Source organism: Acanthochromis polyacanthus, chromosome 10, assembly GCF_021347895.1.
Source record: "Acanthochromis polyacanthus isolate Apoly-LR-REF ecotype Palm Island chromosome 10, KAUST_Apoly_ChrSc, whole genome shotgun sequence".
NCBI lineage: Eukaryota > Metazoa > Chordata > Actinopteri > Pomacentridae > Acanthochromis > Acanthochromis polyacanthus.
In genome coordinates, this window is record NC_067122.1 from 19,326,897 (window position 1) to 19,574,425 (window position 247,529).

The 247,529-nt window shown below is 41.8% G+C and overlaps 18 protein-coding genes, 1 long non-coding RNA gene and 4 pseudogenes across 47 annotated transcripts; 1 reads left to right on the plus strand and 22 right to left on the minus strand.

Annotated features, from left to right (window-relative positions):
- Positions 1-33,782: 33,782 nt before the first annotated feature.
- Positions 33,783-50,000, minus strand: LOC110970718 (protocadherin gamma-C5-like; annotated as a pseudogene).
- Positions 50,001-51,644: 1,644 nt separating this feature from the next.
- LOC127535757 (uncharacterized) lies at positions 51,645-69,481 on the plus strand. Of its 2 annotated transcripts, none has more exons than XR_007944599.1 (3): positions 51,645-51,762; positions 62,366-62,484; positions 69,373-69,481. It is a non-coding gene; the product is annotated as an uncharacterized LOC127535757 (long non-coding RNA). The 2 variants fall into 2 exon arrangements; XR_007944598.1 differs by lacking the exon at positions 51,645-51,762 and adding an exon at positions 58,705-58,822.
- LOC110970716 (protocadherin gamma-C5-like) lies at positions 54,329-57,288 on the minus strand. The gene has a single exon (XM_051954426.1). The coding sequence runs from the start codon at positions 56,825-56,827 to the stop codon at positions 54,329-54,331; it is 2,499 nt and encodes an 832-aa protein (XP_051810386.1). The 5' UTR covers positions 56,828-57,288.
- On the minus strand, positions 60,664-74,453 carry LOC110970715 (protocadherin gamma-C5-like). Its single transcript, XM_051954425.1, has 3 exons — positions 71,928-74,453; positions 68,243-68,378; positions 60,664-61,354 (listed from the first exon to the last, which is right to left on the minus strand). The coding sequence occupies exons 1-3, from the start codon at positions 74,243-74,245 to the stop codon at positions 61,298-61,300; spliced, it is 2,511 nt and encodes an 836-aa protein (XP_051810385.1). The 5' UTR covers positions 74,246-74,453; the 3' UTR covers positions 60,664-61,297.
- Positions 64,258-67,774, minus strand: LOC110947478 (protocadherin gamma-C5-like). Its single transcript, XM_022188873.2, has one exon. It carries the CDS (start codon positions 67,332-67,334, stop codon positions 64,860-64,862), a length of 2,475 nt encoding a protein of 824 aa, XP_022044565.2. The 5' UTR covers positions 67,335-67,774; the 3' UTR covers positions 64,258-64,859.
- On the minus strand, positions 64,258-77,703 carry LOC110972268 (protocadherin gamma-C5-like; annotated as a pseudogene).
- Positions 64,258-80,692, minus strand: LOC110972267 (protocadherin gamma-C5-like; annotated as a pseudogene).
- A 20,219-nt stretch (positions 80,693-100,911) lies between these two features.
- On the minus strand, positions 100,912-175,300 carry LOC110971872 (protocadherin beta-16-like). Of its 7 annotated transcripts, XM_051954398.1 has the most exons (4): positions 157,054-157,817; positions 151,148-153,374; positions 116,806-116,909; positions 100,912-101,124 (listed from the first exon to the last, which is right to left on the minus strand). In XM_051954398.1, exons 1-4 carry the CDS (start codon positions 157,270-157,272, stop codon positions 101,059-101,061), a joined length of 2,616 nt encoding a protein of 871 aa, XP_051810358.1. In that variant the 5' UTR covers positions 157,273-157,817; the 3' UTR covers positions 100,912-101,058. The 7 variants fall into 7 exon arrangements, with proteins under 7 accessions (XP_051810358.1, XP_051810360.1, XP_051810361.1 ...); XM_051954400.1 differs by lacking the exons at positions 100,912-101,124; positions 116,806-116,909 and adding an exon at positions 132,486-132,870; XM_051954401.1 differs by lacking the exons at positions 100,912-101,124; positions 116,806-116,909; positions 151,148-153,374; positions 157,054-157,817 and adding exons at positions 135,141-136,605; positions 140,281-140,862; positions 173,229-175,300.
- Positions 104,120-107,368, minus strand: LOC110968530 (protocadherin gamma-A11-like). Its single transcript, XM_051954437.1, has one exon. The coding sequence runs from the start codon at positions 106,511-106,513 to the stop codon at positions 104,120-104,122; it is 2,394 nt and encodes a 797-aa protein (XP_051810397.1). The 5' UTR covers positions 106,514-107,368.
- Positions 113,671-116,582, minus strand: LOC110968525 (protocadherin gamma-A11-like). The gene has a single exon (XM_022218428.2). It carries the CDS (start codon positions 116,101-116,103, stop codon positions 113,671-113,673), a length of 2,433 nt encoding a protein of 810 aa, XP_022074120.2. The 5' UTR covers positions 116,104-116,582.
- LOC110968535 (protocadherin beta-16-like) lies at positions 121,794-124,440 on the minus strand. The gene has a single exon (XM_051954396.1). The coding sequence runs from the start codon at positions 124,224-124,226 to the stop codon at positions 121,809-121,811; it is 2,418 nt and encodes an 805-aa protein (XP_051810356.1). The 5' UTR covers positions 124,227-124,440; the 3' UTR covers positions 121,794-121,808.
- Positions 126,581-132,203, minus strand: LOC110968537 (protocadherin gamma-A11-like). Of its 3 annotated transcripts, none has more exons than XM_051954432.1 (2): positions 130,340-132,203; positions 126,581-127,384 (listed from the first exon to the last, which is right to left on the minus strand). In XM_051954432.1, exons 1-2 carry the CDS (start codon positions 131,990-131,992, stop codon positions 126,596-126,598), a joined length of 2,442 nt encoding a protein of 813 aa, XP_051810392.1. In that variant the 5' UTR covers positions 131,993-132,203; the 3' UTR covers positions 126,581-126,595. The 3 variants fall into 3 exon arrangements, with proteins under 3 accessions (XP_051810392.1, XP_051810391.1, XP_051810394.1); XM_051954431.1 differs by having other exon boundaries at positions 126,581-127,455; positions 130,411-132,202; XM_051954434.1 differs by lacking the exon at positions 130,340-132,203 and having other exon boundaries at positions 126,581-129,270.
- Positions 141,625-142,710, minus strand: LOC127535756 (protocadherin beta-16-like). The gene has a single exon (XM_051954439.1). It carries the CDS (start codon positions 142,510-142,512, stop codon positions 141,640-141,642), a length of 873 nt encoding a protein of 290 aa, XP_051810399.1. The 5' UTR covers positions 142,513-142,710; the 3' UTR covers positions 141,625-141,639.
- On the minus strand, positions 147,229-150,012 carry LOC127535753 (protocadherin gamma-A10-like). The gene has a single exon (XM_051954435.1). The coding sequence runs from the start codon at positions 149,807-149,809 to the stop codon at positions 147,386-147,388; it is 2,424 nt and encodes an 807-aa protein (XP_051810395.1). The 5' UTR covers positions 149,810-150,012; the 3' UTR covers positions 147,229-147,385.
- Positions 154,293-186,096, minus strand: LOC127535752 (protocadherin gamma-A3-like). Its single transcript, XM_051954429.1, has 3 exons — positions 184,101-186,096; positions 162,094-162,591; positions 154,293-154,962 (listed from the first exon to the last, which is right to left on the minus strand). The coding sequence occupies exons 1-3, from the start codon at positions 185,793-185,795 to the stop codon at positions 154,693-154,695; spliced, it is 2,463 nt and encodes an 820-aa protein (XP_051810389.1). The 5' UTR covers positions 185,796-186,096; the 3' UTR covers positions 154,293-154,692.
- LOC110968538 (protocadherin gamma-A2-like) lies at positions 158,141-182,843 on the minus strand (annotated as a pseudogene).
- LOC127535754 (protocadherin gamma-A11-like) lies at positions 165,332-168,450 on the minus strand. The gene has a single exon (XM_051954436.1). The coding sequence runs from the start codon at positions 167,824-167,826 to the stop codon at positions 165,427-165,429; it is 2,400 nt and encodes a 799-aa protein (XP_051810396.1). The 5' UTR covers positions 167,827-168,450; the 3' UTR covers positions 165,332-165,426.
- LOC110971871 (protocadherin gamma-A5-like) lies at positions 171,383-237,037 on the minus strand. Of its 15 annotated transcripts, XM_051954419.1 has the most exons (4): positions 190,458-192,330; positions 186,851-187,432; positions 175,870-175,918; positions 171,383-172,597 (listed from the first exon to the last, which is right to left on the minus strand). In XM_051954419.1, the coding sequence occupies exons 1-4, from the start codon at positions 192,135-192,137 to the stop codon at positions 172,422-172,424; spliced, it is 2,487 nt and encodes an 828-aa protein (XP_051810379.1). In that variant the 5' UTR covers positions 192,138-192,330; the 3' UTR covers positions 171,383-172,421. The 15 variants fall into 15 exon arrangements, with proteins under 15 accessions (XP_051810379.1, XP_051810373.1, XP_051810372.1 ...); XM_051954413.1 differs by lacking the exons at positions 186,851-187,432; positions 190,458-192,330 and adding an exon at positions 213,291-216,305; XM_051954412.1 differs by lacking the exons at positions 175,870-175,918; positions 186,851-187,432; positions 190,458-192,330 and adding exons at positions 193,069-193,117; positions 213,291-216,305.
- LOC127535755 (protocadherin gamma-A7-like) lies at positions 195,773-201,803 on the minus strand (the record flags this gene model as incomplete). Its single annotated transcript, XM_051954438.1, has 2 exons — positions 195,773-197,648; positions 201,150-201,803. Coding segments are annotated over 2 exons (1,473 nt in total), but the record flags the coding sequence as incomplete, so codon positions are not given.
- LOC110968526 (protocadherin gamma-C3-like) lies at positions 204,098-205,740 on the minus strand. Its single transcript, XM_022218429.2, has one exon. The coding sequence runs from the start codon at positions 205,403-205,405 to the stop codon at positions 204,098-204,100; it is 1,308 nt and encodes a 435-aa protein (XP_022074121.2). The 5' UTR covers positions 205,406-205,740.
- On the minus strand, positions 206,209-219,288 carry LOC110968543 (protocadherin gamma-A10-like). The gene is made up of 2 exons (XM_051954430.1): positions 217,119-219,288; positions 206,209-206,892 (listed from the first exon to the last, which is right to left on the minus strand). The coding sequence occupies exons 1-2, from the start codon at positions 218,991-218,993 to the stop codon at positions 206,311-206,313; spliced, it is 2,457 nt and encodes an 818-aa protein (XP_051810390.1). The 5' UTR covers positions 218,994-219,288; the 3' UTR covers positions 206,209-206,310.
- On the minus strand, positions 219,851-242,575 carry LOC110968548 (protocadherin gamma-A11-like). 6 transcript variants are annotated; one of them, XM_051954408.1, is made up of 2 exons: positions 230,945-233,499; positions 219,851-220,060 (listed from the first exon to the last, which is right to left on the minus strand). In XM_051954408.1, the coding sequence occupies exons 1-2, from the start codon at positions 233,298-233,300 to the stop codon at positions 219,951-219,953; spliced, it is 2,466 nt and encodes an 821-aa protein (XP_051810368.1). In that variant the 5' UTR covers positions 233,301-233,499; the 3' UTR covers positions 219,851-219,950. The 6 variants fall into 6 exon arrangements, with proteins under 6 accessions (XP_051810368.1, XP_051810369.1, XP_051810366.1 ...); XM_051954409.1 differs by lacking the exon at positions 230,945-233,499 and adding an exon at positions 239,888-242,573 and having other exon boundaries at positions 219,862-220,060; XM_051954406.1 differs by lacking the exon at positions 230,945-233,499 and adding an exon at positions 223,810-226,370 and having other exon boundaries at positions 219,870-220,060.
- Positions 227,271-229,945, minus strand: LOC110968546 (protocadherin gamma-A11-like). The gene has a single exon (XM_051954428.1). The coding sequence runs from the start codon at positions 229,752-229,754 to the stop codon at positions 227,289-227,291; it is 2,466 nt and encodes an 821-aa protein (XP_051810388.1). The 5' UTR covers positions 229,755-229,945; the 3' UTR covers positions 227,271-227,288.
- Positions 242,576-247,529: the final 4,954 nt, after the last annotated feature.

The window sequence follows — 247,529 nt, forward strand, 5'->3', positions numbered from 1 at the left end:
AAAATAAAGTCATCATGTAGTGGGTCGTCCAAAAGCTGGCAAGGAAGTGCCCAGGTATCTCAGCAAGTTGGGACAATGACTAAAAAACAGAACTGTACAGTGACACAGGTTTGATTCCATCCTGTAGAATTTTGTTGTCCAAAATGTGACCACAACATCATAGATTACTGTGTCTTCCAAAATGTGTCAAAAATGTCATAGTTTAGTATGTTGTCCAAAATATGACAAAAATGTCAGAATTTCATATGTCATCCGAAATGTCACAAAAACGTCATAGTTTAGTATGTCACTCAAAATATGACAAAAACGTCATAGTTTAGTATGTCGTCCAAAATGAGACAAAAACATCATAGTTTAGTATGTCGTCCAAAATGAGAAAAAAATGTCATAGTTTAGTATGTCGTCCAAAATGTGGAAAAAACTGTCATAGTTTAGTATGTCGTCCAAAATGTGGAAAAAACTGTCATAGTTTAGTATGTTGTCCAAAATGTGGGAAAAAACGTCATAGTTTAGTATGTCATCCAAAATGTGACAAAAATGTCATAGTTTAGTATGTCGTCCAAAATGTGACAAAATGTCATAGTATAGTATGTCGTCCAAAGTATGACGAAAATGTCATAGTTTAGTATGTCGTCCAAAATATGACAAAAATGTCATAGTTTAGTATGTCGTCCAAAATATGACAAAAATGTCATAGTTTAGTATGTCGTCCAAAATATGACAAAAATGTCATAGTATAGTATGTCGTCCAAAATGTGAAAAAAATGTCATAGTTTAGTATGTTGTCAAAAATGTCACAAAAACTTCATAGTTTAGTATGTTGTCCAAAATATGACAAAAATGTCATAGTTTAGTATGTCGTCCAAAATGTGACAAAAACGTCATAGTTTAGTATGTCATCCAAATGTGACAAAAATGTCATAGTTTAGTATGTCGTCCAAAATGTGACAAAAATGTCATAGTATAGTATGTCGTCCAAAGTATGACGAAAATGTCATAGTTTAGTATGTCGTCCAAAATATGACAAAAATGTCAGTATAGTATGTCGTCCAAAATATGACAAAAATGTCATAGTTTAGTATGTCGTCCAAAATATGACAAAAATGTCATAGTATAGTATGTCGTCCAAAATGTGAAAAAATGTCATAGTTTAGTATGTTGTCAAAAATGTCACAAAAACTTCAAAGTTTAGTATGTCGTCCAAAATATGACAAAAATGTCATAGTTTAGTATGTCATCCAAAATGTGACAAAAATGTCATAGTATAGTATGTCGTCCAAAGTATGACGAAAATGTCATAGTACAGTATGTCGTCCAAAGCATGACGAAAATGTCATAGTTTAGTATGTCGTCCAAAATATGACAAAAATGTCAGTATAGTATGTCGTCCAAAATATGACAAAAATGTCATAGTTTAGTATGTCATCCAAAATGTGACAAAAATGTCATAGTATAGTATGTCGTCCAAAGTATGACGAAAATGTCATAGTTTAGTATGTCGTCCAAAATATGACAAAAATGTCATAGTTTAGTATGTCGTCCAAAATATGACAAAAATGTCATAGTTTAGTATGTCGTCCAAAATATGACAAAAATGTCATAGTATAGTATGTCGTCCAAAATGTGAAAAAAATGTCATAGTTTAGTATGTTGTCAAAAATGTCACAAAAACTTCATAGTTTAGTATGTTGTCCAAAATATGACAAAAATGTCATAGTTTAGTATGTCGTCCAAAATGTGACAAAAACGTCATAGTTTAGTATGTCATCCAAAATGTGACAAAAATGTCATAGTTTAGTATGTCGTCCAAAATGTGACAAAAATGTCATAGTATAGTATGTCGTCCAAAGTATGACGAAAATGTCATAGTTTAGTATGTCGTCCAAAATATGACAAAAATGTCAGTATAGTATGTCGTCCAAAATATGACAAAAATGTCATAGTTTAGTATGTCGTCCAAAATATGACAAAAATGTCATAGTATAGTATGTCGTCCAAAATGTGAAAAAATGTCATAGTTTAGTATGTTGTCAAAAATGTCACAAAAACTTCAAAGTTTAGTATGTCGTCCAAAATATGACAAAAATGTCATAGTTTAGTATGTCATCCAAAATGTGACAAAAATGTCATAGTATAGTATGTCGTCCAAAGTATGACGAAAATGTCATAGTACAGTATGTCGTCCAAAGCATGACGAAAATGTCATAGTTTAGTATGTCGTCCAAAATATGACAAAAATGTCAGTATAGTATGTCGTCCAAAATATGACAAAAATGTCATAGTTTAGTATGTCGTCCAAAATGTGACAAAAACTTCATAGTTTAGTATGTCGTCCAAAATATGACAAAAATGTCATAGTTTAGTATGTCGTCCAAAATGTGACAAAAATGTCATAGTTTAGTATGTCGTCCAAAGTATGACGAAGATGTCATAGTTTAGTATGTCATCCAACATATGACAAAAATGTTGTAGTTTAGCATGCCCAGATTGCTCAGCAGGTTAGGCGAATGACTAATAAACAGAACTAGGCAGTGATGCAGGTTCTATTCCATCCTGTGGCATCTTGTTGTCCAAAACGTGACAACAAAGTCATAGCTTAATATGTCATCCAAAATGTGATAAAAACGTCGTAGTTTAGTATGTCGTCCAAAATGTGGAAAAAAAGTCATAGTTCAGTATATTGTCCAAAGTATGACAAAAACTTCAAAGTTTAGCATATCGTCCAACATGTCACAAAAATGTCATAGTTTAGCATGTTATCCGAATTGTGAGAAAAATGTCATAGTTTAGTATGTCATCCAAAATGTGGAAAAAACATCATAGATTAGTATGTCATTCAAAATGTTGAAAAAAAGTCTTAATTTAGTATGTCGTCTGAAATGTGATAAAAATGTAATAGTTTAGCATGTCGTCACACATGTCCCAAAAATGTCATAGTTTAGTATGTGGTCCAATATATCACAAAGACATCATAATTGAGCATTTCGTCCAAATTGTATGAAAATAAAGTCATCATGTAGTGGGTCGTCCAACAACTGGCAACTAAGTGCCCAGGTAGCTCAGCAGGTTGGGACAGTAACTAAAGAACGGAACTGTACAGCGACGCAGGTTCGATTCCATCCTGTGGACTTTTGTTGTCCAAAACGTGACAACAACATCATAGATTACTGTGTCTTCCAAAATGTGTCAAAAATGTCATAGTTTAGTATGTCGTCCAAAATATCACAAAAACGTCATAGATTAGTATGTCGTTCAACTTGTGACAAAAATGTCTTAGTTTAGTATGTTGTCCAAAATATGACAAAAATGTCATAGAATAGTATGTCGTCCAAAATGTCACAAAAATGTCATAGTATAGTATGTCGTCCAAAGTATGACGAAAATGTCATACTTTAGTATGTCGTCCAAAGTATGACGAAAATGTCATACTTTAGTATGTCGTCCAAAATATGACAAAAATTTCATAGTATAGTATGTCGTCCAAAATGTCACAAAAATGTCATAGTTTAGTATGTCGTCCAAAATATGACAAAAATGTCATAGTTTAGTATGTCGTCCAAAATGTGACAAAAATGTCATAGTTTAGTATGTCATCCAACATATGACAAAAATGTTGTAGTTTAGCATGCCCAGATTGCTCAGCAGGTTAGGCGAATGACTAATAAACAGAACTAGGCAGTGATGCAGGTTCCATTCCATCCTGTGGCATCTTGTTGTCCAAAACGTGACAACAAAGTCATAGCTTAATATGTCATCCAAAATGTGATAAAAACGTCATAGTTTAGTATGTTGTCCAAAATGTGGAAAAAAAGTCATAGTTCAGTATATTGTCCAAAGTATGACAAAAACTTCGAAGTTTAGCATATTGTCCAACATGTCACAAAAATGTCATAGTTTAGCATGTTATCCGAATTGTGAGAAAAATGTCATAGTTTAGTATGTCATCCAAAATGTGGAAAAAACATCATAGTTTAGTATGTCATTCAAAATGTTGAAAAAAAGTCTTAATTTAGTATGTCGTCTGAAATGTGATAAAAATGTAATAGTTTAGCATGTCGTCACACATGTCCCAAAAATGTCATAGTTTAGTATGTGGTCCAATATATCACATAGACATCATAATTGAGCATTTCGTCCAAATTGTATGAAAATAAAGTCATCATGTAGTGGGTCGTCCAACAACTGGCAACTAAGTGCCCAGGTAGCTCAGCAGGTTGGGACAGTAACTAAAGAACGGAACTGTACAGCGACGCAGGTTCGATTCCATCCTGTGGACTTTTGTTGTCCAAAACGTGACAACAACATCATAGATTACTGTGTCTTCCAAAATGTGTCAAAAATGTCATAGTTTAGTATGTCGTCCAAAATATCACAAAAACGTCATAGATTAGTATGTCGTTCAACTTGTGACAAAAATGTCTTAGTTTAGTATGTTGTCCAAAATATGACAAAAATGTCATAGTATAGTATGTCATCCAAAGTATGACGAAAATGTCATACTTTAGTATGTCGTCCAAAGTATGACGAAAATGTCATACTTTAGTATGTCGTCCAAAATATGACAAAAATTTCATAGTATAGTATGTCGTCCAAAATGTCACAAAAATGTCATAGTTTAGTATGTCGTCCAAAATATGACAAAAATGTCATAGTATAGTATGTTGTCCAAAATATGACAAAAATGTCATAGTTTAGTATGTCGTCCAACATATGACAAAAATGTCATAGTTTAGCATGCCCAGATTGCTCAGCAGGATAGGCGAATGACTAATAAACAGAACTAGGCAGCGACGCAGGTTCCATTCCATCCTGTGGCATCTTGTTGTCCAAAACGTGACAACAAAGTCATAGCTTAATATGTCATCCAAAATGTGATAAAAATGTCATAGTTTAGTATGTCGTCCAAAATGTGAAAAAAAGTCATAGTTCAGTATATTGTCCAAAGTATGACAAAAACTTCATAGTTTAGCATATCGTCCAACATGTCACAAAAATGTCATAGTTTAGCATGTTGTCCGAATTGTGAGAAAAATGTCATAGTTTAGTATGTCATCCAAAATGTGGAAAAAAACATCATAGTTTAGTATGTCATTCAAAATGTGGAAAAAAAGTCTTAATTTAGTATGTCGTCTGAAATGTGATAAAAATGTCATAGTTTAGCATGTCGTCACACATGTCCCAAAAATGTCATAGTTTAGTATGTGGTCCAATATATCACACAGACATCATAATTGAGCATTTCGTCCAAATAGTATGAAAATAAAGTCATCATGTAGTGGGTCGTCCAACAACTGGCAAGGAAGTGCCCAGGTAGCTCAGCAGGTTGGGACAGTAACTAAAGAACGGAACTGTACAGCGACGCAGGTTCGATTCTATCCTGTGGACTTTTGTTGTCCAAAACGTGACAACAACATCATTGATTACTGTGTCTTCCAAAATGTGTCAAAAATGTCATAGTTTAGTATGTCGTCCAAAATATCACAAAAACGTCATAGATTAGTATGCCGTTCAACTTGTGACAAAAATGTCTTAGTTTAGTATGTCGTCCAAAGTATGACGAAAATGTCATAGTATAGTATGTCGTCCAAAATGTCACAAAAATGTCATAGTTTAGTATGTCGTCCAAAATATGACAAAAATGTCATAGTTTAGTATGTCGTCCAAAATTTCCCCAAAAACTTCATAGTTTTGTATGTTGTCCAAAATGTCACAAAAACGTCATAGTTTAGTGTGTCGTCCAAAATGTGATAAAAATGTCATAGATTAGCATGTCATTTAACTTGTGACAAAAATGTCATAGTTTAGTATGTCCTCCAAAATGTAACAAAAAGTTCATGCTTACTCCGCCAAGGAGGTTATGTGACACCCAGCGTTTGTGTGTCCGTATGTCTGTCTGTCTGTCTGTTAGCAAAATAACTCAAAAATGCCTGGGCAGATTCACATGAAATTTTGAGGGGATTTAATTTTGGTGGCAATCCGTAAAGGATGGATTCTGGATCACTTTGAATTTTTTAGTATGTTTAAGTATGTGATCCAAAATATGACAAAAAAACATCATAGGTTAGTATGTCGTCCAACAACTTGCAGCAAGCTGTCCAGATAACTCAACTGGTTAAGAAAGTGATTTGTAAACAGAACTGTGTCAGAGAGGCAGGTTTGATTCCAGCTCTTGATCCTTTACTGCATGGGTTTCCTGTTTTCCTCTCTATCCTTGGCGGAGGTCTGCACTCTCTGAGTGCTTTTCTAGTTTAGTATGTTGTCCAAAATGTGGAAAAAACCGTCTTAGTTTAGTATGTCATCCAAAATGTGATAAAAATGTCATGGTTTAGCATGTCGTCACACATGTCACGAAAATGTCATAGTTTAGTATGTGGTCCAATATATCACAAAGACGTCATAATTGAACATTTCGTCCAAATTGTATGAAAATAAAGTCATCATGTAGTGGGTTGTCCAACAACCAGCAAGGAAGTGCCCAGGGAGCTCAGCAGGTTGGGACGAAAACTAAAGAACAGAATTGTACAGCGACACAGGTTTGATTCCACCCTGTGGAATTTTGTTGTCCAAAACGTGACAACAATGTCATAGATTACTATGTCATCCAAAATGTGTCAAAAATGTCATAGTTTAGTATTTCATCCAAAATGTGACAAAAATGTCATAGTTTAGTATGTCGTCCAAAATATGACAAAAATGTCATAGTTTAGTATGTCGTCCAAAATATCACAAAAACGTCATATATTAGTACGTTGTCCAAAATGTCACAAAAACGTCATAGATAACTGTGTCATCCAAAATGTGTCAAAATTGTCTTAGTTTAGTATGTCGTCCAAAATATCACAAAAACGTCATAGATTAGTATGTTGTTCAACTTGTGACAAAAATGTCATAATTTCGTATGTCATCCGAAATGTCACAAAAACATCATAGTTTAGAATGTCATTCAAAATATGACAAAAATGTCTTAGTTTAGTATGTCGTCACAAATATGACAAAAATGTCATAGCTTAATATGTCGTCCAAAATGTCACAAAAACTTCATAGTTTAGTATGTCGTCCAAAATGTGGACAAAAACGTCTTAGTTTAGTATGTCATCCAAAATGTGATAAAAATGTTATACTGTAGCATGTCGTCACACATGTCACAAAAATGTCATAGTTTAGTATGGGGTCCAATATATCACAAAGACGTCATAATTGAGTATTTCGTCCAAATTGTATGAAAATAAAGTCATCATGTAGTGGGTCGTCCAACAACTGGCAACTAAGTGCCCAGGTAGCTCAGCAGGTTGGGACAGTAACTAAAGAACGGAACTGTACAGCGACGCAGGTTCGATTCCATCCTGTGGACTTTTGTTGTCCAAAACGTGACAACAACATCATAGATTACTGTGTCTTCCAAAATGTGTCAAAAATGTCATAGTTTAGTATGTCGTCCAAAATATCACAAAAACGTCATAGATTAGTATGTCGTTCAACTTGTGACAAAAATGTCTTAGTTTAGTATGTTGTCCAAAATATGACAAAAATGTCATAGAATAGTATGTCGTCCAAAATGTCACAAAAATGTCATAGTATAGTATGTCGTCCAAAGTATGACGAAAATGTCATACTTTAGTATGTCGTCCAAAGTATGACGAAAATGTCATACTTTAGTATGTCGTCCAAAATATGACAAAAATTTCATAGTATAGTATGTCGTCCAAAATGTCACAAAAATGTCATAGTTTAGTATGTCGTCCAAAATATGACAAAAATGTCATAGTTTAGTATGTCGTCCAAAATGTGACAAAAATGTCATAGTTTAGTATGTCATCCAACATATGACAAAAATGTTGTAGTTTAGCATGCCCAGATTGCTCAGCAGGTTAGGCGAATGACTAATAAACAGAACTAGGCAGTGATGCAGGTTCCATTCCATCCTGTGGCATCTTGTTGTCCAAAACGTGACAACAAAGTCATAGCTTAATATGTCATCCAAAATGTGATAAAAACGTCATAGTTTAGTATGTTGTCCAAAATGTGGAAAAAAAGTCATAGTTCAGTATATTGTCCAAAGTATGACAAAAACTTCGAAGTTTAGCATATTGTCCAACATGTCACAAAAATGTCATAGTTTAGCATGTTATCCGAATTGTGAGAAAAATGTCATAGTTTAGTATGTCATCCAAAATGTGGAAAAAACATCATAGTTTAGTATGTCATTCAAAATGTTGAAAAAAAGTCTTAATTTAGTATGTCGTCTGAAATGTGATAAAAATGTAATAGTTTAGCATGTCGTCACACATGTCCCAAAAATGTCATAGTTTAGTATGTGGTCCAATATATCACATAGACATCATAATTGAGCATTTCGTCCAAATTGTATGAAAATAAAGTCATCATGTAGTGGGTCGTCCAACAACTGGCAACTAAGTGCCCAGGTAGCTCAGCAGGTTGGGACAGTAACTAAAGAACGGAACTGTACAGCGACGCAGGTTCGATTCCATCCTGTGGACTTTTGTTGTCCAAAACGTGACAACAACATCATAGATTACTGTGTCTTCCAAAATGTGTCAAAAATGTCATAGTTTAGTATGTCGTCCAAAATATCACAAAAACGTCATAGATTAGTATGTCGTTCAACTTGTGACAAAAATGTCTTAGTTTAGTATGTTGTCCAAAATATGACAAAAATGTCATAGTATAGTATGTCATCCAAAGTATGACGAAAATGTCATACTTTAGTATGTCGTCCAAAGTATGACGAAAATGTCATACTTTAGTATGTCGTCCAAAATATGACAAAAATTTCATAGTATAGTATGTCGTCCAAAATGTCACAAAAATGTCATAGTTTAGTATGTCGTCCAAAATATGACAAAAATGTCATAGTATAGTATGTTGTCCAAAATATGACAAAAATGTCATAGTTTAGTATGTCGTCCAACATATGACAAAAATGTCATAGTTTAGCATGCCCAGATTGCTCAGCAGGATAGGCGAATGACTAATAAACAGAACTAGGCAGCGACGCAGGTTCCATTCCATCCTGTGGCATCTTGTTGTCCAAAACGTGACAACAAAGTCATAGCTTAATATGTCATCCAAAATGTGATAAAAATGTCATAGTTTAGTATGTCGTCCAAAATGTGAAAAAAAGTCATAGTTCAGTATATTGTCCAAAGTATGACAAAAACTTCATAGTTTAGCATATCGTCCAACATGTCACAAAAATGTCATAGTTTAGCATGTTGTCCGAATTGTGAGAAAAATGTCATAGTTTAGTATGTCATCCAAAATGTGGAAAAAAACATCATAGTTTAGTATGTCATTCAAAATGTGGAAAAAAAGTCTTAATTTAGTATGTCGTCTGAAATGTGATAAAAATGTCATAGTTTAGCATGTCGTCACACATGTCCCAAAAATGTCATAGTTTAGTATGTGGTCCAATATATCACACAGACATCATAATTGAGCATTTCGTCCAAATAGTATGAAAATAAAGTCATCATGTAGTGGGTCGTCCAACAACTGGCAAGGAAGTGCCCAGGTAGCTCAGCAGGTTGGGACAGTAACTAAAGAACGGAACTGTACAGCGACGCAGGTTCGATTCTATCCTGTGGACTTTTGTTGTCCAAAACGTGACAACAACATCATTGATTACTGTGTCTTCCAAAATGTGTCAAAAATGTCATAGTTTAGTATGTCGTCCAAAATATCACAAAAACGTCATAGATTAGTATGCCGTTCAACTTGTGACAAAAATGTCTTAGTTTAGTATGTCGTCCAAAGTATGACGAAAATGTCATAGTATAGTATGTCGTCCAAAATGTCACAAAAATGTCATAGTTTAGTATGTCGTCCAAAATATGACAAAAATGTCATAGTTTAGTATGTCGTCCAAAATTTCCCCAAAAACTTCATAGTTTTGTATGTTGTCCAAAATGTCACAAAAACGTCATAGTTTAGTGTGTCGTCCAAAATGTGATAAAAATGTCATAGATTAGCATGTCATTTAACTTGTGACAAAAATGTCATAGTTTAGTATGTCCTCCAAAATGTAACAAAAAGTTCATGCTTACTCCGCCAAGGAGGTTATGTGACACCCAGCGTTTGTGTGTCCGTATGTCTGTCTGTCTGTCTGTTAGCAAAATAACTCAAAAATGCCTGGGCAGATTCACATGAAATTTTGAGGGGATTTAATTTTGGTGGCAATCCGTAAAGGATGGATTCTGGATCACTTTGAATTTTTTAGTATGTTTAAGTATGTGATCCAAAATATGACAAAAAAACATCATAGGTTAGTATGTCGTCCAACAACTTGCAGCAAGCTGTCCAGATAACTCAACTGGTTAAGAAAGTGATTTGTAAACAGAACTGTGTCAGAGAGGCAGGTTTGATTCCAGCTCTTGATCCTTTACTGCATGGGTTTCCTGTTTTCCTCTCTATCCTTGGCGGAGGTCTGCACTCTCTGAGTGCTTTTCTAGTTTAGTATGTTGTCCAAAATGTGGAAAAAACCGTCTTAGTTTAGTATGTCATCCAAAATGTGATAAAAATGTCATGGTTTAGCATGTCGTCACACATGTCACGAAAATGTCATAGTTTAGTATGTGGTCCAATATATCACAAAGACGTCATAATTGAACATTTCGTCCAAATTGTATGAAAATAAAGTCATCATGTAGTGGGTTGTCCAACAACCAGCAAGGAAGTGCCCAGGGAGCTCAGCAGGTTGGGACGAAAACTAAAGAACAGAATTGTACAGCGACACAGGTTTGATTCCACCCTGTGGAATTTTGTTGTCCAAAACGTGACAACAATGTCATAGATTACTATGTCATCCAAAATGTGTCAAAAATGTCATAGTTTAGTATTTCATCCAAAATGTGACAAAAATGTCATAGTTTAGTATGTCGTCCAAAATATGACAAAAATGTCATAGTTTAGTATGTCGTCCAAAATATCACAAAAACGTCATATATTAGTACGTTGTCCAAAATGTCACAAAAACGTCATAGATAACTGTGTCATCCAAAATGTGTCAAAATTGTCTTAGTTTAGTATGTCGTCCAAAATATCACAAAAACGTCATAGATTAGTATGTTGTTCAACTTGTGACAAAAATGTCATAATTTCGTATGTCATCCGAAATGTCACAAAAACATCATAGTTTAGAATGTCATTCAAAATATGACAAAAATGTCTTAGTTTAGTATGTCGTCACAAATATGACAAAAATGTCATAGCTTAATATGTCGTCCAAAATGTCACAAAAACTTCATAGTTTAGTATGTCGTCCAAAATGTGGACAAAAACGTCTTAGTTTAGTATGTCATCCAAAATGTGATAAAAATGTTATACTGTAGCATGTCGTCACACATGTCACAAAAATGTCATAGTTTAGTATGGGGTCCAATATATCACAAAGACGTCATAATTGAGTATTTCGTCCAAATTGTATGAAAATAAAGTCATCATGTAGTGGGTCGTCCAAAAGCTGGCAAGGAAGTGCCCAGGTATCTCAGCAAGTTGGGACAATGACTAAAAAACAGAACTGTACAGTGACACAGGTTTGATTCCATCCTGTAGAATTTTGTTGTCCAAAATGTGACCACAACATCATAGATTACTGTGTCTTCCAAAATGTGTCAAAAATGTCATAGTTTAGTATGTTGTCCAAAATATGACAAAAATGTCAGAATTTCATATGTCATCCGAAATGTCACAAAAACGTCATAGTTTAGTATGTCACTCAAAATATGACAAAAACGTCATAGTTTAGTATGTCGTCCAAAATGAGACAAAAACATCATAGTTTAGTATGTCGTCCAAAATGAGAAAAAAATGTCATAGTTTAGTATGTCGTCCAAAATGTGGAAAAAACTGTCATAGTTTAGTATGTTGTCCAAAATGTGGGAAAAAACGTCATAGTTTAGTATGTCATCCAAAATGTGACAAAAATGTCATAGTTTAGTATGTCGTCCAAAATATGACAAAAATGTCATAGTATAGTATGTCGTCCAAAGTATGACGAAAATGTCATAGTTTAGTATGTCGTCCAAAATATGACAAAAATGTCTTAGTTTAGTATTTCGTCCAAAATGTGACAAAAATGTCATAGTATAGTATGTCGTCCAAAGTATGACGAAAATGTCATAGTATAGTATGTCGTCCAAAGTATGACGAAAATGTCATAGTTTAGTATGTCGTCCAAAATATGACAAAAATATCAGTTTAGTATGTCATCCAAAATGTGACAAAAATGTCATAGTATAGTATGCCGTCCAAAGTATGACGAAAATGTCATAGTTTAGTATGTCGTCCAAAATATGACAAAAATGTCAGTATAGTATGTCGTCCAAAATATGACAAAAATGTCATAGTTTAGTATGTCATCCAAAATGTGACAAAAATGTCATAGTATAGTATGTCGTCCAAAGTATGACGAAAATGTCATAGTTTAGTATGTCGTCCAAAATATGACAAAAATGTCAGTATAGTATGTCGTCCAAAATATGACAAAAATGTCATAGTTTAGTATGTCGTCCAAAATATGACAAAAATGTCATAGTATAGTATGTGGTCCAAAATGTGACAAAAATGTCATAGTATAGTATGTCGTCCAAAGGATGACGAAAATGTCATAGTTTAGTATGTCGTCCAAAATATGACAAAAATGTCTTAGTTTAGTATTTCGTCCAAAATGTGACAAATATGTCATAGTATAGTATGTCGTCCAAAGTATGACGAAAATGTCATCGTATAGTATGTCGTCCAAAGTATGACGAAAATGTCATAGTTTAGTATGTCGTCCAAAATATGACAAAAATATCAGTTTAGTATGTCATCCAAAATGTGACAAAAATGTCTTAGTTTAGTATGTTGTCCAAAATGTGACAAAAATGTCATAGTTTAGTATGTCGTCCAAAATGTCACAAAAATGTCATAGTATAGTATGTCGTCCAAAATGTCACAAAAATGTCATAGTTTAGTATGTCGTCCAAAATATGACAAAAATGTCATAGTTTAGTATGTCGTCCAACATATGACAAAAATGTTGTAGTTTAGCATGCCCAGATTGCTCAGCAGGTTAGGCGAATGACTAATAAACAGAACTAGGCAGTGATGCAGATTCCATTCCATCCTGTGGCATCTTGTTGTCCAAAACGTGACAACAAAGTCATAGCTTAATATGTCATCCAAAATGTGATAAAAATGTCATAGTTTAGTATGTCGTCCAAAATGTGGAAAAAAAGTCATAGTTCAGTATATTGTCCAAAGTATGACAAAAACTTCATAGTTTAGCATATCGTCCAACATGTCACAAAAATGTCATAGTTTAGCATGTTGTCCGAATTGTGAGAAAAATGTCATAGTTTAGTATGTCATCCAAAATGTGGAAAAAACATCATAGTTTAGTATGTCATTCAAAATGTTGAAAAAAAGTCTTAATTTAGTATGTCATCCAAAATGTGACAAAAATGTCATAGTATAGTATGCCGTCCAAAGTATGACGAAAATGTCATAGTTTAGTATGTCGTCCAAAATATGACAAAAATGTCAGTATAGTATGTCGTCCAAAATATGACAAAAATGTCATAGTTTAGTATGTCATCCAAAATGTGACAAAAATGTCATAGTATAGTATGTCGTCCAAAGTATGACGAAAATGTCATAGTTTAGTATGTCGTCCAAAATATGACAAAAATGTCAGTATAGTATGTCGTCCAAAATATGACAAAAATGTCATAGTTTAGTATGTCGTCCAAAATATGACAAAAATGTCATAGTATAGTATGTGGTCCAAAATGTGACAAAAATGTCATAGTATAGTATGTCGTCCAAAGGATGACGAAAATGTCATAGTTTAGTATGTCGTCCAAAATATGACAAAAATGTCAGTATAGTATGTCGTCCAAAATATGACAAAAATGTCATAGTTTAGTATGTCATCCAAAATGTGACAAAAATGTCATAGTATAGTATGTCGTCCAAAGTATGACGAAAATGTCATAGTTTAGTATGTCGTCCAAAATATGACAAAAATGTCAGTATAGTATGTCGTCCAAAATATGACAAAAATGTCATAGTTTAGTATGTCGTCCAAAATATGACAAAAATGTCATAGTATAGTATGTCGTCCAAAATGTGAAAAAAATGTCATAGTTTAGTATGTTGTCCAAAATGTCACAAAAACTTCATAGTTTAGTATGTCGTCCAAAATGTGACGAAAATGTCATAGTTTAGTATGTCGTCCAAAATATGACAAAAATGTCATAGTTTAGTATGTCGTCCAAAATGTGGAAAAAACTGTCATAGTTTAGTATGTTGTCCAAAATGTGGGAAAAACGTCATAGTTTAGTATGTTGTCCAAAATGTGACAAAAATGTCATAGTTTAGTATGTCGTCCAAAATGAGACAAAAACATCATAGTTTAGTATGTCGTCCAAAATGAGAAAAAAATGTCATAGTTTAGTATGTCGTCCAAAATGTGGAAAAAACTGTCATAGTTTAGTATGTCGTCCAAAATGTGGAAAAAACTGTCATAGTTTAGTATGTTGTCCAAAATGTGGGAAAAAACGTCATAGTTTAGTATGTCATCCAAAATGTGACAAAAATGTCATAGTTTAGTATGTCGTCCAAAATATGACAAAAATGTCATAGTATAGTATGTCGTCCAAAGTATGACGAAAATGTCATAGTTTAGTATGTCGTCCAAAATATGACAAAAATGTCTTAGTTTAGTATTTCGTCCAAAATGTGACAAAAATGTCATAGTATAGTATGTCGTCCAAAGTATGACGAAAATGTCATAGTATAGTATGTCGTCCAAAGTATGACGAAAATGTCATAGTTTAGTATGTCGTCCAAAATATGACAAAAATATCAGTTTAGTATGTCATCCAAAATGTGACAAAAATGTCTTAGTTTAGTATGTTGTCCAAAATGTGACAAAAATGTCATAGTTTAGTATGTCGTCCAAAATGTCACAAAAATGTCATAGTATAGTATGTCGTCCAAAATGTCACAAAAATGTCATAGTTTAGTATGTCGTCCAAAATATGACAAAAATGTCATAGTTTAGTATGTCGTCCAACATATGACAAAAATGTTGTAGTTTAGCATGCCCAGATTGCTCAGCAGGTTAGGCGAATGACTAATAAACAGAACTAGGCAGTGATGCAGGTTCCATTCCATCCTGTGGCATCTTGTTGTCCAAAACGTGACAACAAAGTCATAGCTTAATATGTCATCCAAAATGTGATAAAAATGTCATAGTTTAGTATGTCGTCCAAAATGTGGAAAAAAAGTCATAGTTCAGTATATTGTCCAAAGTATGACAAAAACTTCATAGTTTAGCATATCGTCCAACATGTCACAAAAATGTCATAGTTTAGCATGTTGTCCGAATTGTGAGAAAAATGTCATAGTTTAGTATGTCATCCAAAATGTGGAAAAACATCATAGTTTAGTATGTCATTCAAAATGTTGAAAAAAAGTCTTAATTTAGTATGTCGTCTGAAATGTGATAAAAATGTCATAGTTTAGCATGTCGTCACACATGTCCCAAAAATGTCATAGTTTAGTATGTGGTCCAATATATCACACAGACATCATAATTGAGCATTTCGTCCAAATAGTATGAAAATAAAGTCATCATGTAGTGGGTCGTCCAACAACTGGCAAGGAAGTGCCCAGGTAGCTCAGCAGGTTGGGACAGTAACTAAAGAACAGAACTGTACAGCAACGCAGGTTCGATTCCATCCTGTGGACTTTTGTTGTCCAAAACGTGACAACAACATCATAGATTACTGTGTCTTCCAAAATGTGTCAAAAAATGTCATAGTTTAGTATGTCGTCCAAAATATCACAAAAACGTCATAGATTAGTATGTCGTTCAACTTGTGACAAAAATGTCTTAGTTTAGTATGTTGTCCAAAATATGACAAAAATGTCATAGTATAGTATGTCGTCAAAAATGTCATAGTATAGTATGTCGTCCAAAGTATGACGAAAATGTCATACTTTAGTATGTCGTCCAAAGTATGACGAAAATGTCATACTTTAGTATGTCGTCCAAAATATGACAAAAATGTCATAGTATAGTATGTCGTCCAAAATGTCACAAAAATGTCATAGTTTAGTATGTCGTCCAAAATATGACAAAAATGTCATAGTATAGTATGTCGTCCAAAATATGACAAAAATGTCATAGTATAGTATGTCGTCCAAAGTATGACGAAAATGTCATAGTTTCGTATGTTGTCCAAAATATGACAAAAATGTCATAGTTTAGTATGTCGTCCAACATATGACAAAAATGTCATAGTTTAGCATGCCCAGATTGCTCAGCAGGTTAGGCGAATGACTAATAAACAGAACTAGGCAGCGGCGCAGGTTCCATTCCATCCTGTGGCATTTTGTTGTCCAAAACGTGACAACAAAGTCATAGCTTAATATGTCATCCAAAATGTGATAAAAATGTCATAGTTTAGTATGTCGTCCAAAATGTGAAAAAAAGTCATAGTTCAGTATATTGTCCAAAGTATGACAAAAACTTCATAGTTTAGCATATCGTCCAACATGTCACAAAAATGTCATAGTTTAGCATGTTGTCCGAATTGTGAGAAAAATGTCATAGTTTAGTATGTCATCCAAAATGTGGAAAAAAACATCATAGTTTAGTATGTCATTCAAAATGTGGAAAAAAAGTCTTAATTTAGTATGTCGTCTGAAATGTGATAAAAATGTCATAGTTTAGCATGTCGTCACACATGTCCCAAAAATGTCATAGTTTAGTATGTGGTCCAATATATCACACAGACATCATAATTGAGCATTTCGTCCAAATTGTATGAAAATAAAGTCATCATGTAGTGGGTCGTCCAACAACTGGCAAGGAAGTGCCCAGGTAGCTCAACAGGTTGGGACAGTAACTAAAGAACGGAACTGTACAGCGACGCAGGTTCGATTCCATCCTGTGGACTTTCGTTGTCCAAAACGTGACAACAACATCATTGATTACTGTGTCTTCCAAAATGTGTCAAAAATGTCATAGTTTAGTATGTCGTCCAAAATATCACAAAAACGTCATAGATTAGTATGTTGTTCAACTTGTGACAAAAATGTCTTAGTTTAGTATGTTGTCCAAAATATGACAAAAATGTCATAGTATAGTATGTCGTCAAAAATGTCATAGTATAGTATGTCGTCCAAAGTATGACGAAAATGTCATACTTTAGTATGTCGTCCAAAGTATGACGAAAATGTCATACTTTAGTATGTCGTCCAAAATATGACAAAAATGTCATAGTATAGTATGTCGTCCAAAATGTCACAAAAATGTCATAGTTTAGTATGTCGTCCAAAATATGACAAAAATGTCATAGTATAGTATGTCGTCCAAAATATGACAAAAATGTCATAGTATAGTATGTCGTCCAAAGTATGACGAAAATGTCATAGTTTCGTATGTTGTCCAAAATATGACAAAAATGTCATAGTTTAGTATGTCGTCCAACATATGACAAAAATGTCATAGTTTAGCATGCCCAGATTGCTCAGCAGGTTAGGCGAATGACTAATAAACAGAACTAGGCAGCGGCGCAGGTTCCATTCCATCCTGTGGCATTTTGTTGTCCAAAACGTGACAACAAAGTCATAGCTTAATATGTCATCCAAAATGTGATAAAAATGTCATAGTTTAGTATGTCGTCCAAAATGTGAAAAAAAGTCATAGTTCAGTATATTGTCCAAAGTATGACAAAAACTTCATAGTTTAGCATATCGTCCAACATGTCACAAAAATGTCATAGTTTAGCATGTTGTCCGAATTGTGAGAAAAATGTCATAGTTTAGTATGTCATCCAAAATGTGGAAAAAAACATCATAGTTTAGTATGTCATTCAAAATGTGGAAAAAAGTCTTAATTTAGTATGTCGTCTGAAATGTGATAAAAATGTCATAGTTTAGCATGTCGTCACACATGTCCCAAAAATGTCATAGTTTAGTATGTGGTCCAATATATCACACAGACATCATAATTGAGCATTTCGTCCAAATTGTATGAAAATAAAGTCATCATGTAGTGGGTCGTCCAACAACTGGCAAGGAAGTGCCCAGGTAGCTCAACAGGTTGGGACAGTAACTAAAGAACGGAACTGTACAGCGACGCAGGTTCGATTCCATCCTGTGGACTTTCGTTGTCCAAAACGTGACAACAACATCATTGATTACTGTGTCTTCCAAAATGTGTCAAAAATGTCATAGTTTAGTATGTCGTCCAAAATATCACAAAAACGTCATAGATTAGTATGTTGTTCAACTTGTGACAAAAATGTCTTAGTTTAGTATGTTGTCCAAAATATGACAAAAATGTCATAGTATAGTATGTCGTCAAAAATGTCATAGTATAGTATGACGAAAATGTCATACTTTAGTATGTCGTCCAAAGTATGACGAAAATGTCATACTTTAGTATGTCGTCCAAAATATGACAAAAATGTCATAGTATAGTATGTCGTCCAAAATATGACAAAAATGTCATAGTATAGTATGTCGTCCAAAGTATGACGAAAATGTCATAGTTTAGTATGTTGTCCAAAATATGACAAAAATGTCATAGTTTAGTATGTCGTCCAACATATGACAAAAATGTCATCGTTTAGCCTGCCCAGATTGCTCAGCAGGTTAGGTGAATGACCAATAAACAGAACTCGGCAGCGACGCAGGTTCCATTCCATCCTGTGGCATTTTGTTGTCCAAAACGTGACAACAAAGTCATAGCTTAATATGTCATCCAAAATGTGATAAAAATGTCATAGTTTAGTATGTCGTCCAAAATGTGAAAAAAAGTCATAGTTCAGTATATTGTCCAAAGTATGACAAAAACTTCATAGTTTAGCATATCGTCCAACATGTCACAAAAATGTCATAGTTTAGCATGTTGTCCGAATTGTGAGAAAAATGTCATAGTTTAGCTCTTCGTCCAACATGTCACAAAAACGTCATAGTTTCGTGTGTTGTCCAACATCTGACAACAACGTCATAGTTTAGCATGACGTCCAAAATGTGACAAAAATGTCGTTGTTTAGTATGTTAAAAAAATGTGACATAAACATCATAGTTTATTATGTCCTCCAAAATGTGAAAAAAATGTCATAGTTTAGTATGTCATCGAAAATGTGAGTTAACAGTTATTTTACAGAAGAAAAACAAAGCCTTGACAAAAGTGATGGACTGATCAGCAGACCTTTATAAGAGGGATTTACACACATTTTGGTATAAATACATGCCTGTGCTCAGGACAAGGTCATTTTTTTTATTAAAGATTTCATCCATTGGAAATGATACATCAACTGAGCAGCCTTGGCAGAGTACTGTGCTTTCTGAGTGCTTTTCTTGTTCTTTATTGACATTACTCTGTAGAATTTGTGTTCTCTTTGCTACATTTTTTGTGAATGACAGTGATCATTTTAACTATATATTTAAATGGGAATTTTTACAGATGGGCTGCACAGTGGAGTAGTGGTTAGCACTTTCACCTTGCAGCAAGAAGATTCCTGGGGTGGGCCTGGGATCTTTCTGCATGGAGTTTACATGTTCTCCCTGTGCATGCGTGGGTTTTCTCCGGGCACTCCAGCTTCCTCCCACAGCCCAAAAATATGCTGAGGTTAATTGGTTACTCTAAATTGCCTGTAGGTATGAATGTGAGTGTGCTTGTCTGTCCGTATATGTAGCCCTGTGACAGACTGGCAACCTGTCCAGGGTGTCCCCTGCCTTCGCCCGAGTGAGCTGGCATAGGCTCCAGCACATCTGCCACCCTAGTGAGGATAAAGCGGTGTATAGAGAATGGATGGATTTTTACAGATGTTTTTTATTGTATTGTTCTTTGGATATATGTTTAACACCACTTGGCTTAAGTCAAAAACTGATTGTGGTCATGGCCAAGTAATGCAGCTGTGGATGCTACTAGTAGAGCATGACCACAACAGGTGTTAGATTAAAGTTTTAGCTGCATGTTATGGACCCACATACTTCCCACTTCGTCTTACACCGAACAAATCATGTAATTAATCAGAAACAATATTTTTAGCCACATGTTATTACCAGATCTATTGTGATTTGTTCATTATTTTTCAGAAATTACCGAATGTTATCCACATTTATTGAGACTTTAAGTAAGTTGTTAGAAATATTATTGGAGATTTTTAATAGTTGTCAGTGTAAGGATACAGGCTTGATTGTGGTTGGATCTATAATGATATCTCATTACTATGAGTTTCAGGTCCTCCTGATTCCCAGACCTCCTCGGTCTCTTGTTGTGACATTGTGTGCAGTCGGGGGAGATTTGTATATGTGTGCGAGTGTGTGTGTGAGTGTGTACTTGTATATGCGTGAAGGGGGTCTGCTGGAGAAAAGAGATCTGAACAAAGAAAGGGGGCAGTATAATTGGCTTCAGCACTGCTAGACGACACAATGACACGGCATTGATAGTGGAATGAGTTCCCGGGAGCAGTGGACCAATGGAAGAGCAGGAGGCTGTTTTTCACAGCATCTGATTGGCTGGAGGAGACAGGCTGTCGGTCTCTAGGTAGCAAAGTGAACCTTGGAGCATATCTGCCACCCCTCTGCCTCCTGGAGGAGGGATGGAGGGAGGTGGTGTTAGATATGGAAGAGGAGATGTGACCTCAGCTGTGAAGAGGAAAACAATGAATTTACATACACAGAGCATATTATCTTTTAGTTTCCGTATCATCCTCCCTCTGCTAGTTCCACATTCCTCCTTGCTGAAACTATGTCTTTTCCTGTGACCCAGAAGTCTCTCTCTCTCTCTCTCTCTCTGTGTGTGTGTGTTTGAATTTCTTTGGCTGCTATTAGCATCACCATGCCAGGGCTCTGAAATAAATGTGTTTCATTTGTCCTTAACTTGGCTGTACACTCTACAGCTCCTCTGTCTTTCTCTCAGTCTCCATTTCTGAGAACTGTGTTGTTTAGATTGGCAATTTTTCAACTTTCCTGCTGCTTCAGGAGAGAAATCCACACGGCTATGGCATTTAAAGTCCAGGAAAATAGGGTCTGAGTGACTGCTGATGAAGGCAAAAAAAAAAGAGGGGCCTTGACTGATGTTTTTTGAACATTGGTGTGTGGATAAATGTGCAGAGAACATATATTTGAATATTGGCTGTGTGTGTCTATGCTTATTTGCATCATTTTGAATTTGACCACAAGTGAGTGTTGCATAAACTCACACCCCTGCAATGTTAGTGTGGAAGTGAGTGTCTGCCTGTTTCATTCAGTCCCCCTGCATCGGTCATCATATCTTAATGATATCCCTGTGATCAAATTACTCGGCTGCTTGTTTAACACACTCCATGTGACACACAATTAGCAGACAATTAACATGGGCCAGGGAGTGTCAACCAATTGGCTGTGCCATCACACTGCTGAGTGACATCTCTATCATCACAGAGTTGCTCGTTGTCGCCCTGAAGCACCAGGGTGCAGAGATGAAAGCAGTCTCCCTGTCTCAAGCAGAAATCTGTCAGTCTTTCTGTTGACTTGCTTTCATTTATGACTCAGTTTCACTCTTGTTAGATGTTCACATATTTCCAACAACGTTAACTGTCTCGTCCTGCATCCATCCATTTGTCTCTGACTTTCCTTCTCCATTCTATATCTGCTTGTCATCTGATTTTTATACTTATTTGTCCTCTGTTTACTTCTTGTTTGTGAGTTTGTTCATCTGGAAGTGAAGCATGTCTTACTCTAAAGCAATGTGATGTGTCTGCTGAGGAAACAGTCTGCATGTTCCTGCCTGTCAGTATGAACCTGTGTGAATGCCATCATGTTGTAAAAAGGACTTTTGTGCGTGTGTGTCCTGCTGTGTGCGCCAGACCTGAAGACATCCACCGTATTCAGACAAACTAAGCATTAAATCCTATTAAAGAGCAGGTGGGGCTTTTGTAAAGAAAATTGTGGATTGTCTGAAACAGGCCAGTTTGTTGTTTTTTAGAGCAAAGTCCTGATAGCAGGTAAAATTTTGCAAAACACAGCTTTGACTTTCTCACTTTTTTCCTACTTCTGCATTTACCCCATTTTTGCCTCTATCTTTCTTTCCTAATTATCATCTACAGTCTCTTTCTCTCATCACAATAGCAAGAAAGCAAATGAACTTTATCTTCTGCAGTAAACTGGCATGATGAAGCTATGATCGGCATGTATTTATGCAACAAAATGGTTGTTTGCTACGCCATTTCAGTTTTTAAAGCATCCTCCTCTTCCTCTGCCCAAATTCCCCGCTAACCACACAATCCTTAGCTCACTTCAGTGCACATAAACATGCGTAAATGCTGCCACCACCCACAATTTTCATTTTGGAGCATTTTCTGCTCCTAATCCACAGTGTCACGGCTCATCCCAGCAGATCATCGTCTCTCTGGGGATGTATTTCTCCCCCAGATATGAGTGAGACTGAGAGAGAGGAGGGTCTGTCTGCTCTGCAGGCTCTGCTGAAGGCTGATGCAAACAGAATATCAATAAGGACCAGAGGTTATACAGCAACATGCATGTCCATAGCACTCCCTCTTTCTCTATACCACCTCACTGCTCCATCTTCTCTCTCACGTTCACACAGGCAGTCGAAAAATATCTACAGAGTATCTATTGACTATACATTCACATGCACAATAAATAAATACTTATGGTGACATAAGTAGCTTGTTGCTAAAATAGGTAGATGCTCCTGCAAGGTTAGTGATATCAGTAGCAGTTTGGACTACAGAAGTGTGGGCAAAACAAACCTGACATTTAATATCAGACAGCTTCCAGTGAGAAGTTGACAACTTATAGCCATGTTGAGTCCTGTGTGAGCCACGGTTCCTGATGTTGTTGATGGTCCTGACAATGTGTTAATGTGACCGGAGCTGACCCATGTCAAGCCTGTATTGGGAGTCAGTATGTGCATGTAAGTATGCAAGACTGAAATCCAAGAAATGTCCTGTCACATGTCCTGTCAGGCAGGGGTGGATCCAGATTAATTTTAGTGGGGGAGCACAGGGGGGTAGAACAGATAGTTTGGAGGGGGGGGGGGGGCACCGAAAAATTGTAAGAAAAAATGAAAACTGCTACCGACCTCTCACTTTTACAAAGTATTTTTCATGGTTTTATTGGTTCTGTAACCCAATAGGAAAGCTGTATATGACCTTTTCATTTTGGACTGTTAACATTCCAATTATGATGGACTTGTTTCTTATTTATGTGAATTACAGCATTCTCAGCTGCAGCAACTGCCTGTTATGTAAAACTCGTAAGCTCCACGACCGGATCCTGAGGGCAATTAAGTGACGAATATCGTGCAAGAACAGCACGACAACCCTTTCAATTTCCACTTCTTAGAATGTTTACTGACAATTATTACACCTAAAATAAGAAATAATACATTTAATAGTAAACCTGAGAAGAAGAATAAACAGTCACAATACTCCATATTCATCCATCCATTCTCTATACACCACTTCATCCTCACTAGGGTCACAGGGGATGCTAGAGTCTATCCCAGCTGACACGGGCAATCCCAGGCTCAGGCCGGGATTTGAACCGGGGATCTTCTTGCTGCATGGCAAAAGTGCTAACCACTACCACTGTGCAGCCCAATACTCCATATTCTTAAATCAAATACAATAAAATACAATAAGCAACACGCTACATTTAAAAGTGAACCTGGGAACAATATTAAAGAGTAGCAATATTCCATACGGGCTGCACGGTGATGTCATGGTTAGCACTTTTGCCTTGCAGCAAGAAGATCCCCAGTTCAAATCCCGGCCTGAGACTGGGATCTTTCTGCATGGAGTTTGCATGTTCTCCTTGTGCATGCGTGGGTTTTCTCCGGGTACTCCGGCTTCCTCCCACAGTCCAAAAATATGCAGAGATTAATTGATTACTCTAAATTGTCCATAGATGTGATTGTGAGTGTTTGTCTGTATATGTAACCCTGCGACAGACTGGTGACCTGTCCAGGGTGTCCCTGCCTTCGCCCGAGTCAGCTGAGATAGGCTCCAGCACCCCCGTGAGCCTAATGAGGATAAAGCGGTGTATAGAGAATGGATGGATAGATGGATGGTTTAAAATGGAAGCACAAAGCGATAGACTCCACATTTTGGTGCATTGCTGAAACAGTGGAGATGCTATTGAACAACAACAGTACTGTAGTACATACAGTATGTTCGTCAATATCCGTAAATCATAGTGTTGCTGTTACTGTGGTTCACTGTGTTGCTGTTTTGTCCTGAGGGTCTTTTACAGGGTTGAGACAAAGCTCATGTTCCTGCAGCGTATGTTCAGATGGACAAACCCATACTTTAGAACACTGAAATCTGTACACAAAAAGTCCCATCTTAACTGCAAAATATTCTGGACTGAGCCTGAAGAAAGCGAGTGTGGTGAAGCAGTAGATGATGACTGATAACAGTGATGTGAAGAAATTGAAACGATGCTCATCCACATGGATCCCCTGAGGCTGTTGTGTCTATCTGGACGAGTCAGGCTCTGATCACAAGGGTCTGAGCCCCTGACCCATTAAATGAGATCACCCTGTTTATTTACTGTATGTTCAGGTAGACATGGGGACACAAACTTACATGCTGTTTACATGATTCAGTTTCCATGGATGGCTGCATTTTTGCATCGCTGTGGTAGGAAGGACAAAAATTTAATTTGTGTGTTTCATACTGAATTGTGTGTGTGTGTGTCTGGCCTTCCCTTCCTGCACCCTATATGTCCATCCACATTGGTGGAGGTTGGGGAGCTGTCAGTCAGTTGACCTAGATCAGCTGAGCCTGTAGCAGTCAGATTTCCCCAGAGGGCAATAAGTTTTAGGGTGTGGTACGTGTGTATTTTGCATGCATGCATGTCTTGTAAGTAGGTCTGCATTTCTGTGCACGTGTGTGTCCTATATAAGTTCTCAGGAGGGTGAGTATGGGGTGAACATAACAAGCCTACATCTGCAGTGACATTTAGAGGTTAAACAGAGCAGAATCTAACACACACAAATTTAAACTGTTCACTACGTTTCTGTTCACAATCCCAAATATGCAGATGGCTCTTTATTGTTTGTTAAACTGGTGCAGTGATGCGTTGAAGCTAAGATAAACTTCATGTTCAGACATGTGCTATTTACTTGATTTTAAACAAAAAAAAAATCTGTTAAATGTTTTGTTGAAGAAATGACTGACTCCACCCTCTGAGGATTTATTGCTGTCAGCCAGTAGATTTTTACAGAAATTGTATAAATGGAATTATTAAGCAGTCCTTCCAATATTAGAGCAGCTGCTCTGGTGTAGTGGGAAGCATTGCTATGGCCTGTAAGGCAATGATGTTAATGCTGCTCCTCTCTACTTATGTATGTTACTAAATCAAATTCAGAAGAAATCTTTTAAATGATGGTCTCCATTTTCCTCCTGTTATGAGACAAACTGCTGACTGTGAAGACAAATTCTCAACTCCCAAAAAAATCCCACCACCATGCCAAACACCTATTAGAGGCAATGACATCACTCCTTTCCTTGGTAACCATGGTTACACCTACCTCCTGCTGGCAAAAATCAGCACCCATACCCGACTTTTCCTTGATTTTTCCTTTTTTTGCTTCCCTGCCCGTCTCGTCTGCTTTCCTCACCCCTCCCTGTGCTCTAACTCATTGTTTCCTCTTTCATGTCTCTTTCTCTTCTCTTTTTTATGGTGGCCGAGACCCGCCATTGCTGCAAATAAAACAAACGCTGCAAATAAAAAGAAACGCTGCTGTAAATAAACTGCTGTTTGCAGCGTTTCTTTTTTATTTGCAGCGGTGTTTCTTTTTATTTGCAGCGTTTCTTTTTATTTGCAGCGTTTGTTTTATTTGCAGCGATGGCGGGTCTCGGCCACCGTACTTTTTCCTCTTTTGTGTCCTTTCTTTTTCAATTTCATCTCCTCTATGGATTCTCCTTGTCTTGTCTTTCACCATATATTTCCTATCCTGTATTATTTGGTAATATGGAGCCTCATTTAGTATCAGTTGAGATAAGGGAGAGAATGAAAACAACGACAAATGCACACAGAGCTAGAGAAGACCCACATAGACAGGGAACAAAACAGATGTGAGCATATAGCTACAGCTGAAAGGGCAGGGCATCTTAAACAGAGGGCAATAAACACTGAGGATGATGCTCAGTCAGGCATAACATCATGTTGGGAGCAGAGGCGATGAGAGGGAAAGATCAGGCCAGTAAGCTAGATTGGTGGGCAGTTAAAGCTGGACATGTATACAATGTGTGAGATACTGATAACATAAAGAACAGATGGGTCCATTTAAAATCTATTCCAGAGATGAAGCTCAGTATAAAAGAAAGATTCAGAAAAGCTACATCTACTGTAAAGAAGTGGGGATAGGGGTAGTGTGCTGCATTATAGTCCATTTTGCAGACATGCGGGCAGGGTGGGGGGTAAAGGAGAAGTATTAGAAGCCTTTGTGCTGCTGCATTATAGTAAGCAGCTTACAGACCCTGCGCCGGGCTGCTTCTTTATGGGTGGGGGGCAGAGAGAGGACAAAGAGGCGACACATGGGAGAAGACCAGGGGACAGAGCTGGCAGGGACAGCAGGAGACTCATCTTCGAGTCCTCCCTGGCTCACTGTTTTTTGTCTTTCAGTGCACGATCACAAACCCTTTTTCCTCTTCGTCTCCTGCTTTGGTCTCATCTGCATCAATTATTTGTAGTTTTTCCCACCTCCTCTCCCCTCTGCACTTTTCTTCTTTCACATCCTGGTGATCTACTCCCCGTGATGCTAACATCTCTCCCCCGTTTGCTACACGTTTCCAGGGAGGTGATCAACCCCGCCGTCGCCATCCCTCCCTGCCACCCAGCTCTGCCAGGAAGGGAGGGGAGTGGATGGTGGAGGTTGCCATGGAAACTGGGAGTCTTTTGCTAGCCGACATCATCTGTTGTTGCGCGGTGCAGAGCGTGCACATGAATATTTGAGCTTTATGGACATGGACAGACGAGTGACACAAACTGCTCCCTGGACTTCCATTGCTCTCTCAGATGGAAATACAGAGGGGTCACTGAAAGAGGAGAGGAGGACAGAGAGGGAGAGATGGACGGACGGACGGACAGACGGACGATGGATGGAGGAGAGGCGGGGTCACAAAGGAAGACTGACAGACCACCATTTTATCTAGGGCAAAGTGTCTGGGTGTCTGCTTTAGCAAAAGACAGACAAGGAAATGGATGCAGGGATTATAATAGAAAAAAATGCAAAAAAAATGTAAGAGTTTTACCAAGTAAATTAGTTTTGTGTGCTGACAAAAACTGCAGAGCATCAAACAGGAGGGAGAGAACAAAGAGAGTGAGAGATGGAGGGAGGGAATGATGGGTGACGTACCATGAGAGCAGTAAATTAGGGCACTGGAGCTTGTTTTTTTTCTCTCTCTCTCTTCCCTCTTCCTTTTTTCCTTTTCATTTCTCTGAACATCCTTCAGTATTTTCTAATTAATCCTCTCCGAGGGTTGTTTTCCCTGCCTGCTGTTGATAAACACACACACACACATTCATGCAAACAAGCTAGTCATGATTCATGCAGATTTCCAAATGAGACAGTGCTCTGATTTGGGATGTTCAATTGTGAAAAGTCTCCCTGCACTGCGTCAAAAAGCACAGAAACTACAACAGATATGGCTCATATTCTCCATATCCTCACTACTGACTGTTGCCTGGCTTTATAAGGATCTCCTCTTAAAATATTTTAAATTTATACATTAGAGAAACTTTTCTTGTGCTCATATCTGGCACAATGATTAGTTTCAACCTCTGGTATGCCTTGTATTTGAGTTGATTTCCCATGGTTCTACAATAAATTCCCTTTTTTTTCTTGGTCCTCCACTGCCGATGTGTTTAACACCTGTCTCAGAGCTCCCACAGCAGAGTCCTCCTTATCCCACCAACATTGCTGACATTCAGACCACTGTCAGATTGTGAGATATAGCTCTTAAAATATTCCCATGGCCCCTCTTGTTGATTTCATGTGTTTAGACCCCATTTGTTGCTCCCCTGTGTTTCACAAATATGCAACCTCCTCATGTTTTCCCTTAGTGTGTGTCGTGCCTGGGTCCATTCCAGTTATTTTTGCTGTAATGTGGATTTTTATTGTGGTTGGATGTTCAATCTGGAGACGTCAGTGGAATTTTTTTAATACTGAACATGGGTATGGAAAGCAGTTGTGACATGACAATTAAAGAAGAGCTGAGATCAAGGCAGTGTGTTTTCATATTTTTCTCTGCAGGTTATTGTTACTCTTGCAGCATCTGATGACTGCTTATATTTTCTCCTATGTGAGCATATTTTCTGAGCAATACCATGTAGATCTGCTAGAAAAAAGGCAATATAATGATCAGGATGTGATAGTTGTGGGAATGTTTCCTTATGTTGCCAGGGAGACGACACTGTCAGTCAAATGTGACTTTTGAGGTGAGAGCTCCTCCACTCCAAAACTTAAATTAAAAGAATAAAAATGCTTGCTATCTTGTCAAGGGCCAAGTGAGAAAATCACTCATGTCCATACATTAGATATGGTGCTGGAAGTCTCACCTAGTTTATCAAAACAACCAAGACTCTACTCATTGCATCAGAATCAGCCTAACTGGCCAAGTATGTGAATGCCTAAAAGGAATTTGACTCAGTATCTCACTGTTCATTCCCTACGCATGGAGAAATGTAAAAAAAAAAAAAAAAGCAGGTCAAGTTTTCTATAGCAAGCCTCAGTGACTTCCTGGAATCTTGTGTTGCCAACAGCTGTATGTGGAGTTAAAGTTGGAGGACTTTTACTCCTGGCTGACATTGGGTGAGAGGTTGGCGTACACCCTGAACCTGTCGCCAGTCAGTCGCACAGAGACAGACAGTCGTTCACACGTATGGCCTGTTTGGACTATGGGAGGAAACCAGAGCACTGCCACAGCATTTTTGTTTAGATTTGTTTAAGCAACTGCATGGTATGGTAACTACTGAACTGTGGATGCAGATTTTTAAACTCTCAGTGGAGCATTTTCTTTATGTTAATCTAAGCTAAGCTCCACATTTGTGCAAACATCAGGACATCAGTAAAACTCTGTGCAACAAAATAAACAGCTTTTTTGTTGCTTTTGTGAATAACTGTATTCAGGGTTGGGTTTTTCTTATGAATTTTATTTGAATGTCAGCAGCTGAAGTATCTGAAGGTTTTTTACTTTAATATCTTGTTTTGAATACCTTCCTTGACTCCTATCTCTTCCTATCAAACACCTACTTTATGTAATACCATAGTATAAGCTCAGTTCAACATGGACTCCCCTCAGAGTTTGCATTCCAGCTTCCACTATCAGGCCGGGGTGTGTTGGTTCAGGGGACGGAGCGGAGCAGAGGGGAGGGGGAGGGAGGGAAAGTGGAGAGTTGCTTGATGGTGCACGCTTATTAGCCTGAAATATCCATGCAGCAGCTGCACCATTTCCTCGGCAACACCTGTCGCCATGGCGCTGAGTTGTCGACATGCCTCTGTGCCAGGGTCTGCTTGTCTGAAGAGCTTCACATTCACAACGTGGCCGACCTTTGGAAAAAAACACATACACACACTTCCTCAGCTAATGCCCTGGCATATTCAGAATTAGTACGTGCAGCACAACATCCTTCATATGCAGTGACACCAACATACAGCCACACAAATGCACAAACACACACATGTCTCTCTGTAGCAGCCGTGTTAAAGGAGACACCGGTGAAGTATGAAAGCAGGGGGAGTGAACTAGCTTCTTTGTTGCATCCCTGCACATTTTGTTTTCTGGTTTCCTCTCTGCTTCCTGCTCGCTCTCATCACTGAAATCTGGAATTTTCTGTTACCATGACAACGGCAGCGGTGGAGGCAATGGATTAGCTACTCTACAGTGTGCTGGGGGTGTGGTAGCTGCATGGGGAGGCTGGGGCTGCTTATAGGGTGCACGGCTTGTAAAGAAGGATTGGGGTTGAGTGTAGTTTATTTCGTGTGCTTGTGTGTGTGTGTGTGTGTGTGTGTGTGTGTGTGTGTGTGTGTGTGCCGGAGGGTGCGGGTAACAGAGTGGGGGTAGATGATGCCCTGAAACCACATTGCACCAGATGGAAGCTTTTGATCTCCTAAAAACACACATTGTTCTATCCTGTCGGGTGAATTACACTCTTTCATTTTAGGTTTTCTGTTGACCTCCTATCACTGCTACCATTTTTTTTACACACTTAACCTTTGACCTGTAACCCAGTAAATTAGCACCTGATGCTGCCCTCATTCTCTCTTGGTTCGTTTTCTCTGGAGTAAAATCAAAATGAAGCAATTAACCCCAGTATTTCCATCAGCCTGAATTCATCTCAGTGTGTCAATCCCTCCTTCATTCCTGTCTCCCAGGCCCCTCTCTCCCCCCTCGTCTGATTTCCATCCTCCCAGCTGAGAAAACAGGCGCAAGAGCTCTTGGCAAAGGAGATGAGGCGAGAGAGGGAGAGAGAGAGTTAGAGAAAGAGTAGAGAGGGGGCTTTTCTGATGAAGAGAAAAAGGGGTTGCGCCTTTGAAAGGGAGCATTGTGTTCTTCTTCCACATTGCTACAGCTCCATCTCTGTGATTTAGTTGAGCCAGCAGCCAGCACATTACTGTGTCTCTTTAAATCAGGATAGTGTTAGCCTTAGCAACGTTCAGGCTCCAGTGCTCCACTGCGCCTTCTCAATGGCCTCCCTCTTCTTCTTTTCAGTCAAAGACCACTGAACTCCATGTTAATTCTGCCTGATGGCACATTCCTCTTAGCTGAAATAATAAATAAAAACGGGCTCTTTGGAAATTATGTAAGACATTTGATGAAGATAGTGTCTTTTAGTGAAACATAAGGGTGATGGTAAAGGATACAGAAGTGTGTGGAATGAGAGCTTTCATACTTAGCAGATCACTGTATGTTCTTTGATATATGTTATTGTGCAGGACTGTCAGGGAATATTTTTAGAGCTTGCTCAGTGAGCCAACAGAAAAAAAAGATTTCCATTCCTTTCTCTCCCTGTTAATTTTTTACGAGGAACATCCATCCAAAAAGCAGCAGAGACCCCTTTTACTCTGCTCTGCATGAGAAGAAATCACATTAACCTGTTGTTATGTGTTTCTGGGTCTCCAGCGTCTCCAACTTCCACATCTAATCTTTGTTAAGTGTGTCATTTGGATTTAGACTCAGCTTATGTTGATTGGTGCTGCTAATATATAGATTTCATCCCAGAGTTACTTCCCGCTAATGTCCAGATTAAGCTGGTCTTTATCCCGGCTGTGTTTCCAGAGTGCATTTCCACAGAGCAGACCTCTGTCCTCCAACATGTGGTGACCCAACACGACACAGAGACAGCTGCAGGATGGGAGGAAGGAGGGAGTGAGGGAGGGGGGCAGGGAAGGAAGAAGAGAGGAAGCCAGTGGAGGGGGATGAGGGGGGCACTCCTTCCTTTCACTTCACTGCTGAAAAATTAGTCAAACGGGCGCGGAAACTCACTTCCTGTCCCGCCAGTAGCAGCTTATTACATCACATCCTGCTCTTTTTTCACACTGATCAGATCCTCCTTGGCCTGAAATGAGATCCTTGTTTTCCTCCTGCTGGAAGTTCCTGGCAGCTGACTCACTGAGAAGAAGGTTCTGCTTTCTGTTCTGTGATTGTAACATAAATTAAGACAAATTGGAGTAAATTTGATTACGAGGCTATTCGGGGAATGTGTTTCACGGCACTTTTGTATGTGTGGGGTTGTGCTGGTTGAAGTTGGTGTCTTGCTGTGACTCTTTGGCTTGAGCAGAAAGTATAAGTGTGTCTGTGTGCTGCCATATGCCCGCTTGCATGCACATGTGTCACATTCAGGATGTGACGATGCCTGTTATCCTGTGTTGTGTCCTGGCTGTCTGACTAATGTTGTTACCGCACACAGGCTGTCTATTGTCAAGTTCCAGTCTGCTCAGGCTTCCCCTCTTTGGACAACTCTGGTATACATCACTGATTTGAAGCTTTTTGCCTGTGTGTGCTGCTCTATTGTGTATATTTGTGTGTGTGTGTGTGTGTGTGTGTGTGTGTGTGTGTGTGTGTGTGTGTGTGTGTGTGTGTGTGTGTGTGTGTGTGTGTGTAATCAGCAGGAATGTGCTTAATTAAGCGAGATAGGGTGGGGGGCATGAAAGGGAGCAATAAAAGAACAGTCTCCCCATTCTGTTTGGTGTGTCCTCATGGAAATGGTTGACACATGGGGACAGTGAAGAGTCTCAGTGAGTAACAGGGTGACAAACATCAGCTGACAAACTAACTCTAAAGCTATATTAAAGCCGAAAAGTTCATGCACTATGTCCTCATATGAGTAACACGTCAGTTTCCCTCAATTGTTAACCAGAATTAGAGCAGCTCATATTGTAGATCTCCAGTGAATCAAACTGGGACAAACCCACAGTGCTTTATTACCTCTGACTCATCCACCGGTGTCTGTCTGTGTGGGATATTCTCCTCTCAGCTCTGCCATGTTTCCTGCGTATGTCTGTCTGCGTTGGCAGGTTTGACTAATGGCTGAATATGTTTATCTTGCTGCAGGTCATCTGGCTCCATTGGGGCCCTGAGCAAAACCAATAATGGTCGCTGCACAGATCTGTAATGAAGATGTGTAGAGCAGGGAAATTCATCCAGTAATGGGGCTGACAGTTGCCGTGACAACCACATAACACAACCAGAGAAGGGTGAGAGGAGTCGGCCATTTTGGGTACAGGCATCTGCAGTGAGTGATGTTGGAATGCTGGACTGTGAATAACTAGATTGTCAAATTTAAATACTTTTATTTAATCTAAAAAAGGGAATGTTTAAAGGAGAAATGTTGTGTCTAAACATTTTTCTTTCAGGTATGTGCTCTAATGTTTCATGCCTTCTTGAGGCAGTAAGCTCAACTTAACAACCTGCATTAGCCAGATTCTTGAGCAGCACTCACATCATCTCCATTCCTCCAGCTCCTCAGTCCCTCCTTCCATCCCCCAACATCTGCAGCAGTGAGTTAAAGCCTGCTCCTTTTGTTTTGCTGCGTGACGTCCCATGGGCTATTTATAGGGACGTATGTTATTGTGTAAGACCCTGTGAAAGACACCAAGAGCCTGAACAGGCTGCCATGTTCCCTATAGTGGCCCCAGGATCTGTGAGCGGAAAGATAAAGAACATGTGGCTCTGGTATGATGAGCTAGAGAGGGAGATAATAAGTTGAGAATGAGCTGGATGAATAGAGACATGTTTTGCGACCATTATTCTATTTGCTATATTTTCTTTTGTTACCTATTCAAGCAGAACATTAGAAAGTCGAAGAGTCTTCTCTGTATTATCTGTTCCTTTAGGTTTTCATTGTCAAAATGAATGATTACACACTTATAGCTAATATCAAAGGCTTTTTTGCCTGATATTTTCTGAACAGAAAAAGCAAAGCCATGATTCATCATTTACATTCATCACGTGATGCTATTAGTTTTTAACTGACACATCTTTGGGAAAACTGTTTTGTCTGCGTATATTTTGTATTTTCTTGTTTATTCCTCTCACAGGCACCAGGACAAACATCTGAAATGGACAAGTTAAAGAAGAAATCTTGTATCACAGACAAACATTCTCACAGCTGTTATTGCTTTTTACAGGTGAGTTTCTTGAGTTAATAGGATTAATGATGCTCAACATTAAATCGCTGAAGCTGCAGCCTGCATGTAAATTGCACAAATTAGCATAAAAACAAACCACACATGTAAGTACTTTTTAAATCATTTCAGAATCTTTTTATTTGAAATGTCAGTGTTCAAGAGAAAATAAAACAGCAATATAAATATTAGCATAAAAATAAGAGAGTAACACAGGGGATATAGCGTGGGGGCCTAAGCATTTGATAAGAAAGATAATACAGCAGGATAGAGTAGTATTAATTCAGCAGCGGACGGACTTACACATATATAATATTTATAATCATTTGTTCATATGGACAGAAAGAGAATGAGAGGCATTCTTTCACAAATGCACAAGATAAAATCACCGCAAAAGAACATTAAGAGGTTACAGAAGGATAGAAACATTTCCATATTTTTTTGTTTTGTTTCTTTACAGGGTGATAAAAGATAGTAGAGAGAAAATAAACACAAAAATATGCGCAACACATATCACAAGTTAACTAGTCTACGTGTGTCACTTTGTTTACTTATCTAAAGTTATTTTTAGTTCATTTATTTACACTGAAGAGTTAGTTGGCTTCCATGGTGCTTAGTTACTACATTGCAACACAAACTGTTGAAGAACATCTCAATTTTTTTATTCATTATTGGTTTATTTTTTTAAAACTGTGATTTTTCTAATTTTTCTTGAAAAACAAAATGCAACACATTCCAGTAGTAAGCCACGCCTTGTGGAGAGGGACTTTTGTTTTGAAAATGTTGGACGTGGTCCCTACTATACAAACACCTGGCTCATACCATCGACAGGACTGGTGTTTATTTACAGTGGGGAAGAGCCTCACAGGACGAGGGAGTGAAGAGGGGAGGTGAGGGGCGGAGAGGTTGAGGTTTCCCATTGATTTCAATGGAGGAGAGAGATTTTGAAGGGCCTGTGAGTGGCATCTCCTCACCGACAGGGATGACTGTGCTTGGCTCTGTTGACCTCTACCTGGGTCAGTGCATTTAGAGAAAATTCAGGGGGTGGGCGGGTCAACAGTGGTTCCTCTGTACATTCAGTGGGTAGGGCCAAGATTGTCTCCCACCCCCTGGTTGATACAACGGTGCCACCTCAGTCTGTGCACCTCTCACCACATCTCTTCCACTCCCTCTGACCCAGCCTGCAAGCTGCCTTTTTTATCATGCAGTTGTATCTAGCCAGGGGGCCTGACAGAAAGATGGACGGCAAAGTAAAGACTTCATATCTTATTCAAACAGTTCCTTTATGCTATCGAATCATTATCTCCCACAGAAGAAAAAACCAACATATTACTGTGTCACATCAAGAAGTTTCTTCAACACTTCAGGATAGTGAAGGGGATTACTCCATCGAGGCCCTAGAGGCCTACAAAGTGTCTAGAACTCCTAAGCACTTAAGTTTACCACGTCTACATGTTCCCCTAAAGACTGAAGTGATTACTACCCCTACATCATCTGATCTTCAGAAAACAAACAGTGCATTTCTCTTTGTTTGGCTCTCAATGTGGAGTAGTGAGTGAGGAAAGGACACGAGCTGGGTGTGAGGAGGGGAGGGCAGCGGGTGCAGGGCGGCAGGATGTGCTTGTGCCCATCTGGAGGTGTTTTACAAGAAGCCCGTCCCTGCTGCTCTACCACCTGCATGGACAGCACGGCTTGTGACTCCACGACACAGCGCCACACCACCCCACCCTCTGCCAGCCCGTCCTCTGGGTGCATGCTCAGGTCATAAAAATATCACAAGATTAAAATCTTTTATTTTTTTAAACTATGATTACAAAAGTAATTGTTCATTTTGTGTCAAGTAAATGCTACATGTGCATTATATTGACCTGCGATTGGAGGGAGGATAATAGATTCAGGATGTCCTCCTCTTTGCTTTTGCAATGCATAGTTTGCAACTCTAAACTAGTATATGTGGTTTGAACCTTAATGAGCATGCAGAAGAGTTTGTAATACCTGTCAAACAGCAGCCTTACACTCACAGGACTTATGCTTCAAGATCCTGCAAGGCTGTCCCTATATAGGAATCTAATGGATGGCAACTAGCGTACTTTACAATAGCTGACTTTCCATCTCAGGGAAAGCACACAATAAATCCAACATGAAAGACATTAACATTTCATCTCTGACTACATCACTGCGTATAGCCTTGTCAGCCCAGCAAGGTTCCTTACACTGAATCTCTTTGTCCAAGTTTATTAGATTTTTTTGCCAAAATAAAAAAAAGGGGGGAAAGAAAGACAGAAACCCCCCATACCCTTCCAAAATATCTACCGACAAATATTACATGAACAATACTAGACCTTTAGCACAGCACGGGTTAGAAACACTAACAGCCTTCAGCACATTCAGATTCTCTGAAGCCTTCAAGACACTTCCAAAGAACCATGAACAGTGTTCATGTGGTGAAAAGTGACCTGCTGCCAATAATTAGACTGTGGCTACCCTAAGTGACAGCAGAGCAGTAAGATACCGAATGGTGGGGGTGTGGGGGGTTGAATATCTCATCAGATCAGGCCGGGTTTGTCATTCCTTCACCTCACTGCATCCAGGTCTACTTTTTCTCCTTCTTGGTGGACTTCTTCTTGGAAGCAGGGGTCTGGGCGGCCTTTGGGGGCTCGGGCTGGGCCGAGGCCTGAGGTGGGGGCAGCGCCTGCTGGGTGGCCTGCTGGGCCGTGGCCTGCTGCTGCTGAGGGTTGGAGGTGAGGGTGGCCGTGCTGCCGGGGATGTAGACGTTCTGGCGATAGTCAGGTACATGCTGCAGGGTGAACTGAGGGCTGTAGCGGGTGCTCAGGCCCATGGTGCCAGGCCCGAGGGTGGCCGTAGCCTCGCTCACTTCTGGGGGGAAGAGAGACAGAGTGGGGGGATAAGGGGTGAAGAGGGAGTGGAGAGAGGGATGAAACTTGTTAGAAAAGTATTTGAAAGTTATGACAGTGTTAAAATGAAGTAGTGAAATGAAAATGGGTCATAAAAATGAGATTAAAGGAATTATTTTTAAAGCCTGAATAGGAACTCAATTGAAAGGAGATTCAGTGTCAACACCAGATTAATTTCAAACATATTCAGGCAAAATATGAAGTTACAGGAGCTGAACTGCAAACTGATGGCATGAGTACAAAGACATATCAACAAAAGAGACAGAATAGGTGTTACAAAATGGTAGATTGTGTACAGATGATTATTTTTTAACAGCGGTGATGAAACGGTCTCCCCAGCATACTCTTCTATGTTTCTATCAAGCATGCCCTGTGTCTCTGTGAGCATGACGTAGCTGCTCAGCTCATAAGTCTCCCACAGCCCCTGCATTGCAGAGCCAGAGACGCAACTGCTCCCTCCCCCATCCTGTAGTTCCTCTCAACCTGTATATCCACACATAATGCACAGGAAAAACTGCCGTGCTAACTGTATTGGCTTCCTGAAATCTAAATCTTTCATTACTTCCTCCTTTAGCACAGTGCTTTAACTGATTAAGCAACGGCTCCTGCATTGTGCTTATCAACACAGCGACATTAAGTACAGAGCAGACATGACCTTCAGTATTTATCACATGCACTGTTTGTTCTTTGCTTCCTGATGGCTCTAACTGTTCATTCTCTCTAACCTTGTTACTGAAAAGCAGGTTACCACCATGGCCAGGACATTTTTCTCTCTCACTGTTTGCTCCAATGGAAAAATTCCACACAATGTCTGGTGTTTGCGTGTTTGGAAGGAGAAGGAGATAGAATGATGTGTTGAAATAACACTGGAAACAGTGACTTGAGTCTATTTGGCAATAAAGCCTCCATCATTTCGGTGCAGTTTGCCTGTCACTGAACTTGGTCTTGCTCAGCCTGCTTTCAAAGCCAAATTTGTGTGTATTTTTCCATGTGATTACAAGGTCTTCCACAGTAACAGCCTGAGGATGAGTCACTGTGTGCATGTCCCTCAGTGCTGGCTAAACAGTCACAGCAGGAACAGAGAAGGAGGAGGATGCATGTTGTGGAATACGGGAGTTTTTACTTATGCAGGAACCTGAAACCTGTAAGTTATGTAAGTGGTTGCGTAGCTCTGTAGCCCACTGCTTACAATAAAACATTGATCATGTGGTCAGTGTGTACAGTGCAAACATGCATCTTCGTCATGTTATTAAATTCAACACATAGACGACCTACGGACAGCAACATGAATATCATCTGAGGCTACCTCTGAATATTTATGAGCACAAATACACTACATGGAAACATCAATGTGGGAAAACAGAGCTTTATCAATGAGCATGTCTGGCTAGTTGCCGTCCAACCAAACTGGAAGCTAAACAAACCACCACTGCCCACGCACCCTGGTTACACATGGAAAGACATGAATAGGTTTGGAGAGATGGATGAGCTGATATGAAGGAGGAAAGAAAAGATGATGAGGTATAGGACTCACCGTTAGCTGCAGCCATGAGGGCCTGGAGCTGCTCAGCTTCGGTAGGGGGCTGGGGCCAGGGGCCGGTTCCCATAGCAACCTCAGGTCCTCCAGTTGCCCTATGGTGAGAATGAGGAAAGAACAACTGTAAATAACTGGTGGCTCATCCTCTGCAGTGTGTGTGTGTGTGTGTATGTGTTTAGCTCAGTGGCTTGACAGTTGGTGGTTTATGATGTAAAAGCAAAGCAGCTGACAGTGAAGTATACAGCCTGAGGAGAACTCAGCAAGGATAACAAGGATGTGTAGTTTACAAAACAGGGTGTGTCTCAAACAAACACACACACTCTTATTCAAGCATGTTCGAATGTGTCTGCACACAGACACACACAGCAGCTAGTGTTCGCACATTCACTGTAGAAGGTTCGCACATTCGCTGGTATGGCCATGAGCACCGCACCGTCTAGTAAATCTGATTAAATATTTAATGATACCACCTTTAAAGGAAATAGCTGTCTGCATAGTCACACACGCAGCGCTCAGTGAGCTCTGAACATTTCCATCTGGTCAAGCTTTTGTTCAAAGGCTGGCTTGTTTAAAGTCTGCAATTTGCATGTGGGGGTAACAAAAGAGAAAGCAGTTCCGTGATCTAGTACTCTCACTGACTTATTTCCATCCCCACACGTGTGACACACCAACATGAGCTCTGCAACCGACAAGTAGGTCACAATGTTTTAATCCGGGCTCTGCTGCTAGTCCCAAAAACATCCACCTTTGGATTTTTAGATGATAGTTTTCATTTTGGAAAAAAAATGCAGTGCATTCCCAAGCTGTACTAAAGGAAAAAAATGTATACTCAGTGTTGTAAACTGTGTATCAGTGACGCTGTACACTGGTTACTGACTGTTCTGGCTAATAAACCCTCAGGGCATTTAGCTCTGGTGGCACGTGCAACTCACAGTCAGTGACACATCAAAAATTACAATGACACTGATGTCTGGAATGCTACTTTGTAACAAGAAATGGATGCAATGGGATGCAAGACTTGCACTGTGAACAAATTGTAGGCGCACAAGGTGTTTACATTTTATTACCATCAGTAGTAAATCCATTCTGTAGTAAAACACCAAGCCCAAACTTACAGCCAAAGTCATAAATAACTATCTCAACTGACTAAAAGAATAATGAGTCCTGCAACAGATAGTCTGTTGAGCCTTGAATCTGGTGGTCAGGGCTGGAACTACATGATGAAGGATGGCGAGAAAGCTCCAATCCACAGAAAAACTGTGGAAAAGTCTCCAAAATGTCTGTTACCATCTAGCTGCCAGCTATCCTGCAGATACAGTTGCCACCAAATATTGATTTCATTTGGGTTAAGTTTTGTAAAGTGGCTTTTGTATGAAGTTAATTTATATATAGAAATGCTTCAGGGCATTACTCATGAAAGCAGTGTCACACTACTCTTAGTGACTAAAACTTTTGTACAGGAGATAGTGTTCTAAATACATGGGATGTAAAAGGAACACCTTTTACTACTTAAAACCAACTAGAATAAACACTAACAAATTTGTCTGCTCCTGGGAAGTAGGAGAAAGTAAATGACACAAACAAGAGAAAAGTGAAAAGGAATTCTAAGACAAATTAGACTGTTTAAGTGCAGGTTGCCAGATTGTACTGCCAAAACTCTGAAGTGGTTTTCAGTTCAGTGCCAGAGAGAGACCGAGGCAGAGAAACATGTACGTCTTGTGCCAGGCAACCAATGAGAAACAGGCCGTGTGAGAGCACAGTGGGTGAAGTCAGGGCAGCCATTTTGTGCCTCTTCACATAACTGGAGATAAAAGGAATGCTTCATTTATGCTAAATGAGCGTCTCTCTGTACTTATCACATCCTGTGGTTGTGTTAAGCGTTTCCTGTGGTCAAGTTTATCACTTCCTGTGAGGAAGATTGTGCACTGTGGTCCAGAGGGACGTCCCTGGTTGATCCAGACAGGGCTCCAACCTCACATGACATGTTTTTATCTCCAAGGATGGCTCGCCTTGTTGTTTTTCAGGGAACCTTTTCGACATTAACTTCAAACTTAATTCTAGCTCATTCCTCCAGTCACATGGTGTGCATGCTGACATCTGGATGTTGATCTCAATGTGGACTCTTGCTTATTGCTTACTTCATTGGAAAACATTTAACCTCTAAGAAATAAATTATGAAACGGATGTTTTAATTGACCTCCAGTTTATAAATCACATGAATAAAGCCGCATGTGGTGGTGTTGAGCTACAACCATCACAGACATACATCAAAGGCAACACTTTATGGTAAGCGATTCTTGTAGGAGAGAAGAAGAGCTGTTGAGGCTATAATGACTATATGTAGAGCACACATACAAGGCACGGCAAATCTACAAAACACTGCACACAAATTCAAAAGTATCACAGTCCTTTTCTACGCCACAGCAGGCATTGTGGCCTATGCACATCGATCAACAAACCCCATCAAACTTTTAGGGAGACTAACAGAAGCTATGGGTTAGGTACATCTACACACAGCACAGCACTCAACTGCAGTGTACTACCTAAAATATTTTAGTCCCATTCTGGCCTCATCAGCTCATCAAGTTCCTCTTCCACTTAACAGTGACTTGACAAAACTGAACCCTGATCAGCTGGTAAGGACAGAAGGTGACGGTACAGTGCCTAGGTCTAACTTGGTACCTTGTCCCACTCTTCGGCGTCCATCGTATGTGTGTACCGTATGGCATGTGGGGACTAAAAACACAACAAGTTATACAGCCTGAAAGAACCATTGTGTATTTGACTGAAGGTTGGGGTTAGTGTTAAGAAAAGGAAATAAACTGAGATATGCTCGAGATCTCAGTGGGACATACAATATGTTGAGTCTGTCATTTAAAATACCAGAAACTGGAAGTTATTTTTATTTTTATTGAGTACTAAGATATATTATATCCCAGCAGTCTTCTAAAACTACACTGATTTGTGTTTGTGTCGAACATTTTCCTGACAGCGGACATTTTGCCTCAGCTGGTGTGTTTCAGGGAGAAGCCTTGACTCACAGAAACTGTTGTGCAATCGCTGTTGTCAAAACTATTACTGCCAGCACTCCACATTAGCCCCTCACAACATAGTCAAACAGCAATGACCACATGCTCACTAAACCACACAACTAAAACACGATTCATCTATTGCCATTTAAAAGGGCAAGTTACTGGTGTCAGCGATTAAAGAACACAGTCAGTACCACCTCTCAGATGGCAGAAAATGAAGAGAGAGAGCAAGAAGGATAAAAACACCATCCCATCCCCCCCGCTAGCGCTGGTCACCATCCCTCATCAGTAGTACTGAGTGATGGCGCACAGGCTCGGGGAGCACAGAGAGGAAAGGAACAGCAGGGAAGGGGGAGGGGGAGTGGAAGCTGCGGCAGCCATTTTATAAAGCAGCCTGGAAACAGGCAGAGATGCTGCTTCAGGAGTCGAATCCATGCGGTGAAATGCAACCACAAATTCATCCTCACTTTAATGCACTTCAAGTCAGATTGAGACGTCACTGGATGACTTCAATGTCATCAGTACTACAAAATCAGCACCCTGCAGGCAGCGAGTTGTTATGGTCACAGCATTCACTACCATCCCCCTCTTTTTATATTCCTCATCCTTCCTCACTCTTTGTCTATACGATAAGCAACAACATGATATTACTGGGCTTTTGATGAGTGTGTGCGTGTCTCAGTTTACTCACCCACTAGGTCCAGGTCTCTGTCCCTGCGTAAAGCGCCAGTCATTGTTGGGGGGCTTTTGCTGTGAAGAGAGCAGAAGATGGAACATGAAATGTATGTTTCATTGCAAAAACAGTGAGCTGCACATTATGGTTCAGAAGATGTTTCTTTGTGGCTTGGTCATCTGCATGTGATGGTGTATATCTGTGTGTATCTTTTTATGTGTGAAATAATCAAAAAATGTCTATGTTCAGGCATCCATGTTGTTCTAGAAGGTGTGGGGAGAAAAAAGATGCTGAGGAGCACACAAACTGCTTATAAAAACAGGATTCACAACTGAAAACAAAGGCAGGCAGTATAAAAATGAGAAATGCATGATCATTTAAGTGGGAAATCGGCTATATCAGAGGAAAAAAAAAATCACCAATGCAGCCAGAAGACAAACAGGACGTCCAAAGGACTTGCATCTGAAAGTAGTTATCTTAATAGAAGATCAGTGCCAAATACAGAGTTTAACAGATCATAGTGAAAAAATGTAGGCAAAGCAAAAAATATGACAGACTAAATTATTTGAGGGACAGCTTGATTAGCTTGCCACACTGATAGGGCTCTCATAAATATATATTTTTAAATAAATGCCAAGGTCAGAGATAGTCCTTGGAATAAATTCAGTGAGTACATTTGTTATTCTGGTACCAGAACCTCATAGACAAAATGTCACAGTGGAGGATAAGCACTGATAAAAGCCTTTTTCCATCCCCGTATGTTCCTGCTACTCTCTATTAATGTCTCCAAGCCCATTGCACTCTTGTCCATCTCTACCTCACTGTCCATGTTGCCATGTCTTTTCCATCTCTCTAGCTCTTTCCCTCTCTCTCAGGCTCTCTTGTTGTGCAGTGATGCGGTGAATAGACCTCTGGCTTGGCTCCAGATTCTGCTGCCTAATCGACACAAGAGCTCCCCGGAGAGAGAGACCGGCAGGATGATGTGCTGCATTATTAAAAGAGCTGTCCTACCCAAGGGAATGATGGAATATAAGCAAGAGTAGGAGAGAGAAAACTGAAAGCCAGAATACCCCAAAAATGCCTACACAAAGGGAGCAGTATTGTGGGATAAACTGGCGACTATCACGACTGAAGCATCTATCAGAATACAGGTAAATAAGGATTAAATTCACCAGTGAACGGCAGCATATTGAACACACAAAAAGGACAAACAAGTAACAAACAGCTTGTTTACACAAGTGAAACAAGGAGTAGTGTTAAGTATCGATGCAGACAAAACAAATGACTGACAGCTCACAAAAAGAATCAACAACAACTTAAGTAGAGAGTTAAAAAAAGACTGGTGCACTGTCTGGTTTTCTAAGGACCTTTAAAGGATGCTACAAAGGGAGGAAGAGGGAGTCTGAAAGATAAAGAAGCGATGTATCAGGAATCAGTGACCACTCAATTGTACAATATAATTAATGAACAACCCAGTAATTCATGTAGGATTGAGAGAAAATAGCTCAGTGGATTCAACTTCAGCATTGTTTTCAAAAGGGTTCATTCACTCAGCTCTCAGGAAAAGGAAAACAGAGTCAGACAAAAAGTAAGACTGCTGGGTTGTGTGTTCAGAACAAAAATCTAGTGCCAGAACTCACAAGTTGTTATTATTGCAACGTAAAATACTCATAGTGGGTGAAGACAAGAAGGTGACGGCAAATCTGACCTCTTACCCTTCTTTAGATCAGAGCTCAGTCGATGTTTAAAGTCTAAAAATTGACTCAGAGATGTGTATGAGCGCGTGGGCGTATAGGTCTGTCTGAGTTCGAGAGAGACAGAAAAAATATCAGCACTGAGTGGAAGCAAACATCCACAGAAGAGGCCCAGCATTCCAGCTGTGTGACTCGTTCTTACCACACACATTCACACACAAGCTTGTCATGTCCAAGGTCAGATCCCACTGTGGGCATGTGGTAGAAAGAGTCTGTGCTGGAATACTGCAGCCCATAGCTAGCTTAAGGAAAACACCAGAAATATTTGGATTTTTTTTGCTACATTATGGGCAGATTGGTGCTAGCAGACATGCAGTACCTATACGAATGCAAATCTAATCTGCTCAAGTGAAAAGTCAAGCTGAGGAGAGAGATTCAAACGCCAACGTATCCACAAACTGTCCCAAATTGCTGAGTTCTGAAGATGGTTGAGACAACAACAGTTTCCAGGGAAAACAAATCCCAAGCCAGGTTTATGAGCTCACAGGGATCAAAATCTAATTGACTTGATCTCCAGTGATCTGATCATCTTCAGCTGTGCTGCTTTCTTCATTACATGGCTTCTGAAATGAGCTGACCACTAAAGAAAGATGAGACAAAGGTATTCAAAATCCATAGAACATTTTTTTTTTCAGAGCACAAGTTCAAGTTAAGGGCTGGACAGAGTGAGAAGGACAAAGTGAATAGTCAGACACACTCTGCTGCTGCAGATTTAGATGAAGGGATTATAGCTCTGTGGGTCTGACCTCTTGTCCCACTGCAAGACTCTCATACTAACCTGGAAGCTTTAAATATAGTCAGTCTGCTTCCTTTCCATCTTTAAGGGCTGTGAGGAATCTTCTAGTGAATTACAACCCGGCTGAGTTCCTTAGCTACCGTTTCATAATGTGTCAGCTGAAGAACTATCATCTTTACAGAGAACTGGATTCATTGGGGGATATAAGCTGGACTGATCAGCGCATGGACACATCTGGACACACCAGGATGATCGTCAACATGTGACTGTGAACTTTGCCAAAACATCTGGTTTACCAGTTACCCACGTCTCTGTTGTGATGTAGAAAAGGTTATCCAAAAGCAGAATCAATAGCCTCATCCTTTTCTCTGTCCTTAAAAATACAGTACTTTCTCACACTTGCTGCACATACAAATCTATCTCGCCCTATGTTTCCAGACATGCATACAAACCGTAGAAAACTTCCAGTTTGGTTGCTCTAATGATTTGTAACGCATAGACACAAAGTATTTAACCTTCAGCACTTTGAGACCAGCTATCTCACATTGTTTCCAAAGTCTGAGTCTTGGCCACTGAGTCTTATGCCAGTGGAAATCAGGATATTTAAGCTCTAAAATACTGAATCTATGACACTATTAATTCACTGTAAGAGATAAGCTCAGCATGGACACAAATGAAAAGCGCAATGTATAATGTTTGATTTTCATATTACTCTCCCTTAAACAAACATCATGAGTCAACTGACAAAACCCTTGTGGACAGTTTCACTGAACCGCATGAGCCAGTTTTGTCGCATGTGCAGCGTTTTTTTTTTTTTTTAATCTATCTCTGTCTATGCTTACAAAACAATTAACCAAACTCAGTGCATGTGTCAACCTTAATAAACTCACACTGACTTTAAAAAAAATTGTGTAGCAATGGGAACATTCTGATATTAAAATGAGTGATAGCGATAAGTTACTCAAACTCATGTTGTAATTTCCCCCAAAACTTTCTGTGTTTGCACATGGTTAAACAGTGTGTGCCAAAACAGCACACTGCAACTGAATAGAGAATACAAAGAGGGGCAGTGGGAAGGCACTAAAGCCCCAGGGTCCTGCTAAAATTACACACTACTGGAGGGCTCCTCGTGCCTGATGCTTTGTGCACACACTCTCACGCACACAAGCACACCAACACCCACAGTGATGGCTGCTGCTCTAAAGCCACAATAGCCTCTGCCGTCTGTCACTGTGGCACACGTGTATAAAGCCATCCTTCCTTTCCAGCGATCTATCCCTCTATCTCTTCCCCTCTGTTGTCCTCATTGCACACGTGTCACTGGAGCAGGGAGACAGATGGTACCCTGCTGACCTCAGGAACAACCTAATTCATTGCAGCCTCCATAATACAGACTCACGAGAAATAGGACAAATTTCTATACATATATTGAAAAGCAACAAGGCTAAACATCATCATCAAAATACCACAGCAACCATAATGACCTGCCATCATCAACTCGACAGTAAACACAAAATAACAGAGGATGAATACCAAGGAAAAATGGGTCGAGGATGGAAAAATCTCCTTTTTCACTGAATTCCTCAAAAGTAAATCATTTTCATGAAAGCACTGTCAACCATTTTCTATCTCTGACCATACTTCCCTTGCATTAAGCCACTCAAAGGATTGTCTGCGTCTCTCATTCATGTGATCAGGACCTGGTTAGCCTTCATTCAAACCACACTCTGAACACATGGAAATGAGGATCTAAAAATTACAACTGGATACAGCTGCACAGCAAGAACAGTCTCACTCGTATGATGCTCAGCCCTGGAACCAATCAGCAAAAGTTCAGAGGATAACAGGAAGTCAGGGGTCAGGCCAATGACCCCATGAATTCCTGTTTTTCAGCTACTGCTTGATTCTTTGGCTCTCTCCCTCCACCCCTCTTACCATTTTCTTTCCTTGGCCCCTTTTTCCGCTCCCTCACCCCCATCTCTCCCTCTGTCATCCTGTCTCCCAGCCATTCCACTGAGCCAACTCTGCAGGACCTATTTTCATCTGGTTGTCTCCTCCTCTCCATCTGTTAAGAGCACTTATGTTTCTTCCTTTCCCCTTCCTTTCCTATTACAGCCATCTTCAGTAAACTTAACTTTCTCTAAATCCTGTCTAAAGGAAAACAGCATTCTCTGTTACTAGAGTTGCTTTAAATCAGAGATAGTAACCACATTTCCTGGCCCCAGGTCATGTTAAATATTAAGCTGCTCTTCACTCTGCCGAGTCCTAGTAACACAAAGCTCTAAAAGCCCTTTCACCATGCAGAAAAAAATCCTCCAGCTAAACAAAATAGAGTTTTAGATAAGATGCTGCAGGTCTTGGTGAATGATGAAAGCTCGTTTATAACTCGACTGTCAGGAGTTAAAGTATCAAAACAATGACACAAATCTATTTCCTCTACAGAAAAACCATTATCAGTGAAAACAAAATGAGGTTTTTGGATGCATTGTCAAGACTGTATTCATACTAGGTCTTATCCTACCAGTGCAATGCTCACTCTCCCAGTTAAGCCCTCACCTCACTGACTGAGTTCATAAGGTGCTTCCTGCTGAGAGTCATGTTGAGTGTGTTGTTGTGACTCAGCATGGGTGTCTTCATAAATACAAAGTCACTGCGGCTAGATATGGTGGAGTAACAAGGCCTGTAGGTTCGTGTATGCGGCTCCTGGGGACCCCCACGACCTCCATATATCGAATGGGTCCATCAGTGTTGAGCTGCAGGTGTAGGTCCTTGCTGGGCCTTTGATGGTAGCGACTGGACCTGTGGCGACCATAGCAGCAGCAGTCAGAATCCCCTAGTCCAGGGCCACGGTGCCTCAGGCAGCGCACCATGAGAACAACAAACGAGATAAAGGACACAGCTGACACGCAGGCGAGAGAGATGATAAGGTAGAAAGTGATATCTGACATCCCATTGCGGTGGTAGAAAGTTGTGTGGCGAGGGTTTGCCGGAGGATCGTTGTCTGTGCCCTTCTCATTCACTGTTATGGTAACGTTCACAGAGCTGGATTTTGGTGGTTCACCGTTATCCTGGATGATGATCATGATGTCATAAGCTGAGCCACCTTCCTCCTCAGCCCACTTGCGGGCTGTGCGAAGCTCCCCACTGTGTGCCCCAATACGGAACATGCCAGCATTTGGCCCAGGGGCGATGGAGTAAAACAACCATGCATTGTGCCCACTGTCTGCATCCACCCCCACCAGTTTATTTATGAGGTGCCCAGGGCCAGCAGATGGGGGCACAGTTAGCTGTAATCTTTTGTCTTTTGGGACCGAAGGGTGTACAATCACTGGTGCATTGTCATTGACATCGACAACAAACACATGCACGGTCACGTTAGTTGTCCGTGGGGGCACTCCAGCATCCCGGGCCTGCACTTCAATACGGAAAGCGTTAAGCTGTTCATGATCCAGAGAGCGCATGCTGTAGATGTGGCCGCTCTCTGGGTTAATGTAGACATAAGAAGAGATGGGTGAGCCCTGGACCATGCTGGGAAGGATGGAGTATGAGATGCGAGCATTGTCACCAAGGTCTGGGTCAGTGGCGGAAACAGAGGCGATGGGGGCGCTGGGGGCATTGTTTTCTGGGATATCCACAGAGTATGAAGGCTGAGAGAAGGTGGGGGCATTGTCATTTACATCAGAGAGCTTCACCACAAAAGTGGTTTGTGATGAAAGGGGAGGGGAACCAGCATCAGTGGCCTTGATGACCACTGTGTACTCTGGGACAGTCTCACGGTCCAGTTTTCCAGCAGTGATGAGGCTGTAGTGCATGCCAAAAGCAGAGTTCAGTTTGAATGGCAAACCTGGAGGGACAGTTAATGTAACCTCCCCGTTAACACCAGAGTCCAGGTCACGTGCACTTATGAGCGCTATCACGGTCTCTGGTGCGGAGTCCTCTCTGATTGGACTGGTAAGTGACGTCAGTGTCACCTCTGGTTTGTTGTCATTCACATCAATGATGTCTACAATGACGTTACAGGAGCCCTCCATGGCGGGAGAGCCGCCATCTCTGGCCTGCACTGTGATGTGGTACGCAGTGGCCTTCTCGTAATCCACATCGCCCTTTACGCGGATCTCTCCGCTTTTAGAATCCACACTGAAAAGTTTGAGAACGCGTTCCGGTGTGTATTTACTAAACAGGAATGATATTTCTCCGTTGCTGCCTGAGTCCGCGTCAGTCGCGTTTAATTTCGTTACTAAAGTGCCCTGTGCAACGTTTTCTAATAGTGTAACTTTCTTTACCGGCTCGTCAAAGACAGGCGCATTGTCATTCACATCCAGAATTTTAATGAGCAGAAGTGTTGAGCCAGACTTCTCCGGCTGACCCCCATCCACTGCAGTGAGCAACAGGCGAAAGGAGGCCTGCGTCTCCCTGTCCAAGTGTTTATCCACCACCAGCTCTGGAAACTTGCTGCCGTCACTTTTAGTTTCCACATTCAAAATAAAGAAGTCATTTGCTGCCAGATGATAAGTGCGTAAAGAGTTGGTACCCACGTCTGGATCATGTGCGCTCTCCAAACGGAACCGTGTGCCCGGCGCGGCCGCCTCTGATATCTCCAAAGAAATGTTGCTGGTTGAAAACTGCGGTGCGTTGTCATTCACATCTAGAACGTCTACCACGACGCGATGAATCTCCAAAGGGTCCTCCAGAAGTATTTGAAGGTGTAGCGAACATGATGAGCTCAATTCACACAACTGTTCCCTGTCAATTTTTTGCTTAATTACCAAATCGCCGGTCGTCTGCTTCACCTCGAAGTACTGCGTTGTAGATTCAGAGACCACTCGCAGCCTCCTCTGAACAATCCGCTGAGCAGTGAGACTTAAATCTTTAGCGATATTCCCAACGACAGAGCCCGGACTTAGTTCCTCCGATACGGAATAGCTGAGCTGAGCGGACGCACAGGAGAAGCAGGCCAGATACAAGTAAATCCTCCACAGCCTCCCTCCTCCGAAGCGCTTCCTCTGTCTGGAGTCCATTGTGCTGCGCTCCGAGGATCGGGGAAAGTTTCTAACTTCTCCTTTCACCGTAACGTATCCATGATAGTATTAAAACGAGGCTGCCAGGCTCGACTGCAAATATTTCCATTTCAGACACAGGGGAATAGGAAGCTTTGATGTGTTCATGACGGCCGCATTGTAAGAAAAAAAAAAAACACAGGCGAAAATCAAAGTATTTTGCGCCTCCACTGAAACTCTCTGCTCTGTCTCCTCCGCCTCACTCTGCTCATGGGCGGGGAGAGGCCACAGAGGCCTTCCCTCTCATTGGAAGACAGGGCTGGACCAGCGCTGACACACATCTCACACTCATACACATTGAAAACTTTCCAGTGACTCCACAGACAGGCGAGGAGGAACCCAAGGCTTGTCTGAAAACTTCTAGGGGGCAGAGAAAGAAAAACTTTCCACATTTAACACATGACAGAATGTTTTAAGACATGAAACTTCTGTTGTTTTCACATTCATGAATACACATGAAAGATAGATGTTACACTACTGAAAAAAGTCTGTCAGAGGTTCTCATTAAGCACTCCCCTTAGTCAGAAACAGCGTTCCATTGCAAGCAATGCTCTTTGCATCCGCATGGGGGCGTGGTTTTCAAATTGCCTTTCCCCTACAGGCCAAGTTTACAGTGTCATAAAGCAAGATCAAAGTTTAAAAAGGAGACTCGTTATAGAAATCAGTGATTTCAACAAATACTGTGAAGTAAATGTAAGTGTTAAAATGAGATGCAGCGAATCACTTGAAGATACTGGCTATGTAGCTTGAATGAAATTTTTAAAAAAGTAGAGTATTAAAATGGAAGAAACTGAGTAGATAATAATGATTAAGCCTTAATCCCATAAAAAGAAAGCAAAAAAACAGTGATGGATATTCTGATTTAACATTAACAAATGCATCATGGGATTGATCCTATGCTAACTAAAATTTAAGATATTTAATTGAAATTTTACACAACAGTAGTACAAGTCTTATTTATCTGTGGGTAGTAAGTAACCTATTACTCTAAATAAAGATATTCATAAATGTTACATTTCGCTAAAATTTTCATAGATAGATAGATAGATAGATAGATAGATAGATAGATAGATAGATAGATAGATAGATACTTTAATAATCCCGAGGGAAAATCAAGAGTAAAAACACTGAAGAAAACTTCTATAGTTAGATTTGTTAAAGTTCCTGTACTTCTTGATAATTTGACTAGTGATAAAGAAGACAGTGTAAAAAAAAGTGCTCAACAACATGTGGTACTGACCGCAGATAAGCAATAAAAATGCACACTATATAGAGGGCGACTACAAGAAAGTAAGTTAAAATAAATTAAATTACAGGAATTCTAAGTCCACTTTAACTAATGCTATTTCACACGATACCTTCTAATTTTCTTCTCACCTGCTGGCTCTCAAAGGTCCAGGTGCTGTCCGGTAAAGACGCATCCAGGACACTGATCACCTCCTTAAAGTCTGTGGTGCTGCTGGGCTTAATCAAAGTGAAATCACTGTACTCTGACATCGGAGACATACACGACCTGAACGACTGACTCTGAGACAACATGTCTCCTCCCAGGACCTCCACGTACTTTATAGGTCCATCAGTGTTGAGCTGAATCTGCAGGTTCCTGTTCGGGTTCTTGTAATCATCACAGTCGCTGCGTCTCATGCAGCAACTACCGCTGCTCCTGCTGCTCCTCATGCATTTCACCGCCAAGATGACAAAAGTCACCAGAGACAGCACGGACACCGAGGCCAGAGACAGAATCAAATAAAGGGTGATTCTCCCAGTTTTCTTGCTCGGCTCCACAGATTTGTGTCTCAGGTCTAAGATGGGCTCATGGAGACCGTCCTCCAGCAGGATGGACACCGTGACGGTGGCGGACTGGACCGGCTCCCCGTCGTCCTTGATCTCTATCAGCAGCCTCTGAGAGGAGTCGTCCTGCTCGGACACAGCGCGTTTAGTCCTCACCTCCCCTGTGTACTGATTGACAGTGAACAGAGACGCGTCTGTAGCCTCCGACACTTTGTACGAGATCCACGCGTTGTGGCCCGAGTCAGCGTCCACAGCCGTCACCTTGGTAACCAGGTGACCCGTTTTGGCCGAGCGGGGCATCCTCTGATGAGAGAGGGAGCCCAGGGCAGCGGAGGAGGGGTAAATAACAGTGGGGGCATTGTCGTTCTGGTCCAGGATGAAAACATGGACTGTGGCGTTGCTGCTGAGAGACGGAGAGCCCTGATCCTTTGCCTGAACCTGAATCTGAAACACCTTCAGCTTCTCATAGTCAAACGAGTGCATGCTGTAGATGCTGCCGTTATCTGAGTTGATGTAAACATAAGACGAGACAGAAACGTCCTGCACTTTAGAGTCCAGAATGGAGTAAGAGATTTTAGCGTTTTCTCCAAAATCCAGGTCAGAGGCTGATACTGAGTACAGTATAGAACCTGGTACTCCGTTCTCTTTTAAATACACATTATAGGAGGACTGAGTAAACATAGGAGGATTATCGTTCACATCAGTGATGGTGACAGATATAATGTTCTTACTAGACAGAGGAGGAGAGCCTGAATCAGTCGCTGTTATTTCAATGTTATAGTTGGAGTAGGTCTCTCTGTCTAAAGCACCGCTGGTGACCAGTGCGTAATTATTAGAAAACGAAGGTTTCAGGTTAAAAGGAGAGCTGTTGGCGAGTTGTAACGTTACTTTACCATTATCAGCAGCGTCCAGATCTCGTGCACTGATCAATGCCACTACGGTGCCACTTGGTGCGTCCTCACGTATTGGTTTTGGCTGAGAAGTGAAAACTATTTCAGGAGCATTGTCATTGAAATCAGTAATATCAACGTGCACACGACAGTGACCTTCCATTTGAGGACTACCTTTATCTTTTGCAGTCACATCAATGTCGTATGATTTGGCAGTTTCATAGTCTAACTCACCTTTCAGAGTGATTTGACCTGTTAAGGCGTTAATATCGAAGATTGATAACACAGAATCGGGAGTCCGAGAACCAAATGAGAATTCAATTTCGCCATTTAGACCTTCATCTGCGTCTCTTGCCTTGGGCTTGATAACAACAGCTCCTTTAAGACTTTTTTCACCCAAGGATACTTTGTAAACGTTCTTTTCAAAAACTGGAAAATTATCATTTATGTCAAGAACGTTTATGGTTATTTGTGTGGTTCCAGATCTTACAGGATTTCCTCCATCTAATGCTGTTAATAATATTTTGTGAACAGATTTTTTCTCTCGATCAAGAGGCTTTTCTAAAACCAGCTCTGGAACTGCCATACCGCCTTCGATTTCTTTCATCTTGAGGGAACAACAGTCATTTTTACTGATTGTGTATGATTTGAGTGAATTACTTCCAACGTCGGTGTCCGTTGCACTCTCCAAAGGAAAGCGCGTTCCCACTGCTGCTGATTCAGCTATATTTAAAGATAATTCATTTGAAAGAAAACTAGGAGAATTGTCATTAATATCTCGTATTTCTACCTCAATTCGGTGCAACTGTAACGGGTCCTCAATAACCACTTGCAAAGGTAGAACACAGCTGGTGCTTTGTCCGCATAAAGCCTCTCTGTCTATTCTGTCATTCACCACCAGCTCGCCCTTCCCCGCATCCACACTGAAATACTGCTTACCAGCCTCAGAGGCGACGTGCAGCTTACGATCAAAAATATCTGATAATCCCAAACCCAGATCTTTGGCTAAATTTCCTACCACTGATCCCTGTTTTAGTTCCTCTGTGATGCTGTAACGAGTCTGTGCTTCTATTGTACTCCACAAGAGAAAGAAATGATGACACCAAAGCGCCTGCCATCTCCAGTCTCGGGATCCTTTTCTCTTTGTCATCCCTGATTCGGTTAAAGGCGTCATTCCCATTCCACGGGAACAGAGATCACGAATCCAAAATCCATATTCCAAGAGGGTTACATATCCCGCTAGAACGATGCATCTTCATTGTCAAAGAATAAATTAAGAAAAAACCTCATACTCCAAGTATATGAACCATTTACCTACTCTCCTCCGACTCTGAGCATTGTGGTTGCTGAGGCTGCATGGGGGAGGGAGTAGATCTCTTTGTACAGTTCTCAATGCTATTGGTGCGCAGCATCCATCGCTGACATCCAATGAGAGAGAAACGGAGCAGCACCGTTAAAGACACAATAACCATTTTGGTGTAATGGCAGAATTATTATAGGTAGATTCTATGTCATATTTACATGAGTTATATGAGTATAAAAAAGCAGCAACAAAAAACGTATTTAATAAATATCTGCATATCATGATATATAATCACAGTTAAAATTCGATTTCATGACAACCACATTTATGTTCCTGTTGTTGTTGTTCCTCCCCCCCCCCACTAGTGCTTATTGCTTTCATCAGCCTTTAGGGTGGTCTGTACCTAAATTCAGGGAAATAGATAAACTAAATCAGTAAACCCTGTTAGTTGATGTTCATATGTTTTCATCCATTCAGTCATTTACTCATTCATTCGCTACCCACTGAGTGAATACCACCAAAATCAGTTGTAACAATCAGCTGCCCTTAGCAAGCCTCATGGGTCAGCGGCGCTGTCCAGCCCTGTGGTGCTGAAACGCTCAGCACCAAAACATCCACAACACTTCTCACGTCAAAAAATCAAAGCCCCTGGAGCACAAAATGTTGTTTATGGTAATAGTCAAGTCAGAATTTTAAATATGCATGTGAATCTAACATTTTCATTTCAAGTACATCAACAAGGATGTTATTCAAAATGAATATTACAAGATTTGTTTAATTGCTTTGTTATAATTTCTGGCTGAAGCTGGTCACGGCTTTCAAATAAAGTAAAAGTGTCATTGTTGTTTTTCAGTGAATATACAAACATTCTTTTTGCAAATCTGTATACAGTTTTTCACCTTTTGTATTACTCTTTGTTCCCCTGCTTTTAGCTCCACAAGTATTGAATACGCAAAATCAAAACAAGCTATCATCTGCTCACCTGCTGGCTCTCAAAGGTCCAGGTGCTGTCCGGTAAAGACGCATCCAGAACACTGATCACCTCCTTAAAGTCTGTGGTGCTGCTGGGCTTAATCAAAGTGAAATCACTGTACTCTGACATCGGAGACATACACGACCTGAACGACTGACTCTGAGACAACATGTCTCCTCCCAGGACCTCCACGTACTTTATAGGTCCATCAGTGTTGAGCTGAATCTGCAGGTTCCTGTTCGGGTTCTTGTAATCATCACAGTCGCTGCGTCTCATGCAGCAACTACCGCTGTTCCTGCTGCTCCTCATGCATTTCACCGCCAAGATGACAAAAGTCACCACAGACAGCACGGACACCGAGGCCAGAGACAGAATCAAATAAAGGGTGATTCTCCCAGTTTTCTTGCTCGGCTCCACAGATTTGTGTCTCAGGTCTAAGATGGGCTCATGGAGACCGTCCTCCAGCAGGATGGACACCGTGACGGTGGCGGACTGGACCGGCTCCCCGTCGTCCTTGATCTCTATCAGCAGCCTCTGAGAGGAGTCGTCCTGCTCGGACACAGCGCGTTTAGTCCTCACCTCCCCTGTGTACTGATTGACAGTGAACAGAGACGCGTCTGTGGCCTCCGACAATTTGTACGAGATCCACGCGTTGTGGCCCGAGTCAGCGTCCACAGCCGTCACCTTGGTAACCAGGTGACCCGATTTGGCCGAGCGAGGCATCCTCTGATGAGAGAGGGAGCCCAGGGCAGCGGAGGAGGGGTAAATAACAGAGGGGGCATTGTCGTTCTGGTCCAGGATGAAAACATGGACAGTGGCGTTGCTGCTGAGAGACGGAGAGCCCTGATCCTTTGCTTGAACCTGAATCTGAAACACCTTCAGCTTCTCATAGTCAAACGAGTGCATGCTGTAGATGCTGCCGTTATCTGAGTTGATGTAAACATAAGACGAGACAGAAACGTCCTGCACTTTAGAGTCCAGAATGGAGTAAGAGATTTTCGCGTTTTCTCCAAAATCCAGGTCAGAGGCTGATACGGAGTACAGTATAGAACCTGGTACTCCGTTCTCTTTTAAATAAACAGCATATGTGGGCTGAGTGAATACAGGTGGATTATCATTCACATCAGTAATGGAGACATTAATAGTCTTTTTAGTTGACAGAGGAGGGGAGCCTGAATCATTCGCTGTTATCTCAACATCATACTCTGAGAAACGTTCTCTGTCTAACGCACCGACAGTAACTAGTGCGTAATTATTAGAAAAAGAAGGTTTTAGATTAAAAGGAGAACCCCTGGGGAGATGTAATGTCACTTTTCCATTGTCGCCAGAGTCCAGGTCTCGGGCAGTGAGCAAAGCTACCACTGTTCCACTTGGTGCGTCTTCAGGCACCTGGCTCGGTTTTGAAGTTAGAACAATTTCTGGAGCATTATCATTTATGTCTAATACTTCTACTTGCACCCGGCAGTGGCCTTCCATTTCAGGAATGCCTTTATCTTTAGCAGTTATATCTATTTCATGTACTGCGCTGTTTTCATAATCTAATTGTCCTATTAGAAAAAATTCTCCTGTTGCCAAGTTTATCTGAAAATAAGACATCAGGGTCTCCGGTGTGTGGTCAGCAAAAGAATATTCAATTTCTCCATTAACACCTTCGTCTGGGTCTGTTGCTTCTACCTTTGTGAGCATGGAGCCACTTTGACTGTTTTCGGGCACAGTTATTTTATATAATGGTTTTTTGAAAGTAGGGGCATTGTCGTTGTTGTCTAAGACAGTCACTATGATTTGTGATGTTCCAGTTTTGACAGGATTGCCTCCATCTAACGCTGTCAACAGCAACTGATGGACGCTTTGTTTTTCTCTGTCAAGCGGTTTTTCTAATACAAGCTCTGGCACTTTTCTTCCATTAGCTAGTTCTTTAATTTTTAAACTAAAACACTCGTCTTTGCTGAGACTGTAAGATTTAAGTGAATTACTGCCCACGTCGAGGTCCTGTGCGCTCTCCAAAGGGTAGCGAGTACCCACTGCTGTCATCTCTGCAATTTTCAAATTCTTTTCTTTGCTCAGAAAACTGGGAGAATTGTCATTGACGTCTTTTATTTCCACCTCTATACGATATAGATGTAGTGGATTCTCTATTACTACTTGCAGAGGCAACACACAGCTGGTGCTTTGTCCGCATAAAGCCTCTCTGTCTATTCTGTCATTCACCACCAGCTCGCCCTTCCCCGCATCCACACTGAAATACTGCTCACCAGCCTCAGAGGCGACACGCAGCTTACGGTCAAAAATGTCCGAGAGCCCCAAACCAAGATCTTTGGCTAAATTTCCTACCACTGATCCCCGTTTGAGTTCCTCCGGGATGCTGTAACGAGTCTGTCCGTCTATTGTACTCCACAAGAGAAAGAAATGATGCCACCAAAGCGCCTGCCATCTCCAGTCTCGGTATCTGATTCTCTTTGTCATCCCCGGTCTTTCAGAACATGTTATATTTCCCATCGATATATTGTTCACATAACCAGCCCGACATTAATTCCAGAGCGAGAAGGAAAACTCCATCATAAATTCGTCCAGGAAAGCATGATATTTACAAAACCTTAAATTCCTGAAACCTTCTGATAACCGCATATCCTCTCCACTTCTGAGTACTGTGAGGGTTACCGTGCTGAGACTGAATGGGGGATGGACTAGATCGCTTTGTACAGTTCTGTTTGCTATTGGTTCACAGCATCTTTCTTTACTATCCAATCACAGAGCACCAACATTGCTGCTGATGCTTCTGCACCACCTCTGTTGCAATAGAAACATGACATACTGAGTGAAGAGTCAGTTTGTGTGATAGAAAATAAAAAAATAATAAAAAAAGATGAAGACGTGAAAAAGGACTTATATGAAGAGGCAAAAATCCATTGGACATGCTATTTTCATTGGTCACAGCTGCTATAAATACTGACCAGAAGACTGTTAAACTTATATATAATATGTGTATGAGTAAAAAACGATGATGAGATACTTTAAAAATAGTAATCTGACTGATATTTGTATGATTTTCTCGTCTCAGAGAAACTATTCCATATTTTGAATTACAAGAGTGCAAATGTTCTCGGAAAATGAGCATATATCAAAAATATTTTTCAGAATTTCACCTTGAGAAAAAAAATTAAACCTAGAGATTTTTTTAACAACACAAACAAAAAGCTTATTTAAAAGGGCTATATTTTGTTAATTTGTAAAAGACACAGATAAAACTATCACGTGGCATGATGAGCAAAACTGTTGTTTGGATAAAGAACATTCGTGTTTGACGTACTTCATCAGGAGATTAAATGTCAGTGGTGATAAGCATGAACGGGCAGAATATGTATTATTATTTCACAGTGAGGCAACTTAAATGTTAAAAAACAAACCAAACAAATAAACATTAATATGTCAATGATGACCGATTTTTTTTTTTTTACCACAGCTCTGTTGTTCTGTGCTCACCTGCTGGCTCTCAAAGGTCCAGGTGCTGTCCGGTAAAGACGCATCCAGAACACTGATCACCTCCTTAAAGTCTGTGGTGCTGCTGGGCTTAATCAAAGTGAAATCACTGTACTCTGACATCGGAGACATACACGACCTGAACGACTGACTCTGAGACAACATGTCTCCTCCCAGGACCTCCACGTACTTTATAGGTCCATCAGTGTTGAGCTGAATCTGCAGGTTCCTGTTCGGGTTCTTGTAATCATCACAGTCGCTGCGTCTCATGCAGCAACTACCGCTGCTCCTGCTGCTCCTCATGCATTTCACCGCCAAGATGACAAAAGTCACCAGAGACAGCACGGACACCGAGGCCAGAGACAGAATCAAATAAAGGGTGATTCTCCCAGTTTTCTTGCTCGGCTCCACAAATTTGTGTCTCAGGTCTAAGATGGGCTCATGGAGACCGTCCTCCAGCAGGATGGACACCGTGACGGTGGCGGACTGGACCGGCTCCCCGTCGTCCTTGATCTCTATCAGCAGCCTCTGAGAGGAGTCGTCCTGCTCGGACACAGCGCGTTTAGTCCTCACCTCCCCTGTGTACTGATTGACAGTGAACAGAGACGCGTCTGTGGCCTCCGACACTTTGTACGAGATCCACGCGTTGTGGCCCGAGTCAGCGTCCACAGCCGTCACCTTGGTAACCAGGTGACCGGCTTTGGCCGAGCGAGGCATCCTCTGATGAGAGAGGGAGCCCAGGGCAGCGGAGGAGGGGTAAATAACAGTGGGGGCATTGTCGTTCTGGTCCAGGATGAAAACATGGACTGTGGCGTTGCTGCTGAGAGACGGAGAGCCCTGATCCTTTGCCTGAACCTGAATCTGAAACACCTTCAGCTTCTCATAGTCAAACGAGTGCATGCTGTAGATGCTGCCGTTATCTGAGTTGATGTAAACATAAGACGAGACAGAAACGTCCTGCACTTTAGAGTCCAGAATGGAGTAAGAGATTTTAGCGTTTTCTCCAAAATCCAGGTCAGAGGCTGATACTGAGTACAGTATAGAACCTGGTACTCCGTTCTCTTTTAAATACACATTATATGAGGGCTGAGTAAACATAGGAGGGTTATCATTTACATCAGTGATGCTGACAGGAATAATCTTGCTACCAGACAAAGGAGGAGAGCCTGAATCAGTGGCTGTTATTTCAATATTATATTCTGAGAAACTCTCTCGGTCTAAAACAATTCTCGTAACCAGTGCGTAATTGTTGGAAAATGATGGTTTTAAACTGAAGGGAGAACCATTTGGGAGTTTTAATGTCACTTTGCCGTTATTACCAGAGTCGAGGTCTCGTGCACTGATTAAGGCTACAACTGTTCCTCGGGGTGCGTCCTCACGTACTGGGCTTGGCTCTGAAGTAAGCACTATTTCAGGAGCATTATCATTCATGTCTATCACCATGACTTGCACACGACAGTGACCCTCCATCTCAGGGACTCCTTTGTCTTTTGCAGTGATGCGTATTTCATGCATTGCACTAGTTTCATAATCTAAAGGCCCTACCAAGGAAATTTCACCTGTATTTGGATCCAGCTCAAAAACGGATAACAACGACTGGGGTGTGTGATCAGCAAATACATATTCAATCTCTCCATTAACACCCTCGTCTGCGTCTGTTGCTTCAACTTTTACGAGTACAGAACCTAAATTACTATTTTCCTGCACAGTTACATTATACAGTGTTTTTTTGAAAACAGGAACATTGTCGTTGTTGTCCAGTACAGTAACTATGATTTTTGTGGTTCCAGTTTTGACGGGATTTCCTCCGTCTGATGCGGTCAGTAACAGCTGATGGATACTTTGTTTTTCTCGGTCAAGTGATTTTTCTAGTACTAATTCCGGAACTTGCCGATCACCAGATAAGTCTTTCATTTTTAAACTAAAACACTCGTTTTTACTCAGTGTGTAAGACTTGACTGAATTGCTACCGACGTCCTGATCCTGTGCAGTTTCTAAGGGAAAGCGGATCCCTGTGGCAGTAGATTCTGCTATTTTTAAATATCGCTCATCTGTTAAGAAAATTGGAGAATTGTCATTTATGTCCCTGATTTCGACTTCGATTCGGTGTAGCTGTAACGGGTTCTCTGTTACAATTTGCAGAGGTAACACACAGCTGGCGCTTTGTCCGCATAAAGCCTCTCTGTCTATTCTGTCATTCACCACCAGCTCGCCCTTCCCCGCATCCACACCGAAATACTGCTCACCAGCCTCAGAGGCGACACGCAGCTTACGATCAAAAACATCCGATAGTCCCAAACCCAAATCTTTGGCTAAATTTCCGACCACTGATCCCTGTTTGAGTTCCTCCGGGATGCTGTAACGAGTCTGTGCGTCTATTGTACTCCACAAGAGAAAGAAATAATGCCACCAAAGCGCCTGCCATCTCCAGTCTTGGTATCTGAGTCTCTTTGTCATCCCCGGTCCGTTAGAAGAGAATATTTCCCATCGAGATTTTCATCAACATAACCCAGCATATAAAGCCATCACCAGAGTGGACATCGCTGCATAAATCCAAACGTCATTTGTAATAAAATGCATGTTCCTGACGCCATCAAATAAGCGCATCTCCTCTGCACCTCTGAGCTCTGCGAGGGTTACTGTGGTGAGAATGAAAGGGGGATGGAGTAGATCTCTTTGTACAGTTCTGCAAGCTATTGGATCACAGCAACCATCTGAGCAATCCAATCACAGGACACTACCTCACACAAAGCCACTGCAGCCTCTCAGGCTTGCAGGAAATAAGGACAAATTTCACTTCCTATATTTATCTGTGTGCTCGTTGTCTCTGCAGAAAGTCAAATATGAATTCAGTATATGAAAATTATACGAATTTTATTTTTAAATACATAAATATATTGCACACTTTCTTTTCATTTGATTGTTGCAACTAATCCTGAAAGCAATATCCATAAATTCAAACACTACAACATTAATCTAGGAAAATGTATTTTTAAAATTCACCTTCTTTCTTTTATTTTGTATAATGTCAAAGCAACATTTCGCTGAAATTGAAAATATGTAGTGCAAGCTTTTTAAAAATAATGATTTGGGATCATAATAACTCGTTGAACTATGCTTTCAGAGAAAATCCTCAGCATGAAAGGTATTGGGTTCATTCATTATGTAGACAAACTTTCACAGCATTATTGAAATTTTTAAACCACCCAAAATAGATCTATTATCACACATTTTGTAAAATTATAATAAATTCAGTTAAGATAGAAACAGCACTGTTTCTATCTTCACTGACTTTAGTAACTAATTTCAAAACGACAAATATTTGCATATTTAGAGTGGAAAAAAACATAGAAATAAATGATTCTGAAATGTTTGTAGTTATATTTCACCTCCACAATGCCTTTTTTCAGGGTATGAAAAAGTCTCAGCTAATAATGAATGAAAGCGTTTCTGCACCATGATACTAGAGGTCAATTAAGTATTTCAACCTCACAACAATGGGATACAACCACATACCAATACACAAAAGATTACTGTTGTGCTCACCTGCTGGCTCTCAAAGGTCCAGGTGCTGTCCGGTAAAGACGCATCCAGAACACTGATCACCTCCTTAAAGTCTGTGGTGCTGCTGGGCTTAATCAAAGTGAAATCACTGTACTCTGACATCGGAGACATACACGACCTGAACGACTGACTCTGAGACAACATGTCTCCTCCCAGGACCTCCACGTACTTTATAGGTCCATCAGTGTTGAGCTGAATCTGCAGGTTCCTGTTCGGGTTCTTGTAATCATCACAGTCGCTGCGTCTCATGCAGCAACTACCGCTGCTCCTGCTGCTCCTCATGCATTTCACCGCCAAGATGACAAAAGTCACCAGAGACAGCACGGACACCGAGGCCAGAGACAGAATCAAATAAAGGGTGATTCTCCCAGTTTTCTTGCTCGGCTCCACAAATTTGTGTCTCAGGTCTAAGATGGGCTCATGGAGACCGTCCTCCAGCAGGATGGACACCGTGACGGTGGCGGACTGGACCGGCTCCCCGTCGTCCTTGATCTCTATCAGCAGCCTCTGAGAGGAGTCGTCCTGCTCGGACACAGCGCGTTTAGTCCTCACCTCCCCTGTGTACTGATTGACAGTGAACAGAGACGCGTCTGTAGCCTCCGACACTTTGTACGAGATCCACGCGTTGTGGCCCGAGTCAGCGTCCACAGCCGTCACCTTGGTAACCAGGTGACCCGTTTTGGCTGAGCGGGGCATCCTCTGATGAGAGAGGGAGCCCAGGGCAGCGGAGGAGGGGTAAATAACAGTGGGGGCATTGTCGTTCTGGTCCAGGATGAAAACATGGACTGTGGCGTTGCTGCTGAGAGACGGAGAGCCCTGATCCTTTGCCTGAACCTGAATCTGAAACACCTTCAGCTTCTCATAGTCAAACGAGTGCATGCTGTAGATGCTGCCGTTATCTGAGTTGATGTAAACATAAGAAGAGACAGAAACGTCCTGCACTTTAGAGTCCAGAATGGAGTAAGAGATTTTCGCGTTTTCTCCAAAATCCAGGTCAGAGGCTGATACTGAGTACAGTATAGAACCTGGTACTCCGTTCTCTTTTAAATACACGTTATAGGAGGGCTGAGTAAACATAGGAGGATTATCGTTCACATCAGTGATGCTGACAGGTATAGTTTTCTTACTAGAGAGTGGAGGAGAGCCTGAATCTGTCGCTGTTATCTCAACATTATACTCTGACAAATGTTCTCTGTCTAACGCACCGGCAGTAACCAGTGCATAATTATCAGAAAAAGAGGGTTTTAGGTTAAAAAGAGAACCCTTGGGGAGCTGTAATGTTACTTTGCCATTTTCACCGGAGTCCAGGTCTCGAGCACTGATTAAAGCTACCACAGTACCAGTTGGCGCGTCTTCAGGCACGGGGTTTGGTTGAGAGGTCAGAAATATATTTGGAGCATTATCGTTAACATCTAACACTTCAATATGAACTGTACAATGGCCCTCCATCCTCGGAGTTCCTTTGTCTCTTGCGCAAATGTCTATTTCATAATTAGCGTTTGTTTCGAAATCTAATTTCCCGTTCAGACGTATTTCTCCTGTTAATGGATCAATATCAAACAAAGATAGGACGATGTCTGGTGTGTGCGTTCCAAATGAATATTCTACTTCTCCATTTAGACCTTCATCTGTATCTTTTGCTGACAGTTTAATGATGGATGCACCTTGTACACTGTTTTCGCTTATAGAGACTTTGTAAACATTTTTCTCAAATACTGGAAAATTATCATTATTATCTAACACATTTATGATTATCTGGGAAACTCCAGATTTCACTGGATTCCCACCGTCTATAGCTGTTAGTTGGAGTTGATGTGTAGGTTTTTTTTCTCTGTCGAGGGATTTAGAAAGAACTAACTCTGGGACCTTTCTTCCACCGGACACATCTTTAATTTTTAAACTGAAAAACTCGTCTTTACTCAAAGTATATGATCTCACTGAATTCACTCCCACATCAAGATCTTGCGCGCTCTCTAAAGGAAAACGTGCTCCTGCCGCTGTGGACTCTGCTATTTGTAATATTTCTGGCGAAGGGAATCTTGGAGAGTTATCATTGATATCTTGTATTTCCACCTCTACTCGGTACAACTGTAAGGGTTTATCAATCACTACTTGCAGAGTCAAAACGCAGCTGGTGCTTTGTGCACATAAAGCCTCTCTGTCTATTCTGTCATTCACCACCAGCTCGCCCTTCTCCGCATCCACACTGAAATACTGCTTACCAGCTTCAGGCGCGACACGCAGCTTACGGTCAAAAATCTCTGATAATGCAAAACCCAAATCTTTGGCTAAATTTCCTATCACCGATCCCTGTTTTAGTTCCTCCGGGATGCTGTAACGAGTCTGTCCGTCTATTGTAATCCACAAGAGGAAGAAATGATGCCACCAAAGCGCCTGCCATCTCCAGTCTCGGTATCCTATTGTCTTTGTCATCCCGAGTTCAGAACGTAGCTACAGTTATTTCCCAGTGAAGTAACCGAAAGGATGATGTTTACCACCCATTGCCATAGCGCCTTAATCCAAGGAAGAATCCAAAAATCAGCCCATGAGCAAAACACATAGATATTTTTGCTTAAAATCCATTAACAGCATCACTCCCTCTCATCCAGCTCCTTGCAGTGTAAGTGCTCATGGTGCTGTGGCTGCATGGGGGAGGGACTAGATCTCTTTGTACAGCTCTACATTTCATTGGTGCACAATATCCATCCCTGCTATCCAGTAGGCAGGGAGGAGAGAAATGTTTTTAAAGGCACATAGACGCTTGAAGTTGTCTGACATGAGGATTTAAACAGTGTGTGAAAGAGAGGATAGGATAACTGAAATCACTCGTGAAATTGATACACATGGCATAAGCCCTGTTTACAAAAATACAAATACCGCCTGAATTCCAGTTATTTGAACGTTTTTTTATTTTACTAATTCCAGTTATTTGAACTTTATAGCAAACATTCTCTTCTGTGCGATTTCAATCCAAAAAATATGTACAGTTGCTCAGAGCAGATTCAAGGTTCGCTGTCCAACTCTGTGGTGCTGAAACAAAGCGTCATTCATACAACTGCAAAAGAGGCATTCTAATGTTACAAAATACAGTAAAATGCAAATAAAGTAACCTGGCTTCATCGCAGAAAACTAATATTAGGAGGGGTGATCACTTATTAACAAATTTGCAAGCACAGAACACGTAAGCAATGGAAGCACGGCGTAATATTCTTGATACCACCGAAAAATCAGGTTTTCACGAAACAGTTACTATAAAACGAAATTATTATAAGATGAGAATATGCATAACTGCAATTAGAAACTATATAGATTAAATGCTACTAGAATGCCAAACAATATGTTGGGCGAACACAGCAAAAGCTAAACACGCAGAAAATTAATATATATTTGTGTGTTTTAATACCGTTGCAATAACCATGCTATCAGAGGCATGTTATGTATTTCAAGCTCACAAAAACTGTACACTACAACATAACTACACAAAAGACTACTGTTGTTTTATGCTCACCTGCTGGCTCTCAAAAGTCCAGGTGCTGTCCGGTAAAGACGCATCCAGGACACTGATCACCTCCTTAAAGTCTGTGGTGCTGCTGGGCTTAATCAAAGTGAAATCACTGTACTCTGACATCGGAGACATACACGACCTGAACGACTGACTCTGAGACAACATGTCTCCTCCCAGGACCTCCACGTACTTTATAGGTCCATCAGTGTTGAGCTGAATCTGCAGGTTCCTGTTCGGGTTCTTGTAATCATCACAGTCGCTGCGTCTCATGCAGCAACTACCGCTGCTCCTGCTGCTCCTCATGCATTTCACCGCCAAGATGACAAAAGTCACCAGAGACAGCACGGACACCGAGGCCAGAGACAGAATCAAATAAAGGGTGATTCTCCCAGTTTTCTTGCTCGGCTCCACAGATTTGTGTCTCAGGTCTAAGATGGGCTCATGGAGACCGTCCTCCAGCAGGATGGACACCGTGACGGTGGCGGACTGGACCGGCTCCCCGTCGTCCTTGATCTCTATCAGCAGCCTCTGAGAGGAGTCGTCCTGCTCGGACACAGCGCGTTTAGTCCTCACCTCCCCCGTGTACTGATTGACAGTGAACAGAGACGCGTCTGTGGCCTCCGACACTTTGTACGAGATCCACGCGTTGTGGCCCGAGTCAGCGTCCACAGCCGTCACCTTGGTAACCAGGTGACCAGTTTTGGCTGAGCGGGGCATCCTCTGATGAGAGAGGGAGCCCAGGGCAGCGGAGGAGGGGTAAATAACAGAGGGGGCATTGTCGTTCTGGTCCACGATGAAAACATAGACTGTGGCGTTGCTGCTGAGAGACGGAGAGCCCTGATCCTTTGCCTGAACCTGAATCTGAAACACCTTCAGCTTCTCATAGTCAAACGAGTGCATGCTGTAGATGCTGCCGTTATCTGAGTTGATGTAAGCATAAGACGAGACAGAAACGTCCTGCACTTTAGATTCCAGAATGGAATAAGAGATTTTAGCATTTTCTCCAAAGTCCAGGTCAGATGCTGATACTGAGTACAGTATAGAACCTGGTACTCCGTTCTCTTTCAAATACACATTATATGAGGGCTGAGTAAAAATAGGAGGGTTGTCATTAACATCAGTGATGCTGACAGGAATAGTTTTCTTACTAGAGAGTGGAGGAGAGCCTGAATCTGTCGCTGTTATCTCAATATTATATTCAGAGGAACTTTCTCGGTCTAAAGCGCCACTGGTAACTAGTGCATAATTGTTTGAAAACGACGGTTTTAGAGTGAAAGGAGAACCTTTAGGTAGGCGCAGTGTCACTTTGCTATTATTAGCAGAGTCAGCATCACGTGCACTGATCAAAGCCACCACTGTGCCACTTGGTGCGTCTTCGCGCACCGCCTGCGGTTCAGAGGTCAGAACAATTTCTGGAGTGTTGTCATTAACATCTACAACGTCTATCTGCAGACGACAGTGACTGTCCATTTCAGGCACCCCTTTGTCTTTTGCAGTTATTTCGATTTTGTAGGACGTAGCTCTCTCATAATCTAACTCTCCTTTCAAATGTATTTCTCCTGTTAATTTGTCAATTTCAAATACAGATAACACGGACTCTGGTGTCCGAGAACTGAAAGAGTATTCAAGTTCTCCGTTTGGTCCCTCGTCAGCATCAGTTGCTGCAATTTGTATTACAAAAGCATCCTTTGAAGTATTCTCTGCTAAAGAAACTTTATATGGATTTTTATCGAAAACTGGAAAATTGTCATTTACGTCAAGCACTGTAATTGTGATTTTTGATGTACCAGACATGACTGGGTTTCCCCCGTCTAATGCAGTCAGTAGTAACTGATGAACTGCCTTCTTCTCTCTGTCTAAAGGTTTCTCTAACACTAACTCAGGCACTGCCTTGCCATCTTCAACCTCCTTCATTTTCAGCGTGAAACAGTCATTTCTCGTCAAGGTGTAGGATTTTAGAGAATTACCTCCAACGTCTAAATCCTCCGCGCTCTCCAAAAGAAAACGAGTTCCCACTGCCGCCGATTCGGCAATTTTCAGTGCCAATTCTTTTGTATGAAACCTGGGAGAATTATCATTTATGTCTTTTATTTCTATTTCAATTCGATGTAAACTTAGAGGGTGCTCCAGAACTATTTGCAAAGGCAACACACAGCTGGCGCTTTGTCCGCATAAAGCCTCTCTGTCTATTCTGTCATTCACCACCAGCTCGCCCTTCCCCGCATCCACATTGAAATACTCCTCACCAGCCTCTGAGGCAACACGCAGTTTACGGTCAAAAATGTCTGATAGTCCCAAACCCAAATCTTTGGCTAGATTTCCTACCACAGATCCCTGTTTTAGTTCCTCCGGGATGCTGTAACGAGTCTGTCCGTCTGTTGTAATCCAAAAGAGAAAGAAATGATGCCACCAAAGCGCCTGCCATCTCCAGTCTCTGTACCCCATTCTCTTTGTCATTCCTTTATCCGTTACAATGCGTTATCCATCAAGAAAATCAAAGCAAATATCCACTTCGGCGGAGCATTAGCTATAGCCAGAAAAATACATGAAGCAATTTTGTTCATGTCTGGAGCATAAATTAACGGTTTTGGTTCCAGCTCGGTGATATGAGCGCATCACACCGTCCTCCAGCTCGTTGCATTGTTAACGTTTATGGTGCTGAGGCTGCAGGGGGATGGGGTAGATCTCTTTGTACAGTCCTGCATGCTATTGGAGCACAGCATATCACTAACACCCAATAGGAAAAGGACTGAGCAGGGCTTTTAAAGGCACAGCAGAATATATGAGAATCTGCTTCGATGTACTGCTGTGTGCGTTTGTGAGACACGTATGAGACCCAGGTCACTGCCCTGGTTTAAACGTTGCATTGCTGAAACATTATGCCTTTCATACCCTTAAACAAAACGTGCACTCACAAAAAAGAATTTCCGCCCAATGAATGAGACGAAGTAAAAATCTCCATTCAGTCAAACAAGGCATGCATGAAACGTTAAATGTTGTCCTAAAACTGTGAATTAGTGCTTTTCGTTCGATTAAAATCAATAAAACCTTTATCAGCTTCATAATATCTAAGCACAAAGCTAATTTTTGTTTGGATTATTTTCTCAAAATCGTTTTGGCAGTCACGACTTAATGAGAATGTATTGCTTAATATCTAATATGCCTGAGTGCATATGTGACAGCTTGAGTACACAGTATACACAAAATAAAACCACAACACTCAATGCATATTTGTATGCACGTTATGCTCCTAAAAACAAAGATGAGCAGCCCAGTGATCTATTGTTACTATGAAATCACGACAATCAAGAATGACAGTGTGTTATTTTAGAACTGAAATTTGAACATGACCTTTATCTGCTCACCTGCTGGCTCTCAAAGGTCCAGGTGCTGTCCGGTAAAGACGCATCCAGGACACTGATCACCTCCTTAAAGTCTGTGGTGCTGCTGGGCTTAATCAAAGTGAAATCACTGTACTCTGACATCGGAGACATACACGACCTGAACGACTGACTCTGAGACAACATGTCACCTCCCAGGACCTCCACGTACTTTATAGGTCCATCAGTGTTGAGCTGAATCTGCAGGTTCCTGTTCGGGTTCTTGTAATCATCACAGTCGCTGCGTCTCATGCAGCAACTACCGCTGCTCCTGCTGCTCCTCATGCATTTCACCGCCAAGATGACAAAAGTCACCAGAGACAGCACGGACACCGAGGCCAGAGACAGAATCAAATAAAGGGTGATTCTCCCAGTTTTCTTGCTCGGCTCCACAGATTTGTGTCTCAGGTCTAAGATGGGCTCATGGAGACCGTCCTCCAGCAGGATGGACACCGTGACGGTGGCGGACTGGACCGGCTCCCCGTCGTCCTTGATCTCTATCAGCAGCCTCTGAGAGGAGTCGTCCTGCTCGGACACAGCGCGTTTAGTCCTCACCTCCCCTGTGTACTGATTGACAGTGAACAGAGACGCGTCTGTGGCCTCCGACACTTTGTACGAGATCCACGCGTTGTGGCCCGAGTCAGCGTCCACAGCCGTCACCTTGGTAACCAGGTGACCCGATTTGGCCGAGCGGGGCATCCTCTGATGAGAGAGGGAGCCCAGGGCAGCGGAGGAGGGGTAAATAACAGAGGGGGCATTGTCGTTCTGGTCCAGGATGAAAACATGGACTGTGGCGTTGCTGCTGAGCGAGGGGGAGCCCTGATCCTTTGCCTGAACCTGAATCTGAAACACCTTCAGCTTCTCATAGTCAAACGAGTGCATGCTGTAGATGCTGCCGTTATCTGAGTTGATGTAAACATAAGACGAGACAGAAACGTCCTGCACTTTAGAGTCCAGAATGGAGTAAGAGATTTTAGCGTTTTCTCCAAAATCCAGGTCAGAGGCTGATACTGAGTACAGTATAGAACCTGGTACTCCGTTCTCTTTTAAATACACGTTATATGAGGGCTGAGTAAACATCGGAGGATTATCATTTACATCAGTGATGCTGACAGGTATAGTTTTCTTACTAGAGAGTGGAGGAGAGCCTGAATCAGTCGCCGTTATCTCAACATTATACTCTGAGAAACTCTCTCTGTCTAAAGGACCGCTGGTAACTAGTGCGTAATTGTTGGAAAAAGAAGGCTTTAAACTAAAGGGAGAACCTTTAGGAAGCTTTAGCGTAACTCTACCATTTTCACCGGAATCAAGGTCACGGACGCTGAGTAATGCTACCACTGTTCCACTGCGAGAGTCTTCAGGCACTGAAGTTGATTTTGAAGTGAGAACAATCTCTGGGGCATTATCATTTACGTCTAAAACATCCACCTGCACACTGCAATGACCTTCCATTTTAGGCAGCCCTTTATCTTTTGCACTAATGTCTATTCGATATGAGGTTTGAGTTTCGTGGTCTAATTGCTGTTTCAAATATATATCTCCAGTTACTGGGTCTATGTGAAATAATGCCAGTACTGATGGAGGTGTGTGTACGCCAAGTGAGTACTCAATTTCTCCGTTTGGACCCTCATCTATGTCTGTTGCTTTTGTTGCAATTACAAAGGAGCCGTTTGAGCTGTTTTCTTGAACAGCAATTTTATAGAGCGTATTTTCAAATAATGGGACATTGTCATTAATATCAAGGACATTTACTGTTATTTTTGCAGTCCCTGTCTTTACAGGAGTGCCTCCGTCCATGGCAGTAAGGAATAAACTATGAATTGTTTTCTTCTCTCGATCCAATGATTTATTTAACACTAATTCAGGTATTTTTCTTCCATTTTCAATTTCTTTGATTTTTAAACTAAAGCAGTCATCTTTGCTTAGTGTGTATGTCTTTAATCCGTTATTTCCAACATCAGAATCCTCTGCCATCTCTAGAGGAAAACGTACACCCACAACGGTGGATTCAGCAATTTCTATTACATGGTCGTTTTTGAGAAAATTAGGAGCGTTGTCATTTACATCTCTTATTTCCACCTCTATCCGGTGTAGCTGTAACGGGTTCTCGACAACGACCTGCAGAGGTAAAACACAACTAGTGCTTTGTCCGCATAAAGCCTCTCTGTCTATTCTGTCATTCACCACCAGCTCGCCCTTCCCCGCATCCACACTGAAATACTGCTCACCAGCCTCGGAGGCGACATGGAGCTTACGGTCAAAAATATCTGATAATCCCAAACCAAGATCTTTGGCTAAATTTCCAACTAGAGAGCCTCGTTCCAGCTCCTCCGGGATGCTGTAGCGAGTCTGTCCGTCTATTGTACTCCACAGGAGAAAGAAATGAAGCCACCAAAGCGCCTGCCATCTCCAGTCTCGGTATCCTATTCTCTTTGTCATCCCCGGTCCGTTACAATGCAACGTTATTTCCCATCGAAATATCGTTTAGAATTAAGAGAGGAATGTAAAAATCCATCACTGACGAATGGCTGCACTCCAAAAATATCCATGTTCATACATCATGAGATGTATATTCAAGAAATATATATTTAATCCGACTGTTTACAGGAACCATCCTCTCTTGTCAGACTCCAAGCAGTGTACTGGCTACAGTGGTGAGGATGGATGGGGGAGGGAGTAGATCTCTTTGTACAACTCGCAGTGCTATTGGTCCACAACAGCTACTATACATCCAATTAAATCAGACAGACGTGTGCCACAGCCAACAGTGCAATTCAGGAATATAAGAAATGGCAGAAAGATGTGCTTACCAGTGAGAAACTACACTTAAATAAAAATACACATATTTTCCCTCATTATTTTAAATTAATGCCATGATGGCAACTCTTGTAATTTGACTGAAACTGCAATTTCAAAATAGATTCACACGAATTTTCCTAGTTGTCTGAAATAAGAGATAAAAAAAGAGACACCTTCATTAGATGCGGAGATTCAATTTAAAAAAGGTCACAACAAGACTCATTTGCCTTTCATGAAAAGCAATGTATTTTTCAATTTTTAATTGTGTTTTAGTCAGTCGTGCAGTAGCATATTAGGCGCTGTCATAGACCCCACACCAGCTAAAAAAAGTCAATATAACTCTGAAAATGCGCTGAATTAGCATCCAATATTACAGCAGTGAGGCTAAAAGATGTCAGAATCCTACAGATGGACTTCCATGTACACAAAAAGTTACTCTTCATTCTCTCATCTATATTTACTTCAGTGCTGAGCAAGATGTTCATGAAAAATATGTGTGTACTTCAGGAATAATGTTCACATGTGAATAAAGACATGTGAGGACTCAAAACATGCCAGTGAACGGCGTATTGTTCTGTTAGGAATGCATCGTAAATCATTACTAAATACAAACGTTTCATGCAACAAGTAAATTTAAATGCTTTTTAATGCAAAAGGCACTACAATATTGGACCAAGAACAGAACCTTATCAGAGTTTTTTTTTTTATTTTTAAATTATGTCACTGTCTGCTCACCTGCTGGCTCTCAAAGGTCCAAGTGCTGTCCGGTAAAGACGCATCCAGAACACTGATCACCTCCTTAAAGTCTGTGGTGCTGCTGGGCTTGATCAAAGTGAAATCACTGTACTCTGACATCGGAGACATACACGACCTGAACGACTGACTCTGAGACAACATGTCTCCTCCCAGGACCTCCACGTACTTTATAGGTCCATCAGTGTTGAGCTGAATCTGCAGGTTCCTGTTCGGGTTCTTGTAATCATCACAGTCGCTGCGTCTCATGCAGCAACTACCGCTGCTCCTGCTGCTCCTCATGCATTTCACCGCCAAGATGACAAAAGTCACCAGAGACAGCACGGACACCGAGGCCAGAGACAGAATCAAATAAAGGGTGATTCTCCCAGTTTTCTTGCTCGGCTCCACAGATTTGTGTCTCAGGTCTAAGATGGGCTCATGGAGACCGTCCTCCAGCAGGATGGACACCGTGACGGTGGCGGACTGGACCGGCTCCCCGTCGTCCTTGATCTCTATCAGCAGCCTCTGAGAGGAGTCGTCCTGCTCGGACACAGCGCGTTTAGTCCTCACCTCCCCTGTGTACTGATTGACAGTGAACAGAGACGCGTCTGTGGCCTCCGACATTTTGTACGAGATCCACGCGTTGTGGCCCGAGTCAGCGTCCACAGCCGTCACCTTGGTAACCAGGTGACCCGATTTGGCCGAGCGGGGCATCCTCTGATGAGAGAGGGAGCCCAGGGCAGCGGAGGAGGGGTAAATAACAGAGGGGGCATTGTCGTTCTGGTCCAGGATGAAAACATGGACTGTGGCGTTGCTGCTGAGAGACGGAGAGCCCTGATCCTTTGCCTGAACCTGAATCTGAAACACCTTCAGCTTCTCATAGTCAAACGAGTGCATGCTGTAGATGCTGCCGTTATCTGAGTTGATGTAAACATAAGACGAAACAGAAACGTCCTGCACTTTAGATTCCAGAATGGAATAAGAGATTTTAGCGTTTTCTCCAAAATCCAGGTCAGAAGCTGATACTGAGTACAGTATAGAACCTGGTACTCCGTTCTCTTTTAAATAAACATTATATGAGGGCTGAGTAAAAATAGGAGCATTGTCGTTTACATCAGCGATGCTGACAGGTATAGTTTTCTTACTAAAGAGTGGAGGAGAGCCTGAATCAGTGGCTGTTATTTCAACATTATACTCTGAGACTCTCTCTCGGTCTAAAGCGCCTCTGGTAACGAGCTCATAATTATTAGAAAACGAAGTTTTCAGAGTGAAAGGAGAACTTTTGGAAAGATGTAAAGTTACTTTACCGTTATCACCGGAGTCAAGGTCTCGTGCACTGATCAAAGCCACCACCGTGCCACTTGGTGCGTCCTCACGTACAGGACTAGGTTTTGAAGTCAGCACTATTTCTGGAGGATTATCATTTATATCCTCTACATCCAACTGTACACGACAATCACCCTCCATTTCAGGAATCCCTTTGTCTTTAGCTGTTATATCAATAAGATATGATTTACTAGTCTCGTAATCTAATGTTCCCTTCAATGTAATTCCTCCTGTTATATCATTGATTTCAAATATTGACAACAAAGAGTCTGGAGTTCGCGATCCAAAAGAATATTTAACTTCACCATTAAGACCATCGTCAGCGTCGGTAGCTGTAAGTTTGATTATAAACGTCCCTTTCGTGCTGTTCTCTTTTACGGACACTTTGTAAAAATGTTCATTAAATACTGGGAAGTTATCGTTATTATCAAGTACAGTAATTGTGATCTTACATGTTCCCGATCTGACTGGAATTCCTCCATCCAGTGCTGTCAACAGCAACTGATGGAGAGAAATCTTCTCTCTGTCCAGTGGTTTCTCTAACACTAATTCTGGGACAGCTTTACCATTTTTAATTTCTTTAAATTTTAGAGAAAAATATTCATTTTTGCTTAAAGAGTATGTTTTCAAAGAATTGCTCCCGACATCAGAATCCTCCGCGTTTTCCAAAGGAAAACGTTTACCAAGAGCAATTGATTCTGGTATTTTAAGATTAATCTCCTGCGTAAGAAAACTGGGAGAATTGTCATTTATGTCTCTTATTTCCACTTCAATCCGATGGGACTGCAAAGGATTTTCAACAACTACTTGCAGAGGTAGAACACAGCTGGCGCTTTGTCCGCATAGAGCCTCTCTGTCTATTCTGTCATTCACCACCAGCTCGCCCTTCCCCGCATCCACACTGAAATACTGCTCACCAGCCTCAGAGGCGACACGCAGTTTACGGTCAAAAATTTCAGATAATCCCAAACCAAGATCTTTGGCTAAATTTCCTACCACAGATCCCTGTTTTACTTCTTCTGGGATGCTGTAACGAGTTTGTCCGTCTATTGTACTCCACAAGAGAAGGAAACGATGCCACCAAAGCGCCTGCCATCTCCAGTCTCGATATCCTTTTCTCTTTGTCATCCTTGGTCCGCTATATTACATCAATTCCTCTGGAAATCGTGTTTATAACAATGCTGGAATCCATGATGGTAGGAAATAGTCCTCTCTCCAAAGATGTGACTGCATTTGAGCACGGCAAAAAGCAAGAATTCATTTAAATCGTAGATAGAGGAACTCATAGCTCTCTCTCCTCGAGCTCATGTCTAAGTATTACAGCACTGAGTCTGCATGGGGGCAGGGACTAGATTGCTTTGTACAGTTCTGAATCCTATTGGTGCGCAGCATCCATTTCCATCATCCAATGAGAGAGACACTGATCGACATTCTTAAAGCGGCAGCAGATATTGTTGACGGAGCTTTTACATGAGGTGATAGGTATAAATATGACTCACTTTAAAATAATATGACGTAAATTTGCTATTACAGGACATAAATGTTAAATTAAAACCACCTTACAGCATCTGTTAAGGACTGCAATAATTATGATTAAACTGCCTATCACACTGTCACTGTCCACTCTCATGGTGCTGATTTTTTTTATGTAGTCGCCTTACATTAAATTGGAGCATGTATTTAACAGAACGTTTCGTTTCTGAATGCATTTATTGTTATAAGCACTTGGATTTGCCTCGACTGACATCAAAATTAGAAGACAATGATAAACGTAATGGAAAGAATACATAGAAATTAGCCAGGGTGGCCATGAAAAACGACAGACAAAGCAGACAGACAGACAGAGCAGACAAAGCAGACAGACAGACAGACAGTGTCCTGTGATTATTTAGAGGTTTGCTCACCTGCTGGCTCTCAAAGGTCCAGGTGCTGTCCGGTAAAGACGCATCCAGGACACTGATCACCTCCTTAAAGTCTGTGGTGCTGCTGGGCTTAATCAAAGTGAAATCACTGTACTCTGACATCGGAGACATACACGACCTGAACGACTGACTCTGAGACAACATGTCTCCTCCCAGGACCTCCACGTACTTTATAGGTCCATCAGTGTTGAGCTGAATCTGCAGGTTCCTGTTCGGGTTCTTGTAATCATCACAGTCGCTGCGTCTCATGCAGCAACTACCGCTGCTCCTGCTGCTCCTCATGCATTTCACCGCCAAGATGACAAAAGTCACCAGAGACAGCACGGACACCGAGGCCAGAGACAGAATCAAATAAAGGGTGATTCTCCCAGTTTTCTTGCTCGGCTCCACAGATTTGTGTCTCAGGTCTAAGATAGGCTCATGGAGACCGTCCTCCAGCAGGATGGACACCGTGACGGTGGCGGACTGGACCGGCTCCCCGTCGTCCTTGATCTCTATCAGCAGCCTCTGAGAGGAGTCGTCCTGCTCGGACACAGCGCGTTTAGTCCTCACCTCCCCTGTGTACTGATTGACAGTGAACAGAGACGCGTCTGTGGCCTCCGACACTTTGTACGAGATCCACGCGTTGTGGCCCGAGTCAGCGTCCACAGCCGTCACCTTGGTAACCAGGTGACCGGCTTTGGCCGAGCGAGGCATCCTCTGATGAGAGAGGGAGCCCAGGGCAGCGGAGGAGGGGTAAATAACAGAGGGGGCATTGTCGTTCTGGTCCAGGATGAAAACATGGACTGTGGCGTTGCTGCTGAGCGACGGGGAGCCCTGATCCTTTGCCTGAACCTGAATCTGAAACACCTTCAGCTTCTCATAGTCAAACGAGTGCATGCTGTAGATGCTGCCGTTATCTGAGTTGATGTAAACATAAGACGAGACAGAAACGTCCTGCACTTTAGAGTCCAGAATGGAGTAAGAGATTTTAGCGTTTTCTCCAAAATCCAGGTCAGAAGCTGATACTGAGTACAGTATAGAACCTGGTACTCCGTTCTCTTTTAAATAAACATTATATGAGGGCTGAGTAAACATGGGAGGGTTATCGTTCACATCAGTGACGCTGACAGGTATAATTTTCTTACTGGACAGAGGAGGAGAGCCTGAATCAGTGACTGTTATCTCAATATTATATTCAGAGGCATTTTCTCGATCTAAAACACCACGGGTAACCAGTGCGTAATTACGCGAAAACGAGGATTTCAGAGCAAATCGAGATTGCTTTGGAAGCTGTAAAGTTACTTTACCGTTATCGCCGGAGTCAAGATCTCTGGCACTGATTAAAGCCACTACGGTACCATTAGGTGAGTCTTCGCGCACTGGCTTTGGATGAGAAGTAAGTATTATTTCTGGAGCATTATCGTTAACATCTAACACTTCAATATGAACTGTACAATGCCCCTCCATCCTCGGACTACCTTTATCTTTCGCACTTAGGTCAATTTCATAATTGGCGGTCGTTTCGAAATCTAATTTACCTTTAAGGAATATCGTTCCTGATACATGATCAATTGTAAAAATAGCCAGAACAGCATCTGATGTGTGCGCTCCAAAAAGTATTCAATCTCTCCGTTCTGACCATCGTCCATGTCTGTCGCTTTTGTTTGTACTATTAACGCACCTTCTGCAGCGTCCTCACTAACAGATACTTTGTATAACGTTTTCTCAAAAGCAGGTACGTTGTCGTTATTGTCAAGTATTGTTATAGTTATCTGGGCAGTCCCTGATCTTACTGGATTTCCTCCATCTAGAGCTGTCAAAAGAAGCTTATGAACAGCCTTTTTCTCTCGGTCTAAAACTTTAGCTAAAATTAACTCGGGGACTTTCCTTCCACCAGCTACCTCCTTTACTCTAATATTAAAACATTCGTCTTTATTGAGAGCGTAAGACTTAAGTGAATTGCTGCCAACATCTGGGTCTATGGCGCTTTCTAGAGGAAATCGAACCCCTGTAACTGTAGATTCTGCAATCTCTAATGTGATATCATTTGAAGGAAATTTAGGCGCATTGTCATTAATATCTAGAATTTCTACCTCAACACGAAAAAGTTGCAATGGGTCTTCAATTACCACCTGCAGTGGTAACACACAGCTGACGCTTTGTCCGCATAGAGCCTCTCTGTCTATTCTGTCATTCACCACCAACTCGCCCTTCCCCGCATCCACACTGAAATACTGCTCACCAGCCTCAGAGGCGACGTGCAGTTTACGGTCAAAAATTTCAGACAGCCCCAACCCGAGATCTTTGGCTAAATTTCCTACCACAGATCCCTGTTTTAGTTCCTCTGTGATGCTGTAACGAGTCTGTCCGTCTATTGTACTCCACAAGAGAAAGAAATGATGCCACCAAAGCGCCTGCCATCTCCAGTCTCGACATCCTTTTCTCTTTGTCATCCTTGGTCCGCTATAACATAGTAATTCCAATCGACATAGTGCACAACAATCTGAAATCCATCATCGCAGGTAAAATTCCCATAGAACGGTTTTCAGAAATTACTTAGCCTGGATGTAAGCCGTAATATAAAACCGTCATATTGTAAAATAGGAGCTCATTGCTCCCCCTCTCCTCTAGCACGTTGCATTCTCAGTGTTACAGCACCGAGGCTGAATGAGGGCAGGGACTAGATTGCTTTGTCCAGTTCTGAATCCTATTGGCGCACAGCACCCACGTCTATAATCCAATGAGAGGCACACTGATCCACACTCTTAAAGTCCCAACACCTATTGTCTCTCTGCGTCTTCACTTTGACCGAAGTAAGTACTCAACAGCCATGGAAAGAGAAAATACAGCGCTGAACAAGTAAGAGAAGAAAAAGAAAGAGAGAAAACTGGCACCGTGGATTTTCTAGTGCATTATCTTCCATTAAGAGTCGCTGTCCACCTTCATGGTGCTGAAGTATTCAGAAATGGCTGTGAAAATGTGCGCTACTGGGAGATTTGTGTTGTGGGAACTGCTTTGGGTATTATGATTCTTCCAGATAGAGAAATAGACAGAAAGATATGTAGACAGAAAGACAGAAAGACAGAAAGACAGACAGACAGACAGACAGACAGACAGACAGACAGACAGACAGACAGATAGATAGATAATATCATGTGATTTTTTTACTTTTTTATTTAAAGCCGTGGATGTTTTGTGCTTACCTGCTGGCTCTCAAAGGTCCAGGTGCTGTCCGGTAAAGACGCATCCAGGACACTGATCACCTCCTTAAAGTCTGTGGTGCTGCTGGGCTTAATCAAAGTGAAATCACTGTACTCTGACATCGGAGACATACACGACCTGAACGACTGACTCTGAGACAACATGTCTCCTCCCAGGACCTCCACGTACTTTATAGGTCCATCAGTGTTGAGCTGAATCTGCAGGTTCCTGTTCGGGTTCTTGTAATCATCACAGTCGCTGCGTCTCATGCAGCAACTACCGCTGCTCCTGCTGCTCCTCATGCATTTCACCGCCAAGATGACAAAAGTCACCACAGACAGCACGGACACCGAGGCCAGAGACAGAATCAAATAAAGGGTGATTCTCCCAGTTTTCTTGCTCGGCTCCACAGATTTGTGTCTCAGGTCTAAGATGGGCTCATGGAGACCGTCCTCCAGCAGGATGGACACCGTGACGGTGGCGGACTGGACCGGCTCCCCGTCGTCCTTGATCTCTATCAGCAGCCTCTGAGAGGACTCGTCCTGCTCGGACACAGCGCGTTTAGTCCTCACCTCCCCTGTGTACTGATTGACAGTGAACAGAGACGCGTCTGTGGCCTCCGACACTTTGTACGAGATCCACGCGTTGTGGCCCGAGTCAGCGTCCACAGCCGTCACCTTGGTAACCAGGTGACCCGATTTGGCTGAGCGGGGTATCCTCTGATGAGAGAGGGAGCCCAGGGCAGCGGAGGAGGGGTAAATAACAGAGGGGGCATTGTCGTTCTGGTCCAGGATGAAAACATGGACTGTGGCGTTGCTGCTGAGAGACGGAGAGCCCTGATCCTTTGCCTGAACCTGAATCTGAAACACCTTCAGCTTCTCATAGTCAAACGAGTGCATGCTGTAGATGCTGCCGTTATCTGAGTTGATGTAAACATAAGACGAGACAGAAACGTCCTGCACTTTAGATTCCAGAATGGAATAAGAGATTTTAGCGTTGTCAGCCGCATCAGGATCAGTTGCAGAAACTGAGCACAAAATATTCCCAGGAGCGTGATTTTCTTTCACATGAACGACATAGGAGGGCTGGGAGAAGACTGGTGGGTTATCATTTACATCTAACAACTCAACCAGTATTATTTTTTCGCTCGTTAGTGGGGGTTTTCCTGAATCAGTGGCACTGATCTTCACACTGTAGCGGTCATTTTTTTCACGATCAAGTGGCCCATTCGTCACTAATGAATAATGGTTTGAGACAGATGGATTTAACTTAAAAGGAGATTTGGGAGATACGCTTAATGCAACCTTGCCGTTGTCACCTGAATCTGGGTCTTTTGCACTTATTAATGCAATAACAGTTCCAATTGCAGAATCTTCTGGAACAGGTGTTGTTAAAGACGTAACAATTATTTCAGGCTTGTTGTCATTAATGTCAACTATTTTGATTTCGACGCCACAGTGTCCATCCATCTCCGGATTACCTTTGTCTTTAGCAGTTATATCAAATCGATGTAAAGTGTTTGTTTCATGGTCTAACATCCCTTTAACGACAACACTTCCAGTAGAAGGTTCAATATCAAATAATGCTAAAATCAGATCTGTAGTTTGCTCTGCAAAAAAATATTCAATTTCTCCATTTAGTCCTTCATCTACATCTGTAGCTTTAACACGCAATACTTCAGTTCCAGGTGTTGCCTTTTCACTAACATTAGCCTCATACACCTGTCTCTCAAATTGGGGCGCATTATCATTGATATCAAGTACTACAACTGTAATTTCAGATGTCCCTGAGCGCACAGGATCTCCACCGTCTACAGCTGTGAGGATAAGGTTGTGCACAGGCAGTTTTTCTCTATCTAGCGGTTTTTCAAGAATCAGCTCCGGGATTTTTCTTCCGTCTTTGTGGGTTTTAACAGTTAGTTTGAAATGGTCATTTTGCTTATGAGATAAGAGCGTATAGAATTTATGCCGACATCAGGATCTTGGGCACTTTCTAAAGGAAATCGCGCGCCAGGATTTACCAGCTCCGCAATTTTCACCACTTTCTCTTTATTAAGGAAACTAGGAGAATTATCGTTTGTGTCCTGTATTTCAATTTCAACTCTGTGCAGCTGTAGGGGGTTATCTATAACCAGTTCTAAAGGCAGTAAACACGACGGTCTTTGCGCACAGAGGTCCTCCCTATCTATCCTGTCTTTCACCACCAGTTCTCCCTTGCCCAAGTCCACGCTAAAATATTGCTTACCAGCCTCTGATGTAATCCTCAATTTACGCCGATACAGTTCAGATACAACCAAACCCAAATCTTTGGCTAGGTTTCCTACCACAGAGCCCTGTTTCAGCTCCTCTGGGATGCTGTAGCGAGTCTGTCCGTCTATTGTACTCCACAATAGGAAGAAATGATGCCACCACAAAAACACCTGCCATGTCGGCAGTTTATTCCACATTATTCCTCGTTCCATGAATCCCATACCTTTTCACTCCAGTCCCTGTTCCTTAACTGATTTAGAGAAGGTTTGTAATCCAACGTAAATGCGTCCTCAGATCTATCAGAGACACTCATGCTTTGTGTCTGCATATGCATCCCTCCCCTCCTGTGCAGAACATTGCAACGGTTACGAGGCTGATGCTTCTCGGTGAGACGGAGTAGATCTCTTTGTACAGCTCTGGCTGTCATTGGTGGACTGAGTATATCTATTTCCTCCAATCATGGCGTCAGTGAAGGACTACAGAACAGTGACGTAAAAGTGTGAGCCGCAGAAAACTCATTAGTATCATATGAAATATCTTTAGTTACTATTCAATAAATAACCTCCTTAACATCTAAAATCATTCACAAACTGCATTTGTGGAATACAATAAAATTATTGCAAATATAGATTAAATATATTCTAATAATATATTCAGTAGCTTAATAACAGCTGTGCAAAAGAGAGGATAAGTACAGTGTCGTCTTAGTAGCTCGATGAATGATCACTGCATGATTAATAATTTATTGATTTGTGTTGATCCATCTATCCTCTTCTCTGTATGTACCTGCTTACATGCACATGCCTGTGTGGCAGTCAAGGCTCTTCATTGCCTTCCTGTGGCAAAAGAAAGCCAGTGCAGCTTGCAGACGTCATGACGTCTCTGCAGCTTTCCGCACGCCTCAGTGAACTAAATCTGACAGCAGCCAACGTAAAGTACCCGTATGGAGGTCTGTAGAGCAAGTGAACAGGGAGGGGGAGCGCAGATGGAGGAGGAAGGGGTTAACTCATGCTATGCTTCTCTCTCCATCTCTCTCTTTCAGGCACATATGCAAACACAGATCACAGATGTAAATAGAGCAAACAGAGCCGATGTAAGAGATTTAAACGAAATATTAGCAGGTATTACCCAGCACCCCATGAAGGCTTTTAATGTCATAAATGGCTGTCATAAATTATTTGAAGTTAAAAATGCCTAAATTCATTGAACAATTAGTAATCTAATGCAACATCTACAAAAATGTATACAAAATAAACAGAATAAACCTCCAGTATTTGGATTAGTTACATTCCCTAAAAGAGGTGGGCGACAGAGGGAGATAGAGAGTCAGTGTCAGAACAACGAGAGGGAGGGGGAGAGCAGCAGAGCTGGTTTCAGCACCACCAGTGTGGACAGCGCCACACAGGCGGCCAGCTGCTGCTGCTGCAGACTGCCTGACTCACACACTGTCACTGAGGACAGCCAGGGAAAGATATTCTGCCTTCTCACTAGTTTTCCAATTGGGCACAAGGAAAAAAAAACAGGGGTGGATTATGCCAGCACCATTGGGGGCATTTTACTATTGTAAACACAATACATAAAGGTAATAATAAGTAAAGACAACTGTAAAATAATAGGCTTGAGATTGTGCTGTGACATTTTCAATAATAACGTTTGGGCTCAAATAAAATACAGTATTCTGTTAATGTTACATGTGTAGTATTTTGTCAGGGTGAAGTGAGAAGCCCAAGATGTTATTTGACTTCATCTAAATAAAGTCTTACATTTTTTCCTGCTAGTTATGTGTGTGTGTGTGTGTGTGTATATATATATGTATATATATGAATACAAAAAAACAAACATGCATCAAGTGTCTGATGTACACAGCTGGAAACACTAATGCATTTAATTAATCTGTAAAATTTCATTTCAAGCCTCATATCGCACATGGATACTGTCAAGCACAAATTGTTCTTCAGTGCCTCTGTTTCCTACATCCTCTTATCTAGTGCAGGTCAGAGCCTCTTCTGCCACACAGTGGACAGGAGGCAGATTGCACCCTGGACAGTCTACCACATAAAATATGATGATATACAAATCACAAGTATACAGTGTTAGCACCACTTGTTCAAAGAGTGACTGTTCAACTTAAAATGATTAGGGAGTCAATGTGCACTTTTAATTTGGCTTTAAATGCAAGGTGTGTATGACCACTTGTATATTCTAAACAACACACAGTATGCTCCAGTTTTGTTAAGACTACAATCTGCTGTATGACATTATTTGGGCCTTTATTATGTATATAAAGAAATGTCATTTTTTTGTATCTGTCTAGATACACTCCCATTTCAGTTTATTAGGCATTCATGGCTGAAACAAATACAGTTTAATTCGACAATCTTGCAGTAAACCCTATCTTAATGACAGTTATATTATTCAGCTCTTTTCTTGTCTTTTTGGAAGCTACATCTTGTGATACTGCATGTTGTTAAATTAAAGTAGGTTTGGTTTGTCTACCCCATGTAAATTAATGAGGGCAGTCTAGATAAGAGAACGGCCTCTCCGCATGCTGCAATACAAATCAACATCATCACAAAGTACTATACATCAATCAAAATGATAAAGTTGAATTGAAATTCCTCTAAAACAGCTGCAACAAAAACTGAACATTATAAAGCTTAATGGGGGGTCTGATGCATTGCAGAACTTTGTGTTAAACTATTATTTTAGCGATATCTGCACTAAATAATCTGAAAACTGAATAAATGAAGAACACTTCACCATATCATGCAACCCAACACAGAAAGCCCCTAAATCAAGGCATCAAAAATGAACGTAGAGTTAAATGAACACCTGTCTCATCTCTATATCCCCCTTATCGTCCTCTGATTATGTTTGGGTCCATAACCTCTCATATATTAGAACACTGTTGGTATGTTTGTGTCACATGATCAGTATTTCTAGCATTATTTGTGCTGTACACTGTCTATCCACTGCATTGTGAAGTTTTATTTAAATACAATAATGTAATACTTTCTAATTTACTATACATCTACATCAGTAAAACCAATAGATACAATCCAAGGTAATAGACAGTATAATCAGTACAGCTTCACTCAGGCAGGAGTTACTTTAACAGCTGGTCTTCTCTGCTAATACTTTCTTTAAACCACATAAGCCTGTTAGGTAAACCTGTCTAACCTATACAATTACCCTGTTCAAATGTAAAGTACTTTGTGTCTTGAAACACAGCGTGTATGGATGAAGGGACTAAATGTTTTGTTTACAGTACAGATTGAAAACTATGTCCATGTGATAATGAGTGTGTTTGAATGAAAAACCTGAGTCAGAAAGAACAAACTCACATCATGCATTGAGCAGTACGTTATTCATACCTGATCCGATGGCTACAAAAGTTACATCCATGGATGCCTGATTGAAATCATTGTCAGTGATGAGTGGGGACACGTGTTTTACATGTGAGCAATGTGCTGCTTGTGGAAAATCTGATTAACTGCTTGACTTGGAACCAAAGTGCGGTGTTTGAGAACTGCTGCAAAAACAGATCCCTGCTGTGGTTTGTATTTGAATTATGTTACTGCATGATGAAGTATGATGTTCAGCTGTCAGCACAACAGTAATCTGTCCTGCTTTACAATCATGAAAGTTTCAACTGTTGTATGTGTTGATGGCAATGCTGTAGGTGATATAGATGAAAACTATTTCTTACCTTATTTGGTGAGTCAGGATTTAACAGGAGTCAGGGAGGAAACAGGAACCGCACCAAGCAACAAAGGGGAGACATGAAAGAGGAAAAACAAGAGAGAGATGTTCTTGGTTAGACTGGTGGTGAGTATACAATTCTGGCTTTGGGAAGTACAGCAACCAACATACTTACCATGTGACTCACAACAAATATGGTTGTAATTATGTGTGATGATTAAGTATGGAATTTCTGTTTTTGTTGATGAATAATAAACAGTCACTTATGATTGGATTGCTCAAACTGTGTCAGCACTGAGTCAGTACAGTAATGATCCTATTAAATGCCTATCTGAGAAAAAAAATATAAAGGTACTGAAAAAATAAAATACTAAAATATAATACTGTCATTTTTGTGTCATATTGTTGACACAACAACAATATAACAGTAACAAACAAGCAGTACATTATAACTTTAATTAACAGAACTGAATTAAACTGAAAAAAGCTTAGTGTCAAAGTTACAGAGTCTAAAGCATGAAATAGCAGATGAGTGTGTATTTGTGTGAATGAGACCCATATGACTGTCTTCTTGTGTACATGAGTGTGTGTGTGTGTGTGTGTGTGAGAGAGAGAGAGAGAGAGAGAGAGAGTAAGAGAGAGAGAAGAAGAACCAAAAGCCAAAGTAGATTAAAATGTTTTCTGACCCTTAAAGAGATTATGAAGTAGCACTGTATCTCCACAAGACAGACAGCAGAGACAGATCTGAAACAAGTACAAGCTCACTGAAAAACATGCGATTTGAAAAACATTGACACACAAAAAATATCAAAATTTAAAAAAATCAATGAAATTAACATTTACTCGAACAATTTCAATTATTTTCAGAGACTCTCAAAATGCAACATAACACACTCATAGGGGAAGATGACAGAACATACTTCGTTGCCCAGTGTGTAAATTCGCAGTCTGAATGAATGACCCAGATACAGTGCATCCAAATAATATACTGCACATAACATTTGAACAAAATTCTATTTTGATGCTTTGGCAGAGAAAGAGTGAGAGAGGATAGAGCTACTTCAAAACTTAATTTTAGTTGTGCTGTCCTTGGGGTGATATACAGTATGTGATGGTAACAATGATGAACAAAAACAAGTAGGATTTATCTTAAAAGAACAATATGACCACAAAAACAAGATATTGTTGAGAAGGACACAGACATTCACTCCAAAATACTGTTGCTGATAATGATGCTACACATCCCACTGTTACAGGTCACTGTGGCTGCTTTACTAAAAATGCATCCAGTCATGATTCAGTCTCTAAACAGCACATGGTGTTTTAATTGATATCATTCAATATAACAAAATAGTATAATAATTGTCTCTCCTTTTCAAACAGAAACAAAGAGATTTTGGTACATTTCAACAACTTTGACTAAAACCACAACACTAAACTGATCATTGCTGAGAGTAATTAAGACTTTGGAAACACTGATGATACCATCAATGTATGAATCATAACTAAAATACTGCACTGCTGCAGAAAATCACTACCCCCAAAGCAACAGCAGGGGGCCTCGAGGCGATGCCCTCAGACAAATCCATCTCTTATTAATGAGATTCTTTGCACTGTGGCCTCATGTTTGTCACAGCTGGTGTGTGTCTGAGTGTCTTTGTAAGAGCAAATTTAGGATTCTCAGACAAAGCAAAGCACCCTCTCCTTTTTTTTACTAGACTGATGTACTGTTGCATTAAAGAACCTGAACATAATATCACCCTACTCCTTATACAAATTAACATATTTTAAGTGATAGCATCAGATCATAGTATTGCTCATACAAAACATGTCACCCAGAACAACAATGAAACAAAAAAAGGACACTAAAAGACTGATGACCCTTTTGCATCACACAAATAAAGAACAAATAATAGAAAATCAGCTAATCTGTGTCCCTACACTCATTATGGACAAGAGTTTGCGAAAGCAGGGGAAGGGAAAACAAACATGGCAGCATATATTAGATCAAAAAATCACAGCCAGCAATGATTATTATCTCCCCCTCCTCTTTCTCCATCACCAGCCACCCCAGGTCTGAGGACGCTGCACCTATTTGCTTAAAACAGGGGTGTTTTTCTCTTCCGAGTATCAATAAGTACATACAGCAAGCACACAGCACAGGGTGCATCTGCTGCTGACCCCCTGTGGGTCCATGAAAAATGGTACAATCCTGCCTGTGAGTCAGCTTGTTGCTATGGTAACACATCCCACCTCCCTTGCCTGCATCCCACCCTGCTTCCTGAGAGCTGGCAAGGATGGCAAAAAAAAAGGAGCTACAAAAACAACATGGAGGTTAAAGAAGACGACCGAGGAAAACACAAGATATTATGCTCACACTCATATCCATATATATGTACGCTGATAATGGGTTCAAAGCACACATTATATGCAGCTGGGCAGTAAAGAACCTCTTGACAAATGGCTGAAAAGTGACACAAATAACATTTTTTTCCCCTGTCACAAATGTGGTGAGCTACACAGGGATGAAATGACAGTGAATGTTGTATAATGTCTTTTTATAGACAGGGCAAAATGTCCTACATTGAGCAATTTTCCTCTCCCTTTCTCTGTCTTTCTTCCTCTGCAGCAGAGTGGTGCAGCTGGAGAGGGGGAGGGGAGGGATGCAGAGAATGAGATCAGGAGAAAGGAAGACTGCTGGAAACTGAGAATGGCTGATGAATCCCGTTTTAGCTACAATTTTACACTATCTTAAATATAGTAACTGAGCAAATGGCAACTATCACAACACATACTTATGTAACTTCTCAATTTGGATGCAGAAATAATGTCGACATAGTCTGTGATAATTATATGGATGTCATACTGGTCATATGATTTAACTGCATTTTAAAGGCAAGTCTAAATTATTTTTTTGAATTATGTCAAAAATATTACTGGTGGGAGCTACACAAGGTCTGACAAGCCGGGGGATTCAGACATAAACAAACAATCATGCCCTACATGTTGAAAATAATCCATAATCCTTCCCAACTTAACTTCCACCTCTGGCACACCAACTCACACAGACAGACAACTTCTGTTTGTTTTAAGCAAGCATGTAGGTAAACACTGTCTTTGGCCAGAATTCCTTTTGCTTTTCTGCAGCAATCAATTGGAATTCCCTCCAAAAATCTCTGAAACTGTCATCGCTTCCATCACCTTATATCTTTAAGCAGAAGTTTCAGCAGACCCTATCTGACCACTGTACATGCTGACTGTTTTCACTGAATTGCTAGCACTGATTTGGGGCGTTTTTAATCGATGTTCAACACTTGTGTGTCCTTTTTTGTATATGTATTGTTTATTAGATATATTTCTTTCTGCCGGGGCCTCTTGCTCTTAATAAAATAAAGAATTCAAAACAATGAGTGAAGTTACTGTAAAACATTATTTCTGCAGCCCTCTGATGCCCTTTAACGTTAAAGCACATTTTCTCTACTCCATTATTTTCTTTGCCATGAAGTCAGGACTCATATGAACCAAAATAAAAACCAGAGACACCTTTCTCTGATGTCAAAGCATGTCATCTTTGACAGAGTTGCATTTTAAATATATCATGGTCACAAATAATTCGATACTAATATCCCTTCATAACAACACACAGTGAGTTGCTGTTACAGCGAAAGTCATCATAAACTTACCTGTCGGCTCGGCCCACTCCTGTAATGTTGCCTGGCTGTAGTATAAACGGCGCAAGAACATCATTCTCCACGACTCCGACACTTAACAGCATTTACTGTTTTATGACAAATTAAGAATACATCGGGTTTAATCAGGGAAACTCGGGCCGATGATGATTAATTTGAAAAGGACTATAATTGGCCGATTTAAAGGCCGGTCGATAAATCAGCAAATCAGCTGGGCCCTACTGTTTACCTTCTTTCATGTGGAGTTGCTTGGTTCTGTCACTTCCGGATGAATTGCTCATTTGCGCATGTGAGACGGCAAGTCTATTTGGACAAACTACCCGAAATGCGTTGCCAGAGACGTTTCAGGGATTTTGAGTCATTTTGCGCTGCAGATGTGTTAAAGTTTTTAATCAGATTAAATGAAAAATGACGATAGATTAATCCATGTTAACGCATTATTTTTGACAGCCATTTGCCATGCCATTGCGCATGCACAAATGGACAGCTGATCAGGAAGTGACAGAACCAAGCAACTGTTTATCCTAGGGTAAACAGTAGGGCCCAGCTGATTTATCGACCTGAAGATTAAACAGGCTTATTATAGCCCTTTTCAAAAATAATCATCATCAGCCGGAGTTTTGCTGATTAAATGCCGATATATTCTTAATTTTTCATAAAACAGAAAATGCTGTTAGTGTCGGAGTCTTGCAGAATGATGTCCTTGCGCAGTTTTAGCCACAGCCAGGCAACATTACAGATGTAGACCGAGCCGACAGGTAAGTTTATGATGACTTTGTGAAATTAACAATGACTCAACATGTCTCCCATTTCAGGTAAGAGAAAAAGTTAAGTTAAAATGATTAACATTACTTGTCTGTCTTCAGCAACTGTCATGATGTCACTCTTAGTTTTACTTTGCCAGAAAATAGTACAACACAGTGAGACAGGCTGTAACAGCAACTCACTGTGTGTTGTTATGAAGGAAATTAGTATTGGACTATTTGTGACCATTATATATTTAAAATGCAATTCTGTCAATGACGACATATTTTGACACCAGAGAAAGGTGTCTCTGGTTTTTACTTAGGTTCATATGAGTCCTGACTTCATGGCAAAGAAAATAATGGAGTAGAGAAAATGTGCTTTAACGTTAAAGGGCATCAGAGGGCTGCAGAAATAATGTTTTGCAGTAACTTCACTCATTATGCTGCTTACATATATATATATATATATATATATATATATATTTCTTTATTTTACCAGGTAAGATGTATATACGTAAGCTTTACATAGTGTCATTCAAAGAAAAGCAAAAGCAACATTTGTTTTTGTTCTGCCATCAATCTAATATACCCAAGGCACAAGATAAACCTGAAACAGAAAAGTATTAACTAGCAAAAATGAAGCGCTACAGAAGCAGGATGGATAATTGCTCAAGAGAAACTTTAAGCCTAAGTTTCAGGATACTATCTACTACTTGGCCATAGCCATTACAAGTTCAAATCTGAATCTCTGTATAAAGCAACAAGACAACAGTCACAGAGGAACAGACAGCAGCAATTGCAAGGTTTGGATAACATTATGTATTGGGGCTGTACTTGTTTTGTTGTGATATTATCATGCTCAGAAAATTTTAAGTGTAAATATCTACTCCATGGGAATGAATACCCATTCATAGGTCCTCAGTATCCCAGATATCTTGTTCACAAACAATAAATGTTAACCACATCCCCAAACACAGTGCACAATGTGTTGATGAGCCCCCCCCCCCCGGCGTAAACATGGGCACACAGCTGCTCACCAGACCACTTAAAAAACAGCTTAAACCTGTGGGAAGCAGGAGCTTCTGCATGTTATGTAGTTTTGTGGTCAGTAACAAGTTTGGCAAATTAATGACTGGCGGTTTATGTAGGATTCAAAACGAAGGACGACAGCTTCAGTGTAGGTTTTTTTTTTTTTAAACAAGAGAAAAAAAACACGATGCAGTGCAGGGTATAATACAGGCTGAACTGTTTAGCTGTTTGCAAAAACTTTCTGTGATCTTTGACTCCCATGGAGACACTGTGGTCAAAAGAATTTATAGTCCTCAGTTAAAAAGCATCACCACTATAAAACGTAGAAAATGAGACATAATGGTTCACACACAGTTGAAACAGGTAAAGCAGACACAGATGCAGGCTGATAATTAAGAGAGACTGCTTCCAGCGGATATGGGGGTTAACACAGTTAACCTCGGTTTCTGCTTTGTAGTTTGTCAACTTCCATTTTCTCATGCACACACCACAACCATCACATAAAAAGTTACCTGCTTGAAGCACATGCACCACCCAGAGTGATGTAGACCATACACAATAGCTGATCCAATGCTTCCTCAGAAAGTAGACAAAGGTCAGCAAACATAGCAGGCCCATCCTTAACCGCATAATACCAATACTTTGACATCACTCAAGCATTAAGCTATTTGTTTAAATAAAGCTTTATGTGACCTACATCTCAAGGAAAGTATCATTTTTACCAGATGTAAGGGAACAAATATATTGTACACAGTCATTTTCCTCACCACAGTTACAATAATAATAATAACAGGTTATTTGCGCAAAATCGGATACATAATTTCTATAAAAAAATGGCACAAGGTTTTCACATTTAGCTGACATTATTAAAACTGGACTGACATACAGGAAGAAATAAATCTGTTCTTTCACTGTGAAATTCTTACTATCAGTTCATATGATGCACATTCAAATCAATATTGAGAGACTTCATGCAGAGCTATATTTCAATACAATCTAGGTCAGTTGTCTGATGTAATTGTTTTGCTCAAACACATTCACCCTCTATTCTGATTACTGACACCCCCCTGTCATTTGTTATATAACCACTGTTTTTCTGCCTCTACTGTTGTCACTTTTCTTCCATTTTTTCATATCTTATCACAACATATACCGGTGTATCTGTGTCTTTCACAGCTCTGTCAACAAATTTAACCAAATGCCACCAAATCACCCTTAAGACTCTCATATTTTTAACCTGTTTCAGCAGACAAAGAGGACTGCAGATCAAAATGGCTGCTGAGCATCAGTAACACAAATACTGCACAGGGATGGTGAGACTGTGCCGGTTACCACGTGCCTCTTCCCCTCCCCCTCTGCCTCTCTCTTCCTCTCCATCACAGCTTTGCTCCCTCGCTCTCAATCTCCACATGATCAGTGTTCCCACTTCCCCTCGAGCAAATTTTAAACCACTGATCAAAAATAGGTCACCCTTTGTATTTTATTTATTTATTGATATAAATTAAAAAATAACTTTGTCAAAATCAAATCACTTTCACCTTCACTCATTTTCAGTCTTTTGCAGCCTGATGCCCACGGTTGCCTCACGTCGTGAAGGGAACTAGGTCACTGAAAAAGTAGTGCACTGCGTGGTTGTGTATTTCTCTGTGAGAGCAATCTGTACCAAAGCTTCAGTAGGGAAAAAGCTCAGACTTCTTTGAAGCTGAAATCTATTTTTCTCCAACACAGATAGGGCTTACAGTACTTTACAATTCAGCCTGTCAAAGTAGAAACAGGTCTAAACCTAGAAACAGTACTTTTACTTGATTTATCTGCACATAACATCATGCTTTACAGCAAGATGTATAATTTCCAAAGCTAGTATATGACAAATTACTCAGTGAGGCTACTGGGGAGAGAAATGGAATTAAAGTGAAAAATTCTAATACAATAGGATATATGTAGTGCCACATAGCAAAAAAAAGAAAAGAAAAGTGAAACTGTGTAGCTTACAAAATACATCTCAGCCCACACAGGTAAACAGGTAGATACATGTATAGCCTCTGTACAAAGCCTGCTACAGAGTCAGCAATGGTGTTAGACAACATGCAGCAAGTGTAATGAAAATGAAGGGGTGTATTTTGAAAGGGAAATGAAAAAATGGAATAAATGGGTTTGAATAACATTTTAATGAATTGTGTATTCTATGTGCTACTGAGTATTGTTTTCGAGAAAGGTGGACAGTAAAAGTTAAAAAATTAAGGGTTCATGCTTGCCGACACGATAACAGAAAAATTAATGATGAATTCAACAAAGAAAATCTGTATTCAGTGCCAAAATTCCTGCTATCCTTCTATATGAAACACTGTTTACTGATTAAATCACAAGACAATCTTAATCTTTCAGCCATAAAATACCTTTTAAGAATATCTGCTGACAACTTGGGGCACTAAGTCTGAGATTGTGTAAACATTTCAGTGAGTACCTGCAGCAGATACATTATCAAAACTATCCAAATATTAACTAAAGGTAAAGGTACTAAAAGGTACAAGGGTTTTAAGGCATTAAGATTTTGTCTGCTCTCACCTCTGTAAGCATATTCTCTGACTCTGTTTTATGCCGTGGCATTGTCGTGGTAGCATTACGATCAACACTCAGAGTGCTTTGACTGAAGGGTTGGGAACACTTCATATCACTCATCCGAGAGTCAGTCGTTCCGTACACCTCATAACTGAACCCCTGCTTCAAGGTACCAGTCCCTCCTACGTCTGCGTAAAGGGGTGGGTAATATGGAATAACAGGAAGATTCCCACCGGATTTGTAAAACAGGCGCTCACGTCTCCATCTGTAGATTTTTACCGAGATAATAACCACCAAACACGTGATGAAGAGGAAGGAGACCACAGCCAGAGCCAACACTAAGTAAAAAGTCAGGTTGTCATTGTACTCCTTGTCGTGTGGAAAGTCACTGAACTCCGACAGAACTTCAGGGAAGCTGTCCGTCACCGCCACGTTCACAATGACTGTAGCTGAACGAGAGGGCTGCCCGTTGTCCTCCACTATAACACTCAGTCTCTGTTTCACTGCATCTTTATCACTCACTTGGCGGATGGTTCGGATCTCTCCATTCTGGGAGCCCACTTCAAACAGAGCCCTGTCTGTGGCCTTCTGCAGTTTATACGACAGCCACGCATTCTGTCCAGAGTCCACATCAACAGCCACCACTTTGGTCACCAGATAGCCCACATCTGCTGAACGAGGAACCATTTCAGCCACCACAGAGCCACCAGTCTGGACTGGATACAGGACCTGAGGAGGGTTGTCGTTCTGGTCCTGGATCATCATTTTCACTGTCACATTGCTACTGAGTGGAGGAGAGCCTCCGTCTTGCGCCTTGATTCGAATATGGAACTCTTTTGTTTGCTCATAGTCAAAGGAACGCACAGCAAGTATCTCCCCACTCTCTGCATTCACTGAAAAATAGGCTGAGGCTGACATCCCATTCAGTTGGCTATCCTCAAGGAAATAGGAAATGCGAGCATTGCTCCCATAGTCCATGTCGCTGGCTTTAACAGAGAGGACTGACATGCCAGGTGAATTATTTTCAGCGATGAAAGCTGTCAAAAAGTTTTGTGTGAACACTGGCGCGTGGTCATTTACATCTGATACTCTCAAATTAATAGTCTTGTTTGTGGAATAAGATGGTGAACCCTCATCAGTAGCTGTTATTGTTATATTATATTCTGGCACTGTTTCACGGTCCAAAACATCATCCGATATGAGGCTATAAAAATTAGCGGTTGATGATTTGATTTTGAAAGGTAAATCTGGGCTAATGAAACACCTAACCTGGCTATTTTTACCAGAATCCAGATCTTTGATATTGAGCATTGCTATGACAGTATTTATGGCTGAATCCTCTGGTATGGGATTGGAGAGGGAAATTATGCTTATAACAGGAGCATTATCATTTAGGTCAGACACCTCAATTAGAACCTTAGCTGTGTCTGTTAGTCCTCCTTTGTCAGTAGCTTCAATGTCTATTTCATAGTGTTTGGTCTTTTCATAATCTAAAACACCAGTTATAGTCATTTCCCCGGTTTGGGGATCCATATTAAACAGTGATGATGCACTACTGGTATGCTGCGAGAAGGAATACAGGACCTCTTCGTTTGTTCCTTTGTCATTATCAGTGGCACTGACTTTTAATATAATGGTACCCTGTGATGCGTTTTCAGGAACTGTCACTCTGTAAACAGACTGAATGAATACTGGAGCATTGTCATTTGCATCCAGAACAACAATGTTAATTTTAACAGAACTAGATTTCTGAGGATCGCCACCGTCAAATGCCGTCAGAGTTAATTTATGCTCTTCTTGTTTTTCCCTGTCGAGCGACGTGTGGAGAACCATCTCAATATATTTTGTTCCATCAGATCGAGAAACAACATTCAGTTTGAAATTATCTGTAGGGTTGAGTTTGTACGTTTGAATTGTGTTCTGCGCTACATCGGGATCTTTGGCACTCTCAAGCGAATAACGAGCCCCTGGTGAGGCTGATTCAATAACCTGAAAATTATATTCTTTTTTGGAAAAAAATGGAGCATTATCATTAATGTCTGTAATTTCTACATCAATTCTATGCAGCTCCATTGGATTTTCTAGGATTATTTGGAAATGAAGAGAGCAGGGAGACATTTGCTTGCACAATTCTTCTCTGTCTATCCTTTTAGCCACAACCAAAGTTCCTTTATCTGCATTCAGACAGATGTACTCACTGCCATCCTCGGTAAATATCCGAGCCCGGCCAGATTTCAGCCGCTTAATATCCAATCCTAAATCCTGAATGATGCTCCCGACAACCGAGCCCGTCGCCATCTCCTCGGGTATAGAATAACGGACCTGACCAAGAGCCATTTCTGCGACACAGATGCAGAGAAGCAGCGGCCACCATGAAAATATTTTCTTATCCGCGACACAACAAAGAACGCCCATAATGGCGACAGCCGTCGAAATACCCAAGTGGAAAAACCGAGCCACAGAGTCGAAATACGACCAAGTATTTGATAGTCTGTTGCTGAATGCTCGGTATCTGGCTTTGTCAGAGTTTTTCCGATTAAAACGGAGCTCTAATAACGCATCAGACAGACGAGGGAGGAGAACACCTCACCAGAGAGAAATTACTTATTTTCCTCAAACTGATCAACAGCGGCACTTAGAGACGTAAAAAGAAACTGCAGAAATAGATACTTAAAAATCAGACAGACAGACAGACAGACAGGCAGACAGACTATGCGCTGTGTCTCTGTCCGTGGTCCTGGACATTGAAGTGGCATTGTTTTCCTTCTCATAAAAATCCTAACCTCTAGAGGAGAGTCTGGTTCATCCAGGATGCTCTTCTCATTCTGTATCCTCTGCATCGTCCCTGAACAACTGGGATCCATTATCAGCACGTTCTGACTACCAGCTCTGCCGAACTTACAGTCACTCTTTCTGGAGTCTGTCGTCCTGCACACCTCGTAATTGTACACGTGTTGGAGAGTCCCTGTTGTCCCCAAAGTGTCTGAGTAACGTGGAGGATAATATGGAATGACAGGCAGGTTGGAATGATACAGGATGCGAGACTGTCTCCATCTGTAGATTTTCACTGAGATAATAACCACCAAACACGTGATGAAGAGGAAGGAGACCACAGCCAGAGCCAACACTAAGTAAAAAGTCAGGTTGTCATTGTACTCCTTGTCGTGTGGAAAGTCACTGAACTCCGACAGAACTTCAGGGAAGCTGTCCGCCACCGCCACGTTCACAATGACTGTAGCTGAACGAGAGGGCTGCCCGTTGTCCTCCACTATAACACTCAGTCTCTGTTTCACTGCATCTTTATCACTCACTTGGCGGATGGTTCGGATCTCTCCATTCTGGGAGCCCACTTCAAACAGAGCCCTGTCTGTGGCCTTCTGCAGTTTATACGACAGCCACGCATTCTGTCCAGAGTCCACATCAACAGCCACCACTTTGGTCACCAGATAGCCCACATCTGCTGAACGAGGAACCATTTCAGCCACCACAGAGCCACCGGTCTGGACTGGATACAGGACCTGAGGAGGGTTGTCGTTCTGGTCCTGGATCATCATTTTCACTGTCACATTGCTGCTGAGTGGAGGAGAGCCTCCATCCTGCGCTTTCACTCGGAACTGGAAGTCTTTGATCTGCTCGTAGTCAAAAGAGCGCACTGCATGGATGACTCCACTATCAGCACTGATGGACACATATGAGGAGACTGGCACTCCGTTGACAGAGGAGTCCTCCAGAATGTAAGAAACACGAGCATTCTGGTTCCAGTCAGCGTCTGTGGCTCTCACTGTGAATACAGACACACCTGGTGTGTTGTTTTCTACAATGTAGGCCTCATACTTGCTCCTCTCAAAGACAGGCTCGTTGTCATTTACATCAGAGATCTGTAAGGTGAGAGTGACGCTGCTGGAGAGGGAGGGCACTCCCTCATCAGAGCAGGTCACAGTGATGTTATACTCAGAGGCTCTTTCTCTGTCTAATTCACTGTCTGTCATGAGACTATAAAATTTTTCTGATGTTGACTTTAATATGAAATTATTATTGTCATTAATGACGCAATGCACTTTGCCATTTTCAGAGGAATCAGCATCATCCACATTTATCATAGTTACAACGGTGTTTGTTTTAGCATCTTCAGATATAACATTAGATTTCGACATGATGTGAATATCAGGGCGGTTGTCGTTCATATCTAATACGTCGACTATTAGTTTACAAGAACCAGTTTGCCCTCCATCATCACTCGCGCGAATATTAATCTGAAAATTTTTAGTCTTCTCAAAATCAACTTTTCCATTCAAAGTAACCTCACCAGTTATCTTATTTATTTCAAAAATTCCACGGGCATGATCAAGTATATTTGAAATTGAATAAGTTATTCTGCCATTAGATCCTTCATCTGCATCTGTTGCAGTAACTGTCAGTACAAGGGTTCCTGCTGATGAATTTTCTCTTATGAAAGCTTTATAAACAGGCTGCGTAAAAACAGGTGCATTATCATTAGCGTCTAAAACGGAAACATGAATCTGCATTGTTCCTGTCATCTGCGGCTCTCCTCCATCTACAGCAGTCAGAACCAAAGACAGCTGTTCATTTTTTTCTCTGTCGAGCGGTGCAATCAAAACCATCTCGACATTTTTAATACCATCTCCTTGATTATTCGTTTTGAGAGAAAAAATATCAGTCGGTTTTAGGGCATATGTTTTTAAACCATTTTCGCCCACATCCAGATCGGACGCCCGATCTAAAGTGAATGTCGTACCACTCAATACAGACTCGCTGATATTAAAATGAGCCTCGCTTGTGATAAAGGTCGGAGGGTTGTCATTTATATCTGCGATTTCAACAGTAATACTGTAAAATTCCATCGGATCTTCCAATAGAAGCTGAAAATGCAAAGCGCATGGCGTCATTTGTCCACAAAGCGCCTCTCTGTCTATCCTTTCTTTGAGCAAGAGAATTCCTCTTTCTCTGTTTAGTTCGATGTATGCAGTGCTGTCGCGAGTAAAAACGCGAGCCCTGCCCGATTTTAGTCTTTTGACATCTAATCCGAGATCCTGAGCTATGTTACCAACAAAAGAGCCTTTCGCCATTTCCTCAGGAATGGAGTAGCTGACTTGTCCGAGCGCTGCACCGAGGGAGAGGATCGAAATGAACAACAGTACTTGCCGTTTCATTATGTCCCACATAGTCTCTAATTCCGTCGCCAAACCCCTTTGTCCCCGATTACACGTCTCTATGCAAATCCGATATCCACCACAATTTCAAAAATAATTCAAAGATGAAGGTAATTCCAGTCCAGTGTCTGAGTTGGGTTCTGTTAGGTCCCCTGCGTGTATCTTTCATTGCATCTAGCCGTCGTGTTTCTTGCTCAGTCAGTGGAAACGATGGGAGGTACTACGAAGCAGCTATAACACTGATACATACTAGTCAACAGCGTCCCTCTGAGTTCAAAGTCAAAATTACAGAAGAAATGCTCGTGTCAAAATTGTAGCATTCAAAGAGAGATGAAATGTCTAAACGAAGATGGATTTTTGGAAGAATGAATTCGCCATTTTTGAGTGTTAGCTTATGGTACAGAGGATAGGGCAGTGTGTGACTATATTCTGAGATTGGTTGGTGAAGATAGGCTTGGAAACTAGAGAGGAAAGGCAAGAGGAGTATAATATCAGAAGAAAAAGGCTTACATCTGGTGCTATCCTTGGTGCTGAAATGGACAAATCGTGTGAACGCTTGACAACTACAATGGTCAATTGAATGACAAATATGTAGTAAAATTCAATCTGATAAAAAAAATCACCTAAGAAAGGCTAATACTGCCTCTGTCCATGGTTCTGAATGCAGACATCTTAGGAACTGCAATTGTAATGTAATTCAGACATGCAAAAACAGCTGACTACTAAAATGAACCTCGAATAACTAACCTCTAGAGGAGAGTCTGGTTCATCCAGGATGCTCTTCTCATTCTGAATCCGCTGCATTGTCCCTGAACAATTGGGATCCATTATCAGCACGTTCTGACTACCAGCTCTGCCGAACTTACAGTCACTCTTTCTGGAGTCTGTCGTCCTGCACACCTCGTAATTGTACACGTGTTGGAGAGTCCCTGTTGTCCCCAAAGTGTCTGAGTAACGTGGAGGATAATATGGAATGACAGGCAGGTTGGAATGATACAGGATGCGAGACTGTCTCCATCTGTAGATTTTCACTGAGATAATAACCACCAAACACGTGATGAAGAGGAAGGAGACCACAGCCAGAGCCAACACTAAGTAAAAAGTCAGGTTGTCATTGTACTCCTTGTCGTGTGGAAAGTCACTGAACTCCGACAGAACTTCAGGGAAGCTGTCCGCCACCGCCACGTTCACAATGACTGTAGCTGAACGAGAGGGCTGCCCGTTGTCCTCCACTATAACACTCAGTCTCTGCTTCACTGCATCTTTATCACTCACTTGGCGGATGGTTCGGATCTCTCCATTCTGGGAGCCCACTTCAAACAGAGCCCTGTCTGTGGCCTTCTGCAGTTTATACGACAGCCACGCATTCTGTCCAGAGTCCACATCAACAGCCACCACTTTGGTCACCAGATAGCCCACATCTGCTGAACGAGGAACCATTTCAGCCACCACAGAGCCACCGGTCTGGACTGGATACAGGACCTGAGGAGGGTTGTCGTTCTGGTCCTGGATCATCATTTTCACTGTCACATTGCTGCTGAGTGGAGGAGAGCCTCCATCCTGAGCTTTCACTCGGAACTGGAAGTCTTTGATCTGCTCGTAGTCAAAAGAGCGCACTGCATGGATGACTCCACTATCAGCACTGATGGACACATATGAGGAGACTGGCACTCCGTTGACAGAGGAGTCCTCCAGAATGTAAGAAACACGAGCATTCTGGTTCCAGTCAGCGTCTGTGGCTCTCACTGTGAATACAGACACACCTGGTGTGTTGTTTTCTACAATGTAGGCCTCGTATGAGGTCCTCTCAAAGACAGGCTCGTTGTCATTTACATCAGAGATCTGTAAGGTGAGAGTGACGCTGCTGGAGAGGGAGGGCACTCCCTCATCAGAGCAGGTCACAGTGATGTTATACTCAGAGGCTCTCTCTCTGTCTAATTCACTGTCAGTCACTAAACTATAAAAAATATTTGATGTTGACTTCAATACGAAAGGAATATTATCATTTATGAAACACTGAACTTTACCATTTTCACCCGAGTCTGGATCTTGTATATTAATCATTGTGACCACAGTGTTGGGGTTTGCACTCTCTGATATAACAGTTGATTTCGACATTATTTTAATCGTTGGTTCATTGTCATTTATATCAACAACATCTACCATCACTTTACAAGAATCCGTCAGTCCTCCATTATCCCTTGCACGTACATTGATCTGAAAATGTTTTTTCTTTTCATAATCCAAACGTCCAATTAATCTAACTTCACCGTTGTCCTCATTTATTTCAAATGTGTGTCTGACATCATCCAATGTATTAGTAATTGTATATGTTATTTTACCGTTTAATCCATGATCAGCATCTGACGCACTAACAGATGTCACAATCGTGCCTATTGCAGCATTTTCAGCAACGGCGCCTTTGTATATTTTCTGCGTAAAAACAGGCGCGTTGTCATTCGCGTCTAACACTGCAATGAGAATCTGCATTGTCCCTGACATCTGCGGCTCTCCTCCATCTATAGCCGTTAACACCAGTGAAATTAGCTCATGTTTCTCTCTGTCGAGGGGTTTTTGTAAAACCATTTCAACATTTTTTGTACCGTCAGCTTGATTGTGCAGTTTAAGTATAAAATTATCGCTTGGCTTCAGCACATAGCTTTGCAGAGTGTTAAGACCTACATCCAAATCCACAGCTCTCTCTAAATCAAAATTTGCCCCAACGACAACAGACTCACTAATGGTAAATTTAATTTCGTTTTTTTCAAATGTCGGTGCATTGTCGTTAATATCTGTAATTTCAACTGTTACGCTGTAAAACTCCATAGGATTCTCTAAGACAATCTGAAAATGCACAGCGCACGGTGTCGTATCGCCGCATAACGCTTCTCTGTCTATCCTCTCTTTGACAAGGAGGAGTCCTCTCTCGCTGTTCAGCTCGATGTATTCCCTGCTATCACCAGAATACACACGAGCGTTACCCAACCTCAATCGTTTAACGTCTAGTCCTAAATCCTGAGCTATATTACCAACCAGAGAGCCTTTCGCCATCTCCTCCGGAATGGAGTAGCTGACCTGTCCGCAGACTGAACTAAGAGACAGAACTGAAATAAACAACAGTACTTGCCGTCTCATTGTTTGAAATTATCTCGATATAAACAAACAACAGCCTCCTAAAAATCCCTTTGAAAGACGGGAGAACATCCAAATTGGAGATTTAGAAAAAAATAGTCCACAGATTTTAAGCAAAAGAACGACGGTTGTGCGTCCTCGTCATGTACATCGGTCCAACAAACGAAGACAATGCGATCAGCGCCAGCCCTTCCTCTGTAAGACGGCAAAATAGAGAGGCGGTACTGTTGCAAAAAAAATACTACAACAGGCACCACGCAGGCAACAGCGGCCCAGTGAGTTCAGACAGCAAAACTGCAGAAAATGTGAATTAAAAAAAACAACGAGAAAATAGCTCATACTGAAAAAATGTAAAAAAAAAACAAACAAACAAAAAAAACAAAAAAAACATTAAAACACTATTTTTACCAAATACATATCGCAAAAAAACTGCAGTGACCAACTAAAGTATGCAAGTGAACATTGATCATAATTTGTCTCACTATATAAGCATGCTATGTTGCTCTCCGAGGTCCTGAATGATAAAACACCAAAAGCATTAAGCAATATAGTGCAGCATTTAATTGAAACATTTAGTGAAGACAAGCAGTGAGGGAGGACGTGTGTAATGGGACATCTTTCTAACCTCTAGAGGAGAGTGTGGTTCATCCAGGATGCTCTTCTCATTCTGAATCCGCTGCATCGTCCCTGAACAACTGGGATCCATGATCAACACGTTCTGACTACCAGCTCTGCCGAACTTACAGTCACTCTTTCTGGAGTCTGTCGTCCTGCACACCTCGTAATTGTACACGTGTTGGAGAGTCCCTGTTGTCCCCAAAGTGTCTGAGTAACGTGGAGGATAATATGGAATGACAGGCAGGTTGGAATGATACAGGATGCGAGACTGTCTCCATCTGTAGATTTTCACTGAGATAATAACCACCAAACACGTGATGAAGAGGAAGGAGACCACGGCCAGAGCCAACACTAAGTAAAAAGTCAGGTTGTCATTGTACTCCTTGTCGTGTGGAAAGTCACTGAACTCCGACAGAACTTCAGGGAAGCTGTCCGCCACCGCCACGTTCACAATGACTGTAGCTGAACGAGAGGGCTGCCCGTTGTCCTCCACGATAACACTCAGTCGTTGTTTCACTGCATCTTTATCACTCACTTGGCGGATGGTTCGGATCTCTCCGTTCTGGGAGCCCACTTCAAACAGAGCCCTGTCTGTGGCCTTCTGCAGTTTATACGACAGCCACGCATTCTGTCCAGAGTCCACATCAACAGCCACCACTTTGGTCACCAGATAGCCCACATCTGCTGAACGAGGAACCATTTCAGCCACCACAGAGCCACCAGTCTGGACTGGATACAGGACCTGAGGAGGGTTGTCGTTCTGATCCTGGATCATCATTTTCACTGTCACATTGCTGCTGAGTGGAGGAGAGCCTCCATCCTGCGCTTTCACTCTGAACTGGAAATCTTTGATCTGCTCGTAGTCAAAAGAGCGCACTGCATGGATGACTCCACTATCAGCACTGACGGACACATATGAGAAGACTGGCACTCCGTTGACAGAGGAGTCCTCCAGAATGTAAGAAACACGAGCATTCTGGTTCCAGTCAGCGTCTGTGGCTCTCACTGTGAATACAGACACACCCGGTGTGTTGTTTTCTACAATGTAGGCCTCATATGAGCTCCTCTCAAAGACAGGCTCGTTGTCATTTACATCAGAGATCTGTAAGGTGAGAGTGACGCTGCTGGAGAGGGAGGGCACTCCCTCATCAGAGCAGGTCACAGTGATGTTATACTCAGAGGCTCTCTCTCTGTCTAATTCACTGTCAGTCACTAAACTATAAAAGTTACTGGATGTCGAGGTAATTGCAAATGGTGTATTTTTATTTATTGAACATCGGATTTTACCATTTTCGTCAGAATCAGGGTCATTTACACTCATTACAGCTACCACTGTGCTCAAAAGCGAATCTTCTCCTATTGAATTTGATGATGAGATCATATTTATAACAGGACTGTTGTCGTTAATATCACCTACATCAATAATCACTTTGCTAGAATCAGAGAGACCTCCTCGGTCCACTGCCTCTATATCAATATCATATTTTTTGGCTTTTTCATAATCAATCGGGCCACTTAGTATCAGCTGCCCATCTTCAGTAATGTGGAATAATTTTGAAATATCTCTCATACTATTTTCGATTATATAACTAACCTCTCCATTTGCGCCTTTGTCTGCATCAGCGGCACTCACTTTGGTAATGAATGTTCCTTTGTCAGAGTTCTCTTTGACACTTGCTTTGTAAGCTGTTTGCGTAAAAACAGGAGCATTATCATTAACATCTAGTACTGTAATGTGAATTTGCATAGTCCCAGATCGTTGCGGCTCTCCTCCATCTACTGCAGTTAATAACAATGATGCAAACTCCTGCTTCTCTCTGTCCAGAGGTTTCTGTAAAATCATCTCTACCTTTTTACCTCCGTTAAACTGACTGTGCAGTTTAAGAATAAAATTGTCATTGGGCTTCAGTGTATAGCTCTGAAGACCATTCAGTCCTATATCTGCGTCTACTGCTTTCTCTAGCATGAACTTAGAGCCGATTACAGCAGACTCGCTTATTTCAAGCCTCCTCTCTTCCTTTTCAAAAACGGGAGCATTGTCATTAATATCTGTGATTTCGACAGTAATCGGGAATATTTCTATTGGATTTTCTAAGGCAATCTGAAAATGCAAAGCGCAAGGCGTTGTCTGGCCACAGAGAGCTTCGCGATCTATTTTCTCTTTGATAATGAGGAGCCCCTTTTCCTTGTTGAGCTGAATGTACTCCGCACTGTTTCCTGTGTGGATGCGAGCTTTACCCGCTTGTAGTCGTTTAACATCCAAACCTAAATCCTGAGCTATGTTACCGACCAGGGAGCCTTTGGCCATTTCCTCGGGAATGGAGTAGCTGACCTGGCCCAGCACTGAGCGCAGAAAGAGGACCGAGAAAAAAAAATAGTACTTGCCGTCTCATTGTTCTATCGGACACATCCGTCGAACCAAACAAACGTGTTCTCCGTCTTTTACAATCAGACTTTCTCATGCAAATCAAACATGAAAAAAATCTGTTGAATCATCAGCTAACGATAAAATCATTCCACTTTGTTATTCCGTGTCTGCTTTTTCATCCACCGTCGACTATTCAGTGTGCTTCGTCTTCTGCACTGTGAGAGGACTGAGCACGTTCTCGCGTCTAAATATCATTTTAAACCCCACGGCGCTGGTCGACAGCGGCCCATTGAGTTCAAAACACGAAACTGCAGTGTAAAATTAAAACAACCCCTGATTGTTACATGTGTAAATACTGAGTGAAATACCATACAGCAAACACTAATACCAATGTTTCACTGAACAGAAAAAAATCACGCGAAATTGCAAAATAAATTCCCTGAAAAAAAACTACAGAAACACTAGCTTAAAGCTGTTTAGATGTAGAATGAACAAAGAAATGATTTTCGGTAAAGGGGAGGATACAGAGAAAGGAGAAATAAAACAATTGAAACAGTTTATTCGCTATCCAAGGTACTGAAGCAACATAGACAGGAAATGACACAAAAAAATAAAAGTGTGAGACTGCAAGAATTCAAACCTCAAGAGGAGAGTCTGGTTCATCCAGGATGCTCTTCTCATTCTGCATCCTCTGCATCGTCCCTGAACAACTGGGATCCATGATCAACACGTTCTGACTACCAGCTCTGCCGAATTTACAGTCACTCTTTCTGGAGTCTGTCGTCCTGCACACCTCGTAATTGTACACGTGTTGGAGAGTCCCTGTTGTCCCCAAAGTGTCTGAGTAACGTGGAGGATAATATGGAATGACAGGCAGGCTGGAATGATACAGGATGCGAGACTGTCTCCATCTGTAGATTTTCACTGAGATAATAACCACCAAACACGTGATGAAGAGGAAGGAGACCACAGCCAGAGCCAACACTAAGTAAAAAGTCAGGTTGTCATTGTACTCCTTGTCGTGTGGAAAGTCACTGAACTCCGACAGAACTTCAGGGAAGCTGTCCGCCACCGCCACGTTCACAATGACTGTAGCTGAACGAGAGGGCTGCCCGTTGTCCTCCACGATAACACTCAGTCTCTGTTTCACTGCATCTTTATCACTCACTTGGCGGATGGTTCGGATCTCTCCATTCTGGGAGCCCACTTCAAACAGAGCCCTGTCTGTGGTCTTCTGCAGTTTATACGACAGCCACGCATTCTGTCCAGAGTCCACATCAACAGCCACCACTTTGGTCACCAGATAGCCCACATCTGCTGAACGAGGAACCATTTCAGCCACCACAGAACCACCAGTCTGGACTGGATACAGGACCTGAGGAGGGTTGTCGTTCTGGTCCTGGATCATCATTTTCACTGTCACATTGCTGCTGAGTGAAGGAGAGCCTCCATCCTGCGCTTTCACTCGGAACTGGAAGTCTTTGATCTGCTCGTAGTCAAAAGAGCGCACTGCATGGATGACTCCACTATCAGCACTGACGGACACATATGAGGAGACTGGCACTCCGTTGACAGAGGAGTCCTCCAGAATGTAAGAAACACGAGCATTCTGGTTCCAGTCAGCGTCTGTAGCTCTCACTGTGAATATAGACACACCTGGTGTGTTGTTTTCTACAATGTAGGCCTCATACTTGCTCCTCTCAAAGACAGGCTCGTTGTCATTTACATCAGAGATCTGTAAGGTGAGAGTGACGCTGCTGGAGAGGGAGGGCACTCCCTCATCAGAGCAGGTCACAGTGATGTTATACTCAGAGGCTCTCTCTCTGTCTAAATCGCTGTCAGTCACTAAGCTGTAAAAATTATTCTCTGTCGATTTCAATAAGAAAGGAATATTTTCAGTCATTTTGCATTGGACTTTGCCATTCTCACCGTCGTCTGTGTCTTGAATATTAATTATTGTTATGACAGTCTGGCTTTTGACATCTTCAGAAATAATATTTGTTTCAGACATTACATTTATGAGGGGATAATTATCATTGACATCTACAATATCAACTATTACTTTGCATGTGTCTGTTAGACCTCCGTCGTCACTTGCACGTACATTTATTTGATAATTTCTTGATTTCTCATAGTCTATATTTCCAATTAATCTAACCTCGCCAGTGTGTTCATTGACTTCAAACAAATGTCTGACATTATCTAAAGTATTTCTGATGGAATACGTTATTCTTCCATTCGATCCATGATCAGCATCTGACGCACTAACTGTAGTCACTATTGTGCCTTTTGATGAATTTTCAGCAACGGTAGCTTTATAGACAGACTTTGTGAAAACAGGTGCATTATCATTGGCGTCTAATACTGTGATTAGAATCTGCATTGTGCCAGACATTTGCGGTTCTCCTCCATCGACAGCCGTCAGCACTAAAGACAAATGTTCGGTTTTCTCTCTGTCAAGAGGCTGTTTTAAAATCATCTCCACGTTCCTCGAACCGTCTGCTTGGTTGTGTAGTTTTAGAGCAAAATTATCAGTCGGTTTCAGGATGTAGGTTTGGAGACCATTAATTCCAACATCTAAATCCACCGCCCCTTCTAAATCAAATTTCGATCCGGTCACTGCAGACTCGCTGATTTTAAATTTAATATCACCTTTCTCAAAGACCGGTGGGTTATCATTTATATCTACAATCTCAACTATTACCCTGTAAAATTCAACGGGTTTTTCTAAGATAATTTGGAAGTGCAGAGCACAAGGTACTGTCTGGCCGCAGAACGTCTCTCTGTCAATTCTCTCTTTGATTAGGAGGACTCCCCTGTCTTTATTCAGCTCGATATATTCTCTGCTGTCACTAAAAAAGGCTCGAGCCTTGCGTGATTTCAGTCGTTCCACATCTAAACCCAAGTCCTCTGCTATCCTTCCAACCACCGACCCCACCGACATTTCCTCGTTAATGGAGTAGCTGACCTGCCCGAGCACAGGACTGACAAAAAGGACCGAGATGAGAAACAGTACTTGCCGTCTCATTGTTCTCCTTGATACTACGGTACAGGCTGAAACACGCCCTTTTCTACGGAATAAAATGCGTCAATGTTAAATCCAAGGGAAAGGCAGGAGGTCCGTGCTGATTTCAAAACAAGCAAAGACAATAGTCCAAGTGAGATAAACGTCTTTGTCTCTACTCTGACTTGTCGTGCGCTCCGTCTAATATGCTTCTACCTTCGCTGTCGTTATAAATGGGAAGCACTGTTGACAATATGCTGTTGTAGAAAAACATGTTAGGCTACAGCGTCCCTAAGAGTGCAAAGTGCGAAACTGCAGGGAAAGTGCTTAAAAATAACCAGGTTTGCAGAAGACTGAGAAAATGAAACCAAATCCATTTGACATTTTATGTGTGCTTATGTTATTAAATGTGCTTAGATTGTACCAGGATGCATGTATGCACTGTCCCACAAGTTTTAAAAAAAAAGATTTCCAAGCCCGTCATGCACAGAAAAAGTGAACAATCACCACGTCGTCAATCAACTCTATTTTAGCGTGGTGCTGAAATGTATCATCTCAGTTTTTCTACGAAGCAGCCATTTAAAACATAACATGAAAACTAAATGCAAAAGAATAAGACATCATATATTGTAATATTCTAACCTATAGATGAGAGTCTAGATCGTTGTTTATTCTCAATCTATGCCAACCAAGAAGCAAGGATGCCAAAAACGCTATTGGACAACTGAATAAATATACATTTTTTTTAGGATTCAGGGAGTAAAAACCAACATGAAAACATAATGTGAAATTGCCAATGCCAAGCAAGTTCTACCAAAACAACAAAATGTTTTTTGTTTGTTTGTTTGTTTTAAAACTGAGGTGAAGAAACAATGTTAAAGCAGTCTAACCTCTAGAGGAGAGTCTGGTTCATCCAGGATGCTCTTCTCATTCTGTATCCTCTGCATCGTCCCTGAACAACTGGGATCCATGATCAACACGTTCTGACTACCAGCTCTGCCGAACTTACAGTCACTCTTTCGGGAGTCTGTTGTCCTGCACACCTCGTAATTGTACACGTGTTGGAGAGTCCCTGTTGTCCCCAAAGTGTCTGAGTAACGTGGAGGATAATATGGAATGACAGGCAGGTTGGAATGATACAGGATGCGAGACTGTCTCCATCTGTAGATTTTCACTGAGATAATAACCACCAAACACGTGATGAAGAGGAAGGAGACCACAGCCAGAGCCAACACCAAGTAAAAAGTCAGGTTGTCATTGTACTCCTTGTCGTGTGGAAAGTCACTGAACTCCGACAGAACTTCAGGGAAGCTGTCCGCCACCGCCACGTTCACAATGACTGTAGCTGAACGAGAGGGCTGCCCGTTGTCCTCCACTATAACACTCAGTCTCTGTTTCACTGCATCTTTATCACTCACTTGGCGGATGGTTCGGATCTCTCCATTCTGGGAGCCCACTTCAAACAGAGCCCTGTCTGTGGCCTTCTGCAGTTTATACGACAGCCACGCATTCTGTCCAGAGTCCACATCAACAGCCACCACTTTGGTCACCAGATAGCCCACATCTGCTGAACGAGGAACCATTTCAGCCACCACAGAGCCACCAGTCTGGACTGGATACAGGACCTGAGGAGGGTTGTCGTTCTGGTCCTGGATCATCATTTTCACTGTCACGTTGCTGCTGAGTGGAGGAGAGCCTCCATCCTGCGCTTTCACTCTGAACTGGAAATCTTTGATCTGCTCGTAGTCAAAAGAGCGCACTGCATGGATGACTCCACTATCAGCACTGACGGACACATATGAGGAGACTGGGACTCCGTTGACAGAGGAGTCCTCCAGAATGTAAGAAACACGAGCATTCTGGTTCCAGTCAGCGTCTGTAGCTCTCACTGTGAATATAGACACACCTGGTGTGTTGTTTTCTACAATGTAGGCCTCATACTTGCTCCTCTCAAAGACAGGCTCGTTGTCATTTACATCAGAGATCTGTAAGGTGAGAGTGACGCTGCTGGAGAGGGAGGGCACTCCCTCATCAGAGCAGGTCACAGTGATGTTATACTCAGAGGCTCTCTCTCTGTCTAATTCACTGTCAGTCACTAAACTATAGAAATTATTGGATGTAAATTTGATTTCAAATGGAATATTTTGATTTATAAAACAATTGACTTTCCCGTTAGTTTCAGAATCAGGGTCATTTACACTCATTAAAGCTATTACTGTATTATGAGCTGAATCCTCAGGTACTGAGCCTGATGTTGATATCATATTTACAGTAGGACTGTTGTCATTCACGTCAATTACATCTATGATTATCTTACTGGAGTCAGACAGTCCTCCTTGATCAATCGCCTCTATATCAAGGTTATAAGTTTTTTCTCTTTCGTAATCTATTGGGCTATCTAAGATAACATCACCTTCACTATTAATATGAAATAACTTCGAAACAGTATCCATGCTATTTCCTATAACATAGGTCACCTGTCCATTTGATCCTTTGTCTGCATCAGAAGCAGAGACCTGAGTAATAAGTGTTCCTTTTACAGAGTTTTCTGTAATGCTGGCTTTGTAAACAGCTTTACTAAAAACTGGTGCATTATCGTTCACATCCAGCACGGTGATGTGAATCTGCATTGTTCCTGTCATCTGCGGTTCTCCGCCATCCTCCGCTGTCAAAACTAAAGAAATATGTTCCTGTTTTTCTCTGTCCAAGGGCCGTTGCAAAATCATTTCTACCTTCTTGCTTCCATCAGATTGAGCATGCAATTTAAGCACAAAATTATCACTGGGCTTTAGAGTATATCTTTGAAGACCATTCCGTCCGATATCAGGGTCAATCGCTTTTTCTAGCATGAACTTAGAGCCGATGACCGCCGACTCGCTGATTTCAAACACTCTCTCCTCCTTTTGGAAGATTGGTGCATTATCATTTATGTCGGTAACTTCAACTGTAACTGGGAATAACTCAAGTGGGCTTTCTAGCGTAATTTGAAAATGTAAAGCGCAAGGCGTTGTCTGTCTGCAGAGCGCTTCGCGGTCTATTTTTTCTTTAATGAGGAGGACTCCTCTGTCTCTGTTCAGCTCCATGTACTGAGCACTGTCTCCCGTGTAAATACGAGCTTTACCTGACCGGAGCCGTTTGACATCTAAACCTAAATCTTGTGCTATGTTTCCGACCAAAGAGCCTTTTACCAATTCCTCGGGAATCGAGTAGCTGACCTGCCCGAACGCATAACCAAGGCAGAAGATGGCGATAATCAGTACTTGCCGTTTCATTGTTCTGTCCTTTACCGGAGTCACACCACAGCGACCGCGTTTGTCTTCTTTTTACGAGTACAATTCCGTCACATGTGGTCAAAAATGAAAGCAAAACATGTATAATCCGCACATTAGAAACAAATGTCCATTTTGAGTGGTCCGTGAACAGTGTGACCTGATCTCCGATATGTACGTTCTACGTCTGAGACTGTGCCTCTATAATATGTGAGAACGATGACTGGGAGGATGTGTTACAAAAGCAGCTCATGGCTAGAACACACTGGGCAACAGCGGCCCGATGAGTCCAAACTGTGAAAGTACAGAAGAAAAATGGGAGTAAGGAAAAGCAAGTTCAGATACTGAATTCAGGAAAATATTAAGAAAAAATACATGTATTCTTCCTTCTCCAAGAATAAATTAATAAAACAATAGGAATTAAGTCACATGAAATGGAAAATAGATTACTGAAATAAATAATTTACTGCACACATGGAAAAAAACATACAGAAGAAGCGCACAGAAAAGAGACAATGTGGAACTGTCCTATTTACCGCTGTCCAGGGTACTGAAATTACACCAATGATATCAGCCTAATCCGACGTGCAAACAGTTAACAAAAGAAATCAACCCTATTTGACAAACCTCTAGAGGAGAGTCTGGTTCATCCAGGATGCTCTTCTCATTCTGCATCCGCTGCATCGTCCCTGAACAACTGGGATCCATTATCAACACGTTCTGACTACCAGCTCTGCCGAACTTACAGTCACTCTTTCGGGAGTCTGTCGTCCTGCACACCTCGTAATTGTACACGTGTTGGAGAGTCCCTGTTGTCCCCAAAGTGTCTGAGTAACGTGGAGGATAATATGGAATGACAGGCAGGTTGGAATGATACAGGATGCGAGACTGTCTCCATCTGTAGATTTTCACTGAGATAATAACCACCAAACACATGATGAAGAGGAAGGAGACCACAGCCAGAGCCAACACTAAGTAAAAAGTCAGGTTGTCATTGTACTCCTTGTCGTGTGGAAAGTCACTGAACTCCGACAGAACTTCAGGGAAGCTGTCCGCCACCGCCACGTTCACAATGACTGTAGCTGAACGAGAGGGCTGCCCGTTGTCCTCCACTATAACACTCAGTCTCTGTTTCACTGCATCTTTATCATTCACTTGGCGGATGGTCCGGATCTCTCCATTCTGGGAGCCCACTTCAAACAGAGCCCTGTCTGTGGCCTTCTGCAGTTTATACGACAGCCACGCATTCTGTCCAGAGTCCACATCAACAGCCACCACTTTGGTCACAAGATAGCCCACATCTGCTGAACGAGGAACCATTTCAGCCACCACAGAGCCACCAGTCTGGACTGGATACAGGACCTGAGGAGGGTTGTCGTTCTGATCCTGGATCATCATTTTCACTGTCACATTGCTGCTGAGTGGAGGAGAGCCTCCATCCTGAGCTTTCACTCTGAACTTGAAGTCTTTGATCTGCTCGTAGTCAAAAGAGCGCACTGCATGGATGACTCCACTATCAGCACTGACGGACACATATGAGGAGACTGGCACTCCGTTGACAGAGGAGTCCTCCAGAATGTAAGAAACACGAGAATTCTGGTTCCAGTCAGCGTCTGTGGCTCTCACTGTGAATATAGACACACCTGGGGTGTTGTTTTCTACAATGTAGGCCTCATATGAGCTCCTCTCAAAGACAGGCTCGTTGTCATTTACATCAGAGATCTGTAAGGTGAGAGTGACGCTGCTGGAGAGGGAGGGCACTCCCTCGTCAGAGCAGGTCACACTGATATTATATTGCGGAGCCACTTCTCTATCTAAAGCTACCTCTGTTACGATACTATAAAATCCATTCATTGTGTTTTGTATTTTAAAAGGAATGTCCTCATTAATATTACACTTCACCTCTCCATTTCTGTCAGAGTCAGGGTCGTTTACGCTCAGCATAGCAATCACAGTATTCTCAGGAGAGTCTTCTAAAATCATATCTGATTTGGATAGTATTTTCAACTGAGGGCTGTTATCATTAACATCAGTGACATCAATTAGAATCTTACTGGAATCAGAGAGCCCCCCGTTGTCTGTAGCCTCGATATCTATTTGGAAAATCTTTGCTTTTTCATAGTCTATCTCACCAATCAAGACAACCTGTCCAGTTTTTCTATCAATCTGAAACAGGTCGGATAAACGACGCTTGCTGTTTGAAATGGCGTATGATATTTCTCCGTTGGAGCCTCCGTCTTTGTCAGATGCACTAACAGTTATAACACTTGTCCCCCGCGGAGAGTTTTCCATTATCATTCCCTTGTACACTGTCTTAGTAAAAACTGGTGCATTGTCGTTTGCATCTAACACATTAACGTTTATCTGCATTGTGCCTGACATACGCGGCTGTCCGCCATCCAGAGCAGTTAGTAACAACTTAATCTGCTCCTCTTGCTCTCGATCGAGAGGCTTCTGTAGAACCATTTCTACCTTTTTACTCCCATCTGCCTGATTTTCTAGTTTCAGTGCGAAGTTGTTTGTTGGTTTAAGCGAGTAGCTTTGGAGACCATTAGTACCAATGTCAGCATCGATGGCTTTCTCCAGTACAAATTTAGAGCCAATAACGGCTGACTCGCTGATTTCAAAACGTTTCTCGCTGGCTGCAAAGCTGGGAGCATTGTCATTAATGTCTGTGAGTTCGATTGTTATTCGAAACAATTCCATAGGATTTTCCAGAATCATTTGTAAATGCAGAGCACAAGGCGTCGTTTCTCCACACAGCGCCTCTCTGTCTATTCTCTCCTTTATAAGGAGGACACCCCTGTCTCTGTTCAGCTCGATATATTCTGCACTGTCTCCAGAATGAATGCGAGCTCTGCCCATTTTGAGCCTTTTCAAATCTAAACCTAAATCCTGAGCTACGTTACAGACTAATGAACCTTTCTCCATTTCCTCGGGAATGGAGTAGCTGACATGGCCGAGCACCGACGTGACGGAGAGAGCCGAGAAGAACAACAGTACTTGCCGTCTCATTGTTTTGCCGTCGAATTCCTTTGTTCTTTGAATAAAACTGTAATCCATATGAATATTGTTAGAAATTCCGAAGGTATTCCAAAGAAATGTTCAGTAAAAGAGAGCAGCTGTTGGTTTCCGTGTGCAATTTTCCATTTAAGCGAGAGCAGGCGAATAGTGTCTGTTTTATTGTCTACCATCAGAATCTAAAGGGGAGGAACATTTGCAAGTCCGATCTAAGACTGCCACACTCTGGTCAACAGCGGCCCTTTCTGTTCATTACAGCAAATAGCAAAAAGCTGGGATGAGAAATATGGTTGGCGATGCAAAAACAAACCAAAACTTCATGATTATTGTTTATAGTAAAAGTAGGATGTTTTTTCCATTTATTTTGGCAAAGCTCAGAAAGATCGTATCTTGCCTTCGTAATCCGGTTGCTTCTTGTAGGTTTAATTAAAAATTGCTCCAAGTAAATCATTTCAGTTAATAATTGTGTGATCTGATAGTTTAGAATACATGAAAGCATTGCAATTTGTGAAATAACTTAGTTAAATTCTAAAAAGCCTAAAATAAAACTTTACACAAATAATTTCTACTGACTGATAAAGAGGTGTGCCAGAAAAAAAAACTAACAATAAAATAATACAGAACTATAAAAAAGTAATTTCAGAAATTGACAGTGAAGCAAGTTTTCAAAGCACACACAAAAAAGAAATGTCAGAACGACAGCAAAACGTACAGAAGACAATTTAAATCAAACAGGATGCTATTTGTTACTGACTTTTCCTGCAGGATTTTAACGTTCGTGGACCGCTGTCTGTGGTGCTGAAATGCATTTATTGTTAAAACTGAAGATATTTCAACGCAGCGACGGTGGTTGTGAAAAGTCTTACTCCCGTTAAAAAGTACAGAATAGTATCATATACACTTCTTAAAGAAAGGACTAACCTCTAGAGGAGAGTCTGGTTCATCCAGGATGCTCTTCTCACTCTGCATCCGCTGCATCGTCCCTGAACAACTGGGATCCATTATCAGCACGTTCTGACTACTAGCTTTGCCGAATTTACAGTCACTCTTTCTGGAGTCTGTCGTCCTGCACACCTCGTAATTGTACACGTGTTGGAGAGTCCCTGTTGTCCCCAAAGTGTCTGAGTAACGTGGAGGATAATATGGAATGACAGGCAGGTTGGAATGATACAGGATGCGAGACTGTCTCCATCTGTAGATTTTCACTGAGATAATAACCACCAAACACGTGATGAAGAGGAAGGAGACCACAGCCAGAGCCAACACTAAGTAAAAAGTCAGGTTGTCATTGTACTCCTTGTCGTGTGGAAAGTCACTGAACTCCGACAGAACTTCAGGGAAGCTGTCCGCCACCGCCACGTTCACAATGACTGTAGCTGAACGAGAGGGCTGCCCGTTGTCCTCCACTATAACACTCAGTCTCTGCTTCACTGCATCTTTATCACTCACTTGGCGGATGGTTCGGATCTCTCCATTCTGAGAGTCCACTTCAAACAGAGCCCTGTCTGTGGCCTTCTGCAGTTTATACGACAGCCACGCATTCTGTCCAGAGTCCACATCAACAGCCACCACTTTGGTCACCAGATAGCCCACATCTGCTGAACGAGGAACCATTTCAGCCACCACAGAGCCACCAGTCTGGACTGGATACAGGACCTGAGGAGGGTTGTCGTTCTGGTCCTGGATCATCATTTTCACTGTCACGTTGCTGCTGAGTGGAGGAGAGCCTCCATCCTGCGCTTTCACTCTGAACTGGAAATCTTTGATCTGCTCGTAGTCAAAAGAGCGCACTGCATGGATGACTCCACTATCAGCACTGACGGACACATATGAGGAGACTGGCACTCCGTTGACAGAGGAGTCCTCCAGAATGTAAGAAACACGAGCATTCTGGTTCCAGTCAGCGTCTGTGGCTCTCACTGTGAATACAGACACACCTGGTGTGTTGTTTTCTACAATGTAGGCCTCATACTTGCTCCTCTCAAAGACAGGCTCGTTGTCATTTACATCAGAGATCTGTAAGGTGAGAGTGACGCTGCTGGAGAGGGAGGGCACTCCCTCATCAGAGCAGGTCACAGTGATGTTATACTCAGAGGCTCTCTCTCTGTCTAATTCACAGTCTGTCACTAAGCTGAAGAAATTATTTGATGCAGACTTTATAGTCAGAGGGGTGTTATCGCTGATAAAACAGTGGACTTTACCATTTTCATTTGAATCTGGATCTTGAACGTTCATCATTGCTACAACAGTGCTTGGTATAGCGTGTTCAGATATCATATTTGATTTCGACATTATATTAATCGTTGGTTTGTTGTCATTAATATCAACTACTTCAACTAAGACTTTACATGAATCTGTAAGTCCACCATCATCACTTGCACGTATGTTGATATGGTAATTACGCGCATTTTCATAATCAATATTTCCAATTAATGTTATTTCTCCGCTGTCTTCGTTTATCTGAAACAGGACATGGGCTTGGTCTAAGCTGTTCGTTATTGAATATTTTACTCGACTATTTGTGCCATAATCTGCATCTGACGCACTAACAGTGGTGACAACCGTCCCTTCTGGGGCATTTTCAAAAACACTGGCTGTGTAGGTGGACTGTGTAAAAACAGGCGCATTATCGTTGACATCTAAAACCGTGATTAAAATCCGAATTGTTCCTGTCATCTGCGGCTCTCCTCCGTCAAAGGCTGTTAAAACTAAAGATATTGAATCTTCCTTTTCTCTATCAAGAGGCTTTTGCAAAATCATTTCAGTTTTTTCCGTTCCATCAACCTGACTATCCCTTTTAAGCACAAAATTATCAGTGGGTATAAGCTCGTATTTTTGAAGACCGTTTTTGCCCACATCACGATCTATTGCTCTGTCTAATACAAATTTACCACCGATCACAGCAGATTCGCTGATTTTAAAACTGACTTCGTTTTTTTCGAAGGTGGGAGGATTGTCATTTATGTCGGTAATCTCGACTGTGACGCTGTAAAACTCCATGGGGTTCTCCAAAATAATCTGAAAATGCAAAGCACAAGGTGTAATCTGTTTGCAGATCGCTTCTCTGTCTATCCTGTCCTTGACGAGGAGGACCCCACGGTCTGTATTGAGCTCGATGTATCCCGCACTGTCTCCCGTATAAACCCGAGCTCGCCCGGCTTTCAGTCGTTTTACATCTAAACCTAAATCCTGAGCAATATTACCGACTAAGTAGTCACTCGGCATTTCCTCGGGAATGGAGTAGCTGACTTGGCCGAGCACTGAATTGAGATAAAGAACGAAGGAAAACAACAGTACTTGCCGTCTCATTGTTCTGGTCGACATTTTCCCCACGGAATTAAATGACACGAAATATGTCCCACATTTACCAGAAATCCAATGAATTGTATGAAATACAGCGGTTAATCCACAATCGTCCACATCGGTAAGAATAAAGGTTTCTGCAATGTCGTTCTTTAAGAATCCACCAACGTTTTAACACGGTCTCTGTCTTTCTCTGTCTGACTGATATCATCACGGCATGGGAGGTTTCTTTTAAAATCTGCCGTAAAGCATCGACACGCTGGCCAACAGCGGCCCTAAGAGTGCACAGTAATGAACTACAATCAAGGCTTGTAGAAAAAAGCGTTACACCAGGGAACACAATTTCTACATGTACCAAGAGAAAACAGCCAATCAGTTAGGTGATAAAAACGTCTGCTAATCTAGATAATAGAGGACTGCCTTGAAACATTAGTGAAAAATAAAATTGCATTCAATATGACACTACTGAAAGGAAATGGTAGTGAGTGTTTTGAGACAAAGACAAAGCTGTAATCAAATAGTCAAACAGAATACTATGAATAAAATGAAAAGACAGACAGACAGACTTAAAAAACAAAAGACAAAAAGAAGTCTAGTACTATACCGGTGACTCTGTCCATGGTGCTAACTGCAAATTAGTTAAAACTTGTGGCAGAAAAGGACGCTTCACTTACATAGATAAATCTAACATGTCACACGTGACTTAAACCCCAAATTACCAACCTCTAGAGGAGAGTCTGGTTCATCCAGGATGCTCTTCTCATTCTGAATCCGCTGCATCGTCCCTGAACAACTGGGATCCATTATCAGCACGTTCTGACTACCAGCTCTGCCGAACTTACAGTCACTCTTTCGGGAGTCTGTCGTCCTGCACACCTCGTAATTGTACACGTGTTGGAGAGTCCCTGTTGTCCCCAAAGTGTCTGAGTAACGTGGAGGATAATATGGAATGACAGGCAGGTTGGAATGATACAGGATGCGAGACTGTCTCCATCTGTAGATTTTCACGGAGATAATAACCACCAAACACGTGATGAAGAGGAAGGAGACCACAGCCAGTGCCAACACTAAGTAAAAAGTCAGGTTGTCATTGTACTCCTTGTCGTGTGGAAAGTCACTGAACTCCGACAGAACTTCAGGGAAGCTGTCCGCCACCGCCACGTTCACAATGACTGTAGCTGAATGAGAGGGCTGCCCGTTGTCCTCCACTATAACACTCAGTCTCTGTTTCACTGCATCTTTATCATTCACTTGGCGGATGGTCCGGATCTCTCCATTCTGGGAGCCCACTTCAAACAGAGCCCTGTCTGTGGCCTTCTGCAGTTTATACGACAGCCACGCATTCTGTCCAGAGTCCACATCAACAGCCACCACTTTGGTCACCAGATAGCCCACATCTGCTGAACGAGGAACCATTTCAGCCACCACAGAGCCACCAGTCTGGACTGGATACAGGACCTGAGGAGGGTTGTCGTTCTGGTCCTGGATGAGTATTTTCACTGTCACATTGCTGCTGAGTGGAGGAGAGCCTCCATCCTGCGCTTTCACTCTGAACTGGAAGTCTTTGATCTGCTCGTAGTCAAAAGAGCGCACTGCATGGATGACTCCACTATCAGCACTGACGGACACATATGAGGAGACTGGCACTCCGTTGACAGAGGAGTCCTCCAGAATGTAAGAAACACGAGAATTCTGGTTCCAGTCAGCGTCTGTGGCTCTCACTGTGAATATAGACACACCTGGTGTGTTGTTTTCTACAATGTAGGCCTCATATGAGCTCCTCTCAAAGACAGGCTCGTTGTCATTTACATCAGAGATCTGTAAGGTGAGAGTGACGCTGCTGGAGAGGGAGGGCATTCCCTCATCAGAGCAGGTCACAGTGATGTTATACTCAGAGGCTCTCTCTCTGTCTAAAGCGACCTCTGTAGCAATAGTATAAAAGCCATTTAATGTAGTTTGTATTTTAAAGGGGATGCTCTTGTCTATTTTACATTCAACTTTCCCGTTATTCTCTGAATCTGGGTCGTTTATGCTCAACATAGTAATGACAGTGTTGGGTGGTGAGTCCTCTGATATGAACTCTGATTTAGAAACAATGTTAATGTGAGGACTATTATCATTTATATCTATAACATCAACTATTACTTTAGTTGAATCAGACAGCCCACCGCTGTCAACAACTTCAATATCCATTTGATAAGAATTAGCCTTTTCAAAATCTATTTCACCGACCAGGATAATTTCACCGGTTCTGGGGTTAATTTTAAACAGCTCAGATAAAATTCGTTTGCTGCTAGATATTAGATATGATACTTCTCCATTTGAACCAATGTCTCTATCAGACGCACTTACAGTCGTTACACTGGTGCCTTTAGGAGAATTTTCTGGTATTTTTGCTCTATAAAGGGGTTTGGCGAATGTCGGTGCATTGTCATTTACATCTAATACATTGATAAATATCTGCATTGTCCCTGACATCTGCGGCTCTCCCCCGTCTATAGCAGTTAACAGCAGCGACATGAATTCCTGCTTCTCTCGATCTAGAGGCTTCTGTAAAACCATCTCTACCTTTTTGCTCCCGTCTGCCTGATTTTCTAGTTTTAATACAAAGTGATCAGTTGGAGTTAGGGTGTACTGTTGTAAGCCATTCCTCCCAATGTCAGAATCCACTGCTTTCTCTAAGATGAATTTTGATCCTATCACCGCTGATTCGCTAATTTCAAAGCGTTTTTCTGTATTCGTAAAATTGGGGGTGTTGTCGTTTATATCTGTGATCTCGACTGTCACACGAAACAGTTCCATAGGATTTTCTAGAATTAACTGGAAATGTAAAGCACAAGGCGTCGTCTCGCCACATAAAGCCTCTCTGTCTATCCTCTCGTGGACAAGGAGGACTCCCCTCTCTTTATTCAGCCCAATGTATTCGACGCTGCCTCCCGTGTAGACACGAGCTCTACCCGATTTCAGCCTCTTAAGATCTAAACCTAAATCATGCGCTATGCTACCAACGACAGAGCCTTTGACCATTTCTTCGGGGATGGAGTAGCTGACCTGCCCGAGCACGTAGCTGAGACACAGCACCGGGAGAAACAACAGTACTTGCCGTTTCATTGTTCTGTCCGACCTCGTTTATCTTCCTGCGCCACTAAAAATGAAGCATCGCCGCTTCAGTCAGTGGGAAGGTTGAAAAACAAACAAATAAAAAACCATTCCCACTCCAAGTATAGCAAGGAAAACCGTGTATTCCGTTTTCACAAGTCCTCGCAATGCTCCTCATGAACGCAGGCTGTCTTTTTCTGATTATGTCTAACACATCGACAGAAGGGGCAGGACACACACAGAAAAAAAACAAAAACAACTATCTAGCTGAACTGCAACACGCTTGGCAACAGCGACCCTTTGAGTTAAAAAATATAAATTACAACAATCATGATCAAAGAATAGCTCAGTGTTAGCTCACATTGGGAAAGCTGTGGTGAAACAAGAGTGATTTGGGCCGCTTGAGCATAATTTGTATTTCCCATAAAATATAGTTTCACAATGTGTTGAAGCAACTCAATAACTAAGCAAAAGCTGTAATTGCAAAATCATTGTCTATGATTTATAATAGATACAAATGACAGATACACACGTGGACAAAATTGTTGGTACCCCTCAGTTAAAGAAGGAAAAACCCACAATTCTCACTGAAATCACTTGAAACTCACAAAAGTAACAATAAATAAAAATTTATTGAAAATTAAATAATCAAAAACAGCCATTACTTTTGAATTGTTGATTAACATAATTATTTTTAAAAAACAAACTAATGAAACAGGCCTGGACAAAAATTATGGTACCTCTATAAAAGATTGAAAACTATTTGACCAGAGTGACATGATTAACTCAGGTGTGTCATTTAATTGACATCACAGGTGTTTCCAAACTCATAATCAGTCAGTCTGCCTATTTAAAGGGAGACAAGTAGTCACTCTGCTGTTTGGTGAAAAGGTGTGTACCACACTGAACATGGACAACAGAAAGCGAAGGAGAGAATTGTCCCAGGACATCCGAAAAAAAATTATAGACAAACATCTTAAAGGTAAAGGCTATAAGACCATCTCTAAACAGCTTGAAGTTCCTGTGACAACAGTGGCTCATATTATTCAGAAGTTCAAGACCCACGGGACAGTAGCCAACCTCCCTGGACGTGGCCGCAAGAGGAAAATTGATGACAAATTGAAGAGACGGATCGTTCGAATTGTATCCAAAGAGCCCAGAGCAACCTCCAAAGAAATTAAAGGTGAACTCCAAGGCCAAGGTACATCAGTGTCAGATCGCACCATTCGTCGTTGTTTGAGCCAAAGTGGACTTCATGGGAGACGACCAAGGAGGACACCACTGCTGAAAAAACTCATAAAAAAGCGAGACTGGAATTTGCAAAAATGCATGTAGACAAGCCACAAAGCTTCTGGGAGAATGTCCTTTGGACAGATGAGACCAAACTGGAGCTTTTTGGTAAGGCACATCAACTCTGTGTTCATAGACTCAAAAACCAAGCATTCGAAGAAAAGAACACTGTCCCTACGGTGAAACATGGAGGAGGCTCAGTAGTGTTTTGGGGCTGCTTTGCTGCATCTGGCACAGGGTGTCTTGAAAGTGTGCAAGGTACGATGAAATCTGAAGACTATCAAGGCATTCTGGAGAGAAATGTGCTGCCTAGTGTCAGAAAGCTTGGTCTCAGTCGCAGGTCATGGGTCTTCCAACAGGACAACGATCCAAAACACACAGCCAAAAACACCCAAGAATGGCTGAGAGAAAAGCGTTGGACTATTCTAAAGTGGCCTTCTATGAGCCCAGATCTGAATCCCATTGAACATATGTGGAAGGAGCTGAAACATGCCATTTGGAGAAGACACCCATCAAACCTGAGACAACTGGAGCTGTTTGCTCATGAGGAGTGGGCCAAAATACCTGTTGACAGCTGCAGAACGCTCATTGACAAATACAGAAATCGTTTAATTGCAGTGATTGCCTCAAAAGGTTGTGCAACAAAATATTAAGTTATGGGTACCATCATTTTTGTCCAGCCCTATTTCATTAGTTTGTTTTTTTAAATAATTATATTAATCAACAATTCAAAAGTGATGGCTGATTTTGATTATTTAATTTTCAATAAATTTTTATTTATTGTTACTTTTGTGAGTTTCAAGTGATTTCAGTGAGAATTGTGGGTTTTTCCTTCTTTAACTGAGGGGTACCAACAATTTTGTCCACGTGTGTATGAGGCTAAGACAAAACCACAGCACACTGATAAACAGGTACTGGTATATTATAGAATTAAGTGTGTTCAGTGTCACTGTCCATGGTACTGAATGGATGAGTTGTAGTGTTAGAACACTTCTAACCATCACAGACTTCTATTAAAAAAACAATTTTGGAACTCCACAGGAACCTATTGCTTATAAAGCAGGGGTGTCAAACTCAGTTCCTGGAGGGCCACTATCCTGCATGTTTTAGATGTTTCCCTCTTTCAACACACCTGATTCAAATGATCAGCTTATCATCAAGCTCAGCAGAAGCCTGATAACGAGCCTGATCATTTGAATCAGGTGTGTTGGAAGAGGGAAACATCTAAAACATGCAGGATAGTGGCCCTCCAGGAACTGAGTTTGACACCCCTATTACAAAGGAATGCACCAGTACCATTCTCTTGTTTCGCATTAAATAAAAAGACAATGTGATTGTTATAGTTTTCTAACCTCTAGAGGAGAATCTGGTTCATCCAGGATGCTCTTCTCACTCTGCATCCGCTGCATTGTCCCTGAACAACTGGGATCCATTATCAGCACGTTCTGACTACCAGCTCTGCCGAATTTACAGTCACTCTTTCTGGAGTCTGTCGTCCTGCACACCTCGTAATTGTAGACGTGTTGGAGAGTTCCTGTTGTCCCCAAAGTGTCTGAGTAACGTGGAGGATAATATGGAATGACAGGCAGGTTGGAATGATACAGGATGCGAGACTGTCTCCATCTGTAGATTTTCACTGAGATAATAACCACCAAACACGTGATGAAGAGGAAGGAGACCACAGCCAGAGCCAACACTAAGTAAAAAGTCAGGTTGTCATTGTACTCCTTGTCGTGTGGAAAGTCACTGAACTCCGACAGAACTTCAGGGAAGCTGTCCGCCACCGCCACGTTCACAATGACTGTAGCTGAACGAGAGGGCTGCCCGTTGTCCTCCACTATAACACTCAGTCTCTGTTTCACTGCATCTTTATCACTCACTTGGCGGATGGTTCGGATCTCTCCATTCTGGGAGCCCACTTCAAACAGAGCCCTGTCTGTGGCCTTCTGCAGTTTATACGACAGCCACGCATTCTGTCCAGAGTCCACATCAACAGCCACCACTTTGGTCACCAGATAGCCCACATCTGCTGAACGAGGAACCATTTCAGCCACCACAGAGCCACCAGTCTGGACTGGATACAGGACCTGAGGAGGGTTGTCGTTCTGGTCCTGGATCATCATTTTCACAGTCACATTGCTGCTGAGTGGAGGAGAGCCTCCATCCTGAGCTTTCACTCTGAACTTGAAGTCTTTGATCTGCTCATAGTCAAAAGAGCGCACTGCATGGATGACTCCACTATCAGCACTGACGGACACATATGAGGAGACTGGCACTCCGTTGACAGAGGAGTCCTCCAGAATGTAAGAAACACGAGCATTCTGGTTCCAGTCAGCGTCTGTGGCTCTCACTGTGAATACAGACACACCTGGTGTGTTGTTTTCTACAATGTAGGCCTCATATGAGCTCCTCTCAAAGACAGGCTCGTTGTCATTTACATCAGAGATCTGTAAGGTGAGAGTGACGCTGCTGGAGAGGGAGGGCACTCCCTCATCAGAGCAGGTCACAGTGATGTTATACTCAGAGGCTCTCTCTCTGTCTAAATCACTGTCAGTCACAAGGCTAAAGAATTTTTTTGACGTTGTTTTCATGAGAAATGGCATATGCTCTTCAATATTACATCCAACTTTGCCATTTTCTCCGGAGTCTGGATCTTGAACATTGAATATAGTTACCACAGTTCCTGGCTTAGAATTTTCTGATATGGAGCTCGTTTTAGACATTATATTAATGGACGGGTGATTATCATTTGTATCGGTCACCTCAACAATGATTTTACACGAATCTGTCAGTCCCCCATCATCGCTGGCCTGTACATGTATTTCATAGAGCTGTCCCTTTTCATAATCCAGGGTTCCAACTAGGGAAACTACGCCGCTATCTTCGCCAATTTTGAATATAACGGGAACATCATCTAACGTGTTTGTTATTGTATATAACACCTTTCCATTTGAACCTTCATCTGCATCTATAGCACTAACGGTACTCAAAACTGTACCCTTTGGAGCAGTTTCCAAAATAGTTACTTTGTAAATTTCCTGAGTAAATACTGGGGCATTGTCATTAGCGTCTAATACTGAAATTTCTACTCGCATTGTTCCCGACAGCTGAGGATCTCCACCATCAGTCGCCGTGAGGGTTAAAGAGAGGTGCTCTCGTGCCTCTCTGTCTAGATGTTTTTGCAAAACCATCTCCACCTTCTTGCTTCCATCTTGCTGATTGTGGAGTTTTAGATGGAAGTTGTCTGTAGGTTTTAGCGAATAACCCTGCAATCCGTTCACACCCACATCTAGATCCATGGCTCTCTCGAGCACAAATTTGGCTCCGATCACAGCCGACTCACTGATCCTAAATTTCATCTCATCCTTTTTGAAGCTGGGCGCATTATCGTTAATGTCATTAATTTCGACTGTAACGGTGTAAAATTCGATCGGGTCTTCCAGTGTGATTTGAAGATGTAAAGCACAAGGTGTTGTCTGTCCGCAGAGCGCCTCCCTGTCGATTCTCTCTTTAACGAGCAGGACTCCTCTGTCTTTATTCAGCTCCACGTACTCGGCATTGTCTTCTGTATATATGCGAGCTTTGCCTGATTTCAGTCTTTTCACGTTTATCCCTAAATCCTGCGCTATATTACCAACAAGAGAGCCTTTGGACATTTCCTCGGGAATTGAGTAGGTGACCTGCCCAAACACTGAGCTGAGGGAAAAAACCGACATAAACAACAGTACTTGCCGTCTCATTGTTCTGCCCGACATATCTCCGACGAATACAGCAGATTGAAAGATAGTAATATTCCAAAGCGTCAAGTTCTCGTTATTACAAAGTATTCCGGGGGTAAACTGATAATCTTCGTGTATCCTGAATCCGAAATAAACGAAAGGCAGCGCCGATATCTCTGGTCTGCTGCAACGACGACTGTGTGCTGAATGTGTGTCTCTTTCTCTGTCTAACGTGTCAAATAAAGGGATAAAGCTCAACATTAGCCAACAGCGGCCCTGAGAGTCCAAAGACGTGCACTGCAGAAAGCTGAAGAAGGAGGTTTAATATGAAGAAATAAATGGGTTGAAATCTGAGTCTCAGTCTTTATAAAACTGCTCGTTTCACCATCTTACCTAATTCCCGCGCAATTACTAACTCTATAGAAGAAATGATACACTATTTCACTGCTCAGTTCACAGGTCAGTTCTGTGACATGAACACCTGGCTTGGGAGTCCAACTGCTAAAGTTAGTATGTAGTTTTTTCATTTTATATGTTGCTACAAACTGAAAGTCATGTTCAGTTAAACCAAACACTTAAACCTTAAAAGATAATTTCGAAATTGAATGCTAAATCAATCGTAAATTCTTAACACAGAAAGACATCAAAGTGTTGACTGAAGCAGTTTTTCTTTGACAGGAAAATTTTCCACAAAAAGCTGTTACAATACCAAGGTGATGCACATACATTTACTGTAATTTAGAACGTTCTGGTAACAAAAAGGCATAAACTGACCACGAGAAAGAATCATCCACAACTTTAGCAGCTGATAAAACTAAATCTGCAGCAATGAACAGCACTAAGATGATACATTAGACAGCCATAATATGTTTACTTCCAGTCTTGAAAACTGAAACGTGAAAAAAAGCAAAGCAAATCTTACTGATTGACTTAGAATCATTGTCTAAAGTTTCTATTTTTCACTCTTGTACAATATCTCTTCCCTGAACAAACTCTTGTCATTCACCAAGTCTTCAGCAACAAAACACAACATTACCTTGGAGGATGTTATGAGGTTTTAACACTATAAACTAATATAATGTCCATGAGAAACACTGACATTATACTGTATGTTCACAGTAAGGGGACAATGTAATCAAGTGCACTGAAATGATTGGGCATGTTTCTTCACCTGTTACACATTATTTTTCATCATAGTGGGTAGTACTGTCCACAACACTAGTGCTGAATCCAAATAAGATTAGCCAACAAAAGGGAGTCACAAACTTAATTACAAATTATGTGAAGACAATGTAGTTCTAAAGACAGAAAAAGTAAGACTGCATTCTTTAAATAAACATGGCACTAAATAATTAAAAGAGATTCTCAGATGAATAAAAAAAATGCCATGCACCCACTGAAAAATATGTCAGAATTCATTAGGGTGGAAATAGACTGATGGAGAAGAACACAACAGAAATAGCTCATAAATGAATGAAGACAGTCTTTTAGTTTAAATTTAAAATCAGAAGTAATTTATCAAGCTGCATGACTACAAGGAAGATGATGGTCTTTCCTTGCTTTGGAATACTTATACAATTTGCAATTGTGAATTAAGTTTGCACCAGGTCCATTTAGTAACGTATGAAATTCCCAGCAACTTTGTACATGATCTTGAACATAGTGGTGCTCAAAGGCAGTCCATGTTATGCCTGAAAAATGTATGAACTGATTTGTGTAAACATTACCAGAACTTATGTCAGTCAGATTTCGTTAGCCTAATAGCATAGTTGCCAAAGTTATTTTCTGGCCTTCATGACTTGGGCAACTATGCTATTAGGCTAACGATTTATTTGTCTTTGGTTGTTCACCATTTAAGCATATGGGCATATGAGTGCAATACTTTTAGTTCATAAAGTTAAACTGTCCTGTTAAATACAGTCACTTAAGAACTTAGCCTAAATGTAAGCTTTTCTAGCAAACATTTCAGATGAACAAGAGCTGCAATGTTGCAAATACCACACATGACAATAAATAGTTGACGAAAAAAGAAACAGAGTTTGTTTCTGTACCTGTCTTGTCAAATAAATAGCAATTCCATTAGGACCATAAAATGTTGCTACTGGACCGGATTCTGCAAAGTGCATATTATATTCAAATGCTGTATTTAAGGATCTTCTACAGTGTAGTACTAAAATTTTTTAACTATACTAAAAGTTGGTTAAACAAGGCCTGCAAGTTTTAAAATTAAAATGGACAAAACTTACATGTTGCATAATTTTGCAGTAAATAGGACATGCATGTTGCTATAGAATATAGATTATGAAAGTGCTCAACACACATAGTTGTTAGGACAGAAAATTGGCGATATCGAAGAAAGCATAAGTGCACTGCATTGTGAATCCCAGCTTTTGCAGATCCATACTTCAGTATGCCCCATAATAGACAGATATAACCATGTTTTGTTTGATGAGACTAACCTCTAGAGGAGAGTCTGGTTCATCCAGGATGCTCTTCTCACTCTGCATCCGCTGCATCGTCCCTGAACAACTGGGATCCATTATCAGCACGTTCTGACTACCAGCTCTGCCGAACTTACAGTCACTCTTTCTGGAGTCTGTCGTCCTGCACACCTCGTAATTGTACACGTGTTGGAGAGTCCCTGTTGTCCCCAAAGTGTCTGAGTAACGTGGAGGATAATATGGAATGACAGGCAGGTTGGAATGATACAGGATGCGAGACTGTCTCCATCTGTAGATTTTCACTGAGATAATAACCACCAAACACGTGATGAAGAGGAAGGAGACCACAGCCAGAGCCAACACTAAGTAAAAAGTCAGGTTGTCATTGTACTCCTTGTCGTGTGGAAAGTCACTGAACTCCGACAGAACTTCAGGGAAGCTGTCCGCCACCGCCACGTTCACAATGACTGTAGCTGAACGAGAGGGCTGCCCGTTGTCCTCCACTATAACACTCAGTCTCTGTTTCACTGCATCTTTATCACTCACTTGGCGGATGGTTCGGATCTCTCCATTCTGGGAGCCCACTTCAAACAGAGCCCTGTCTGTGGCCTTCTGCAGTTTATACGACAGCCACGCATTCTGTCCAGAGTCCACATCAACAGCCACCACTTTGGTCACCAGATAGCCCACATCTGCTGAACGAGGAACCATTTCAGCCACCACAGAGCCACCAGTCTGGACTGGATACAGGACCTGAGGAGGGTTGTCGTTCTGGTCCTGGATCATCATTTTCACTGTCACGTTGCTGCTGAGTGGAGGAGAGCCTCCATCCTGAGCTTTCACTCGGAACTTGAAGTCTTTGATCTGCTCGTAGTCAAAAGAGCGCACTGCATGGATGACTCCACTATCAGCACTGACGGACACATATGAGGAGACTGGCACTCCGTTGACAGAGGAGTCCTCCAGAATGTAAGAAACACGAGCATTCTGGTTCCAGTCAGCATCTGTGGCTCTCACTGTGAATACAGACACACCTGGTGTGTTGTTTTCTACAATGTAGGCCTCATATGAGGTCCTCTCAAAGACAGGCTCATTGTCATTTACATCAGAGATCTGTAAGGTGAGAGTGACGCTGCTGAAGAGGGAGGGGACTCCTTCATCAGAGCAGGTCACAGTGATGTTATACTCAGAGGCTCTCTCTCTGTCTAAACCACTGTCTGTCACTAAACTGTAGAAGTCGTTTGAAGACGTTATAATTGTAAACGGAATGTTACCATTTATTCTGCAGTTCACTTGACCATTGTTACTTGAATCTGGGTCAAAGACACTGAACATAACTATAACTGTACCATGGGGAGAGTCTTCTGGGATTGAATCAGATTTGGAAAGTATACTGATTACAGGCTTATTGTCATTAATGTCAATGACATCAACTATAATCTTACTGGAATCAGAAAGGCCACCACTGTCTTTAGCCTCAATATCAATTTGGTAATATTTGGCTTTTTCAAAGTCAACTTCACCAACGAGTATGACTTCGCCGTTTTCACTAATTGTAAATATATCAGACACGCTGTCCATAGTAGTAGACACAGAATAAGAGACTTCCCCGTTCGTTCCTTTATCTGCATCAGAAGCGCTCACTGATGTTAACGTTGTACCTTTGTGAGAATTTTCCGTTATGGCTGCCTTGTACACTGACTGCGTAAAAACGGGAGCATTATCGTTTACATCGAGCACTGTGACATAAATCTTCACTGTACCAGACATCTGAGGGTCTCCTCCATCTACTGCTGTTAACAGCAATGATATTTGCTCCTCTTTCTCACGATCTAAAGGCTTGTGTAAAATCATTTCCACCTTTTTATTTCCATCTGCCTGACCTTCTATTTTCAGTACAAAATTATCTGTAGGTTTCAAGGTATAATTTTTCAGGCCATTTATTCCGATGTCTGCATCAACCGCTCTTTCTAACACAAATTTAGACCCGGTAATTGCAGATTCGCTGATTTCAAAACGTTTCTCATCATTTTTAAAACTCGGGCTGTTGTCGTTGATGTCTGTAATCTCTATTGTTATTCGAAAAAGTTCCATCGGGTTTTCTAGAATAATCTGCAAATGCAGAGCACAAGGCGTCGTCTGCCTGCAGAGCGACTCTCTGTCTATCCTTTCTTTCAACAGGAGGACGCCTCTTTCTCTGCTCAGCTCAATATAGTCTGCGCCGTCGCTCGTAAATATACGAGCTTTACCTGACTTTAGCCTTTTCACATCTAAACCTAAATCCCGTGCTATGTTGCCCACAACAGATCCCTTTGACATTTCCTCAGGAATCGAGTAGCTGACTTGGCCGAGAACGGAAGCCAGAGAAAGGACCGAGATGAAAAACAGTACTTGCCGTCTCATTGTTCTATCCAGGATTCTCGCTGCGCAGCAAAAACAAGTGTAATGATCGACTTCACGCTAAAAACAACATTCCCATGTAAAAATAGACCGTCTGAAGGAATATCAATATAATCCAGAAGTGATGAGTCTATCGCTTTGATGAATCCATCGAATAGATTTGCAGTCCGCGAACAGTGCTCTCACTCTCACTCTCTTTCTCTAAAATACCGTTATGACATGGGAGGATCTGATTCAAATCCTGTCTACAACTGCAACACGTTGACCAACAGCGGCCCATTGAGTTCAAAGAGTAAAACTGCAAGAAAATAAAATGTACTTTGAGCTAAAATGCTTTAGATATAAACATAGCCAGTACAATAAAACTATTAAAAAAGTGAGCTCAGTATCGCATAGATTTATAGTGATGATGATGATGAAAACAAAACACCAGAGTCACAGAACATTTTAAAGGAATCAGAGCGAGACAGAGAAGGAGGCCAAGACACTCGTGCCTCTGTCCGAGGTGCTGAAATTCTGTTGTCAGAGAGGAAACATGCAGCTTTGACATAAAGAAAAAGGAAATTTTCTAACCTCCAGAGGAGAGTCTGGTTCATCCAGGATGCTCTTCTCACTCTGCATCCGCTGCATCGTCCCTGAACAACTGGGATCCATTATCAGCACGTTCTGACTACCAACTCTGCCGAACTTACAGTCACTCTTTCTGGAGTCTGTCGTCCTGCACACCTCGTAATTGTACACGTGTTGGAGAGTCCCTGTTGTCCCCAAAGTGTCTGAGTAACGTGGAGGATAATATGGAATGACAGGCAGGTTGGAATGATACAGGATGCGAGACTGCCTCCATCTGTAGATTTTCACTGAGATAATAACCACCAAACACGTGATGAAGAGGAAGGAGACCACAACCAGAGCCAACACTAAGTAAAAAGTCAGGTTGTCATTGTACTCCTTGTCATGTGGAAAGTCACTGAACTCCGACAGAACTTCAGGGAAGCTGTCCGCCACCGCCACGTTCACAATGACTGTAGCTGAACGAGAGGGCTGCCCGTTGTCCTCCACTATAACACTCAGTCTCTGTTTCACTGCATCTTTATCACTCACTTGGCGGATGGTTCGGATCTCTCCATTCTGGGAGCCCACTTCAAACAGAGCCCTGTCTGTGGCCTTCTGCAGTTTATACGACAGCCACGCATTCTGTCCAGAGTCCACATCAACAGCCACCACTTTGGTCACCAGATAGCCCACATCTGCTGAACGAGGAACCATTTCAGCCACCACAGAGCCAGCAGTCTGGACTGGATACAGGACCTGAGGAGGGTTGTCGTTCTGGTCCTGGATCATCATTTTCACTGTCACATTGCTGCTGAGTGGAGGAGAACCTCCATCCTGTGCTTTCACTCTGAACTTGAAGTCTTTGATCTGCTCGTAGTCAAAAGAGCGCACTGCACGGATGACTCCACTATCAGCACTGACGGACACATATGAGGAGACTGGCACTCCGTTGACAGAGGAGTCCTCCAGAATGTAAGAAAGACGAGCATTCTGGTTCCAGTCAGCGTCTGTGGCTCTCACTGTGAATACAGACACACCTGGTGTGTTGTTTTCTACAATGTAGGCCTCATATGAGCTCCTCTCAAAGACAGGCTCGTTGTCATTTACATCAGAGATCTGTAAGGTGAGAGTGACGCTGCTGGAGAGGGAGGGCACTCCCTCATCAGAGCAGGTCACAGTGATGTTATACTCAGAGGCTCTCTCTCTGTCTAAATCACTGTTTGCTAGTATGCTATAGAAACCATTTGATGTATTTTCAATAATGAACGGTTCACCGTGACTCAGAAAACATTTAACTACTCCGTTATTGTCCGAGTCAGCATCATGAACATTCATAACCGCAACAACTGTTTGTAAGGACGAATCCTCCGGTATAGATTGTGTAGTTGACATTAAATCTATTATTGGACCATTATCATTCACATCTGTGATATCTAATATAATTTTACATGAGTCACTGAGTCCACCGCGATCTTTTGCTTTAATATTTAACTGATAATGTTTTGATGTTTCATAATCCACGTTGCCAATCAATCGTACTTCTCCACTTGTCTCATGGATTTCGAATAAATCCAAAATACCATTGACATTGTTTGAAATCGAATATGTTACAAAGGCATTTGGTCCTTTATCTATATCGGTGGCTGTTACAGTCAATAATGATGTTCCTTTCTGAGAATTTTCCATTAAACTACCTTTATACGTTGACTGCGAAAATACTGGAGCATTGTCATTCGCGTCTAACACAGTTACATGAATGTGCACTGTCCCTGACAGCTGAAGCTCCCCTCCGTCCACAGCTGTTAGTGTAAGGGTCAGTCTCTCCTCTTTCTCTCGATCAAGAGGTTTCTCCAAAACCATCTCTATTTCTTTTCCTCCATCAGCGTTGTCGTTGAGTTTTAAGGCAAAATTATCCGTGGGGTTTAGAGAATAGCTTTTGAGTCCATTTATTCCAACGTCCGAATCCAACGCTTTCTCTAATACAAATTTAGCCCCACTCACTGCCGATTCACTTATCTCAAATAACACATTATTCATTTCAAACATAGGGGCGTTGTCGTTGATATCTGTTATTTCTACCGTAACGCGATAAAACTCGATGGGATTTTCCAAAATGATTTGAAAATGTAAAGCACAAGGAGTCGTTTGTTTGCATAACGTCTCTCTGTCTATTTTCTCTTTGATGAGAAGGAGCCCCTTTTCTTTATTTAATTCAATGTATTCAGCACTGTTTCCAACATGTAAGCGAGCTTTTCCTGTTTTGAGCCGCTTTAAATCCAGACCTAAATCCTGTGCTATGTTGCCGACTAACGAGCCTTTTGACATTTCCTCTGGAATAGAATAACTGACCTGCCCAAGCACGGAACAAAGAGAGAGCATCAAGAAAAACAATAGTACTTGCCACCTCATTGTTTCGCTCAGCGTTTCTCGATAATCATGAAGAACAAAAAATAATCCAAAAAAGAACAACTGTGTTCTTCTTGCAGGGCGAAGAATGAAGTAGCTGTTTACGCAAATGCTGAGCAAAATCTATTCAATTCAGATGTCCGTGTGCATAGTTCTCTGAATCACGGATGGTGCATTGTGTCGACAGTGCTTCCCGCAAATCTGAATGACTGGGGAGGTGCTGCTAAAATCTGCAATGAAACAGCCACACACTGGCCAACAGCGTCCCTACGAGTCCAAAACATGAAACTGCAAATTTGTGGGTATTACAAAGTAATTCAAAGTAATGGACAAAATGACCACGTTGACGATGATTCTCAGTCAAAGTGATTGAAAACCTCAAAACTGTGAAATTATAAAGACTTAAAAACAAAAAAGGCTAAATTTGTCAAAACAAAACATTGAAAGTCAGCTGAACTCCACAAGTTACTACGACCATGAAATGTTAAAAAACTAACAGCACCATCACAAAACACACAAGCACACTCAATTACTCAGACACACTCCGATTGAAGTCAGAACCCCGTGTGTTTCTCAACAAAATTGGCAACACTGAGCACACAGAAATATCACTTATGCAGCAATGTGAACATTGGCCTGTCGCTGTCTGTGGTCCGGAAGCACATGTAACATAAATTAAACGGAGGAGAGTAAAACAAAGAAAACACTCGGTGTGGGTAGTAATTTTGCTAAATGCAAGCAATCACATCAGTAGAACTTTTAGGCTGAAGTACTAACCTCTAGAGGAGAGTCGGGTTCATCCAGGATGCTCTTCTCATTCTGCATCCGCTGCATCGTCCCTGAACAACTGGGATCCATTATCAGCACGTTCTGACTACTAGCTTTGCCGAATTTACAGTCACTCTTTCTGGAGTCTGTCGTCCTGCACACCTCGTAATTGTACACGTGTTGGAGAGTCCCTGTTGTCCCCAAAGTGTCTGAGTAACGTGGAGGATAATATGGAATGACAGGCAGGTTGGAATGATACAGGATGCGAGACTGTCTCCATCTGTAGATTTTCACTGAGATAATAACCACCAAACACGTGATGAAGAGGAAGGAGACCACAGCCAGAGCCAACACTAAGTAAAAAGTCAGGTTGTCATTGTACTCCTTGTCGTGTGGAAAGTCACTGAACTCCGACAGAACTTCAGGGAAGCTGTCCGCCACTGCCACGTTCACAATGACTGTAGCTGAACGAGAGGGCTGCCCGTTGTCCTCCACTATAACACTCAGTCTCTGTTTCACTGCATCTTTATCAGTCACTTGGCGGATGGTTCGGATCTCTCCATTCTGGGAGCCCACTTCAAACAGAGCCCTGTCTGTGGCCTTCTGCAGTTTATACGACAGCCACGCATTCTGTCCAGAGTCCACATCAACAGCCACCACTTTGGTCACCAGATAGCCCACATCTGCTGAACGAGGAACCATTTCAGCCACCACAGAGCCACCAGTCTGGACTGGATACAGGACCTGAGGAGGGTTGTCATTCTGGTCCTGGATCATCATTTTCACTGTCACATTGCTGCTGAGTGGAGGAGAGCCTCCATCCTGCGCTTTCACTCTGAACTGGAAGTCTTTGATCTGCTCGTAGTCAAAAGAGCGCACTGCATGGATGACTCCACTATCAGCACTGACGGACACATATGAGGAGACTGGCACTCCGTTGACAGAGGAGTCCTCCAGAATGTAAGAAACACGAGCATTCTGATTCCAGTCAGCGTCTGTGGCTCTCACTGTGAATACAGACACACCTGGTGTGTTGTTTTCTACAATGTAGGCCTCATATGAGCTCCTCTCAAAGACAGGCTCGTTGTCATTTACATCAGAGATCTGTAAGGTGAGAGTGACGCTGCTGGAGAGGGAGGGCACTCCCTCATCAGAGCAGGTCACACTGATGTTATACTCAGAGGCTCTCTCTCTGTCTAATTCACTATCTGTCACTAAACTGTAGAAATTATTTGTCGATGCTTTTAAAGTGAAGGGTATATTTTCGCTCATCAGACACTGGACTTTCCCATTTTCTCCGGAGTCCCTGTCTTCAATGTTTATCATTGTCACAACTGTATTGAGTTCAGCATCCTCTGATATCACATTTGACTTTGACATTATGTTAATCTCAGGCTTGTTATCATTCATATCTTGCACATCAACAATTAATTTGCACGAATCTGTGAGTCCTCCTTCATCACTGGCAAGAATATTTATTTGGTAGTTTCGTGATTGTTCAAAGTCAATGTTTCCAATTAAAGTCACTTCACCGTTTTTCTCATTGACATCAAATATTTTCATGTCATCATTCGAGATCGAATATGTAATTTTACTGTTGGAGCCTTGATCTGCATCTGAGGCTGACACAGCAGCAACAACTGTTCCTTTTGGTGAATTCTCGGTTACTGTAGCTTTGTATGTTTGTTGTGTAAAAACAGGAGCATTATCATTAGCGTCTAAAACTGTGATGAGGATCAGCATCGTTCCTGACATCTGCGGCTCTCCTCCATCTACAGCCGTCAACACGAGAGACATCTGCTCTTGTTTCTCTCTGTCTAAAGGTTTCTGTAGCACCATCTCGATGTTTTTGTTACCATCAGCATTATTGTGTAGCTTCAGAGCAAAATTATCTGTTGGATTCAGCTGATATCCATGAATACTATTTATTCCTACATCGAGATCCACAGCTCTTTCTAAAACAAATTTTGCCCCGATCATCGCTGACTCGCTGATTTTGAAAATGATTTCACTCTTTTTAAAGGTTGGTACATTATCATTGATATCTGTGATCTGCACTGTAACAGTGTAAAATTCCATTGGATTCTCTAAAATAATCTGAAAATGTAAAGCACAAGGCGTCGTCTGTCTGCAGAGCGCCTCTCTGTCCATTCTCTCTTTAACAAGGAGGACTCCTCTTTCTCTGTTTAGCTCGACGTACTCGTCGCTGTCTCGAGTATAAATTCGAGCCTTACCTGAAGCCAAACGTTTAATTTGTAAACCCAAATCCTGTGCAATATTACCCACTAAAGATCCTTTTGGCATTTCCTCCGGAATCGTGTAGCTGACCTGCCCGAGCACCGAGCTGACGGAGAGCACAGAGACAAACAACAGTACTTGCCTGGCCATTGTTCTATCCGATTATTTTTCAGTGAGATTCGGTGTTCATATCCCATAAATAAAGACAGATTTCAACAACAAGTGTTCATTTAGAACCTGCATAATCCAAAAAAGTGAAATTTCATCTGAAAGGCCGACGCATCTTTCCCAAAAAATTGATAAAACGCGAGCGTCCTGCCTTTCCCGTCGTGCTCTTTCTTTATAATGTCGACGTTACTTGGGAGGTTCTGCTACAAACATGCTGCTAGTTGTCGACACTCTGGTCAACAGCGGCCCTAAGAGTTCAGATGAGAAAACTGCAGGATTCAATCAAAACTGAATCTGTATTGAGAAAATTTCTCTTCAGGAAAAAACACTAAATTTGAAAGACAGTGACTATATACACAATGGTCATGTGAAGACATTACCAAAGGTCTACAGATCATGTTAAAAGGTACAATTTCATGTCTGGTACAATTTGTTTGTATCAAATTTTAGCTATGGAATGTTTTTTAATATGTTGTTCCATTAATATAGCAATCAAAATGTTTTTATTATTTATGTATTTATTTTTAAAGGGTTACATGTTGCTTGTTAAGACATAGGAATCCAAAGATTCGAATGATCAGCCAGCACTACAATACTTCTGAAAACACTGTGGCTTGAAGGGAAGATGAAGCAGTTGAGGAACGTGAGTGTCGCTGTCCAACGTTCTGAACTGCTAAATGCTGATCAACGTCACACATCGCGACACAACTCTTGTCCAAAAAAATAATTCACACAAAAATTAACACACGTTTTCTGTGATTGACTCCAAAAAATACAGTGACGCCACCAAAAAGATAAACAATATATTAAACTCAATATGCTACTTTGAAACTTCACCAAATACTCACAATGTCAGAAAGTAAGAGAAAGGTTTCTGCTTATGGGCAGAGAGTTCTAAACCGTTCCACCGAGCGTTCAGCAAAATTATGTGGGAAAATATCTTAATAATATTTCCTATCTGAGTATTTTTCAAATCCAAGTTTCCACCCAGTGAATATGAAAGAAATGAAAGTTTAAAAACGAACTGTTGGTTTCACAAGGAATCTATATTGACATGAATGATAATAATAATAAAAAGACTTCAGCCAGGATCTCAACAACAAATAATGATGAAATAGCTTATTGACGAAAAAAAATCGTATGCATAAAGACAAATTGTGGAGATTTTAATAAGCACAAAGAGAACCCTTAACTGCGACACACACACTCCACTTTTAAAACAGAAAATGTTCTTGATTTGAATTAAAAATAGTTACACAGAAGTAGAAACAAAGTGAAAGCAGTCTAACCTCTAGAGGAGAGTCTGGTTCATCCAGGATGCTCTTCTCACTCTGAATCCGCTGCATCGTCCCTGAACAACTGGGATCCATTATCAGCACGTTCTGACTACCAGCTCTGCCGAACTTACAGTCACTCTTTCTGGAGTCTGTCGTCCTGCACACCTCGTAATTGTATACGTTTTGGAGAGTCCCTGTTGTCCCCAAAGTGTCTGAGTAACGTGGAGGATAATATGGAATGACAGGCAGGTTGGAGTGATACAGGATGCGAGACTGTCTCCATCTGTAGATTTTCACTGAGATAATAACCACCAAACACGTGATGAAGAGGAAGGAGACCACAGCCAGAGCCAACACTAAGTAAAAAGTCAGGTTGTCATTGTACTCCTTGTCGTGTGGAAAGTCACTGAACTCCGACAGAACTTCAGGGAAGCTGTCCGCCACCGCCACGTTCACAATGACTGTAGCTGAACGAGAGGGCTGCCCGTTGTCCTCCACTATAACACTCAGTCTCTGTTTCACTGCATCTTTATCACTCACTTGGCGGATGGTTCGGATCTCTCCGTTCTGGGAGCCCACTTCAAACAGAGCCCTGTCTGTGGCCTTCTGCAGTTTATACGACAGCCACGCATTCTGTCCAGAGTCCACATCAACAGCCACCACTTTGGTCACCAGATAGCCCACATCTGCTGAACGAGGAACCATTTCAGCCACCACAGAGCCACCAGTCTGGACTGGATACAGGACCTGAGGAGGGTTGTCATTCTGGTCCTGGATCATCATTTTCACTGTCACATTGCTGCTGAGTGGAGGAGAGCCTCCATCCTGCGCTTTCACTCGGAACTTGAAGTCTTTGATCTGCTCATAGTCAAAAGAGCGCACTGCATGGATGACTCCACTATCAGCACTGACGGACACATATGAGGAGACTGGCACTCCGTTGACAGAGGAGTCCTCCAGAATGTAAGAAACACGAGCATTCTGGTTCCAGTCAGCGTCTGTGGCTCTCACTGTGAATATAGACACACCTGGTGTGTTGTTTTCTACAATGTAGGCCTCATATGAGCTCCTCTCAAAGACAGGCTCGTTGTCATTTACATCAGAGATCTGTAAGGTGAGAGTGACGCTGCTGGAGAGGGAGGGCACTCCCTCATCAGAGCAGGTCACAGTGATGTTATACTCAGAGGCTCTCTCTCTGTCTAAATCACTGTCTGTCACTAAACTGTAGAAATTATTTGTTGAAGCTTTTAAAATTAAAGGTACATTTTCGCTCATCAGACACTGGACTTTCCCATTTTCTCCGGAGTCCCTGTCTTCAATGTTTATCATTGTAACAACTGTATTGAGTTCAGCATCCTCTGATATCACATTTGACTTTGACATTATGTTAATTTCAGGCTTGTTATCATTCATATCTTGCACATCGACAATTAATTTGCAAAAATCTGTGAGTCCTCCTTCATCACTGGCAAGTAGATTGATTTGATAGTTTCGTGATTCTTCAAAGTCAATGGTTCCAATTAAAGTCACTTCACCGTTTTCATCATTTATATTAAAGACTTTTCTGATATCATCCATAGTGTTTGTTATCGAATACGTAATTTTACTGTTGGAGCCCTGATCTGCATCTGAGGCTGTAACAGTAGCAACAACTGTTCCTTTTGGTGAATTCTCAGTAACTGTAGCTTTGTACGTTTGTTGTGTAAAAACAGGAGCATTATCATTAACGTCTAAAACTGTGATGAGGATCAGCATCGTTCCTGACATCTGCGGCTCTCCTCCATCTACAGCCGTCAACACGAGAGACATCTGCTCCTGTTTCTCTCTGTCTAAAGGTTTCTGCAGCACCATCTCAACGTGTTTATTTCCATCAGCATTATTGTGCACCTTTAGTGCGAAATTATCTGTTGGTTTTAACTGGTAGCTTTTTAGATCATTAATTCCTACATCGAGATCCACAGCTCTTTCTAGAACAAATTTTGCACCGATCACCGCTGACTCGCTGATTTGAATTTCATCTCAGTTTTTCAAAGGTTGGTACATTATCATTGATGTCTGTGATCTGCACTGTAACACTATAAAATTCCATTGGATTCTCTAAAATAATCTGAAAATGTAAGGCACAAGGCGTCGTCTGTCTGCAGAGCGCCTCTCTGTCCATTCTCTCTTTAACAAGGAGGACTCCTCTTTCTCTGTTTAGCTCGATGTACTCGTCGCTGTCTCGAGTATAAATTCGAGCCTTGCCTGAAACCAAACGTTTAATTTGTAAACCTAAATCCTGTGCAATATTACCCACTAAAGATCCTTTTGGCATTTCCTCTGGAATCGTGTAGCTGACCTGCCCGAGCACCGAGCTGACGGAGAGCAGAGAGACAAACAACAGTACTTGCCTGGCCATTGTTCTATCCGATTATTTTTCGCTGAGATTCAGTGCTGATATTCCATAAAAATACAGATTCCACCGTCGAACGTTAATTTAGCACCTGTATAATCCAAAAAGTGAAATATTATCTGAAAGGTCGACGTATCTTTCCCTAATATTTCATAAAACGCGAGCGTCCCGTCTTTCCTGTCGTGCTCTTTCTGTATAATGTCGACGTTACATTGGAGGTTCTGCGACAAACATGCTGCCAGTTGTCGACACTCTGGTCAACAGCGGCCCTAAGAGTTCAGATGAGAAAACTGCAGGATTCAATCAAAACTGAATCTACGTTGACAATACTTTCCTTCACTAAAAACACTGAATTTGAATGACAGTGACAACAAACACAATGGTCATGTGAAGATATTCTAAAAGCTCCCCAGATCCCGTTCAAAAGTGCAGTTTAATTTCTACAGTTAGTTTGTATCTCATTTCAGCGATAAAATGTTTTATTTATATGTTGTTTCGTTAATATAAAATCAAAATGTTTCCAGTACTTACGTATGTATTTTCAAAGGGTTACATGTTATTTGTTTAGATATACCAAGCGAAAAATCTGAATCCTGAACCGGCACTACAATACTTCTAAAAACAGCGTGGCCTGATGGGGAGATGAAGGAAGTGAGGAACGTGAGTGTCGCTGTCCAATGTTCTGAACTGTTAGTGCTGCAAACGAGCAGACATCTGCGACACAAGCCTTGTCCACAAAAACATTCACACGAAACTTAACACACGTTTTCTATGATTGACCCTCAAAAAGACACTGACGCCACCAAAAACATGGAAAATATGAAAGTCAACATGCTACTTTGAAACTTCACCTAACAAAATGTGAGAAAATAAGAAAGACGGTTTATGCCAATGGGCAGATTGTTCTAAATGGTTCCACCAGGCGTTCGGCAAAACTTTTGCAAAAAATATCTTAATATTTCCTATCTGAGTGTTTTCAAATCCAAGTTCATACCACAGTGAATATGAAACAAATGAAAATTCAAATATGAACTGTCGGTTTCACAGCAAGAAATCTTGATTGACATTAATGCTACTAATAAAAAAAAACTTCAGCCAGGATCTCAGCGACGAATAATAATTAAATAGCTAATTGACGAAAAAAATCGTATACATAAAGACAAATTGTGGATATTTAATAAACAACAAGAGAACCCTTAACATCGACACACACTCCACTTTTAAAACAGAAAATGTGCTTGATTTGAATTAAAATGAGTTATTCAGATGTAGAAACAAAGTGAAAGCAGTCTAACCTCAAGAGGAGAGTCTGGTTCATCCAGGATGCTCTTCTCATTCTGCATCCGCTGCATCGTCCCTGAACAACTGGGATCCATTATCAGCACGTTCTGACTACCAGCTCTGCCGAACTTACAGTCACTCTTTCGGGAGTCTGTCGTCCTGCACACCTCGTAATTGTACACGTGTTGGAGAGTCCCTGTTGTCCCCAAAGTGTCTGAGTAACGTGGAGGATAATATGGAATGACAGGCAGGCTGGAATGATACAGGATGCGAGACTGTCTCCATCTGTAGATTTTCACTGATATAATAACCACCAAACACGTGATGAAGAGGAAGGAGACCACAGCCAGTGCCAACACTAAGTAAAAAGTCAGGTTGTCATTGTACTCCTTGTCGTGTGGAAAGTCACTGAACTCCGACAGAACTTCAGGGAAGCTGTCCGCCACCGCCACGTTCACAATGACTGTAGCTGAACGAGAGGGCTGCCCGTTGTCCTCCACTATAACACGCAGTCTCTGTTTCACTGCATCTTTATCACTCACTTGGCGGATGGTTCGAATCTCTCCATTCTGGGAGCCCACTTCAAACAGAGCCCTGTCTGTGGCCTTCTGCAGTTTATACGACAGCCACGCATTCTGTCCAGAGTCCACATCAACAGCCACCACTTTGGTCACCAGATAGCCCACATCTGCTGAACGAGGAACCATTTCAGCCACCACAGAGCCACCAGTCTGGACTGGATACAGGACCTGAGGAGGGTTGTCATTCTGGTCCTGGATCATCATTTTCACTGTCACGTTGCTGCTGAGTGGAGGAGAGCCTCCATCCTGCGCTTTCACTCGGAACTGGAAGTCTTTGATCTGCTCATAGTCAAAGAGCGCACTGCATGGATGACTCCACTATCAGCACTGACGGACACATATGAGGAGACTGGCACTCCGTTGACAGAGGAGTCCTCCAAAATGTAAGAAACACGAGCATTCTGGTTCCAGTCAGCGTCTGTGGCTCTCACTGTGAATATAGACACACCTGGTGTGTTGTTTTCTACAATGTAGGCCTCATATGAGCTCCTCTCAAAGACAGGCTCGTTGTCATTTACATCAGAGATCTGTAAGGTGAGAGTGACGCTGCTGGAGAGGGAGGGCACTCCCTCATCAGAGCAGGTCACAGTGATGTTATACTCAGAGGCTCTCTCTCTGTCTAAATCACTGTCAGTCACTAAACTGTAGAAATTATTTGTTGATGATTTAAAATAAAAGGTATATTTTCATTAATGAAGCATTCTACGTTTCCATTTTCTCCTGAGTCTAAATCCTCTATGCTTATCATTGTAACAACTGTATTGAGTTCAGCATCCTCTGAAATAACAGCTGATTTTGACATTATGGTAATTTCAGGTTTATTGTCATTCATATCTTGCACATCAACAATTAATTTGCACGAATCTGTGAGTCCTCCTTCATCACTGGCAAGAAGATTTATTTGATAGTTTCGTGATTGTTCAAAGTCAATGTTTCCAATTAAAGTCACTCACCGTTTTCCTCATTTACATCAAACACTTTCCTGACATCATCTAACGTATTTGTGATTGAATATGTAATTTTACTATTGGAGCCTCGATCTGCATCTGAGGCTGTAACAGTAGCAACAATTGTTCCTTTTGGTGAATTCTCAGTAACTGTAGCTTTGTATGTTTGTTGTGTAAAAACAGGAGCATTATCATTAGCGTCCAAAACTGTGATGAGGATCAGCATCGTTCCTGACATCTGCGGCTCTCCTCCGTCTACAGCCGTCAACACGAGATATATCTGCTCCTGTTTCTCTCTGTCTAAAGGTTTCTGCAGCACCATCTCGACGTGTTTATTTCCATCAGCGATGTTGTGCAGCTTCAGAGCAAAATTATCTGTTGGTTTTAATTGGTAGCTTTTCAAATCATTAATTCCTACATCGGGATCCACAGCTCTTTCTAGAACAAATTTTGCACCGATCACCGCTGACTCGCTGATTTTGAATTTCATCTCAGTTTTTTCAAAGGTTGGTGCATTATCATTGATATCTGTTATCTGCACTGTAACACTATAAAATTCCATTGGATTCTCTAAAATAATCTGAAAATGTAAAGCACAAGGCGTCGTCTGTCTGCAGAGAGCCTCTCTGTCAATTCTCTCTTTAACAAGCAGGACTCCTCTTTCTCTGTTTAGTTCGATGTACCCGTCGCTGTCTCGGGTGAAAATTCGCGCTTTACCTGCTGCCAAACGTTTGATTTGTAAACCTAAATCATTTGCGATATTACCCACTAAAGATCCTTTTGGCATTTCTTCTGGTATTGTGTAGCTGACCTGCCCGAGCACCGAGCTGACGGAGAGCACAGAGACAAACAACAGTACTTGCCTGGCCATTGTTCTATCCGATTTTTTTTTCCGTGAGGCTCCAAATATTTATATTCCAGAAAGCAAATCCAGATTCCACTATCAGTCAATATCGCTCCCTTACTATCCACAGAAAATAGATGCGCTCCAATGACGACGTTGAATTTCCAAAAAAACTGTACAGCATTCGAGTGTCCCGTCTTTCCTGTCGTGTTCTTTCTTTATAATGTCGACGTTACATGGGAGGTTCTGCTACAAACATGCTGCCAGTTGTCGACACTCTGGTCAACAGCGGCCCTAAGAGTTCAGATGAGAAACTGCAGGATTTAAACAAAACTGAATCTGTATTGAGAATACTTACTTTAAAAAATACTAAATTTGAAATATAGTGACTACAAACACAAGAATGTGAAGATATTGCAAAAGCTCTGCAGATCATGCTCCGAGGCTCAGTTCCAATTCTATTATAGCTGCTACAGAAATCAAGCTGTTTAAATAAATTCATACAGATGAATTAGCAATGATAACTTAGCCAAAAAATTCTGAATCATTGACCAGCACTACAATGTTTCTAAAACACTGTGGCCTGAAGGGGAGATGAAGGAAGTCAGAATGTGAGTGTCGCTGTCCAATATTCTTAACTGTTAAATGCTGAAATACGGCAGACATTCGCGGCATAAGTCTTGCTTATAAAAAGCATTCATACCAAAATGTACAGAAAATTCATTTGATTGATTCCCCAAAAGACAATGGTGCTCACCAAAATATGCAAAGCTCAATATATTCCATTGAAACATCACCATATGCTCATAAGCAATGTCAGAAAGTATGAAAAAAAGGTTTATAAGCAGAGAGACCGAAACGGTTGCAGTGAGTTTTCAGCAAAACCATGTGGGTAAAATATGTTCATCATATTTCCTCTGAGTAATGTTTCAAATCCAAGTTTTCACCACAGTGAATATGAAGAAAGTGAGAGTTAAAATCTGAACTTCAGATTTCACAACAGGCAATTAATATTGACAATGATTTTCTGTCAAAATTTTTTTTTAAATCAGCAAGAATGTCAACAATGAATAATGATTAAATATCGCATAGACGAACATATAAATCTTAGACTCAGAGAGTAATGGTAAAGATTTGAATTAGCACGAAGAGAACCCATAGCAACGTCGCACACTCCACTTTTAAAACAGAAAATGAGCATGATTAGAACAAAAAGAGTTACTCAGATGTAGAAACAAGGGTAAAGCAATCAAACCTCTAGAGGAGAGTCAGGTTCATCCAGGATGCTCTTCTCATTCTGTATCCTCTGCATCGTCTCTGAAGAACTGGGATCCATTATCAGCACGTTCTGACTACCACCTCTGCCGAACTTACAGTCACTCTTTCTGGAGTCTGTCGTCCTGCACACCTCGTAATTGTACACGTGTTGGAGAGTCCCTGTTGTCCCCAAAGTGTCTGAGTAACGTGGAGGATAATATGGAATGACAGGCAGGTTGGAATGATACAGGATGCGAGACTGTCTCCATCTGTAGATTTTCACTGAGATAATAACCACCAAACACGTGATGAAGAGGAAGGAGACCACAGCCAGAGCCAACACTAAGTAAAAAGTCAGGTTGTCATTGTACTCCTTGTCGTGTGGAAAGTCACTGAACTCCGACAGAACTTCAGGGAAGCTGTCCGCCACCGCCACGTTCACAATGACTGTAGCTGAACGAGAGGGCTGCCCGTTGTCCTCCACTATAACACTCAGTCTCTGTTTCACTGCATCTTTATCACTCACTTGGCGGATGGTTCGGATCTCTCCATTCTGGGAGCCCACTTCAAACAGAGCCCTGTCTGTGGCCTTCTGCAGTTTATACGACAGCCACGCATTCTGTCCAGAGTCCACATCAACAGCCACCACTTTGGTCACCAGATAGCCCACATCTGCTGAACGAGGAACCATTTCAGCCACCACAGAGCCACCGGTCTGGACTGGATACAGGACCTGAGGAGGGTTGTCGTTCTGGTCCTGGATCAGCATTTTACTGTCACATTGCTGCTGAGTGGAGGAGAGCCTCCATCCTGCGCTTTCACTTTGAACTGGAAGTCTTTGATCTGGCTCGTAGTCAAAAGAGCGCACTGCATGGATGACTCCACTATCAGCACTGACGGACACATATGAGGAGACTGGCACTCCGTTGACAGAGGAGTCCTCCAGAATGTAAGAAACACGAGCATTCTGGTTCCAGTCAGCGTCTGTGGCTCTCACTGTGAATATAGACACGCCTGGTGTGTTGTTTTCTACAATGTAGGCCTCATATGAGCTCCTCTCAAAGACAGGCTCGTTGTCATTTACATCAGAGATCTGTAAGGTGAGAGTGACGCTGCTGGAGAGGGAGGGCACTCCCTCATCAGAGCAGGTCACAGTGATGTTATACTCAGAGGCTCTCTCTCTGTCTAAATCACTGTCTGTCACTAAACTGTAGAAATTATTTGTTGAAGCTTTTAAAATTAAAGGTACATTTTCGCTCATCAGACACTGGACTTTTCCCATTTTCTCCGGAGTCCCTGTCTTCAATGTTTATCATTGTAACAACTGTATTGAGTTCAGCATCCTCTGATATCACATTTGACTTTGACATTATGTTAATTTCAGGCTTGTTATCATTCATATCTTGCACATCGACAATTAATTTGCAAAAATCTGTGAGTCCTCCTTCATCACTGGCAAGTAGATTGATTTGATAGTTTCGTGATTCTTCAAAGTCAATGGTTCCAATTAAAGTCACTTCACCGTTTTCATCATTTATATTAAAGACTTTTCTGATATCATCCATAGTGTTTGTTATCGAATATGTAATTTTACTATTGGAGCCCTGATCTGCATCTGAGGCTGTAACAGTAGCAACAACTGTTCCTTTGGTGAATTCTCAGTAACTGTAGCTTTGTACGTTTGTTGTGTAAAAACAGGAGCATTATCATTAACGTCTAAAACTGTGATGAGGATCAGCATCGTTCCTGACATCTGCGGCTCTCCTCCATCTACAGCCGTCAACACGAGAGACATCTGCTCCTGTTTCTCTCTGTCTAAAGGTTTCTGCAGCACCATCTCAACGTGTTTATTTCCATCAGCATTATTGTGCACCTTTAGTGCGAAATTATCTGTTGGTTTTAACTGGTAGCTTTTTAGATCATTAATTCCTACATCGAGATCCACAGCTCTTTCTAGAACAAATTTTGCACCGATCACCGCTGACTCGCTGATTTTGAATTTCATCTCAGTTTTTTCAAAGGTTGGTACATTATCATTGATGTCTGTGATCTGCACTGTAACACTATAAAATTCCATTGGATTCTCTAAAATAATCTGAAAATGTAAGGCACAAGGCGTCGTCTGTCTGCAGAGCGCCTCTCTGTCCATTCTCTCTTTAACAAGGAGGACTCCTCTTTCTCTGTTTAGCTCGATGTACTCGTCGCTGTCTCGAGTATAAATTCGAGCCTTGCCTGAAACCAAACGTTTAATTTGTAAACCTAAATCCTGTGCAATATTACCCACTAAAGATCCTTTTGGCATTTCCTCTGGAATCGTGTAGCTGACCTGCCCGAGCACCGAGCTGACGGAGAGCAGAGAGACAAACAACAGTACTTGCCTGGCCATTGTTCTATCCGATTATTTTTCGCTGAGATTCAGTGCTGATATTCCATAAAAATACAGATTCCACCGTCGAACGTTAATTTAGCACCTGTATAATCCAAAAAGTGAAATATTATCTGAAAGGTCGACGTATCTTTCCCTAATATTTCATAAAACGCGAGCGTCCCGTCTTTCCTGTCGTGCTCTTTCTGTATAATGTCGACGTTACATTGGAGGTTCTGCGACAAACATGCTGCCAGTTGTCGACACTCTGGTCAACAGCGGCCCTAAGAGTTCAGATGAGAAAACTGCAGGATTCAATCAAAACTGAATCTACGTTGACAATACTTTCCTTCACTAAAAACACTGAATTTGAATGACAGTGACAACAAACACAATGGTCATGTGAAGATATTCTAAAAGCTCCCCAGATCCTGTTCAAAAGTGCAGTTTAATTTCTACAGTTAGTTTGTATCTCATTTCAGCGATAAAATGTTTTATTTATATGTTGTTTCGTTAATATAAAAATCAAAATGTTTCTAGTACTTACGTATGTATTTTTCAAAGGGTTACATGTTATTTGTTTAGATATACCAAGCGAAAAATTTGAATCCTGAACCGGCACTACAATACTTCTAAAAACAGCGTGGCCTGATGGGGAGATGAAGGAAGTGAGGAACGTGAGTGTCGCTGTCCAATGTTCTGAACTGTTAGTGCTGCAAACGAGCAGACATCTGCGACACAAGCCTTGTCCACAAAAACATTCACACGAAACTTAACACACGTTTTCTATGATTGACCCTCAAAAAGACACTGACGCCACCAAAAACATGGAAAATATGAAAGTCAACATGCTACTTTGAAACTTCACCGAACAAATGTGAGAAAATAAGAAAGACGGTTTATGCCTATGAGCAGATTGTTCTAAATGGTTCCACCAGGCGTTCGGCAAAACTTTTGCAAAAAATATCTTAATATTTCCTATCTGAGTGTTTTCAAATCCAAGTTTATACCACAGTGAATATGAAACAAATGAAATTCAAATATGAACTGTCGGTTTCACAGCAAGAAATCTAGATTGACATTAATGCTACTAATAAAAAAAAAACTTCAGCCAGGATCTCAGCGACGAATAATAATTAAATAGCTAATTGACGAAAAAAATCGTATACATAAAGACAAATTGTGGATATTTAATAAACAACAAGAGAACCCTTAACATCGACACACACTCCACTTTTAAAACAGAAAATGTGCTTGATTTGAATTAAAATGAGTTATTCAGATGTAGAAACAAAGTGAAAGCAGTCTAACCTCAAGAGGAGAGTCTGGTTCATCCAGGATGCTCTTCTCATTCTGCATCCGCTGCATCGTCCCTGAACAACTGGGATCCATTATCAGCACGTTCTGACTACCAGCTCTGCCGAACTTACAGTCACTCTTTCTGGAGTCTGTCGTCCTGCACACCTCGTAATTGTACACGTGTTGGAGAGTCCCTGTTGTCCCCAAAGTGTCTGAGTAACGTGGAGGATAATATGGAATGACAGGCAGGTTGGAATGATACAGGATGCGAGACTGTCTCCATCTGTAGATTTTCACTGAGATAATAACCACCAAACACGTGATGAAGAGGAAGGAGACCACAGCCAGTGCCAACACTAAGTAAAAAGTCAGGTTGTCATTGTACTCCTTGTCGTGTGGAAAGTCACTGAACTCCGACAGAACTTTAGGGAAGCTGTCCGCCACCGCCACATTCACAATGACTGTAGCTGAACGAGAGGGCTGCCCGTTGTCCTCCACCATAACACTCAGTCTCTGTTTCACTGCATCTTTATCAGTCACTTGGCGGATGGTTCGGATCTCTCCATTCTGGGAGCCCACTTCAAACAGAGCCCTGTCTGTGGCCTTCTGCAGTTTATACGACAGCCACGCATTCTGTCCAGAGTCCACATCAACAGCCACCACTTTGGTCACCAGATAGCCCACATCTGCTGAACGAGGAACCATTTCAGCCACCACAGAGCCACCAGTCTGGACTGGATACAGGACCTGAGGAGGGTTGTCATTCTGGTCCTGGATCATGATTTTCACTGTCACGTTGCTGCTGAGTGGAGGAGAGCCTCCATCCTGCGCTTTCACTCTGAACTGGAAGTCTTTGATCTGCTCGTAGTCAAAAGAGCGCACTGCATGGATGACTCCACTATCAGCACTGACGGACACATATGAGGAGACTGGCACTCCGTTGACAGAGGAGTCCTCCAAAATGTAAGAAACACGAGCATTCTGGTTCCAGTCAGCGTCTGTGGCTCTCACTGTGAATATAGACACACCTGGTGTGTTGTTTTCTACAATGTAGGCCTCATATGAGCTCCTCTCAAAGACAGGCTCGTTGTCATTTACATCAGAGATCTGTAAGGTGAGAGTGACGCTGCTGGAGAGGGAGGGCACTCCCTCATCAGAGCAGGTCACAGTGATGTTATACTCAGAGGCTCTCTCTCTGTCTAAATCACTGTCAGTCACTAAACTGTAGAAATTATTTGTTGATGATTTTAAAATAAAAGGTATATTTTCATTAATGAAGCATTCTACGTTTCCATTTTCTCCTGAGTCTAAATCCTCTATGCTTATCATTGTAACAACTGTATTGAGTTCAGCATCCTCTGAAATAACAGCTGATTTTGACATTATGGTAATTTCAGGTTTATTGTCATTCATATCTTGCACATCAACAATTAATTTGCACGAATCTGTGAGTCCTCCTTCATCACTGGCAAGAAGATTTATTTGATAGTTTCGTGATTGTTCAAAGTCAATGTTTCCAATTAAAGTCACTTCACCATTTTCCTCATTTACATCAAACACTTTCCTGACATCATCTAACGTATTTGTGATTGAATATGTAATTTTACTATTGGAGCCCTGATCTGCATCTGAGGCTGTAACAGTAGCAACAACTGTTCCTTTTGGTGAATTCTCAGTAACTGTAGCTTTGTATGTTTGTTGTGTAAAAACAGGAGCATTATCATTAGCGTCTAAAACTGTGATGAGGATCAGCATCGTTCCTGACATCTGCGGCTCTCCTCCGTCTACAGCCGTCAACACGAGATATATCTGCTCCTGTTTCTCTCTGTCTAAAGGTTTCTGCAGCACCATCTCGACGTGTTTATTTCCATCAGCGATGTTGTGCAGCTTCAGAGCAAAATTATCTGTTGGTTTTAATTGGTAGCTTTTCAAATCATTAATTCCTACATCAGGATCCACAGCTCTTTCTAGAACAAATTTTGCACCGATCACATCAGCTGACTCGCTGATTTTGAATTTCATCTCAGTTTTTTCAAAGGTTGGTGCATTATCATTGATATCTGTGATCTGCACTGTAACACTATAAAATTCCATTGGATTCTCTAAAATAATCTGAAAATGTAAAGCACAAGGCGTCGTCTGTCTGCAGAGCGCCTCTCTGTCAATCCTCTCTTTAACAAGGAGGACTCCTCTTTCTCTGTTGAGTTCGATGTATCCGTCGCTGTCTCGGGTGAAAATTCGCGCTTTACCTGCTGCCAAACGTTTGATTTGTAAACCTAAATCATTTGCGATATTACCCACTAAAGATCCTTTTGGCATTTCTTCTGGTATTGTGTAGCTGACCTGCCCGAGCACCGAGCTGACGGAGAGCACAGAGACAAACAACAGTACTTGCCTGGCCATTGTTCTATCCGACTATTTTTTTCCCGTGAGGCTCCAAATATTTATATTCCAGAAAACAAATCCAGATTCCACTATCAGTCAATATCGCTCCCTTACTATCCACAGAAAATAGATGCGCTCCAATGACGACGTTGAATTTCCAAAAAAAACTGTACAGCATTCGAGTGTTCCGTCTTTCCCGTCATGTTCTTTCTTTATAATGTCGACGTTACATGGGGGGTTCTGCTACAAACATGCTGCCAGTTGTAAACACTCTGGTCAACAGCGGCCCTAAGAGTTCAGATGAGAAAACTGCAGGATTTAAACAAAACTGAATCTGTATTGAGAATACTTACTTTAAAAAAATACTAAATTTGAAATATAGTGACTACAAACACAAGAATGTGAAGATATTGCAAAAGCTCTGCAGATCATGTTCCGATGCTCAGTTCCAATTCTATTATAGCTGCTACAGAAATCAAGATGTTTAAATAAATTCATACAGATGAATTAGCAATGATAACTTAGCCAAAAAATTCTGAATCATTGACCAGCACGACAATGTTTCTAAAACACTGTGGACTGAAGGGGAGATGAAGGAAGTCAGAATGTGAGTGTCGCTGTCCAATATTCTTAACTGTTAAATGCTGAAATACGGCAGACATTCGCGGCATAAGTCTTGCTTATAAAAAGCATTCATACCAAAATGTACAGAAAATTCATTTGACTGATTCCCCAAAAGACAATGCTGCTCACCAAAATATGCAAAGCTCAATATATTCCATTGAAACATCACCATATACATATAAGCAATGTCAGAAAGTATGAAAAAAAGGTTTATAAGCAGAGAGACCGAAACGGTTGCAGTGAGTTTTCAGCAAAACCATGTGGGTAAAATATGTTCATCATATTTCCTCTGAGTAATGTTTCAAATCCAAGTTTCCACCACAGTGAATATGAAGAAAGTGAGAGTTAAAATCTGAACTTCAGATTTTACAACAGCCAATTAATATTGACAATGATTTTCTGTCAAATTTTTTTTAAAAATCAGCGAGAATGTCAACAATGAATAATGATTAAATATCGCATAGACGAACATATAAATCTTAGACTCAGAGAGTAATGGTAAAGATTTGAATTAGCACGAAGAGAACCCATAGCAACGTCGCACACTCCACTTTTAAAACAGAAAATGAGCATGATTAGAACAAAATACAGTTACTCAGATGTAGAAACAAGGGTAAAGCAATCAAACCTCTAGAGGAGAGTCAGGTTCATCCAGGATGCTCTTCTCATTCTGTATCCTCTGCATCGTCTCTGAAGAACTGGGATCCATTATCAGCACGTTCTGACTACCACCTCTGCCGAACTTACAGTCACTCTTTCTGGAGTCTGTCGTCCTGCACACCTCGTAATTGTACACGTGTTGGAGAGTCCCTGTTGTCCCCAAAGTGTCTGAGTAACGTGGAGGATAATATGGAATGACAGGCAGGTTGGAATGATACAGGATACGAGACTGTCTCCATCTGTAGATTTTCACTGAGATAATAACCACCAAACACGTGATGAAGAGGAAGGAGACCACAGCCAGAGCCAACACTAAGTAAAAAGTCAGGTTGTCATTGTACTCCTTGTCGTGTGGAAAGTCACTGAACTCCGACAGAACTTCAGGGAAGCTGTCCGCCACCGCCACGTTCACAATGACTGTAGCTGAACGAGAGGGCTGCCCGTTGTCCTCCACTATAACACTCAGTCTCTGTTTCACTGCATCTTTATCACTCACTTGGCGGATGGTTCGGATCTCTCCATTCTGGGAGCCCACTTCAAACAGATCCCTGTCTGTGGCCTTCTGCAGTTTATACGACAGCCACGCATTCTGTCCAGAGTCCACATCAACAGCCACCACTTTGGTCACCAGATAGCCCACATCTGCTGAACGAGGAACCATTTCAGCCACCACAGAGCCACCGGTCTGGACTGGATACAGGACCTGAGGAGGGTTGTCGTTCTGGTCCTGGATCAGCATTTTTACTGTCACATTGCTGCTGAGTGGAGGAGAGCCTCCATCCTGAGCTTTCACTCTGAACTGGAAGTCTTTGATCTGCTCGTAGTCAAAAGAGCGCACTGCATGGATGACTCCGCTATCAGCACTGACGGACACATATGAGGAGACTGGCACTCCGTTGACAGAGGAGTCCTCCAGAATGTAAGAAACACGAGCATTCTGGTTCCAGTCAGCGTCTGTGGCTCTCACTGTGAATATAGACACGCCTGGTGTGTTGTTTTCTACAATGTAGGCCTCATATGAGGTCCTCTCAAAGACAGGCTCGTTGTCATTTACATCAGAGATCTGTAAGGTGAGAGTGACGCTGCTGGAGAGGGAGGGCACTCCCTCATCAGAGCAGGTCACAGTGATGTTATACTCAGAGGCTCTCTCTCTGTCTAAATCACTGTCTGTCACTAAACTGTAGAAATTATTTGATGAAGTTTTTAAAATAAAAGGTATATTTTCGCTCATGAGACACTGGACTTTTCCATTTTCTCCCGAGTCCCTGTCTTCAATGTTTATCATTGTCACAACTGTATTGAGTTCAGCATCCTCTGATATCACATTTGACTTTGACATTATGTTAATTTCAGGCTTGTTATCATTCATATCTTGTACATCAACAATTAATTTGCAAAAATCTGTGAGTCCTCCTTCATCACTGGCAAGTAGATTGATTTGATAGTTTCGTGATTCTTCAAAGTCAATGGTTCCAATTAAAGTCACTTCACCGTTTTCATCATTTATATTAAATACTTTTCTGATATCATCCATCGTGTTTGTTATCGAATATGTAATTTTACTGTTGGAGCCCTGATCTGCATCTGAGGCTGACACAGTAGCAACAACTGTTCCTTTTGGTGAATTCTCGGTTACTGTAGCTTTGTATGTTTGCTGTGTAAAAACAGGAGCATTATCATTTGCGTCTAAAACTGTGATGAGGATCAACATCGTTCCTGACATCTGCGGCTCTCCTCCATCTACAGCCGTCAACACGAGAGAAATCTGCTCCTGTTTCTCTCTGTCTAAAGGTTTCTGCAGCACCATCTCAACGTGTTTGTTTCCATCAGCATTATTGTGCACCTTTAGTGCGAAATTATCTGTTGGTTTTAACTGGTAACTTTTCAGATCATTATTTCCTACATCGAGATCCACAGCTCTTTCTAGAACAAATTTTGCACCGATCACATCAGCTGACTCGCTGATTTTGAATTTCATCTCAGTTTTTTCAAAGGTTGGTGCATTATCATTGATATCTGTGATCTGCACTGTAACACTATAAAATTCCATTGGATTCTCTAAAATAATCTGAAAATGTAAGGCACAAGGCGTCGTCTGTCTGCAGAGCGCCTCTCTGTCCATTCTCTCTTTAACAAGGAGGACTCCTCTTTCTCTGTTTAGCTCGATGTACTCGTCGCTGTCTCGAGTATAAATTCGAGCCTTACCAGAAGCCAAACGTTTAATTTGTAAACCTAAATCCTGTGCAATATTACCCACTAAAGATCCTTTTGGCATTTCCTCTGGAATCGTGTAGCTGACCTGCCCGAGCACCGAGCTGACGGAGAGCAGAGAGACAAACAACAGTACTTGCCTGGCCATTGTTCTATCCGATTATTTTTCGCTGAGATTCAGTGCTGATATTCCATAAAAATACAGATTCCACCGTCGAACGTTAATTTAGCACCTGTATAATCCAAAAAGTGAAATATTATCTGAAAGGTCGACGTATCTTTCCCTAATATTTCATAAAACGCGAGCGTCCCGTCTTTCCTGTCGTGCTCTTTCTGTATAATGTCGACGTTACATGGGAGGTTCTGCTACAAACATGCTGCCAGTTGTCGACACTCTGGTCAACAGCGGCCCTAAGAGTTCAGATGAGAAAACTGCAGGATTCAATCAAAACTGAATCTACGTTGACAATACTTTCCTTCACTAAAAACACTGAATTTGAATGACAGTGACAACAAACACAATGGTCATGTGAAGATATTCTAAAAGCTCCCCAGATCCTGTTCAAAAGTGCAGTTTAATTTCTACAGTTAGTTTGTATCTCATTTCAGCGATAAAATGTTTTATTTATATGTTGTTTCGTTAATATAAAAATCAAAATGTTTCTAGTACTTACGTATGTATTTTTCAAAGGGTTACATGTTATTTGTTTAGATATACCAAGCGAAAAATCTGATTCCTGAACCGGCACTACAACACTTCTAAAAACAGCGTGGCCTGATGGGGAGATGAAGGAAGTGAGGAACGTGAGTGTCGCTGTCCAATGTTCTGAACTGTTAGTGCTGCAAACGAGCAGACATCTGCGACACAAGCCTTGTCCACAAAAACATTCACACGAAACTTAACACAGGTTTTCTATGATTGACCCTCAAAAAGACACTGACGCCACCAAAAACATGGAAAATATGAAAGTCAACATGCTACTTTGAAACTTCACCGAACAAAATGTGAGAAAATAAGAAAGACGGTTTATGCCTATGAGCAGAGAGTTCTAAATGGTTCCACCAGGCGTTCGGCAAAACTTTTGCAAAAAATATCTTAATATTTCCTATCTGAGTGTTTTCAAATCCAAGTTTATACCACAGTGAATATGAAACAAATGAGAATTCAAATATGAACTGTCGGTTTCACAGCAAGAAATCTAGATTGACATTAATGCTACTAATAAAAAAAAACCTTCAGCCAGGATCTCAGCGACGAATAATAATTAAATAGCTTATTGACGAAAAAATCGTATACATAAAGACAAATTGTGGATATTTAATAAACAACAAGAGAACCCTTAACATCGACACACACTCCACTTTTAAAACAGAAAATGTGCTTGATTTGAATTAAAAGGAGTTATTCAGATGTAGAAACAAAGTGAAAGCAGTCTAACCTCAAGAGGAGAGTCTGGTTCATCCAGGATGCTCTTCTCACTCTGCATCCTCTGCATCGTCCCTGAACAACTGGGATCCATTATCAGCACGTTCTGACTACCAGCTCTGCCGAACTTACAGTCACTCTTTCTGGAGTCTGTCGTCCTGCACACCTCGTAATTGTACACGTGTTGGAGAGTCCCTGTTGTCCCCAAAGTGTCTGAGTAACGTGGAGGATAATATGGAATGACAGGCAGGTTGGAGTGATACAGGATGCGAGACTGTCTCCATCTGTAGATTTTCACTGAGATAATAACCACCAAACACGTGATGAAGAGGAAGGAGACCACAGCCAGAGCCAACACTAAGTAAAAAGTCAGGTTGTCATTGTACTCCTTGTCGTGTGGAAAGTCACTGAACTCCGACAGAACTTCAGGGAAGCTGTCCGCCACCGCCACGTTCACAATGACTGTAGCTGAACGAGACGGCTGCCCGTTGTCCTCCACTATAACACTCAGTCTCTGTTTCACTGCATCTTTATCAGTCACTTGGCGGATGGTTCGGATCTCTCCATTCTGGGAGCCCACTTCAAACAGAGCCCTGTCTGTGGCCTTCTGCAGTTTATACGACAGCCACGCATTCTGTCCAGAGTCCACATCAACAGCCACCACTTTGGTCACCAGATAGCCCACATCTGCTGAACGAGGAACCATTTCAGCCACCACAGAGCCACCAGTCTGGACTGGATAAAGGACCTGAGGAGGGTTGTCGTTCTGGTCCTGGATCATGATTTTCACTGTCACATTGCTGCTGAGTGGAGGAGAGCCTCCATCCTGCGCTTTCACTCTGAACTGGAAGTCTTTGATCTGCTCGTAGTCAAAAGAGCGCACTGCATGGATGACTCCACTATCAGCACTGACGGACACATATGAGGAGACTGGCACTCCGTTGACAGAGGAGTCCTCCAGAATGTAAGAAACACGAGCATTCTGGTTCCAGTCAGCGTCTGTGGCTCTCACTGTGAATACAGACACGCCTGGTGTGTTGTTTTCTACAATGTAGGCCTCATATGAGCTCCTCTCAAAGACAGGCTCGTTGTCATTTACATCAGAGATCTGTAAGGTGAGAGTGACGCTGCTGGAGAGGGAGGGCACTCCCTCATCAGAGCAGGTCACAGTGATGTTATACTCAGAGGCTCTCTCTCTGTCTAAATCACTGTCTGTTACTAAACTGTAGAAATTATTTGTTGATGATTTTAAAATAAAAGGTATATTTTGATTAATGAAGCATTCTACGTTTCCATTTTCTCCTGAGTCTAAATCCTCTATGCTTATCATTGTCACAACTGTATTGAGTTCAGCATCCTCTGAAATAACAGCTGATTTTGACATTATGGTGATTTCAGGTTTATTGTCATTCATATCTTGCACATCAACAATTAATTTGCACGAATCTGTGAGTCCTCCTTCATCACTGGCAAGAAGATTTATTTGATAGTTTCGTGATTGTTCAAAGTCAATGTTTCCAATTAAAGTCACTTCACCGTTTTCCTCATTTACATCAAACACTTTCCTGACATCATCTAACGTATTTGTGATTGAATATGTAATTTTACTATTGGAGCCTCGATCTGCATCTGAGGCTGTAACAGTAGCAACAATTGTTCCTTTTGGTGAATTCTCAGTAACTGTAGCTTTGTATGTTTGTTGTGTAAAAACAGGAGCATTATCATTAGCGTCCAAAACTGTGATGAGGATCAGCATCGTTCCTGACATCTGCGGCTCTCCTCCGTCTACAGCCGTCAACACGAGATATATCTGCTCCTGTTTCTCTCTGTCTAAAGGTTTCTGCAGCACCATCTCGACGTGTTTATTTCCATCAGCGATGTTGTGCAGCTTCAGAGCAAAATTATCTGTTGGTTTTAATTGGTAGCTTTTCAAATCATTAATTCCTACATCGGGATCCACAGCTCTTTCGAGAACAAATTTTGCACCGATCACCACTGACTCGCTGATTTTGAATTTCATCTCAGTTTTTTCAAAGGTTGGTGCATTATCATTGATATCTGTTATCTGCACTGTAACACTATAAAATTCCATTGGATTCTCTAAAATAATCTGAAAATGTAAAGCACAAGGCGTCGTCTGTCTGCAGAGAGCCTCTCTGTCAATTCTCTCTTTCACAAGCAGGACTCCTCTTTCTCTGTTTAGTTCGATGTACCCGTCGCTGTCTCTGGTGAAAATTCGCGCTTTACCTGCTGCCAAACGTTTGATTTGTAAACCTAAATCATTTGCGATATTACCCACTAAAGATCCTTTTGGCATTTCTTCTGGTATTGTGTAGCTGACCTGCCCGAGCACCGAGCTGACGGAGAGCACAGAGACAAACAACAGTACTTGCCTGGCCATTGTTCTATCCGATTTTTTTTTTCCGTGAGGCTCCAAATATTTATATTCCAGAAAGCAAATCCAGATTCCACTATCAGTCAATATCGCTCCCTTACTATCCACAGAAAATAGATGCGCTCCAATGACGACGTTGAATTTCCAAAAAAAACTGTACAGCATTCGAGTGTCCCGTCTTTCCTGTCGTGTTCTTTCTTCATAATGTCGACGTTACATGGGAGGTTCTGCTACAAACATGCTGCCAGTTGTCGACACTCTGGTCAACAGCGGCCCTAAGAGTTCAGATGAGAAAACTGCAGGATTTAAACAAAACTGAATCTGTATTGAGAATATTTATTTTAAAAAAATACTAAATTTGAAATATAGTGACTACAAACACAAGAATGTGAAGATATTGCAAAAGCTCTGCAGATCATGCTCCGAGGCTCAGTTCCAATTCTATTATAGCTGCTACAGAAATCAAGCTGTTTAAATAAATTCATACAGATGAATTAGCAATGATAACTTAGCCAAAAAATTCTGAATCATTGACCAGCACTACAATGTTTCTAAAACACTGTGGCCTGAAGGGGAGATGAAGGAAGTCAGAATGTGAGTGTCGCTGTCCAATATTCTTAACTGTTAAATGCTGAAATACGGCAGACATTCGCGGCATAAGTCTTGCTTGTAAAAAGCATTCATACCAAAATGTACAGAAAATTCATTTGACTGATTCCCCAAAAGACAATGCTGCTCACCAAAATATGCAAAGCTCAATATATTCCATTGAAACATCACCATATACATATAAGCAATGTCAGAAAGTATGAAAAAAAGGTTTATAAGCAGAGAGACCGAAACGGTTGCCGTGAGTTTTCAGCAAAACCATGTGGGTAAAATATGTTCATCATATTTCCTCTGAGTAATGTTTCAAATCCAAGTTTCCACCACAGTGAATATGAAGAAAGTGAGAGTTAAAATCTGAACTTCAGATTTCATAACAGCCAATTAATATTGACAATGATTTTCTGTCAAAGTTTTTTAAAAAATCAGCGAGAATGTCAACAATGAATAATGATTAAATATCGCATAGACGAACATATAAATCTTAGACTCAGAGAGTAATGGTAAAGATTTGAATTAGCACGAAGAGAACCCATAGCAACGTCGCACACTCCACTTTTAAAAGAGAAAATGAGCATGATTAGAACAAAAAAGAGTTACTCAGATGTAGAAACAAGGGTAAAGCAATCAAACCTCGAGAGGAGAGTCAGGTTCATCCAGGATGCTCTTCTCATTCTGTATCCTCTGCATCGTCTCTGAAGAACTGGGATCCATTATCAGCACGTTCTGACTACCACCTCTGCCGAACTTACAGTCACTCTTTCTGGAGTCTGTCGTCCTGCACACCTCGTAATTGTACACGTGTTGGAGAGTCCCTGTTGTCCCCAAAGTGTCTGAGTAACGTGGAGGATAATATGGAATGACAGGCAGGTTGGAGTGATACAGGATGCGAGACTGTCTCCATCTGTAGATTTTCACTGAGATAATAACCACCAAACACGTGATGAAGAGGAAGGAGACCACAGCCAGAGCCAACACTAAGTAAAAAGTCAGGTTGTCATTGTACTCCTTGTCGTGTGGAAAGTCACTGAACTCCGACAGAACTTCAGGGAAGCTGTCCGCCACTGCCACGTTCACAATGACTGTAGCTGAACGAGAGGGCTGCCCGTTGTCCTCCACTATAACACTCAGTCTCTGTTTCACTGCATCTTTATCAGTCACTTGGCGGATGGTTCGGATCTCTCCATTCTGGGAGCCCACTTCAAACAGAGCCCTGTCTGTGGCCTTCTGCAGTTTATACGACAGCCACGCATTCTGTCCAGAGTCCACATCAACAGCCACCACTTTGGTCACCAGATAGCCCACATCTGCTGAACGAGGAACCATTTCAGCCACCACAGAGCCACCAGTCTGGACTGGATACAGGACCTGAGGAGGGTTGTCGTTCTGGTCCTGGATCATCATTTTCACTGTCACGTTGCTGCTGAGTGGAGGAGATCCTCCATCCTGCGCTTTCACTCTGAACTGGAAGTCTTTGATCTGCTCGTAGTCAAAAGAGCGCACTGCATGGATGACTCCACTATCAGCACTGACGGACACATATGAGGAGACTGGCACTCCGTTGACAGAGGAGTCCTCCAGAATGTAAGAAACACGAGCATTCTGGTTCCAGTCAGCGTCTGTGGCTCTCACTGTGAATACAGACACACCTGGTGTGTTGTTTTCTACAATGTAGGCCTCATATGAAGTCCTCTCAAAGACAGGCTCGTTGTCATTTACATCAGAGATCTGTAAGGTGAGAGTGACGCTGCTGGAGAGGGAGGGGACTCCCTCATCAGAGCAGGTCACAGTGATGTTATACTCAGAGGCTCTCTCTCTGTCTAATTCACTTTCTGTCACTAAACTGTAGAAATTATTTGTTGAAGCTTTTAAAATAAAAGGTATATTTTCGCTGGTAAAGCATTTGATGTGTCCGTTTTCTCCGATGTCCTTGTCTTCAATGTTTATCATTGTAACAACTGTATTGAGTTCAGCATCCTCTGATATCACATTTGACTTTGACATTATGTTAATTTCAGGTTTGTTATCATTTACATCTTGCACATCAACAATCAGCTTACAAGCATCTGTGAGTCCTCCTTCATCACTAGCACGTATATTTATTTCAAAATTTCGAGACTCTTCAAAGTCAATGTTTTCAATTAAAGTCACTTCACCGTTTTCCTTGTTTATCTTAAATACTTTCCTGACATCATCTAACGTATTTGTGATTGAATATGTAATTTTACTGTTGGAGCCCTGATCTGCATCTGAGGCTGTAACAGTAGCAACAATTGTTCCTTTTGGTGAATTCTCAGTAACTGTAGCTTTGTATGTTTGCTGTGTAAAAACAGGAGTATTATCATTAGCGTCTAAAACAGTGATGAGGATCAGCATCGTTCCTGACATCTCCGGCTCTCCTCCATCTACAGCCGTCAACACAAGAGATATCTGCTCCTGTTTCTCTCTGTCTAAAGGTTTCTGCAGCACCATCTCGACGTTTTTGTTGACATTAGCGTTATTGTGTAGCTTCAGAGCAAAATTATCTGTTGGTTTTAATTCATACTTTTTAAGATCATTAATTCCAACATCAAGATCAGCAGCTCTTTCCAGAACAAATTTTGCCCCGATCATCGCTGACTCGCTGATTTTAAATTCAATTTTGTCTTCTTCGAAAGTCGGTGCATTATCATTGATATCTGTTATCTGTACTGTAACACTATAAAATTCCATTGGATTCTCTAAAATAATCTGAAAATGTACAGCACAAGGCGTCGTCTGTCTGCAGAGCGCCTCTCTGTCGATTCTGTCTTTAACAAGGAGGACTCCTCTTTCTCTGTTCAGCTCGATGTATTCGTCGTTGTCTCGAGTATAAATTCTGGCCTTACCTGAAGTCAAACGTTTCTTTTCCAAACCTAAATCCTGTACGATATTACCCACTAAAGATCCTTTTGGCATTTCCTCTGGTATTGTGTAGCTGACTTGTCCAATTACCGAGCCAAAGGAAAGGAGAGCGAAACACAACAGCGCCTGCTCTTTCATTGTTCTGTCCGAGGATTTTCTCAACGATGTTCGGCAATCCAGCAAGAAGTCTCAAAAAATCAAATTCATTCTGGCGTCAAACCTCAAATTCACAAAAGAATACTCCACACAGTAGAAAAAAATCGTATCTATGGTCGTCGTGTTTTTTGTCAGATAGTCCACAGATGATAATGTCTGCTTGTTCCCGTCGTTCCCTTTTTTTTCATTATGTTGACGTAACATGGGAGGTGCTGCCTCAGTCCTACTGTCAGTCCTCTAAATTCTGGTAAACAGCGGCCCTAAGAGTTCATTATATAAAACTGCAGAAACCCACTATGAATTCATCTGTTGAGAGGATACACTCTCAGCCACTTCTGCAAAGCTTATAAGAGTAATTTCTCACTTTTGTTTAAAATTTTAGTGATAGCAGTGCGTCATTTGAAACACGACAAACAGTGAACAAGAAATGTAAAAGACCTAAGCAGTTGATAATAATTGTGTGTGTGTGTGTGTGTGTGTGTGTGTGTGTGTGTGTGTGTGTGTGTGTGTGTGTGTGTGTGTGTGTGTGTGTGTGTGTGTGTGTGTGTGTAAATAATGAAAACCGAGAGGAGAAAATATTCAGAAAAAAATAGAAAAGCAGAGATATGGAGCGACAGCACAGTCAGTCAAGAAAAGTCTCTGTCCAAGGTCCTGAAATGAACAAAGTCATACAGAGAGACACGGTTTGGGACTATGGCAAGTGGTCACTGAATTTAAAAAAATGAATGCTTTTCCCAAATTTGACACAATAAAGAAAAAGTTTCAAGAAACCTTTACGCACAATCTGGATAAGGGTACGTGCATTTAAAAACAAAACAAATAAATCTCCCGGTCATGGAGTTAAACGCTGCAAGTAAGTCTCACACCAATGACAGATTATGGACTAAAAACACTGCTTACAAGAAACAAATAAACAAAAAATACAGAACTATAGAGTAAATGTTGAAGAGTTCTAACAACACTGGACTGAAAATGCATTTTATGGGACACTGTCAGTCGTTCGGAAATTGAGGAAATTGCGTAAAATAATGCAAAATACTAAAAAATGATACAAAATGCTGTAAATTAAAGGACACAAAGATCAAACTACAGTACTTAACTGACCTCTAGAGGAGAGTCTGGTTCATCCAGGATGCTCTTCTCACTCTGAATCCGCTGCATCGTCCCTGAACAACTGGGATCCATTATCAACACGTTCTGACTACCAGCTCTGCCGAACTTACAGTCACTCTTTCTAGAGTCTGTCGTCCTGCACACCTCGTAATTGTACACGTGTTGGAGAGTCCCTGTTGTTCCCAAAGTGTCTGAGTAACGTGGAGGATAATATGGAATGACAGGCAGGTTGGAATGATACAGGATGCGAGACTGTCTCCATCTGTAGATTTTCACTGAAATAATAACCACCAAACACGTGATGAAGAGGAAGGAGACCACAGCCAGAGCCAACACTAAGTAAAAAGTCAGGTTGTCATTGTACTCCTTGTCGTGTGGAAAGTCACTGAACTCCGACAGAACTTCAGGGAAGCTGTCCGCCACCGCCACGTTCACAATGACTGTAGCTGAACGAGAGGGCTGCCCGTTGTCCTCCACCATAACACTCAGTCTCTGTTTCACTGCATCTTTATCACTCACTTGGCGGATGGTTCGGATCTCTCCGTTCTGGGAGCCCACTTCAAACAGAGCCCTGTCTGTGGCCTTCTGCAGTTTATACGACAGCCACGCATTCTGTCCAGAGTCCACATCAACAGCCACCACTTTGGTCACCAGATAGCCCACATCTGCTGAACGAGGAACCATTTCAGCCACCACAGAGCCACCAGTCTGGACTGGATACAGGACCTGAGGAGGGTTGTCGTTCTGGTCCTGGATTATTATCTTTATTGTCACATTGCTGCTGAGTGGAGGAGAGCCTCCATCCTGTGCTTTCACTCTGAACTGGAAGTCTTTGATCTGCTCGTAGTCAAAAGAGCGCACTGCATGGATGACTCCACTATCAGCACTGACGGACACATATGAGGAGACTGGCACTCCGTTGACAGAGGAGTCCTCCAGAATGTAAGAAACACGAGCATTCTGGTTCCAGTCAGCGTCTGTGGCTCTCACTGTGAATATAGACACACCTGGTGTGTTGTTTTCTACAATGTAGGCCTCATATGAGCTCCTCTCAAAGACAGGCTCGTTGTCATTTACATCAGAGATCTGTAAGGTGAGAGTGACGCTGCTGGAGAGGGAGGGCATTCCTTCATCAGAGCAGGTCACAGTGATGTTATATTCAGAGGCTCTCTCTCTGTCTAAATCACTGTCAGTCACTAAACTGTAGAAATTGTTTGTTGAGGCTTTTAAAAGAAATGGCACATTTTCGCTTATAAAACACTTCACGTTCCCGTTGTTTCCTGAGTCCAAATCCTCGATGTTTATCATTGTAACAACTGTACTGAGTTCAGCATCCTCTGATATCACATTTGACTTTGACATTATGTTAATTTCAGGCTTGTTGTCATTTACATCTTGCACATCAATTATCAACTTGCAAGAATCTGTGAGTCCCCCATCGTCACTTGCACCTAAATTTACTTGAAAGTGCTTTGACTTTTCAAAGTCAATGTTTCCAATTACAGAAACATCGCCAGTTGCCATGTTTACCTCAAACATTTTCCTTACAATCCCTAACGTATTTATAATTGAATATGTAATTTTACTGTTGGAGCCCTGATCTGCATCTGAGGCTGTAACTGCAGCAACAACTGTTCCTTTTGGTGAATTCTCAGTAACTGTAGCTTTGTATGTTTGTTGTGTAAAAACAGGAGCATTATCATTAACATCTAAAACTGTGATGAGGATCAGCATCGTTCCTGACATCTGCGGCTCTCCTCCATCTACAGCCGTCAACACGAGAGAAATCTGCTCCTGTTTCTCTCTGTCTAAAGGTTTCTGCAGCACCATCTCCACATTCGTATTTCCATTAGCATTATTATACAGCTTCAAAGCAAAGTTATCAGTTGATTTCAATTCGTAATTTTGAACTCCATTATTTCCAACATCAAGATCCTCTGCTGCTTCCAGCACAAATTTTGCCCCGATGGTCGCTGATTCGCTAATTTTGAATTTCACTTCACGTTTTTCAAAGGTCGGTGCGTTGTCGTTGATATCTGTGATCTGGACTGTAACAGTGTAAAATTCCATTGGATTCTCGAGAATGATTTGAAAATGCAAAGCACAAAGCTCCGTCTCTGTACACAGCGCCTCTCTGTCGATCCTCTCCTTCACGAGGAGGACTCCTCTCTCTCTGTTCAGCTCGACGTACTCGTCGCTGTTTCGAGTATAAATCTTAGCTTTACCGGACATTAAACGTTTAATATCTAAACCTAAATCCTGTGCCATATTTCCCAGGAAAGATCCCTTCGGCATTTCCTCCGGAATCGAGTAGCTGACCTGCGCAAACACCGAGTGGAGAGAAAGAAGAAAGACAAACAGCACTTGCCGATTCATTGTTCTGTCCGATTTTTCCACGAGGCTCCACAGTCTGCTTATATTCCATAAAAAGACAGATTCTACTTCGATAGGACTGCCAGTCTCAAATTAAAAATTCACAAACTGCTCAGCGGTCGCAAAATTTTGTGGAACACAGATTTGTCCTCCGTTTTAATAATCCAGCTCGACGAGAACTGCAACACCGTTCTCCGTCGTGTTCTCTCTGTATAATGTCGATGCTACATGGGAGGTTCTGCTGCAAACATGCACTCAGTCATCAACACTCTGGTCAACAGCGGCCCTAAGAGTCCACATCATAAAACTGCAGGATACAAACAGTAATCCTACTTTGAGTGAACTCCCTATCAAACGTGGGAATTTAGGTACAACACATTTACTTCACTCTGTTAATATTTTTTTCTACAGACGGGAGGCGGAGATATTGAACATTTCCTCAATATTAATTTCCATGCCAATGTAATATAGTTAAAATTTTAATGTACGTAACAACAAACAGTGCCGTAATCAGACACTGCAGGTGAACTGAAGATGAGGATGGAAATAACAGGCAAAGGAAAAACAAATTGGACATACAGCTGGCAAAACCTCAGACTTTCATGACAAAATAAAAAACAATGCACCGATAATGTGAAGATGGAAAGCAACGAAACATTAAAACTGTGTCTACAACACTTGAGAGACAAGCTGAAGCTGCGACTAGAGATATTTCAGGAGCAACAGATTCGCTGTCCGCGGTTCTGAAGTGAATGCACTGAATGACAGAGAAAACTAGCAGATGACAAAAGCTGGCATATAGCGATGAAATATGTACGAGAAACGGCATCTTTTTAAATGAAAAAGCCTTCGTGATCCCTTCCATTATCAATATAACCAGTACTACCAAACAAACTGTTACCATCGTTCCTAACGTCAGTATTGCTAAAGCAATACAATGATTTCTGTAGCAGTAAGGGAAAAAAACAAAAAACTCAATTTCATTTTTTTTTAAAAATGAAAAAATAAAAATAGGTCGAACATTGCAAATATAACCACCTTCCACTGTATTATAAAGCATGGAACGCTGCCTTCAAAACGCAAAATATTTCCTATTATACACATATATATCCACAGGTGCATTACATAAACAGACAGTTGAAAAAAAGAATACATTTGCAAATTATTACGAAACACACTGAAAATGTATTAAGGCAGTCTAACCTCGAGAGGAGAGTCTGGTTCATCCAGGATGCTCTTCTCACTCTGAATCCGCTGCATCGTCCCTGAACAACTGGGATCCATGATCAACACGTTCTGACTACCAGCTCTGCCGAACTTACAGTCACTCTTTCTGGAGTCTGTCGTCCTGCACACCTCGTAATTGTACACGTGTTGGAGAGTCCCTGTTGTCCCCAAAGTGTCTGAGTAACGTGGAGGATAATATGGAATGACAGGCAGGTTGGAATGATACAGGATGCGAGACTGTCTCCATCTGTAGATTTTCACTGAGATAATAACCACCAAACACGTGATGAAGAGGAAGGAGACCACAGCCAGAGCCAACACTAAGTAAAAAGTCAGGTTGTCATTGTACTCCTTGTCGTGTGGAAAGTCACTGAACTCCGACAGAACTTCAGGGAAGCTGTCCGCCACCGCCACGTTCACAATGACTGTAGCTGAACGAGAGGGCTGCCCGTTGTCCTCCACTGTAACACTCAGTCTCTGTTTCACTGAATCTTTATCACTCACTTGGCGGATGGTTCGAATCTCTCCATTCTGGGAGCCCACTTCAAACAGAGCCCTGTCTGTGGCCTTCTGCAGTTTATACGACAGCCACGCATTCTGTCCAGAGTCCACATCAACAGCCACCACTTTGGTCACCAGATAGCCCACATCTGCTGAACGAGGAACCATTTCAGCCACCACAGAGCCACCAGTCTGGACTGGATACAGGACCTGAGGAGGGTTGTCGTTCTGGTCCTGGATCATCATTTTCACTGTCACGTTGCTGCTGAGTGGAGGAGAGCCTCCATCCTGCGCTTTCACTCTGAACTGGAAGTCTTTGATCTGCTCGTAGTCAAAAGAGCGCACTGCATGGATGACTCCACTATCAGCACTGACGGACACATATGAGGAGACTGGCACTCCGTTGACAGAGGAGTCCTCCAGAATGTAAGAAACACGAGCATTCTGGTTCCAGTCAGCGTCTGTGGCTCTCACTGTGAATATAGACACACCTGGTGTGTTGTTTTCTACAATGTAGGCCTCATATGAGCTCCTCTCAAAGACAGGCTCGTTGTCATTTACATCAGAGATCTGTAAGGTGAGAGTGACGCTGCTGGAGAGGGAGGGCACTCCCTCATCAGAGCAGGTCACAGTGATGTTATACTCAGAGGCTCTCTCTCTGTCTAAATCACTGTCAGTCACTAAACTGTAGAAATTGTTTGTTGAGGCTTTTAAAAGAAATGGCACATTTTCGCTGATAAAACACTTCACGTTCCCGTTGTCTCCTGAGTCCAAATCCTCAATGTTTATCATTGTAACAACTGTACTGAGTTCAGCATCCTCTGATATCACATTTGACTTTGACATTATGTTAATTTCAGGTTTGTTGTCATTTACATCTTGTACATCAATTATCAACTTACAAGAATCTGTGAGTCCCCCATCGTCACTTGCACCTAAATTTACTTGAAAGTGCTTTGACTTTTCAAAGTCAATGTTTCCAATTACAGAAACATTGCCAGTTTCCATGTTTATCTCAAACATATTCCTTATATTGCCTATCGTATCTGTTATCGAATATGTAATTTTACTGTTGGAGCCCTGATCTGCATCTGAGGCTGTAACTGCAGCAACAACTGTTCCTTTTGATGAATTCTCAGTAACTGTAGCTTTGTATGTTTGTTGTGTAAAAACAGGGGCATTATCATTAGCGTCTAAAACTGTGATGAGGATCAGCATCGTTCCTGACATCTGCGGCTCTCCTCCATCTACAGCCGTCAACATCAGAGACATCTGATCCTGTTTCTCTCTGTCTAAAGGTTTCTGCAGCACCATCTCGACGTTTTTGTTTCCATCAGCGTTATTGTGCAGCTTCAGAGCAAAATTATCAGTTGGTTTTAATTCATAGTGTTGAATTCCGTTTATTTCGACATCAAGATCCTCTGCCCTTCCCAGAACAAATTTTGCACCAACCATCGCTGATTCGCTAATTTTAAATGTCATTTCACGTTTTTCAAAGGTCGGTGCGTTGTCGTTGATATCTGTGATCTGGACTGTAACAGTGTAAAATTCCATTGGATTCTCGAGAATGATTTGAAAATGCAAAGCACAAAGCTCCGTCTCTGTACACAGCGCCTCTCTGTCGATCCTCTCCTTCACGAGGAGGACTCCTCTCTCTCTGTTCAGCTCGACGTACTCGTCGCTGTTTCGAGTATAAATCTTAGCTTTACCGGACATTAAACGTTTAATATCTAAACCTAAATCCTGTGCGATATTTCCCACTAAAGATCCCTTTGGCCTTTCCTCCGGAATCGAGTAGCTGACCTGCGCGAACACCGAGTGGAGAGAAAGGAGAAAGACAAACAGCACTTGCCGATTCATTGTTCTGTCCGATTTTTCCACGAGGCTCCACAGTCTGCTTATATTCCATAAAAAGACAGATTCTACTTCGACAGGACTGTCAGTCTCAAATTAAAAATTCACAAACTGCTCAGCGGTCGCAAAATTTTGTGGCACACAGATTTGTCCTCCGTTTTAATAATCCAGCTCGACGAGAACTGCAACACCGTTCTCCGTCGTGTTCTCTCTGTATAATGTCGATGCTACATGGGAGGTTCTGCTGAAAACATGCACTCAGTCATCAACACTCTGGTCAACAGCGGCCCTAAGAGTCCACATCATAAAACTGCAGGAGACAAACAGTAATCCCACTTTGAGTGAACTCACTATCAGACATGTGGGAATTTAGGTACAACACATGTATTTTAATATGTTCATATTTTTTCTACAGTCGAGGATATTGAACATTTTCTCGACACTAATTTCTATACCAACGTAAAACTATATTTAAAGTTCTAATGAACGTAACAATAAACAGTGCGTTAGTCAGACCCTGCAGGGGCAGGGAGGATCTGGATGGAAATAGAAGGCAACAGAGAAACGAAAAGGACCGAGAGCAGGCAAAACAGAGAGCTGGCAAAACAACAGGCTACCATGACAAAATTAAAAAAAAAAAAAGGCACCGGTAATGTTTAGATGAAAAGAAACATCCCAAATTAAAACTGTCAACAACACTTGAGAGAAAAGTAAAAGCTGGACATATTTCAGTCGTAATAGATTCGCTGTCCACGGTTCTGAAGTGAATACACTGAATGGCAGAGAAAACTCGCAAATGACAATAGCTGTCATATTGCAATTCAATATGTAGGAGAAACAATATCTATCAGTAGTACCAAACGTACTATTACGATCATTTCTAACGTCAGGATTACTAAAACAGTAACTCCAATTGACATTTTTTGAAATATGAAAAAAATAAGCAGAAGACGATTTGAGATATAACCAACTTCCACTGCATTATAAAGCATGGCATCCTGTCTTTATAACGCAACATGTTTCCTATTGTACACATATATACCTCCAGGTGCATTACATAAACACAGAAAGTTGAGAAGATTATAAATTTGCAAATTATTAAGAAACACGTTGGAAATATATTAAAACAGTCTAACCTCAAGAGGAGAGTCTGGTTCATCCAGGATGCTCTTCTCATTCTGAATCCGCTGCATCGTCCCTGAACAACTGGGATCCATGATCAACACGTTCTGACTACCAGCTCTGCCGAACTTACAGTCACTCTTTCTGGAGTCTGTCGTCCTGCACACCTCGTAATTGTAAACGTGTTGGAGAGTCCCTGTTGTCCCCAAAGTGTCTGAGTAACGTGGAGGATAATATGGAATGACAGGCAGGTTGGAATGATACAGGATGCGAGACTGTCTCCATCTGTAGATTTTCACTGAGATAATAACCACCAAACACGTGATGAAGAGGAAGGAGACCACAGCCAGAGCCAACACTAAGTAAAAAGTCAGGTTGTCATTGTACTCCTTGTCGTGTGGAAAGTCACTGAACTCCGACAGAACTTCAGGGAAGCTGTCCGCCACCGCCACGTTCACAATGACTGTAGCTGAACGAGAGGGCTGCCCGTTGTCCTCCACTATAACACTCAGTCTCTGCTTCACTGCATCTTTATCACTCACTTGGCGGATGGTTCGAATCTCTCCATTCTGGGAGCCCACTTCAAACAGAGCCCTGTCTGTGGCCTTCTGCAGTTTATACGACAGCCACGCATTCTGTCCAGAGTCCACATCAACAGCCACCACTTTGGTCACCAGATAGCCCACATCTGCTGAACGAGGAACCATTTCAGCCACCACAGAGCCACCAGTCTGGACTGGATACAGGACCTGAGGAGGGTTGTCGTTCTGGTCCTGGATCATCATTTTCACTGTCACGTTGCTGCTGAGTGGAGGAGAGCCTCCATCCTGCGCTTTCACTCTGAACTGGAAGTCTTTGATCTGCTCGTAGTCAAAAGAGCGCACTGCATGGATGACTCCACTATCAGCACTGACGGACACATATGAGGAGACTGGCACTCCGTTGACAGAGGAGTCCTCCAGAATGTAAGAAACACGAGCATTCTGGTTCCAGTCAGCGTCTGTGGCTCTCACTGTGAATACAGACACACCTGGCGTGTTGTTTTCTACAATGTAGGCCTCATATGAGCTCCTCTCAAAGACAGGCTCATTGTCATTTACATCAGAGATCTGTAAGGTGAGAGTGACGCTGCTGGAGAGGGAGGGCACTCCCTCATCAGAGCAAGTCACAGTGATGTTATACTCAGAGGCTCTCTCTCTGTCTAATTCCTCCTCTGTTAAAACGGTGAAGAAATTATTTGTTGTTGATTTAATCGTGAAAGGAGTGTTTTCACTTAAAACACACAAGACCTTGCCGTTTTCATTTGAGTCTGGATCTTGTATATTAAGCATCGTTACAACAGTTCCAGGCTTCATGTCCTCAGATAGTGTGTTTGATTTCGACATGATGTTAATGGACGGAGGGTTATCATTTGTATCTATCACGTCCAAAATCACTTTACATGCGTCTGACAGTCCTCCCTGATCTGACACCTGAACATCTAGCTCATAAAGTCTCCTTTTTTCATAATCTACATTCCCCGTGAGAATCAATACACCATCATTAGGATCAATTTGAAAGAGGTTTGCAGCTGCAGATTTGGGAATCACATATGTTACTTTCCCGTTATTTCCCTTATCCATGTCTGTTGCTCTGACTGTGGTTATTACAGTGCCTATAGGAGCGTTCTCTGTAACACTTGCTTTGTACTCCGGTTTAGAACAAACAGGCGAATTGTCATTTACGTCTAGCACAGCGATCATAATCTGCATGGTCCCTGAGAGCTGTGGTTCTCCACCATCTAGAGCGGTTAGAATTAATGATAAATGCTCGTGTTTCTCTCGGTCTAACGGTTTCTGTAAAACCATTTCGACATGTTTAGTCCCGTCTCCGCGACTGATAGTTTTCAGAACGAAATTGTCAGTGGGTTTTAGGGTGTAGCTGCTCAAACCGTTCACACCAACGTCATCGTCTACGGCTTTTTCTAAGACGAATCGAGCTCCTGTGAGAGCAGATTCGCTAATTTCGTATTTCATCTCACCTCTCTCAAATGTCGGAGGGTTGTCATTTATATCGGTAATTTCTACAGTCACGGTGTAAAACTCCATTGGGTTTTCCAGAATCATTTGAAAATGGAGTGCGCAGGGCATTGTTTGACCACAGAGCGACTCTCTATCTATTCTGTCTTTTATAAGGAGCACTCCTCTGTCTCGTTTCAGCTCTACATACTCCTCAGTGTTACCAGTGTAAATACGAGCTTTACCGGATTTTAATCTGTCTACTCGTAAACCTAAATCCTGGGCTATATTCCCGATTACAGCCCCCTTTTCCATTTCCTCGGGAATGGAATAGCTGACTTGCCCGAGCACTACACCGACAGAGAGCACGGAGATATACAAGAACACTTGCCATCCCATCATTCTGGTCGACACGTCTTTGAAGAAAATCAGAAAATCCACTCCTTCTTCGACCCAAGTTCCGATTTTGACCAGTAGATGCAAGTAAAAAGTCCTAAAGATGCCACTTATCCTAAATAGTGGAACAAAGGAATCCCATCGTGCAGTCCTGTCCTCTGCTGTTCATGGGAAAACCGACTATTCACACTGCCACTCTCTTTGCACCGATGTAATATGCTGACGTGCAAGGGAGGTGCTGCATCAAAACGTTCCTCAGCAACTCGATGGCTAACAGCGTCCCTTTCTGTTCAATAGACTGAACTGCATGGAATCTCATTGTGGCAATCAGAAATATATGTTTGTGTGTAAATATAAGATTTACAGAGACATGGTTTTGAGTTTAAACATTTTAGAAACAATAAGTACATATTTTCCTCCATCATTGCTCAATAGAAAACGAATTGAGGAACTAATCAAATCAATTAGAATAAGAAGCAACAATGTGGCTAGACAAAAGCATGCATCAAAGCACACAGGTACACTTGCACACACAAACACATGTACCTGAATATATGAAGAGTTACAGAGTGGCTAAAACGTTAAATTGATCTCATAAGACATCACATTCTTGGTACATTTCCACTTTACATTGTGTTAAATTATGACTTACATCCACACAATGCAATTCTGCCACTATATGTTTTGCAAATGTGTAAAACGACTATCTCATGAATCAGTAATTGTCATTTGACAGTGTTGGCCACAGGCAAAGTTTATCACAAATGTTAGTATAAAATTTGAGGAATAATAATCTTGCAAAAAAAGAGGTGCTTGTAAAACACGTGTAGACACACAGAGAAAAAGGAGAAGGAAAGACACACACACAGACACACGCACACAGACACACAAAGAGGGAAAGAGAGAGAGCGAGAGAGAGAGAGAGAGCATAACCTGACTGAACTCTTTCAGGCATTTGAGTAACTTCACCGTTTGCACTGTCCGTGGTGCTGAATCAGCAACAACCAAAAAATAAAGTATACAATTATTTCCATCACGGTGACCAAACTTAAGTATAATAAACAATTTTTAGACACTGAACATGGCTTAACACTCTGTGTTGCCAAATAACTTAATAAATAACAGTGCAGATTTAAGTACATCCCCAAGAAAACTAACCTCTAGAGGAGAGTCTGGTTCATCCAGGATGCTCTTCTCACTCTGCATCCGCTGCATCGTCCCTGAACAACTGGGATCCATTATCAATACGTTCTGACTACCAGCTCTGCCAAACTTACAGTCACTCTTTCTGGAGTCTGTCGTCCTGCACACCTCATAATTGTATACATGTTGGAGAGTCCCTGTTGTCCCCAAAGTGTCTGAGTAACGTGGAGGATAATATGGAATGACAGGCAGGTTGGAATGATACAGGATGCGAGACTGTCTCCATCTGTAGATTTTCACTGAGATAATAACCACCAAACACGTGATGAAGAGGAAGGAGACCACAGCCAGAGCCAACACTAAGTAAAAAGTCAGGTTGTCATTGTACTCCTTGTCATGTGGAAAGTCACTGAACTCCGACAGAACTTCAGGGAAGCTGTCCGCCACCGCCACGTTCACAATGACTGTAGCTGAACGAGAGGGCTGCCCGTTGTCCTCCACTATAACACTCAGTCTCTGTTTCACTGCATCTTTATCATTCACTTGGCGGATGGTTCGGATCTCTCCATTCTGGGAGCCCACTTCAAACAGAGCCCTGTCTGTGGCCTTCTGCAGTTTATACGACAGCCACGCATTCTGTCCAGAGTCCACATCAACAGCCACCGCTTTGGTCACCAGATAGCCCACATCTGCTGAACGAGGAACCATTTCAGCCACCACAGAGCCACCAGTCTGTACTGGATACAGGACCTGAGGAGGGTTGTCGTTCTGATCCTGGATTATCATTTTCACTGTCACATTGCTGCTGAGTGGAGGAGAGCCTCCATCTTGTGCTTTTACTCTGAACTGGAAGTCTTTGATCTGCTCGTAGTCAAAAGAGCGCACTGCATGGATGACTCCACTATCAGCACTGACGGACACATATGAGGAGACTGGCACTCCGTTGACAGAGGAGTCCTCCAGAATGTAAGAAACACGAGCATTCTGGTTCCAGTCAGCGTCTGTGGCTCTCACTGTGAATATAGACACACCTGGTGTGTTGTTTTCTACAATGTAGGCCTCATATGAGCTCCTCTCAAAGACAGGCTCGTTGTCATTTACATCAGAGATCTGTAAGGTGAGAGTGACGCTGCTGGAGAGGGAGGGCACTCCCTCATCAGAGCAGGTCACACTGATGTTGTACTCAGAGGCTCTCTCTCTGTCTAAATCAATGTCAGTCACTAGGTTAAAAAAACTATTAGACGTTGGCTTCAATGTAAAAGGAATTTGCTCATTAATAGAACAATAAACTTTACCATTTTCTCCTGAGTCTATGTCCTGAACATTAACCATAGTTACAACTGTTGCTGGTTTAGAGTCCTCTGGGATTACATTAGTCTGTGACATTATATTAATAACTGGCTTGTTATCATTAATGTCTGTCACCTCAACTGTAACCTTACATGAATCTGTCAGTCCTCCCTCGTCACTTGCTTGTACATGTATTTGATAGTAACGTGCCTTTTCATAATCTATATTATTTTCCAAGATCAAATCTCCATTTAATTCATTAATTTCAAACATATCTCGTACATCTGCAGCAGTGTTGGAAATAGAATACATTATGTTGGAATTCGATCCTTTATCAGCATCTGAAGCACTGACTCTGGTTATAACGGTACCTTTTGCTGCGTTTTCAGGTATTGTAGCTTTATAAACAGTTTTGGAAAAAACTGGTGCATTGTCATTAGCATCGAGAACTGTAACACGAACCTGTGCTGTGCCAGATAGCTTTGGTTCCCCTCCATCTACAGCAGTCAACACCAGAAATATCTCTTCTTGTTTTTCTCTGTCAAGAGGCTTTTGTAAAATCATTTCAACTATCTTTTCCCCATCGGGCTGATCTTTCAGCTTCAACGCAAAATTATCAGTTTTCGTTAGAAAATAACTCTGCAGACTATTCGTGCCAACATCAGGATCTATCGCTCTCTCTAACAGGAATTTTGCTCCGACCACAGCGGATTCGCTTATTTTGAATTTCATGTCAGACTTCTCAAATACTGGAGCATTGTCATTTACATCTGTAATTTCGACAACAACCGTGTAAAGTTCCATGGGGTTTTCTAAAATAACCTGAAAATGCAACGCGCAGGGCGTCGTCTGTCCACAAAGCGCCTCTCTGTCTATTTTTTCTTTGATAAGCAAGGCTCCCCTTTCTCTGTTCAGCTCGATGTACTCGGCGCTGTCTCCGGTGAAAATCCGAGCTTTGCCTGATGTCAGCCTTTTTCTGTCTAAACCTAAATCCTGAGCGATGTTACCTATTAATGACCCCTTTGCCATTTCCTCTGGAATGGAGTAGCTGACCTGCGCAACCACCGATGAGAGAGAAAGAACTGAGAGAAACAACAGCACTTGCCACATCATTGTTCTGTCCGGCATTTTCACGGGACACAAATCCTGCTCCAGTCGTTTTGTTCCGATAGAAAGAAAATCCACAAATATTCCCAGTATATCCAACAAACGGAAGCGACCAGACTATATTTTACTGCATCTTTCCGGCTGTGAAATCATTATCGTCCTACTGTGTCATATTCGCACTGCGTGTCTCTTATCGTCTGACGAGAGAAAAAAAAATAGATCATGGGGGAGGTACTGCTGAAACCTGCCTTACATCTATCCACACACTGTCCAACAGCGGCCCTAAGAGCTCAATCTAATGCACTACAAAAACGTATGTAAATGGAAAGTATTCAAATCTACTCCACAGGAGCGAAAGCCTGTAATACATCAAAACCCAATCTTAGAATATAGCTTTGCAGAAAACATCACTCTGAAGACGAGATCAGCACATTTAACCTATGTGATGTTGACTAAATTGCAAATGTAAGCCCAGTCTTGTCGAAAGAAAAACTAAATGGCATTGCAGTTTTATCAACATATGCAGACAAAGCAAACTCGTTGTAAAAGCTGAAGGAGGTTCATTGAGCACCACGACCAACAAAGTATATTATGCTAAGACACAAAATGTGAAACCTAATCAGGAGTGGGTCATATATCATATAGAAAAACAAATAGTTGAGAAATTAAATGAAACATAATTACAAACTCGGACATTACGAAAAGTTACGTCTCTGTTCTACAAAGACAGCTGGGGAATGAACTACGAGACAGTGGAGCAGCTCGTTATTGTGGTTCTAAAAATGCATCAGATTGCGTAAAATATGAGCCCAAGGGGCACTTACTGTGAAGTATGACCTCTGAAAAAAAGTACAGATTTTATTTCAGATTAATATATCAAAGGCCCTCACCTCTAGAGGAGAGTCTGGTTCATCCAGGATGCTCTTCTCACTCTGAATCCGCTGCATCGTCCCTGAACAACTGGGATCCATGATCAACACGTTCTGGCTACCACCTCTGCCGAACTTACAGTCACTCTTTCTGGAGTCTGTCGTCCTGCACACCTCGTAATTGTACACGTGTTGGAGAGTCCCTGTTGTCCCCAAAGTGTCTGAGTAACGTGGAGGATAACATGGAATGACAGGCAGGTTGGAATGATACAGGATGCGAGACTGTCTCCATCTGTAGATTTTCACTGAGATAATAACCACCAAACACGTGATGAAGAGGAAGGAGACCACAGCCAGAGCCAACACTAAGTAAAAAGTCAGGTTGTCATTGTACTCCTTGTCGTGTGGAAAGTCACTGAACTCCGACAGAACTTCAGGGAAGCTGTCCGCCACCGCCACGTTCACAATGACTGTAGCTGAACGAGAGGGCTGCCCGTTGTCCTCCACTATAACACTCAGTCTCTGTTTCACTGAATCTTTATCACTCACTTGGCGGATGGTTCGGATCTCTCCATTCTGGGAGCCCACTTCAAACAGAGCCCTGTCTGTGGCCTTCTGCAGTTTATACGACAGCCACGCATTCTGTCCAGAGTCCACATCAACAGCCACCACTTTGGTCACCAGATAGCCCACATCTGCTGAACGAGGAACCATTTCAGCCACCACAGAGCCACCAGTCTGGACTGGATACAGGACCTGAGGAGGGTTGTCGTTCTGATCCTGGATCATCATTTTCACTGTCACATTGCTGCTGAGTGGAGGAGAGCCTCCATCCTGCGCTTTCACTCTGAACTGGAAGTCTTTGATCTGCTCGTAGTCAAAAGAGCGCACGGCATGGATGACTCCACTATCAGCACTGATGGACACATATGAGGAGACTGGCACTCCGTTGACAGAGGAGTCCTCCAGAATGTAAGAAACACGAGCATTCTGGTTCCAGTCAGCGTCTGTGGCTCTCACTGTGAATACAGACACACCTGGTGTGTTGTTTTCTACAATGTAGGCCTCATATGAGCTCCTCTCAAAGACAGGCTCATTGTCATTTACATCAGAGATCTGTAAGCTGAGAGTGACGCTGCTGGAGAGGGAGGGCACTCCCTCATCAGAGCAGGTCACAGTGATGTTATAGTCAGAGGCTCTCTCTCTATCTAAATCACTGTCTGTCACGATGCTGAAGAAATTATTGGATGTAGAAGAAACTGAAAATGGAATGTTGTTGTTTATATCACATTGAACTTTTCCGTTTTCGCCCGAGTCTGGATCTTGGATATTTACAATTGTGATAACAGTGCCAGGTTGAACGTCCTCTGTTATTAGGCTGGATTTTGACATAACATTTATGGCAGGTACGTTGTCATTTGTATCCAATATTTCCACAATAACTTTACTGGAGTCCGTTAGTCCTCCTTCATCACTAGCCTGCACATGTATTTGATATTGTCGCTTCTTTTCAAAGTCAGTGCTTCCGATTAATTTAAGTTCACCAGTTTCTCCGTTTATGTCAAATATTTCAGACGCACCATCAGCAGAGTTCAGTATTGCATAGGTTATCTTGGCATACGATCCCTCGTCTAAGTCAGAGGCACTAACTGTAATCACTATCGTTCCTGGAGGTGAGTTTTCTCTTAAGGTGGATTTGTAGATTTTCTGAGTAAAAACCGGAGCATTATCATTGCTATCAAGCACATTTACATGAATCTGAACAGCTCCTGAGAGCGGCGGCTCACCGCCATCTATCGCAGTCAATACAAGCGATAAATAATCCTGTTTCTCTCGATCCAGAGGCTTCTGCAAAACCATTTCTACCATCTTGCTTCCATCCGCTTGATTTTGCAGCTTCAAAACAAAGTTATCAGTTGGCTTTAACAAATATCTCTGAAGGCCATTCAAATCGACATCCAGGTCTATTGCCTGTTCGAGCACAAATACTGTTCCTATAGTAGCCGACTCACTTATTCTGAATTTCATTTCGCCTCTTTTGAAAATCGGGGCGTTGTCATTAACGTCTGTGACTTCGACAGTAATGCTATAAAACTCCATTGGATTCTCTAAAATGACCTGAAAATGCAAAGCACAAGGCGCCGTCTGTGGGCAGATCACCTCTCTGTCTATTCTGTCTTTGACGAGGAGGACTCCTCTTTCTTTATTTAACTCGATGTACTCAGCGCTGTCTCCGGTATAAATGCGAGCCTTTCCTGATTTTAGTCTCTTCACATCCAAGCCCAAATCTTGAGCAATGTCGCCCACGAAAGAGCCTTTTGGCTTTTCCTCTGGGATAGAATAACTGACCTGCCCAGTCACTGAACAGAAACAGAGAAACGAGATTAAAGCAAGTACTTGCCGTCTTATTGTTGTGACCGCCATGGTCGTGTAAAATAAAAATCGTTTAATATTGTTGTACAAAACGATTTCTCCTTGGAAATAATCCTTTTTATGTCCTCAGGTTTGGGTAATCCCTACCAAGGTCGCAAAAAAACAACAGTATTGGTCCGAATTGAGGCAAATCAACGACGGTCAGCCTGTTCTGTGTTTTTCATTGTGTCTTCCTCCCGATCAGAATCTGAAATGATGGAGGGAGGTACTGCTGATCTCGTCTCCCAACTAACACAGACTGGCCAACAGCGGCCCTAAGAGTCCATCATGCTGAACTGCAAAATGCCGAGGAAGACGAAAAACAACTGTGTTCTCCATGTTCAGATCAGCAATTTCTTAAATTTAACCCTAAAAATCAATACGGGGGCATATTTCTTTTACAAGTTCTTGCGATTATTTGTATTTGAAGCTGAGATAGAAAGGTCAACCTCATAAAAACACAAAACAAAAAGAAACAAACACTAAGCCCCAGAGTTTTAAATACAAGTAGTTATGTGGAATGGTGTCATCGTCATCATCACACACACACACACACACACACACACACACACACACACACACACACACACACAGACACACACAGAGAGAGAGAGAGAGAGAGAGAGAGAGAGAGAGAGAGAGAGAGAGAGAGAGAGAGAGAGAGAGAGAGAGAGAGAGAGAGAGAGAGAGAGAGAGAGAGACATGAAACGCCACAGTGCTATTTAAAGGTAACATGTCTTCTAATGTCTTCTCAGGGTGTTCACCATTTTCTTTAACAAAACTAAACACCTGCAAAATGTCAGTGGAAAACTAAGTTAGAATTGAACTGCTAAGAAAAAAGGTTTTGCATCTAAAATTGTGGCAGAACTTGTCTTTAGTACAGTATGCAATCAGACTAAAAGACATGTCCTGAAACGGTCCCTGGGAGCAAAGTAGACTGAGGAGCTCTCCATGGTGCTAATTTTTTTCCCTTTCTTTTCTTTTCTTTTTAGAATAGATGATACCACTAGGTCTGAGAGTACTTTTACTTGAATACTTTTGCTCAGAGTTGGTGTAAAGCCTCAGTGGCAGTGCTATACTCTTGACCATGAACTTCCACACTTTCTATTTTATTTTATTTTTTGTGCTACATGGTTCATGAAATTGTGTGCCATCACTGATTTGGACCAAATATTTTGGAGCCATGTGGCCAGCATTAAAAAATGCCTTAATCAATATATCCATAGATAGAGGTTCCTTATCTCATGCAAATGAGGAGTTAAACCAGAAGCTGTCAAAGTAGTACTGACTGTTTATGGTCATTGCTGCTGGGACAGCATTTCAGAATGCAATAGCAGACTGACAACTTTCCTGGCAAAGCAAATGATAGGTTGCTGTGTTGAAAATGTTGGATTGATGTACTTGGTTGTATATGTTCACTTGCTTCATTGAAATGCGCATCACATTAAATGAACCATATAAATAAATCTTACCAATTTACAAGTAATGAAATAGAAAACATTCGGATAAGCAGGATTTTGACAACATAATTGGTTCATATTTCATATTTAGGTAAAACATCATGACCAAAATGCTTCACAAGTGCTAATATGAAAGTAATCCTACTGAATGCAGTGCTATGAAGGGTTTCCAACTTAACTAAAAGGCAAGTTATAAGTGAACAGAAGTAGGAGTTATGAAAAAAAAGTTCAACACAACGTTAGCATAATACAACAACTTTCATATGAGGCCCCACTGCTCAACACTACAGAAAACTGCAGTTGTGTATACAACATGAAATGCCATCAGCTACATCATTATTTCTGGAGACTAACCTCTAGAGGAGAGTCTGGTTCATCCAGGATGCTCTTCTCACTCTGAATCCGCTGCATCGTCCCTGAACAACCGGGATCCATTATCAACACGTTCTGACTACCACCTCTGCCGAACTTACAGTCACTCTTTCTGGAGTCTGTTGTCCTGCACACCTCGTAATTGTACACGTGTTGGAGAGTCCCTGTTGTCCCCAAAGTGTCTGAGTAACGTGGAGGATAACATGGAATGACAGGCAGGTTGGAGTGATACAGGATGCGAGACTGTCTCCATCTGTAGATTTTCACTGAGATAATAACCACCAAACACGTGATGAAAAGGAAGGAGACCACAGCCAGAGCCAACACTAAGTAAAAGTCAGGTTGTCATTGTACTCCTTGTCGTGTGGAAAGTCACTGAACTCCGACAGAACTTCAGGGAAGCTGTCCGCCACTGCCACGTTCACAATGACTGTAGCTGAACGAGAGGGCTGCCCGTTGTCCTCCACTATAACACTCAGTCGTTGTTTCACTGCATCTTTATCACTCACTTGGCGGATGGTTCGGATCTCTCCGTTCTGGGAGCCCACTTCAAACAGAGCCCTGTCTGTGGCCTTCTGCAGTTTATACGACAGCCACGCATTCTGTCCAGAGTCCACATCAACAGCCACCACTTTGGTCACCAGATAGCCCACATCTGCTGAACGAGGAACCATTTCAGCCACCACAGAGCCACCAGTCTGGACTGGATACAGGACCTGAGGAGGGTTGTCGTTCTGATCCTGGATTATTATCTTTACTGTCACATTGCTGCTGAGTGGAGGAGAGCCTCCATCCTGCGCTTTCACTCTGAACTGGAAGTCTTTGATCTGCTCGTAGTCAAAAGAGCGCACTGCATGGATGACTCCACTATCAGCACTGACGGACACATATGAGGAGACTGGCACTCCGTTGACAGAGGAGTCCTCCAGAATGTAAGAAACACGAGCATTCTGGTTCCAGTCAGCGTCTGTGGCTCTCACTGTGAATATAGACACACCTGGTGTGTTGTTTTCTACAATGTAGGCCTCATATGAGCTCCTCTCAAAGACAGGCTCGTTGTCATTTACATCAGAGATCTGTAAGGTGAGAGTGACGCTGCTGGAGAGGGAGGGGACTCCCTCATCAGAGCAGGTCACAGTGATGTTATACTCAGAGGCTCTCTCTCTGTCTAAATCACTGTCTGTCACTATGCTGAAGAAATTATTGGATGTTGAAGAGATTTTAAAGTGAACATGGTCGTCTAAAATGCAGTGGACTTTGCCATTTTCATTTGAATCTGGATCCTGGACGTTCATCATCGTTAGAACAGTGCCAGGTTTTACATCCTCAGATATAATGGATGACGTTGACATAATATTAATAGCTGGTGGGTTATCGTTTGTATCCAGCACCTCAATTATAACTTTACAAACATCTGCATTACCGCCTTCATCTGATGCTTGAACATCTATCTCGTAATGCCGAAATTTCTCATAATCAAGTTTTCCCACTAATGTGAACACCCCACTGTCTTCATCTATATCAAATAATTGTGATGATCCCTTCGGAGCATTAGAGATGGAATATCGTACTTGCCCATGTAGACCTTCATCTGCATCAGATGCGCTCACAGTGGTTAGAACAGTTCCTTTCACTGAATTTTCGTTTACGTTAGTCTTAAACTCCGCTTGAGAACAAACAGGCGCGTTATCGTTTGCGTCCAGAACAGTTATGATAATTTGAATAGTTCCAGAGAGCTGTGGGTTGCCACCATCTAGAGCAGTTAATATTAAAGAGATACGGTTCTGTTTCTCTCGGTCAAGAGCCTTCTTTAAAACCATTTCGACATTTCTACTGCTACCTATTCGATAAGGATTTAAGATGAATATGTCACTTGAAGTCAGTGAATAACTCTGAAGCCCGTTAATACCAACATCGTCGTCAACAGCTTTTTCTAAAACAAATTTTGACCCAATCTGAACCGTCTCACTTATATCAAATTTCATGTCACTGTTTTTAAAACCAGGAGAGTTGTCGTTAATATCGGTAATCTCGACAGTAACGCTGTGAAACTGCATAGGATTCTCCAAAATGATTTGAAAATCAAGAGCACAGGGCGTCGTCTGTCCGCAGAGCGCTTCTCTGTCTATCTGCTCTTTGATTACAAGGGCTCCCCTTTCTTTATTCAGCTCGATGTATTCTGTGCCGTCTCCTGTATATATACGAGCTTTCCCTGATTTCAGCCTTTTCACGTCTAAACCTAAATCTTGCGCTATGTTACCGACCAATGATCCTTTCGACATTTCCTCAGGAATAGAGTAGCTGACCTGGCCAAAAACCGAGCGAAGAAAAACAACGGAGATTAAAGACAGCAGGCCTGCTCGCAGCGTCATTGTTCTGTCCGACGATTTCTCGTCCACAAAAAAGAGAAAGGGATATTAAATCCGTTATCCAGTAAAAGGATTTCAGAAAAAAACGTCAGTGAAAATGACAAAAATATAGACTCCAATGAATGATTCTCGCCTAGTATGTCCGTGTTTGATCATATCATTTTTCCAAACTGTGCCTTTTCGATATATTTTCTCTCTCTCCGTAACATTTAGAGATGATGGGGGAGGTACTGCTGCAATAAGCTCTGAAATCTCAGCAGACTGGTCAACAGCGTCCCTGTGAGTTGGATGTGCTGAACTACACATCACACAGACATTTCAGCTTATTGTCCTTCTGGTTGGAATACATTTATCACGGGTTAACTGATAACAAATCTGCAAAGTACTTGGTGTGCGTGTCAGTGAGGTGTCATATTTAGTATGAAAAGAACATGGTTCCCTGTTTTAAACAAGGATACAAACAGGTCAGAAAGCTCTCTGAGCAAATGAAACTGTTAAAAGAGGATGCTGCACAACAACAACCTCTGCAGAATTTTGCTGTCTGGGGTACTGACAGGCAGAGCAGTAACGGGAAAAGAAAGCTCTAGAGGCGTAAATCTATGTTTCTGACATCAGAATTCCGACTGACAGTCAATGTAATGGTATCATAATATTAATAAACAGATGCTATATTTTGCCAATTTGCTTGTGGAATCAACAACGTGACTGGATTTCAAAATTTTCATGTTAATTGTTTCAGAAGTTAATTATTTTCAAGTATTTAAGTTTAGCTGTTTTCAGAGAATACTGACAATGCAAAGACTGTAAGACCAATGCCTGGATAATGTCATTCTAAGTGTAGTTTCATTGTCAGAAAAATATTCCAATTTCCATCGTTGTTTGGACATACTTTACATTGGAATATTTTTCAGAGTAGCAGGTGTGATATGCTTATATTATTAATGCAAAAAAGTAGAAACAACACTTACTTGTAGATACATATAACAAATTATAAAGAAGAAGGCCAACCTCTAGAGGAGAGTCTGGTTCATCCAGGATGCTCTTCTCACTCTGCATCCGCTGCATCGTCCCTGAACAACTGGGATCCATTACCAGCACGTTCTGACTACCAGCTCTGCCGAACTTACAGTCACTCTTTCTGGAGTCTGTCGTCCTGCACACCTCGTAATTGTACACGTGTTGGAGAGTCCCTGTTGTCCCCAAAGTGTCTGAGTAACGTGGAGGATAATATGGAATGACAGGCAGGTTGGAATGATACAGGATGCGAGACTGTCTCCATCTGTAGATTTTCACTGAGATAATAACCACCAAACACGTGATGAAGAGGAAGGAGACCACAGCCAGAGCCAACACTAAGTAAAAAGTCAGGTTGTCATTGTACTCCTTGTCGTGTGGAAAGTCACTGAACTCCGACAGAACTTCAGGGAAGCTGTCCGCCACCGCCACGTTCACAATGACTGTAGCTGAACGAGAGGGCTGCCCGTTGTCCTCCACTATAACACTCAGTCTCTGTTTCACTGCATCTTTATCACTCACTTGGCGGATGGTTCGGATCTCTCCATTCTGGGAGCCCACTTCAAACAGAGCCCTGTCTGTGGCCTTCTGCAGTTTATACGACAGCCACGCATTCTGTCCAGAGTCCACATCAACAGCCACCACTTTGGTCACCAGATAGCCCACATCTGCTGAACGAGGAACCATTTCAGCCACCACAGAGCCACCGGTCTGGACGGGATACAGGACCTGAGGAGGGTTGTCATTCTGGTCCTGGATCATTATTTTTACTGTCACGTTGCTGCTGAGGGGAGGAGAGCCTCCGTCCTGCGCTTTGACAGTGAATACAAGCTGCTTAATCTGCTCATAATCAAAAGAGCGCACTGCATGCACAACTCCAGTCTCAGAGTTTATGGACACATAGGAAGAAATCGGGCTGCCACTGACCTCTGTGTCCTCCAGAAAGTATGAGATCCTTGCGTTTTGATTCCAGTCAGAATCTCCGGCGCTCATACTGAATATTGACATCCCAGGGGAGTTATTTTCAGTAACATAGGCGGAGTAAACCGGCTTGCTAAAGCGCGGAGCATTATCGTTTACATCTGAGATTTTTAAGTGTAAAGTAGTTTCTGTAGAAAGCGGGGGGGACCCTGAATCTGTTGCAGTTATTGTTATGTTGTATTCATGCTTCGTTTCACGATCAAAAGCGACATCTGAGAGCAAATTGTAATAATCAGTTAAGGAAGACTGAATTTTAAAGGGGAGATTAGAACCTAGTGAGCATGTTATCTGACCGTTTCTTTCAGAGTCTGCATCTTTCACATTAAAAACAGCTATAGTTGTATCAGGAGGGACATCCTCTGAAATCATGTTGGAGAAGGACATTATGTTAATAACTGGCGCATTATCGTTTATGTCTAGGACATCTACAACAACTTTAGTTGCGTCACTCAAGCCACCCTGGTCTTTGGCGATCACTCTTATTTCGAATTTTTTGTCTTTTTCGAAATCAATATGATCAACAACAGTTATTCTGCCGGAGACGCTGTCAATGTCGAATTTTTCGGCTGATTTCCCCTTTACATTAGAAAGCGTATATGTAACTAAGCCATTCGACCCACTGTCAGCATCAGACGCATTCACAGTGGTTATATAGGTACCTAAGGGGGCATTTTCGGCCACAGTGGCTTTGTATAGTGATTGATTAAACACAGGAGGATTATCATTTGCATCAAGAACAGTAATCTCGATATTAACTGTGCCAGATCGCTGTGGAGTTCCTCCGTCTACTGCTATCAGCTTCAAAGACAGGTGTGGCTTCAACTCTCTATCTAACGGCTTCTGCAAAATCATTACAGCGAATCTAATTCCATCAGCGTTCGAATGTTGTTTCAAAGCAAAATTATCATTAGGGGACAAAACATAATTTTGCAAGCCGTGAATCCCCGCATCAGGATCATATGCACTTTCCAAGTCGAAATGAGATCCCACTGTAGCAGACTCGCTAATGTCTAAATTAATTACTTTATTTTTGAACGTTGGTGCGTGGTCGTTTACATCTAATATTTCCACTGTTACCCTGTGAAGTTCAATAGGATTTTCTAAAATAATATCAAAGCTGAAGCTGCACGGTGTTGTGTCTCCGCAAAGCTCTTCTCGGTCTATTCTCTCATTTACCACTAGAATCCCTTTGTCTGCCTTCAGCTCGGTGTACTGAGTGGTTTCTCCGCTCACGATACGGGCCAGACCTGAACGGAGCCTTGTCAGATCCAGACCAAGATCTTGCGCTACATTACCGATGACAGCACCTTTCTTCATCTCCTCCGGTATCGAATAACGGATTTGGCCACTCGCAGTAGAAATCATCAAGAAGAAAATCAGCAGATGCCATGTTGATGTCCAGCACAACAGCCATTTTCTGCATCGCTGCTGGCGTATTCCCATGTCGTCTCGAGTAAAATCACAATTCTAAGGGTAAAACAATTCATTCAGTCACACATGATAACTCAATTTACTGCCCAGTTCAACACTGCTTTCCAGATATCCAGTAAAAGATGGATTTAAATCAAAAACGCCTTTTTACTGCACCGGATATTCCTTCCAACGCCTCTCTATATGAAATGTGTTCAACCTCTCCTCATTCTCTACTCTGTCACAGACACAAGCCTCTGTTTTCCTGACCAACAGCGTCCCTTACAGTCCGAACTGAGGAAAGAACCGGGTCAATCATCATTAGATTAAAAATTTCTCTCTGCAATCTTCAGCCTGAGCCAAAAGAATAATAAAAAAATGCATCAGTTGCACTTAAAATTGATAGATGTGATATATCAACCCAAGCTTGAACTTAAAAGCAGACAAAAACCCTGCGATATAATGCAGTGAATAAAAGACACCCGTCTGCAGTGTTGGACATGCAGCATGAACAGCAGTAAATACTGCAAAAGTCATGAGATCTTACTTAATATACATAAAAAAAAATATGCAGAAACTATGACGACAAATGAGTGAGTTGTCGAAAGAAAACGTCTGGAGGAGAGTGAGCAAAATGGGTTTTGTTGTTGTTGTTATCGACCATGATTTAGACTATTGAAAATGTTGCAGAAAACAGCGTGACGTGCAATTCATCTATAATACGCAATACAAATAAATAAAAGTCATGTACATGTGAAACACAATTGTATCATTTGAGAATATATGTAATTTTGTTTAAGTTGTGTGAGTACAGAAACTGCATCAAGTGATGCGCAGTGAGTTGCTGTCCATGGTTCTGAAAATGAGTGTTGGTCTGTGCAACAGCTCATGCAGTAAAGTCAAACAAAAACGGGCACATGGAGGAAATAACTAACCTCTAGAGGAGAGTCTGGTTCATCCAGGATGCTCTTCTCATTCTGCATCCGCTGCATCGTCCCTGAACAACTGGGATCCATTATCAACACGTTCTGACTACCAGCTCTGCCGAACTTACAATCACTCTTTCTGGAGTCTGTCGTCCTGCACACCTCGTAATTGTACACGTGTTGGAGAGTCCCTGTTGTCCCCAAAGTGTCTGAGTAACGTGGAGGATAATATGGAATGACAGGCAGGTTGGAATGATACAGGATGCGAGACTGTCTCCATCTGTAGATTTTCACTGAGATAATAACCACCAAACACGTGATGAAGAGGAAGGAGACCACAGCCAGAGCCAACACTAAGTAAAAAGTCAGGTTGTCATTGTACTCCTTGTCGTGTGGAAAGTCACTGAACTCCGACAGAACTTCAGGGAAGCTGTCCGCCACCGCCACGTTCACAATGACTGTAGCTGAACGAGAGGGCTGCCCGTTGTCCTCCACTATAACACTCAGTCTCTGTTTCACTGCATCTTTATCACTCACTTGGCGGATGGTTCGGATCTCTCCATTCTGGGAGCCCACTTCAAACAGAGCCCTGTCTGTGGCTTTCTGCAGTTTATACGACAGCCACGCATTCTGTCCAGAGTCCACATCAACAGCCACCACTTTGGTCACCAGATAGCCCACATCTGCTGAACGAGGAACCATTTCAGCCACCACAGAGCCACCAGTCTGGACTGGATACAGGACCTGAGGAGGGTTGTCGTTCTGGTCCTGGATCAGAATTTTCACTGTCACATTGCTGCTGAGTGGAGGAGAGCCTCCATCCTGTGCTTTGACTATTAATTGAAGCTGTTTGATTTGTTCATAGTCAAATGAGCGCACCGCGTGAATAGCTCCAGTTTCAGTGTTTATGGAGACGTAAGAAGAGGTTGGACTACCATTGATCTGTGCATCTTCGAGAAAATACGATATTCTAGCGTTCTGATTCCAGTCCATGTCTCGTGCTTTAACTGAAAAGATGGACATACCAGGAGAATTGTTCTCTATCAGATGAGCAACGTAGTTATTTTTATCAAATAATGGGGCGTTGTCATTCACATCAGATATTTTTAAACGTAATATTGTTGTACTTGACAAAGGTGGGGATCCAGAATCGGTGGCCCTTAAAGTTATATTATACTCTGGTACAATTTCTCTATCAAAAGATGAACCTGTTATTAAAGCATAGTAATTAGTTAATGTTGATTTTATTTTGAATGGGGAGATACTGTCTGTTGTACATGTAATTTGGCCATTTTGGTCAGAGTCTGCGTCAATCACATTAATTATTGCCACTGTTGTTCCCGAGGGAGAATCCTCCGGCACAGGGCTGGAGAATGACATCACATTAATGACAGGTGCGTTATCATTGACGTCTACGATCTCAATTAGCACCTTACTTGAGTCTGTCAGGCCTCCTTGGTCCATAGCTTCAATCATAATTTCATATTTCCTATCTTTTTCATAATCAACTTGTCCTGCGAGTGTTATAGTTCCAGTAACTTCATCTAAATAAAAGACATCAGCCAGCTGCTCTTTCATGTTTGAAAATCTATACGTAATGAGGCCGTTTGATCCACTGTCTGCATCACTTGCATTCACTGTAGTGATGTTGGTGCCTTTTAATGCATTTTCTGACACCGTAGCCCTGTAGACAGACTGATTGAAAACGGGAGGATTGTCATTCGCATCGAGCACTGTAATATCTATATTTACTGTACCAGATCTATGCGGATTTCCACCGTCAACAGCAATCAGCTTCAGTGAGATTTTTGGCTCACTTTCTCTATCTAACGGTTTTTGCAAAATCATCTCTGCATATTTTCGACCGTCTGGGTTTGAATGTTGCTTCAGACCAAATATGTCGTTTGCAGTTAATATGTATTTTTGGAGCCCATTACTGCCCACATCTGCGTCTTCTGCACCGGGTAAGATGAAGCGAGATCCCACTACGGCAGATTCGCTGATTTCAAATTTCATTTCGTCCTTTCTAAACATCGGAGAGTTGTCATTTATGTCAGTAATTTCTACTGTGATGCGATGCAATTCCATAGGATTTTCTAAAATCACCTCAAAGCTGAAGCTGCACGGCGTTACGTCTCCACAAAGCTGCTCTCGGTCTATTCTCTCATTCACCACTAAAATGCCTTTGTCTGTTTTCAGCTCCGTGTACTGGATGCTTTGTCTGGTCACAATACGGGCCCGACCAGAACGAAGTCTGTGCACATCCAGACCAAGATCTTGAGCAACGTTGCCGATAAGTGATCCCCTTTTCAGCTCCTCTGGAATTGTGTACCTGATTTGGCCAGACACGATGTGAGTGAGACACCACATGAACAGCAGAAACGACCATACTGACCTGCTGTAAAAACGCCATTTTACGCACGAAGGCGGAGATTTTTCAAGCGCCATTGCACAAATAAGATAAAAATGACACAAAGAGCTTGATTTATGTAATCCACACAGAACGAAGGCAGGTGATAAAAGTAATCCTCTGATTTTGCAGTCTTTGCTCTGAATGTATTTGTGCTCCCCGTCGTGTGTATGAAGCCCACGGTTTGTGTTCTCAACTGGCTCAACGGGGGGAAAAAAGAAGGTTCTGCCTCTATCCTGTCAACTCTGAATACTTGTTTCACTGACCAACAGCGTCCCTTACTGTTCAAAGCATGAATATCATCAGCACAGAAAGAAAATGGGTTCAAAAATCAAAATCGGATTCTCAAACGCAGTTGTCAGAATGATCACACATTTGCCATAAATCCATGAATATGAACAGGCACGTCTAATAGTTCTGGTGAAACACAACATTAAACACTGACATTTTAATACAACTGTAGCTTGCTACTCAAAAAGGGCATTTAAACTTGCGTCAGTGGAGCTGTCCTCAATTGTTGTTCTGAAAAAGCCTCATGGGTTATCAGTTAAATATGAGGCCTACAAGCAAAACTTTAAAAAAGCAAACAATTTGTGGAGCGGATGAATCTGTCAAAAGTCTCACCTCTAGAGGAGAATCTGGTTCATCCAGGATGCTCTTCTCACTCTGCATCCGCTGCATCGTCCCTGAACAACTGGGATCCATGATCAACACGTTCTGACTACCAGCTCTGCCGAACTTACAGTCACTCTTTCTGGAGTCTGTCGTCCTGCACACCTCGTAATTGTACACGTGTTGGAGAGTCCCTGTTGTCCCCAAAGTGTCTGAGTAACGTGGAGGATAATATGGAATGACAGGCAGGCTGGAATGATACAGGATGCGAGACTGTCTCCATCTGTAGATTTTCACTGAGATAATAACCACCAAACACGTGATGAAAAGGAAGGAGACCACAGCCAGAGCCAACACTAAGTAAAAAGTCAGGTTGTCATTGTACTCCTTGTCGTGTGGAAAGTCACTGAACTCCGACAGAACTTCAGGGAAGCTGTCCGCCACCGCCACGTTCACAATGACTGTAGCTGAACGAGAGGGCTGCCCGTTGTCCTCCACTATAACACTCAGTCTCTGTTTCACTGCATCTTTATCACTCACTTGGCGGATGGTTCGGATCTCTCCGTTCTGGGAGCCCACTTCAAACAGAGCCCTGTCTGTGGCCTTCTGCAGTTTATACGACAGCCACGCATTCTGTCCAGAGTCCACATCAACAGCCACCACTTTGGTCACCAGATAGCCCACATCTGCTGAACGAGGAACCATTTCAGCCACCACAGAGCCACCGGTCTGGACTGGATACAGGACCTGAGGAGGGTTGTCGTTCTGATCTCGAATATTTAATTTAACTGTGGTATTGCTGCTTAAAGGTGGCGAACCTCCATCCTGTCCTTTTACGAACACATTTATAGTTTTAATTTGCTCATAGTCAAATGATCTCACTGCTTCTATAACTCCACTTTCTGCGTTTACAGATATATAGGTGGATATGGGGCTACCATTTAGCTCAGTATCAATAAGCAGGTAAGAGACTCGTGCGTTCTGACCTGAATCAGAGTCATGTGCTTTCACCGAAAACACAGATAACCCCGGGGAGTTATTTTCCATGATATCAGCTTCATAATAACTTTGTTCAAATACAGGAGCATTATCATTTACATCCGATACTCTCAGCGTTATTGTCTTGTTAGTTGAGAGGGATGGGCTGCCGTCATCCACAGCCGTGAAAGTGATGTTGTAATCAGGATTACGCTCCCTGTCCAGGACTCCGTTTGTGACCAGAGTGTAATAATTCTTTAGAGAGGAGTGGATTGCGAACGGGATATTTCCGTTAACCGAGCAATCTATTTTGCCATTTTTCCCTGAATCTAGATCTTTAACGTTTATGATAGCAACAGTAGTTCCACTCGGAGAATCCTCCGCGATGGCACTAGAAAACGAGGTGAGGGTTATTAAAGGTGCATTGTCATTTACATCAGTCACCTCAATTATCACATTCGTTGATGTGCTTTGCCCACCTTGATCTTTTGCCTGAACCCCAATCTCATATATTTTATTCTCTTCGTAATCAATCACACCGTTTACAGTTAAATCACCGCTGTTTTCATCCAGATGGAATAGTTGAACAACACTACTGGAAGTGCGAATAAAGTGGTATGAAACAAGGCCGTTCATCCCTTCATCTGCATCTGTCGCACTCACACTCACCACTAATGTTCCTTTTGGAACATTTTCTTTAACTGAGGTCTTGAAAACTGATGGCGTAAAAACGGGGGCATTGTCATTTGTGTCTCGGACAGTTATGTGTATTTTCAGTGTACCTGATCGCTGTGGTTCACCCCCATCCACAGCTGTTAGCGTGAGAAGCAGCTTCTCTTCTTTCTCTCGATCTAATGCACTAGACAGATACAGCTGTGCGTATTTATGCCCATTTGGGCTGGACAGCACCTTAATATTAAAATGCGTTTTTGGCTGCAACGTATAGCCGTGTAAAGCATTGATGCCAACATCAGGGTCTGTCGCACTCACTTGTAATATTTCAGTTCCAGGAAGAGCTGATTCAACAATTTCCAAATGCATTTCTTTCTCATGAAACGCGGGGGCATTATCATTAACATCTAATACTTCTACTACTACGCTATGCAACTGCATTGGATTCGTCAAAATCATTTCAAAATTCAGGCTACAGGGCGATGTCTGTCCGCAGAGCTGCTCTCTATCTATTCTCTCTCCCACGACCAGAATTCCTTTGTCTACATCCAGCCGAATATACTCGCTGCTATCCCCGCTAACAATTCGAGCACCACCTGATTTCAGCCTTTTAGCATCGATACCTAAATCTTCAGCCACATTTCCGACAAAAGAGCTCTTTCTCATCTCCTCTGGGACGGAGTAGCGGATCTGGCAGACTGTCGCCTCGATGAGGAAAACAAGGAGGAAGGCCCGTGCTTGCCATTGAACCGCATATTCCCTGCTGATAAGATGCATATTCTTGAAGCAGTCAATCCAATTCCACACGTTGGTAAAAGCCAGCAAAATACGCAGTATCGTCTTTTTCTTGATGTTTAAAATCCACAGTGTGAGAACGAAACCATCGGACAAACAATCCGTGGAGAAAATAAAGACCGAATGCTCTGCTCTCCGTGGTACATTAGAGGAAATGCAGGAGGTGTAGCTGCAGTTTAAATCTCTACATTTGCTTTGAAGACCAACAGCGGCCCTTAGAGTCCAATGTGAAAAACAACATGTGATGACAGAAAGAGGAAAAAAATACTCTTAGAATAATTGTTGAGGCAACGTGGGAAAGCGAGCTGACGTGCATGTATATGCAAATTAATTTAATTAAAAGTCTGTATCATGGGTGCCTATGTGATACATTAAAACTTCAAAATCAGATGGTTGTTAAAAAACGCATTAAGTGGCAAGCAGTAATAATATGGGACAGATAAATGGAGTACAGCCACAGGATCTCGTGTTAACAGAAAACACTTGTAGAGGTACTAGATTCGCGATCTCTATTCAAGAATAAGTGGGACATGCACACATATTTACAACAGATACGAAATCACAACATAGCAGATTGACACACACACACACACACACACACACACACACACACACACACACACACACACACACACACACACACACACACGAAGGTCACTTCATTAACTAATTCTCTTGACTGACTCCCTTTAAGTTCAATAAAAAGGCGCAAAATATAACCTCAACAAGCCGGGTAATATCATTGATCTAAAATACAAGATAATTGCTGCACTTTATGTTTCAAAAGAAAGATAGATCAACAAACCAACCTCTAGAGGAGAGTCTGGTTCATCCAGGATGCTCTTCTCATTCTGAATCCTCTGCATCGTCCCTGAACAACTGGGATCCATTATCAGCACGTTCTGACTACCACCTCTGCCGAACTTACAGTCACTCTTTCTGGAGTCTGTCGTCCTGCACACCTCGTAATTGTACACGTGTTGGAGAGTCCCTGTTGTCCCCAAAGTGTCTGAGTAACGTGGAGGATAATATGGAATGACAGGCAGGTTGGAATGATACAGGATGCGAGACTGTCTCCATCTGTAGATTTTCACTGAGATAATAACCACCAAACACGTGATGAAGAGGAAGGAGACCACAGCCAGAGCCAACACTAAATAAAAAGTCAGGTTGTCATTGTACTCCTTGTCGTGTGGAAAGTCACTGAACTCCGACAGAACTTCGGGGAAGCTGTCCGCCACCGCCACGTTCACAATGACTGTAGCTGAACGAGAGGGCTGCCCGTTGTCCTCCACTATAACACTCAGTCTCTGTTTCACTGCATCTTTATCACTCACTTGGCGGATGGTTCGGATCTCTCCATTCTGGGAGCCCACTTCAAACAGAGCCCTGTCTGTGGCCTTCTGCAGTTTATACGACAGCCACGCATTCTGTCCAGAGTCCACATCAACAGCTACCACTTTGGTCACCAGATAGCCCACATCTGCTGAACGAGGAACCATTTCAGCCACCACAGAGCCACCAGTCTGGACTGGATACAGGACCTGAGGAGGGTTGTCGTTCTGGTCCTGGATTATTATTCGAACTGTGGCCACCGAACTCAGAGGAGGAGATCCAGCATCACGAGCTGTTACATTAAATTCGAACCACTTGATCTGCTCATAATCAAGCGATCTCACTGCATGAATGACTCCATTCTCTGAGTTTACTGACACCAACGATGACACAGTTACTCCATTGATCTCTTTTTCCTCCAAAAAGTAAGAAACTCGAGCGTTTTGGCCCCAGTCGGCATCACTGGCACTGAGAGTAAACACAGAAAATCCAGGAGAGTTGTTCTCTGGTACTGTCTGACTGTATTCTGATTTACTGAATTTGGGTGGGCTGTCATTTACATCAGACACTTTGACATTGATGTTTTTACTGCTGGTCAGAGGTGGAGAGCCTTGATCAGAAACAGTTATAGTGATATTATACTCAGGGACACTCTCTCTGTCTAAGAAGTTGTCAGTTACTATAGTGTAATAACCTGTTAAAGAAGACTCAATTTTGAAAGGTACATCAGAGTTAATGGAGCATTTGACAACACCGTTACCATCAGAGTCTTCGTCATCCACGTTAACTACAGCTATAGTTGTACCTGGAGGAGAATCCTCAGATATCGAGTTGGAAAAAGACATGAGCTGTATTGAAGGGACGTTGTCATTCTCGTCTATTACTTGAATGATAACTTTACACGTATCAGCATAACCTCCGTGGTCACTGGCCTGAACGTTTAGTTGATAAGTCTTAGATTTTTCAAAGTCTAGTTTACCTGTAACTTTAATCTCTCCAGTTTTTACATTTACTGCAAAAAGCTGCGTCGCCTCTTTGGCGACGTGAGCTATGGAAAATGTAACCTCACCATTTACACCTTTATCTGCATCATTTGCACTAACGGTGGTCACCAATGTTCCTTCAGGAGAATTTTCCTTCACATCTGCTTTATAAACAGGCTGGTTGCACACTGGCGCATTATCGTTAGCATCTAGCACAGTAATATGAATACGCACTGTCCCTGATCTGTAAGGCTCACCACCATCTGAAGCAATCAGCACCAGTGTGTGCGTCTCCTCCTTCTCTCGGTCTAACGGGGTTTGTAAAACCATTTCGATAAATCTGCCACCATCAGGCTGGCTCTGCACTTCCAATTTGAACTTATCTAAAGGTTTCAGAATGTATTTTTTAATATCATTAATTCCAACATCAGGATCGTCTGCACTCTCGAGTGAAAAACGAGTTCCTGACGCAACGCTTTCAACAATTTTCAGATTGATTTCATCTTTTGGAAAAGACGGACTGTTATCATTAATGTCTATCACCTCCACTGTCACCCGATAAAGCTGGATTGGATTCTCTAAAATGACCTCGAAGCTGAAGCTGCAGGGCGTCGTCTTCCCACACAGTTCTTCTCGGTCGATTCGCTCTTTAATAATAAGAGTCCCTTTGTCTCGATTTAAATCCACATACTGTCGGCTTCCTTTTGTAATAATGCGAGCTTTACCTGATATCAGCCTCGCCACGTCCAGGCCTAAATCTCGAGCAATGTTTCCGACAAAAGAGCCCTCTGCCTGCTCCTCCGGTATGGAATACCGAGCCTGACCGCTCACCGAGCTCAGCTTCAACAGACAAAGAATGACAACCAGTGCCTGACATCGGCCTCTGCCAGCAATCATCCGCATACAAAACATCGTAAATCCAAAGATGCAGATGCAGTGATGTCTTCAGTGCCAGAAAGATTGAAATAAATCCACAATTTCAGAAGGTAATAGCAGTTTCAATAAAGAAAATACACGACAGATTCCACACAGTGAATGTTGACGGATCAGACCGTCGTCTCACCAAGCAGCCAAACACTGAATGGAGTTAAAGGGGTGGATCGCTGCACTGCCTGTTTGGACTGTTCGTCAGTGATGAATCAACAGCGGCGCTCAGAGCCCATCCACGGTAATGTATCTGTAATGTCTCTGCTGTACACGGAGCTGAGAAACATTAAAATGTTGCATATAAAACTCAATTAGATTATTTCTTATTTAAATTAAACACCGGGGAATAAATATCGACATGATAAGATAAGATAAGATAAGATAGACTTTATTAATCTCACAAAGGAGAAATTTAACATTACAGGGCTCTTAGAAACAAAAACAAAAAACAGGAGTGCAAAAGTCACGAAAGTGCAAGAACAAGATAATAAATATTGCACATAATAACAACTACACAGTAGTGTTATACAGTCTGATGGCAGTGGGGATGAAGGACCTGCGGTAGCGCTCCTTCTTGCACTGAGGGTGTCAGAGTCTCGTGCTAAAGGAGCTGCTCAGCTCCACTACAGTCCGGTGCAGTGGGTGGGAGCTGTTGTCCATGATGGATGAGAGCTTGGTCAACATCCTCCTCTCACCCACATCCATCACAGAGTCCAGTGGGCAGCCCAGGACAGAGCTGGCCCTCTTGGTCAGCTTGTTCAGTCTGACATGTAAGAGCACTGTGGTCTTACAGTGACGGGAACGTCTTCGATAACAGCAAGTTTAGAGGAAGACGACAGTGATGTCATACTGTTTTCAAATTTTATGCAAACTCTGTTCTCTTAGGGTCATAGTTGATGCTTTCTGATGAAACACTGGTAAAGATCTGAAAAGAAAACTGCAAAGTAATTAATGATGAAAGTGAACGAGACAGAAAAATCTAAATGACTGAATGATAATCTGCCATGCGGGGTAAAACCGTGACAAGTGTTACGTGTATTTTCTGGTTGTTTTTGATTTCAGTTGTCAAATCAGATATATTTTTTCAATAAATGCATTTGTACAGCTCCTACTATTACTGTAACACAAATTCTGTTTTCTTAAAAAGGCCCAGGGAAGAGCAATTTATTCAGAGATACAAAGGTTATAGGAACATTTTAAAATCTTACATTAAGATGAATTTTCTTAATATTGGTATTAATGTTAACCAACAGTTTAGGGATGTCTGATTAGGTCTGGAAGTGGTTAGAGTGATGTTATGTATAAGGATAATTTTATGTTATTTGCTGAACTAGAGCAATTAAAAAACATTTTATTTGCATTCACAAGTTGTGAAGAAACTCCTTCATCAAGCGTCAACCGTTTCAGCACCAGGGACAGTGACACTGGGCTATGGCTGCCCCAACTGTGCATTACACTCAGCATAGTGAACGAAAACACATGACAACAGTGAGAAACAAAGAATAAGCTTATCACTCACCAGAGTAGACATCTGAGAACAGTTGCCTGACAGTTGCTTTTCCAATTGTGGTGCATCAGTCCCATCTCCATCTACACTTACAAGACTTTGACTCATCGGTGGCATATATTTCATGTCACTCTTTCTGGAGTCTGTCGTCCTGCACACCTCGTAATTGTACACGTGTTGGAGAGTCCCTGTTGTCCCCAAAGTGTCTGAGTAACGTGGAGGATAATATGGAATGACAGGCAGGTTGGAATGATACAGGATGCGAGACTGTCTCCATCTGTAGATTTTCACTGAGATAATAACCACCAAACACGTGATGAAGAGGAAGGAGACCACAGTCAGAGCCAACACTAAGTAAAAAGTCAGGTTGTCATTGTACTCCTTGTCGTGTGGAAAGTCACTGAACTCCGACAGAACTTCAGGGAAGCTGTCCGCCACCGCCACGTTCACAATGACTGTAGCTGAACGAGAGGGCTGCCCGTTGTCCTCCACTATAACACTCAGTCTCTGTTTCACTGCATCTTTATCATTCACTTGGCGGATGGTTCGGATCTCTCCATTCTGAGAGCCCACTTCAAACAAAGCCCTGTCTGTGGCCTTCTGCAGTTTATACGACAGCCACGCATTCTGTCCAGAGTCCACATCAACAGCCACCACTTTGGTCACCAGATAACCCACATCTGCTGAACGAGGAACCATTTCAGCCACCACAGAGCCACCAGTCTGGACTGGATACAGGACCTGAGGAGGGTTGTCGTTCTGGTCCTGGATTATTATTCGAACTGTGGCCACCGAACTCAGAGGAGGAGATCCAGCATCACGAGCTGTTACATTAAATTCGAACCACTTGATCTGCTCATAATCAAGCGATCTCACTGCATGAATGACTCCATTCTCTGAGTTTACTGACACCAACGACGACACAGTTACTCCATTGATCTCTTTTTCCTCCAAAAAGTAAGAAACTCGAGCGTTTTGGCCCCAGTCGGCATCACTGGCACTGAGAGTAAACACAGAAAATCCAGGAGAGTTGTTCTCTGGTACTGTCTTACTGTATTCTGATTTACTGAATTTGGGTGGGCTGTCATTTACATCAGACACTTTGACATTGATGTTTTTACTGCTGGTCAGAGGTGGAGAGCCTTGATCAGAAACAGTTATAGTGATATTATACTCAGGGACACTCTCTCTGTCTAAGAAGTTGTCAGTTACTATAGTGTAATAACCTGTTAAAGAAGACTCAATTTTGAAAGGTACATCAGAGTTAATGGAGCATTTGACAACACCGTTACCATCAGAGTCTTCGTCATCCACGTTAACTACAGCTATAGTTGTACCTGGAGGAGAATCCTCAGATATCGAGTTGGAAAAAGACATGAGCTGTATTGAAGGGACGTTGTCATTCTCGTCTATTACTTGTATGATAACTTTGCATGTATCAGTAAATCCTCCATGGTCACTGGCCTGAACGTTTAGTTGATAAGTCTTAGATTTTTCAAAGTCTAGTTTACCTGTAACTTTAATCTCTCCAGTTTTTACATTTACTTCAAACAGTTGCTTTGCATCTGTGGCGATATGAGGGATAGAAAATGTAACCTCACCATTGACTCCTTTATCTGCATCATTTGCACTAACAGTGGTCACCAATGTTCCTTCAGGAGAATTTTCCTTCACATCTGCTTTATAAACAGGCTGGTTGCACACTGGCGCATTATCGTTAGCATCTAGCACAGTAATATGAATACGCACTGTCCCTGATCTGTAAGGCTCACCACCATCTGAAGCAATCAGCACCAGTGTGTGCGTCTCCTCCTTCTCTCGGTCTAACGGGGTTTGTAAAACCATTTCGATAAATCTGCCACCATCAGGCTGGCTCTGCACTTCCAATTTGTAATTGTCAGAGGGTTTAAGTGTGTATTTTTGAATGTCATTGATTCCAACATCGGGATCGTCTGCACTCACCAAAGAAAAGCGAGTCCCCGATACAGCATTCTCAGCAATTTTCAAATGGATTTCGTTCTTTGGGAACGACGGACTGTTATCATTAATGTCTATCACCTCCACTGTCACCCGATAAAGCTGGATTGGATTCTCTAAAATGACCTCGAAGCTGAAGCTGCAGGGCGTCGTCTTTCGACACAATTCTTCTCGGTCGACTCGCTCTTTAATAATAAGAGTCCCTTTGTCTCGATTTAAATCCACATACTGTCGGTTTCCTTTTGTAATAATGCGAGCTTTACCTGATATCAGCCTCGCCACGTCCAGGCCTAAATCTCGAGCAATGTTTCCGACAAAAGAGCCCTCTGCCTGCTCCTCCGGTATGGAATACCGAGCCTGACCGCTCACCGAGCTCAGCTTCAACAGACAAAGAATGACAACCAGTGCCTGACATCGGCCTCTTCCAGCGATCATCAGCAAATAAAACATCGTAAATCCAAAGCCGAAGACGCAGTGATGCCTTCAGTGACCGAATGATTGAAATAATTCCACAATTTCAGAAGGTAATAGCAGTTTCAATAAAGAAAATACACGACAGATTCCACACGGTGAATGCTGACGGATCAGACCGTCGTCTCACCAAGCAGCCAAACACTGAATAGAGTTAAAGGGGTGGATCGCTGCACTGCCTGTTTGGACTGTTCGTCAGTGATGAATCAACAGCGGCGCTCAGAGCCCATCCACGGTAATGTATGTGGTGTAGACAGAGCTGGAAAGTCTTGAAATGTTTGAATAAAAAGTCAAGGAGAGTTTTTATTCTCAGAATAAAATATCGGGGATAAAGATCTACACAAAGCAACAAGAAGTGAAGTCTATGCTCATTCAGAGGGCAGTGATCAAAAACGGACCTTACGAGTCAGGCAAATGTGAAATCACATTGTCTTAAATTAATGCAAACTCAGATATGTTAAGTTCACAGCAGATACTCTCAGGTGAAACAAGGATAAATATCTTTAAGAGTAATTGCATAAAACATGAATTTAAATATTTACAAAAAGCAGTGGATAGTAACATAATGACAGATAATCGAGAAAAGGGAAAGAGGCATGACTTGTGACTCGTGTATTTTCTGGCCTGTTTTGTTGTTTGTTTTCTGTGGAAAGTGACTACGCTCTTTCCTTTCTGATTATAACACAATCGCTGTGTTATGTGTACCTCTAGAATGTCAATTTCATCAGAGTTACAAAGCTTAAATGAAAGTTAACACAAATTCCTACATTACAAACTCTTATTATTGTGTGATTTACCATTATCTTAATATTTCAACCAGGAGGTTTCCCAGTAGCAACATTTGAACTGCGGGTTTTGCTTTGTTAAAGTTCAGCTATTTATTTATTTTACCAACAAATTCATAGTTTCCATCCAAAACATGACGCTAAAATAATACTTGAAAAACAGTTCATTCAGTCTTTCAGCACCACCGACAGCGACAATGAGCCGCTCCACTTTCTCTCATCTGACAAACAGAAAAATACATGACAAAATCCAGGAACACAGATTGAAGATATCACTCACCAGAGTAGACATTCCAGAACAGTTGTCTGACAGTTGCTTTTCCAATTGTGGTGCATCAGCCACATCTCCATCCACGCTCACTAAACTCTGACTCATCGGTTGCATATATTTCATGTCACTCTTTCTGGAGTCTGTCGTCCTGCACACCTCGTAATTGTACACGTGCTGGAGAGTCCCTGTTGTCCCCAAAGTGTCTGAGTAACGTGGAGGATAATATGGAATGACAGGCAGGTTGGAATGATACAGGATGCGAGACTGTCTCCATCTGTAGATTTTCACTGAGATAATAACCACCAAACACGTGATGAAGAGGAAGGAGACCACAGCCAGAGCCAACACTAAGTAAAAAGTCAGGTTGTCATTGTACTCCTTGTCGTGTGGAAAGTCACTGAACTCCGACAGAACTTCAGGGAAGCTGTCCGCCACCGCCACGTTCACAATGACTGTAGCTGAACGAGAGGGCTGCCCGTTGTCCTCCACTATAACACTCAGTCTCTGTTTCACTGCATCTTTATCACTCACTTGGCGGATGGTTCGGATCTCTCCATTCTGGGAGCCCACTTCAAACAGAGCCCTGTCTGTGGCCTTCTGCAGTTTATACGACAGCCACGCATTCTGTCCAGAGTCCACATCAACAGCCACCACTTTGGTCACCAGATAGCCCACATCTGCAGAACGAGGAACCATTTCAGCCACCACAGAGCCACCAGTCTGGACTGGATACAGGACCTGAGGAGGGTTGTCGTTCTGGTCCTGGATCATGATTTTTACTGTCACGTTGCTGCTGAGTGGAGGAGAACCTCCATCCTGAGCTTTCACAGTTAATGAAAACTCTTTAATTTGTTCATAATCAAATGAACGAACCGCATGTAAAACTCCAGTTTCGGAGTTAATGGACACATAGTTGGACACTGGACTACCACTTATGTGTGTGTTCTCCAGAAAATAGGAGACTCTTGAATTTTGATTCCAGTCTGAGTCTTGCGCATTGACAGAAGTGATTGACATTCCAGGTGAATTATTCTCTGTGACATAAGCAGAATACGATGCTTTATCAAACAACGGAACATTATCGTTTACGTCAGATACTTTAAGCTGTAACGTCACGGAGCTCGAAAGAGGAGGACTACCTGAGTCTGTGGCTATTATTGTAATATCGTATTCAGAAGTAGTCTCTCTATCAAAATGCTTATCTGCCACCAAATTATAGTAGTTGGTTAATGAAGACTGGATTTTCAACGGAAGCGTTTTGTCTATAGCAGTGGTTCCCAAAGTGGGGGTCCCGACCCCCCGGGGGGTCGCGGTACCCCTCCGTGGGGGTCGCGAGATGATTTCCAGAACAGCAAAAGAAAAAAAAAAGAAAAAAATTTTTCGAGAGGGCCTTTAAATTTTTATTTTATATATTTTTTGTTGCTGAAATATCTGTTTAAAATAGTTAAATAACTATATGAAAAAAAAAGTTTTTTTTTTGTTATTATTATTTTAACATTACGTCAATTACAAATGAAGTTTACGTCTATGACGCAGCATACGTGCCCTTCGTTTTAATCTTAATGCTAGAGCTAGCTTTCTGAAGTTGCGATTAAGACCTTTATCAAAATGAAACGGTGGCTAATATCCACAACTCAAAAACAGAGTGAAGTTGAAAAGCCAGATTTGCAAGCGGCAAGGCCTGATGACAGAGCAGGAAGCACCGTGGGAACACCAGAGAAGTCTGCGGAGGACTGCGACACAGAACCGCCAGAGCATCGCCCGGCAGCGGCTAAGGTGGGAGCCCGCCAAGCCCACAAATCGGACACTTCTTCATCCAAATCAAGAAAATACAGGGATGAATTTATTAAGTATGGATTCGTGTGTCACGTTGTAAATGGTATACAACACCCACAGTGTGTAGTGTGCTCGGAGGTCCTTGCTCACGAGAGCCTTAAACCGGTGAAAATGTTGAGACACCTGACGACTAAACATCCTTCACTTGTGTCAAAACCAGCAGAGTTTTTTCGCCGAAAGGAGGGAGAACTAAGAGGGCAAAAGAGGGTCCTAACTAAACAAACTACAATCCCTGCCAAAGCTCAGAGGGCTTCATATGAAGTGGCATATTTAATTGCTCAAGCAAAAAAGCCTCACACAATTGGAGAAAGTTTGATCAAACCCGCCGCGGTGGCGATGAGTCGAGTCATGCACGGGGATAAAGCCGCCGCTGAGCTGACACAAGTCCCGCTGTCAGATGGGACAGTATCCCGCCGCATCAGTGAGATGGCACAGGACATCAAGACTCAGCTCATTGATGCAGTGAAAGAAGGAAAGTATACTTTACAACTGGACGAGTCAACTGACGTTTCGCATTGTGCCCAGCTTCTTGTTTTTGTGAGATACGTTTTTAAAGAGAAGCTTAATGAAGAAATGCTCTTTTGCACGCCGCTGGAAGGAGCGTGTACAGGCGAGGACATTTTTAACAAACTGGACAGCAAGCTAAAAGAAGAAGGTATGTCCTGGAGTGAGTGCTTATCAGTGTGCACAGATGGAGCAGGGGCAATGCTGGGGAAAAAGAAGGGGTTGAGAGCACGAGTCCAGCAAGTTGCCCCTCACGTCTGCTTTACCCACTGCATTATACACAGAGAAGCCCTTGCATGTAAATCACTGAGTGCAGAGTTAAAGCACGTCCTTGACACAGCAGTGAAAATCGTGAATTATATAAAATCACGTCCGCTTAACACCAGACTGTTTGCAACCCTCTGTAACGAAATGGGAGCGGAGCACCAAGGCCTCCTGTTGCACACAGAGGTGAGATGGCTTTCCCGGGGAAATGTACTGAGCCGCTTGTGTGAGCTGAGGGAAGAGGTGCGCATCTTCCTCGCCGACCAAAGATCACCTCTCGCAGAACACCTCTCTGATCCTGACTGGGTAGCAAGGCTGGTGTATTTATCATCTGTTTTTGGCAAACTGAATGGGTTGAATATGTCACTGCAAGGTGAAAACACAAGCATTTTGACCCTCAATGACAAAGTGCAAGCATTTGTGCGTAAACTGGAGCGCTGGAGAGAGCGCGCTGAAGCTGGACATATGGACATGTTTACTGAGCTGGATGATTTTATTGAAGAAAATGCTTTGAGTGTGAACATTGTAAGGGCGTCTGTAGCGGATCACCTTCAGTCTCTTGTGGATCATTTTAGAAAGTATTTCCCAGAAGAAACTGCTCCTGAAAGGCATGATTGGATCCGATCCCCGTTCACTGCAAAAACAAATCATTTGACATCTGACTTTGAGGATGCGCTGATTGAACTTTCATCTGACCGAACCCTGAGAGCGCTTTTTGATGCCAAGAGCCTGGATGAGTTTTGGATTTCGGTGAGGAAGGAGTACCCGCAGCTGTCTGCAGCAGCATTGAACACACTGATGCCATTTGGCTCTACGTACTTATGCGAAAAAACTTTCTCTGCACTGACTTACATCAAGAACAAGCACAGATCTCGACTTAATGTGGAGGACGATCTCCGAATTGCCGTCTCCAAAATCAAACCGAGACTGGATCTTCTTTGCTCAGTGCATATTGCCCACCCATCGCATTAGGTGAGTTCTTCAAACACGCAGTAATTGTTGTGCAGCACTGCTCATAACTTTGAATAATCCGTCGCACTGCTGTGCTGTTTTAGACTGACAAATGTTTACCCGTAACACTGCTAATCCACATTTAACAGTTTCTTTTTTACTTTTGGACATGTGGGGGAAAGGGGGGGTCGCGGGTCTCCTATGATCCTATTTTGGGGGTCGCGGCCTGAAAAGATTGGGAACCCCTGGTCTATAGCACAGTTTATCTGTCCATTCTTCTCTGAATCGGCGTCTTTGACGTTTATAACTGCTATAGTAGTACCGAGTGGAGCATCTTCTGATATTGTATTGGAAAATGACATTATATTTATAACTGGAAAATTATCATTGACGTCACTAATATCAATTATAACTTTACTAGTCCCAGTTAAACCTCCTCGATCCCTTGCCTCTAACCTGAGCTCATATTTTTTCTCTTTTTCATAGTCTATAAGTCCAGCAACTGAGATGACACCCGTGTTTTCATCGATACTAAATATGTCAACAGTGCTGCCTCTTATTTTTGCAAAGCTGAAAATGACCTCCCCGTTACTGCCAATATCTGCATCAGTAGCGTTAACTGTTGTAATATAAGTTCCTTTCGGAGCATTTTCTATGACAACAGCCCTGTAAATTGACTGGTTAAATACGGGAGCATTATCGTTTGCATCTAAAACAGACACATTTATATTTACTGTACCAGATCTCTGTGGGTTTCCACCGTCTACAGCTATTACTTTGAGAGAGAGACTGGGGTGTTCCTCTCTGTCTAATGGCTTCTGCAGCACCAGTTCAGCGTATTTACTGCCGTCTGGATTCGCATGTTGTTTCAAAACGAAATAATTATTGGGAGATAGAATGTAATTTTGCAACGCGTTCAGTCCAACATCAGGATCAACTGCGCTTTCGACGGGAAATTTTGACCCAGTTGTAGCAGATTCGCTGGTTTCAAAGTGAATGTCTTTATTCGGAAAGAAGGGAGCATTATCATTCATGTCTAAAATTTCGACAGTGACGCGGTGAAGCTCGATTGGATTTTCTAAAATGATTTCGAAGCTGAGGCTGCATGGTGTCACATCTCCGCAGAGCTGCTCCCGGTCAATTCTCTCATTCACGACCAGAATCCCTTTGTCTGTCTTCAGCTCGGTGTACTGGATGTTTTCTCCGCTCACGATACGTGCACGGCCTGAGCGGAGCCTTTTCAGATCCAGACCGAGGTCTTGAGCTACATTTCCAACAACAGAGCCCTTTTTCAACTCCTCTGGGATGGAATAACGAATCTGACCAGCCGCTCGATCCCCCATAAAAGAAAGCAAACCGAGAATTACCATTTTCCATGGCAACATACAAAGCAATCGCCATCTTACATTTCTAGGGCAGAGTTGGATTCGGGTTGCCATATCAAACACAGTAGATCCTGACAAATGATGCGTCCTCACTTGAAAAAAGATAAGCACGACCGTGAAGTCCACCTGAAAATGCAGAGTTCAAAATAAAAACGGGCTGCTCGTATATTCCAGAGAGAGAAGTGTAGAGAACTCCCTCTTCACGCCCTGATCTCAAACGAAGGACACTATTTCTAGCGTCATGCTATAGCACGTAAGTGAGGGAGGAGAGGATCGGCTGTTACCACCAAATTTGTTTTGCTGACCAACAGCGTCGCTTAGAGTTCAAAATCTGAACTCTTGACACTGAAGTTTAAAGCCCAAACATTTACTGCATATGAATAAGGAGGTCAGAAGATTGCTGTTTAGGTTGTGTTGAAATAACGAAGCCACAGGAGGGCTAAACTAACAGCAGAAAACAAGACAATAACTGTGATGCCATCCCACCAAATGTTGTGCTGTACATCATACTGAATGCATTCCCTCTCTATGAAATAAATGAGCAATAAAGAGCAAAATATATGAAATTCAACAAAAAAGCCTCAAAAATGAAAAAAAGATAAAATAAAAAATAAGAAAACAGAGCAAAACCAATAACAAAAGTGTGGCAAATGAATACTAATATCATATTAAATGTAGTAATTTAACTCTGCTCACTACTTTAAACAAAAACAAGTTAAGAGTTAGTGAATAAAGAACATAGAGTTGTTTGCAAGTGTACCACTAATTCCGCTGTACATAGAAATAAACTGAATTGATATATTTTTGCACAATTCATCAGTTTAAGGACGTAATCCCAGAGTTCTGTGAATTGTTTTAGATTGGCAGTTGCTTGAGTTTAAATACATACAGTAAAGAGCAGAAAGAAAACAGTGTACATAGTGGGCACAGAGCACCAGACTGTATGGTTGGGTTTGTGATTAAACTGAACTAACCTCAAGAGGAGAGTCTGGTTCATCCAGGATGCTCTTCTCACTCTGCAGCCGCTGCATCGTCCCTGAACAACTGGGATCCATTATCAGCACGTTCTGACTACCAGCTCTGCCGAACTTACAGTCACTCTTTCTGGAGTCTGTCGTCCTGCACACCTCGTAATTGTACACGTGTTGGAGAGTCCCTGTTGTCCCCAAAGTGTCTGAGTAACGTGGAGGATAATATGGAATGACAGGCAGGCTGGAATGATACAGGATGCGAGACTGTCTCCATCTGTAGATTTTCACTGAGATAATAACCACCAAGCACGTGATGAAGAGGAAGGAGACCACAGCCAGAGCCAACACTAAGTAAAAAGTCAGGTTGTCATTGTACTCCTTGTCGTGTGGAAAGTCACTGAACTCCGACAGAACTTCAGGGAAGCTGTCCGCCACCGCCACGTTCACAATAACTGTAGCTGAACGAGAGGGCTGCCCGTTGTCCTCCACTATAACACTCAGTCTCTGTTTCACTGCATCTTTATCACTCACTTGGCGGATGGTTCGGATCTCTCCATTCTGGGAGCCCACCTCAAACAGAGCCCTGTCTGTGGCCTTCTGCAGTTTATACGACAGCCACGCATTCTGTCCAGAGTCCACATCAACAGCCACCACTTTGGTCACCAGATAGCCCACATCTGCTGAACGAGGAACCATTTCAGCCACCACAGAACCACCAGTCTGGACTGGATACAGGACCTGAGGAGGGTTGTCGTTCTGGTCCTGGATTATTATTTTCACTGTCACATTGCTGCTGAGTGGAGGAGAGCCTCCATCCTGAGCTTTCACAACTAACTGAAGTTCTTTAATTTGTTCATAATCAAAAGAGCGCACTGCATGTACAACTCCACTCTCTGCATTTACAGAAACATATCCAGAAATTGAAGATCCACCTTTGTCATTAACATCCAGAATATAAGAGACACGAGCATTCTGGTTTTCATCAGAATCTTTGGCTGTAATAGTGATAAGAGAAACGCCTGGGGAGTTATTCTCTGCTACAAACGCCTTGTACACACTTTGTGAAAATGCTGGAGCATTATCATTCACATCAGACACCTTCAAATTAAAGGTCTTTTTTGCTGAGAGAGGAGGAATTCCTGCATCTGTTGTAACAACAGTGATATTATATTCTGAGACACTTTCACGGTCTAACACAGTATCTGTTACCAAAGTGTAGTAATTTCTTAAATTAGATTTAATCTTGAAAGGGGCACTTTGCTCAATTCGACAGTTTACTTGTCCGTTATCACCTGAGTCGAGATCTTTCACATTTATGATGCCAATAGTTGTGCCAGGAGGAGCATCCTCTGACACAGGACTAGTGAATGACATGACGCTGATAGTAGGAGCATTATCATTAACATCAATTACTTCAATTATTACTTTACTTGAATCTGTCAAACCTCCCTGATCTTTGGCATCAATTCTGAGCTCATATTTTTTGTCCTTTTCAAAATCTATTAAGCCTGAAACAGACAGTACACCAGATAATTGATCTATGGACAACAAATCAGCTATGTTGCTCTTTACGTTTGAAATTGAATATGTAATGTAACCATTTGATCCACTATCTGCGTCTGTAGCATTAACAATAACAATATTAGTCCCTTTTGCAGCATTTTCTATCACCGTAGCCTTATAAACAGACTGGTTAAAAACAGGAGCATTGTCATTGACATCTAGAACTTTTATATCTATATTTACCGTGCCAGATCTTTGCGGATTCCCACCATCTACCGCTATGAGCTTTAAAGACAGATGAGGTACCTCCTCTCGGTCCAGCTGCTTCTGAAGCACCATCTCTGCATATTTACTGCCGTCTGGATTTACATGCTGCTTCAAAACGAAATTGTCGTTTGGGGATAAAACATAATTTTGCAGTCCATTGACGCCCACATCGAGGTCCTCTGCACTGTCTAACACAAATCGAGCCCCGAGGTTAGCGGATTCACTGATGTCTAACATAATATCTGTTTTCTTGAATACCGGAGGATGATCGTTCACATCCAGCACTTCGATTGTTATGGGGTGTAGCTCCATAGGATTTTCTAAAATCATTTCAAAGCTGAAACTGCACGGTGTTACATCTCCGCAAAGCTGCTCCCGGTCGATTCTCTCATTCACAACTAAAATCCCTTTGTCTGTCTTCAGCTCCGTGTACTGGATGCTCTCTCCGGTCACGATACGGGCTCGACCGGAGCGGAGCCGTTTCAAATCCAAACCAAGGTCCTGTGCAACATTACCGATGAGAGAGCCCTTTTTCATCTCTTCTGGAATAGAATAGCGAATTTGAGCAGCGACAACATTCAACCAGAGAAGCAACAAAAGAACCATTACCCGCTGACAACCGAAATACAAACGCCATTTGCAGGGTGTTTGCTGGTGCGCCATACTGAGATACTTTCCGAGAACAACGTAAGCGAAATCCTCTGGTCTAAATTCAATATCATCCACTGCTGCAGATGTGTGTTGTTCATGAATCCGAAAAAAGAGAGAAAGGGCCGTTAAACACGATCCTGTCCGAGTTGTAGACGTTTCCTGCGGTCTCAATAAGCTTGCCTCAGCCTGATTTTACAAAGAACGCCCCTGAACTGCAAAGGAGAGATAATGGCACAGATTTTCTTCTTGTTGAACAGCGTCACTTAGAGTCCAAAATGTGAACACCAAAAGGTTGTAGTAAGTATCCAAAGCAAACATAAAATGATGTGCATTGTTGTCTATAGGATAGCAAGTGACAAATAGTAAATAAAAAGAGGAAAAATCGACCAAAATCAATAAAATCATGTATGTACAGTATGTATGTATATATGTATGTATGAATGAACAATATCAATCAAAACCTTGGACATGCCTTCTCATTCAATAGTTATTTAATTATTTTACACATTGTATCTTAATACTTCAAACATCAAAACTAGAAAATAATACATGAAATTATGTTGTAAACAAAAAGTGTTAATCTTCAGTATTAATCTACAATGAAGAAAATAATACAAATACATAAAAAGCATAGAATGAGAAGGTATGTCCAAACTTCTGATTGGCATTGTATGTATGTATGGATGTATGCAAGTATGGATGTGATTATTATTATTAGCTTATCATTGTTGTGTTAGTTTAGGAGCAGTAGCGATAAAATAAAGTTTCTTGCATGTACTTCTGCTTACAAGTTGTAAAAAAAGAGGAAGAAAACGGTTGTCAGGCAAAAGTAGTCACCTAAGGATGAGCTGTCCACCCGTGCGGTGCTGAAAACAGTAGTGTGTACTTGACCCCATCTAACGTGAATCAATTATCTGGCAGAAACAGATTTCAATACACGACATTAGCAGTTGTATAAACAATAAACAAAAAGTTTATATATTCCACCTCACCTCAAGAGGAGAGTCGGGTTCATCCAGGATGCTCTTCTCATTCTGTATCCGCTGCATCGTCCCTGAACAACTGGGATCCATGATCAACACGTTCTGACTACCACCTCTGCCGAACTTACAGTCACTCTTTCTGGAGTCTGTCGTCCTGCACACCTCGTAATTGTACACGTGTTGGAGAGTCCCTGTTGTCCCCAAAGTGTCTGAGTAACGTGGAGGATAATATGGAATGACAGGCAGGTTGGAATGATACAGGATGCGAGACTGTCTCCATCTGTAGATTTTCACTGAGATAATAACCACCAAACATGTGATGAAGAGGAAGGAGACCACAGCCAGAGCCAACACTAAGTAAAAAGTCAGGTTGTCATTGTACTCCTTGTCGTGTGGAAAGTCACTGAACTCCGACAGAACTTCAGGGAAGCTGTCCGCCACCGCCACGTTCACAATGACTGTAGCTGAACGAGAGGGCTGCCCGTTGTCCTCCACTATAACACTCAGTCTCTGTTTCACTGCATCTTTATCACTCACTTGGCGGATGGTTCGGATCTCTCCATTCTGGGAGCCCACTCCAAACAGAGCCCTGTCTGTGGGCTTCTGCAGTTTATACGACAGCCACGCATTCTGTCCAGAGTCCACATCAACAGCCACCACTTTGGTCACCAGATAGCCCACATCTGCTGAACGAGGAACCATTTCAGCCACCACAGAGCCACCAGTCTGTACTGGATACAGGACCTGAGGAGGGTTGTCGTTCTGGTCCTGGATCAGTATTTTCACTGTCACATTGCTGCTGAGTGGAGGAGAGCCTCCATCCTGAGCTTTCACAACTAACTGAAGTTCTTTAATTTGTTCATAATCAAAGGAGCGCACTGCATGGATGACTCCGCTCTCTGCATTCACAGAAACATACTCAGAAATTGGAGATCCACCGATATTACTGTCCTCCAGAATATAGGATATTCGGGCGTTCTGGTTTTCATCTGGGTCTTTAGCCCTGAGCATGAGAACAGAAACGCCTGGAGAATTATTCTCTGTGATAAAAGTATTGTAAACATTTTGTGAAAACGCTGGAGCATTATCATTCACATCAGAGACCTTCAAATGAAAGGTTTGTTTTGCTGAGAGAGGAGGAACCCCTGCATCTGTTGCAACAACAGTGATGTTATATTCTGAGACACTTTCACGGTCTAACACAGTATCTGTTACCAAAGTGTAGTAATTCCTTAAATTAGATTTAATCTTGAAAGGTGAATTTTGCTCGATTCGACAGTTTACTTGTCCGTTATCACCTGAATCCAGGTCTTTTGCATTTATGATGCCAATAGTTGTGCCAGGAGGAGCATCCTCTGACACAGGACTAGTGAATGACATGATGCTGATAGTAGGAGCATTATCATTGACATCAGTTACTTCAATTATTACTTTACTTGAATCCGTCAAACCTCCCTGATCTTTGGCCTGAATCCTCAGTTCGTATTTTTTGTCCTTTTCATAGTCGATGGAACCTTTTATTAAAATTAAACCAGTTTTCTCATCAATCTTAAACAAGTCACTGAGACCACTGTTGACATCTGAAAAATAATAAGTCACGATACTATTTGACCCGGAATCTGCATCACTCGCATTAACAGTGGCAACGTAAGTATCTCTGGGAGAGTTTTCCATCACTGTAGCTTTGTACACAGACTGATTGAATACTGGTGCATTATCATTAACATCAAGAACGGTGACCTCTATATTCACTGTACCAGATCTCTGCGGAGTTCCACCGTCTACTGCTATGAGCTTCAGAGATAGAAGAGGATTTGTCTCTCTGTCTAACGGTTTCTGAAGCACCATCTCTGCGTATTTCTTGCCATCTGCATTCGAGTTTTGTTTCAGAATAAAAAAATCATTTTCAGTCAAAAGATATTCTTTGAGCCCGTTAACACCCACATCAGGGTCTTCTGCACTAGTGAGTGGAAAACGAGCCCCGGTGTTTGCTGATTCGCTGATTTCAAAATTGATGCTATTTGTTTTGAAAGCTGGTGAATGATCATTTATATCTGTAATTTCAACTGTGATTTGATGCAGCTCCATAGGATTTTCTAAAATCACCTCAAAACTGAAACTGCAAGGTGCTACGTCTCCGCAAAGCTGCTCCCGGTCGATTCTCTCATTCACGACTAAAATCCCTTTGTCTGTCTTCAGCTCCGTGTACTGGATGCTCTCTCCGGTCACGATACGGGCCCGACCGGAGCGGAGCCGTTTCAAATCCAATCCGAGGTCCTGTGCAACATTTCCTATTAAAGAGCCTTTCTTCATCTCCTCTGGAATAGAATATCGGATATGTCCAGTAACCAAATGAGTGAGAGAAAAAAGGAGGAACAGAATCCGCCAATTCTGTCCGCAGCCAAAACGCCATTTTACGCACACGTCGTCATGTCTTCTTCCACACGCCATAGCAAAAGAAAAACGATCCAGTAACGATACCTATCCTGAAAAATACATCCAAAGTACCAACCAAAGACAAATTACGTCGTTTCAAAGTACTGCATATATCAGACAGAAGATATCCGTTTTCTCCTATCGTCAGCCCATATAATGCACACTATCTCCTTTTCTCTCAGAGGCCACGGTTCTAAGGGAGGGGACTGTGTGGTAATGTGATAGAAAACACGTTGGATTGACCAACAGCGTCGCTTAGAGTCCACAATCAGTAGCACAGTACAACAAAGAATTACACTGAGAGCCACTGTGGTTGAAAACAGCAGATTTAATCAAAATCACCTCAAAGTGTGTCAACACTATATTCCACAAGATTGCTCCTCAACGCAAAACAACTCCACCATAACCTCTGAAGGAAAAATCCTCCCTGATTGTGAAATTACTGGAAAAAGTGCATCACAATGCAAGGTCACACAAGTGAACAACATGGTGGTTTGGTGAAACACTGAATGAGAAAACACTTTGAGTTGATTTTTTTTAAAGCGGAGGTTAAATAAGTGACAGGATCACTTTGTGATTGCCAGCATGGTGACAAAAGAAATACTGAAACAAGTATTTCTAAGTGACCTCAGAGAATAAATGTCTATTAAGACACTCTAGACGTCACCCATGTTCAAGTACATAAGCAACGTTGCAAGAGACTAATGAGAAATGAGTCCTTTCTAAAACATAATATAATCAAGTCCAAACGATACACCAAGGAAATAATAAAATATCATTTGCAGGGCGACAAAATGAATCAAATATCATTTCCTTGAAATTCTGAACAATAATGCAAATGCAGCAGTGAGATCAGGTGACACAAAAACAGACGCTGTCCGTGGTACTGAACATGATAGTATGCCATTGAATGCCATTTTAACGAATATGAAGTGAAATAGTTGCACAGAAAGCAAGTTAGATGATTTAACTAACCTCAAGAGGAGAGTCTGGTTCATCCAGGATGCTCTTCTCACTCTGAATCCGCTGCATCGTCCCTGAACAATTGGGATCCATTATCAGCACGTTCTGACTACCACCTCTGCTGAACTTACAGTCACTCTTTCTGGAGTCTGTCGTCCTGCACACCTCATAATTGTACACGTGTTGGAGAGTCCCTGTTGTCCCCAAAGTGTCTGAGTAACGTGGAGGATAATATGGAATGACAGGCAGGTTGGAATGATACAGGATGCGAGACTGTCTCCATCTGTAGATTTTCACTGAGATAATAACCACCAAACACGTGATGAAAAGGAAGGAGACCACAGCCAGAGCCAACACTAAGTAAAAAGTCAGGTTGTCATTGTACTCCTTGTCGTGTGGAAAGTCACTGAACTCTGACAGAACTTCAGGGAAGCTGTCCGCCACCGCCACGTTCACAATGACTGTAGCTGAACGAGAGGGCTGCCCGTTGTCCTCCACTATAACACTCAGTCTCTGTTTCACTGCATCTTTATCACTCACTTGGCGGATGGTTCGGATCTCTCCGTTCTGGGAGCCCACTTCAAACAGAGCCCTGTCTGTGGCCTTCTGCAGTTTATACGACAGCCACGCATTCTGTCCAGAGTCCACATCAACAGCCACCACTTTGGTCACCAGATAGCCCACATCTGCTGAACGAGGAACCATTTCAGCCACCACAGAGCCACCAGTCTGGACTGGATACAGGACCTGAGGAGGGTTGTCATTCTGGTCCTGGATCATCATTTTCACTGTCACATTGCTGCTGAGTGGAGGGGAGCCTCCATCCTGCGCTTTCACTACAAAAATTAACTGTTTGATTTGTTCATAATCAAAAGAGCGCACTGCATGTACAACTCCACTCTCTGCATTCACAGAAACATACTCAGAAATTGGAGATCCACCGATATTACTGTCCTCCAGAATATAGGATATTCGAGCGTTCTGGTTTTCATCTGGGTCTTTAGCCCTGAGCATGAGAACAGAAACGCCTGGAGAGTTATTCTCTGTGATGAAAGTATTGTAAACATTTTGTGAAAACGCTGGAGCATTATCATTCACATCAGAGACCTTCAAATGAAAGGTTTGTTTTGCTGAGAGAGGAGGAACCCCTGCATCTGTTGCAACAACAGTGATGTTATATTCTGAGACACTTTCACGGTCTAACACAGTATCTGTTACCAAAGTGTAGTAATTCCTTAAATTAGATTTAATCTTGAAAGGTGAATTTTGCTCGATTCGACAGTTTACTTGTCCGTTATCACCTGAATCCAGGTCTTTCACATTTATGATGCCAATAGTTGTGCCAGGAGGAGCATCCTCTGACACAGGACTAGTGAATGACATGATGCTGATAGTAGGAGCATTATCATTGACATCAGTTACTTCAATTATGACTTTACTTGAATCTGTCAAACCTCCCTGATCTTTGGCCTGAATCCTCAGTTCATATTTTTTGTCCTTTTCATAGTCGATGGAACCTTTTATTAAAATTACACCAGTTTTCTCATCAATCTTAAACAAATCACTGAGACCACTGTTGAGATCTGAAAAATAATAAGTCACGATACTATTTAACCCGAAATCTGCGTCACTAGCATTAACAGTGGCAACGTAAGTATCTCTGGGAGAGTTTTCCATCACTGTAGCTTTGTACACAGACTGATTGAATACAGGTGCATTATCATTGGCATCAAGAACGGTGATTTCTATATTCACTGTACCAGATCTCTGCGGAGTTCCACCGTCTACTGCTATGAGCTTCAGAGATAGAAGAGGATTTGTCTCTCTGTCTAACGGTTTCTGAAGCACCATCTCTGCGTATTTCTTGCCATCTGTATTCGAGTTTTGTTTCAGAATAAAATTGTCATTCTCAGTCAGGAAATATTCTTTAAGCCCGTTAACACCCACATCAAGGTCTTCTGCACTCGTCAGTGGAAAATGAGACCCGGTGTTTGCTATTTCGCTGATTTCAAAATTGATGCTATTTCTTTTAAAAGTGGGCGAATGATCATTTATATCTGTAATTTCAACTGTGATTTGATGCAGCTCCATGGGATTTTCTAAAATCACCTCAAAACTGAAACTGCACGGTGTTACATCTCCGCAAAGCTGCTCCCGGTCGATTCTCTCATTCACGACTAAAATCCCTTTGTCTGTCTTCAGCTCCGTGTACTGGATGCTCTCTCCGGTCACGATACGGGCCCGACCGGAGCGAAGCCGTTTCAAATCCAATCCGAGGTCCTGTGCAACATTTCCCATTAAAGAGCCTTTCTTCATCTCCTCTGGAATTGAATATCGGATATGTCCAGTAACCAAATGAGTGAGAGAAAAAAGGAGGAACAGAATCCGCCAATTCTGTCCGCAGCCAAAACGCCATTTTACGCACACGTCGTCATGTCTCCTTCCACACGCCATAGCAAAAGAAAAACGATCCAGTAACGATACCTATCCTGAAAAATACATCCAAAGTACCAACCAAAGACAAATTACGTCGTTTCAAAGTACTGCATGTATGAGACAGAAGATATCCGTTTTCTCCTATCGTCAGCCCATATAATGCACACTATCTCCTTTTCTCTCAGAGGCCACGGTTCTAAGGGAGGGGACTGTGTGGTAATGTGGGAGAAAACACGTTGGATTGACCAACAGCGTCGCTTAGAGTCCAAAATCATTAACACAGTGCAACAAAGAATTACACTAAGAAAGACTGTGGTTGAAAACAGTGGATGAAATCAAAACAACCTCCAAGTGTGTCAACACTATATTCCACTAGATTGCTCCTCAATGCAAAACAATTTCACCATAACCTTTGAATGGAAAGAAAAATCGCCCCCGGTTGTATAATTACTTCTAGAAACTTGTAAAAAAAAATTGCATTGCAATGCAAGGTAACACAAATCAACAACATGGAGGTATGATGAACTGATGCATGAGAAAACCCTTGGAGTTTGACAAGCAGTAGAGGCTGAATAAGTGACAGGATCAATTTGTTATGACCAGCACGGTTATTAAATAACTACTGAAACAAGTATTTCTTGGTGATGAGAAAATTAGTGTCTATTAGGACACTCGAGACGTCATCCATCATGTTGAAGTACATCAGCAATGTTGCAAAAGAGGAGATAGTGACGAGTTCTATCTAAAACATAATATAACAAAATCCAAACAATACACCAAGGAAATAAAACAAAATTTGCATGGCGACCAAATGAATAACACAATTTCCTTGAAATTCTGAACATTAATGTAAATGCAACAGTGATGCCAAGTGACACAAAAACAGACGCTGTCCATGGTACTGAACCTGACAGTTTGCCTTTAAATGTCATTTTAACAAATATGAAGGGAAATAGCAACACAGAAACCAAATTAAATGAATTAACTGACCTCTAGAGGAGAGTCTGGGTCATCCAGGATGCTCTTCTCACTCTGAATCCGCTGCATCGTCCCTGAACAACTGGGATCCAATATCAGCACATTCTGACTACCACCTCTGCCGAACTTACAGTCACTCTTTCTGGAGTCTGTCGTCCTGCACACCTCGTAATTGTACACGTGTTGGAGAGTCCCTGTTGTCCCCAAAGTGTCTGAGTAACGTGGAGGATAATATGGAATGACAGGCAGGTTGGAATGATACAGGATGCGAGACTGTCTCCATCTGTAGATTTTCACTGAGATAATAACCACCAAACACGTGATGAAGAGGAAGGAGACCACAGCCAGAGCCAACACTAAGTAAAAAGTCAGGTTGTCATTGTACTCCTTGTCGTGTGGAAAGTCACTGAACTCTGACAGAACTTCAGGGAAGCTATCCGCCACCGCCACGTTCACAATGACTGTAGCTGAACGAGAGGGCTGCCCGTTGTCCTCCACTATAACACTCAGTCTCTGTTTCACTGAATCTTTATCACTCACTTGGCGGATGGTTCGGATCTCTCCGTTCTGGGAGCCCACTTCAAACAGAGCCCTGTCTGTGGCCTTCTGCAGTTTATACGACAGCCACGCATTCTGTCCAGAGTCCACATCAACAGCCACCACTTTGGTCACCAGATAGCCCACATCTGCTGAACGAGGAACCATTTCAGCCACCACAGAGCCACCAGTCTGGACTGGATACAGGACCTGAGGAGGGTTGTCATTCTGGTCCTGGATCATCATTTTCACTGTCACATTGCTGCTGAGTGGAGGGGAGCCTCCATCCTGCGCTTTCACTACAAAAATTAACTGTTTGATTTGTTCATAATCAAAAGAGCGCACTGCATGTACAACTCCACTCTCTGCATTCACAGAAACATACTCAGAAATCAGAGATCCACCGATATTACTGTCCTCCAGAATATAGGATATTCGGGCGTTCTGGTTTTCATCTGGGTCTTTAGCCCTGAGCATGAGAACAGAAACGCCTGGAGAGTTATTCTCTGTGATGAAAGTATTGTAAACATTTTGTGAAAACGCTGGAGCATTATCATTCACATCAGAGACCTTCAAATGAAAGGTTCGTTTTGCTGAGAGAGGAGGAACCCCTGCATCTGTTGCAACAACAGTGATGTTATATTCTGAGACACTTTCACGGTCTAACACAGTATCTGTTACCAAAGTGTAGTAATTCCTTAAATTAGATTTAATCTTGAAAGGTGAATTTTGCTCGATTCGACAGTTTACTTGTCCGTTATCACCTGAATCCAGGTCTTTCACATTTATGATGCCAATAGTTGTGCCAGGAGGAGCATCCTCTGACACAGGACTAGTGAATGACATGATGCTGATAGTAGGAGCATTATCATTGACGTCAGTTACTTCAATTATTACTTTACTTGAATCTGTCAAACCTCCCTGATCTCTTGCATCAATTCTGAGTTCATATTTCTTGTCTTTTTCATAGTCGATGGAACCTTTTATTAAAATTACACCAGTTTTCTCATCAATCTTAAACAAATCACTGAGACCACTGTTGACATCTGAAAAATAATAAGTCACGATACTATTTGACCCAAAATCTGCGTCACTAGCATTAACAGTGGCAACGTAAGTATCTCTGGGAGAGTTTTCCATCACTGTAGCTTTGTACACAGACTGATTGAATACTGGTGCATTATCATTAACATCAAGAACGGTGACCTCTATATTCACTGTACCAGATCTCTGCGGAGTTCCACCGTCTACTGCTATGAGCTTCAGAGACAGAAGAGGATTTGTCTCTCTGTCTAACGGCTTCTGAAGCACCATCTCTGCGTATTTCTTGCCATCTGCATTCGAATTTTGCTTCAGAATAAAAAAATCATTTTCAGTCAAGAGATATTCTTTGAGCCCGTTAACACCCACATCAGGGTCTTCTGCACTAGCCAAAGAAAACCGAGCCCCGGTGTTTGCTGATTCGCTGATTTCAAAATTGATGCTATTTCTTTTAAAAGTGGGGGAATGATCATTTATATCTGTAATTTCAACTGTGATTTGATGCAGCTCCATAGGACTTTCTAAAATCACCTCAAAGCTGAAACTGCACGGTGTGGTGTCTCCGCAAAGCTGCTCCCGGTCGATTCTCTCATTCACGACTAAAATCCCTTTGTCTGTCTTCAGCTCCGTGTACTGGATGCTCTCTCCGGTCACGATACGGGCCCGACCGGAGCGGAGCCGTTTCAAATCCAATCCGAGGTCCTGTGCAACATTTCCTATTAAAGAGCCTTTCTTCATCTCCTCTGGAATAGAATATCGGATATGTCCAGTAACCAAATGAGTGAGAGAAAAAAGGAGGAACAGAATCCGCCAATTCTGTCCGCAGCCAAAACGCCATTTTACGCGCACGGCGTCATGTCTTATTCCACACGCCATAGCAAAAGAAAAACTATCCAACAACGATATTTATCCTGAAAAATACATCCAATGTACCAACCCAAAAGAAATGATGTCGTTTCAAAATACTGCATATATGAGACAGAAGATATCCGTTTTCTCCTATCGTCAGCCCATATAATGCACACTATCTCCTTTTCTCTCAGAGGCCACGGTTCTAAGGGAGGGGACTGTGTGGTAATGTGGGAGAAAACACGTTGGATTGACCAACAGCGTCGCTTAGAGTCCACAATCAGTAACACAGTGCAACACAGAATTACACTGAGAAAGACTGTGGTTGAAAACAGCAGAAAAAAATCAAAATAACCTCAAAGTGTGTCAACACTATATTCCACGAAATAACTCCTCAATGCAAAACAACTCCAGCATAACCTCTGAAGGAAAGAATACTCCCTGATTGTGAAATGACTTCTAAAAAACGTGGAAAAAGTGCATTATAATTCAAGGTCAGTGAACATCGTGGTTTCGCTGAATGAGAAAACACTTGGAGTTTAATTTAATTTTTTAAAAAGCAGAGGTTGAATAAGTGACAGGATCACTGTGATTACCGCCTTGGTGACAAAAGAAATATGGAAACAATTATTCATAAGTGACTAAAGAGAATTAACGTCTATTAAGACACTCAAGACGTCATCCGTCATGGCCAAGCACATCAACAACGTTGCAAGAGACTAATGAGCAATGAGTCCTTTCTAAAACATAATATAATCAAGTCCAAACGATACACCAAGGAAATAATAAAATATCATTTGCAGGGCGACAAAATGAATCTAATATCATTTCCTTGAAATTCTGAACAATAATGCAAATGCAGCAGTGAGATCAACTGACACAAAAACAGACGCTGTCCATGGTACTGAAAATGATAGTATGCCTTTGAATGTCATTTTAACGAATTTGAAGTGAAACAGTAGCACAGAAAGCAAGTTAGACGATTTAACTGACCTCTAGAGGAGAGTCTGGTTCATCCAAGATGCTCTTCTCACTCTGAATCCGCTGCATCGTCCCTGAACAACTGGGATCCATGATCAGCACGTTCTGACTACCTCTGCCGAACTGACAGTCACTCTTTCTGGAGTCTGTCGTCCTGCACACCTCGTAATTGTACACGTGTTGGAGAGTGCCTGTTGTCCCCAAAGTGTCTGAGTAACGTGGAGGATAATATGGAATGACAGGCAGGTTGGAATGATACAGGATGCGAGACTGTCTCCATCTGTAGATTTTCACTGAGATAATAACCACCAAACACGTGATGAAGAGGAAGGAGACCACAGTCAGAGCCAACACTAAGTAAAAAGTCAGGTTGTCATTGTACTCCTTGTCGTGTGGAAAGTCACTGAACTCCGACAGAACTTCAGGGAAGCTGTCCGCCACCGCCACGTTCACAATGACTGTAGCTGAACGAGAGGGCTGCCCGTTGTCCTCCACTATAACACTCAGTCTCTGTTTCACTGCATCTTTATCACTCACTTGGCGGATGGTTCGGATCTCTCCGTTCTGGGAGCCCACTTCAAACAGAGCCCTGTCTGTGGCCTTCTGCAGTTTATACGACAGCCACGCATTCTGTCCAGAGTCCACATCAACAGCCACCACTTTGGTCACCAGATAGCCCACATCTGCTGAACGAGGAACCATTTCAGCCACCACAGAGCCACCAGTCTGGACTGGATACAGGACCTGAGGAGGGTTGTCGTTCTGGTCCTGGATCATGATTTTCACTGTCACATTGCTGCTGAGTGGAGGAGAGCCTCCATCCTGTGCTTTCACCACTAAAACTAACTGTTTAATTTGCTCATAATCAAAGGAGCGCACTGCGTGTACGACTCCGCTCTCTGCATTTACAGAAACATATTCAGAAATTGGAGATCCACCTATGTCATTAACATCCAGAATGTATGATATGCGTGCGTTTTGGTTTTCATCGGGATCCTGCGCTCTTACAGTCAGAACAGAAACTCCCGGTGAGTTATTCTCCACAACAAACGCACTGTAAACATCTTTTGGAAATACTGGAGCATTATCATTCACATCAGAGACCTTCAAATAGAAAGTTCTTTGGGTTGAGAGGGGAGGCCTTCCCGAATCAGTCGCAACAACAGTGATGTTATATTCTGAAATACTTTCACGATTTAATATAGAATCTGTGATTAAAGTATAATAATTTCTCATATTCGATTTAATCTTGAAAGGTGAAAGTTCTTCTATTGTACAAGTTACGTGTCCGTTCTCACCTGAATCGAGATCTTTTACGTTTATGATGCCAATAGTTGTACCAGGAGGAGAATCTTCTGAAACAGGACTAGTGAATGACATCATATTAAGGACAGGTGCATTGTCATTCACATCGATCACTTCTACAACAACTTTACTGGAGTCTGTTAAAGCTCCTTGGTCTGTCGCTTCAATACGTATTTCGTATTTCTTTGATTTTTCATAGTCGACCTGCCCTGAAAGGACTATCACGCCAGTTGTTTGGTTAATTTTAAATATACTGTCAATGCCGCCTTGCATTTTGGAGATAGAGTAATGTATCAAACCATTTGAACCGCTGTCCGCATCAGTTGCATTCACAGTGGTGATATAGGTTCCTTTTGCGGCATTTTCCATCACTGTAGACTTATAGACTGATTGGTTGAAAACAGGAGAATTATCATTAACATCTAAAACAGTAATATCTATATTTACTGTACCAAATTTCTGAGGCGTTCCACCGTCCACTGCTATCAGCTTCAGGGATAAACTTGGATATCTTTCTCTATCCAGCGGCTCCTCAAGTACCATTTCTGCATATTTTCTTCCGTCTGCATTTGAATGCTTTTTTAATATAAAAATTTCATTCGGGGATAAATTGTAGTCGTGGAGCCCGTTAACGCCTACATCGGGATCATTAGCTGCTGGTAAAACAAAACGCGCTCCCGGAGCGGCTGATTCACCAATCGTCAATTTCATGTCGTGCTGATGAAAAGAAGGCGAATTATCATTTATGTCCAATACTTCGACCGTAATGTGGTGTAGTTCCATGGGGTTTTCTAAAATGAGATCAAAGCTGAAGCTACACGGCGTTACGTCTCCGCAAAGCTGCTCTCGGTCGATTCTCTGATTCACAACCAGAGTCCCTTTGTCTGCCTTCAGCTCGGTGTACTGGATGTTTTCTCCGCTCACGATACGGGCCCGACCTGAACGAAGCCTCTGCAGATCTATCCCGAGGTCCACTGCGACATTACCAATAACAGATCCCTTCTTCATCTCCTCTGGGATTGAATAACGTATCTGACCAGCAGCAATATGACTGAGAAAAAGAAGACAAAGAATATTTTGCGTCGTCAGTGTGCTGCACAAACGCCATCTTAGAGTCCGGGAAGGATGTTTTGCGAAATCCATGGCAGCCAGCAAATGAAATGAGAAGATTCTTTCTGAACACTGCACTTCGAAAATCCAAGGATTAACAACAAGCAACACAAGAGAAGCTTAGCGTCAGACGTGTATTTCCTGCTTTGTTCCGCCCCGTAGTGAAAGATATTGAATTTAAGCCTGTGTGCTTGCACCGATCTCGGTGTCGTTTACTGTCTGAAGCAGATTCACTCTCCACAGAGCAGAAAGAAGAATGACACCGCCTTAAACACTGTTCAGATTTATTTTAACTTGACCAACAGCGTCCCTTACAGTCCAATCAATGAATATCAACGCAGTGAAGGAAATGATTTGCAAATCCAGAGTCCATGCGAACAGAATATCTGACCAGAATAAAAATACAGCCACTGTCCTCAAAAATGAAACTCATTCAGACTACATTATGATTAAATCGCTACTACGGCAGGCAACTACAGGAGAGAAAGATACAATACAGTGTTTCTTGAGACTGAAAACAAAGAAACGCTTGAGGTATTGATAAAAGTGACGTTCAACTAACTAAAGCACTACAATAAAGAAGAAAACTTGTTGAAAAAAACAAACAAAACCAAAACAACTTAAGCTTCAGCACATTTGCTGCAGACTTTTCAGAAACCTAAAACAAATAAATCTAAATGTCTTTTGTGAAATACAAGCCCTGTTAATTGTAAAACTACACCAGTGCTGCCTCAGTGCAAAATAGATTGTACAAACTGCTAGTATTTATTATGCAATATGATATTTGAATTTCAGATCACTATCAAAAATATTAGCAAGTTGAAGACTGAAAGTTGGCTGAAGGCCATGAGTGAGCAACAGAGGGAGTTACACGATCGTTAACCATTAACATAGTTTTACAGAAAACATTAAGATCAAAATATCCAAAAAAGATGAATACACGAAGTTTAATTTCCAATAAAATACAAAAAAAAAAAAAACACGTCGATTCCTGTGAATTCCTCGAGTGGAAAATTGTATGAGCGGAAGAAAAAAATGGCCAAGAAAAAGGTATATAACTGGTGTGGATATACGTCACGATCATAATTATACAGACATCGAAAAATAAAGAATAAATAAAGAAAAAAATAGTTATAACATGTATATGGAACATAAATTGCAAAATGCCACATTTTGGTCATCTATATTGCAAGTTTCACAGTCAGACATAAAATGCCAGGCACGCTGACCATGGTGCTGAAAAGTACAGTTCAGCTTTGGCTTTAAGCTGTACATTTTTACTGGAAAAAAACACACAGAGAGAGAGAGAGAGAGAGAGGAGAAAAAGAAGACAGAAAACAACTGACCTCGAGAGGAGAGTCTGGTTCATCCAGGATGCTCTTCTCACCCTGCATCCGCTGCATCGTCCCTGAACAACTGGGATCCATTATCAACACGTTCTGACTACCACCTCTGCCGAACTTACAGTCACTCTTTCTGGAGTCTGTCGTCCTGCACACCTCGTAATTGTAAACGTGTTGGAGAGTCCCTGTTGTCCCCAAAGTGTCTGAGTAACGTGGAGGATAATATGGAATGACAGGCAGGCTGGAATGATACAGGATGCGAGACTGTCTCCATCTGTAGATTTTCACTGAGATAATAACCACCAAACACGTGATGAAGAGGAAGGAGACCACAGCCAGAGCCAACACTAAGTAAAAAGTCAGGTTGTCATTGTACTCCTTGTCGTGTGGAAAGTCACTGAACTCCGACAGAACTTCAGGGAAGCTGTCCGCCACCGCCACGTTCACAATGACTGTAGCTGAACGAGAGGGCTGCCCGTTGTCCTCCACTATAACACTCAGTCTCTGTTTCACTGCATCTTTATCACTCACTTGGCGGATGGTTCGGATCTCTCCGTTCTGGGAGCCCACTTCAAACAGAGCCCTGTCTGTGGCCTTCTGCAGTTTATACGACAGCCACGCATTCTGTCCAGAGTCCACATCAACAGCCACCACTTTGGTCACCAGATAGCCCACATCTGCTGAACGAGGAACCATTTCAGCCACCACAGAGCCACCAGTCTGGACTGGATACAGGACCTGAGGAGGGTTGTCATTCTGGTCCTGGATCATGATTTTCACTGTCACGTTGCTGCTGAGTGGAGGGGAGCCTCCATCCTGTGCTTTTACTACCAGCTGAAGCTGTTTGATTTGCTCATAATCAAAGGATCGAACTGCACTGAGAACTCCACTTTCAGAGTTCAAAGACAAATAAGTAGAGACTGGACTCCCACTGACCTGTGTGTCCTCTAAAAGATATGAGATTCTGGCATTTTGATTCCAATCAGAGTCTTGAGCACTGACAGCAAATATAGAAAACCCAGGAGAATTATTCTCTGTGATGTAAGCAGAATAACTGTTTTTATCAAATAATGGTGCATTGTCATTGACATCAGAGATTTTCAGATGTAATTTAGTTGAGCTGGAAAGAGGAGGAGACCCAGAATCGGTGGCTGTTATTGTTATGTTATATTCAGTGACAGATTCTCGATCAAAGTCTTGATCAGAGATCAAATTGTAATAGTTTGTTAGAGATGATTCAATTTTAAAGGGAAGTTTTCCCTCAATAGAACATTTGATTTCTCCATTTCTCTCAGAATCTGCGTCTTTTACATTTAAAACAGCAATAGTTGTACCAGGAGGTGAATTCTCAGAAATTGGACTGGAAAATGACATAACATTTATAACTGGTGCATTATCATTGACATCAACAACTTCAAATATAACTTTACTTGTCCCAGTTAAACCACCTTGATCCTTTGCTTCGACCCTGACTTCGTACTTTCTGTCCTTTTCATAGTCTATTTGACCAGACACATAGATAGTCCCTGTGCTTTCATCAATACTAAATAAATCTACAGTGCCTCCTTTCATTTTAGATAAACTGTAAGTAATGAGTCCATATGAACCACTGTCAGCGTCTGTGGCATTTACTGTGATGATACTTGTGCCTGTCATTGTGTTTTCCACCACAGATGCTTTGTAAACTGATTGGTTGAAAACCGGATCATTGTCATTAGCATCTAAAACAGTAACATCTATATTTACTGAACCAGATCTCTGTGGTGTCCCTCCGTCCACTGCGATTAATTTCAAAGAGAAATGTGGATGTCGCTCTCGATCTAAAGGTTTCTGCAGCACCATTTCAACATATTTGCTTCCATCTGGATTTGCATGTTGCTTCAATATGAAATTGTCGTTCGGTGATAAAATATAATCTCGCAAAGCATTTTGGCCTACATCCAGATCCTCCGCACTCTGTAGTGGGAAACGTACTCCAACTGCAGCAGATTCACTCATTTCAAAACTGATAGCTTTATCTTTGTTTAGAAATACAGGAGCGTGATCGTTTATATCTAAAACCTCGACAGTGATTCTGTGGAGCTCGATTGGATTTTCTAAAATCACCTCAAAACTGAAGCTACACGGCGTCACATCTCCACAAAGCTGCTCGCGGTCGATTCTGTCATTCACCACCAGAATCCCTTTGTCTGTCTTCAGCTCGGTGTAGTGAACGTTTTCTCCGGTCACGATACGGGCCCGCCCAGAGCGGAGCCTCCTCAGATCCAGACCAAGATCTTGCGCTACGTTACCGATAACAGAGCCTTTCTTCATCTCCTCTGGGATAGAATACCGAATCTGACCACCGACCATGTTGAACACATGAAGGAGCAGCATAAGGAGTCCGATTTGCCGTCGCAGTCCACAAAACAATCGCCATCTTAATGATATGGAGGACACATATCTCCCAGTCGCCATCATTTAAAAAAAAAATTTTAAAAAAACAGGATCTTTTTCCTGCTGAAATGTCGAAGAAAAAAAACAGCCCCGAGTATATTCGTTTCCCGGTTACATCCAAAAACGTCTCCAAAATTTACTTGTCAGTCTTTCAGATCGCGCTCGTTCGAAACCTCGACTAAACACAGAGAGCCTCCTTCACTGTATATGCAGTCAGGGGATGGACTGGATGACGACGCAACACTCAACATTTTGCTAACCAACAGCGTCCCTTAGAGTTGAAAAGATGGAAATGAAACGAGAACGAGAAAACATCAATACAAAAAATAATTCAAGTAGCAGTGGTCTGTTTGTTGTAGGAAAAGGCTTATTGTCAATATAATATTAGTGAAAGGAAATTGTAGCAGAGCACATAACTTATTCAAAGAGAAAGCCAACCACTGAAGTGTCAAAACTGCATTTCTTTCTTGCAACTAAATAATTTGCCGACAATGCAGGAAATCATAATGACTGAGAAAAAGACAACAGGGCTGCAAACTTGAATTAAAGAAAAATACTTTAAAAAAAATACATGTCATCGTGAAACAGTAAGTGGTACAAACAGGAAGGCATTGGGTCGGTGAAACTATATTTTGACTAAGGTTAAAATGACGCTGTTTCCTATAGTCAAGTCAAAGAATTACAAGTAGGATTGTGTGTTATAAAAACTTTGTCTATGTGTGTCACACTAACATTTTTATCGTTTATTTTTAACCAAAAACATAAATAACTTTGGTGAAGTGATTTTAAAAACTCAGGATAAACATTTTTTTTAATCACAGCTTTCAAAAGCATGATAACTCAGCAAATGGAAATGGTCAATGTGATGTAATAAAGTACAATATTGACAATATTTTAGCAACTCAAATTTGTTCGATATAATTAACATTTTTGATGCCATTCTCTTGAACAGTTAGAGATTGTACTATTATCTGTAAATTAGAACATTTGGAGACGGAGAGCAAAACGTCTTATCAAGTTATGTGAACCAGCTGAGGTGTTGTCCATGGTGCTGAATACAGAGCCACAGCTTGCAACTGCTTATTATTAATGAAAGTGAAAAGCAAACACTAACACAGAACCTGAGACACATACAAAGCAAAACTTTTCAACTGACCTCTAGAGGAGAGTCTGGTTCATCCAGGATGCTCTTCTCACTCTGCATCCGCTGCATCGTCCCTGAACAACTGGGATCCATTATCAACACGTTCTGACTACCGCCTCTGCCGAACTTACAGTCACTCTTTCTGGAGTCTGTCGTCCTGCACACTTCGTAATTGTACACGTGTTGGAGAGTCCCTGTTGTCCCCAAAGTGTCTGAGTAACGTGGAGGATAATATGGAATGACAGGCAGGCTGGAATGATACAGGATGCGAGACTGTCTCCATCTGTAGATTTTCACTGAGATAATAACCACCAAACACGTGATGAAGAGGAAGGAGACCACAGCCAGAGCCAACACTAAGTAAAAAGTCAGGTTGTCATTGTACTCCTTGTCGTGTGGAAAGTCACTGAACTCCGACAGAACTTCAGGGAAGCTGTCCGCCACCGCCACGTTCACAATGACTGTAGCTGAACGAGAGGGCTGCCCGTTGTCCTCCACTATAACACTCAGTCTCTGTTTCACTGCATCTTTATCACTCACTTGGCGGATGGTTCGGATCTCTCCGTTCTGGGAGCCCACTTCAAACAGAGCCCTGTCTGTGGCCTTCTGCAGTTTATACGACAGCCACGCATTCTGTCCAGAGTCCACATCAACAGCCACCACTTTGGTCACCAGATAGCCCACATCTGCTGAACGAGGAACCATTTCAGCCACCACAGAGCCACCAGTCTGGACTGGATACAGGACCTGAGGAGGGTTGTCATTCTGGTCCTGGATCATGATTTTCACTGTCACGTTGCTGCTGAGTGGAGGGGAGCCTCCATCCTGTGCTTTTACTACCAGCTGAAGCTGTTTGATTTGCTCATAATCAAAGGATCGAACTGCACTGAGAACTCCACTTTCAGAGTTCAAAGACAAATAAGTAGAGACTGGACTCCCACTGACCTGTGTGTCCTCTAAAAGATATGAGATTCTGGCATTTTGATTCCAATCAGAGTCTTGAGCACTGACAGCAAATATAGAAAACCCAGGAGAATTATTCTCTGTGATGTAAGCAGAATAACTGTTTTTATCAAATAATGGTGCATTGTCATTGACATCAGAGATTTTCAGATGTAATTTAGTTGAGCTGGAAAGAGGAGGAGACCCAGAATCGGTGGCTGTTATTGTTATGTTATATTCAGAGACAGATTCTCTATCAAAGTGTTGATCAGAGATCAAATTGTAATAGTTTGTTAGAGATGATTCAATTTTAAAGGGAAGTTTTCCCTCAAGAGAACATTTAATTTCTCCATTTCTCTCAGAATCTGAATCTTTTACATTTAAAATAGCAATAGTTGTACCAGTAGGCGAGTCCTCAGAAATTGGACTGGAAAATGACATAATACTTATAACTGGCACATTATCATTGACATCAATGACCTCGAAAATAACTTTACTCGTTCCAGTTAAACCACCTTGATCCTTTGCTTCGACTCTCACTTCGTATTTTTTATCTTTTTCGTAATCTATTTGACCAGAAACATAAATAGTGCCAGTTTTTCCATCAATAGTGAATATGTCCGCTGCACTTCCTTTCATTTTAGACAAACTGTAAGTAATGAGTCCATATGAACCACTGTCAGCGTCTGTGGCATTTACTGTGATAATTCGAGTGCCTTTCACTGTGTTTTCCACCACAGATGCTTTATACACCGACTGGTTAAAAGCAGGAATGTTGTCGTTAGCATCTAAAACGGTAACATCTATATTTACTGTACCAGATCTCTGTGGTGTCCCTCCGTCCACTGCGCTGAGTTTCAAAGACAAATGTGGATGTCGTTCTCTATCTAAAGGTTTCTGCAGCACCATTTCAACATATTTGCTTCCATCTGGATTTGCATGTTGCTTCAATATGAAATTGTCGTTTGGTGATAAAATATAATCTTGCAAAGCATTTTGGCCTACATCCAGATCCTCCGCACTCTGCAAAGGAAACTGCACTCCAACTGTAGCTGATTCACTGATTTCAAGGCTGATAGGTTTGTCGCTGTTTGGAAATACGGGAGCGTGATCGTTTATATCTAAAACCTCGACAGTGATTCTGTGCAGTTCCATTGGATTTTCTAAAATCACCTCAAAACTGAAGCTACACGGCGTCACATCTCCGCAAAGCTGCTCTCGGTCGATTCTCTCATTCACCACCAGAATCCCTTTGTCTGTCTTCAGCTCGGTGTAGTGAACGTTTTCTCCGGTCACGATACGGGCCCGCCCAGAGCGGAGCCTCCTCAGATCCAAACCAAGATCTTGCGCTACATTACCGATAACAGAGCCTTTCTTCATCTCCTCTGGGATAGAATACCGAATCTGACCACCGACGATGTTGAACACATGAAGCAGCAGCATAAGGAGTCCGATTTGCCGTCGCAGTCCACAAAACAATCGCCATCTTAATGATATGGAGGACACATATCTCTCAGTCGACATCATTTGAAAAATACAATTAAAAAACAGGATCGTTATTCTGTGAATATGTCGAAAAAAACAGCCCCGAGTATATCCGTTTCCCGGTTACATCCAAAAACGTCTTCAATATTTATTTGTCAGTCTTTCAGACCGTGCTTGCTCGAAACCTCGAGTAAACACAGAGAGCCTCCTTCACCGTATAAGCAGTCAGGGGATGGACTGGATGACGAGGCAACATTAAATATTTTACTGACCAACAGCGTCCCTTAGAGTTGAAAGATGGAAATAAATCAAGGCCAAATTCATAGCAGTAATCCTCCAAGAAAACACAAACAACTTACAGCTCGTTATCAATTTTTTAAAGACGCTGACAACAATATCCTATTTTCAGGCACAAGTATATATTAGCACAGGCCATGGCATTTAAAAAAAAATCTAATTAGAAAAAAACCACATAAGCGAAAAATCTAAAGTTTACCTTACTTCTTAACAAAATGTTTGCAATGCAGGAGGCCGTAAATACGAACGCTAACTCAGAAAAGAAACTACATAAATGAGCGACAAAATATTTCTAGTTAGGAAAAATATTTGGTGTCATTGTAAAACTACGGGAATGTGCCGTTACAAGGAAGATTTTGTATCTAAGATGTTAAATGCTGTGAAAATATAGCTGCCTCTTAATATACACATGTTCAACGGAATGCTTCACTCCGTGAGTGTCACAAAAAAAATTCCAACACGATTTCAAACTGATATTAGCTCCTCACTATCAGCAAGTTTATCATCAGTTGTAACTGAGCAGGTATCAAGGCAATGGAAAACGTTTTTCTAGGGGCACAACGATAGTATAATCATTGCTCTGACAACTTTATATTGACAGACATGGTAAATATGTTAATGACACAGGGTTTGACAACCACAAGCTGTATTCTATTTACCACCAAACATTGTGGAGAAGCAGGAGAAATCTTACAAATTGACGATAAAGACTTGACGTGCTGTCCATGGTGCTGAATGTTACATCACAGCGTGCATGTATATAATGAAAGCAAATAAAAAGCGTAGAAAAACACATTATATTTGACACACACGAAGCAACATTTTTCAACTGACCTCTAGAGGAGAGTCTGGTTCATCCAGGATGCTCTTCTCACTCTGCATCCGCTGCATCGTCCCTGAAAAACTGGGATCCATTATCAACACGTTCTGACTACCGCCTCTGCCGAACTTACAGTCACTCTTTCTGGAGTCTGTCGTCCTGCACACTTCGTAATTGTACACGTGTTGGAGAGTCCCTGTTGTCCCCAAAGTGTCTGAGTAACGTGGAGGATAATATGGAATGACAGGCAGGCTGGAATGATACAGGATGCGAGACTGTCTCCATCTGTAGATTTTCACTGAGATAATAACCACCAAACACGTGATGAAGAGGAAGGAGACCACAGCCAGAGCCAACACTAAGTAAAAAGTCAGGTTGTCATTGTACTCCTTGTCGTGTGGAAAGTCACTGAACTCCGACAGAACTTCAGGGAAGCTGTCCGCCACCGCCACGTTCACAATGACTGTAGCTGAACGAGAGGGCTGCCCGTTGTCCTCCACTATAACACTCAGTCTCTGTTTCACTGCATCTTTATCATTCACTTGGCGGATGGTTCGAATCTCTCCGTTCTGGGAGCCCACTTCAAACAGAGCCCTGTCTGTGGCCTTCTGCAGTTTATACGACAGCCACGCATTCTGTCCAGAGTCCACATCAACAGCCACCACTTTGGTCACCAGATAGCCCACATCTGCTGAACGAGGAACCATTTCAGCCACCACAGAGCCACCAGTCTGGACTGGATACAGGACCTGAGGAGGGTTGTCATTCTGGTCCTGGATCATGATTTTCACTGTCACGTTGCTGCTGAGTGGAGGGGAGCCTCCATCCTGTGCTTTTACTACCAGCTGAAGCTGTTTGATTTGCTCATAATCAAAGGATCGAACTGCACTGAGAACTCCACTTTCAGAGTTCAAAGACAAATAAGTAGAGACTGGACTCCCACTGACCTGTGTGTCCTCTAAAAGATATGAGATTCTGGCATTTTGATTCCAATCAGAGTCTTGAGCACTGACAGCAAATATAGAAAACCCAGGAGAATTATTCTCTGTGATGTAAGCAGAATAACTGTTTTTATCAAATAATGGTGCATTGTCATTGACATCAGAGATTTTCAGATGTAATTTAGTTGAGCTGGAAAGAGGAGGAGACCCAGAATCGGTGGCTGTTATTGTTATGTTATATTCAGAGACAGATTCTCTGTCAAAGTCTTGATCAGAGATCAAATTGTAATAGTTTGTTAGAGATGATTCGATTTTAAAGGGAAGTTTTCCCTCAATAGAACATTTGATTTCTCCATTTCTCTCAGAATCTGCGTCTTTAACATTAAAAACAGCAATAGTTGTACCAGGAGGTGCATCCTCAGAAACTGGACTGGAAAATGACATAATATTTATAACTGGTGCATTATCATTGACATCAATGACCTCAATAACAACTTTACTTGCTCCAATTAAACCACCTTGATCCTTTGCTTCGACTCTCACCTCGTATTTTCTGTCTTTGTCATAGTCTATTTGGCCACACACATAGATAGTCCCTGTGTTTTCATTAATAGTGAATATATCTGCTGCACTTCCTTTCATTTTAGACAAACTGTAAGTAATGAGTCCATATGAACCACTGTCAGCGTCTGTGGCATTTACTGTGATAATTCGAGTGCCTTTCACTGTGTTTTCCACCACAGAAGCTTTATACACGGACTGGTTAAAAACGGGAATGTTGTCATTAGCATCTAAAACGGTAACATCTATATTTACTGTACCAGATCTCTGTGGTGTCCCTCCGTCAACTGCGATGAGTTTCAAAGACAAATGGGAACGCTGTTCTCTGTCTAAAGGCTTCTGCAGCACCATTTCAACATATTTGCTTCCATCTGGATTTGCATGTTGCTTTAATATAAAATTGTCGTTCGGTGACAAAATATAATCTCGCAAAGCATTTTGGCCTACATCCAGATCCTCCGCACTCTGCAGAGGAAATTGTACTCCAACTGCAGCAGATTCACTCATTTCAAAATTGATAGCTTTATCTGTGTTTGGAAAAACGGGAGCGTGGTCGTTTATATCTAAAACCTCGACAGTGATTCTGTGGAGCTCGATTGGATTTTCTAAAATCACCTCAAAACTGAAGCTACACGGCGTCACATCTCCGCAAAGCTGCTCTCGGTCGATTCTCTCATTCACCACCAGAATCCCTTTGTCTGTCTTCAGCTCGGTGTAGTGAACGTTTTCTCCGGTCACGATACGGGCCCGCCCAGAGCGGAGCCTCCTCAGATCCAGACCAAGATCTTGCGCTACGTTACCGATAACAGAGCCTTTCTTCATCTCCTCTGGGATGGAATACCGAATCTGACCACCGACGATGTTGAACACATGAAGCAGCAGAATAAGGAGTCCGATTTGCCGTCGCAGTCCACAAAACAATCGCCATCTTAATGATATGGAGGACACATATTTCTCAGTGGCCATCATTTACAGAATATAATCATTAAAAAAACAGGATAGTTTTCCGGCTGATATGTCGAAAAAACAGCCCCGAGTATATCAGTTTCCCGGTTACATCCAAAAACGTCTTCAGTATTAACTTTGTCAGTCTTTCAGACCGTGTTCGCTCGAAACCTCGACTAAACACAGAGAGCCTCCTTCACCGTATAAGCAGTCAGGGGATGGACTGGATGACGAGGCAACACTAAATATTGTTGCTGAACAACAGCGTCCCTTAGAGTCGAAAAGATGGAAATGAAACAAGGCCAAATTCACAGAAGTAACCCTCCAAGAAAGCACAAACAACTTACAGCTCGTTATGTCTTGTTGAAAGACGCTGACAGTCAATAGCCTGGTTTTTCGATATTAGTGAACTTTAGCACAGGACAAGTCATCTTAAATATTTTAATTAGAACAAAATCACAAGCGAAAAAATCTAAAGTTCATCTTACTTCTTAACAAAATGTTTGTAATGCAGGAGGCCATAACCACGAAAGATAACTAAAAAAAAAACACCATATAAATGAGCTATAAAATACTTCCGCTTATGGAAAAATAATTGAGGTTATTGTACAACCACTGCAATGTGCCCTTACAAGAAAGATATTGCATCTAAGATGTTAAATGCCGTGAAAATATGGGTGCCTCTTAATATACACATGTTCAATGGAATACCTCACTCTGTGAGGGTCACAAAAAAAATTTCAACACGATTTCAAACTGATATTAGCTCCTCACTATCAGCAAGTTTATCATCCGTTGTAACTGAGCAGGAATCAAGCAAATGGAAAACGTTTACGAGGGGCACAACGATAGTATAATCATTGCTCTGACAACTTCATATTGACACACATTGATAATATGTTAATGACACAGGGTTTGACAACCACAAGCTGTATTCTATTTACCACCAAACATTGTGGAGAAGCAGGAGAAATCTTACAAATTGACGATAAAGACTTGACGTGCTGTCCATGGTGCTGAATGTTACATCACAGCGTGCATGTATATAATGAAAGCAAATAAAAAGCGTAGAAAAACACATTATATTTGACACACACGAAGCAACATTTTTCAACTGACCTCTAGAGGAGAGTCTGGTTCATCCAGGATGCTCTTCTCACTCTGCATCCGCTGCATCGTCCCTGAACAACTGGGATCCATGATCAACACGTTCTGACTACCAGCTCTGCCGAACTTACAGTCACTCTTTCTGGAGTCTGTCGTCCTGCACACCTCGTAATTGTACACGTGTTGGAGAGTCCCTGTTGTCCCCAAAGTGTCTGAGTAACGTGGAGGATAATATGGAATGACAGGCAGGCTGGAATGATACAGGATGCGAGACTGTCTCCATCTGTAGATTTTCACTGAGATAATAACCACCAAACACGTGATGAAGAGGAAGGAGACCACAGCCAGAGCCAACACTAAGTAAAAAGTCAGGTTGTCATTGTACTCCTTGTCGTGTGGAAAGTCACTGAACTCTGACAGAACTTCAGGGAAGCTGTCCGCCACCGCCACGTTCACAATGACTGTAGCTGAACGAGAGGGCTGCCCGTTGTCCTCCACTATAACACTCAGTCTCTGTTTCACTGCATCTTTATCACTCACTTGGCGGATGGTTCGGATCTCTCCATTCTGGGAGCCCACTTCAAACAGAGCCCTGTCTGTGGCCTTCTGCAGTTTATACGACAGCCACGCATTCTGTCCAGAGTCCACATCAACAGCCACCACTTTGGTCACCAGATAGCCCACATCTGCTGAACGAGGAACCATTTCAGCCACCACAGAGCCACCAGTCTGGACTGGATACAGGACCTGAGGAGGGTTGTCGTTCTGGTCCTGGATCATGATTTTCACTGTCACGTTGCTGCTGAGTGGAGGAGAGCCTCCATCCTGCGCTTTCACAGTAAACACCAGTTCTTTTATTTGCTCATAATCAAAGGAGCGCACTGCGTGTACGACGCCGGTTTCCGCATTAACGGAAACATGCTCAGATACTGGAGACCCACCAATTTCACTCTCTTGTAAAATGTAAGAAACCCTGGCGTTCTGATTTTCGTCAGGATCTTTAGCATTAACACTTAATATAGAAACACCCGGAGAGTTATTCTCTGCAATCAAAGCGGTGTAAAATTTTCGTGGAAATACTGGGGCATTGTCATTGACGTCTGAGACCTTTAAATTAAAAGTTTTTTTGGTTGAGAGTGGAGGCGATCCTGTGTCTGAGGCTACAACAGTGATGTTACACTCTGACAAACTTTCACGATCTAATGCAGCATCAGTTATCAATGCATAATAGTTCCTCACATTGGATTTAATTTTAAAAGGAACACCGCCTTCGACTGTGCACCTTACTTGTCCGTTTTCACCCGAATCAAGATCTTTAACATTAATTATGCCGATGGTGGTTCCAGCAGGTGAGTCTTCTGCCACTGGACTAGTGAATGACATGACGTTAATAACTGGAGCGTTATCATTCACATCGATAACCTCAATTTCAACTTTGCTCGAGTCTGTCAGTCCTCCATGATCTTTAGCTTCGACCCTGAACTCAATTTTTTTGTCTTTTTCAAAATCAATTTCCTTCGTTACATATATTTTCCCCGTAGCCTCATCTATATCGAACACGTCTGTTATTCCTGCTTTGGATTTTGAAAAGGAATATGTTACTTGTCCGTTTGAATCGCTGTCAATGTCGCTCGCGTTTACTGCAACAACATACGTGCCTTTTGGAACATTTTCTATCACCGTGGCCTTATATACAGATTGATTAAACACTGGAGCATTGTCATTGGCATCTAGAATTTTGACATTTATATTTACTGTACCAGATTTCTGTGGATTTCCACCATCCACAGCCAGCAGTTTAAGTGACAGGTGTGGCTGTTGTTCTCGGTCTAAAGGCTTCTGAAGCACCATTTCAGCGTATTTACTTCCATCCGGATTAACGTGTTGTTTTAAAACAAAATTGTCATTCGGAGTTAAAATGTAGTTCTGCAGACCGTTGGGCCCAACATCAGCATCGTCCGCGCTCTCTAACACAAAACGGGATCCAAGTGTAGCGGATTCGCTTATTTCCAATTCCAAGTGAGTGTTCTGAAAAGTAGGAGCGTTGTCGTTTACGTCCAGAACTTCTATGGTCACAGGGTGCAACTCCATTGGTTTTTCTAATAAAATCTCAAAGGTGAAGCTACACGGCATCACATCTCCGCACAGCTGCTCTCGATCTATTCTCTCATTCACAACTAAAGTCCCTTTGTCTGCCTTCAGCTCAGTGTACTGGATGTTCTCTCCGGTCACGATACGGGCCCGACCAGAACGAAGCCTTTTCAGATCCAAACCGAGGTCTTGAGCGACGTTACCAACAAGGGACCCCGTCCTCAACTCCTCTGGGATCGAATATCGGATCTGTGCGTCCGACTGACGGAGAAAAAGAAGCTGAAAAACAAGCAGGTTGACCGCCCGCCGCATTCGCCATCTTTCACCTCTGCCTCGATGTTGTTCTTGAAACTCCATGTGAAAAAGGGCTCTTGAAGCGAACTGAGGGACGCAAAGAAGATTTCAGCTCTCGAAGGAAAACGTATACATTCTAGGTGAACTTGTATAAAAGCATAAATCGGCTGTGTATTAAATGCGCTCCAGCTCGCCTCAAACACAGATCATCTGCTGTTGTGAAACACAGTGATGGAGGAGGGAACAGCCCTGCCTCAAACAGCGCTGTACAATTGATTTACCAGGCAACAGCGTCACTTAGAGGCTAGAATATTAAACTCCAATAACCAGGCATGCAACTGCATGAGATTGGAGTTTAAAATGATATCTTTTAAAATATTGGCACACCTACAAAAATAAAGTGTATGATTGTTCCCTCTAAGGCATGCCAGAATTATTTATAAACGAATCAAGACAAAGAATGGGATGTCATTCAGTGTGAAGAAGCCAAAAAAATGTATATTTAATATTTACTGTCTTTACTGTTGGCATAATAAAATGTGTTCACGAGGCAGAGTAAAAACAAGAACAAGAACAAAAGCAAACTAAAAAACAGTCACAGTCAGTGACCTTATTTTGTCATGGCTTGCAGTTGACAATGCATATTTCCTTACAGTGCCAGATTACTAATATAGGGTGATATATTCCTGATACGTTTTAAAACCATGTCTCAAACATACTGCAGTTTTGTCCTGTGTCACCGACACACACACACACACACACACACACACACACACACACACACACACACACACACACACACACACACACACACACACACACACACACACACACACACACACACACACACACACACACACACACACACACATACATATACAGTTGTGCTCATAAATTTACATACCCTGGCCAAATTTGTGAAATATTGTCCTTTATTTTTTAGCAAATATGTTTGTTAATGGAAACATTTTCTTTCATTTAGGGCTGGTGTTTAGACAAAGCTATTTATTGTCATGCCATTGTATTTGCTCTGATCATTCATGTTTTCATTAAAGAATGGAGTACATTTTACAAATTCTGCCAGGGTATGTAAACTTATGAGCACAACTGTATGTGTGTGTGTGTGTGTATATATATATATATATATATATATATATATACACTGCTCAAAAAATAAAGGAACAATTTTTAATCCAAGTATTGCATCAAATCAGTTAAACATGTGGGATACTGATCTGGTCAAGTAAGTAACTGAGGGGCTTTTTAGTCAGTTTCAGCTGCTTTGGTGTTCATAAAATTAACAACAGATGCACGAGAGGGGTAACAATGAGACAACCCCCAAAACAGGAATGAGTTTACAGGTGAAGGCCACAAACATTTTTTTTCCTTTCTAATATTGTCTGACTGTTTTTCACTAGTTTTGCATTTGGCTAGTGTAAGTGTCACTTCTGGTAGCATGAGGCGATACCTGGACCCTACAGAGGTTCCACAGACAGTCCAACTCCTCCAGGATGGCACATCAATGTGTGCCATTGCCAGAAGGTTTGCTGTGTCTCCCAGCACATTCTCAAACACATGGAGGAGATTCCAGGAGACAGGCAGTTAGTCTGGGATAGCTGGACAGGACCGTAGAAGGTCCTCAACCCATCAGCAGGACAGGTATCTGCTCCTTTGTGCAAGGAGGAACAGGATGAGCACTGCAATAGCTCTACAAAATGACCTCCAGCAGACCACTGGTGTGAATGTCTCTGATCAAACAATCAGAAAGAGATGTAATGAGAGTGGTCTGAGGGCCCAGCATCCTCTAGTGCCCACTGTGCTCGTTGACTGGCACCGTGGAGCTCGGCTGGCACCACAGGAATTTGCAAGTCCACCACTGGTGCCCTGTGCTTTTCACAGATGAGACCAGGTTCACCCTGAGCGCATGTGGCAGGCATGAAAGGGTCTGGAGAAGCCGTGGAGAACGTTATGCTGCCTGTAACATTGGTCAGCATGACTGGTTTGGTGGTGGGTCAGTGATGGTGTGGGGAGGCATATCCATGGAGGGACGCACAGACCTCTACAGGCTGGAAAATGGCACTCTGACTCAGCAAGATAGACTAGCCTGCCACATGAGTTTTTCACTTTGATTTTGGGGTGTCTTGAATTTAGCCCTCCTGGGGGGTTGATAATTTTCATTCCCATCAAACAATGTGGCACTTTTCATTCCCAACACATTATCCAGTCCATATCAATGCTAATATCCAGTTTGTTTATTCCCCGTATTGAAATATGATGTATTTCCAAAGTGTTCCTTTAATTTTTTTGAGCAGTGTATGTATATATATATATATATATATATATATATATATATATATATATATATAGTGTGTGTGTGTGTGTGTGTGTGTGTAACCAACATGTAAACAGATCATGCCACAGAGCAAAGCAGCACTTCAGCACCACGGACAGCGTCACAGAACCATCCAGGGCTTTGTGCGAAGCCACTTTCTTTTTTTTCCAAACATACAACCATGCAAGCGACAGAATTAATTTCAGTTTTCAATTGTTGGCACTTACTAAATTTTATGCTGTTGCAAGAACCCAAATAATAAATCTGTTTAGCATGGCAGTGATCAATGTCTGCAACCAACCTGCAGTTTCACTCCCAGGTTCATCCACACCAAACTCACTGACTGCATATATTTGAGGACACAAGATGCAAGACTGTGTCCATCTGTGGATTTTACTAGACAAGAACCACTGAACGTGTGATAACTTGTTAGGGAATTGACATAAAACAAAAAAGTCATGTTGTGATTTTACTCTTTGTCATGCAGTTTGTAAGCCAATGCTACAACCACCAACAGTTTTACACATAATTATTTCTTTGTAAATTATATAGGAAATAACAGGGATGTTGCTCGTGGTGCTCAAAGTGAGAGTATTACTTTAATCTATTTATTATCAGTGCCAAAAAAAAAAAAACAGAGCAAGAGACACAAACGCAGAGAGGCAAAGTAAATCATACCAACTGACCTCTAGAGGAGAGTCTGGTTCATCCAGGATGCTCTTCTCACTCTGTATCCTCTGCATCGTCCCTGAAAAACTGGGATCCATGATCAACACGTTCTGACTACCAGCTCTGCCGAACTTACAGTCACTCTTTCTGGAGTCTGTCGTCCTGCACACCTCGTAATTGTACACGTGTTGGAGAGTCCCTGTTGTCCCCAAAGTGTCTGAGTAACGTGGAGGATAATATGGAATGACAGGCAGGCTGGAATGATACAGGATGCGAGACTGTCTCCATCTGTAGATTTTCACTGAGATAATAACCACCAAACACGTGATGAAGAGGAAGGAGACCACAGCCAGAGCCAACACTAAGTAAAAAGTCAGGTTGTCATTGTACTCCTTGTCGTGTGGAAAGTCACTGAACTCCGACAGAACTTCAGGGAAGCTGTCCGCCACCGCCACGTTCACAATGACTGTAGCTGAACGAGAGGGCTGCCCGTTGTCCTCCACTATAACACTCAGTCTCTGTTTCACTGCATCTTTATCACTCACTTGGCGGATGGTTCGGATCTCTCCATTCTGGGAGCCCACTTCAAACAGAGCCCTGTCTGTGGCCTTCTGCAGTTTATACGACAGCCACGCATTCTGTCCAGAGTCCACATCAACAGCCACCACTTTGGTCACCAGATAGCCCACATCTGCTGAACGAGGAACCATTTCAGCCACCACAGAGCCACCGGTCTGGACTGGATACAGGACCTGAGGAGGGTTGTCATTCTGGTCCTGGACATGTACAATAACTGTTGTGTTACTACTTTGGGGTGGCGAGCCTCCATCTTGTGCTTTAATTCGTATTTTGTATTCTTTGACTTGTTCATAGTCCAGTGAACGCAAAGACTGAATGACTCCACTTTCTGTGTTAATAGAGAAATATGTGGAGGCCGGATTTCCATTAACCTCGTCATCAATAAGAAAATACGAAATGCGTGCATTCTGACCCTGATCCGGATCACTGGCGTGGATCTGCAACAGAGCGACACCTGGTGAATTGTTTTCCATCACCTGAGTGTTGTAAACACTTTGGTTAAAAGCTGGAGCGTTGTCGTTAACGTCAGTAACTTCTAAATAAACATTTTTTCGGCTTGATAAGGCAGGGACGCCCTCATCAGTCGCAGTTAGAGTGATGTTATACTTTGAACGCTTTTCTCTGTCGAGGTTTTGCTCTGTGACCAATGTGTAATAGTTCCTGAATGAAGTTTTAATTTTGAGTGGGAGACTTTCATCTATTGTTAAGTGCACTTGTCCATTTTTCCCAGAATCTTTATCTTGGACACTTATCAGCCCCACAACTGTTCCAGGAGGAGAATCCTCTGAAATCTTCCCCGAAAATGAAGCCATTGTAATGACTGGACTGTTGTCATTCACATCTGCTATTTCTATAATTAATTTGCTGGCCCCTGCAACACCCCACGGATCCTTTGCTTGAAGATTTATTTCGTAATTTGGAGAAACCTCGTAATCTATGTCACCGGCGAGTTTAATGTCTCCGGTGTAAGAATTTATTTCAAAAGGACAGGAGGAATCCTCCTCTTGGTGGGTGAAAGAGTATGTAACATTCCCATTGTAGCCTTGATCTGCGTCTACTGCACTGACTCTAGCAATAACTGTCCCTCGCAAAACATTTTCAAAAACAGAGGCTTTGTACACAGATTGCGTAAAAACGGGTGCGTTGTCATTTGCGTCCAGAACAGACACATGTATCCTCACTGTTCCCGACCTCTGCGGCTCCCCACCATCGACAGCACTTAATATCAGAGTATGCTCGCTTTGCTTCTCGCGGTCCAAACCGCTTTGAAGCATCATTTCGGCGTATTTACTCCCATCTGCTCGCGTATGTTGCTTGAGAACAAAATGTTCATTTGCCTTTAAAGAGTAACTCTGCAGTGAGTTTATTCCTACATCAGGATCAGCGGCACTATCGAGCAAGAATACAGTCCCTGTGGGGGTCGATTCGCTAATTTCCAAATTAATTTCCTTTTTGGGAAAAGCAGGCGCATGATCATTTACATCTTGTATTTCAATGGTGATGGAAAACAATTCGAGCGGATCTTCGAGGACAATTTCTAGACTAAAGCTGCACGGAGATTTTTTGGCACATAATTTTTCTCTGTCAATTCGTTCATTGACAACGATATGTCCTTTGTTCTTGTTGAGCGCGACATACTGGTTATCATCGTCTATAACTAGTCGAGCCCGACCAGATACCAACCTTCTCACATCCACGCCCAGGTCTTTTGCAACATCTCCCACAAACAGCCCTTTCCTCATCTCCTCTGGTATAGAATAACGAATTTGTCCGCTGACCGCTGAAACAACGCAGCAAAGCAAAATGGAGACTCTCAAATCCAACGCAGCGCCTTTGTTTTTCAGATAATCCATTTCTTCCCAAAAATGTCAAATCCAAAACGCCGACTATCTCGCTTCCACTACACACCACATACGCAGTTTCTACAGTCTTCTTTCAAATCTATACTAAACCCAGAGTCTTAGTGGGTATACGCACTCAACCATCGCCTATTTTCTTCAAACAAGGGTGTTGACTTTGTGTCAGTGATAGGGCCGACGTTACACACAAGTAGACTGCTTAGGCAACAGCACCACCAACAGTGACTAAGTAAAACGACATCACTACGGGCATAAGTGTACAACACTGCTGCACTGCTTGGTCTGTCCATACCCAAACTCCTTTGTGCAATTTCTGTCTAACCTATAATGCTGCAGAATTACAACACCAAAATCCAGTGAACAATAGGACAGTCAGGAAGAGTATTTAAAATTCACGTTTTAGAGATAGAAAAAAAAATAGATAATACAATCCCTGATTCTGTTTCTGATTCCTGATCCCTGTTTCTGATTATACAGGAAGTTTGTCACGAACAGATATCACCTCTCTATGAATACTAATAAGTAAGCCTTGAATTGTGCCGCGAATGAGTTTCCTAAATTTCTTCTAAAACGTAAAAGCTCCAATTGTCCAAAATTAAATAGACTGAACTAAAAATGTGGGCATACGCACAAACAGACCGAATCATTACAGAGGTGTCAATCTGCAAACTGTCACACAAACAAACAAACAAACAATTAATAGACAGGCACATAAACAGAGAGATACATTGACAGATAGAGATACAGATAGATAATCTCTACTCTGCCGTGATCTAATCCAACTGAGAAGTCCTGTGACCTACATTTCAGCAGTGGAATCAACATCGAAACTGCTGCAACATTCATCCACATGCATGAATGAATGCTGATAAATTTAACTGCAGTATATTTTGCCTCTGTGCAGCTAACATGTCTGAGCAGGTAGAAAATGCCTATTTTTTGAAAATGGGTCACAACAGTGCCTTGTTCCATTCCCCTGCTCACACATCAGAGCATATCCTGCCACAGAGCATACCATTCTGCACATCATGATTGTGCATTATTCAGGTGATGACTGCACAGCAGCAGCCAGGTTATTAATATTCATGTAGCATAAAGCCCAGGGTGTAGAAAAACATAGCACGCTCAAATAAGAGCAATGTACTAGCCTGTGCTGCATGAAAACAAGCTGAAATTTTAGTCTTGCATGGAGATCACTTTTCACTGTAACATATAGGGGAGGTATGTTATCCAAACACTCATGAATGCATCAATACAATCAGTGTATTGTACAAAAGAGACACAGAGCAAAAGAGATTGAGTAAGAAGATAAAAAGAAGTGTGTTAAATATTGATTGCGGGAGTTGAGGATAGAGTCCATAAGGCTATGATACTAATAAAGCAGTGTGTGTGTGTGTGTGTGTGTGTGTGTGTGTGTGTGTGTGTGTGTGTGTGTGTGTGTGTGTGTGTGTGTGTGTGTGTGTGTGTTTAAAAGTGGAAGGGAAATGGAATTTGTCTTACCTGTTTGATCAATATGGAGAAATTTCATCCAGGAAGCACACCGAGGAAGGATACATGAAAAGAGAAAACAGTTAGTAGGAATCCTTCAACACCTAAATCAATCCATATTTGTCACATTCTTGGAAATACAAACATATTAACAGTGAAACAATGAGAAATTGAATGTTTGACCTGATGGCAAATTACACACTGTGATGGCATGTAATTGTCACATAAACTCAACAAACTATGGCTTGAACATATATATATATATTTAAAAATGCAAGTGCTTGTAAAAGTTTGATTTGCTTTTTTTTTAACACAGCATACAGTTTGTTTAGACATTGTTCAATTCAATGTGTATTCTTGTAGTGCAAAACTATTACTGTGTCTCTGCCACACAGAAAACTATGTTATTTTGTGAAAACATGACATAAGTTTGTCAAAAACCTGGCTGCAGTGTATTCCAGGTCAAAAACAGACAATCAAAAACATATGAAGTTTGCTTTGTGCAAAAATAAACAAATAAATTAATACATCAGAGGCAAAAAGTAAAAATAAAAAAAAACGCCATCATCAAAGACATCTCCTCAACTGTATCAGCGTCAAGATGTAATGATTAACATAGAAGCCTTAAAAATGCAGTTTTAATATAGAAAATGAGATAGACCAGGTTATGTGTTTAATCAATCATATTCTGTTCCAATGAGGCATGAGAATTATCACTGGTGAAAGACTAGAAGAGTAAAAAGTGACAGGAAACCAAAACAAGCTGATTGGAGTTACTACAAACAAGTACTCAAACATGTTCAATCTTTGGAGCAAAGTAACAAACAAAACATGCATGAGTACTGTTAAAGGGGCTAAGCTAATGCTTTAAGCCATAGATATGAAGAGTCGATACGCCAGCGCGCTGGAGCAGCCAGCCAAGCGACGTGCCTACGTGGCGGCCATCTTGGAAGGGGCAACCTGCCCATTCAAAGCAATGCCTGTACACAGAAAATAAATCATAATTTGCTCATTTCTCAACCGATTTTGATCTACTTTATTGTCAATGTCAAAACATGTGCTATTGATAGAGAATATTTGATCTGTAAAAAAAAAAAAAACACAGAAAAAGGCTTCCTACAAATGTAGCCTGCAATTTTAGTTATCTTATTATTTAGGTCCAGAGGCCAGGGAATCTTTTCAGTTCAGCCATTACATATATAAGTGTTAATAGTTAGATATGTAAAAAATGTTTTGAGATCAAAAGATTTAATTGGAAATGTAATCTGTTATCTCTTATTAATATATATATATAGGCTGTTATATACATATAACAAGGAACTAGATTAGAACAGGATAGAGTTTATTTACATTTACAATAAACAACACAATTACAATAAACAACAGAATTATTATAAATATTCAATATTATTTATTTATCTCTCTGGGCTGCTATATAGTTGCAGCAAAGCTCTCTCTCCTCTGAGCTGCTTCTTCCTCAACCCATAGTCTTTGGGAAACCTATATGGAGTAAAAATAAAAAGTAGACAGAGAAGTAAATAAGTATGTACACAACAGCATATTTAAAAAGAAATCATACTAATAAATTAAGTACAAAGAACTGAATTAGCCAATATACTGGAGACCAAAGTTATTTAATTTGATAAGTATAACATTGTTTGGTAATATTTCAATTATTTGAGAGCAGTCCTAAAGAATTGCCTGTAATCCCAATCATAAAATGGGTTTGGAGGAATAACAGATGCTAATCTGGATATATATGAGTTAGGCTTTATAACTATTATTGGTTGTATTGGTGGTATTAATAGTAATGCAACTACTAGTAGTAGTGGTTGTACACCAACTACTGCTGCTGATACTGTCACTGCTACTACAACTTGTAATACTAGTAGACATGCTGATATTACTTCTACGACTCTAACAGCTGTTTATACTGCTACGACTGCTTGTATTTTTCGTATTACTACTACTGCTTACAGCTATACTACAACTACTAATAATCGTCTGGTATTTGGTTGTCTAGCTGTTAGCTCGTGCTAGTGTTTTGCTAGTGGCTAACTAGTTAGCTCTCATAGACTCAACAAGGTTTAATCATGAAAAAAGAGCCAAAAACTATTCTTACCTGTGGAATGTTATTCCGAGTTTCCTTGTCTTGATCATCCAACGTAGTGTGCAACTGTATGCAGCACAATAAGCCGGCATTCTTCTTGTTTTAGTTTTCGTGCCATTGACATCAATGGAAAACACTGAAACTTTGCCCCCACTAGCTTAGTGTCTCCGTAGGCATGCCGCTCAGAGAGGCCTGTCGTATCTACTCTTCATATCTATGCTTTAAGCCACTGACAGCATCCAACCAGTCATCAGAAATATTTATTTGATGCGCTTACTAACCGCACTGATGAATGAAAGTCCAACTCCTTTTAACTTGCCTTGCACACAGTGTCTTGATTCGTTCCCCAAAAAACTCCAAAGTGCACATATTCTCATCCACAAGTTGTCGTTTAGCGTTTGGCATACAGCGTTTAGCGTCAGCTTTCAAAAACTGATTTGTCCCTTCCGGCTGGAAACCCTCGCTCGCCACAAACGTTCCTACCTTACATAGATAAAATCAACAGTCAATTCATAACGAGGGAATCCCACTGACACCAATATAATTACAGAGCAGTTTCACATCTGCTCCTACAAACACAATCATTACTCTATTTCTGGCTTTGTCAAAGTATTTTTGGAAACTGTGTCACAAGATAGATTATGTAGAAGGTTAAGATTGCTGTTCAGGGTGAGGTGGTGGTGAGATGAACTTGAGGTCGTATACTTCAAAAACATTATATATTATTAACATATTCATGCATATTACAAAGAAACACATTTAACCATAAAAAAACTATATGTAACCATGAGAAAATGAATGAAGTTATAACATATTTAACAGTAAGAGGGTCCAAATCAAATTTACTGCACAGGGAGTATTTAATTTAAAAAAAAAAAAATCCAAAACCAAGTACTTGTAAAAGTTTAGAATTTATACAATTTTTTAAAATGTAAAATAAATACTTTTGCAGGCTTTTGGTAATAAAAAATATTGCCAATCAAGGTAAAGGTTTAACACACAATTTGCTCCATTATGTCACCCTAAAACTGTGTAATCAAACTAAAAATGACTGAATGACTTTCCTACAATTTTTTGAATTTAATGCGGTCTGACTGGGAGAATATATCGCCTTACATTGTGCTGATGTTAGCCGACCTTTTTATGTGATGTTTTGTGTTTAAAGTAATGTCATAAATAAATGATTAACTTGTGAAACCACACGCTTAAATTCAGTGCCAGTTTATCACATTGTAGCCAAAAGAGAAACCTGTGCAAGAACGTTTTGCTTTGATAGCATCACATTCAAGGAACCAAGAAAGAAGACAAATTGATGTCTAAGCATTACACCCAGTGAAATATACTGGCTCTGTTTTAGAAACCAGTACACAACGCAAAGAAGTGCAGCTCAAAAGTGTTGCTAGAATTGCCACTCCTAGAATTTACATCCATAATGTGTCAGTGACTTTCACACATTTAATTCCCTATTCACAACACAGTATGTTTCTGTAAAACAAAACTACCCACAACGGTCAGGAACCCTGGAAACCATGTGGTGTTTGTATTGATTAAAATCCACCATGCTGTGAAACTGACATACTTTCTGTCACTCACCACTACTGTCAGCAACATTGCTTAGAACTGTGCTCTTGTGACCTAGATAGTAATAAGCAAATATTAAGCAGCGCTTTCTTCCCCTCTGCTAACATGGCTGAAATTAGGAGCACATATGTGCCTGCAGCAAA

Excerpts from the sequence above, each read along its gene's own strand:
- LOC110970716 (XM_051954426.1), bottom strand. The coding sequence starts at position 56,827 with ATGGGAAATATAACATGTTCTGAAAGACCGGGGATGACAAAGAGAATC.
- LOC110947478 (XM_022188873.2), bottom strand. The coding sequence starts at position 67,334 with ATGACAAAGAGAATGGGGTACAGAGACTGGAGATGGCAGGCGCTTTGG.
- LOC110970715 (XM_051954425.1), bottom strand. The coding sequence starts at position 74,245 with ATGACAAAGAGAAAAGGATATCGAGACTGGAGATGGCAGGCGCTTTGG. Across the intron at positions 68,379-71,927 it reads TCTCAGAGTCAGTCGTTCAG|GTCGTGTATGTCTCCGATGT; the intron begins GTCGTGTATGTC and ends TCAGTCGTTCAG. Across the intron at positions 61,355-68,242 it reads GGACCTTTGAGAGCCAGCAG|GTGAGCACAACAGTAATCTT; the intron begins GTGAGCAGATAA and ends GAGAGCCAGCAG.
- LOC110968530 (XM_051954437.1), bottom strand. The coding sequence starts at position 106,513 with ATGAGACGGCAAGTACTGTTTCTCATCTCGGTCCTTTTTGTCAGTCCT.
- LOC110968525 (XM_022218428.2), bottom strand. The coding sequence starts at position 116,103 with ATGTCGACCAGAACAATGAGACGGCAAGTACTGTTGTTTTCCTTCGTT.
- LOC110968535 (XM_051954396.1), bottom strand. The coding sequence starts at position 124,226 with ATGTCGGGCAGAACAATGAGACGGCAAGTACTGTTGTTTATGTCGGTT.
- LOC110968537 (XM_051954432.1), bottom strand. The coding sequence starts at position 131,992 with ATGAGGTGGCAAGTACTATTGTTTTTCTTGATGCTCTCTCTTTGTTCC. Across the intron at positions 127,385-130,339 it reads AGAACGACAACCCTCCTCAG|GTCCTGTATCCAGTCCAGAC; the intron begins GTCCTGTATCCA and ends AACCCTCCTCAG.
- LOC127535756 (XM_051954439.1), bottom strand. The coding sequence starts at position 142,512 with ATGGCCAGGCAAGTACTGTTGTTTGTCTCTGTGCTCTCCGTCAGCTCG.
- LOC127535753 (XM_051954435.1), bottom strand. The coding sequence starts at position 149,809 with ATGGCCAGGCAAGTACTGTTGTTTGTCTCTGTGCTCTCCGTCAGCTCG.
- LOC110971872 (XM_051954397.1), bottom strand. The coding sequence starts at position 157,272 with ATGCTGTACAGTTTTTTTTGGAAATTCAACGTCGTCATTGGAGCGCAT. Across the intron at positions 153,375-157,053 it reads TCAGCTCGGTGCTCGGGCAG|GTCAGCTACACGATTCCAGA; the intron begins GTCAGCTACACA and ends GTGCTCGGGCAG. Across the intron at positions 136,557-151,147 it reads TGACTGTAAGTTCGGCAGAG|CTGGTAGTCAGAACGTGCTG; the intron begins GTGGTAGTCAGA and ends AGTTCGGCAGAG.
- LOC127535754 (XM_051954436.1), bottom strand. The coding sequence starts at position 167,826 with ATGAATCGGCAAGTGCTGTTTGTCTTTCTCCTTTCTCTCCACTCGGTG.
- LOC127535752 (XM_051954429.1), bottom strand. The coding sequence starts at position 185,795 with ATGGGAATACGCCAGCAGCGATGCAGAAAATGGCTGTTGTGCTGGACA. Across the intron at positions 162,592-184,100 it reads AGAATGACAACCCTCCTCAG|GTCCTGTATCCAGTCCAGAC; the intron begins GTCCTGTATCCC and ends AACCCTCCTCAG. Across the intron at positions 154,963-162,093 it reads GCATCCTGTATCATTCCAAC|CTGCCTGTCATTCCATATTA; the intron begins CTGCCTGTCATT and ends TATCACTCCAAC.
- LOC110968526 (XM_022218429.2), bottom strand. The coding sequence starts at position 205,405 with ATGGCAACCCGAATCCAACTCTGCCCTAGAAATGTAAGATGGCGATTG.
- LOC110971871 (XM_051954410.1), bottom strand. The coding sequence starts at position 215,579 with ATGGCGTGTGGAAGGAGACATGACGACGTGTGCGTAAAATGGCGTTTT. Across the intron at positions 189,876-213,290 it reads AACACGTGTACAATTATGAG|GTGTGCAGGACGACAGACTC; the intron begins GTGTGCAGGACG and ends TACAATTACGAG.
- LOC110968543 (XM_051954430.1), bottom strand. The coding sequence starts at position 218,993 with ATGGCGTGTGGAATAAGACATGACGCCGTGCGCGTAAAATGGCGTTTT. Across the intron at positions 206,893-217,118 it reads CAGACAGGGCTCTGTTTGAA|GTGGGCTCCCAGAATGGAGA; the intron begins GTGGGCTCCCAG and ends GCTCTGTTTGAG.
- LOC110968546 (XM_051954428.1), bottom strand. The coding sequence starts at position 229,754 with ATGATGTCGACTGAGAGATATGTGTCCTCCATATCATTAAGATGGCGA.
- LOC110968548 (XM_051954404.1), bottom strand. The coding sequence starts at position 233,300 with ATGATGGCCACTGAGAAATATGTGTCCTCCATATCATTAAGATGGCGA. Across the intron at positions 223,862-230,996 it reads AACACGTGTACAATTACGAA|GTGTGCAGGACGACAGACTC; the intron begins GTGTGCAGGACG and ends TACAATTACGAG.